General features: G+C 43.3%; 10 protein-coding genes across 10 annotated transcripts; 8 read left to right on the forward strand and 2 right to left on the reverse strand.

Moving 5' to 3' along the window:
* The first annotated feature begins 7661 nt into the window (after window positions 1–7661).
* On the forward strand, window positions 7662–28045 carry SHISA5 (shisa family member 5). Its single transcript, XM_062500658.1, has 6 exons — window positions 7662–7768; window positions 8015–8071; window positions 9128–9187; window positions 22381–22496; window positions 22797–23015; window positions 25102–28045. Exons 3-6 carry the CDS (start codon window positions 9129–9131, stop codon window positions 25176–25178), a joined length of 471 nt encoding a protein of 156 aa, XP_062356642.1. The 5' UTR covers window positions 7662–7768; window positions 8015–8071; window position 9128; the 3' UTR covers window positions 25179–28045.
* A 5729-nt stretch (window positions 28046–33774) lies between these two features.
* ATRIP (ATR interacting protein) lies at window positions 33775–44097 on the reverse strand. Its single transcript, XM_062500786.1, has 13 exons — window positions 43821–44097; window positions 42566–42651; window positions 41409–41579; window positions 40648–40763; window positions 40190–40350; window positions 39085–39183; window positions 38510–38639; window positions 37038–37751; window positions 36351–36493; window positions 35721–35812; window positions 34809–34892; window positions 34277–34523; window positions 33775–33836 (listed from the first exon to the last, which is right to left on the reverse strand). The coding sequence occupies exons 1-13, from the start codon at window positions 44095–44097 to the stop codon at window positions 33775–33777; spliced, it is 2382 nt and encodes a 793-aa protein (XP_062356770.1).
* Window positions 44098–47202: 3105 nt separating this feature from the next.
* On the forward strand, window positions 47203–47794 carry LOC134048819 (protein BTG1-like). Its single transcript, XM_062500829.1, has 2 exons — window positions 47203–47320; window positions 47445–47794. Exons 1-2 carry the CDS (start codon window positions 47203–47205, stop codon window positions 47792–47794), a joined length of 468 nt encoding a protein of 155 aa, XP_062356813.1.
* Window positions 47795–66059: 18265 nt separating this feature from the next.
* Window positions 66060–93122, forward strand: IPPK (inositol-pentakisphosphate 2-kinase). The gene is made up of 13 exons (XM_062500778.1): window positions 66060–66140; window positions 79462–79509; window positions 83256–83351; window positions 84124–84190; window positions 85748–85869; window positions 86255–86344; window positions 86917–86975; window positions 87286–87358; window positions 88507–88786; window positions 89987–90137; window positions 91241–91343; window positions 91825–91904; window positions 92897–93122. Exons 1-13 carry the CDS (start codon window positions 66060–66062, stop codon window positions 93120–93122), a joined length of 1476 nt encoding a protein of 491 aa, XP_062356762.1.
* Window positions 93123–95815: 2693 nt separating this feature from the next.
* CENPP (centromere protein P) lies at window positions 95816–212057 on the reverse strand. Its single transcript, XM_062500744.1, has 9 exons — window positions 212035–212057; window positions 209917–210071; window positions 209325–209476; window positions 208888–208976; window positions 206175–206263; window positions 201076–201172; window positions 98261–98340; window positions 96510–96601; window positions 95816–96260 (listed from the first exon to the last, which is right to left on the reverse strand). The coding sequence occupies exons 2-9, from the start codon at window positions 210051–210053 to the stop codon at window positions 96139–96141; spliced, it is 858 nt and encodes a 285-aa protein (XP_062356728.1). The 5' UTR covers window positions 210054–210071; window positions 212035–212057; the 3' UTR covers window positions 95816–96138.
* On the forward strand, window positions 117511–128764 carry ECM2 (extracellular matrix protein 2). The gene is made up of 9 exons (XM_062500764.1): window positions 117511–117778; window positions 121860–122048; window positions 123328–123807; window positions 124112–124227; window positions 124908–125043; window positions 125828–125985; window positions 126298–126437; window positions 127584–127910; window positions 128560–128764. The coding sequence occupies exons 1-9, from the start codon at window positions 117511–117513 to the stop codon at window positions 128762–128764; spliced, it is 2019 nt and encodes a 672-aa protein (XP_062356748.1).
* On the forward strand, window positions 147190–156359 carry ASPN (asporin). Its single transcript, XM_062500701.1, has 7 exons — window positions 147190–147436; window positions 148760–148872; window positions 151216–151429; window positions 151799–151909; window positions 154261–154354; window positions 155458–155596; window positions 156162–156359. The coding sequence occupies exons 1-7, from the start codon at window positions 147190–147192 to the stop codon at window positions 156357–156359; spliced, it is 1116 nt and encodes a 371-aa protein (XP_062356685.1).
* Window positions 173496–177888, forward strand: OMD (osteomodulin). The gene is given in 4 exon segments (XM_062500957.1): window positions 173496–173518; window positions 173520–173726; window positions 176094–177049; window positions 177569–177888. Coding segments are annotated over 4 exon segments (1506 nt in total).
* OGN (osteoglycin) lies at window positions 188267–196594 on the forward strand. The gene is made up of 6 exons (XM_062500769.1): window positions 188267–188434; window positions 192484–192568; window positions 194581–194739; window positions 195243–195445; window positions 196025–196120; window positions 196424–196594. Exons 1-6 carry the CDS (start codon window positions 188267–188269, stop codon window positions 196592–196594), a joined length of 882 nt encoding a protein of 293 aa, XP_062356753.1.
* A 797-nt stretch (window positions 212058–212854) lies between the features above and the next one.
* Window positions 212855–221498, forward strand: NOL8 (nucleolar protein 8). Its single transcript, XM_062500583.1, is given in 13 exon segments — window positions 212855–213001; window positions 213144–213206; window positions 213988–214066; window positions 214370–214517; window positions 215391–215459; window positions 215770–217671; window positions 217950–218066; window positions 218396–218515; window positions 218819–218903; window positions 219272–219416; window positions 219934–220017; window positions 220557–220831; window positions 221047–221498. Coding segments are annotated over 13 exon segments (3678 nt in total). The 5' UTR covers window positions 212855–212862.
* The last annotated feature ends 66860 nt before the right edge of the window (window positions 221499–288358 follow it).

Consider the following 288358-nt stretch of genomic DNA (forward strand, 5'->3'; position numbering starts at 1 on the left):
TGCCAAACACCACTGAAACTGGGAACTGTGCCGCACTGCTGCTCAAGTCCTGATAAACACTTCTGGCTTTCCCTCTCACTCTGTATTCTTTAGGACAGCAATATGTGCCTGGTTAATCTTCTGTTTAGCAGGTGTTTAGATTAATCCACCACCCAAAACAGAGAGGAAGAAGGAATGAGACAAATGCAGGTGGACTGGACTACAATAGAATATCACCGATTACAAAGCAAAAGACCCAGCTGTCAGTGACAGGGACAAAAGCAGACACAGGTAATATACAATAGTGTTTACAAGTGAAAATCCACCATGAGACTACAGATTCAGGAGCCTTCCTGGTATTACTAGAATGCTATCAGAGCTGACATTTGCCACGACAAAAAGAATATATTCAAGTGGCTAGTTCCATCCAGCTTCCAAATGTTAGGTTATGGAGAGGTTACCCCTCTCCTGCTTCCAACTGCCCCAACAGCCAACCCTCCCTGGAAGACTCTCCCTGGGCACCCATCTGTCAAAGCACTTTGTGACACACAGAGCAACAGGAAGATGCAACAGGAGCAAGGGCTGCAGGAATTAAATGCTTGTTGGCTATCTCATGCAGACTAGAAACTAAGGCAAACCCAAGAAAAGTTAATTACTCTGGAAAAGGAGTGCCAAGTGACGCAAGTGCCACAGCAACTCCAAATCACCAGAGCTTCGGCTAGACTTTGGAAAGGGTTTCCTAAAGCCCCTTTCCTCAGGACCACCCCAGCACCCAGCAGTGGAGCAACACTGCCTGGACTCCCTCCTGCAGCAGTGCTGAGCAAAATAGCAGGAAGAAAGCAAAAACCAGCCTGGATCAAAGGCCCTGAATGATGTGTCAGGAGCTCAAAACAAGAGATAAAACAATAAAAGAGAAACACATTGTTTACTACTGAAGCAGAGCAGACAGCACAATGTGTACTATCCTGAAAGTATCGACACATGACATGATTTCACCTCTGTCAGGACAAGTTAAAAACACCCGAGGGCAGTCAGGAGTGCCCATGGCTCTCCTAAAAAGCAGCCACTCCAGTAACCAGCGCTGCTGAAACAGCTTGAATGCCCAAAGCAGAGCATACAGCATTGCCACACTGGGACCATATGAGATGCAGTGCTGGCACTGCTGCAGTGCCAGGGTGTTTGCTCAGCTGGAGCAGATGCTGCTTTCAACAGGATGAGAAAGGGCAGAGCAGGGGGACACCCATCTGCCTCACGTGCAATTCACAGAAGCAAAGATGCCCTGCTCTGAGCCCGGCCCCGGGTTGAACTCTCGTCTCTTGGCAAAAGCAAGCAGCTTCCAGCAGCAGGGCAGAACACACAACACAGGAGCAGACAGATCTGAAGTGGAGGCGACTGGAGGCAGGCGAGGAGGCCGAGAAGCCTGGGCGGCCAACACAACTTTGTCTGGCAGCTGCCGGCCAAGCCCCGAGACTCGCAGCAGGCAAAAGGAAACAGCACAGCCCGACATGGGTCACAAAACTGCCCAGCCTTCATCCCAGGCGTGGGTCCCCGTGGCACCCCAGCCTGCCGGCACCCACAACCAACAACCCACAACCACCGGACAGCACTGCCGTGCTCACACCCAGCCCAGGAACCGGCCTCAAAACCGGGCTCCCCCCACAGCCCGGTGGGCGGCACGCCCCGAGCCCAGCGGCGCCCCATAACCCAGGGACACCCATCATTAAACCGGTCGGCACTCCCTGCAGCCACAGACGCCCCCAAACCCGGAAGGACCCTCCATACCCACAAACACCCCAGACCCGAGAACCCCCTACACCTGCCTATAACCCGTGAGGCGCGGCAGCCGCCCCTCGATCGGGCGCCTCCCGCATAGCCGGACGACACTCCCCGAGCTGGCCGTGCCCCGAGCCCCCCCGCGGCCCCCGGTGGAGCCCCCGCGCTGCCGGGACCGGGCCCCGCGGCCGCCGCACTCACCGCCGGCCCGGCCGCGCTGCCGCTACGGCGACCCGCGAGGGCCATGGCGGGCGGGCGGGACGCGTTGCCGGGAGACGGGCGGGACTCTCTCCGTGCTCGGGTAGGGCCGGGCCGCGGTGCCCTGCCCTGGGGAAGGACAGGGGGCAGAGACCCCCTGGTGCTTAAGAGAACTTCTCTCGGGGAAACCGAGCAGGGTCAGGACTGCCGAGAGGCGAAGCCGTGGAGCTGGGCAAGCGGCCAAGGCCAGCCCGCGCGACGGAGGGCAAGGCAGGTGCTGCCGACCCCCAGGGAGACAACAGCCCTCTGGCCTCAGAGAGAGAGGAAGAGGAGGAAGCCAACGGATGAGCATGGAGCCTCTCAGTGCGTTTTGTTGTGCCTGTGGTGTGGGATCAGGGCCAGTACTGGGGGACTGTCCGCAGCAGGTCCTGTGGCGGTGTCCAGGCCGGCTGTGGGGATTCTGAGTCCAGCATTGCAAGTGGGAGCAGTCCTGGATCCACATGGGCCCAAGGAGCATCTGACACTTTCAAGACAGAAACATAGAGTCATAGAATGATTTTGACTATTAGGAACCTGAAAAATAACCTAATTCCACCTCCCTGCCATGGGCAGGGACACTTCCCATGAGACCAGGTTGCTCCAAGCCCCATCCAACCTGGCCTCGAACACTTCCAGGGCTGGGGGCAGCCACAGCTTCTCTGGGCAACTTGTGCCAGGGCTTCACCACCCCCACAGCTTGTTGGCACTCAAGCCCAGCAGCCCCAGCACCACGAGCCCATCTGCTGTCAGGGTCCTCTTGTGTCTCCCCTGATGCAGAAAATGTCAGACACTCCAGCAGCTCTGGGCCTGTGGGAATCCAAGACTGCTCCAGCCTGCAGTGTTTGGCCCAGAATCCCCACAACCAGCACAGATGCTGCTTCAGGACCTGCCATGCACTGTCCTCCAGTGCTGGCCCTGACCCCACTTCACCAGCACAGTAAAGTGCACTGGGAGGCTCTCTCAGGCTTGACAAAAGTATCTGGCCACAGGACCATTACACTGGGCCACCAGGAAAAAAAATGCTCTATGTCCTGATGTTTGACCTTGTGTGGCTTCTCTTTTCTATGTAAATCCAGGCCTCTTACAGCAGACTCATCAAAGTGTAAAGGTTTCTGCCTGAGAAACAACAACTTTGCAGTCTTTCACTCTCCTAATGTATGGGGAAATCACAGCACCTCACAATTCAGTCACTCTTTCCATCTTAACACCAGACACTGGGACACAGTGGAGCTGTAGTCTCGCTGAACAATTCACTTCTGGAAAGCAACAGAATTTCTCCACTTCTGTCTCTGTTTACTTGACTGCAAATATGACAACAATCTACTTGATATAGTTCTTGAGCTCACATACAGCCTTCAGGTCAGATATGGGAAACAATCCACAATTCACACATGTATTTAGTTATAGGATTGGTGGCATTCAGGAAATAGCCTTTTCCTAGAAACCACCTTGGGAAAGCTCTTGAACTTGGGAGATCTTCCTCCTAGACACAAGTCTGGATCTACCCAAGACTTTGGTGTACATTGCACCCATTGTCTAATGCACAGTCAAGAAACTGCCCTGGCTCTTCAACTGGAACCAGACTGAAGAATTTACCTGAAATAAACAGGGGATTCTGTGTGGAAGAGGCCTGCGCCAGCCTCTGGATTGCTGACCATTTACCTCTGCCAATACTCCCAAGTCATCTAACACACCTGAGCTTCCTCTCATGTGAGGGAGAGATTATGCAATATACTAGAAAGCAGGTAGGGTAGGGGAGACTGAAACCTCTGTTTGAGACATCTCCTGGGAGGCCTTCGGCGATGTCATGTGAAGGGGAAAAAAAAGCAACCAGAGGGAAGTATAGAGCAGAGGCCATCTACCCTCAGAAACTTACTGGGAAGCCAAGGTGGTTGATTCATCAATCCTATCATTCTTTAGCAACAGTACTGCAGCACAGGTTTTGATCCAGAGGCAGGAGCAGTCCCCAGGGGAATGCAGAGCAGGCTATGGGTTCAGGTGGAGTGCCCATGCAGCAGGAATGTTTCCTCTGCCAGCATCAGAATCCACTACTGAACCGGCCTGGACAACAACCACACGATGCCTCAGGTACAACCACAATAGGGAAAAGGAATGTGAAATCTAGCCTTGAAAAATTCAGGTCGGAAATGCAATTCAGGACCAGGATAGGAACCTGAACTGCCCAGAAGTCCCACAGTACTGGTGTGTGACAGTGCTAGGGGTGACTGCTTCCTTCAGCTCCTGCCTTCAGAGTGTCCCCAGCGATTCTCCTTTACCAGGCACCTTCAAGCCAAGCTCTGGTGCTTGAGATTTTCTCACCAGTCTTTCTGTATTTTGCTTGGCCTTCCAAGGCCAGGGCACGACATGACTCCATTAGCTAGATGCTGACAAAGGTGATTCACTCAGGGAACAAGCACCTTGGCAACCGTGGATGTGGCACTTGGTGCCCTGGTCTGATCAGTCACAAGTTGGACTCGATTATTTTCAGAGCTCTGTTCCAAAGGAGCCTTCAGTTGGTAGTGCAGCAACCGCCTTGGGGAGCCGGAGAACGGGGAACAACGACCAAGGAGGGGACAATGAGGAAGTGAGGTCGGGGGTCGGCTACCGCCTCAGCGCTCTTCCGTGCTGGGGCCGCCCCGCCCCGCCCCGTCCCGCCCGCCGCCTCAGCCGCTTCCCGCGGGCCGCCTCTCCTTGCGCTCCCCTGGGCGCGGCTCTCTCATGGCGCTGTGTCGAGGTGCGCTGGGCATCCGCCTGCTCCTGCTGCTCCTGCTGCCGGTGGCCGGTGAGCGCGGGGATGGGGGGAAGGTGCGGGAGCGGCCAGCGGGGGGGCTCTGGCGTCGCTTTCGGGGGCGGTGATCACATCCCCGGGGATCCCCGGCCGAAATCCCCGGCTTGGAGAGCCCCAGGCTGTGAGCTCAGCCGCCCGTGCCGGGGCGGTGGCTGAGGATGAGGGTGATTTTGGGGCTGCGGAGTCGAGATGTTGAGGGCTGTGGAGCCGGGGTGTTCGGGGCTATGAAGCCGGGATGTTGGGGTGAGGAACGCGTGGTTTTGGGGGCTATGGAGCCGGGATGTTGGGGTGAGGAACGGGTGGTTTTGTGAGCTGTGGAGCCGGGATGTTGGGGTGAGGAACGCGTGGTTTTGGGGGCACGTGTTCCCGGAGGTGGGAGGTGCGCACACGCGCGCAGCAGTTTTGGCACGGAGTTGTGTTCGCCGACGGAAAAGTCCTGGTGAGGGAAATGCTCTTCCGAAGTGGGCTGGGTTGGTGTTGAGCTGCCGGTTATTCTTGAAGCATCCTATTAAAAACATTCACTTTTTCACCCCCAACACACTGGAAGATAATAGAAACACTGATGTGTTAAGTGAGGATATCACATAAACAGCACTATTTACTTTTAAGCTTGTTTGATGATTGAATTCATAGATAAAATGTTATTATTGCTAATTTTTTTTTCCAGCAGCCCTATCTGTTGCTGTTCTGTTATTATGCTTAGAGGATGGACCTCGTGGTCTTCCCAAACTTTGTCTTGTGGTTAAAAAGAGTGGATGTGATCACGTAACTTAGCTGGTGAGGTCTCAACAGAAGGAGAAGCACTCTATGTTTTTATATATCAGTGGTGTCATTTGATCAGAGAGATCAAATTCTGCAGAAACCTGTTCAGGAAAGTTGCTTGTGACATACAAGAAGACATTTGACTTGGTCAGAGTAATCCAGGATCACAGTTCGTTTGGGGCCTGGGCTGAAATTCGTGTGGCGGAAATGGTTAGAGTTTCATCTCTAAGTACTTCAAGGAAGGAGCACCAGAAAAAGGGTTCTGTAAGCTGACTCACCATGAAGGTGCTATAGCTGTAATTGTACTGTATTGAAGTGATTGGGAACCGGGTGGTAAGAGTTTGGCTGTTAAAGTCTTTGTGTGGTACTGATGGTGTGAAATCGTCACGATGATGCCCTGCAGGATAGGAGGAACCCCTCAGTAACTGGATTGTGTTGGGTTGGGTGTGGACTGTACCTGTTCTCAGGTGATTTAAATGTCCCACCGGAAGACGAGCTGGGGAAAAAAGTGCTATCAGTTGATGAGCTGGAGGATTCAGTCAGTTGAGGAAGTTTCATGGATGCCACAGCTGATGGAGGAAGAGAGGAACAAAGAGGCACCAAATTCTTTTCCTTTGGTGTGCTCAGCCCTTATTGGCTCAGCTCAGCCAACTGAGAATTGGCCTAGGCGTTTGTTTTTCCTTGTTATTTTATTGTCCTGCAATAGTACAATTGTGAGATGAAGGTGGGAATTTTCTTGGTTACCTTGCTGTGTAATTTCACAAGGTATTTTGGAATTGGTTTAGCTGCCTGTCATTTCCTTGTTAGGGATAGAGGAAGGAGGGAGGAGTCAGGTGGCGTTAGGTGTCTGCAGAGGGAAGATTTGATTGACCATTTGTAAGCATATGGAAAGCTGTAAAAGGTACTGTGCTATGGGTACAGAAGTCCCTCTGTTTCTGTTGAATGAACCTCCGTGTTTAAACCCTTAGAAGATTTACTTTTCTTATAGTTGGCTGTGATGCCTACATTTTTATAGTATTTTGTGTATTTTTCATTTGTTTGTAATTTTGTAGACTGTTAATATGAAGTTATAACTTCTAGTACTTTTCCTGTCCTTCCCTATAGTTTGCCAAACCCTTACTAATACATTCTTGAAGTTTTGTTTAGTCTTGCCTTTAGTCTAGCAAGGACACTTTGTTTTGCACCTTAAATTTGACACAGTGAAGTGTAGGGCTAAAAAAGACTGGGGCAGAACCTGGGGGGAAATTGCCTAACCAGCTGATCTTCTTACTGTACAATAATTAATAGGTATACTAATCAACCTTATAAAAATTGTAGAAATACTGTATCGTGTGTGCCTATCACCATATTGTGCACCATTAAGGCCTTCATTAAAGACTTGCATTTATATTATCATTTTAACACTGGAAAGGTTTAGTGTTTTATTCCAGGCAACAGCTGAAGTATTCAGGTATTTCTTGATGCCAGAGAGTGAAACACTGAATTTTTGAATGTTGAAGTCAATTTTAATTCTAAGAATCTGTTGTATAACATCTGATTTTTCTGTAATGGATTATCAGGATTAGGATTTTCTGTGAAGTAAACAAAGCAACAGGTAGAAACAACCAAGTTGCACGGAGATCCAAACCTACAGGGAATGTGGTGGTGTTGCATCTTTTCCATCAAGTCAAATCTCTAGGAAAATTTAATATTTTCTTCTAACTGATCTTAAGGCTTTTTTTGTATTTTTAACCCTTTTGGCAACTCATGTTGCTCTTTGAGTCTTCACAGTAATTTGGTAGCTACTGTCAGTTATAATGAAGAGAGTATCACCAGCATCTCGTATTTTCATGCAGTTTAGTGTTTATGTCTGTGTGAAAATTTGGATAGAGGTGCTTGTTGATGATGTGTGCAAGGAGTATTTGCCTTTGCTGTACACTAAAGGAAATACTTGGTTTGTAAGACCTGACCCAAATACTTTCAGCATATTTCAGTTTTTGCTTAGGTGAGCTAGTCAGTATGAGGAAAAGACTTCGTGTGATTATTTCTTTACTTACTAAGTATTGGTTTGCAACTCTTTTCAGTTTTGGGTGAGGATTGTCCAGCCTATACTGATTATTTTGACGAAGTACAACTTGCACAACCCTGTCCTCATTTCTGCTGTGGAACTTGTCTGGATCGATACTGCTGCTCTGATTTATTACTAAAATTTGATGAACAAAAACTCCAGTGCAATCAGCTTAATGAAAGGTATGAGGCAAACTAAATGTGTACAACATATAATTCTGCCATCAAATGACAAAGACACCCTGTTTAATGGGTAAATCTTCCTAAAGGACCTTTCTCCTCTGTATCTCTAGCAGGCTCTTTCAGGGATCAACATTAATACTTGTTACTTGTGAAGTGGGAGCAATGAGCTGGATAAATTAATGCATGAAGTGATGTGTGTCTTCTCGATAATTTTCAAAAACTTACGCTCCATTTAATTTTTCTGAGGTTGTCTGACATAGAAGACCCTGTGGAAGCTTTAAAGAAGGTCAGCGAGAAATTGAGGTAACTCTATGAATCGTCATCCAACAACTGGTTGGGATGAAGTTTTAATATGATTTTTTACCTTGGTGGGAGGGCTTCAAGCCTGATGCAATATGCATTGATGTTTGTTAAAATGATTGTCATTGTCAGTATTACTATATCGTATGGAAAGTCCTTGTTATTAAAAGCTTAACTTCACACTTTAGAATGCTCCAGGACACCAGGTAGCTTACCACTGGCTCCAGATGGAGGATGTTTCCAAGTCAAAGGCATCCCAAAGGAGCAGAGAGGACACACTCTAAACACCTGTTACTGAATTCTGACTGTACTCACAGAGTGTATAAAGTGGAAAATTACCTGGCTTGCTGTGGAGAATCAACGAGCCTGGTTGAGCACAAACCTTGAGCTGAGCCACTTGCTTATCTTGCACCTGGCTCAGGCAGGGCTTAACCACTGGAGGATGTCTGGGGTGAAACACTGGCCTGAGCTCGATGTTGTCTCTGTGAAGCATAGAAGAGCACCCACATCTCTGCGTGGAAAGCAAACATCACTCCCCTTACGCAGGCATAAGAGGCCTTGTTCAAAGTACAGATCTGTTTCTTGGAGGCCATGGTGATGTGCAGTTGTAGTGTGGCAGTAAAGACTGTCAGGTATCCTTTAGCCAGGTGGAAGAGGGAGTGACACTAAAATGTCACACTTCTGTTCTGCCTTTGGTTCAGTTTGACTGAAGGTAACAGAAACCCTCATAAAATTGGTGTTTGATTTTTTCCATGTAGAGGATGAGAATATGACCGCACTTTGTGGACAAATTGCTGTGCTTGCTCCTCTCTCCTCCTCAAAGCAAAGTTGTCTGTGTCAGCATACCTGGGTGAAGCTAAATTAATGGTGAAGGTGAGCTTAGTAAAAAGCTAAATGTGTTTATTTTCGTTGTTAATCACTAACTGTAGTTATTTAGGGCTAATGCAGTAAATGCATTTATCCATGGTGTACATTACCTTTCATAAGCACTTGAAACTTAGCCAGGTAACTTGAATAAGTCGTAAACTCAATTTTTTGAGATGAATTCTCTTGTTACAGGATGTCTGACTCACAGATTTTTCAGGATCCTGATGATTTCTTTGATTCTCCTGGCCCCAGGTAAGCCATGCAAGCTTTTAAAGTGGGGTTTGTATAGAGGTTCTTCATTGTGTAATCAGGACATATGAACTTGGCAGTACTGGGTTAACAATTTGACTTGGTGATCTTCAAGGTCTTTTCCAGCCTTAACAATTCCATGATTCTGTGCTGCTAGAATACAAAAATAGAAAAAACTACTTTGTGTTTTAAGTGTGGAGCACTCAAAATCTGTGTACATGTTGGAAGAAGGAGAGACATGAGGAAGGGGCTGGATGTTGCTATTTAGACCATAACAGGCTCTGTATACAATAGTATGTATCCTCCCTACTGAACAGGAGATTGAAGCATTAGCACAGAATCACAGAACAATTGGGGCTGGAGATTTGGAGATCCATTCCACCCCCACTGCCAAGGCAGGATCACCTGGAGCAGGTGAAATGGGAATGTATCCAGGTGATTTGAATGTCTCCTGAGGGGAGACCCCACACACTCCCTGGGTAACGTCTTCCAGTACTCTGCCATTCTTAACATAAAGAAGTTTGTCCTCACAATGGGGTGGAGCGTCCTCTGTTTTAGTTTATGGCTGTTACTCTGTGCTTTGTACTCTTAGAAAATCCATAGTGACTCTGGAAGAAAATCTGCTTTTGTTTGAAGTATCTCCTTGGTGTTCTAGCATCTTTTGCTGTTAGTTTTTATTAATATTTCTCTCTCTGTTTCGATCTTGTTCCTTTAAGCCTGTCTTGGTGATGGCAGGAGTGATACTGTAAAAATGTGTCAGTTTTCACAGTGCAGAAGATGATGAAGAGAGGGCAGGGATTAATCACACCATGTTACAGGGTTGCAATGGATGTCAAGATTATCTATTCCCAGCCTTCTGCCATGGCCAGGGACATGTCCCACTTACCGAAGGCCCATCCAGCCTGACCTTGAACACGCCAGGATTGGGGCATCCACAGCTTTCACTGGCAACCTGTTCTAGTGCATCACCACCCTCCACAGTTAAAACATTCTTCCTAATATCCAGCCTAAATTTCCCTTCTTTCAGTTTGTACCTATTACTCCCTGTCCTGTCACTCCAGTTCCTGACAAAGAGCCCCTCTGCGGTTCCCCGTAGCCCCTTCAGACACTGGGAAGTGCCGTGAGATGTCCACACAGCCTTCTCTTCTCCAGGCTGAGCAGCCCCAACTCTCCCAGCCTGGCTCCTTAGGGGAGGTGCTCCAGCCCCCCTTAGCAACATCCTGCCTTCCCCTGGACTCGCTCCAGCACTATCGTGTCCTTATGCTGGGGACGCCCGAGCTGCAGTGCCGCTGGATGTCTCTCCGTAGGTTTGGGCGATCGGGATGGTGGCGGCGGCGCTAGGGCTCCCTTTAAAGGGGCGGTGCGGGCACCGTGACGCGCGCGGGGAGAGCGGCGGCGACCATGGGGTAAGCGGCGGGGCTCCGGGGATCGGGACGGGACCCTGACAGCCCCGGGGAGACCCCGACGGCTGCAGCGGGAACCCGCAAGTCCTTCCCGGTACCTGCGGTGGTGGAGCGGGCTCCGCACCGGCTGGGAGCGGGAGCGGCGGGCGGGGGTCGGGGCCGTGCGCCCTCCCCGCACAGCCGGGCGGAGCCCCCGCGCTGTGCAAATCCGGGAACATCTTTTCCTGCGGGGGAGGAGAGAGCCGAGCTAAAGGCAATAGGCTCTGCCGTGGTAGCTGGATGTCTTGGAGCCTTGGTCCCTTTTGGCGAGGTCTCCTCCACAAGGAGAAGGGTTTGATGTAGCAAATATTTTGAAGGAGGGATTGCCCCTTCTCAGCTAGGCTGATCTTCTGTCTTCAGACATGCTAGTCCAGTGTGAACCTTATCTTGAAGTCATAGCTTCGTTTGTCATAAATGACAAACCCTTTAGGAAGGAGCATTACGTTGTTTTAATTACCTTTGTTTTCAGCCTGTGGAATGTCTGAAAAGAGAACTGTGGATGCCTCAGCTTGAGAAGATGGGTGACTTCTCTTTTCTTGCAGCTTTGAAAGATGGGTGTTGTACAAAGGCCTAGAACTGACATGAAACTTACCTTCTTGTTAGGCAATTCTATTAGAAAGGTGGTAATTGCTCACAATTGGTCCTTGAAAAGCCACCCGGATATGACTCTGGAGGAAAACCACATCTCAGAACTTTCCAAAATGACTTGTGACTGAGCTGTCCCATGTAGGGTGTTTCAATACTGGGAATTGCAGTGAGTGGCACTGTCTGTGACTGCAGCCAGTGGGACACCAAGTAGGTTTCTGTTTAGTTGCAGACAGTGCCCAGGATTTTGTGTTGTGTATGTTGAGGTTTCTGTGCTTTTTTAACCAAGCAGTAAGCTATATTCAATCTGCAGGAATTGTCCTGCTACCTTGCCTGCAAGGTATACTCCACCCTCTCTCTCTGCCAGTTTCTTTTAAAGGGCATGTTTTGCCTTGTTTCTTGATGACTATGTTAGTTTAATTCTTCACTGTGTAGAGATAAGGGCTGATGTCAGTTGGAATATTTCTTTTTATCTCCAACAAGATGCACATTTTCTTTGAACAGTTTGTAACATGACAGGAGGCAGCAAAGGGCAACTTCCTTTAGTGCCCTGTTCTTTCTGAGAAGTTGCAAATATTACCTTTGACACTGCCCTTGAGAAGGTGATGGTTTTCTGGCATTATGGATCAGAAAATGTTTAGTTCCCCATTCTTGCATCGGGCTGATTTCTAGATCGAGTTACCACTGTGGCACAGTGCTCAAAAATCCTTTACTTTTAAGAAAACTTGGCTTTTGTAAGGGCTAGTTACAAACTACCTGTGGACTTGCCACTCGACTCTGTGGTGTGGGTGTTTCTCTCCCTGCTTGGAAATCCTGCCACAATTACACCCTAATTCTAAGGACAGGGTTAGGGAAGGGCTACTATTGGAATGTTTGTTCTTTTTTGTCTTGCCTGGCTGAATAATTTCTAGTTTGCTTGTACTTTTGCTTTTTTGCTGTGTTTATTCTGAGATCTTCTGTAGGAGTGCAAGCAAAGCACCAGTTTTCAGTAGGTTTCTTTTTAGTATCATATTTCAATATTAATGTCTTTCAGTATTTGTATTAAGTAGCAGGTGCTGTTGAGGCAGGCGTGCCCTTTGGGGAAATCCTTTTAAAGTGTATTTCACATTGCAAGCAGTCCATACCCTATAATCTTTGGACATTTTAAAGACAATAAATTGCACTCCATTGGAGTGTTTTAATAATGCACTTGTAAGTACTTGAAAGCATTTTGCTTCCCAGAATGCTGCATTTGGAAGCAAATGTAAGCATTCTAGGAAAGGTATAAAAGTCAGGGTTAACTCGGATTCAGGCATTTTACTTTGTTGATTCGTCCTTAAAGATCATTTAAGCTTTTATTGGAACTTGTAGGTAAGAGTGTAGGCATAGTTTTCATACTGCTGAACTTGATAAATTTGTCACCAATTTTCCTTGATCATAAGGGATTTCTCCAATTTCTGCTGCTAGTGAATGTGTTGTGGAAGGGTTTACTACTGGAAGGTGTTTCAGGATTCCCCCCCCCCTTTTAATTGGATTACTGAGCTTTTTCCTGCTTTACTTTGGTTTCAAAGATTGTGAGCAGTAAGGTTAATTTACTTGTTTCCTCTTTTCATTCTGCTGTACATAGTATTCTCATTTTAAGAAAGTGCAAAAAGAGCACCGATTCACTGGGACAGAATTTGTTATTATTTTCATTGGTAATGTGATTACTTAGCTTTGGTATGCCAATTTTCCAATAGTGACCCTTAGTGGGAAAGGAAATTAGATGACTCATCTCCACAATTCAACTAATTGTGAAGTATTTGAGTGTTTAAGGAGGTGGAGCAATTCAGAACATCTGTATCAGAAGAAAATATTGTAGTTGGGACAGCTGATACCAGGCTTTCTAATTAGAAACAAAACCTCACCTTGTCTGTGTACACAGTTGATTTGGCTCAGTTTCTGAATTAATTTCTATCTGTAAGTTACAGGAGATTGTGTAACAGGTATAGTAATGCCTGAGGCAAGGCTGTTCCTCCTTATGGCAAGGGAGAGGCAGAATGTCAGTCTTCCTGGAAAGCTTTGACCAGCAGAGATTGACTAGGCTTGTTGGATGGGGATGTGCTCATTTGGGATTTGAGCCATGTGTTGTTTTGTGGCTTCCTTGTCCTTCTGTGACAGGGAGAAAATCCGTGTCATTCTGCCTGCCTTTGGCTGAAATGTGGCATCTGTAATAGGCTTCTACAGGCTAACCTGGCAATCCCAGCATATTTCTAACAGTGAAAGATATGATTATCCTGATTTGCTTTGTCTGGTTTAGATATTTTCAAGCCCATATTTTCTCCACAGACAAGGTCAAAAATACTGTGATACTGAACTATGCCCCATTTCTCCTCCTCTGCTATCACTAACAGGGACTCCAGTTTACACTTTCTGGTGTATTTGGATACTCCAGGATCTGTAATAGGTTGGCAGTGGTAAGAAAGTAAATCATGAAGATAATTACAGAATCACAGAATTGTTAGGGTTGGAAGAAACCTCTGGAGATCATCTAGTCCAGCCCCCTTCCAAGGGAGGGTCACCTGGAGCAGGTTACACAGGAATGTGTCCAGATGGGTATGGAATGTTTCTAGAGGGAAGATTCAATGAAAATTGGAAAAAGGCTTCTAGAAGTGTAAGCAGTCTCTGTTTAATGATCAGAGGCTTTATTTTCCAGTGCTGGTCCTTGATATTTTCTGTGATAAATGGGTTAAACTGCATACAGCCTGTTCTGTGAGGCTCGTGTTCAGGCACAGGCTAATTCCTCCAAGGAATGCAAGCTGCTTGCCTGGAAACAACTGAGACTTGGATTTGAAGCTACTTAAAGAAGTGTTTTATGCTTTTTAATAGCCCAAAGAGTAAACATCAGCTTGCACAATTTGCAGTGATAACTTGAATTGCAGAGCATTTGGTTTTGTGTTCACCATTTGGTTTTGTGTTCACCATGTTCTTGGTGAAGAAGCTGCTTGAAGGTGGCAGAGAGTTATGAGATGTGGTGTCTGCTGCAATAGGCACTTAGGTTTCATTTCCTCTGAAACCAAGCAGGAAGGAGTTGAAAAATGCTGCCCTGGTACAAGAGGCAGATGTGCATGGCTGGGTTAGTGTGCTCTGCTAACCACAGAGGGCTGGGTGACAGCAGCAAACAAGACAACGTGGCCTGAGCGTACAAAGACACAGCAAAATTGATCACTTGGCTTTTGTTCAGGAGTTAATTTTCCTGTGGCTATATACTTCATTGATTGTAGGTACCTACCAGGGTAGAGTGTTCTCTCTAGCTGTGGGTTTTGCTGTGCCTGTGTAACTCTGAAAACAGTGAATTTTTAACATGCAAGTTGACTCTAGAGAGAGCTTGTAGAAGTGGTTGCAGGTAGGGTAGCCCTCTGAGAAGGATCCTATAGCCAAAGAAAGAGAGATCCTTTAAAAATAGTTTTGAAAGACCACAATGGTTATTTATTAGGATCTGTAGAAATTTGATCATGTGAGTTCCAAAAGTAGCTCCAACTCTGCTTTTTCATAAAAAAGCTGCCATAAAAAGGCCATGGCCTGTGATGTAGCTGGATGTATTTGCCACAGATTGTGTTTGTAGATTTTTTATGGGAGGAAGCGAGTAACCTCAAATTGCCCAGCCTTTTAAAACTGCAGCTGTAGGATCTTCTGTGAAGTGAACAAATAAGTTTAATTCCAGGAAATTACCAATTGTGTAGAGATTGTCCTTTTTATGAATACAAAATCTTTGTATCCAAAACATTTTATGCCATTTTTGATGTGATACACCTCTGTTTTTATTAGCGTGATCTCTGGCTCTCAGTTCCACTGAGAAGTAAATTCTAAAACCTCTTTTTTGGTTGTGAAAGGAACTAGTCATTAAAGTTAGTTTTGTGACTTTTTTAGTGAAGATCTTGTTAATAATCAATGCCGTTTAAAATAAGTAGTGATTGGCCAGATGTGACCTCTGCTGCAGTGGTCTGTTCTCATTTGTACAGTGTTAGATTTTCCTTGATGATCTTTGTTGTGCTGGCTGAGTAATATTCCAGAAGAAGGAGAATGTGGAGCAGGATGTCAGTTCATCATAGTTACAGGATCATTAATTTACGTAATTTAAACTTTGCTCCTGCCTGAACACAGTGTTTGGAAACTTTATATATGTGATGATCTGAGTAATGTGGGTAAAGCAAAAGGTGTGTGTCCTATAAAAGCTGGGATTATAAGGCAGGCAAAACAGGTGAGTGTAACCTAGTCCAAACTTCCTTTTACTGCAGTTCCAGTGTGTTTGGCAAGTCATACACCAGGTTTCAATTTTCCAGGAAAAAAAAAAATCCTTGAACTCTTTTGCCAAGATTGTTTCTAATTAGTTGCTTAAATCTGCTTTCTAGAAATAGTATGGTATTGGCAGTAGCAAATTCATAATATTACAGTTTTTGTGGGGAAATTTTGGGGTTTTTTGTTTATTTTCAGTTAAGCTTGTTCTGTTAATTCAGTGTACCATTTGAGCAAAATCTTCCCATTGCCAAATTGGAATTTGGGTGTGGGGGTAACATCCTGTATCCTTGAAGTGGGTGGTAGGAAGGGAACTGACTCATGTTGTTTGCCTTAAATATCTGTAATCCATCTAGATTCTCTTTTTTTGCCACTAAAGGAACATTTATAATTTATTTACCACCTGCAGAAGCAAACGTCTTTAATTGTGTTTAAGGACAGTTTATATGCTGAGGGTCCAACGGACTGAAAATTGTCTGGGGGCCTGCATGAACCTGCAGTGTTAATTCTTGCACTGCTGATGAAAGACTTCAGTCCCTCTGAATGCAGCCTTGACTTTTCCCCTTGTTATGTGCATATTTTAATGCACCAGTTACTTATAGAAATTACTCAGTTGTCTGCAAAGTGTACAAGAATAGATTTCCTGGCAAACTTCACCAGAAAGTTGTAATTTTAGTATGTATTTCAAAGGTATTTATATAAATAGGCATATTTAGTACAAGTGCACTCTTTATGTTCCAAGAAGAGATGCTTGTATACAAATTCCATAATAACCTGTTGGATCAGGGTGTCAGATGTCTGAGTAAAACCACAAACTCCCGGAAGTTCCCTCCCTGCCACTTTCTCATAAAGACTGTTTAAAAACTTGTGCTAAACATGTTATTTTTAAAAAATGGAGAATTAAAAAATAATGTAAATATAATATTAAAAAATAGTTAGCTTTTTTTCCAGTAGGTCTTTCTATAGAATTAAAGTTTATTACTCTGGGCTGGAAGTAATCCACATCAGATTCCTATTTGAACAAAAAGCTAAAGGCTCCATTCAGCACATATTTAGCAAACTTCTTCTCAAAAGACTCTTGGCTTCTCTTTTTCTACAACACTCCAGCAGTTGCAGTGTTTCTTGCTTCCCATGGCATTATTGTTGTTGTTTTAAGTTGTTTCTCATGCCAGACCTGGGTCCCTGGGCTGTGGGCTCTGGGGGATGTAACTCAGGGCTGTGCTTTTACTGCAGATAAACAGAGGGGTTTTGCTGGGGCTCCCATTGCAAACTCTCCTTTTTGGAGTACCCAGAAAGAATTATGGAAAACAGTGCTGAGTTTTAGGGGTTTTTATTTAATCTGCGTCCCTGGCTAGAGCAGTTTACACTTAGTGATGGCTTGAGCTGGTGCTGCTCTGAGGGGTTAGTCAAAATAAAGTGAAACCCTTTTCATGACATTTAGGGACAGTGCGTGGGCAGAACTCCAGGAGAGACACTCTGAAGTGCTAATTGAGTTAACATTTGTCTGCAACACCAGACATCACAATTCCAATCCACACTTCACTGCATTGCAGAGCTTACGGAATGACTTTGCAGTTACTCAAACCTGCCAGTTTGATGAAACAACCAAGATTTTGTAAAATTGAAACCATGCTGCTCAGCCTGAGTCTTAGGCTGCCTGTTGGCTACCACAAGAATCACTTGGAAACTTCCTGATCATGTAGAGATCCTGTTTTGGAGAGGTGGCCAAGGCTGCACCGGCAATTACTGTGATTACACCTGGACTAGAAGGCTTAATTGTGGTGTGTATTTTGATTGTCTGCTTGTGCTGAACCTCCTGGCTGTGCTAAAATAGGCTGGTCACTCTTGCAAGTGTTAAAATCCAGCTAAGGTTTTCCTGTGAGTTTGCTTTCTGAGTAATAATAAATTATTTTTGTTTAATCTTTAGGAAGGTGGTTCTTATGTTCTGAATTTTTGTGCTAAAACATTAAGCTGAGGAAGTGTGTTGTTAGTAAAGTTGTAAAACTAATCCCTCTGAAAGGCTCTTGGGAATTCATAGTGCTTTAAAAAAATACTTTATTATTTTCCTACTAAACTTTAGAGGCAGTATGTGGCATTGTATGGCTGTCACTAAAATATTAGTTAAGTATCTTTCTCTGGAAATTTGTTTGGTCATGCCCTACACCTGAGTCAGGGCAAATGTGGATATTTACCATTCCATCACATTCCTGGGAACTGGATCCTTTTCTGGAGCAGTAGGGAATGACATGCATATACTCATTTTTTTATTTTACTTTTAGGAATGGCCTAAATTATCTTTTGAAGTCTTTCCAGACCACCCCATGTTGCAGCCATAACTCACTATTTGTTAATGTTTGTTTTTAAAAGCAGGCGTGCTTTTTCAAAAGAACCTCACCAATGTGTTTCTCAAAGCATGGAACAAATCTCAGAATAGATTAAAACTTAGACAATAAAAAGGCTGCTGAAACTAATTTTTTGTAACTGGGTGGTCTCATTGTTAATTTGGATATTTTTTTCTGTTTTAAGACAAAATTTTTAGTGTGTCCTACTCACATGAAGACACAGATATGTGGAAACTTCTGTATCAGCTTACAAAATGTCACTGACTTCTAGGAAGTCAGTGAAGTATAAGAACTATTAAAAAGAGTTAAAAATACATTGCTGAAATCAAAACTTTGATATTTGAAAATACTTTAAATAAACTCTACCTTTTTTTTTTCCACTTGACTGTTCAAGACTGAGATCTCCCAACATGAACAGCTGCCTTGAGAATTAGCTTATGCAAGCAGTATTATTTAGATTCTGGGCTTGGTTCTCACATTTTAATATGTCCATTGCATCTCATTCGGTCCTGAAAGGGGTAAGATAGGCAAGTAACTCCCTTTATGTGAGCTGATAGATATTTTGAATAATTAGACAGCTTTAAAGGTGAGTCTGTGAAACATTCTCATTACACATACACTTCAGTGCTTTCCAGAGGTGTGAGGATAGGGGTAGGAGAGAGGTGGTGGTAGGAAAGGGCAGCATGTTATCTCTCCTTTTTTTCTAAATTGAGTAAATCTCTCCGTATTTGCTTTCCGTATGTTTTATGAGAAGCTGCAGTTTGTTATTGACGCAGTAAAACTGCTGTTAGGTTTGATTTTGTTTTTTATTAAATCATGGGCAAAAGTTTGCTTTTCTGTGATGAGGAAGAAGCAGGAAATGTCAGTGAGTAAGCTCAAGCTGTTTATAACTGTGTGTGCTTTATTTAGACTATGGTATATATAATGTGGCAGTCTGGAACCTGAATTTTGACTGATGTCAGTAGAGCACTCTGAGCTGGTGCTGTGGCTGATTTCTGCACTCTGACGTTTTTTTGCAGAATGCAGGGGTCAGGTGTGTATTCGGTTTTGGTTGGCTTTTGTTTTCTCATGGTTAACCATTCAGGGGAAGAATCTGTAAGCAACAGTCCCTCACGTTTGTTCTTTTTCATTTATGTACAAGGCTAATGAAAATTATATTATCATTTAATGTGGATATGTTTTTTTCCAAATATTTTAGAGCCCTTTAGGCAGATTCATCAGGTGAAAGCAAACAAATGAAGCAATTTTTGTCTAAGAAGGGAGTTGGCACATTGTAAGAGAATCTTTATGCAGTGCCTGGAATGTCTTGTCTCCTGAAGGTTAAAAGGTTCACTCAGTAAAAGTATGTTGAGCACTATTCTGACTTCACTAGACTATCATCTGTTAATGGCAGCTTTCCTGCACCTTTCTCAGTAGTGGGATATCACTTAAGTTCTCAATAAGTGCTCAGGCCAATACTCCTTGGGCAGTAAAAAACATTATTACACCACGCAGAAATTCCAAATGAGTATTGCTAGTTTTGATTGTCAATAAAAATAGTTAGAAAACAAATTTTTTAAGAACTCCAGTGTTAAAAGAGAATGTTAATGGCATGAATTACAAGTTCACAGCACTTAATGTTTTTCTGTAAATGTCTCCTTACTTTGTGCTGTTCCAAGACATCAGCCTGCATGAGCACAAGCACTGGCAGGAAAATTATCTGCTGTGATGTAGGTGATAAAAATGCCTGCCAGTAATCAGATGTTACACTTCTTAAAGAACTGTGAGAAGAGCTAACTCCTTTCTGTTATTTTACTTGCTGGGTTGTCTCTGAAAGCTTATAATTTTGGTCTGCAGCAATCAGACAGTGTTTCAATGAGTGGGACTGGATCACAGTGTTTGCATACAAACACAGAACTATAATGTGTACACCTGACACACCTGCACTTCAAACATGTGTCTCCATTTAACTCTTCAAAAGATGAGTGCAAAATGTCCTTGTGTTGTGGCTGTTTTATTTTGCCAAAGGCACAAGTGATCCAAACGCAGAGGGTGTCTCTAAAACTTGGTGAAAATAAGGACATGGTGTGTTGGTTTCTTAGCTTTGCTTTTGTTGTATTCCTCATGAGAGTTAGCAAATAGAAAATAATCTGTTTCATTGAGCAGAAAACTTTATTAAAAATAAACAAATGGAGCCTGTAGTCAGTGTTTTATCTGTTGATGGCCAGCTTGGCTGCAGATAGGCTTGTGCTGTTTTCTCTCCTTGTACCAGAAATTAATTTAGTCATGAAGATAAGGGGGCTGTACCAGTTGCCTGCTGTACTCAGTAATTTACAATGAGTAAATAATTTCTTCCACTTTATCTCAAATTTTCTGGTATCTTTGATTCTGCCCAGCCTTTGCTAAAGTTCTAAGAAGTTAATTGTCTGTACAAGTGAAGAATTCTAGTTGTCTATGTCAGCTCTAATCTCTTTCCTTGACAGAAGAATTTCTTTCCTTAGCATAGTTTGCTAGAAAAAAAAGGGAGTTTTCCTTTACTGGGCAAAAAGCTTGAGGAAGAACTTGAGAAGACTCCTTTACTTTGTCTATGCTACTGTTGCTGGAGAGTAACTGTGTGTTATGGAAATAATGTCAACTTCCCTAGTGATAGAGCTCTTTCAGGGTTGATCCAGAAGTGGAAACAGTAGGAAAGAAAAAGCTGTTGGCTGCTCCACAAGTATCAGAAATTGCAGTTTACATTTCTTGTCCTGCAGTTTCTGAAGGTGTCTGTAGTTTGTCAAAGATGTTCTTGCTGTTTCTTGTGAACATTGGAATCAGGAGGGATAACTCAGTATATCAATCCATTGAGTGCAGTTCTCTCTCTGTTTTCTTCTCTTGAAATTGCATTTGTGTTTTGCTTTTTACACAAGGCTTGAAAGAAATGGGATTTTTTTGGATGGTGATGAGCTGGCTGTGAACTTATTGCGCTGAAGTGAAGCTAATGTTTATGAGGATGAGAGGGCCCTTTAAAGCTGGGTGTTTAGGAGTGTATGTTTAGGTCAGCATCTCAGAAATGTTCTGTGCAAATAAATGGGGCAAAACATGCATGTGTTCCTCAACACATTATTTTAATCTTTACATCCTGTGGTTGTGTTGCAGTAATCCATTTATTTTCGTGGCAGTGTTTCTGACATGGTTCCTGTGACTTCAAGAGGCTGCAGCAGTTCCTGCTTCCTGTTTTAGATGCAAACGCTCAGTTGCAAGTATGTGTGGGCAATCCACAGTATCCCATTCAGTACTTCATGGTTGTATCCATAGTGCTGTATTTAGGTGCTTCACAAAATCAGTGCTCAAGTCAGATACAGTTACAGTTTCATAAAATCACTGTTTTGAAAGAGATTTGACTCAAACTTTTTCTTCCAGTTTTTGCTGAAACAAAATAAAATTGATGCAACCTCTCTTAAGGGAAAAAGATGCACTTTGAGTCTTTTTTGTCAGTGCTTGTGTTCAGTCAGCGCTGAGCTGACTGAGGGTTAAGTTGCTCTAGAGGACACTGAGGTGAGGTCTTTTAAATTTGGGCTCAGGGGTAAAGCATTTTACAGTTCTTTTTGTCACTGATTCTCAAATGCAGTTTTCACATTTGGTGGGTGTTTGGTAGCCAAGTGAAAATTGCTGGAAGCTATGGTGATGTGTCATTTGGTTTAAAACTGTTAATAGGAAACTGAGCAGGGAAACAAAACAAAGAGAACTCTGTAGCCAAAATCTCTACCAACAAGCAAAAAACAGGCTCTCTGGTTGTTATTTTAGAGCTGGTTGTTCGTTAACACTGACTTCCTGCAATTGTTCCCAAAACTGAAGCATGGTGTATTTTTTAAGAAATAGGAGTGTTGGAGACTTAGGCTTCTATGGAAGACAGGCTTTATTGATTTTAGACAGTAGGAAACAGATAATTTCATTTAGCACCTTAAAGGGAATTGTCACTGGCTTTGCTGTGATACCTTTTCTCCCCTGCGTGGTAAATAGAACTAAAAAGCTTCCAGAGGTAACTGGTTTTGTCTGCCTCCATAATTTGGTGCTCATCACTGAAGTCAAAACAGTTGTAATCTCTGGTCTTTCTATAATAAATTCGTGAGTTTTAGGCAGTGTTTCTGTATCCCATAATGTAGCCTGGCATACTTGCTGTTGCAGTGAAGTCAGAATTTCAGTTTTTCCTAACTGTGTGAAACATGGATTCTAAAATACCTGTTTACAGATGCCAAGGAACCTGCCAAGAATTTGTTCAGTGCTGAGATTGTCTTGAGTTTGGGACTGGGAGGTCTTGGGGAATGTGGGAAGAACTTGCTGTCACCCTGAAAGCTGGGATGCTTCATTGCGGGCATGCTCTGAACCTAAAACAACAACAATCACAGTCAGACTAAAATGAGAGGGACCAAAAACTCCTTGTCAGGGATGGTTTAGCTTCCCTGGCTTAGCAGACCTGACCTGCAGCACTGCTTTGCACAGTTGTTTCTTAGTCCAGTAAGTAAGTACTGAGAGATTGGAGGTGGAACAATGTATTTGTGCAGGTTTGGTTAAGGAGTGACTCTTACCAGTTGTGGTGGTCTCTCTCTTGCAGTTTTGGAGCCCTTGTTGCCATTGGAGTTACTGTTTTTGCAGTGATTGTCATTACTATTATTCTGTGCCTCACCTGTTCCTGTTGCTGTCTGTACAACGCATGTCGAAGACCACGGCGTAAGTAGCTCAAGATTTATTTTCTTTTTCACATCTTTGAAGAAGATTTTTTTTTCAATCACTCATGGAAAACTGTGTTTCTATAAGAGGTGAAAATACTCTGCTCAGAAGCTGCAATACCTAAATATTAAAAAATAAGCATTTAAGCCGCTTCAAAATGTGAAGTTGCAGAGAGATATTTTAGAATATTTCATGAACACTTAGGAGTTCCCTCCCACCATCTGGGATGATCTGGGAGTTGTTTGGGGTTTTTGTTTAGGGACCACTAGCACTAACCATGTTCCTTTTCCTTTCCTGTAGCTGTGGTGACCACCACGGCCACCACGACGGTGGTTCACTCTGCCTATCCCCAACAGCCAGCAGTGCCACCCAGCTACCCAGCAGCTCCATATCAAGGCTACCAGCCCGTGGCTATCCAGCCCCAGCCGGGGGTGCCGGTGGCTCCGTACCCTGCACAGTACCCTCCTCCTTACCCCATGCAGCCAGCAGGACCCCCAGCTTACCATGAAACCCTGGCAGGTAAGGCAGCACCAAGTGCTTCTTCATCTAAACAGCCAAAGAGACAGTTGTTCTGGAGAAAATCTTGTGTTGCAGTTATTCTCTTCTATGGCTGTGTTACTACAAATGTAAACAAATGATGTAAAACTTAAGTTATGGTGGATGCTGTTATTCACCCTGGTGGAAATTTCCCTATCATTGTTTCTGTGTTAAGCACTGCCCAGAGGTGTGAGCTGGGGCTGTACTGGCAAAGTTTGGCAATGTGTGGGACTGTCAGCAGATCTAGTAGAACGTTTTACTAATTCAGCTGACATTTAATATTAAAATCAAAGCAAATTAACATATATATGTATTCATGAGTTGGATGTTAACACATTCCCTTTCTAATCTAATATTTGCTAGCTCTATTCTGTAGGAGCATGTAATGACAGGACAAGGGGGAATGGATTCAAACTAAAAAGACAGCAAATTCAGATTAGTTATTAGGAAAAAATTGTGTACTGTTAGGTTTGTGAGGCCCTGGCACAAGTTGGTCAGAGAAGCTATGGACACATCTCTAGAAGTGTCCAAGGCCAGTTTGGATGGAGCTCTGAACAACCTGGTCTCATGGAAGGTGTCCCTGCCCATGACAAAGGGGATTGGAAGGAGAAGTCATTGAGAACTTGCAGTTGAAATTATCAGAACTTTTTTTCTTCAGCTGTCCTTCTTTCACAGCATTGTTTTCATGCAGCCTCATTGTTCCAATGACTAATTCCCACCTCTGCTGGTAGTAGCTGTTCCCTGAACAATTGGCTGCAGGCTGCTCAGAGGGTCCAAAACTAAGCTGTTACCTGTAGGATCTTCAAGCCCTCTGATAAATTTCGCTGTTCATCCTTTAAGTAACAAACTATGGTCCTGACTAATAGATAATGGCCTTAGAAAGTAACTTCCAGGACAACTTGAATTTAAAATGGCTTTTCATGGTGTGAAAGATTTGGAAACAGTTAGAAATTGTACATTAATAATGTGCAAACCAGCCCCACATGTGAAAACACTGACTTGGCAGGATTGTTGACTCCTTTTTTCTGTTATAAATGCCAAAGAAGCTGTGGGTTTTATGGGATTATGCCAAAGTGCATTGACTTCATCATTTTCACATGAGGGAGCCAATAAATTAGTCATTTCACTTCTCTCTGGCTTCCCAGGCTGTTGCTGGTTTGTTAGTTTTTAAAACAGTTGTTTTGTTTTTTTTCTGAGAACATAACAAAGCACTATCCATGTTGGCAGCTGAAAATGCCTCACAGTGAGTGTTCTTCCCTTCATTTTTCCTGCTTGTTAACCGAGGAGCAGGCTGTTAATTAGGTCACATGCCAGGGGAGAATACCTGCCCTGCCACACAGGAGCCAAACCCACTCACTTTACAAGATCAGCAGAAGATAACCACACTTGCACTTTCCAGGGGTCTGATCAGGTACTACTTGAACAAACTTGTGCTGTTTGACAGAGCTGAAAGTGAAGATGTCACTTGAGAGCAGGTTTTCTCAGAATAGTAGAAAATAAGGATCTCTTCCAAGGGATACACATCTGCTATATAAGTCAAACTCATTCATGTGCTCAGTAGTGGTGGGATGTTTTTTCCCTTTCATTTTACTTTCTTAATTAATTTTGTTGATGCTTAGCAGGAAGGCATTTTCCCATAAGGAGTCCTAAGATGATTTCTCTAGTCCTTTTACTTTTGGCCAGTGTTTTTTTCTCAGCACACTATCAGGTATTTTCACTTGTATGTGTACCCCTGACTTTCACTGGCTCTTTTTTTGAGCCAGATCTGTTCCTTTTTTTTTTTTCTTTTTTTTTTTTTTTTCCAGATCAGGTTCTCCCCTGAAGGCTAGTTATGTATACTCAGCATCAAAGAAGACCCAAAGCCAACAAGAACAAAGGTTTTTATGATCTTACTTGTGAAATGCAGATGTTTTAGGAGTGAGCGGAACTGTTCTCAAGTCCAATTAAGATACTTGCTAAGTGGAACCTCTCAACTGTATGCTCAAAACAGAAATTGCCATTTTATATGTAGAATTCAGAATGCACATTTTACAAATCTGTTTTTTTTTCTTGTGTTTTGCTTTTGCAGTTGGTGGTGGAGCCCCTTATCCCACACAGCCCCCTTACAACCCTGCTTACATGGATCCTCAGAAGCCCACCTATTGAAAAGCTCTTCTACTGTGCTTCTGCATACAAAACTTTTCAAAATATAATTTGTTGTGTTTACACCATGCATCTGTACTATATTTTTCTGGAAGACAACAATCTTTTGTCTAAGTAGAGTGAAAATCAGTTCAGTAATTTTTTTTTTTTTTTAATGCTCCAAGGAAGGAGTATTTTTCTTGCAGAAGTTAATTTATACTTCAGGCAAATACAGAGAGTTTTTGCTCTAGATGCAATGAAAGAAGCATAAAGGAGTATTTCAGAAGTACAGAACCACATACCATTTGCTGTGCAATAATTTTGAGAGGAATGGTCTAATATGAGCATTGTCAAATACCCAAAGCTGTAGCAATCTTTTGCACAGTATTAAAATGTAAAAACCTCTAAGAAACTACCTGATATATGTTATGTAAGTTCTGCCTGTTTTGAAGCTAGTCTTGTTAGGTAAGCTACCCTTTTTAATACATTTCATTTACCATTCAAAAGGGAATTTTCCTTTCTTGCAACACATTTACCTTTGATAAGGGGTAGTAAACAATGTTTAATTGCCTTTGAACTAGTTCTAAATAGCAGGAGTTGGTTATTTCCTTGTTTTAAGGTTTATAAACTGTGCCTCCCCTGGGTGTTATAGCTAGAAATTAACACACTCTCTGCCACTTAATGGACCAAATAGATCAAAAGTTGAAACCCTGAAAATTCTTCATAAAAATTATTGGATAAGTATTTCTTACTCAGGTAGCATTGGACAAACTTGCTTCAGCCATCTGTTCTTGATGACTTTGGAATTAAAATCAGCCCCTTAATCACGTGTAAAGTAGAGATACCTTGGCAGCATTCAGTCCTGCTTCATCACAGAGAAGGAATTTATTTTACAGTAGAGATGGGATATCAGCAGAAGATTAGGCTTTTCAAATGCTCAGGGTTTTTCCACTGTCTCTAGTGGGAACTGTAGATGGCAGGAGCCTAAGAATTACAGATCTTTATAAATCCAGGCTGCATTGGAGTAACAATATGCTGGGTGAAGGGCCACGGTGGGCATTAAACCTCCCTTTTGTCTTCAACATTCCTGTAAAGCTAAGCAGAAAATGCAAAGTCAGGGAAAGGAAGGATTTGGTCACAACCAGGTAATGTTGTCAGTCATGAAACATCTTGAGATGTCCTTATGACTGTTAATACTGCTGGGGCTTTAGGCTTTATGAAGCTTTTATTGCTCAGACAAGTAAGGTGGGGTTTTTATTCACTGTCCTCAACAATTCTCTTTTCTGACATCAAAATGCAATTTGTTGTTAATACTCATAGAACAATGTAGTTATTTGCATGTATCACTGTGACATAATCAATGAAATAATTTTAACATATCTTTTACACCGATTTTACTTTTTTTTTTTTTTTTGAGAGGCCATTGAGCCATTTGTCCTGTGATTCTACATACATTTGGGGTATATTGTTTGGTGGCATTTTTTTACCTCACAGAGTGGATGGAAATTGCTGCTGTCAAAGACAGCCTTCTTCTTCTTCCTGGTTCTTTGAGTCTATTTCTGCAGTATTCTGATTCTTTTTTAAAGAAAGTTTTCAGGGCATTTCAGAAGAAACTTGTTGAAAATTTTTACATTGAGGTTCATGATAACCTGTGCTCCTCTGTTACACCTCTCTGAGTGTTGAAGTTAATAGCATGAAACAGTGCCAAGAGGCACTTACAGAGCATGTATTCATGTATCCTATGGCTATGTGTTCCTCCTCTTTCCTGTCTTGTCAGCTGAGAAATTGGGCAAAACTTCATCACACTGTCAGGTGTTACATGGAAACAACCAAAAAAGCATGGTGTCTCCTGGAGTAACTGCAGAAATAAATCCCCTGCTGCAGGTCCTAAACCCTGGAGTTTTATTCATGGAGAAGGAGGGCAGAGATTGTTACAACACCTTTGTTAGCCTGGGTGGAGCCAGGCCAGGGAGAGCACAGGTACAGGATTCAGGGTGGGGCTTCCTGAGGTTGTTACTGTGCCCTGTTCTTCCTGTCCCCCACCTGGTGTGACAAAGGGAGCAGCCCGTGGCAGTCACAGTGTCACGTTTGGGTTGTGAGACGGAAATCTGCAATTTTGTGGCAGGATGGCTGAGTCAGTCATCCCTGAGGAAATGGGAAGAAAGCAAGGTGGCAGCACTAACAGACATTGCCAGATATGAGGTTTTGGGGTGGAAGTTGTACAGACCAAACGGATGGTCCTGCATTGTCACTGCTCTGTGTGTGGAAGTGGGAGATGAGGGGTAGGGTTAGGGAGCCTGAAAGTGGACACCTTTCTTTCAGTGGACATGTGCAAATCATAGCTATATACGAGTGAGGAGATCAGTCATTAATGTACAAAGAACTGCCTTAGCAGTACTATTACTAATTCAGTTACAAAACTTACTGAAAAGATAAACTTACTGAAAAAAGATAAAATGGTCCAGTTCACAATTAATCAGATTGTGATTAATTTCTTAGTGCATTAATCATCATTAACAGTGAGGTGTAGGACCAAATTTTGTTTGGTTCTTGCCCTGCAGCCTTGTTGAAGCTTGTTTTCAAATACTGAAGGAGAATGGGATGGTTACAGAAAAGATGGAGATGATCCCTAAGTTTTCAGTTTAAGCACTGCTGGTGTGTCAGTCCCAGTAGCTGTTGCCTTCACATCATACTTGTTCTCCACAGTGAGGGAGCTAAGACTTTAAAAGCTGATATATCTTATTTTTTGTTTTAATTCTGTAAGTGCCTTTGTTTCAGAAATGTTTTGTGAAATTAAAGACAGTAGAATATTGAATTTACTAGATAATCATTGTTGCTTTTGTTACATACTGTAACCTTGCTTTCTATGTTGTTTGTAGGTTCAAGATAAGTATTCAAACCAAATAGCATAAAGTCTATGCATCTTTGTAATAAATGCAGTGTTTGAAGTACATCCTGTCAACTTGGTTTTCTTAGTCTCATTTTGAGAACTATTTTGGGGTGTATTTGTAAAGCTACATTTTCCTTCATGTGTTTGAGAGCTTGTGTTACTGAGTGTACTTCAGGTCACCTTGTATCATGAATATCACTTTTGGTGGTGGAGACTGAAGCCTAGCCAAATTTACAGGTCACAACATAAAGCAAGGACAGTGTAAGCTCCTGAATGATCCTCTGATAGGCTGCTGCCAAGCAAGTCCAAAAGGATTGATTCCTAAGGAAGTCTGTAATTTCATTAAAAATATCTTCTCAACCTGCTTAAACTTGTGTGCTGAGTATTGTGCCTCATTCATCAACTTAACCACTTCAGCGTGAGGTAAATGATGCTTTCTGCTCTGCCTGAAAATGTTTTGGTAAAATGTTTGCGTATTTTAGTTTTGATAAAAATGCTTTAGAGAGGTTGTATTCACATCCCTGACTCATTAGTCTTTCACTTCAAAATATTCTTTGAGCAGGTCAGGAATACTTTTTATATGATACCACAGAGCAGTGAATTGGTGTTTAGTGTATCAGCATTATTACCTTGAATTGCCAGCTACATTCTAATGTAACATTTAAAAGAAAAACTAAGGGAGAAACACAGAAATTAAAAACACTAACACCCAATCAAAACCTCATAATAATTGGGTAGTTTTGTAGTGTTGCTTCTTGAATTTGTTGGAGTCTCAGCTGCGGGCTGATAATGTGGTGGAGGTGCAATATAAATAATTCCAGTTTTATTTCACAGTTTCTCTTAGATGACTGGAGGAAGCAGACAAAATGCATGCTCCTAAAAACCTAAATCTAGAAAATATAATTAATGTTTGAGCTAGAAATGACACCAGGAAATTGCCGTTCTGTGTGACAATTTTGTTGGCACTGCTTTTTAGTTCATCTCTCTTTTCCCATGACTTTTAACAGGTGCACCTGTGCAGTATGGCTGAGTTTGAGAAGTGACAGTGAAGAAATGCTCAGAGGAAAGCTATGTGCCTTCCCCCCTCTCTGCACACAGGGCTGAGGAGCAGAACCTGGGTTTTCATTAAAACCTGCAGATTCCCTTAAGGAGCACATAGGGTTTCAAAGGCATCTTCATCCTTTATTGCAGCAAATGATCATACAGAAGAGCAAACTGCTGGACTGAAGAGTTGAGAGCCCAGGGTTAGGTGAGGAATATTGTTGGTTATGTTTTCATAATGTTTAATCAGCAGTTGTCTATGGTAGTATGAATTTTTCCAGAACAAAACTTGGCATGCATTTAAAACTCATGGCAGGGCTGTGTGGGAAGAGCTGCACACACAGGAGGGAAAAACTTCAGCAATTATTGCCAAACAAGCAATTCTTGCCCGTATAATTTTTTCCATGTATGGAAACTCAGTACTATATCTCAGCACTAGTAATAACTCACCAGGTTTTGCTTGCTTTAGCTAGTGGTTTGGGGCCTGTTTTTTCCCTCTCTAGTTTTTATTTGACCTCATCTAGTTGTTTTTGCAGCCTGTATCACAGGAACCTGGTCAGATTTACAGCTTTTTAGTGAGCCATACAGGAGGCGAAAAACATGCTCGAGTTAAACCTGTCCAAGGTGAGAGAAAGGCGAAGAAAATGTTCCTTTATCCTTCCAAGAGCTCAGGCTTCTGCACGAATGGAATTGTGTCCTCTGCAAAGGCAGGCCCCCCCCCCCACTCAGGACCAGTTAGCCATCATAAAATAACCTCTGATATCCCATTTCCCTTACTGCAGTCAAAAGAACTTTTAAATCAGCTGCTGCAGCCTTTTCATTCTAACACTTCTTGCCCCTGCAGTGGGATTTGTGGTTCCCTCTCCAATGGTACCTTGCCCCTGGAATCAGGTAGGATGTCATTTACAGACTGCTGGACAGGGGTTGCAGCTCAGCTGTTTTGTAAAGAAGGTTCAATAGCAAAACAAATTGTTCATTCTCAAAACCTGCAACATGATTAATGCATAGATTAAAACATTACTGTCTCTGTTACTTCTGTTAGGACACTCCACAGGCATTGGTTATTACATTCTGACCATATAGGAAAATGAAGTGGCTATTTCCTCTGGATATTTTCAAAAGCAGGTTAGCCTTTGAGCAACTATTGCACTGACAAGCTTTAGGACTAAGTTTTCAGATTAGTCCATGCTCAGTGCTGGCAGTCAACTTCAGGTTGTGAAGGTGCTGGCCCTTGCTCTTGGTAGCACTTTGATAAACTTCAGCCACAGTGGGTTTGTAGATCTCTCTAGAGATCACAGATCAGCTTTTCTTATCAGTCTGCTAAATTACAATCAACAGTGTCCATTTTGTAACAATTAACACTGGAAGTTTGCATTTGCTGTTACATTCACAGGAGATAAAACAAGAGTCTGTTCAGGCAGAACTCCTGCATTTGACCTTACTTGTGTAACCATTTGATCCTTGCAGCCATAAATTATATCGCAGACTGTAACTAAAACATCCAGTGGTTAGGATGACTTAGTTTTAATTGTTTAGCACAGGCTTTTAAGCAGTAGCTCACCTGTGGGATTAATATGAATAAACCCAGTTCAGGTCAGGGTAATTGTGTGCTACAGGATGAGGTATTTTTTATTTGCCATCTTCACGTCTGTCAGCTCAGTTTGAAAAGATGGAGTTTTGAGGCCTGACCTGACACAAAGCAGTTGTTTGGCTTCTCTGGGAGTTTGTTTCAGCTGGGGGCTGGATGAGCTGCAGAGGCCCATTCCAAACTCACCAAGTCATTGATTCTGCAAGGTGTCAAACTGAGCAGGGTTTCATTGAGCAGAAAAAAGCAGTTCTGGTGAACTCAGCTTTCAGCCAAAGGGAAAGCCTGGTTGCCATCCCCACAGGCAAGGAAGCAGATGGGTGGCTGCTGCTGAGGAATGTGATAATTGTGTGTAGAACATGGCTGGTGGCTTTCCTTTGCTCAGTACTTCATTGTTCAGTCTTGTGCCTGTGCTTGATGTCAATTGCTTTTCTCAGTTAATACAGAGGCACAGCTTATATGTAACATGGTGGGGTAATGCAAACTGGCTGAGGAAAAGCTGCTGTGGTGGGAATTCTTCAGGGAGTAAAGAACTGATGATGGGAGATAATCAGCTGTTGCATACATGATTGGATATTTTTAATCCTGAGAAAAGTTCCAGGAGAAAGTAAAAAGGGAAGAATTGCTGAAGGTCAGCGCAATCTTAAAATAATCCTGACAAGGTTGGTCACTGTAAATGTCTTAATTATGGTGGTTCTGTAAGTATATTTCTTTCTGCCTTTTCTCTTTAGGAGTAGAGCTTCATTTTTCCTTAGGAATATGAATAGACAGTATCTTCAATTCTAAAAGCTGTGGTTTAATTTCACAATAACACAATGTTCGCCAAAGAGTAGGGGTTTGGATCTGTATGGTGTATGGAGCCTGGGCTGTACTACTTTAAAGTCCAGAGTTGGGAGAAAACTCAATGAGAATGTAAATGTACATGTTTGGGTGTTTTCTGTTAGAGGGGGTGCATGGGGAGGGATGCAGAGCCAGGAGAGTTAGGAGTTTTCCTACCAGTTTTTCCATAGATAACTCTTTATATAAAGTTTAGCAATAATCCACTTCTCCCTTTTTCCAAGTTGCCATACACACACCCTTTAGATGAAGCCAAGAATTTTTTTTTAAACAACTTTTTATAACTGGGTTGCTCCAACAGTTCGGGATTCCTTATGGAACTGGTTTTTGTCCAAATTCTTAACAGTTCATTTGGTCTGTTCACCCAAATGGGTTAAATATTTCTTATGTCTGTAAACTCAAATTGTTTAGAGAACGGTGGAAAAGTGATGGCAGATCACTGCCTTTTGGGATATCTGAGGTACTGTGACTGTCATATCTTTGTTAGGACAGCTCTAAACTTGCCCCTCACAGCAGGCTCACAGCCAGATACTGTTTTACCACAGCTCCTGCTCACTAGGCTGTTCTTAAGGAATTATTTTAATGTTTATTTTAGTTTTGAGGAAAGAAAGCACTTTTACATGCACTTGCCAGCTCTTCTCTCTAATCCTAAGACCAGGAAATGTTGTTTGGTGGTTGTTTCCCTTTTTTCTTTTTTTTTTTTTTTTTTTTTTTTTTTGGGTTGCTTTGTTTATGTGCTTATTTATTTATTTTACATGGACAAGTCAAATATTTTTTTGTCACATCAACATCTGCAGCTTGTCTTGTCCAGGGCCTCGTTCCAGGGTTGTGACCATGCAAGCATACAGACTTGGAAGGCTTTTCTGCTTTGTGCCTGTGCATCCTTCCTTGGTGCATTTCAGCAGACACATAGCAGTTTTCCAGATGCTACAAGGGGACTTGAAACTTGTTACTGAGAGGAGCAGTTGGCAGCTTGTGTTTCACAGAAACAACCTGGCCCTGCCTGGTGCAGCTACTGCTCAAAGAGGAGGAGGCTGAGCCCAGGCTGGTGGGGAGGAAGGAGCTTTGGCCCTCAGGAGATGCTGGATTATTATCCCAGTTCTTCCTGCATAGGCATTTCTAGGAAAGTTCTCTTCCAAAGAAAGAGCTAAGCCAGGAGCTTGCTGAGCACCTGGAGTGGGGTGCTGCAGGGCAGGTCACAGCCTCTTTGGGCATGATCTGGGAACAGAATGTCTCCCAGTTCTCCAAAGGTTTCCTTCTCACTCTCGTACAGTCTCTTGTCCTCCTTGTTCCTGGACCCAGGCTCGTTCTTAACCAAGTCCCTGTTGAAAATTGAAAAGAGCTCTCCCATCTAAACACACACGCCTGTGGGCTCATTTTAATAACACACTCACTTCCCTTTTTAGAGTCTAAGACTCAGTTGATGGCCTGCAGCCCTCTGTGACAGTGAGTGAGGATCATGCACACTTCAAAGGCTGAGGCAGCAGCTCTTCCTCCAATGTTTGGTGCTAAGTCCTAGGAATGAGAGGTTCCTTCATCTTCACTGTGACCAAAACCCCAGTCATTCTGCATATATTTAAATATCCTTCTCTTGCCTAGGATGCACTCCTTAAGAATACCATCTTGCTCTTTTAAGGGGAATTATATTTTATAAGTTCTAGTATTTTTTTTGTTTTGTTTTGTTTTGGCATCTCAGTAATTACACTTTCAGCAGATTCATGAAATTGAGTGAGCTCTGGTGACCAATCTTCAGCAAGAAATTCAAAGCCCTGTAGTAAACTGCTACCTCAAGTTATTTCTAGAAGGGTTTTTAAAATTACCATAAACTGTTTACTAATATCAACAATAAGAAAATTCTGCAAGTCACACAAGTGGTACAGCTACAAAAGAAACAAGTGTGTTCAGAAGACTTTGATATGAATGCAATGATGCCAAACACCTTGGCACATTCAACATCATAAGATCAGCTGTAGTCACAGTAAAATGGAGAGTAGAGAGAATTTCCCATTGCATTCACAGCAGTTTCACGCAGGATGAAATTCATAACCAGAACCAGTTATAAGCCATTGAGTGGGTTTGCACTATCACTATCATCAAAATTCTTTTGCTTTCAGCTACATGTAGATAGCACTGATATAATTACAACAAAGAAACCTTAGTTGTGCTGAGTGCAACCCAAGATTATCACTGAAAAGCACGATTCAAAGTTCACATTTCCATTGGCAATGATGATTCAGATGAGGAAGGACAAATATCTTTGCTGTTGGCTAGCTGGGGTCTGTTCCTTGGTCTTCTGGCTCAGGAGGATACAGTTCATCCAAAATCAGCTCTGCAACAAAAATTAACATGTTTTGGAGAATTATTTTTTTCCCCTGTTTCACACAGTATAATTATAGCTGGTATCTGCACTTTAGAACATACTGATGGTAGAAGACTACAGCAAATATAATTTTGGAAGGTTCCATGCAAACAAGTCTTTAGGTTTGTGTTTTTTCACACAGACTTCTCCCCCTCTTTTCTTTAATGCCTTTTATTAGGGCCATTTTCTGCTATTCCAGGTTGCTCCAAGCCCCATCCAGCCTGGTCTTGGGCACTTCCAGGGATCCAGGGGCAGCTACAGCTTCTCTGAGCACCCTGTGCCAGAGCCTCCCTACCCTCACAGGGAAGAATTTCTTCCCAATATCCAATCTAAACTGCTTCCAGAGGTCTGAGCAACAACCAGCTCTGATACTTGTTAAAAGAGAAAACTGACAAAACTGATTTTTTTACCTTCAGAGGCCCTCAATTTTTCAGTCTTTTTGAGAATGGCTCTTACACCTGGCATGGCTTGGTCATATTGATGGAGAACTTCCAAACAGTGTTCATGGAACAGTTTATCTTTCTGAGACAGGCTGTGCAAGAGTAAAACAGCATCCCGTAAAAACTGAATAACTTGTTCCTTATGTGCACACAAGCTGGTCTCAGATCTAATCTTCATCCACTGTCTGTGCAACATCACAATTAGTGCTTTAACTACCTGCAAGAGGAAAAACAGTGCCTTAACACACAAAGCAAAAACTAGGAGCAGAAAATTTATTTCAATATAAACTTTACTGCTTAATCTCTTCAAACTTTGAAATTTCAGAATATTTTCTAGCAAGCCAAAGCAAGTTTCCTAGAAGTTGGCATCCTCTAAAGTACAAGACATTTCTGTTTCTTTACAGAAAAAAAAAAAAAAGAAAAAAAGAGGCAAAAAGAAACTTCAGCACTGAGTACTTGGAAGTTCACAGCAGGTTAAACTGGGGAAGTGTGGTGAACATACCTCGAGGTTGCACTGACAGTTTGTGCCAGGAAATAAAACTGCTGATCTGGAGCACCACATGCAGCGTGTCAGGAGCCTGACTGTCTGTTACAAACACAGGCTGTGTTAGAGTGAGGGCTAAGTTTGGTAATTCATTGCTAGTTTCAAATATTCTTAGGGTATTTATTTCTCTTAAGAGCTGATGTCTTTTACCCTTAAAGTTGTACAAGTTTTTTTCCTCGTAATACTTTACAGGCAGAATTTGCCTTGCATGGAAACCTTCTCGACTTTCTGATGAGTGAGGATGTCAAGGTCAGTGGCCTTTAATTCACTGCATACAAATAATGTGTTTATACTTAATATAATGGTGAAGGGGGGGTAATGGAAAGGGTTCAAAATGAGGGAAGTAGAGCAAATAAAACTTCAAACAAATCACTTCTGCCTGTACAAATGATACAAATTAGGTTTAAAAGCTATTCTTTCTATATATAACCATGACTGTTAAACAGCAAATTAGCATTTCCATTGAATGCAAGAAATATAAATCCTAAATCACTACAGAATGCCTTTTAAATGTAATAAACACAATCAAAATGAAACATAAATCTTGCTTCTTGGTACTCTTCTATTGCTCTAAAAGCAAAATAAAGCTTAGTGCTGAACATCTGCAGCCATCCTAGGATCTTCCTTGGTTTTTTCAGTGATTTAAAAGATTATTATGACCAATGCTCTCTTCAAAGATGGCTGCTGATTCAATTTCAAACAGGTCATTTCAAAATTAATTGTAATACCTTACTGCAACCCCTTACTTGAAGTTTTTATTTCAGCTAGAAAAAGAACTTGTTTTCAGACAATTTGTGCACTGTCCTGCTCCTCCCACTCCCCCAGCTGGAAGGAGAAGGAAAGAGCACATGGACACTCAGCCATGGTTACCTCTTGCTCCAGCTGAAGCCAAAGCTTTTCAGGTGCTGATTTATCTGGTCTGGATGTGATGTACATGTAGAGTGCAAGGAGAAGGCAGGTGTCTGAAACAGAGAGAACTTTGTTCTTTTTCCAACTAGCCACTTGTTCATGACGAAAATTAATTCTATTGGGCAAGAAAACATTTCGAGTTCTATCCTAGGATTCATAGTACAGGATCAGCTTCTTGTTTTACTTCTCATATCTTCTGCAGTGCTGAGGAAATTGGTATCCCTAAACTTTCAATTTGCCTTTGTGGTAATCCTGTCCTGGTTCATTCATAGAGAACTGAACAGAGATCATTTATCATGCAGAGTACTGGAATCTCTAAGTGCCATGAACGCAGGTAAATTTATCTTCAAAACTCCTCAAAAGCCCCTTTTTCCTCATCAACCTTAAATATACAATCTAGAAAGTTATTTTAAAATGGCTGTCAAAAGCACTTCTTGTAGAAAGATACAACAAGACAAATACTCTCCAAATCCTAAGTAGAAAACAAATTTCCAGGCTTTTTGCCTTCTGGGGTTTCAGCACCTTGGAGCAAGGCCTGTTTGCATTACTTTTAGTCATGGTAACAGTTTTATGTGTCCTTCAGTCTTTTACCTGAATGAGAACAGAGCTGAGCAACCAGCAGGTGGTGCTGAGCAAGAGCACACAGGAGTCTCACAGTCAGAAGCACAGCAGGCAGAGGAGTCTCGGGACGCAGACAGCGCTGCAGTACCTGGCTATTCAGTAAGTGCTGGAAACTTCAAAACAAAACTTAGTCAGAAAAGGGAAGTGAAGTTGAAAGTTGAAAATCCACTATTTTTTTTTTTAGACAGCATCATAATTTGTGCCTTTCCAGCTATTTATAACATACCCACTCTTAAATTATCTGTCATAAGTACAAAGTATGCTGAAAAACATTGTTACTTTTGTAGTCACTGTAGTTCACACTGGCAGTTTTACCTGCCAGAATGAGATCCTGTGCTTTCTTTCCTTATGCACCTCTCAGCAACCACAAAAATCACAAAATGAATGTTACAAAGCTTCTTCACTTTCAATGAGGCAACAGCATCTGCTTCATACGAACATCATCAGCAAACCTTATTGATCAGGGATGGTTATTACACTCATTAACACAAAAGGCAGTAGAAAAATCCTCAGCTGCTTCTCAAATGTGATCTGAGATGTGATTTCTCTCGTAAATAACACAACTTCTACTGGAAGCTGCCCAGATGAGTTTCAACAGATAATGAAAACAGCTAAATAGCAGGCTCTGAGATAATTTTCAAGGTATTACTGACTTACTTTATTAACAAGTCCATAGTTGAATTTTCAGCTAATTTCACCAAAACCTTTAGGCTTTGGGTCAGGATATTATCAGTCTGGGAGCCCCTTGCAGCAGAAAAATCTAAAAGCTGAAGCAGCTTTTTAAACAAAGAATGTTGAGCTCCATCAGTGTTGGGAGGATCCTGTGGAGCAAGCAGCCCTCCTTGTGTCCTGTTCTCTTCTTTATTGTCACACAACCCATTTTTGTCCATCTTGGAAACCTGTTCATCTCTAGCAGCAGAACTTCTTTCCATTTCAGCAGTCAACAATGTGTGGACAACATCCCAGCTGTAGAACACCAAATAATAAAGGATCCCCAGTGATACAAGAGTAGTTTCTTCAAGGGATAACCTGAAGTCCTCCTTGCTTGACACCGTGTTTGTGCTGGCTCTGGAAGCAGCTGGATGTGTCCCACAAGCTCCATTCCCTGGTGTGTCCCCAAGCTGCTCTGCTTGGCAGAAGGCACCAAGGTGGTGCTCCACCAAGGGCAGGAGATGGACAGCACCTTTGATCCTGCTCTGTGTGAGGGGCAAGAGCCTTCCCAGGCTTTCTGCTGAGATTCCCTCAGATAATCCTTCATCTACAGCAATCAAGTTCAGTCCTGTTATTGCCAGTTTTTGAGCTTCTTGCAGGGATACAAGAGGAGCAATTCCTTCTTGAGTTGTCCTGCTGCTGGGGAGTTGTGTGGGCTTCCTGTCCAAATAAAAGTAAAAGGGAAATGCTTCATGAGAAAAAGCAGAGAACACAGTTGAAATCTGAGTTATCCATATTATAAATAGAGTAATAGAAAGGCTGGAGTATTAAGAGATGTCTGTTTCCAAAATAGGAAAAAAAGGGGGGAAAACATCATCCTATTCCTTTGTGCCTGAATGGAAGAGCCATTTCAAAGCATTCTAGGTTTTATTAACAATAAAACAATCTATCTGAAAAGGAAATGTATTTCAGAACCTAGAGTAGGATTCTGTAAAGTGAAAGAACTTATAATTTATATCCAATCTTCGTATTTAAAATGCTTTACCAGGAAATATAAATACATCTTGGAAAGTTGCAACAACCTGTACATTACCAATTGAACACAGTTTCTATTTTGAAGATATAAAACCAACTTTTAATCACATCTTCAGCATGTTCTTCCCCCTTAAGTCATGATTTTGTTTCTCTGCTTCCCCGCTTTGCAATGCAAGCTGCTAACAGCTACTCCCAGGTTTAGTTCTGTGCCTTCCTCTAACAGATAATTAACCTACTTTATTTTTTTAGTGATGATCCAGTGTTCAGTATGTGATAATCAAAGATACAGAATGATGTTCCAAATTTTGCACTAAATGGCCTAAGCAGAGCATGATTTACCACAGGGAATGAGCTGTCCTGCATCACCAAGTGTTTTCTTAGTACAGAGTATGCCACTGTGGTGAGCATGGCAGATACAGTTTAACAAAGAAAATAAAACTTACATATCCAAGGAATTGGGAAGCAACACAGCTCCAGGCAGAGGCTCAGAGTTGCTGCTGAGAAGGTGGCAGAGTCCTAGAAATGACCCAGGGACAATGGGCTGCTTCATCAGTGCATTCAGCAAGATAGAACCTGGAAGGATGCAGAATTTTCTTTGGAGGAGATTTGCCATCATCAACAAAAAAATCTGTACTTCAGAAAATCAGCCTTATTTAGAGGGCTCACAACCTCAAAATGTTTTTTTCATTATGAATCTTCTTTTTTAACAGGAGGATGATTTTCAGAAAAAATGAATTTAAGATATGTAAATATAAACCAAGTTATATTAAGAGGTATTTTAATTATGATCCCTTATTAGCTGTGATCACATATCCCAGCTGTTCTGGTGACTTGCCCTCCATTTTCTACTCCAGACATTGAAATTATGTGATGCAATTCCACTTCCAACAGTAACTAAGATAGTACTCTGAAGAATTCTTGGAGCTGACTGTTTAAAATGCTTTATAGTGTTTTGGGTTTTCTTTTTTAAAGATACATTTTCCCTGGTTTTATTTCTGCATTACCAGAATGTTATTACCTTGTATACTTCGTTTGGGGACAAAGTTGTAGGAACTGTTTTTTCCTGTTGCTTTGTGATGCTTCAGGGATGAAACTTCAGGATGAGTTATCTTCCTGTCTGAAACAAACAGGGATTGGGAGAACACGGATCTGCACCCATCCTTTACACACAGCCACAGGGTTTGATAATCTTTTACTCATCTCTACATGTCATAATTACCAAGCAAACCAAGGCCAAAAGCCTTGCAGAGTTCAGAAAAAAAAAAACAAGCAAATGTATTTTTTCAAACAAATAGGCATATTGAGTGTTGTTACCATAACAAACAATAGCTATACCAATGCTTTCAGGCTACTGCATTTTTCTTTTTGCTGGAGTTCCCACTGCCCGTGTTTTTAGAATGAACAATGTAACTGACAGCAACATCTCAGATTTTTCATGACTCTTGAAGTAAGGATTAGTTGATGATATCCACATTTCTTCCATTTATTATTTCCCATTGCTATTAAAAAATCACTAATTTTGTTTCATATTATAGCATTTTTTTGCATAGTACAGCAATCTTCAATTATATGCAGATATTAATTTCCTAAGCTTTACTCAATGAATTTCAAGATACAATTTTGTGAGAATTACTGTCCTACACATAAAAGAGGAAATGAGTACATTGTTTCAGTTGGTTCTTTCAATATGGCTAAATATGTACCCTTTAAAATCTAATCCCCAAAATGCTAAAACAAGAATAAAAAACATGCACTAGCTGACTAGCAGGCCCAGAAATAGGCAAATTATTTCCTTCTCTTTATACAATGAGAAAAGACAAATGAACAATTTGGATGTTTTAGTTCATCACACAATAAAGTTTTTGTATTGCAGCCACTGGCAGCTTCATCGTTGACACCTTTGCATCCGGTACTAAAGTATGAATTGAAATTATCTTCATGCAAATTTCAGTCATGGGTTTTTAACTCCAGTTGGTATAAAGTGGAAAAAAACACAAGCAAAACCAAAATAAAACAAGTAACTGTGAACTGACCATTTTTTGTGATTGTTCAGTCACAAAATCCTTCTCTAATGTAGAGTGTTCACATGCAGCTAAAACGTTGCAAGCTGTACATGGGTTTACCTTCTTTGATTGAAGTAGTTAGGGCCATCAGATTTCCTGAAGAACACGATGGCCTAGTGGACATTTCAGCACTGAAGGATTCCTTTGTAGGAAAATACCTTCTTGCTGGCTGTGGAGAACATCCTTCTGATTTCACTTGTACCACAAGATTCTTTTTAGGGCTAAGATAAAAAGATGAATCAGTATTTCTGATAATTACAATAATATTGTAATTATTTTATTAAAAAAATCTATTTCTTTGCACTATGTTTTAAAGATACTTCACTATAAACTCTTTGAACTTGTCTCAGATACAAGGAAGACTTTTTTTTTGAGCAAATTCCAAAGATGTCATCAGACTTAACTGTTGTATTTTTTAAAGACAACAGAGCTAAGAGTTACATGAAGAAAGAAAACTTCAATAGCTCAAACACACATACTACAAAAATGAACACAAATTCCTTTTCCAACCCCCCTACCTTGTTGCTGGAACTGCCTGAGAAAGGTGTTTATTTCTTTCACAGTTCTGAAGTCGTGTTCTTAATTCATTCATTTCTGCATCCTTGAACTGCAGCTCAGAGTGCAGGGACTGTAACTGAAATAGGAATGCAGGGCAATTTTACTGTTGCCAGTTTAGAAGTGGTGCAACTGCAGAGCTACTGAGTTGCCATGAGAGCTTACTGTGATCACCATCTGCTTACTGTGAACTCGACACAAGATCTCCATTTTTAGGAATGTTTGTCCAATTAACTATCTGAGAACCAAGTGCCAGGAGTTCAGGCAAGAAGCCTTTAAGGGGGAGAGGCTAAGACAGAGCAAGTGCCGCGCAGGGCATGGCTCCAGTGAGGCTGCCAGTGCAGAGCAGGACAAAAGCAGCCACTGTCCTCTTCAGGGCTTGCACAGAAATGACTGCAACAGCAATAGCAATCTGATCAGAGCCACAAAGCATGTTCTGTCACATTTTCCCACTCTAAAATACGTTCCAATAGCAATGTTCTCGGGATGGCTTTTAAAAAGCAATAAGTAAATGAAAACCTCTACCACCTGAATTTCACTCCTTTATTTTGGCAGGGGAAAAGCCTCAGTGAGTTCTTACATATGTTTTCTTTTAGGTAAGAAAATAAAAGCAAGCATTGTGGAAATTTCACACAAATACTCTTCCTTTGACTAAATGGTGACATCATGAAGTCATAAATCAGCTTCTGCATGTCATCTGCAGGTAACTGACATATTTACAAACCTTTTTGGCAAATTCTTTTTCTTTCTCACTTAAAATTTGCAATTTTTGCTGTTCCAGTAGTAGGTATGATCTTTTCTGTTCCTCCATAGCATACTCCATCTGCTGCAATGAGTCACGCAGAATTTTAATTTCTCCATTTTTAGTGAGAATTTCATCCTGCATTTCTTTCAGCTGCGAACAGAGGAATTCCATTAAAGGGTGGATATAGCCAAAACTATGTATTTCCATCAGTATGTGGTTGAAAATTAGGTGTATTTGCAATTTCTAGGGAGAATAATGCTGCTGGTAACCCAGCTCAGAAATTCTAAACTTGTTGCCTCTAATCTTTCTCTGATTAAATCAAGCTCAGCTACTGTTTTCTTTAACATAATTTAAAATGACAAGACCATCCTTCTCTTTCTCCTTCTCTGCAATGTTTTTTTTTCCTTTTTTTTTTAGTCACACACATCAATAATTTATCGTTTAGATGATAACAGTGATAATTTAATTATACTACTACATCCACCAGGATAGCCAACAAGCAGTGCAAGACAAGGTGCCACCCCCAGACAGTATCTTCATGACATTGAGTCTCTAATACTTCCTGAGCAGCCACCACTACTCAGACACAAGACTTTGGAGGGATAATAAAGAAGTTACTCAGAAAAGCAAGAAGAGAAGATCAGAAAGACAATTCTCTACAACTGTAAAATTGTGATTTAATATGGTATTTAATATGTAGATTCCCTGATTAAGGTAGCTGTAATAGAGCTGGGAAAGATACAGAGAGTGAGGAAAGGGAAACAGAGTATCTTTCCATAAATGATCACCAGAAGGTAAAGTAACAAAGTCACTTAAATGTCAGATCACTTTTCTCAAATCTTTTAAGTTGAACAAAACAAGTCTGGCTGACAGGGCAGAAAAATTCTTTGATAGGGAACAGATAAAACTGAAAAATTAGCATTTGCTAATCTGAAATAACCAAGAAATAAAATACTGCTCTCACTCTTTAGTATTACTAGAACTGTTTCTAGTATAATGATTTTAACACAGCCCTGAATTACAAATATTATTGATCACCTTAATTAGAATTAAATGCTTGGGACTGGATTTATCCACCTTTCAGTTATTCCTATCAAAAATGTAGTATTTAGAGGAGAGGGGAGGATATTGCCAACCTTCTGTTTGACTTGTTCATGCTGTGTCTGCAGCACTTCTAACTGGAATGCATCTCTCATCAGACCATCTTCTGTTCTGCTTCCTGCTGCAAGGAAAAGCCAAAATCTGAAGCACAGATGATGAATGTACATCACTGGTGACTCAACACCAAAGTTTTATTATTTGTCACTGCATACATCTGAACAGTTTAGTATTCTACTGTCATTACAAACAGGTAACCTGCCTCACGTAACCATCTCAGGAACTTTGCTAGTGCTCATGCATCAATTGTATAAGAGGAGGACCTCTGCCCCTTCGAATTTTTAATCACAGAATGGTTTGGGTTGAAAGGAACCTTAAGGATCATCTCATATCTTAAACAAGCAAGATGACCCACAGCAAAGCAAGCATTTCTTCTGAGATAATTTTAGTTAAAGCACAAACAAGAGTTCACTGAAAACTTGTTCACCTGGTGAGATGACTGTCAGGGTTGCTAAAACATACTTAGATTATTCAAGCTCTTAAGCTTCATTATGAAGAAACCCCTGCTTTTGTTTCTTTCAAAGTAAACCTGGAAGTCATCTGTTAATACAAGGCATGCTATGCATTAATTAGTAGAAATTAAGACGGGAAAAAAAATCTGAAAGCCAACATGCTACCAGAATATGGTACCTAAGCATGTTGAAAGTTTAGGAAACTCGTTTTTTTTAATTTGGCAGGTTTAACATGCAGCACCCTTGCCCCAAGCTGGCATTACCCCACATCCACACCAGGCACGGGCTCCTGGTGCCATGCAATGTGCCTGCCGGGAGTGTTATCCTCGCTATTCTTCTAAATCCCAACCATCCCTCTGACACCGGGGGTCGTGGGGTGCTGGTGGCCTGGGAACAGGAAGGAGCAATTCCCTTAAGAGAACTTACAAGAAAGATTGAGCCAGTCTATTTACAAGAGCCTGTAGTGACGGGATAAGAGGAAGGGGCTTCACGCTGACGGAGATTTAGGTTAGATATTAGGAAGAAATTCTTCCCTGTGAAGGAGGTGATGCCCTGGCACAGGGTGCCCAGAGAAGCTGTGGCTGCCCCTGGATCCCTGGAAGTGCCCAAGGCCAGACTGGATGGGGCTTGAAGCAGCCTGGGATGGTGGAAGGTGTCCCTGCCTATGGCAGGGGGTGGCACCCGATGGGCTTTAAGGTCCCTTGCAATCCAGGCCCTTCCGTGGCTCCTAAAGGGACAGCAAACCCTTTCGCAGCGGCGGCGCAGCGAGGGACACACCGACCTTGCCGCCCGGCCCGGGGCAGCTCCGGAGCTCCCCACGCGTGTCCCGCCGGCGGATCCTGCGACAGCGCCTGCGAGGCCAGGATGTCGATCTGCTCCAGGTCGTCCGCCGTGAAGTCATCACTGTCCCCAAAGGGGTCCACGATCCCGGTCACGGCGCTCTTGGGGCGCTTGTGCGGGGGAAGACCGCTCCGGAGCGCCGGCGCGGGGGCCTCAGCCCCGCTGTCCCCACAGAGGGAGGGACCGCTCCGCTTGCGCGGCACGGGCAGCGCCGCCATGCCGGACCGGGACCCTCGGCGCCCACACGCCGCGGGGCCGCCTCGGCCACGCCCCTCCCGCGAGAGCCGCGCCGTCCGCCAATCACCGCCGGGCAGCGTTCCCCGTACAGCCAATGGAGTGGCGGCGGCTTCAGAGCCGGCTGTAAGCGCCCCCGCGATTGGCCGCTGACATCGGCATGTAAGCGCCTCGCTGATTGGGTGGGAGGAGGGAGGCGGGAAGGTTCGCCCCCTCAGTGGCGTGAGGGGGAGTGGAGCTGTCAGACCTGGAGCGCAGGCAGCACGGTGAGGACGGGCCCGGTGGTGTCACGCCGCACTGCCGGCCACAGGCACCCTGCCCTTGATTAACTGGGACCTCTGAAAGCGTCACGGAAGTGTAGTATTTGCAAAAGTCCTGTGCTAAACCCCCTCTGTTAAATTACTGACATTATCTCTCTTTTGTAATAATGTTTTGCCTGGTTTTAATGGTGGACTGAAAAATAGAGTTTCCAGCTCTGTATAATTCAGGAGGCTGTGAGGTCACAGCTATGTTTATGAACCTTTTAAGAAGAGAGTAGACCACAGTCTTGCAGCACACTTTTAAAACAGGGGTTACTAATTGTTTTTATTTCTATCAATCAGTTTACAAATCCTTTGATGGTCTTTTAAGTGAAAACCACCCTGTTAGTGTGACATATTTCCAATTCTGTCAGAGAATTCTGATTTCTCTTGCTCGTTTCGCTATTTTCCACTACGTTCAGGAAAATTCGGTTGTCACTAGAGGGTCATTTTCTTTATCCACGCACTGCATGAGCAGCCTGTGATGAGCCAGTAGGGCCCAAAGGAAGCCCTGAGCGTTTTTCATTTCACTGTCCCCTGCTGTGCTCGAGTGGCAGCGGGCGATCCCAATGGAAGCAGCAGCTGGGAACAGCTGCATCAGTCAGCCCAGGTGCACAGAAGAGGGGCACTCTCGAAGGGAAGCTGCACTTGCATCGCTTCTGTTTTGAGGTGCTGTTTGAAGGGTTTGTTTCTGTTTCTCCAAGAAGTTGTTTTATCAATTATGTACTAAGCCAGGGAAATTGTGGGTGGGTTTGATGCTCAAAACGCTGAATGTACCATTATTTATGCTTGGGGTTATTGCTTTTTCTCCCTCTAGTGGGAAAGGTAATGTTTGTCTTTGTAGTCTAGGCATAAAGAAAAATTACTTCTTGCTTTTAAGAATGGCTTTATTTCTTTATGTTTAGATAGAGATGCTTTGAGGAGATGGAGTAAAACTGAAATTGTTTAGTTTAAAAACTCTTCTCCTGGCAATTTTTAATGCTCTGTTTCCACTGCTTATGTTTGTAGACACATGTATTGAGACCTTGATTTAAGTAATCTAAAAGGAATTTGATCAATTGTTCTTAATTCTGGATTTTGATTTTTTTGTTGGTTTTTATTGTTTGTTTGTGTGTGACTTTTTTTTTGTTACTCAATACATTAATAGGATTGTGCTATTATTATTTTTTAATTAATGCTGCTTTTAAATAACAGTATACTGTTTGAGTGATATACCTTCAGTTTTACTTTCTCTTCTTCTTCTTCTAGCTGAAGCTGAGGAAAAATAGAATGGTAGAACACTTGCACAAACTTTATTTTTAACAAGATAAACCAAGGTACTGACTCTGTTTTCTTCTATTCCAGGTGTTCCTGCTAGAGAGAAAATGACTTGCAGAGGACCTGAATAACAACAAAGTGAGTCTGAGATGTAGAATTAGCTTTAAATACAGCTGCCTATGGAACCATTTTTGGGCAGGGGGTGAAAGTCAGTTACATATCTGCTGATTTCTCATCTTTGTCTTGCTTACATTGAGTCTAAAACCTGAAACTCCCTGAGGAGAGCACAAGAAATCAAAGTGTGACTATAACACTACCTGACAACTGTGACCTCTTTTGATTGTTATAGCCCGAATTTCTTGTTTCATTTGAATATTCCACTTAGGACTAATAGATCCAGGTGTCAGCCTTCAATCCACATGAGCAGTTTTAGCATTACCTTTTGACTCTTGTAATACTTCTAGCTACCTTTAATTTGCTTTCTACTCTTACCATTACTTTAGTTTCTCACGTGCAAGTTAAAACCAGGGCCCTTAATGTCTGTCTTGGTTTTAGCAGTAAAAGTCTGACTGACTTAAGAGTAAAATCACTGAGATAACTGGGAATTTGTGCATTTTTTTCATTTGGGTGCACTCCCTGTGGAAGGGGGGAGCTCTTTAGCATAATTAAGCATTAAGTTTAATAACTTACGTGGGGATTTGGACAGTGCTTAGTTCTGCTAATGGTATGTTCGTTTTAAATGCTAGCAAGAATTCCATAACTCCAATGCAAATGTTGCTTCTTTGTCCCTTATTTCAGTGAAGCTGGACCTGAACGTGTTTTGTGTTCTGATTCTCAAAAGACTGAACAAATCAAAACTGAAGCAGATGACTGAATCAGTCCAGCTACCAGCAGAGATTTTTTTTTCTTTTTAGCTTAATTCCTAAAGTATGAAATAATGAAATGCAAATGGGACTTCAGCGAAAATTTGTTCCAACAAAATAGCATCTTGATCCAGACCTGAGAGTTGGTTAGGAGAGGAATGGTCGGGGTTTTGGGAACATGTCAAGAGTTTTGTGGGAAAGGAAATCCCACGCTTCGGAGCTGTGTGTCTGAGAGGGGTTTTTTAGTCCGCGTTTGTCCTGGGTCCTGAGAAACGAGAGCAAAAAGGGAACGAGGCACGAGGATTACGGCGGTGCGTGCCTGAAATAACGCTGGCCGTGGAGCTAACGGTGGGGTGAGAGGAGCCGCCGCTGTCCTGGGCTGGGCGCGAGGCGGGGCCCGAGCCCAGCGGGGAGTTCTGTTACTGCCCCCCGTTATTTCCGTTGGGTCAATGAGCGCCGAGCCGAGCGGGGCCGCGTCCTGCCGGAGCCACCGAGCGCTGCCAGGCGGGGCGGGCTGTCCGTGCGTCGGGCTGTCCGTGTGTCCGAGCCGGTCCCTCCCCACCGCCACCACAACAAACCCGTCCCGCCCGCGCCGTGCGGCTGCTGCGCGGAGCCGCCCCCGGCCGCGGGGGCCGGGCCGGGCGGTGCTGGCAGCGGGGCCGGGGCGGACATGAGGACCGAGATCTCCACGGCGGCCGCGTTCGTGACCCGCCTCCTCCGAGCCGCCGGTGGGGTCGGCGAGGAGCAGCTGCAGTGCTTCTTCGAGTGCCTGCAGGAGGCGATGTGCCGTAAGTGCCGGGGGGCATCCCTTCCCTCCATCCCTTCCCTCCATCCCTTCCATCCCTCCCGCACCCCTCGGGGTTCGGCAGAGCGCAGCCCCGTGCAGAAGCTCCTCTTTGTTCCCTTCCGCAGAGCACTACAAGCACCACTGGTTCCCCCTGATGCCCTCCAAGGGCTCCGGCTACCGCTGCATCAGGATCAACCATAGGATGGACCCCTTGATAGGAAAGGCGGCGGGAATGATCGGACTGAGCCACGAGAGGCTCTTCCAGCTCTTACCCAGCGAATTAACGCTGTGGGTCGACCCCTTCGAAGTGTCCTATCGCATAGGCGAGGATGGGTCTATCTGTGTGCTGTACGAAAGCGCCCAGCCTGGGGGAAAGGCGGTCAAACAGCTGGAGAGCAGGACCAGCTGCAAGGAGCGGAGAATTGGCAGATCCAGCCCTTCCAAGAGTTACAACATGATGACGGTTTCTAGTTAAAAACAACTCTTCTCTGTACGATGTTGTATGTATCCTAACCTCATGGCAAAGTTAGATGTAACTGAGCTCTTTTGGTTTTAGTTATTTTCTTCACCCTTTAGTCATTAAAGTCGTGCCAAGTTCTTCGTGGCCAAGGGCTAAATGTATAAAGCAGTTCTTTACACTGCACGTTCCTTTCTGGGTTGTGTCCTGTTAATGTACTGTACAGTCGGTAGATTGTTATACACACTTATATTTTCGAGAAAGTTTTGCCTATTTGTAATAAAAAGCAATACTGTACCACTCTTTATGATAGGTTTTAGTCAAAATTAGTACTTGCAGAGCAATAACTTGAAGGGGGGGAGGGGGTAGGAAACAGATCTAGCAAACTGAACATAAATGTTTCCAGTGATTTGTCTCCACAGACTTCTCTCAGGGTCATTCAAGTTTGACTGTGAGGCACAAATCACAGAAATAACTATTTTTCCTTTTTCAAAGCATGCATTTATTTGAGGACTGGGTTCCATCACACCCCAATATTTTAGCAAAAAAGAAGTGGGGAATTAGTTGTCTTGTTATTTCTAGTCATGGGAATAGAAAAATAAATACTTGCTTGAAATGTTTCTGATTTGTTTTATTTGTTTTGTCTCCCCCCTCCACCCCCCCCCCCCCCCAGGTTTTAACATTGCTCTCAAAGCTTTTTCTATCCATTTTTAATAATAGCAGAAAGCTTTGTAGTTAAAGAGGTGTAACAGTGAGCATCAATCTTTAGTTCAGATCACAACAGAATGCTCAGTTTTGGGAAAGCTTGCTGGCTGCCTGTCTTCAGATTAATAATCTGTGTAGAACTGAGTGGGTTTTTTTTGGTACTTAATGGAAGCAAAGGTACTTGTCCTGGTTTGAAAGACAGGTGTTTGCTAAGGAAAGCAGGAGCTTCCCTTTGGACTGAAAAAAGAATGTGATTCTTCCGATTATTATAATTTTGGAATTAAGAGAGCTCTCAGGCAAAGATATGGGGGTAGGAATAGCAGTTCTTTACTAGTGTATCTAACATGACAAACAAGAACAACAACAGCTATGAAATTACCCACAAACAGAACAGTAACTCAGTCCCAGTGTTTTTTGGCTGCAGGCACCTTTTCCCTGAGCTGCAGTTCCCGGTGCTGGGGGCGGGCGGGTCCCGCAGAGCCGCAGGAGAGCTGGGAGTGGTGGCAGCGCTGTCCCACGGGGAGAGAGAGATGGAGAGAGAGAGAGAGCCCTCCGCTCATGGTGTCGGTCCCGGTGCTCGGCAGAGTGCTGGATGGTGGTAGTTCACAGCGAGAAGACAGCCGGGCAGGGTCCGATGGTGGTTTCCCGACGCTGGGATGGGACACAGACGGCGATCGTCCTTCCCGTCCGAACTCCGCGGGGGAAATGGGCCGAGGCCCAGCCTTCCGCTTCCTCTTCTGCCTGTTTGAATCTCGCGGGGCTTGCTTCTTCCCTCCCGTCCCCTCCCCCTTGTCACCAGGGCCCAGTCAACAGGTATCTTAGCATGACAATGGGGAAAATTCCACAGAGGGAAAAAGGGAAAGAAACCAACCCCCAACAGTACTCTTCTAATATTTGATGTATTGCAAAAAACCAGCAAATAAAAGCTTGAGTTTATAAGGAAATGGCGTTTGGGTTTAAAACTGCAACTTTACACCATGTAGGAAGCTTGAGTGAAAATGATCATCAATGCTGTAACTACCTTGGCTTTTCTGGAAGGTAAATCCTTCTGTTTCTTGCTTTGAGTTCCTTATTTTTGTCAGGGTCTCTAATACTAGTTTGGGTACAAGTTTTAGTGAAGATATCAAATACAGTAGATTTGATGTAATAACAAAACTTTGTATTGTTGGTTTATGTGGATACTCTCAGCGTTGATATCCCAGTAAAGGATTTAATTTGCAGATATTGTGATTCCTATTCTAAGTAGCACTGGTTTCTAATTCAGCCATAGAAGGCTGCCTGGCATTGCTGATTTCTGTAGCCTGGTGTTGGAGCACGGTTGAACACTTGATGAAAGAGAGCTTTGTCTGGTGTGAGTATGTCAGCAAAAAAACCCTCCTTGTGCTATGTCAATAACATGGTAGAACATACAGCGAGGGAAGGGGCAAGTCTGGGCAAACTGCAAAGGGCAGAACTCCAGCTCACAAAGAGGTTTTCTCTTTGCTTGCTTTAGAAAAAGCTGTGGCTTGCTTCTTGCTGTTTGCTTATTATCTCGATGGCAGGCTTTTCTAGTGGTATTTGTTTAATCTGGAAAAAATACGTAGTGCAATTTTCTTAGTAATTAAAACCCTGTAAAAATTGATTGTGTGTTTCTAGTCTATCACCCCAATGAATTTCTGGGTTAGTTTAACAAATGGGTGTTAAAGGTCTGGGGGCAAATTGCCTCTTTATTAGATAAGATTGGAAATCGGTTCTCATGACATTGTTTTATTCTCTTGAGGACGCAGCAATACTTTCCTTTTCCTCTCTGATGAATATTCAGTGTGGGTAATCCTATTTCCTTGGGACCTCTAAGGGATGTATTTGACACATTTGTCACTAATTGAACAGAATAACTTTAAATCTGCTAAGGATGAGGTGCCTTCTTTAATTAAACTTCATTTGAAAGGTAATTGGCCTTGCTGCACATTATATTAACAGCCCACTGGAAAAGATGGGTATGAAGCCTTCAAGAAGGTTTTCCGTACAGGAAAACAAAACAAGAGGTTTTCCATAGCAGGAAACACTTGAAGTGGAATTGAAGATGACTTGGGAGACAGGATATGATTTCCAGCTGCTGGGTGTGATTTGAGGTGAAGGAGGGTGTAGCTGGCTTTTCAGAGGTTCTGTTCTTGCCTGGTGTCTGTCCATGTAAGAGCAGAGAAGAGCCTGGGTTAATCCAGCCATGATGGATTCTGCTGCTTTTATTAATCCTCTCCTAAGCAATGGGATGTTTCAGATGTTTTATAATGCCACATCTCCAGTATCCCATGCTCTCTGTAGGATTGATGTCTATCGTTGAATGGGCAATTTAATGCAAATTAAGTTTCATTTATTTAAGCCATTGGCATGGAGTTGAAGTCACTCTGCAGACAAACAGGTGGGGGTCACCAGGGGAGTTGAACAAAACCCAATGAAGCAAAGAAAACACTTGAGCTGCAAGTAAATACACTGTCATATCTGTGCCATCTAGAACTGCATTCCATTGCTTTAAGAGAGGTCAAAGATACACTGACAGTACAAAAGCTGTTCTGAGGGAATAGAGTGCTTGGTAGTGAGCCAGGGAAGCAGTTATTTGGAGGAGGTAAAGAAAATCAACTTCGTGTTTTCCCTGAAAGGGGATAAGTTTTGTGTTCTGCTGTTGCAACAAGCAAGGCAAAATCTTAACATCTTTAAAATTACATACTTGCCACAGAAGACTGACCACATCTCATCAGTCATGACCTAGACCAGACTGGTTTGGATTCTGCAGGAAGGATTACTGCATGCTGACCTCCTCGAAGGAGTAAAAATCCAGGGAGGAGAGTCAGTACATGCTAGTTTGTATGAGGATGGGTTAACTCAGATAACTAAAGCTGAAATAGGGGGAAATAAAACATGCATTTGCCTGTTTCTCCAAAACATTGCCTTGGTGCCAAATTAATTACATAACATTTGTCTGAGTGGTAAAATCCACCTGAGACAGAAAGTCCTGCTAGTTTATACAGCCTGACCACTTTTGCACTGCAATTATTGTGTATCACCCTCCTGACTCGTTAGCTGGACCTAAGAGCACAGTGGTGAATGGTTTTGCTATGAGAACTTCAGGAGATAAGGGGATTGTCTGTACTTGTTTCAGATTCTATTACCTTTAGAGTTAGGTAAATTAAAATATGATATTTGGGATGTTTAGTTTCTAACCATTGGTGTCCTTATTTCCTCATCCTCAAGATGAAAGGCTTTTTGGTGTGTTGCACTTTATATTGCCATCAAATTAAGCCTGTTTTTTGTATTTAAAGGATTAAAATGATTAAGCTTTTAAAGTTTGAGCATAAATAATTTTCTTTTAACTGTGATTTACCTACATGCTTTCTGCCAATACTTGTTCTGTTTTTAATATGTGCCTGAGAATGTGTTCCCAGGGAATGAGTGCAGTGAACCAACTGATCAGGATCACCCTGTTCCCACCGCGATTTGCAGTTCACCAGCACTGACAGTTCTGTGAGCTTCACTTAAACTGAGAACAATGCAGAAGTCCTGACAGAATTGCTAAAAACATGAGGTCTTTCACTTAACTAATTTTTAATTCCTGTAACATGTTCTTCACTGTTATTTTGTTTAGAATGCCATGTGTTTTAGGTGAAGTGCCCAGTAAAGAAACCTAAATTATGAGTTTGTGATTGCTCACACAAAGGACAAATCCCAGGTTTGTTTAGTAGCTTTCTGTACAGCTGGCTTGATTTGCATTAATGATATTGTTCTCCTTTGAATTATACTCTTATTATGAAGTGAATTAATACCAATAAATTAACCTCCTCATTACATTTAATCCATGATTAAAAGTCTTGTGAGTCTCCTGCAATTATTAGTTGTTAATTTTTTTTACATTGGGACACTTACTGTAGAGAACTTTTTTGTTTGTTTCCACATACACTGGAAATAGATATTGGAGTCCCACTGATACCCTAATGCAGTTCTCTTGGGCATTTTCTAGACTTTGTAGTTATGTTTTTCTTTATGAAATCCTAAAATTTATTATTTTTATGTTATCTGAACTAGTCATAAGTATATTTCCACCATTTCATTATCCTCATGCAGTATAAAGTTATCCACATTACCAAATACAGGTAGGCAATGTTTACTGATCACTTCGAGCTTTTTGCTGATCCCTTTAGTAATTTTACCATCTTCCTCTTTTCAGAACTAGAATTCATTTAAATTCTGATGTATCTTAAAAGGTCTTTACCTTTGTATAACTGGTTTTCTTAGCTATTGCAACCATGGATTTTCCTCTCACGTTTTTAGCTTCCTTCACATTTTCTTTTCAAATTTCACAATAATCTGCACTTGTCATCTTTTTTTCTGTTTCACCTTGGTTTTCTTTAATTATGACTCAGAATTTGGATCTAATCTTAATTTCTGCCTCACGTCTCAGCGTAGCAGCACTCAGCCATCACTTTGGCTCTGTGTGATTCTTCAGGCAGATCCACGTTACCATGGCAGAGTGGGAAGATTTGTATTCTTGGGTAATAGAGGTGTGCTGGTTCCTGACTAATAAGGTTGATACTTTTTATAAATTATATTTTTCATGCTTCCAGAGTCACTATTAGCAATATATATGCTGTAGGAGTAATAGACTTATTTATTTTCACAGTTTTCATGCTGGGGAGTGAACTTATTCCAGTAATAACAAGTGATATTTTCTTTCTGTTAGAAGGCTATGTACAGTTTTCACTGAGACGTAAAACCTGCTGATTTTAGCTTGTAATTTGGGTAACTTTGGTGGGCAATGTATTTTGAGATGGAATTGCATGGAAGGATCTTTCATCTGTTTGGGAGATTCAGTTGTCCCCTGTTTGCAATCAGCAAGACTTATCAATGTCTAGAAGGTGTCAGGAGGCAATGTGAGGGCAAATTAAATTGTGATTTGTGCCCACCTTGGTGTTACCAATGCTTTAAACTACTGGGCTCTGGATTATTGATAGTGATATTTGCATAGCCTCGCTAGCTGTTATGCAATATCAGTTATTTTTCACAGTGGTTCTTAAAAATGCAAAGAAATAAAAGCTGGAAAAGACTAAGCGTCTGTTCAACTAAACTAAACAGCAAATCAGTTTTAAGTCACTGAAAGACAAAGCTGGAAATATCTCTCTTGATAAAAGAGCTTCAAAACCAAATAGGGAGAAGAAATATTAAATTACCAAAGTGATTGATAATGTTTCAAGCAAACCTCTATTGCTAAATAAATATCTGTATTAGAGAAGTAAGTTTGTAATCCTGGAGATATGCCAAGTATGAAAGATCATCTCTGAAACAAACCACATTTTTAAAAGAAAAATGCATACATAAAAGTAAATTCAGTCTTTGTTGATGCTATGATGCAGCACATTTCAATGTGAACTTTTCAGAGGATAAATTCTTACCAACTTTTATTTGTAGTTGAGTAGTAGTGAGTACAGTGAACTTGATACAGTTTTTACTGTAGAGCAGTTGTGCCTGCAGGATGATGTTTGGGATGAGGGTAGAGCTCAGTCATGCAAACTGGGCTTAAATTGATAATTTCAATGATCAATTAGTGACTTTGGCCTCAAATGACTGATATTACTTGTGGAACTCCCAGAATTTTCTGCTTCATGAATGGAAAAGTGAACAAACCCACAAGGAACTGCGGAAAAAGGTAGGTTCTACCGGAAAATACTTCATCATCTGTCTGGGCTCTGGTTGCTGCAGCACTTCTGGGTAGTCAGAAGAGAATGCTGCATAGCAGCAAGTTTGCTGTATCCTCAAACTACTAAACTTACTTCATTTTACACTGAGTGCCATCATGGAACTTTTTTCTGCTGGGACTCTGAGGAGGGAAAGGAACTTGCCTGTTACTTATAAGTATTTAGAAATACTTAGAAATTACATTGCCTACAAGACCTAAACTTTCTTTTGCATGCTGCATATAGGTGATTAAAATACTAATGAGAATTCCTTGTGGTCTGCATTTTTGTATGAAATTCTACTTTAATAACTGTACATATTTATGATATGAATATGCAATTGACACTTTGCACATGTCCCCTACATATTATTTATACAGCATCATTATAATCAAAACAACCTTCTGTTAATGTTTCTGTTGCAAATAGGCAACCTGAGGGTTAAATTTGCATAAAGACACATGTAGGAGTGATGGAAATGAACATAAACTACTACAGTGCTTGGGCTTTTATATATTCTTGGAATGGATTGCTACAAAAACTGACCCCTTAGACTTGCCTTATCTCACTCTGTGAATTTGAATTATCAAGAATAAATGGGAACAGAATTCTAATGTGTATGATGAGGTAGTGTTTTATTTAGGGCTCAAAATAAGGTATTACTCATACAAATCCTCTCTTCTGGGAAGTGTGCTGGGTCTTTTCTGTATATATGAGAGGTCACATCTCTCCTGACTGCATGTTAAAGGATGATGCAAAAGTTTTCGTAATCAATTTTTCCCTGTAGATAGGAAAAAGATACACAAATGTATTGGGAGAAGATTGTTTTCTTCTTTTTGCCTCAAAGTGTGATAGGCTGATACTGAAATCATTGGATATTTTATTGTGGCTTGTGAGCTAATTTTTGAAGTGGTTGACATGTGCATGCTAAGTCATCAATTAAGAGTAATTAAATATGTACTTGAATTTAGTGGAAGTGCTGAACCTTTGATGTGGAATTAGGTATTTTGATGGATGGAGGTCTTGCTGAACAACATTAATTTATGCACCACTTGATTTTGTCATTAGTCTTTTCACTCATGTTTAGTTAATATCTCAGACAGGCCTTTTGCAACGACTCAATGTTATGCTTTTTAAGTTGTTGCTTCTGTAGGAGTCAGTGGAATTCCTTCCTGCTTAGCATTAAAAGCCTTTTGGTTCAGGCTGGCTGAACACTTGAGGCACTTGCACTGTTTAATTGAGCCCTGTGTTAGATTCATGGAGCTGCTTCCAGTTGCTGAAGGATCAAATGAAGATTTAATTGTAGCTGAAACCTGAGCTCTTCTGTGAGTCACCTCAGCAGAAAGGAAAATAATTTGTCTGTGTTGTGTCACAACCGTATGTGTGAACCATATGGCTTGATGGTGTATTCAGGGAAGCTGTGTGTGTGTCAGTTCCAAAATATTTCCTTTTCTTTCCACAAACCTTTAATATTGATTCTTTTTCTAAATGTGTTCAAAAACACTGGGCATTGAACATCCCCAAAGGGCTTCATTTTAACTGTGATCCAGAGGGGAATGTCTCAATCTGTGACTAGAAATCAGCATAAAGGCACATACCTGTGTTTGTTGTCCTTTCCCCTTCCCTGCTTCCCTTTCAGAATCTGTCTTTCACATAGTCTTTTCTCATTAAATTTGTTAAATGTTTGCATCAACATGAAATTAAGTTAATATTTGTTTATTGGCAGACACCAATAATTCTTGACAATGAATTGGGACAGTAACCAGCACTGAATAAAAAGGGAAGGTGAATCCAGTGCTTCCATGAGGCATTTCTTTCCAGCCTTATTACAGCTCCTGGTTTTGTACCAGACTGGCCAGTGTAACACAATATTGCAATGAACCTTTTGTAGTCTGTTCTAACTGGAAGCAGTATTTAAAATGGCCTGGAAGCTCCTTTTGCTAAGAGAATTATCTGTCTCACTATCACTTTACAGGGAACTGTGGTTGGGAATACTGAGATCTGGTATCAGCTTTGTAGGGGGCAAACAATTATGCTTTTGGAAAAATTACCTGTAACTTATTCAGCATATCAGACAGGATCTTAAATGCTACTTATATTTTTTTTTTTCATATAACTTCAGTTTTAAAATACTTGCAATCTTTCCCATTGGTAGTTACTTCAATATTTCTGAAGATTGGAATTTTTGGGGCTGACAGTGCTGGCTTATTGTTCTTTCTGTAACCTATCTCCCGGTGTGGGTAACTGCTTGTAAACTAAATATTTAACATGTTCCTGCAATGAATTATTTCCACTGCTTCAGGCACATAATTAAACAAATTAAAGCTGGAGTTCCATTTTCAGCATCTCAGCTTTATGCCTATTTACAGCTAGTTTTATTCTTGTTAGAAACTGCCAATGGAATAGCAGCCCTAAAACATATTGTTAAACTGTGACTCCAGTAAGTATTCTTCATTTATACTGTTGGCTCCTGCTTCATGCCTAATTTACAATTTTTAACCCTTTTCTCCCCCAAGTATGCACTGATGTCTTTAGCTGGCATTTTTTTCTTTTTGTTTGAAAATCACTGAGTGTTGTTTATCCTTCCTTCTTTTCCCCCTGAATTTGTAAGCACTATTTTTACAATGGAATTCATGTGGGTGCAGCCAGACTGTTCTCTATTTTTTTCCAATGCCCTTCTTTCCTACGTGTGCCACATCAGTGATGGCTCTCACCTTTCCACCAATGTTTTTTCAGGAGCTGTTGAGAGTTTTCCCTGTTTCAGAGGAATGGGACACCTGTCACCCAAGAGACACTGTGAAAGGCAGGTTACCATTTACAGGCTGTCGTCCTGTGGTCTGACAAACATTTCACTGTGCTGCAGAAGAACAGAGGAACTGAAAACCTTGTATGCAAAATCTAAAGGTAGCTGCCCTCTTTATAAAAAGAAAAGGCTAAGCTTTTTAATGAGTAAGAGTCTTGGGGAATTTTGTTTTTCTACCCTCATAGTTTATTTATGGTCCTGCTATTTGCATCTTTGTTTATACTTTTTGGAAAAGAGACTTTTTTCAGTATTTTTATGTCTACTTGGTGCCTTTGTGGCTATCTCCATATAAAACCAAATAAAGCAGCAGTTCAGTGTTCTTTCTCTCATGTATTATATAACCTCCCCATTCATATAAAAGGCTTCCTGTGCATTTGTTTTAATTGAAATGACTTATCAGTAACATTTCCTTCAGCCATTTTGTTTGGAATGATTGCTTTAGGTGGCAGAGGAGTGGTTACTTTTGCTAAAGGTAAGTATTTGTTAGATAGTTTGTTTCTGCAAGAGTTAAAAACTAAAATATATGTGAAATCAAATGGGTATTTTAAGTTGGCAGTAGTGTGAAGGAGTGGGCCTGAAACTTTGTTAGCTGTAAAGGACAATTCACTTTATGTCATGCACCATGGCTCAAAAAGACAGCATGATGCTTGTGAAAGTTTGCTGTCATTTCACTTTATTCCTAACATGTACACGGGTGTGCCTATTTTGGAGGTCTTATGAATGTCATCAAGATCTTGTGAAGCTTATCTATGTACAGGGATAGCAAAAAACCTCTAAGCTGCAACTGTCCTGATAGAGCATGGTACAGCAAGAATGCTCCAGCAGGAAGGAAATTACAGCTCATAAAGTGCAGCATCTCTGGTTCTGAAATAAAGCCTCACTTCCCAAATCTCCTGCTAGTTAAGGGAAACTCCTGATAGATCAAGCTCTTTATGTGTGTTTTGTTTTTGTTTTTTTTTTCCAGTGAGGTCTTTGCTCTGTCCCAGTGTTCCAATGATCTCTTATCTCAGTAAAGAGATAAGGCACAAGCAGGATTATTTGGCATTCCACCAAAACATTCTGCAAAATATCCCCTCTGGGAAGAGCCCAGAGTGGTAAAATGGTGCCTGTAGGCACATGGGGGGAGTCGGGCATGAGATGGATGTGATGGGAAATAAAAGGGAAACTCAGGCTTTTCTCAAAATTCAGAAGGGCCCTTGGGAAATGTTCACAGAGTGGAAGAAAATGCATTTGAGGGAAGGCTAAAAGCTTACAGAATAAAATCTGTATGTTTGTCCCTTACTCCGAATGAACTTAGAGAGATTCTTGTACAAGGATCTTCTAATAAATATTTTTTCCACCTCTCAGGGGCACAGAGTTGTCCAGGAAGATTAATATATGTAATACAGACACCAGGAAGGTATCTATAAGTATGTAACATATGTATAGCTGTACAGAGAACAGGTAAGTTCTGGTTAGGCTGCTCCTTTTTTGAGTAATTTCTGGTGAGCCAGATTTTGGCAGATAACATGGGCTATTCAGAAATGGCATTTTTTCCCTCTGAGTCTGTGAATCTAATCTCCTCTAAAGCCTCTTTATGCAACTTTGGTTTAGTGCTGCATCCTTGATAAAGGATAGTTATGGTATGATTTTCACATCATGATAAATTTTGTTCTAGGACTAAACTCTGAAATGCAATTTGCTTTAAAAATAACAGTTCAGGCTTAGGGCCTTTGCTATTCTGCACTTTTCTTGTATTATTTGCTTCTGTCTTCCTTTCTTCTACTTTTTGACGGTATCTTTACAACTGCCATCTGTAATCCTCGCTGCTATTTTAAGTTTTTCATTTTGTTATTTTCCATTGACTTTGAACCTCTTCTGGTGCATTGAGACTAAAAAAAACCAACAAAAATACCTCCCTAAGCTCAGGGTGACCTGTTATCCCATACCATTTCCCATTAATTTCTCCATTATTTTTTTCAATGCTAAAACTTTTTATGAAAAAGTTTAATAAAATAAACCATAATATTTTTTTATAATTTTATTTCAGAAGTTTTTCTTTGTTTTTAATTAACTTTTTAAACAAACATGAGAAAACAGCAAAAATATCCATCAAACATTTCTGTTTGAAAGAGTGCTATGGAATAGCTTACTTAAGAACACTATGAAGCTTCAGTAAAATTACAAGAAGCTTAAATAATGGAAGCTTTTGAGCAATCTCTTTAGATGTATTTGTCTGTATTAACAACCAGGAGCCAGAAAGGAGATTCAGAGCTGCTCCTTTCACTGAATTACCTGGGATCCCCCAAACATATGAGAGTGTGCAAATGGCTTTATGACTGAAAAACAAACAACCAACCCCAAATTTCACTCCTATGGATTTTATGCTATGAGATCCAGGAGATGTACATGGAACGGGGAAATAAAAATTAATGCACCTGATAGTGTCTCCTTAAACCAGCAGATGAGGCTGTTTCCTATTTTATCTATTTTCCGATACTGGAAACCCCTGGAAACCCATAACTGCAATGAAATACCTGTCTCCAGGTATGGTTTGGTAAATGTAAATGCCTCCCCCTGCCTTTTTGATTTTATTTTTTTCCCCCACTTTAACACAGTGTCACAGATTCTTAGGTTCAGAACCAGCTATCAAGTAGATCATCAAGGTATATCTTTTTAATCTATAAATTCATGCCAGATGGATTTGCACCTTCCAAAGTGCCGAGCTTTGGGTGAGACGGGCCTTCACTGCTTTTTGGGTCTGAATCTGTTTTAATAATTGTAGAATTTAATCTAGAACTTATACTCAATCATATTTAATTCCTTGCTAAAAAGCTTGATTTGAGAGATCTCTGGGTGTGTGTGTGTTTATGTTTCAGTATATTTATCTTTCTGTCAGCGTTAAGAATAGTTCTTTTCCAAGCAACTTGGATTTTTTTTTTTCCTGGAAATCTACTGGAAAGGTGTGACGTGGAACAAAAGCATAAGAGTAATGAGTACACAAGTGAGACACTATAATAAAGTTTTTTATTGCCATGGATATTGCCCTTGGTTTTGGCGGACGATCAAAGAGATCTCGTAATCACTTGTTAAGTATCCCCTTTGTTCCACCTTAATAAAGAGAGTTGTAGATTGCCACTTTTGAAACAGCTGTTTGAAGTCAATAAAATCCAGTGGAATGTGTGATCACTGATCCTCTGATGGCACAGTTCCCTTTTATAATCTGGCTAGATGGAGCTGTGAGGGCATGGGAGAACTCAAATACATACATGTGTTTTTCTGGGGGAGAAAGGAAGAAAAAAGCCCAAACCCCCTGTCAGTAACAGCTCCTGCACTGCTGAACGAGCCATCATTCTCTCTCAAAACATTTCCTCGTGGTTGTGCTTTCTTCTGCCTTTTCAGAGCATACCCATAGATATCTGTTCCTTCTGTGTATTTTCTCCTTTCCTTGGAAGGGCCTTGCTTGTTTGCCCTGCCAGGAGGTTCTGCAGCTGCTCAAAGTGCAGCTTCATAATCAGCTTAATGTGGTCTGAGAGTGAGCTGGCAGCAGAATTGCAAATCCTGTACTCCCAGGCGCTTTGAGATGTGCTCCCATTCCTCCTCCAGCAGTGGAGAACTCGTGTGGCTGTGCCGTGTGTCACGCTGCTCTGCTGAGTCAACTAAACAATTTTTTGGGGAACAAAAAAATCCCACCAGAGAAAACTCAACCATTCATTTGATGAAAAATCTGCTCTGAGGTGACTCATGGATGTCCGTGTGTGAAGGGTGATGTGAGAGAGACACGGGAATATGTGGAATGGAGAACAAGATCACCCTTTTGAGATTCCATAATATTTATATTGGTGTCTCTGCTGGGGACCTGCATTGCATCTGTGTTTATGTATTGGAGATGACAGATAATGTGAGGTTTAGAATTTGAGAAGGTGTCTCTTGGCTATTTATCAGTTCTGCTTATTAATATCAATCATGACAATTCCAGTAAATTGGGTTCTTCAAGGGAGCTGGGTGGGGGGAACATTAAATTTTATGATGCCATTTGCAAACTGAGATCACTCCGAAGTCATTAACACTATAATAAATAAAATGTATGTAGGAACTGAAGGATTTCTATCTTTGAAAGTATTTGATAGCTGTGCCAAGGAACATAAATCTGAATTTCTTAGTCAGTACAAAAGAAGTTGATGCCCAGTGTGTCTGTACCACTCTATATATTGCTGTTTGGTGTCTCCCATTTATTACACTTTGGTGTTTCTGGGTATAAACTGAGATGTTAACATGTGACCAATTCACACCAATTAGTAATTTATCTTCAGGAGACCTTGTACTCGGTGAACTAAAAGTTCTAATGGGGAAGGTTTCACGGTTTCCTACAGAAGTGTTTCCAAATGATGGTGGTTTAGCTGAAAACCTGGTTAATCTACATGTTCTCTTCCCTGTTTAAAGAGGTTCACACAGGTTCACTTGAGTCAAAAAGAAGTTGAATTCTGTCTTTTACCCATTAACAGGTCCAAGAGCTGGGCACAAGGCTGGGGTACATTTGTGATAGGACACAAAGTGTTTTCCCAGGAGCAGTTGCAAGAGGTGTTTGATGGTAAACAGTGTCACTTTAACAGCAAGTACTTGCACCGAGGAGTGTTGGCTTGGCCTGAAAGCACCACAAGTCCTGAGGCTATGTGAGTTCTGCCCAGGCTACAGAACTGCTCTGCTTTCACCTCTTTATAGAAAGAAAATTTTGGTTTTTAGTTGCTGGTATGTCCTTTAATACAAGGCAAGACCTAAAAGCTCTTTATCCCTTCATCTTTCCTTCCTTGCCGGCAGATTAGAGGCTCTAAGAACAGTCTTTAAGGAGGTGCTTAGATGGGGTTGGTCTTTTCCTTTCTGCCTTAATACCATGTCAAAGCTACTAGGATTTCCCATAGTCTTTTGCTTTAATGACCTCCTACAGTTTATCTTCTTTTCCGTTTATTTTCCTCTTACTAATCAAAAATAAAAAGATCACAACACACTTTTTCATTTGTTTGTGTTTTGGATCAAGTCCTACTGCTAAATTTTTGTTTTTCATTTCAATAAATGTACAGGCTTCCTGTACATAGGAAATGTTTTTAAATTGTCTTGTCCATGTGTAAAACACATTGTTCTGGAAATTCTTTGGAGTTAGATGTACAATACAGAGTTCTTCTTTATGCTGTGGGTATAACTTTATGACTCCCTCAGACTGTGTGCAGCAATTAAAATTCTTGGTAGTTACAATGTCTGTTTATCCATATCTGTGGTAACTGTGCAAGCTCTTATCTGCTAACAATATAAATGTGGCTTTATTCACATAAAGTCACCTTTCTTGTTACTTACAGCCTTATTCCTGACGCCATGACTTCCTTTATTTCTACAGTATTTTATTGTGGTTCAAAGCACCACACATGCTTTCTAAAAAAGCCACTGAATGACACACTCCAGTCCTATTCTAATCTCTTTTTTTGGTAGGCTCAGTGATTCTCAGTCAGTGTGAGATGGTGAAATGGCAGTTGGAACATTGAATTTCCTGCACTTACAGTGTGTGTGTGAAATTGTGTAGAAAAAACGGATTCAAGAAATAAGTGGCATGGTGGTGTCCTGATATGAGAAAAAAAACCAAAAAACAAAAAACAACCAATGCTTGAAAATTGGAATGATGTAAGCTACATATGTATATTCCATTTCTGCTAGTCTGAGTATAATAAAAGTATTAAATGCAACCCTATTTAAGCATAATTCTATCTATCTAAAACTGAAAATGATGTAGTAGTTTAAAACAAATAGTAATAATATTTTGTAGCACAATTTCACTGTGGTATTATCAAATCCATTTTATATTTTTGGACTCGTTGCCTTGAATTTGGGATTTTTAAACCTGGTTTCTCCAGGCAGATGTTTCTAGGTCACAGGATAGGATCTTCTGTATCATGATTACTCTTTTCATAAAGAACAAAATATCCTTTCTTTTATATAGAAGCCTTTCATTCTAGGAACCAGGAGAACTAAGATGTACCTATTAGGGCAAAAATCTTTCTCATGAGCTTACAAGACCTTTGTATTATTGGCACCCAGTTTTATCACAAGTCTCAGGTAATGCTTTTTTCCCCCCCCCTCAGATGTGGATTTAATGAACTTATTATAGCAAAGAATGTTAACATTAAATACTTGCCTGATACTTTTTCATCTCCTCATAGTGAATAAGTGAACTGTTATTACAATTTAACTCTTATTCCCTGGTGAGCATAAAAATTGCAAAAGATGGCAAATGAGAGAGTCCAGTGTCAATGGCTTCCTAATACCAGAGTATCCCAAGAAACAGGGATTGTGCCATAGAGCACAATGCAGTTACAGCACTCTGAGGAAAAGGGATTTCAGGCCTGTGGTGCTCTCCTGACTCCTTCATGTGACATCAAAAATAAGAACTGCTGAGGGGATGAAGTGGGGGCTGGAGAACTGAAGGTACTATTACACTGTGCATTCCTACAGCAGTTTTAAACTCATTTATTTATATACTGAAATACCACAGGATACCTGGCCATCTGCTGAGATCCCTGGGTGGATTTTGCAGGTCACTGAGCTCTGTGCTTGCAGACCTCAAGGCATCTAATTAAAACCCATCCAGGTATGTCCACAGTGGCTGTAGTTACACCACCTGACAGGGGAATTCCAGTTAAGCAATACCTGAATATCATTAATAGCACCAAAGCTCTAATACTTCAGTCCAAGCACCTTGTAGATAAAGCCTGAAATGAGTCATAAGGCCTGATAACGCAGGGAGAAATAACATATGTTAAATAGTCTTTTGTCCCTCCAGGTTTAAGTTTCACCAGTGTCTTTTCACAGCACCACCTCAAATTGCCCAAGTGGCAGTTCTGTACCTTGGAATGCTGGAGGAAAAGGTGGAGAGGGAAGTGCCCTGCTAGAGAGAAGGAGTATGTTAAAACTTGGTGTCCTCAGTGTTGTGCACTCAAACTTCCACTTTGTTTTTAACTCCGTGGGTGTGCATTTTTCAGAACTATGAAAGAATCTACTATGCTAGAGTTCCTTTTAAAATTGAGACAAATTAGTTTTGCCATTGCGAGATAATACATTGTTATTATTTCTTGGTGTAAGCCTAATAAGTGTTCAAATACTATTTCCCTGAAGTACAGTTATTTTTAATGAATGTATCATAAATAGCACAGTCTTACAGTCCTGAGTGAAACTTCTTTATAACACTCTTAAAAGTCAGAATAGTATGGTTAATTCTTGTATTTTAGATATGCATTTCTAGTAACACAACATAGAGAAACTTTGCAAACCAGATGACAGGAACCTACTTTAAAGAAATCACTGTCATTATTTTAATCTTTATCAAATGGCCAAAGGAGCAAGAATTCCTTTTTCTTGAAGGCATATATAAGTATGCTAAAAAAAGTGAGTATCAGTTAGTATTTTAGCATGTATTTTGTTTAACCCTTATTTTTTTAAGTTTAGTGAAATTGGATGATGTGTTTAAGTTATACCACACACATTAAAAAAAAAATAAAAATCAATGACTCATTGCAGATTTATGCAAGTTTTATTTTCAGCCTTCTAGGTGCGTCTTCTCACTCTGTAAAAAAGGCACGGTTTACTTTGCTTTGACTTTCTTTTGAAAAGCTGCAATAGAGAATCAAGTTTGGGTCCTATCCAAATTATACAAATGTTCATTATACAGACGATATCTTCCCAGTGTTAGTTACCTTTTGTGTCAGCCTGGCCCCTGTCATGAAGAACCTTGTGAGGAAGCAGGAAAGAAAAGGGGGAATTTCAGAGAGCCCTTAGGGATTGTTTTAAAATCGTCATTGAAGGATAAGTTTCACTGCTTGTGGTCAAAACTCATAGTCATAAAAATTACTGGATTAAGGGTTCTAGAATTTAATCCTGTGTTTGTGATAGGGAGTTTGGACATTTAGATTGTTTTCTATTTACTGTAAATTATGTATATGTTTAGTCATACTTGGGAAAACAGCTTAATGTTTAATTTTTAAAGAATGTTACACAGGTGTTCTTCTTTCTGCTTGTAACTGGGTATTTGAATGACCTGGTGTATTGGAGCACAAGGCTAATTGAACAGACACTTGACTGCAAGAGAAAAACATCTGTAAAAGTCAAACCAGTGCAGCTGGGAACTGCAGCTGAAAGGACATTGGAAGGGACTGTCCATGTGAATGGTGGAGTTACTGGAGTAACTGGAAGTGTTTAAGGAAAGACTGGATGTGGAACTTAGTGTTGGGTTTACAAGGTGGTGACTTGCTGTAAATTGGACTTGGAGGTCTTTCCCAGCCTAATTGATTCTGTGACTCTGTGAAACGCAATCCCAAAGGGGTCAAAACATCCCCAATTTTGGGTGTTGGACCATGTGCAGAGCCTCTGCTGTATGTTATATGGGCACCCCATACCGTAGAACACACTGAGTTGGAAGGGACCCATCGAGACCAGAGTCCAACTCCTGGACACCCCAAAATCCCACCCTGTCCCTGAGACCATTGTCCCAACTCTCCTCGACCTCGGTCACCTTGGGGCTGTGACCGAGGGCAGCCGGTTCAGTGCCCGATCCCATTCTGGGAGGGTTCCTCACAAAGACGAGTTCTTCCTCCAGTCTCCTTTTCTCCAGGCTGAACAAACCAAGCGCCCTCAGCTGCTCCTTGTAAGCGTTTCCCTCCCGGTCCTTCTGCATCCTTTTGGCCTCCTTTGGATGCTCTCTAACAGCTTAATTCCTTTCTTTATAGTGTGGTGCCCCCAACTGCACACAAGACTCGAGGTGAGGCCATTGTGGAGCAGAGCGGGACCATCCCCTCCTTTGAGCGGCCGCTCCCGGAGCAGAAGATGTTTTCTCAGCGCCGGTTCTGCCCGGGCGGCGCCTGAGGGGAGCCGGTCCCGCTGCCCGGCCCCGCCATGGCGGCGGCGGCGGCGGCGGCGGCGCCGCCCGGCTCCAAGATGGCGCCCGCGGCGGGCGGGACTTCCCGCGGCTGAGGGCGGGCGGCGCAGCCGCGATGGTGGCGGCGTGAGGCGGCGGGGCCGGCGGCTGCTCCTGCCCTCCGCGCGGCCCGGGCCGGGCATGGAAGTGGAGAAGATGGATGAGAATGAATGGAAGTACCACGGGGAAGGCAACCAGAGCCTCGTCGTCTCACACTGCCAGGTACGGGGGAGCCCCAACCCGTGCACGCGTGAGGGGGGCGGCCCGGCGGGAGCGGCCGCTCGGCCCCGCCGCCCGCCCTCGCTGCTTTCTTTCCCGGAGGAGTTTTGTATCCCGGGGAGCTCGGGCCCGTCCCGTGGGGAAGATGAGCGGGCGTTTCCCCGGATCCTCCGTCACGGCCGGTAGGGATGGGAGGGAGAGCAGCTGATGGCCGGGCAGCTACCGCCTGGAGATGGGAGCTGTGAGGAAAAGTGCTAAAAATTCACCTTTTCCATTATCATTCCCGGGTGTGGGTGATGTGACAGGAGACAGCGAGCTGGTGAAGGCGTATTTTTCCCTTTGTCACCGACTCTGGCTCTGTGAGGAGTTTGAGCACTCGCTGCAGTGCTGGGCCGGGCTCCCAACTCTAATTTAGGTTTTTTGCTTTGCCACAGAACTGGTGTGATGTGACCCCGGTGGTCACTTCATCCCCATTCTCTCATCTACCTGTTGGTCCGGTTTTTTGTTTTATTGATTCTTTTTCTTTTTTGTCTGGGTTTTTTTGGGGTGAGGGGGGCACGGGGCGATGGAGGTGTATTTTATTAAAAAAAAAAACTCCAGTAAAATAGATTCAGCACTTGAAGCAGTAATGATTAAATGAAGCTGAATCAAAACAAGCAGATTCTGACAAGCTGTCAGTGTATTTGTTCCCTGCCTTGCATGTACATTATTTACTTAATATATTGGGATGCATACCCCTTGAAGGAGTGTATTCCTTTTCTAAAAAATGCCTGTGGCTGTTTTTGTGCTTTACAGACGTATTTGTATTTTAGTTTAAAAGCTGGTATGGATTTGCCATAGAATGTTCTTGATGATTCATAGATCAAAACTTAGCAAAGCCAGAATGATGAAATGTAGGATTTTTGTAGAAAAATATCCATAATAAGAGTTCAGTCTTGAAAACAATTTTTAAATGAATGACTGAAAATACTGAATTCTTTTAATGTCTGCCTTCTGTATTATAAGTATGAATTAGATATAAAATGTTAACAAATATCAAACCTGAGAAAATGCTAGAAATCTTGTGTTGCTCTCCAAACTTTACGATGAACACTTCTTTTGCTCTGGGTTTCCCACCCCTTTTCTTTATATCAAATATTATTTAAAAGCAATTTTTTTGGTGCAAGAAGAACGTGTATGATTTTGTTTCCTGTCGCATTCTAGCTTTGAAAAAGACAGTGTAGAAACTACTCAGTCACTGGATGATGGGAATCAGGATAAATAATGGATTATTAGTGATGTAATTGTGATTATCTTTAAAGATGTAGAAAGTGAGGAAGTCAGCCAATGACTCAGAATAGCTGCTGAGCGTGCCAGTTCTCTTTTTAACAAGATGCTAAAACTTTTAAGACAGAGTGAAAGTGAAATAGATACAATTTTTCCTTTATAGGCAACTTTGAAACAGTAAAGCTTACATTTTGGATCTTTGTGTCTACTGATGACAGAGTCTGTTAAACTTAAAGCCTATAAGTGCAATTTAGATATTCATTGTAACTTTGTACCTCTTACAACAGGACATAGTTGCACCATTAATCATCGTCCTCGTGATCTGGTGTTTAGTTATTCTCAGGTTTGTGTGAAGGGATCAGCAGCGCAGCTAAGACATTTTAACTGTCCTCACTTCATTCTGTAGCTTCCCAGTTCGTGGTTTTTGTGTATCAGTGCCAGAGGAAGGGATAGGGATTTGGTGGTGGTGGTAGAGACATGAATGGATGCTCAGATACAAGTGAGAGGCCAGATTGGAACAGTGCATGTGCTTCTTGTTTGCATGTTCTGATGTGTAGTGGTGTTTTGAAATATGGAGAGAAAGCTGGTCCCTCTCTTAGACTGCTCTAAGTCTAAGCCTCTCTTCCTCGCTTTTGGAAAATTTGAGACTTTTTTTTTTTTTAACTCCAACCTAAAAGTGAATCCCTATCCTTTTGGAGAAGAGGACGTGAGCTGCTTTGCCTCTCACAAAATAAGGTCTGCGGTGTTGTGTTTGAACTGCTCTCTGCATCGCTCCTTGGAGTGCTGATAACAGCCCTGTGCAAGGTCAGGGTGTGTGGGCTGGGGTGGGCAGCCTGGCTGGACACTCCTGTTCCTGCTGGTGGGGGCTGTGGCTGGCTTGGGGATGGACAGTAAGGGCTGTAAGGCCCACATCATCACAGGGTGCTCTCCTGTGTTTAAGGCTCTGCTCATTCCCTGGGGTTGCTCCATTCCCTGTAGGTTGCCCTTTAAGACATGAATGTAACGCATTGTTACTCCAGTACAGTACCAAATTAAAAAGTTGGTCATGGAAAAGTCACATGCCCAACAAACAGCTCTGCTGGCATTGAGCTGATAAGCCCTGGACGCAGGCGACACGCAGCCGCTTTTCCAGTGCGTCCAGACAAAGCTTTGTCTGGCAGTGGGATGCTGGCATCCTATGGAATGTGCTCTGTTGTTTCCATGAAAGTGCTGTCAGTGCTTGCTGGTTATTAATCCTGCAGGCTGTAACAGTGACAGGAATCTTGCTGTGTGCTGAAATCACTGCAAGTGCATCTCTGTTCCTTTTTCCTCCAGTGCAGGATAAGGATTCTGAGGCATGGCATGGGCTACTCAACACATCTCTTCGTACAGTGGTAGTCTTACAGAGTTACTTTAGTTAGCTTGGCAGCATTTACACAGCGATCTGGTGAATAAAAATTGAATGCCTGCTGAGCATTTCCAGTTCTCGTTGTTATCACTGGAGCTCTGTGCTTGCTTGTTTGATGAGCACTCAAACTTCTGCTTTCATGAATTTTTAAAGTTTCAGTTCTGGAGAATCTAAAGTTCCAGAAGACTAACAGAACTGTGGTACAAATGTCTCTGGTGATCAAGCTTTTCCTTTTTTTTTTTTTTTTTTTTTATTGAAGCTGTGAATGAATTAATCCAAATTGAAACTGAATTGTGGTTGAAAGGCCTTCTGTTGTCTTGCAGTCTACTGAAGTGCTAGAATGATCAGACAACTTTCCTACCTCACAATTCTGGTGTGAAATACAGCTGGTAACTCTGAGGTGTTGGTGAGACATTTGTGCTGCAGGACAGATACAGCTCCATAAACCCCCAACCAATCACCATCACAGCCGACCAGTTGGTTCAGAAAGGAGGCTTCTTTTTCCCAGAGTTTTTAGTGGAGAGTAGTTCCTTCTGTTTCAGATTTAAAAAGAGAACTAAGCCATGCCTTCCCTCCTCCTCCCTACTCGAGCAAGTAGAGAGGGCTCAGAGGAACTGCTGCAGAACAGTTATTCCTGTCAGCTGTTGTCTTTCTGCAGCGCAGATCCTTAATTTTTCAGGAGTGAGCTGGAAATCTTGCATTGGAGTTCTGCACTTTAATCTGTTGTTTGCTCTTGTGGGACACTTAATGCTTCATTTCAAAGGGCTTCAGTAGATGTTTGTAGAAAGTAGTGTAAGCAACTCTAGGAATAATAACTTGGATTTCCTTCTGCTATTGAAATGTGTGCTTGTAGTCTGCAGTAGTTGCTTTATGACATGAAGTACGTACGTTCCTCCTGGCCTCTGTTTTACTTCTCGTGTGTTGGGATATTGTGGTAACCAAAAGCCTAATTTTGAGATACATTTAAACATTAAACTTGTGTTTCAGGATGAGTATGGGGAAGTCGAAAACAGCAGGTTTTTTTTTTTTCCCCAGCTTGGTTTTTATTCAGTGAGATGGCCTAGAACAACCTTGGCTTGTGGTTTATGGCTTCAGATGCCTGGATTATTAGTATTCATCTACTTCATGTCTTGGAAAGTTTGCAGCTACAGCGGATATCTTTGGGTTTTGGTACAGGACTTAATTAGTAAATGTATAAACCATCTTCAGAGCAAGCATCTGTGAGCTTACAAGAAGGAAAAGGGAAAGAATGGGAGATGGAGAAGGTAAATGAAGCGTAGCTAAGGAGTTTGGATGAAGGAGTCAAGCTTGCAGAATGTTTTCAGAATTGGTGCTTGTAGTAAACAAATAATATGTCTCTTCTTTTGTGGTATTTGTTTTCCCTTCAGGACCTGTGGTAGAGATGGAGGATGCTGCTTTAGAAGCTTCCTTCCCAATCCTTGTGCTGACTGCACAGGGCACTGTGAGCAGAGGTGCAGGGAGAGAAGGAGAATCTTGTGTTTTAGCAGCAGTCTCTTGTTCTCACTGCATCTGTAGCTGCTTCTGCTGGCACCTGCATTATGGTGGCTGCAAAGCATGTGCAGGAAATCACATAGAGGGGAGAGGGATTTGGTTTGAGATTTTGAAATAACTCTATGAGAAGGGGCTTTGTGTCAAATCAGGGTAGATAATTGTTACTCACAGTGCCTTTGCATTATGAAATAGCTTTCCTGTGGCTGGTTGGTTGTTTGTTTATAAGAATAATGACAAGTTCAGTTCTGTTGTAATAAACTTACTTGAGCAGAGGATGGGATTGTATGATTAGACAGAAAGGCGTTGCTGAAAGAGTAGAAAGCTTCTGATTGGAATGACTTCGTTATCTGCAGCTTTTCTCTGGTCTTGCTTGGCAGAAAGGGATGATGCTGATCATTAATTGCTGTCTCATTGAAAGAATCTTATTAAGGTGCTTTTTCTGATGATGTCATTTTGTACAAGTCCCAAAACTTGTGTGGCCTGTTTCTTCTGTTGTTTTTCTGTGTGGAATTGCCTGAATCTGTTTTGTGCTATTGAAGTTTGTATAAGTACTGAAGCCCCCAAAAATTCTAAGTTGTTCCTGAGAAATTCCAGATCCCTGACTATAAAGAATTTTTTTTTTCAGTTGTGTTCTGTTTTCTGTTCAGTTGTGTTCTGATTTTTTTTTTTCATTAGTATCTATGAATGTCTTGATTTCATGGAAATATAGAACAGGCTGCTGATTCCTGTAATAAAGAATCTTCAATTAGGGAAATTTTGCTGTTCTTGTGGTTGTAAATGCAATAGTTTATTAATAATGGCCTTCTCTTAATTTTGCTCTGATTTAATATATGGCCATATTCTGGTCTCTTGGTTCTTTTACAGAAAGATATTACCAGAAAAGGTAAAATGCAACTTGTATTTGTTGAATTTTAATTTGACTCATGGGAAATGCATAGTTTTGGTAAGACTTGAACTTAAACATTTCTGTCTCCTTGATGAGACTCTTGTATTTATATTCCAAACCTGTGCTAATTCTTGCTTCTGATGGTTTTGGCAATCATATAATGTAGGGAGGAGTTCTGCATCTGACTCTGTATTTTCTGCTGCTTGTGTGTGTGTGTGTGCGTGTTTGGTTGTGTTTTTTAATTTTATTTTTAATTTCATAGGGTGTTTCTTTGACCTGGCTTCTCCAGCATTGTTTTTTGGGTGTGTGCATATCTCAGCAGTGTATAACTCTAAATGTTGTTTAACAAAACTCCCACACCTGCACACCTTTTGTTTATAGACAAAAGGACAGGAAGACAGCTTGATGATAAAGGTAATAGTCCTCCTTTCTTAGTTGCTATTGCTTTTGATTTCTTAAAATTTTATTCACTTATTGTAAACAAGTAGAGGAGCTTCTGCCCAAACTGACTGAAGCAGCTATGAAAACTGGTTGAAAAAGCCAAGTATGTGATCAGGGTGTGTCATCAGTGAAAAGGAAAGGAAGAGTTGCCTGCCTTGCTGTGAACAATAAAGTTTTTAGGAACAGAGGGCAATCACCAGTTTGAGTTGGAATTTGGGAACCTTTGTGACACCTGTATTAAACTGCAGGATTCCTTGTATTGAGCTTGGCTAATTGATATTTAGATACACACCTATGGTCAGTGGATGGGGAAAAAAAGACAGTTTTGTATTTGTTTATATTTAGTTCTTTGGCTCAACAGGTACAAGTGTGACTGTTGATGTCATAACTAATTGAACTAACTCTGCTTGAGTATGATCTACAAAGGTTTTAGTATAAACAAAGAATTAAAAGTTGGAAGCACTTCCAGTTCTGTGAATTAGCTGTGAAGCTTTTTATTGACACACACTTCTCCCAAGTTATTAAGCTGAGTCAACATCAAGGAATTGTAATTCTATATTGGGATTTCAATTCCATATTGTACCAGTAGTTAAATTTAGAATTTTCTTGTGTTTACAGTGTTTCTGCACTGAAGGGATGCTCTGACTGCAGAGCAGTGTAGTGTCTTCCATCAAGTGAAAGGGAAGGTGGCACTGGGTAGCAGGGCTGAATGCAGAGAGGAGAGAGAGCAGAAAGGCAGCAGTTAAAACTTGTCTTATATGAGTGCCTTAAGTTTTGTAGATGCAGGTGGGAGAACACAGCATGTGTGTGGATAGACATGGGGGACAGAAGCTCTGTGGTCTCACACTAAATCCCATATGACAGTGATCATTTAACTGCAGCAGCACCAGTGCCTCTCTCCTCCCTGCAGAATACTTGTTTCAGAAGTGCTGTCTGTTGCTAATAATGAGCGTTGGAGCAGATTTGTCTTTTGGTGACCTTCCTTGGAAATCCAAACTCTACTTTTGGGTCTATTTATTTTCTTTTTTGTGTGACTTTTGGGAATCCTGAAGGCTATATCCAGTGAAAACATAAATCCCAGTTTTGCAGTCAAGCTCAGGAGGTCATTAGCCTTGATTAAAAATGATCTTTTTTTTTTTCTGGTTGGGTTCAGTGCTAGCTCAAACTTGAATGTTTTCCTTTTGCAGTTGAGATCAAGTTATCTTTAAAAGATTTATTGTGTCTGTTACAAGTGCTGGAGTTTTCTGTGCCTTTTCTGTGCTGCTCCTGTATCTTCCCTCAGCTGACAGGGACTGGGGTTGGTTGCTTTGGATAAAGCAGCCTGGCTGATCCAAAGCTGTGCTGGAGTGCTCATTCTAAGAGCCTGCTTTATTCACTCTTTTGGTTCTTTCTCCCTCCCAGCTTTTCAGTGGCTGTTCCTTTTGCCTCAGTGGCTTTCTCAGTGACATGAAATCAATTGTCAAGGAGGTGTTCTGACCTCCTTGAACTGTCCTTCCTGACCTGCTCTTACTTGGGAAGGACCAGAGTCACTGGATTCTACATGAGCACGAGGCTTGCTCAGGTGCCTTCTGGTTGAGTTGCTCTGGGTGCTGAGAACTATTATCTTCTAACTATTCATTTAATTATTGAACTTCATTCTAATCCCTCTTACTGTTTTGACTTTTTATTTCCTCCCCCCATTAATAATATCCTGGAATGCCTGGCTTCCCCAACATAACATCAGATGACTTGGCAGCTTAATGCTGGGAAGTGTGTGTTGCTGATAGAGGGGGCTTTAGGGCAGCTTAAAGGGAGGAAGCTTAGGACACGTTTTTATGTTCTGATTGGTACAACTCACCTGTTTGACAGATGCACGAGGTATTTGATGTGCTTTTAAATGTTAAGGATCATTTTCTCCTTGTGTTTCACAGCAAGGATGTGAGGGCCATATGCTGTGCTAACCAGACAGTGCTAATTCACCCTGAGGGTCAGGCAGCAATGGGTTTATTCATCCTGTTCTCTCTCTGGTGTGTGTTTCCACTTCGTACCAGTGGGTGTATCACTTGATATCACTTCAGGTATTCTGATTAGCTGGTTTGGCTGAAGGGCAGGCATTTCCTTCTCAGTCTTGCAGAGTGCAATCATTAAATTCTCTTGGAATTGGTACCATCTGTGTATTGAAGTTATAGAAGCTTAGCTATAAAGTGAAACCTGAGGTAGTGCTTGACTCTCATGGGAATCAAGATCATAACCAAGCAGAAAAAAAATAATTGGAATGAGCACCTGAAGTCTGATGCAAGCTGTAAGCTCTGTGCTAAAGAAAACAGGTATCATGGGGGATTTACTTTCAAATAATGGTTTGCCATATTGAATGGTGTCAAGCCAGATGCCTTGCCAGAAATCCTTTATTCATGTTAAGAAATAAAACCATTGTTCTTCAAGGACTCCTGGGCTAAATAAAAGAGTATTGTTCTGATTTCTGAATGCTTCTTTGCACTATGTGTGAGCAATTGCAAAACTTCCTCCATACTGGCAGGAAATGTAGCTTTCCTCACTTTGTTTTGTGTGATCTTATCCACCTTATGGAGAACAAAACTGAGTTGGAAAACAAGTGTGTATGATATTATCAGCATATTTCATTCAAAAGCCGCAAAATTTTCTAGCACTTAGTTTGTTTATCTCTCATAACCCTTCACATTGCACAGCACACTGACCCTGGATGAGGAGACCTTTAAAAATGTCTTGTGTTGAGCATCATGAAGGTAAGCTTTGGCTGAAGTGTCTGTGCAGTGTGGTGGGCATGTTTTCACAGAGTTCTGTCATTTTTCAGAAGGAAGAACTCTCCCTGTCACTGTCTTTTCTGAGATGTGAAGATAACACTTCTTTGTCCATTTTTCTCCTTCCCAGAAACTGCACTTTCTGAATAGAAAACCATTGTTTTCTGTTCAAATCCCTCAAACTAGAATTGGAATTGAAGAGGTTGTGTGATGTAGATTTGGAATAAAAAGAGTCAGAATAATTATTTTAGTAGATAAATACTGCATGCAGCATGCTGCTGCAGGAATAGCTTAATATCAGCTAAACAATTCCATAGTTCATATTGAGTACCCTTGGAACTGTCAATATTCAATATTTGCATATTTCTGTGTTCAGTTTGTCTCTCTCCCTTGGACTGAAAATTAGGATATACTTTCTGTAGGTGTTATTGCTGTAGGTTGTTGTAAACCAGCGATTAGGTAGCACTGAATAACCACAGTGGTAGGTCTGGCATCCTTACAGCTGTGTTTGATAAGTTCTTGCTAGCTCTTCAGGGTCAGCAAAAGAGTGAATTAAATAACCAGTTGTAAAGCAATTCAGAGCCTTTACAGACACTATTTTCTCTAAAAGTATTTGACTTTCAATCTTCATCTCCTTTGGCAGTGGTTGGTGGTAGTGTGTGAAATTGCTTGCAAAAAAATAACAGAGTAAGAATTGTAGAGATTTGTTATCAGTCTTTGAGAGTGTTTCACCCCATGTTTATAACTGGAACTTGTGACTTTTATATGCACAACTTTAAAAGAAACATGGGTTCTCTTACTCTGTTTCTGTGTTTCTGTATCTGTGTACCTTTTTAAACAGCAAGTAGGTAACTTTATCATGTAAAATTGCAGATAGTGCCTGCAAAAATACTGGCGAGGTTTTAGATGCCAGAGTTTATGAGGTGGCGTGGAGTGAGGGAGATGATGGATGTGGGAAGGGGGGTGGAGTTCCTTTTGGGACTTAAAGTTGCTTCTCAGAGTCTGGTTCTCTGCCAGTCGATTTTGCATGTGTGAGCCCAAGCTGGGAATCAAGGAGATGAGAATAATTTCCAGTTGGGGAAGGAGATGTCAGAGTAGTGCTTTGCCTCCAGACAAAAGCAGTTAATGTGTGCTGCTTAGAATAATAATAGAGTAATAACAAATGACGTGAACCTGCTTATTTGGAAAAGGAGCAGCTGATGTTTCTCAGGCTTTGTGTTTGGACAGGCTAATTCTTTGTATTTTTATACAGAAACTTATTTTAAACCCTCCTGAGCAGAGGTGGTTAGGAGCAGAGGGAAAATACACATCTTTCTGTATATCTAAGCAATTTTACCAGCAGTTGAGCTAATTTTAATTTTTCCTATTTCTTTCACTGCCACCAACTCTTATCTAGATTTTTGTAACTAATGTAGCAAGAGACCTGAAAAAAAATCTCTATGATGCAAACGAGGTTGTTCCCTGAAGGGGAATATCAAGATTATAGATTTGCCCCAGTTGCATTTAACTTCTAAAAGCTCTCCAGTTCAGGAGCCTTGCAATTTATGACAGTGAGGTCATAGAATAAGGTCAATATCAAACACCAAGCTGTAAAGAAGCAAATGTAAGCTTTTATCCTGGTTTCATAATGCTACTGCCTAATCCAAAGTACCTGGATTGATGCCAGTCATATTTTGGCCGAACTACCAAGGATTAGTTTATTTTTTGGATTTGATTGAGTACGATTAATATAATAGCTGTAGTAACTGCTCCGGAGAATAAAAATTCTTGCAGGTAAGCTTTTAAGGACACTTTTTTTTTTCCCCAGGACACACGAGGACAAGAGCTGTGGGTGTGCACATCCTGCTGGTTCTGTGATGTCACCGATTTTGAATATTTTCATAGCTCCTCCCACAGCTCCTTCTCTACTGGCAATCCTTAACTTTGTTCTGCTCTAACCCAAACAACTGTTTGGTGATGGGGTGCTAAAGAAGTGTTTGCCTTTCTTGGTGGGGCTGTAAACTGCAGGCTACAGACTCCAAAGTCTGGCTTGGGATCGAGCCCCTCTGGAACACTTCTGGTCACATCATCCACATCATATGCTTGTGGATGGATGTGTTTTCAGAGAGGCAAGTTTTGGTTTCCTTGTTGCTAGTGTTTGCTTTCAGTTTTCCATAACAATTGGAAATGGTTGTTGTTGTAGCCCTAGTATGGTCCTGGAGCCACTAAGAACACTGTTATCTGCCATCAAGCTGCTCTGCTTTCCTGTGAGAGTTGTCCTTAAATTCCTTATTTGAGAGTAAGAGCAGTCGTGTGTGATGTTCTGATGGGTTGGTTATTTTTAGTCTTTTGTCACTAAATGGAGACTGAACATATTCAGGGATAAAAAAAAATTGTAGAGAATTCTTCCTTTGAATTAATTATTTTTCTAACTTATCTTGCATCAAAAGATACGAAGCCTTTTAATGTTTTATGTGTTACATTTGCCTACATCCATGCACTGTTTCTTTTTTTTCCCTTCTGCTTGCAGCCTGCTTTTAAAAATTGTTTTATCTCTCTGGGACTGTTACCCAGCTAGGCACCTCTGTAAGCCCTTCCACTGGTTGTGGAGGAGGAAATTTAGGGGAGCATTAGGATCTAGTTGATCTGATTCTCAAAGTGCTAAGAAGTACTGACAGCCTCTTCAGAGATCCATTCCCTTTGGGATTTGGGCCATTAGGGTGCATGCAGATAAGTATGGCACATATTTGGTGTTCAACCTGTAAATATAAAAAATTGAAGGCATTTTAAGATAACTGACAAAAAAATCTCATGGCAACAGCCACCCACAATATTTCCAAGTAAAGAATCAGCCAAGTGAATCAGAAATGCAATAGCATGAAAAATGTGGGCCAATATTTTTGGTGGTGATACTTCTGAAGCAGTTGGCATCTGTGACATGTGATGGGTTAACCTTGGTGCTGTGGAACTGGTATTGAAATGCACAAAGACATGGATCCAGTTTCTGGCTAGAAACTTGCCTCAAAATAGGAAAGAAGTGTTTTGAGTTTTTTGTTTGTTTGGTTGGTTGGTTTTTTTTTTTTTTTTTTAGGTTTGGTTTTGGGGTGGGTTTTTGTTTGTTGTTTTTTTTTTTTAATTTCCTCTAATAATTTAATAGTCTTACTAAAATGTAGTGTGGGCTGGCTGGTTTAAGTGCAGCTGGAAAGTTTAGTTTGAACAGTGCTGTGTTTCCTTTTGACATCTTTAGACCAGCAACAGTTTCTTCTTTTGCTATATGTAAATTTGGTCATTTTGCCAAATCAGAAATGACCTGCTGATAAGCAAATACTGTCCTGAGTCCTGTGAGAGCAAATCAGGCTTTCCAGAGCAGTGGTTGGAGTCTTGGCAGGAAGCTGATTAAGAGATAGATATCTACACTAGCCTTGAAAGATTACAGAATCATGTTTCTGAATGGATTAGAAGTGATAATCAGATGACTCCATCACTGATCCACTTACCTATGAATAATTAAAGCAGGAGATCCAAATGGTTGAAACACTAAGAATAACACATTGCACACAGAGCTACAGGCTCATCAGGCCTGGGCTGTTACCCATGTGTGGGAATAATGAGAGAGGGAGTGTCATCAGGAATCTTGTCAAATCCAGGTGACTGGAATTACTACTCTGGTTGTGTCTCCTTTTCTGTGGGACTCATCTTGCAGGACAAATCAAATTAATAGCAAAGTATCCTTTTATTTGAGTGTTATTCAGATGTGAGTGAAGGGGTGAATGATGAGATTTACGGTGGCATGAGGGTTTTTTGATCTGGAAGGAGCCTCGTCTGGGTTTCAGTGGCAATGTCTGAACCTGGTCCTAGTTTTGTTATTGTTTTGGATGGCACATTGTCATTACTTTTTCTTGTTTCCTCTTTCTCTCCATGTTAGTAATTAAAGATATCTGCAGTTCTCTCCCCCATCATGTGCAGAAACAGCTTTTGGCTCTGAAATGCAGAGTAGAACTGATGCTGTCATGCTATGTGAAGTTCTTTAATAGCAAATAAGTTGAAAGGGAAAAAGCTTGGATTCCATTAACCTGAAGTGCAACTAGGACATTTTGTCTGTATTGCCTTTGTCAGAGAATCTGAGTACACTTCTGTGGTAGTGCTTTAAATGGAATTTAATCCTTTTTGGTGTGTCTTGGAAAGACCCAAGTGGAGGCAAGACTGGCTGAGAGAGAACGCTGGAAAACAGCTGTTTGTCTCTTCCTTTCTGTGGTGTTGATATCCCCATTGTACCTGAATAGGCTGAGCTACATCAGTGGAAGTAAATATCTCTAGGATCAGATATTTAGGCAGACCAGGGGCAGACCCATGTGTTGCATTTTAAGGCTGCAGGTTCCTTAACACCCTGTCAGACTTTGATTTTAATATGTAAAGTCTCAAGCTTTTTGAATTGTTAAAAAACTGATTAAAATAATAAAAAAATACAAAAATAGTGAGTTTTTCTGTTTTTAAGGTAGAATATTTGGAACCCTGCTATATTTGTTCCTGTGGTATGTATTTATTCTGCAGAAGTTTATAAGTAGCAGGGTTTAGTTTAGTGTTAAGTTCAGCTGTATAGGTGCTGCTGGTAACTGGTAAATGTCTCCTTAATAATTTGTAATGCTGTGCTGATATTGTAAGTGGAGTGGACCTTGTGTCTCTTTTGGGGAGCTTTGGTGCACAAATGCCAGGGTGGGGGTGTTTGTGGTTCCACAGGAGCTTGCCCAGGTTTTCAGAGCAGTGCTGTAAGCTAAGGGAGCATTTCCCTGGTGCACTTGACTGAAAATGCAGTAGCTGGAGCTGCTGCCTCGTTAAACTGATGGCAGAGCTGGCAGCAGACATTGCTGTGCTTGATTTCAGCTGGTGTATTTGATTTCAAGTTGAGTGAAATAACCATCTAAAATGTACTGTTCAGGTGTTTTTGTGTTTTTTTTTTTTTTTTTTGTTTTTTTTTTTTTTTTTTTTTTTGGTTCCCCTCCCTCTCCCCTTATTTCTCAGAGAGGTAGATGGGGGAATCAGACAATTGTGCTGTTCATAAATGCTAATGAAACCTTATTCTTTCCTACCTTCCTCCAGCGCTGTGTGGTGCTGCGGTTTCTGAAGTTCCCCCCCAACCAGAATAAGGTAAGATTTAAACATGTCCTGTTGCTGAATGCCCTCGGGTAAACTAATAGCCAGTGTGAGGAGAAACAAGAAACCTGTGAAAGAGCTGTGACTAGCTGGAGTAAGAACAAATGGATGTTTTGAAATGTGCCTGTGTTTCAGGGGGGTTTTGCAACAGGAGGAAATCTGAGGTTGTCTTATGTAACTGGGATGATGTGACTGCTGATACCAAGAGCTCTGTGTGGGGCAGGGTGAAAGGCTGCCATGTGTCAGAGGGCAGAGCTTTCTGTAAGGGCAGCTGTGACACAGTGTAATTGTTCCATGTCCACCTGTGGGAGCACAGGGATGCTGAGGAGGAAAGGCGTTTTCCTGGATGTAGCCAGGTGGGACAGAACAGGAGCCACACAGAACAGGTGTCATGCTCAAGGTCTGCTGTTTAGCACCTGTGCAGTAGCTAAAAAGCCATGGAATCTGAACAAACACATGAAATGTTCACAGAATACCCTCTGTCAGGGAGTGATTTTAGTGTCCTGTCTGTTAAAAAAGAACATTCACAATTTCCCAATTTCTTCGATGGTACGGTAAGGTTTTCTTGCTTGAGATGGAGCTGAAGTGAGTTACTGTAGATTTCTTTTAACAGGGATAAAAAACGATCAAAAACCAAAGGTGGAGGATAAACCCAGCGTTCCAAGGAAGAAAAATAAGAAAAGAGAGCACAAGGTTCAAATTCTTTCATTTCCTCAACCTTGAGAGGAGTCTTTAGGGTGTGTTACCTGAGAGATACAGGGAATGGCTTGAGTTACAGCAGCTCCTGAGGCACAGCTTTGTGAAGCACAGTGACAATGACAGGTTGTTCTCATGAGGGAAATACAAAAAGCATTGGGGCTCTGCTGAGAACTGGTGTGTGTGCTTAATTTTAGGAAAATAGAAACAAGGTTGGATGTGAAGTAGACATCTAGAAAGGGCATTGTATTGCTTTAAATCCCGAAGATGAATGTGAAAAGCATTCAGTTCAACAAGGGAGGAGTTGCTAAAGTAGAGGAATGCAAAATTAGTGAACACAGCATATGTATGAGTTATTTGATGGTCTTTCTGCTACTATTTAACTTGAAAAAAGGTCTGGTAAAACCAAAGTATGATTCAAGTTGATTTTTGAGCTGCTTATATTGGCAGGATTTCAAAAATGTGTCTTGTGCTTCTGTAGTAGCCCAAGATAATAATATTTAATGTTAACAAGAACAGTGATGAGTCCAGTGCATCACAAGAAAGGAAACAGTGCTTATCTCAATTTTTAGTATAACAGGAGAGGACTAGACCACAACTTTACGTAAAAAGTCAGTCTGGTGCAGTTTGTTTAAGAAAACAGAACACTCAGTACCTGCCCCTTTTCTTTCTCTCTCTCTCTCTTTTTTTTTTTAATGTTAAGCTCAAAGAGATTGTCAATTAAAAAAAAAAACAAAACAATTACTATGCAACAAAGTCTGAGAAAGTCACAAAGGAAGGCAGGAAGTGACTTTACAGTTACCCACCACAGCAGTGAGGCTGGGCATGCACATTCCAGTGTTGCATTTTGGGGAGAGCTGGTTCCAGTGTTCTGCATTTGCCTTGCATTGAGATTGTGTGGACTTTGTGATACACAATTCCCTCTAAATAGAAGATTTTGTAATTTGAATATATTTACTTATTCTGGTCATTGATTTTTTTTTAAAGGACCATTTTTTCTTGGAGCAGAACAGAATAAATATTTTATCAGATCAGTAAACAAATCCCAGAGAATCAAGGTTTTGGGATGAACTTGCACGTAGCAACAAGGTCAGGGAAAATGTGGGGTTTTTTTAGGAATAATCTATATTCCTGACTTAAGCAAAATGAGTTAGTTTGAAGTGTTCTGTGTCTGTGCATGACATCACAGGTCATCCAAGGTAAACAACAGTGAAAGAAGCAGTTCAAGCAAAATATTTTCTAGTAATACACACACTGAATCTCAGATGTGAACAAATAGGTCTCAGTCTTTTCCTGCTTAATTCATTTGGAAAGTTAGAGAAGTCTGGATGCTGCTTTTTATTTTTAATTATCTGTTAAATTACGAATTTGGGATTAGATAATCCAACAGTTGAACAAGGTGGTATTATTGTGAATTTTAGCCTTGTTGTTATGGTTGAAAAATACTCAATGTAACTGCAGGGCTTGCACTGCTTGAATAGAAAGTCAACAGTCAGGCCTCATGGAGTGCTTTTAATTGCATATTGCTATTTTGGTATATGATCTCCATGAAAGAATTAAAAAAATATTGTATAAAGCCTATTTGAGTTTTGGTGAATGAGCTGGCAGTAATAATGGGTCCTTCAAAAGCTTTTCATCTTTTTGATGTTAAAAGGTGATGCTCAAGTAGCCTGTTTTTTGTTTCATTTACATATATCAAATATACTTGCTCTTAAAATATGTTTTAAGCTTGATTTATAATTTTATGGCTGTATTGATCTTTTTAACTGGTGAATCTTTCCATTTAGCAAAAGTGGCAGCAGTAAATTTTTATGAAATGCTTATTTCTCAGTCTGTGAGTCTGTGTATACGTTAAAAAACCCCAATGAAACAAACCTGTGGGTTCTGTGTACATCAGCAAACAAGGTCAGAACCATCTGTAAATGGGAACTAGCTGAGATTTCTGCTACTGATGAGATGATGTAATGTTCCTTCTCACCATTCAGGATTTGCATGAATTTAAAGAAGGGGCTGTGTTCTCATTTGTGATTGGTGCTGGATGTGGTCTTTCCTCCTTTCTCTAGGCTTTGTGAGTGACTGGGTGTTATCCTCTAGCATTTATTTCCTGTTACTCTGCTTTGTTCATATTTTTTTTTCTCCTGCTCTTGTTTCTCCTTTTTTATTTGCTAACATGTACCCGAGAGTTGCACTTTCTTTTCTTCCACTTAATTTTATTGTGAGGCTTTAAGAGGGATTGTGTGTGTGTGTGTGTGTGTGTGTGTGTGTGTGTGTGTTACAAAAGGACAGAGTAGCTTTGAGGTTGTCTATTGTAACAATAAAATACTTTTCAGAGAAGCAGAGTGTTCTGGAATGCTGGGAGTGGGATAATGTTGCTGTAAAGCTCCTGCTCCTCAACAAGCAGGAGTCTGTCCAAGTCTGACTGTGCACTCGTCCCTGTCCTGCTTCCAGTACTCATAGTGCTTCCTTTCTAGCTTTTGGCATCTTCTCTTGTAGAAGACCTTGGTGTTTCCTTATGGAATTACAGAATATCACATTAGAGTAAGATTTTTCACTCTTGGGGGCAGGATTTGGGACAGATGGCAAATTCTGTACCTGTTCATGCTGAGGTTTGGAATATGGCTCAATCTTTGCAGCCCTTTTCTTCCCAATCTCCATGATGTATCTTGTAACACTCTAAGCCTCTTCTGCACTGCAGCTGTTCACCTCTTTGGGCTGCTGGAGTTCTCTGAGCTTTTTTAAGAATAATGGTCAGAGTAAGTCTTGAGCAATCTCCCCTTCTTCCACCTTTGTCACTTTCTCTCTCCCTTTTCCTCTGAAACTCAAGAAGAATCATCTTTTCTGACCATTTTTCTGTTTGTCTCAGCTCCTGGGGTGGCAGTAGGGAAACCATTTTAGCACGTTTGAGGTGTCCTTTTGACTTCAGTGTGCACTGACCTGCCAAGCTCAGCAATTAAGTTATTTGTTAAATCACTTACCGGGATGCATGTGTGTTCTGGAGTGTTATCATTATTTCTGAGTTTAATTACTACATTTCTGTCTTCCAGACTCCAGAGGAAATACTACACCATCTGCAAAACATCGTAGACTTTGGAAAACATGTGATGAAGCAGTTCTTTGGGGAGAACTATGTTCACCATGGGGTAAATGATTTATTTTTAAAATAAACTGTAGGCATTAGGCACTGTAAACACTGAAGTGTTTGGGGGAACACTGAGCACCAGTGAAAGGAACTAGCAGGGTTTGCAAGACACACACAAGAAGCATTTGGATGCAAACAGGGATCCTGCTCTGTGCTGATGAGATGATTGAATTGTACTCAGTGGTTTGGCTATTTCAAGCTGCTGATGAGAAGTGTAGCCATTTCTTTGCTCTGCCTAAGGCAAGAGGGATGTGTGAGAGAGATTTTTAGACTAACTGCAAAACAAGGGGAGAAACCTGGTTCATATAAATTGTTAAAGTTTCTGTGCACTCAGAGGTCTTTTCCCTTGGTCTGTTCTTCAGGGCAGCCAGATCTTGTTCACTTATCTGATGTGATAAGTGAAAAAGTTTCAGCTTCACCTGGCACTTCAGTTACACAGTTCTACCTTGGAAGGGTGGGATGTGAGACGTGGGACTTTTTCATTTGTGGAAAGGACAAAATGATGCACGTTCCTTCACACACATTAAGCTTGCACTGAAAATACTCTTTGTGATGCATTTATTTAAATTAGTCCTTGGTGTTTCTAGAGGAGCAGGTGTTGCCTGTGATTGCAGGTACAGGTGTTCAGACAGTGAATCAGAGGGAGAAGCTGCTGGCTGCATACTTCAGTGTACTTTGTGTAACCCACTGAACTTTGCTGTTCCATTTCAAGACTCCCAAACTGGGTATTAATTTTTGCATTAAAATGTTTTCTGTATTTTTTCCCCCAATAGGAAATTATTCAACTGCCTTTAGACTTTGTAAGACAGCTCTGTTTGAAAATCCAGCCAGAGAGGCCAGGTAAGTGCCAGAGATGGGATTAGAAAGGGGCTTCCTCAAGCTTTAAAGCATTTTCTTTTGTTCTAAAGTAAAAAAAAACAAAAAAACCCCATCATACTACAGAATATAAGGAAACTTTTATAGTATTTAGACAATGATAAGTTGAAAATTCGCTGTGGGGAAAAAAAGGATTGTGTTCTGGAATTAAAAGTAGTAAGTGATAGCTCCTAAAAAGGCAAAGAGATTTGCCCTCCTGGTGTCTTATGCTCCCAAATGTTCCTGAGAATGGCCAAAAACTCCTGCTTTAGCAAAACTCCTTGAAGATAAATGCAGTGTTAAATCAAAGTACTGTAGTCAACTGCTTTGATGCTTTTGATCCAGTAAATAAAATGAATTGATTTACATATAGTGAGCACAGGACACTCTGTTGTTGATTTCTCCTTACCTGTTTGGGAAGCAGTTCCACAGTGCTAAGGTCCAGTTAATAGGAAAGTTAAAATCACTGGTACTCCTGTGGAAGTGAATGATAGAAAATTCTTAGTTTCATTTATCAAAGTTAAATTTTGTGTGTCCACAGCTGCTGGAGATTGAAAAGTGGTTGTAGGGAAGTGTTCAGGTGCTTCACAACAGTGAATCTCACTGTCTATTTTTAACAAGAATTTTTTTAAACCTCAAGGTTTTTTTTTCAATGTTACCCTTCACATAAGCCTGTGTAACATGCAAAGGAGCTGCTCTAATACTTCAGATTTCTGTGCCTTTCTGATTTGGCAAGTGGCTTTCAGCTGTGAAGGTGTGAAGGATGTACTTTCACTTAAATTTTGAAAAAAGAAAATAAACCTCAACATTTTGTTGGAGACAGAAGGCTTCTTGCTCATCCTGGTGAAGCAGTATGGCATGACAGGCTGGTGCCTGAGACTTTGGTTTCTCAGACTTATTTTTTCTATTGCAATATATTTTTCAGAGTGGGCATTTTTCTCAGCAGTGGAAACTGTAGCAGAAACGTGTGTCCTCTGTGTCCGCTTAGTAACAGGTCCTTGAAAATCTGGGGGTGTGTGCTCCTTAACTTTGAACTACAGTCTCACAGACCTGTGTCCCAAAGGATGCACGTGGGGAGAGGTTATTCAAAGGATTTTTGTGCAGAATGCTTCTTAAGTTTCTGATATTCTTGTCAGTTTTCAGATCCTTTTGACTCTGCTGAGGAATGGTAGGTCATGCATAGTAAGCAAAGGGGAGATCACATCTTCGCATAAACACATTGAGCCACTTTACCTGTTGCTGGCCAATCCATTTCCTTGCTGTTTCAGGCCTCACCTTTCTTGGGATGAGCTGAGAGCTGGCCATTAACAGCAGCTCTTGGGATATTCCTGTGCCTGGGACAGTTTTGACGCCTGAAACCAGGCGTTAATAATGGGGAGGGCAACTTTGTGCAAGTGCATAATTGGCTAAAGCTGATAAACCGCGTGTCCTGTCCTTCCACGCTGTTCCCACGCCCCACGTGGTGAATGAGACGGCTCCGGAGCGAACAAACACCCCAGAGCTAATTTCCCTGTTGGTGCTGTTTGTCCCCTGCTGTCCCAGAGTGTCGCTGTGACAAGGACATGGACACGCTGAGCGGTTACGCGATGTGCCTTCCCAACCTGACGCGGCTGCAGACCTTCCGCTTCGCTGAGCACCGGCCCATCCTCTGCATCGAGATCAAGGTGTGCGGGGGGCAGAGCCCCAGGGCAAAGGGGCTGTTTGCATTCTTCAGCTACGAGCTGCCCCAGCGGTTTTCAAGGAATGGAGCAGCGGGGGCAGGGAGAGCTCACTGCTTTCGCTGTGACCCGTAGGAGGAAACAGTCCCCTCCCTCTTCCAATTCCCAATCTTTTGAAACTTGGGAAACTCCCAGGTGTTACTGTGCTTCTCTGTAGGCCGCGTGTCTTTGTCTTTTAAAATAATTGACAGTAATTCAGCTTTTAAGTGCTGAATTTTTAAAAAATAACATTGAAAAACTTTAACTGGAAAGATTTGCATATTGTGTGCTTTTATATTTCTACAGAGAGAGACATTTGTATTTATGATCTTCTTTTGTTTGTTTGTTGTAGCCAAAGTGTGGCTTCATTCCTTTTTCCAGCCATGTTTCACAGGAGATAAAGCACAAGGTGTGTCGTTACTGTATGCATCAGCATCTAAAGGTAATTATTAAATCACCCTGCTTTCATTTGGTTGTACTGTGCTTTATTTGCTGTTCCAGGCTTGCTTTCCTGTTGAAACTTGCTCAAATCTCTGATATGACTAAAGCTGGTAGGAGGATACACAGCTGAGACGCTGGGTGTGAATTTGTTCAGTGAGAGATGGAACAAGTTCTGTGGGAAGCTGGAAGCAAACAATTACATTATCAGCTTTTGGGGACTATGAATGCTGTGATAGGTCAACTCTGATGTGGAACTTCCTTCCCAGATCAGGTCACTAAGTGCATTCTGTGATTTACAACAAACAGCGTGGAACAGGCACAGAGTTCATGGACTCGTGTCTGCTGTGATTCCCTGGGATTTAATGTGACCTTTCTCCCTTGTGAATGCCCTTTGAGTGACTTGGGTTAAAATGATTGGGAACACCCACGGTGGTCATGAATTTTGTGTTCAAAGTGGTTTGAATGTCCTGACCTCTGAGGGCAGGATGTCAGAGCCACAGACCTGGCTGTTAAAATGGGAGAGCAGCTGTTCCAGGTAGAGTGGGTAACAGCAGTGCTCTGGGTTTTCCACAGGTAGCCAATGGAAAATGGAAACGACCAAGTAAATATTGCCCGTTGGATCTCTTCTCAGGGTAAGGATGCTTTGATTTTTGCCCACCCCTTCTCCCCCCGGCAAAAATCTGCATTACAGGTTTCTTGCTTGGATTACTTTGCCTTTCACTAAGGTATTATGGATGATCAATGCTGGCTTGTCTGGACCTTTGCACCTATCTCAGCAATCAGAGCTGCCTTTTGCAGCATAACATGGCATCCAAGAGCTATTCACTTTGCCTTTGCAATTACCTCAGTGTGAGTATTGTGCTCAGTGCATGTGCTCACACCAGGTGTGAACATCTAAAGGCTTTGATGAAACATTCTTGGCTTTATTTTGTTTTCCCCTAGAAATAAACAAAGAATGCACTTTGCTTTGAAGAGCTTATTACAGGAGGCACAGAACAACTTGAAAATATTTAAGGTAAACAGTTAAATCTCTGCTTGCTTTTTTTTTTTACCTTGGATTTTAAACAATTTGACTGGAGCATCTAAACAGTCACAATCTTCCTTCAAACCTACTTATCAGACTATCACTGTTGGACCTCATCAAGAGAAGGAAACAGGAAGGTTCTTAGTTAGATTTCTTAGGTGAGGACAGAAAAATAATAATTCCCCAGAATTCACAGACTCAGGATACTGAGTTAGAAGGACCCATGGAGATCATTAAAGTCCTAGCCCTGCACAGGTACCCCAACAATCCCACCCTGTGGCTGAGAGCATTTTCCAAATGCACCTGAAGGTCTGGCAGCCTTGGGGCTGTGACCATTCCCTGGGGAATGAATTAGTGGAGAAAATCACTGAGGAACAATTAATAGAAAAGGACTTATAAGGTGACCAAAGTTTTAAAACTTTGTGCTGCTTCAGGAAGATGAAAATGGAGAACTTGGCATGTTGCTGCAAATACTTTAAGATCCTGTTAGAGCACTGACACGGGCCCAAGGCACAGCAGGCCTCACTGAGGAAGGAAAAAGTGGAATTCTATGACACTCGTGTAGGAAAAAATATGAAGCAGGAGCTGATGATTTGTGGATATTTTCAGATTAATTCTAGGAAACAAGATTCTTTCAATTTATTTTCAATATTAAATAAATTATTTGAATTACTTAAACTTCTATAAGCTGTCCTCTTTATGTACTAGTACAGGTAGCTATCATGCCTTTTCTGTTCCCTTTCACAGCCTTCCCTTTGCCAGTCTGGGCTGGTAAAAGAAGGGTGTTTCACACTGTGCTTTTTCAATCCTGACATTATTCAGAAAGAAGTGATAGGAAAATGTGCCAAGTATCATTCGCCTGTATTGTTCTGGTTCCTTACAAGTCATTAAGTTGGGAAAGTGGCACTTGATTTAAACAGTGGTTTTGGTTTTCATTCAGAGGTTGTTATGTGCAGGTTCTGATTAGACTTAAGAAGACAAATCTTTAAGAGATTGGGAATGTTGTGTATCTGTATCAGACTGTCAAAGTAATAACACTTCTCTATGCTTAAAATGTGAAACCTGATGCTCTGAGCAGCTCAGTATGAATAACTTGACTTCCTGATGTGCCTAAAGATTTCTTTTTCTCCTTGTTGCAGAATGGGGAACTAATTTATGGCTGTAAGGATGACCAGGACTGCGTGTCTGACTGGAACGAACTTGCTCGTCACTTAAAGCCTTTCTTTTTCCCTTCCAATGGGCTGGTCAGTGGCCCCCACTGCACAAGGACAATTGTTAAGGAATTAATCCACGTGATAACCATGGCGCTACTGAGTAGCACTGACACCTGCAGGGCAGGAGACATGAAGACAGTTCCCATTTCACAAGGGAGAAGCTACTGTGAAGCAAGTGCTTTTAATAAGGAGCTAGTAAGAAGTGGTAAGGGATAATATTGTATAAACTGTCCATAATTTACTGTTCATGGAATCCCAGAATGGTGTGGCTTGGAAGGGATCTTTACAGGCCACCTAGTCCAGCCACCTGTCATGGGCAGGAACACTTTCCACCACAGCAGATTTCTCAGAGCCTTGTCTGATGTAGCAATTCAGACCTTTGCCTCTTGGTTCTAAATACTGATATAAGAATGGAAATGGAAATTCTGGTGGGATCTAAAAAGAGTTCTGAGCTGTATAGCTGCCAGATAATTGTTAATATAATGTGACGTAGTGAGCACTTACAGCACTGTCTAATGACAGGGGTAAAAATAAATTCAGGAGGTGGTAGAGGAAAAATGGAAGAAAGTTGCAGTTTGAGCTGATAACAATCGTAGGTATTCCAAATGAGTGGGGAATTTTTATGTTGTATGTGATGAAGTTGGGCTGTTTTGGTTGGTTTACTACAGTACCTGTACTTTGCCTTTCCCTGCTCCTCCTGTCAGCCCTCACCAGGGCACAGCTTGTTCTTTTCTTCAGCTGCTCCTCTGGTAAAGAGAGGTCTGAATCCCAGAGGGAAAAGGAATGGGAAGTGAGTTGGAAACTTGTATATAGTGTTAGGTCCTCAGTGCATAAGTTCTGTAAGGCTCTAATTATTCAAGATGCTGCCAGTTATCCTAATTACACAAACAGCATATTTCTTACCCTGCTTTTGAGAAAGACCTTTTTCACTGCCCATGGTGTGTTGCAGTGCCGGAGAAAGAGCTGTCTTAGAGAAATTATAGCAAATACAATTCTTGATACTGTTTAAAAAAAGACCCCAGAGCTGAAATGCTAAATTACCTTCTGTCAGCAGTTGATACTGTTCAAAATGAATTTGTGGTGGCTTCAAACTCAGATGAGAAATTTCTCTTGTGGACTCAAAATGAGTAGATTGCAGTGGATGTGGGTGTGCTTTGGTGTTTGTTTTTTTAGGTAGTTTGTAGAGTTGAGTATCAGGTGTTTTATTCTGCAGTCCAAGATGAGCTGTTTGAATGCGCAGGTCAGTACCTGCACCTTGCACTTCTGTTTGGAAACAGAAATGTTTTGAGGTTTCCCTCTACCTGTGACTGGACTAAAAGTATCTGGACTTTTAAACAAGCACATGTAATGGCAAATTGAAGCTAAGACTTGTGTCTGCCTTATTTTAAAATGCATTCTCTTCTAGGTAAACATAAATTGGAAAGCTCTGGTTTACCGAGGGGTTGTCTCCTTTATAAAACCCTTCAGGCTCAGATGCTTGACATGCTGGATATTGAAGGACTCTATCCTTTGTACAGTAGAGTTGAACAGTACTTGGAGGAATTTCCTGAAGAGAGGTAAGACTTGATGGCTTTTCTTTCCAGTCCTGAGTAACCAGGACTGCAGGCAGGACTGGCTCTGTGCACACACTCTGTTATGTTGTACAGCCTTACTTCATGGCACTGAGTATTCTGAATTTCTAACTGAACTTCTAGCTGCTGTTGGTCACTTTGGCTTGAATTTTTAAGTAATGATGATGGAAAGTTCACAGCAGGTTAAGAGAGGAAAACACTGTTAATACTGGTGATTGTGTATTTGCAGAAAGGTACAGTGAAATGGGTGGTTTCTCCTGTCCCCAGTACTTGCAGAGCTAGGACTGTCTGAGGGATAACAATGTTTTGCAATGATGAATGCAAGCTGCTGTGGTGTTTCTTCCTCAAATAAGGCTTATTAGTGTAATAATAATTGCTCCAAGCAGCCTCCACTGGGGTGCTGTTCCTCGTCTGTGCTCACACGAGGGCACTCTGGCTTCACTCAGGAGCTGTTGCTTGTGCAGTTACACAGGAAACAGAGCACTGGAAAATGTGTTCTTTGATCTGGGGGGGTTGTGTGGGACAAACCCCACTGGGAGGGTTCAGCTTCTCAGCAGGGGCTCAGCTGTTCAAAAGGGGAAGGAAGGAGCCCAGGACAACCCCATTAACACATGGTGTTGGAGCAGGGCCCCATCAGATATGCCTTTTCCCTCACTTCATACTTTTTATGTACAAAATAATGTAATATACATATAAAAATAGATATCTACACATTATTATATATTTCTTAGAGATGTATTTTCAGGAAGGCTTCTGGCGCTCCTGCAGACTGCTACAAATTTTGAAACTTACCCATTTTTTGCAAAACCCCCATAATTTTGCAGTGATACAGAGAGGGCAGTGGGTTGAGAATGATGCATGTTTATAAAACCACACACAACTCAGATCCTAAGAAGCAGAAAATTTTGAGTGATTTTAGAATAACGGGGACTGTTGGGATGTTGGGTGGCAGTGGGTTAATACTCGGACATGTTTATCAATGTTACTGCTGGGCTGTTCTCATCTGAGCGTCTGGGCTGCTGAGGAAAGATCTGAAAACCAGCACATCATTTTGGCTGTCTGTAAATCTTCCTTTTACATTTATTTAGAAGTACATTACAGATAGATGGACCTTACAATGAAGCATTTTATGAGAAGCTGCTGGACCTTTCCCTGGAAGATGACGGGACAGTGGCATTTGCATTAACAAAGGTACTTCTCAGCCTCTGCAGGTTGTTTGGTCTGTCAGTGTTAATTAACTTCTGTCTCACTCAAAGCCTGGATAATGCATGGAGGCAGCACTGCTGCCTTGTCGGGGTCTGCACAGTTAAAGTTCTTCATTGTGGCAGGGTGCATCTTTATAGCAGAAGCAGCTAAAAACAAGCTTGCAGCACCAGTTCCTGAGAGAAAAATAAAACTGTTCATTTGCTTCCTAGACTGAGGAAGCATTTGCAGGAACTGGTGGTGTTTGGCCTTTAGGAATGTGATCCGTAGGAAATAAACATGATTGTTATACAGGATGCTGCAAAAGCACCTGCTCCTGCCAACCTTCTGTTACACAGAGAATTTCCAGCTCTTAAAGTGCCAGCATACCAATACAGGGACAGCAGTGCTGTTTTTTGTAAGGAACAGGTTGTTTTACTCAGGTAAACACCAATCTAAGAGAAAATGTGTATTACTTTCTGTTGTATAGGTGCAGCAGTACAGAATAGCAATGACTGCTAAAGACTGCTCCATCATGATTGCCCTTTCCCCCTGCCTGCAAGATGAATGGTAAGAGCTGCCTGTACCTGCTTTGGAATGGCTCCAGTTGTTTAGAAATTGGGATATTTGTACTGTTCAGGCAATTCAATCACTTAAAAAAAGTGTGGGATATATGCAGGGGGTGCTGTGTCCAAATAGTTGGCTGTGAATATTTTAGTATAGTTCTGTTTTAAGTCATTTATGACCAATGTCTCTTCCTGAAGAGTTTCAAGTTGACCAAAAGGATCAAAGTTTTATATTTATTCCCATCTTAAACTTTGAACTGACTATTCATAGTAGCTCTGGATGGTTTTAACTAGGTACAATTTTTCTGCTTTGGTGTTCTCATTGGAGAGATTTTTTTCAAGCTGAGTTGCCTTTAATGGCCTAGTTAGAATAAAACCAAGGTAATAATCAAGAGGTGACAGCTTTGGATGTCAGGCAGGAGACTTTGCCTTTTGGCTTGTGTCAGCAGTGCTAATCTCTTCTTCTGCAGGGGGCTCTGCTTCACCAGAGCCCCTTTATTTTTAGAGAATGCTGTTTTCTGCATTTGTCCAGCAGTCCTCCAGTGAAGTGTTAGTGATGGACATGACCTATGCAATGGCTGACTTCAGAACTCCTCCATCCCTCAGCATGCTTGGACAGCATACTAAATGTTTTATTACCTTGAACCTAAATTGGAGTTGCAGTCCCTTTTCTGCTTTTGCTGGTTAATAAGGCTGTTGCTTTGTATGCACCACCTAGAAACAGCTTAGATTTACTAAATACAGTAAGTGAGAGTAATGTTTGACTTCAGCTGTGTGGAAGCTGAAGGGAAAATGACTGGAAGAGGTGCCAGCAAGGTCCCATCAGGACTGGTAAAGCTGGAGCTATAGTTTCCTAAGTGCTACATAAGCTGTTTATTTTCTTGGGCTCCCACAAAAGTTCTAAGATAAACATTAGAGTCACTTCTGTTAAGGGACACATAAATTAAAAATACTGGTTTCAGTGACTCAGATGTGCAATGTGGTTTTATTTTCCAGCTCTGAGCAAAGACCTGTGGTACTGACATCCAAATCCAGATTTACCTTCTCTGTTTCTGTGCTGGACCTGGACCTGAAGCCCTATGAAAGCATCCCCCACCAGTACAAACTCGATGGTGAAATAGTCAACTATTACCTGAAGAATGTACAGGCCAAAGAGGACCCAGTTATGTCCAACCTCTTCAAGGAGAATGAAGACTGCACATTAGTTCTCCATAAAGTGTAACCATTCCCTTAAGGTTATTTTTATTCAAGCACATGAGAAAGTGAAAGATTATTGGAATACAGTTATGGTGATTATTTTTTTCTCTTCTATTGTGTTCAGTGCATTTTCAGCTGTGAATGTTTTTGCTTTATGAAATGACTTCTAATGGGTAATGCCTTCTCAGAGACCTGGGATAGCACTAAGCCACATGTTTGCTAGATAACCTTAATGAATGTATTTAATGTGAACAGGTAATGTGCCATACCTTGGAACTAGAGGACAGATCAAATTAATATGAAAAGTCTCCTTCCTTAGAATTGAAAGAGCACAGAATTAAAGGTTTCCTGATGTATTGCACTAACATAGAAAGCCTAATTACTAACAAGAGAATTGCCTTGGAGCCTGTGCTAGTCTCCCTCATCCCTACTAAAGGAGGGAATGCTCTGGCAAAACCTATACAACACTTTAGCATTAATCCACTGAAAATACAACCATGCAGTGGCTGATCTGTGGAACTACGCTGGCACTGCAGAACATTTAAGTACTAATGCATGGACTAGGAACACCAGGCTGCCTCCAGAAGTTGTGTGATCACCTTGTATCTACCTAAAGCTTCTGAAACAAAGTGCAAAGGGTTAAGGTAAGCAACTGGAGCTATTTACATGATAGTTGGGCTTACTTAACTCACCTGCCATGCTGGTTTTTATTATCTCTCTACATTATATGCTGCTATTGGAGGTGAAACCACAGCTTGCTCTTGTCTAATTTAAATTGAGCTATAAGAAGAATATGTTCTGAGTTTTACAGATCATTTCTGGTCTTTTGGATAGTGTCAGACATTGGCACTATTACATTGATGCCCCATACACTGAGTAGCGTGAGCAGCTGCTTTCAGGCTCTTTTGCTTTAAATGACACAGGGAAAAGGTGACAGAATTCCATTTTCTTCCCTGCAGCTGCAGTGGGTCAGTCTTGTGCCAGGGTGATCTTGTGTCAGTGCTGCATATGGACAGTGCTCTGTGCAGCTGAAGGCTGGGGAGGTGCTGCAGTAAAGCCATCCTGGGGGGGAAGGTGCTGAGCTGGAACTGAAGGGTATGTCCAAACCTGAGAGTACGATGATAAAAGTTGCAGCTCCTTTTCCTTCATTTCCAAGGATTACACCCCCTGAATGGTGCAGAGATGTTCCTCTAGCCCCAGTGAACAGCTCTTACCTGGATACAGCCTGTGCTTACAAGTAACGGTGTTCAGGGTCATGGAGCTTAACTCCTAAAAACAGATTTACATTGGGACCTCAGTGTAACCTTTGAATTGTTCCACTTTACCTGAGATTCAACAAGAGCCTCTGTACCTTGGCACAACTCAAGGAAGAAATGTGAAACACAGAACCATGACTGCCCCTGTACCAGAGACCTGAGCTGGCTGGCAGTGCTGGCACCCAGTTCCAGGAGCCCTTCTGGGGCAGGGCCTGGGATCTGAGACTACAAACAGTGCAATGAGCTGACAGCAGGAATAACCCCTTCTTCCTAAAGAAAACCTGGAGGGAGAGAGCTACTTATAAATTCAGAAACCCTTCAGGCATTAGAAAGAGGAGGAAGGAAGGACCCTGCACAGCTGGTTTCCAGGTTTTAATGCTGTAACTTCACAGACATTTCATATGCAAACAGCAGTGTCTGTGCTGAGCAAACAGTTTCGTTTTCAGGCAAGGAGGAGAGAGCTAAAGATAAACTAAAAGTTACACAAAACCAGCTCAACCAGTTCCATATCATTGGAGAAGTAGGAATGAATTTTGCCTGTGTACTGGATTCCAAATGTGAAATGAGCCTGCCTTATCTAACAGGACTGAGTTGCCATTCATCAAAATCCAGTCTCTGCTGTTGCTCAGCTGTCCAGTCTGACAGAAACCAGGCTCTGGTCTGTCAGTTTTTCCTAACCTACTGGAACAGTGGGAGACCATTTCAGTGATCAAAGAGTGGATTATTACATTGATGGCATTAGAAACATATGGTTGCTTTAGTTTGGATTTCTCCACCTCTTTCCCCATTGCTGCATGGAGTGGGTGATTGTGCTGCTCAGAGCTCTGGCCTTGGAAAGGAGGGCTCCTCCTTTCACAGGACAGCCCAGAGCTGGTGGGTTTGGGCTCTTGGTTCCACCTGACAAGTACCTGATTTCCAGTCCCATCAGTTTGGTTGGGGTGCAGTGCTAGTGCAGAGCAGGAGCTCCTGGAAACACTGAGAGTTCCCAGATGGGCTCATGGCACATAGGATGGAAAGTGAAGGGAGAGGCAAGACATTGGTCTGATCTGTTTTGTTTCTTCAGTGATGAATGTGTAAAAGGTGACGCTTTGGTAATGTGTACCAGAATTTCCTCCTGGAAGTCAGAAAGGCAAAGGAAGTGTTGCACAGGGCAGGAGGTGACTTGCTCACCTGGTCCCAGGGGTGTCATGGGCCTCTCTGGGTTAGATTAAGGCTGTCTCAACACTCACATTGTGGAACAAAGTTACTTCATACAGTTACCTTTGGGTTTTTAAGCATTGTATGTCTTTGAAATCTTCAAATTGTCTTCTTCCACCCTAATTTAATGAGAAAGCTGTTTAACTCTTTGTTCTAGGAGTCTCTTACTGTTCTCTTGTAATTTTAAAATCACTGTACTTTTACAGAGCTGTGAAACGAATTGGATTTTTATGGACTTGATTTTGACAGTGCATGATCTTTTAACAATTTCCAGGTATCTAGAAATGTTAAGAAGATAAACCACTCTGGTACATTGATGATTCAGAAAGATAAATTTATAATGAAATCACTCTGTACATGTAACTATTTTATTTGGCATTTTTGTATTTAAATGGCTGTATTTATTTTCATGTCATGACAATTTATATATAACGTGCCATAATTGTACAGATAGCATGTTTTATGAGTATGGTTTCTAAATGGAAAATAACTTAATGTTTATATTCAATAAAACTACAGACTGTGTAACACAATATCTTAATTAAAACTACTTTTGAAATTGCTACCTGGTGTAAGTGATGCTGGCATTCATTTTTCTGAGCCCAGCACTTGGATCAGGTTCTCGATGGCTGCCTCGATCCCAAAGAGCTGGAGCGCGCTCCGGAAGCTGCCAGGGATGCTCTCCACACTGCTTGTCCTCTTCTCCAGGACTGCAGGAGAAACAGAGCACTGCAGGTTATTTTCCAAGAGTTGCAGCAGTGCTGACAGCAGGTGGGGAAAGCAGGATGCCTGCAGGCAGACAGGGTTTGTGAGCCTGTGGACATTACACAGGGGCTGAGGTGTAGCTGCTGCTGAACTGGGGGGCGGGGGTTGTCTGGTTGGGCTCTGGGAGCTGGAGTTCCATGGCCAAAAACAGGGTCTGGCAGCTCAGGAACAGTCCCTGAAGCAACTGAGGTTACCTTGCTCTGGTACTTTGGGCAGCAGGTCCAGGACAGGTGTAGTGGTCCCTTCTTCATCAAGATGGATCTTCCAGACAATCACCAATTCAAACCTGTACCAGGTACACAGCAAAGGCAGTTCAGATTAACCAGGTGCTGTCTTTGAGGTTCCTTCAAAACAGAAAGTGGAGCAGGCACAAGGCTCAACCTCATGCTCTGCAACAAAATCCACCTCATGTAATGCAATGAACCATCTCTGGATTCAGGAACCAGGAACACATCAATCCAATGACAAGGAAAGGTTCTGGCTACATCCAGATTTGCGCAGCGCAGTAAAAGGGAGAGGAATGCAAAGGAGAGCACTGAGTGTCCCCTGGCTCCACCCTTCACGTAATTTCTGTTCAGGATCAGGTGCTGGGAACAGGAAATTTGTTTCAGAAGTGTTTGCATAAATGGTGATGTGCTGGGTTTGGAATAAGGGCTACTCTGCTATTCATGGCCCTTTTAGACTCTAGTAGCAGGTAAACTGCTGTCCAAGGCCTACATTCCTGCTCTTCTTTGCTTTTAATTAAAAAAGGAAATAAAGCTTAACAACATTGTTACTTCTTCAGGAATAGTGTTGGTGGTTGTGCAAGGCCAGTCATGATTCCCAGCTTTCACAGTGGCAGCAGATCACTGCACCATCCCAAGGGAACAGTGAGGCAGGAGCTGAGACCAGAGCAACACCCACAGAAGAGCTGCTGCTTTACAAATCCCTTTGCTCCCTCCAACCTTCAAATCCCTTACTGGAGGTAAGGCTTTCCTAATCCAAAGCTAGTCTGCACAGTGAGTTGCTGTGAGGAGGAAGGTCCCTTTCTTAGTGGTGTTCAACCCATCATGATTCTCAGAGTTTCCTTCCCGTGTGATTTGTCAGCCTTTTGCCACTTCATTTGTACAAGTCCTTTGGGAATTTGTGCACAGCTTGTTCTGGGATTTTGCAAACAAATTTCTACACCAGTTTTCTACCAAGCCACTGAAATTACGTTTATGTTCCTGTGTTTCATATGGGTGAGAGGGAATGAGGATAATGGAATGGGCACTTGGCACCAGAGGAGAAACTAAAATACAGCAATTTCTTCCCTATCTGGGATAGTCTAAGAACAATTCATTCCTGCACCCCTGAGTTAAAGCACTTTGTTTTAAAGGGCAAATTTGGCAGAATGAAGCAGCATCATCTTTATTAGGGTTTGTGTGCTAGTTCTACACACAAACATAATGAAGGGAGCTGTGCCTTATTTCCATGTAAATTAAAGCATGTTAAAGCAAAGTGTAAGAGGAAAATGAAACTGTCTGATCCAGTCACGTAACAGTTACTTTTCATTGCCCTTACAGAATTCCTGACAGTGATAGTTACACCATCTTATATTTAACAGCAAGGATTTTTTTTCCCCTGCTGAAAATCCCAAATGAAATGAAAACCCAAAACATATCTCATGGGAGGGCCAAACAAATCCCATATGCCTGGTAGGTAATAATTCTTTCATCTAACCGATTTCCATCTAAAACAATGGAAAAGTATAGCCAGAGTTGCTTTGCTTCCATTGCACAGTAAATGCCCTCTTCTCTCTGTCCTTTAATGGCAAGACACCAAGGAACTTGGCTTTGCTGGGATGGGACTGGGATCCCTGCACCACCTCCTGCCACACAAGGAGCCCAGAGCTGCAGCACGAAGCTGCTGCCCTGCCCATGCAATCCCTCACCATGCAAATACATGAATGCACTTAATGGATTACCCAGAAACTTTGGGGTTCTTTAGTATCATAAAGTCTCCCTGAAGTCCTTCTGGAAGGGTCACAATGTCAGGATACTTGGCCTGTGAACAGAAAGGTTCAATTGGTTCATAAAAATCACTGCAGATAAGGTGGCTCCTACTCAGTGCTCCCCAGTCACAGTGGATTGCACTAAGCTAAGAGTAACAGTATTTCCTCTCTGAAATTCTGACCTGTTGTTTTCTTTTTTTAGAAATCCTGATATAAACCCCAAGAAACCTTGAAAGAACATTTTTATCTTAACTAAGTTTGTTAACTGGATTTAATAACACCTTATAATACACCACCATGTGACCCCCTTGCCTCTGTGAGTGATGACACATCACTGGTTCACTCTGGTTTGAGATGGACACCAAGCTCCACACAAGGCTTTGAAAGAGTAATTAAAGCAATGTGATACAAAAATAACCAACATTAGCAAAATACGGGACAGCAGCAACGTGGTCAAACATAACAATACTGGCTCCTATTAAAATTCCATGTTTCTGGGAATTATTTTCAGTTACTACAATGTGCAAAGGTTGACGGTTGCTCCATTACTGTGTTAGTCCATCTGATGTTCAATGTGTCTCGTGAAAGCCTCAGAGCTTTAGAGGGATTTTAAAAGCATGTAAAAGAACTCGTAGCTCTGTATAGATCCTGCAGGCGACAGGTTACCCAGAGAACGAGGGGATGCACAGACACCCAGCACCAAGGAATAACATCCTGCAGGGACGTGCTGCTGGAAAAGGAAACACAAAGGAGCCACAGACTCCGGGGCTGTGCCCTGCTTGTCCTGCCTTGTATGCTGGACACAAAGCTGTGTTCCAAACCTTGCAGTTTATAAAGTGTGAAAAGTCTCCCAGCCTGAATCATTCCACAGAGCTCCCAGTACAAGCAGCAGGTCTTATGGAAAAGGAGCAGGAGAGCTCGGCTTTGAGCAGCACGGAGAAAATGAGTTTGCTTTTATGGGATTACGCCTCATCTGGCAGAGCAAAATTGCTACCAGATGTGACCTTGCTCTGGTTTAGGAATTTCTGACAAACTGAAGGGGGGCTGCGCAGGATGCCAAATGATATAAAACACATGGAATTTGCTCATTTTAATTTCTACCCAGTATCCAGTACTGTATTTACTGTGAGGATAACAACCATGTTCTGTCCTGGGAACACAGAAGGGAGGACACTGAGCAGGGAAGTTACAGTGCTGGAAGTGTGGCTGATCAAAGGTCACTCATCTGACAGAGTAGGGATCCTCTTCCAGCTTTACTCCCTGTGGAATTATGCCCTTCTGATAACAAAACAAGTTTTCCAGGCTTTCCTCCTCAATAACCCAATGCCTGATTGCCACTGTGATGCCTGGGAGGATCGAGAGATCCTTTAGCTCCTGGCTGTAGGTGCTGGAAATGCAGGATTCGCTTCTGCCTGGAACTCAGCTCGTGCATTCCTCATTTACAAGGGATCCCGAGTATCCCATAGCTGAACACAGAGTTGCACTTCATCCACCCATACCCAGACATTTGGGAATCACCAGACAAAATAAAATAGATCAGAGGAACCAGGTAAGACTTACAACTGCCAAGACACTGAAATGCTCCCAGGGCTGTCTCAGGAATTCCTGTGCAGCTGCCATGACATGTTCCCCCCAACCTGGGGTGGTATTTATGTTCTATGAAAGCCAGAGGCAACTCAAGGAAATCCCAGTGTATGATTTTGTGTGGAAAAGCTTCCCTGTAGCTGGGAGAAGGAGCCCTGGTGAGTTCTGCACATGGTGAGGGCCGTTCTGTGCCTTCCCTCAGTGCTGGGGCTCTGGCAACCAACCTGAATGCTGTGAGAAGCCCATCCTGTGTGAAATTCACAGGATTTGGGATAAAATCCAGCTTTTCAGCGGGAAAGGTCATATTTTAGCTATCCAGAAAACACACAAGAAGCCAAACCACAGAAGCCTCCATCTCTTGTTTGCTATAAGCCAAGCCCTGGCAGTGGCTTGAGGCGGCCCCGGCCCAGATCCGTGCGAGGATCCCGGCTGCCATTCCCAACTTCCACCAACACCCAGTGGGAGCAGCCACCACACCCAGCATCAACCAGCAACCTTAAACACCGACAGCTCCAGGAATGAGCTCTGGGAAATGCAGTCACACGATCTGCCTCATATTCCACACAGAAAATGCAGGTTCTGAATCCCAGTTCAGTGCGGGGATCTGGCAGCTGAGTGAACAACCAGGCACAGGGGGAGCATGGACAGATCCCCAATTCCAAACACTCTGTGGGTACCACATTACCACCTCATCTTCTCTGCTGAGCAACTTGCCAGGTTTTCCTTGAGGAGAAGAAAAGCTGAGCAATGAAACTGAAGCAACAGAATGAGCTGAGCCACTGAAAGGTCTCTTGGGAAAGTCAGGAACTCCTGAGGGATCTTGTAAACCAGACCCAAGGCAAGGGAAAGAGATCCCGACAAGGATGTGATAGCAGATGGGAAGGATCAGCTACAGCTGCATTAAGCAAAACCTGACTTTAATCAAGAAATATCTTTCCTCAGATGACTTTTAAATGTCATCTTCTGATCAAAACCAAAAGTCCAAGATATTATTACTCCTAGATGGAAATCGTTTTTCCAGCTCCTTCAGGAGTCCAAGCAGGGAATCTTATGGTAACTTCTGTCTCAAACAGGAATAGTCTCAAACCACAAAGGGACTGTGGTGATGGAATGCACAGCTTTCCCCTGCTCCCATGACAGATTTTACACACACACAGAGCCATCCCAGGGAATACATTTGCAGCAGCTATTTCTCAACAAAATATATTATTCTGCAGCTGTTTAAAGCTGCACTGCAATTCTCTGCACGCTAAATCTCTGCTAAGGAAAATATTATAAATGTGTTCAGCTCAAGGGCTGTAGCTACAACTGCAAAGCAAAATTGGCGAGGTAGATGCCAGATAAAAGCAGGTAAATTTGCTTCTGTCCCACTTAGCAAGAAAACACATGACTGCTCCCAGCTGGAAAAACAGCTCCCTTTTATTGCTAATTCTGAACTTGCTGCTCTGGAAGAAGGACATAATAAAAAGTTACGGTACCACGAGCTCCTCTATGGAGAGAAGCAATTTCTAAATCTGCCCAGGAGGCACTATCCGGGCTCTGATTTGGATGATTTCTCTGTATGGTTTGCTCAGCTAAGGTCACGTTATCACCCACTGAAATCACACACGGTTGGGAGCACCAAGACTTTAAATCCCAACACTGACATAACACCAGTAATTTCTGAAATGAATTTCACTAAAGCAATAAAGGCACATTTAGAAAGACGAAGTTTCTCATTGTGTGCAACTAAAGGAATTGTAAGCAAGAACAGATCATAATGCACTTTCACCCTTCAACTAAATTACACCCCATAGAAACACTGTATTTTCAGAATGAATTTACAAAGCTTCACCACTCGTAATTAAGTCTCAGAATAAATACAGCTCCCATCTTTCCATCTTGAGGGAAAGTTCCTCAAGCAAACCAATCTTGCTGGTGATCCCTGTGATGCCAATCACCCAAACCTCGGGCGCCAGCGGAACCAAGGACGAGAAGAGCACAAGGACAAAGTGGTTTTTTCTAAAATGATGAAGTGGTTTTGTCCCCGTGGCAGTCCCAGCCCACCCCCCACACTCAGTCAGGCTCAGTACTCTGCTTTTAAAATTAAAATCACAAGTGACAGAACCAGGACTCAAGTCTCACTTCTTAGAAGAGGAAAGGAGAATTTTGGGAGCAGATTTGAGGGCCTATAAGAAAGTCTGACAATGACAAGTCGTGACAAGAGAACAGGGAACAGATTCCCACTGACAGGGAATACATATCCCAGCAGGGGTAGATGGGATATTGGGAAGGAATTATTCCCTGTGAGGGTGGGGAGGCCCTGGCACAGGGTGCCCAGAGAAGCTGTGGGTGCCCCTGGATCCCTGGAAGTGTCCAAGGCCAGGCTGGATGGGGCTTGGAGCACTCTGGGATAGTGGGATGAGATGATCTTTAAAGGCCCCTTCCACCCCCAGCCAACCTGGAATTCTATAAACAACAGCTTGAATGTCACCCTGGACAGGGCAAATCTTTGCAAACATTTACCAGAATCTCTCCCAGCTCAGGACATGCCTGGATCCCTCCTGCAGCACAGGCACAGCTGGTTGGTTACTTGGACAAAAAGTGCTCTGCACCCCCCTGGTTTCAGACCTGCCCTTTTTATCAGCCCAGATCTGTCACTTGAGTCATTGATGCCTTTGCTAAGATTCAATCTTGCAGCTACCTCTTGGAGATCAGTCACTGCTCTGCATAAGTACCTGAAACCACTGACCACCAGCCCCAAATCCAGTGGCCTTTGCTCACCGCCAGGGAAATCTCTCTGCTTTGTTCTTTCCCTTTCTCTTCCCTTGATTACAGCTTCTCTTTTTCGGCCCCTGCTCTATTTCCATTGCCACTTATTCTCCTCCTTCCATATTTCCATAACATTATTATTTTTCGTGCTTGACTCAGCCATGAGTCTACGTGATTCAGTTTGTCACTATGCTCACAATGTGGCCAATAATTTTCCATAATTTTTGAATTTTCCTAATTGGATCTAGGCTGTAGGTCTACAGAAGAGCCAACCCAGCATAACCAAGGCCCGAGTACACAAAATTCTGTGTCTCATTTCCTTTCAATATCACTTTGTCATATGGCAACCATGTGTTTATCTTCAACTTAATTACCTCAGACTGGGAATAAATCAAAATACATACTGAAGGTTTATTTTTGTGAGGAAAAACAGAATTAAATGAACATGAAACCTCAGGAAGAACAGGAAGGGGTAGATCATAAACAGGGAACACAGAGGCTGCAGATGCTTTTTTTTCACTTCTTCCTTGCTGGGCAAGAGACAAATCTTCTCTCCAGTATCTGTTTTTAAAATTGTCAAGGTAAAAGATCTCCACTAGTTTATAAAGCTCCACATTTTTCTAGCTTAAAATTCTTGGGCTTTTTTGGCATTTTATTCAACTTTTAAAATACAGTGTCTTAACACTGAGCTAGCTGTGGAGCCTCCCCCTGCCACAGGGATGGGCCCAGCTCCAGGCCCAGGGCACAGGAACCTACTGGGATGTTGTGGAAGAGCACTGACACTGACCCCCTGACATTTATTTTGGTGGAAATACACTGAAAACCAGCAGAGCTCAGCAGTTCTGTTCTTCCTCCACAACTTTACTGACATACCAGTTTTCATTCTACTGTATTTTGAGTCCCCTGCCCTCCCTCTGCAGCTAGGTATAATCAAATATTTCTTGATGATAAACTTTATGTATGGCACCATGTGGAAGTCAGCAGAGATGCCTAATTTAGCAAGAGATAATGAGCAGCCAAGGACAATACAGAGATGAAAAATCATGGAAGGAAAAAAGATGTCATATTGCAGAGCAGCATGAAATAACAACTTGGGAAGAAAGAACTGTGAGCCAAATTTTCAATAATCTGAAGGAAGCAGACTTCAGGAAAGGCATTTTTAGGAGAGAAATTAAGCCAAGTTTGTGTTTTCTTCCATTATAACACACACAAGATACCTCATAGATCTGGGGGTTTTTTTCTGTATAAAAGTTGCTGCAAGATTCTTTCTAAGCCTTTTTGATGTCTCAATAAAAGGATCCGGAATTGCAGAAAGCAACTTGGATTTGAAATACCACAGAAAAGCTGATTATTAATTGCGGCCCAACTTGCTTTTGTACAGTTTACATTATATCAAGCTCATCCAGACAGCACAATTTAAACATCATCTAAATAAAAGCATCTGAATTTAGTTAATGACTTGGCTCTAATGCCGTGTTAGTTTTTTCCCAAGTACGCAGATCAATTTAAAAAACAAACCATAGGACACAATGAAGAACATCTACTTCATCTAAATTAGCTCAAGACTTTTACTTTTAAAAATGTGTGATTAAAAAAAGAGTTTTTAAGAAAAGGTACTCAGCTTATGTCCATCATTTACTGCTGGGTTTTTTTTAATCTTTCTTGAAGGTCTGAAGAGTTATTTGCTTCTATGTGTGTAAATTTATCTTAGCTGATAAAGACAGGTATGTCCATAGACCCACCTGGAACACCCAAAATACCATTTTTATTTCTCACCATGAGATTTAAATTGACTGAAAGGTCCATCTGTCACTTAGAGCCAACTGTCCCACAGCAGAGGGGGGTTTGGCCAAAGTCTGTCCCATCTGCCTGTGCTGTCCCATGGGTGCCCTAAGGAGCAGCTGTGCCCTGCCCTTCACTGCACACCAGGCACAAAGGAGCAACCTGGGCTGGCACAAAACAACCCAAAACCTCCTGTGGGACTTGCACTCAAATGAAGGCTGGGCTCCAGTTTTAGCTCCACCCAGATTTGATATCGGTGATGAATGGCAAAGTCCACAGCACAGCTTCTCCTGAATTGTACAATAATCACTCACCCAGTCTCCAGAAGGAGCAGAGTTTTCCTTAAACATGCACAGCTGTGTCCATGTGCACCCTCCTTTCACAAATACCTCTGCAGTATTCCTGTTATTCTTCCTGAGCTTTACAAAAAGGGTTTAACACCTACACCAGGTAAAAAGTGAAGCTTTACCTATAGGTCTATGTTTTCTATGAAACGTATACTGTAGATACACTGATCTTTCCCACAAGATCTGCATCCTCTTCTAATGGCTCTACAAAGCACTACATTTTGGACAGACTCCACAGAAATTTCCCACCCAGTAGCTTTCATTTGTCTGGTTATTTACAATTATCAGCTGTTTATGTGAAAATAAATATTATCATGCAGTGCTGAAGTGCCTGTTGCTATCAACAAAAGCAGGAACGGCTCCAGCTGAAAAGCCCTTGAAAGCTTTAAACCCATTGAATTCTTTTCATGTAATGCCCAAATACAGTCCTTTAGGTCTGGCTGTCAACAACACGACATTTCAGATTTTCAAACACATCCTTAGCACAAACAAGAGGGACAGAGGAAATATTCTTGAGAAGACACAAACATCTGCAAGAAGAGATTCACCAATTTATAACTGTTGTACGTGTGAGTGTAAAGCTGTCAATCCACTGGTAAATAACAGGCCTGCAAAATCGGTCAACTATCCTCAAACTTTGATCTACTCAATGACTTTCACAAGAAAGCTGCAAAACCTCCCCAAAAAACCAAAACAGAAGCAAAAATAGGGAACACTGAAAACCTGTAGCACTGTATGTGTGCAAACTGGGCTATGCTTTTTACCAAATCTCTCACAACAAATTGGATTTTGACTCAAATATTTGTGTACTGGTGAGTAGAAGAGAATTTAGGGCAGCAAGGAGAATTCTTTAGTGTATCCAGGAGGAGAAATCACAGGCAGCTGCCAGGCAAAAACATCTCCTTATGCTCCACTTTATTTGGTTTATAAAGGCCAAAGTTGCACTGCCCAGGAATGTTTTGTGATGTGTGAGGATAAATATTTATTTCATTGCTTAGGTACTGCAACAACACAAAGAGCACTGATAATACCAACAGCAGCTGCCAGTGCATTTCATTCAGTTTCAATGCAAACTTGAGGCATTTCATAATTTGAATTTCAATTGCTGGCCTTGCAGAAATATTTCAAAACTGTTGGTAACAATGTGTTTTTTTCTGGTAGAAGCCCAGTTGAAAGGAAAGTAGTTAATACTAAAACTTTCTCTTTTTTCTTCATCAGTTTCCCAAGCAATACTTTAAATCTCTTGTGTTTTTTAAAGCTTGAAGGAAGTAAAGTGACCCAAACATTCCTGTGTGCAAATGTGGTGAATGTTTAAAGTTTTCCTTGTGTACTAAGCAGGAGATTTGTCCTAAGAGCTGTGGAATAATGCCCACTGCAGCCTGGATCCTGGAGCACCAACCTTTCCCAGCCTTTCACACAGATGGACCTGAGAAACCCTCTTGAGCAAAAACAGCTCAAGAAAAAGGAAATTAAAGCAACAGACAAAAGGAAGATTTCCATGCCCGGAATTTAAACATGGAGTTACCCCCAGCTCATATAAAAAAACCGAGGCTGTAACACTCAGGCTCCACTCCCAAACCCAGCAGGAACTATAAGGGATATATAGACAATCCCATGGAAAAACTGAAGAAGAAAGGCAAGCACCATAATGTTATTTAAAATGGAGTTCTGGATTACTTCAATATTCATTTTTCCACTGTAGAAAGACTTCTGGATGACTCTTCCCAAACACACTGAGCTCTAACATCTGAGGCCTCCAGCATATTCTTCACCTTTGGCTTTTCCTATTTTTTCCCCTTCCCTGTTTTGGACTCAGCTCCTGCATTAGCATTTCTTGCAGCTGCCCCTGCCAGTGCAGAAGTAGCACTGTCTAGACTATGCACATATTTGTGACTCCTAAAACCGCTTAAAAGAATTCCAATTGTAGCTGTACAGCTCCTCGACCTCCAAAATCACATTTCTGATCTCTAGCATATCCCTATGAAATCAGAATCATTGTCTAACAGTTCAATCCTTATTAACCCACAGGATCTCTCCTGCTAATTCCCATGGGACAAAAATACCGTAACACACAGTTACCAAAGTTCTCGCTGTGAATGGACCTTACAAAACGTCCCAACTTGCTGAAACAAAATCAGTTTATTCCACCTTGGACAAGTCATATTGTGTAATAGAAGTAAAGGCCATGAAATACAGAAAAAGTAGCAAATAAATAAGAGAAAAATAGAATACTCAGAGCTGGAAGGGACCCACAGGGGTCACTGATACCAAAGCCTGTGCAAACATTTCCACAGGGATCGTCCAAGAGGGATCCTGGGATTGTCTAGCATGTGGGAAGTGTTGACACAACAGGAATTATAAGGGAACTCATCTCTGTCCCCAGCCTGAAACTTCTCCTCATCTTGTATCACAAAAACAAAACTCAGTGTTTCAGAAATAACTCTTCTTGTTCCCCAGTCATTTGATGATTCCTCCAGTTCCCAAAGGAAAGGGAACACACAGCATTTAATGTGAAGAACAGAGAGAAATCATCATAAAAATGTAAATTGGCAAAGTCTTTCTGATCCTGGGAAAAACCCAAACCACGGCAATGTTCTCCTTCAACAAGACATATTAATAAACCATACACAGAGCCATCCACAAAAACATAACCCATCCAGAGATCTTTTTTTGTTTGCTTTTAATATTTCCCTCCTGGAAGATGACACAGGGGGAACTGTGCTGGAGTATCAGGAGATACCCAACTCCTGTTTGTTTGGAGTAGCCAAAGTTCGGCCAACAATGCCAGTCAGATCATAAAGCAAACATAATTAATCACTTCATGGGTGTTTTCAACTTGTAGTCAATTCTGAATTCTGTGCAATGCAGAATTATAACTCTCTAGAAAGTTGATATTCAAAAATATCAATATGGTATTAACAGTTAAATTTAGAAATTAGGTATCTGTACATACACACACGCATCTGTCCTGCCCTTTTACCCCTTCACACTCTCACTGGTAGCTGCAGAACTGCTGTATACAAATAATTTTGCCATTGTCTGCTAATTCACCCAAAGAAACCATTTGATGCTACTGTTTGTAATGGGAAAAACACGAATCAACAGGCAAAGACAAGTAAGTTTTAAATCTAAAACCACAAGCAAACTTTGTTACTGTCCTCAAAGAGTATTCTTGTTCCAGTTCCCAACAAATCCTTCGTTTTGACTAAAATGCTTCAAAATATTTGTGTCCTCAGTTTTCATCTCCTTCCTGAGACAGTCTCTCAGTGGAGAGGCATCCAGTTACTAATTCCTCCTTAAATTTAAAACCAAGGGGAAAACATCTGAGGACCCAAACAGGGATCTCAGCAGCAAGTCACAGGAACCCAACCCCATCTCCCTGCTAACATCTCAAACCACCAGTTTTATCTGTAAGATCAAGCTGAATTTTCACATGTCAGTTCTGATAGTCTGAGATGGCAACAGTGCACAAGAAAAGCTTAAAAAAAATCCATTCACTTTTTAGAATAGTACATGGTGTTTTATATGGAGATGGAAAGTGCAACCCAGCATGACCAAGAAAATGGAAACCAGATGAAAAGGGCAAACCACCAGAGACTATTAGAATAATTACATGCTCTTATTTTCTATAATTAATATATTTAAAGTGCAGACTTTTCTATATTTACTTTTTTCCCCAGTATTTCCTATATATAAATGATATATTTCTTGATTTTATGTAAAACACAGAATTTTCTCTCTGTTCACTAAAGCCCAAGCTCTATTTAAGAGAAATGCTGTCCCTTTGCTCTGGTGGGATGTAGCTGCCTTTTGAAGAAATGGACCTGGGGATGAGAAGCAATGACATTGATGAAAATCTACAGGAGTCTCATGCAAGAAACTGAACAACTGCTGCAAAACACAATTATTTTAGAAAAAAGTTGGAAACCTCCAAGTTCTATTGATGAGTAACAATGCTCAACACTGGTGCAGGAGAGAAACCAAGCCCCAAGCCGAGCTCTTTGAGCTGTTTCAGGCACACAGAAGACGTGCTGAGTTGAGTATTTTGGAAGAACATGACTCAGCCAACAGCTGAGCTAGAACTGCCCAGTACACAGGGAAGTGTCACCATTTGAATCCCAAAAATAAGTGATATTATTTGACAGAAAGGCAGGAGGACAAGGGGAATCTTCCATGTTTCTTTACAATGACCAGGGGTTTAAAGCTGAATTTATTCAAGGTAGGTAGGCACCTTGCTTTGGACCCCCACAGGGAACAGCTCTATGTAATGATCTAATAAAGATTCCACTACATTTCTTCACTGAGGAACATAGTGGAAATATCTGAAAGCTTAAATTTCAGGTAGCTCTGAAGAAAGGCTTTACAAATTACTCCAAATTACTCAGTCTGGTCCCTGACATTTTAGATATAATGTGAGAAAAACATACCACAAATTAAAACTGATGTTGTGGGATCAAAGAGAAACCTAACCAAGAGGCAACAAGTTGTGGCAGTAATTAGTGTCCTCAAAAAGTTATATAATGAATATTAATATTCTATTCACTGCAGTAAAGAACTGGAATTAGGATGTAGTTACAATTGAAAATGAAGCTTTTTAAAATATAAGATCCCAGCCACACACATCTCATATTGCAATTTTAGATTTATTCCCACATAATGATATACCCCATGCTTTTTGCAATGCATTGTTAATATTTTTAAATATATGAGGAAAATCTGTGTTTAATAACTCAAGGTTTACCAGCAGTATTTTGTCTTTTCCTGTATTTTTTTCCGTAAGGATGTCTGTGACCACTGATTACAGAGGGAATGCAGTAACTGGTACAGGTTTCAGAAATGCAGTGTACTGCCAATCCCAAATTCCCCATCTCATGTTTTGTGCTGACTTTAATAGTTACAAATTTTTTCCCCATTGCTACCTTTTTCCAACTATAAACTTGTGTGTTTGATTTAAAAAAAAAAAAGCAAACCACATGAGTAATTGCAAAGTTTAGGATTCCATATTCATCTCTGATCAAAACCAGCCAGCAACTGCATGGATTCATCATGACAACTAAGAGTAAAGCAATATGAAAAAGTCATTCTGTTCCTGTATTTCACTGGAAGGTTAAAAAACACTGCTGTAATTTTCAGTATTGTCTCTTTTCATTCCAATTCTTGAACAAAGCAGAAATAACCTCACATTCCTGAATGTGGATGTGGTTTTTTTTGACTCACGGAAACACTATTTTGATCAGTATTTTAATTAAATAGCAGATCCAACTTCAACACAGCAAGCCAGGAGGCAGAAGTAATATACCTATTAATGATACAGTGATATGATGTGAGAGAAAGCTGTTGAAAATAAGGATGACTGTGAAACATTTAAAACAATAGAATGTACTCTTGATGCCAGGTGAGATATGGTAACAGGTACAGAGGTTTGTGATTTCCCCCATTACCCACAAGGAAATGGATATTTTACAGGCATATAGAATTATCAGAGGTCTGCATGTGGCTACTGCTGACCTGTGGCATCATGAAGGAGATCTCTCAAAGGGTTTCAGGACAGAGATAAGCAAAGGAAAATCCTGTATGTGCAGGTGGCCACTGCCCTGTGGTGCCTCTGACCAGGGGCTCTAACATGCAAAGGCAGAACATTGCAGAGTTAAAAAGGGAGGATGGGGAGTATTAGCTTTCCTTTGATGGTCAAAGAAAAAATGATAGGGCTACCAGGTTGCAGTTATTAAATAAAGGTGTAAAGTGTGCTAAACAGTAGGGAAGCTGCAAACCTTGGCAGGCCGCATATTTTGAAATGGGTGAGAAAAGAACTTGTGAGGGTGAAAGAGAAGGAAAGGCAATAAAGGAATAGAAGGTAAGGCAAATCATGAGATGTGGGCAGCCAAAAGGAGCTGCCTCTGTCCTTGCTGCCTTTCAAAACCAGCAGGACAAGCCCCTGCTCTGGCCTCAGCCTTGCCCTGCTCCCAGCAGCAGGCTGGACTCGCTGAGCTGCCCAAGCTCCTGAGTGCACCCACACCAAAGGTAAGGAGGCAACTCCAGCAATACTGGAAATGATCAGTGCTTGGCTGAAGTGAACACTTCAGTGTTCCCTTTGATTTCCTCTGCTCAGCCAAGCCAGGCTACACCTGCCATCCACTGGCTCAGTGAAGGTGCTCCTGCTCTCGTCCTGCTTGGTCTGGCCATTATGCAGATAAAAGATTCCATTTGTAAAAGGTATGATATAGAACTGAGTTTCATGGTCTCTATATGCTGGATCACAAACAGTTTTTTCAACTCTTCTTTCTATACTCTGTACTCTTTTTACTTTCTATACTTCTTAAGTTGGCTTAATGATCTTTATTATCAAGATTTCCTCCTTCTATTCCTTCAGCCTGCTGGCTTTCTTTGATGACAAAGATATTACACTGAAAGCATCTTGAAGGCTTTTTGAGAAACAGAAGTCATTCCTCCTTTTTCACCATTCTCCATGTATTTAAGTGGCCCTTCAGACAGAAGATAAAAACCTAAAAGTTCTTCTCAGCATAATAGATTCTGTTAACTTATACATTAATTTAACCTCCTCTGAGATTTAGAACAGGGACACAGGAGTGAATGTTTTTCCTCTATCCATTACCTCCTATAGAAAGAAGCAAAACTGATAAAAAGGAAAACAATAACAGTATTATTGTACACTGACTAACAGTTCTTGTTGTGAGAAGAACCCATGCCAGAGGCTCCAGCCTTCCACAGCCATTTCTCACCTCCTATGGCTCTTGCTTAAAACACAAACCAACTGAGGCAGTTTGCCCCAAGATATAAAATAATAAAAAGTTATTCTAATTATTAGTCACTGCTGTTTAGTCTGCCTCTTCTCTCCTCAAAGGACACAATTCCACATTAAGGCATCTTAACAGATCAAAACATTCCCACTGCACAACTCATTCCAACAAGTTGCCATGGGATGGACAGGCATAACCTGATTTGCAGATGAAGCAGAGACTGGGAGCTTGCTCTGTGCTCCTGGATGAACCATTCCTATAAGAACAGTCAATATTAGATTCCTGAACAACACTGTTTGAAACAAGCAGAAACTACCTGAACTGTGTATGTCTGAAATAATTTGCCATCCTCGTCTGAACTTTTAGCAGAATAATAAAGCATTTTTTCTTTAGTTATTATGACAGGCAAGTTTATGAGGAAAATTTTAATGCAAGTAACAATACTAAAACCAATCTAATTATTAATCTTACAGATTTAAATCTTACTGAAAGGCAGCAGATGATGTCCATTCTCAGACACATTTTTTCCAATTAAAAATCCTAAACCTTCTTGATACCACACAGCCACGGGTCCTACAATTTTCAAGTGCTATGGCTCACTGCAGAAAGGTGCAGTGCCATTTCCATGAAAAGGAACCTGTGTCTTTGCAGAACCCTCAGTTTATCTTTACCTCTTCCTTAACAGAAGTTGAGAAGATAAGCAAGGGCCTCAGAGACATACAGTGAAAATCCTGAATCCTCTAAGCTGACTGAAGGATCTCTTAAGGTGTGTCTGAACATATACCTCACCTATGAAGGCAGGTTGAGAGACTTGGGGCCTTTCAGCCTGGAGAAGGAAGGCTCTGGGGACACCTTAGAGCCCTTTCCAGTGCCTAAAGGGGCTCCAGGAGAGCTGGAGGGGGACTGGGGACAAGGGATGGAGGGACAGGGCAAGGGGGAAAGGCCTTAAACTGAAGGAGGGCAGGGTTAGGTGAGATTGGGAAGGAATTGCTCCCTGGGAAGGTGGGCAGGCCCTGGCACAGGGTGCCCAGAGAAGCTGTGGCTGTCCCTGGATCCCTGGCAGTGCCCAAGACCAGGTTGGACATTGGGCTTGGAGCAGCCTGGGACAGTGAAAGGTGTCCCTGCCCAGAGCAGAGGGGTGGAACTGGATAAACTTTAAGGTTCCTTCCATTCAGATTTTCACTCCATTTGTTAAGTGACTGTCTCCATTCCTTTCAAAAAGCTCCAGGTAAATTACCAAAGTTTAATATTTCTTCTTTTGCCTTTGCAAAGCACAGCACAGTAGCAACTGAATGTCTATTTTAAGGGACAATGTGTCCGTCCCAGTATCTTTGCACCACACACCAGTTAACAATTATGGTTAACTCGATGGTTACACCATTCCATGACTATCTGTCTAAACATTCCTCAGAGTGTGAGCTCAAGCAAACTACAGGTTTTTGAAGTCAGCTGTGTCCCAGGTGAATTTGTCACTTTGAAGCTCAGCAGACCTATCCCATCACCCACGGGGACACTTGGCAGCGACCTGGGGATGCAGGAAAGGGCTCTGCTGGCACACACAGGACTTGTGGTAATGTACCCTTCATTCCCTCCCTTCTCCTCTCCGGATCACCAGCTTCCCTGCAGCTTCTGCACAGCTGAGCTTCGGGATCATGTTTCAGGATGTAATTAGCCTTACAAAGAGAAAAAATTGATGGGAAAGCGCTTCAGTCTTTTTATTTTCCATGCATAAGCTACAACTTGCAGTGAAATCGTTGCTGTAAACGGACAAAAGAAAAATTTTCCATGCTAAAACTTCAACAAAACGGTTTGCTGCTTATAGATGACAAGCTTTAAATGCTGGAGGGGATTAGGAAAACACGAATTTAAAAAAAAAAACACCTTCTAATTTTTCTAAATGTTTTTATGTTAAGGCTACATCTGCCAAAATGTATTAGATCTTATTATTTTAAACAAATCTACATTAAAGTCTTGGAAACTAAACTTCTAAATACATAAGCCAGCACGGAATAAAGTGCACTTTTTTTTTTTTGTTTCTTTTGAAAACACTCCATTTCCTTGTTCCTTATGTGACTGTAAGCACTGGAAAAGGATTTCCAGCTGTGCCTTGTCAGCCTGGGGACCGAAGGCATTGTGCTGCAGTGAGGTTCAGTGCTCCAAGCACCAGCACCAGCTGAGGCTCTGCACACAGAACCCAGCCCTGGCTCCCCAGGGGAAGAAGCTATTCCAGACCTAACTAAGGACTCATCTCACATGTTTCAACAATCCCTACAGTTTCTCTGTTTGTTTTAAAGATATCACTGAGATTTTGTTTCATTTGCAACGGGAGACTAAATGACAGCAAGCAGAATCTGCTGTTAGGTTAGATTACAAGGTAAAATGTTTTACATTTTAAATTACTGCTTAAAGCATGGTGTTGAATGGCTTAAACTTCATGTTAACTTTGCAAATATGTAGTATTTGAACTGAAATAATGCGGGCTATATTTAGCAATACTGAACAGAAATGTTTTTATTGAGCTGCTTTTTGTTCTGTCTGAATGTTTGCCACGCACATCCAACTTAAACTAAAGCAAAGTGCAATTGCTCTGGCTGCTGTGGATAAATGTAACTCATTTCTGTGCAATGCATTTAAAAAAGAGCGAGTGAAAATCTTGGTAAAGCATTTTAACCCCTGTGTGGCATGAGAAATCACACAGACATCTTAGAGATGCATTTGAATTTTGACTGAATTGATAAAGATCGATTATTTAATAAATCCTGATACTCTGGTATTTCTAAAGGGTCTCTCCTTTAAAAATTAACTATTTCCATTAACATAGTAACAAACTGACAGGTACTGAAGATAAAGATAAATTACTGAACACATTACAAAGTAAAAGTAAAGGTTATAAAGATGCTTTCACTTGTGCCTGATCTAATTATTTTTGGGTAAAAAGAAAAAGCAATGCAGCCATACTGAGACTATCTGGCAAACAAATAGTTAATATTTTCATTACATTGGCTATGTAGAATTTTAGTTTACTATGCAATGATTTATTATAAAAGTAATAAATTGAATAGGCTGAATTTTCCCGAAATTAAAAGTTGGCTGGCCCTGTGCAAAATACAAACTCCTGAGAGATAATCTGAGAATCCCAGGCATGGGCAGGAAAGGCCCAAAGCACCCAAGGCCTTTCAATTTGGGCCTTAAAATGTGAGGCAGCTCTTGTTAACTAAGCCAAGGAAAGGAACTCAGTAGCCCAGTGTTTTGCATGCTAAGAACACCATTTGGTTCACAGTAGCAATATGAAGCTTTCAGTGCTGAAGAATTAAATTGGTGTAAAAAAATAGCATATAATCTCGCATATATGAACAGGATTAGTTTATAGAGACATTTTTCGGGGATGTGGGGTGTTTTCTGTTGTTTCTGTTTTTTAAGAATTTGCATTTTTAAATTATTTTATGCAGCCAATTTTCACTTTAAAATAATTTGATTTACTAGAGAGTTTTGCTCTTTAAGTTCCTATCAAAACATCTTTTGTACAGTTAATGTAATGTAATTCACCCTATATTATTCCTGACTTTTAAAATAGATGGAGAATGGAAAAGTATTTCAGTCATGCCATTATGTGACTCTGGTCAGGGGAAGAAATGGTTAAATGTTCAAAAAGCGTTAGTGTAATGTAGCAGCACTGTAACAGCACAGCTATGGTGTTTTTATAGAGTATCCCAGAAAAATGGGACCATAATTAAGACGTCAGAAACTTGACAGAATAAATACACATGGCCAAGCCTTTCCTCTGTACATGCATTTTTCCCCGAGGGCTCTCGGTGTGTTCCAGTCCAGCTCGTGGAACAGAAGTTTCCTGTGTAATTCTACAGCCTCTCATTACCACACAAGTCAGACACCAAAGCCTTTGGCCCATTTGTCCTGAGGAACTCAGAAATGAGCACTTTCTCAACAAGAACAGGCATTTTCAGTGCAGAGGGCAAGCTTCTGCATCTATCTGAGATGTTAACTAGCTGTAATTGCTGTAAATAAAAAGCTATAGATCCATACAGCATTTTGGAATAAGTGATTTCTGAGGGGCAGAAAGCAGCAAACTAAAGTTTGGATTAATTTCAAAACCTGCCATTCCAGAAGATGCTGTGAGGATTTGTGTGTTTCACTTGTATCTCAAATTCCCTTCATAAAGAAATAAAAACATTAACTTCAAATTCTGCAAATTAATGTCTAAATTTGCAATAACATTTTAAAATTAAAACAGTTGAACACAGAAATAGCAATATTAAAAAAAGTAAAATGTGTACTCTTAAGCTTATTTACTGACAACTTCCCATTTCAAAACATGAGAATGAAAACTATGTGAGAATTATGATGTGGAAAGCATGAAAAAGATGCAGTCAATCACATGACTTATGTTAAAGAACAGTTAGGCGACTTGTACCAAAAACTTGACCAGTTCTATAAATCAGCAAATACCAAGATGAACAAGCCTTTTAACAAAATCTAATTCAGGCAAAACCACAGTTCAAGTTCCTGGAATAATACTGTCCAATATTTACACAATATAATTATAGTAAGATTAACACCAAAGTGAAAGATGACATGTAAAGCCAGACTGATGAACATTAAGAAAAAGCATTTTTTAATCCGCTCAGAATTTCCTCAGAGAAGAACCAGGGCCATGCTCTAAGCCTTGTCCTGGCCACAAAGCCCAAGAGCTCCAAGTCCTTCATTAATTCTCACTCTCCCAAGAATACAAAGGTCTCCTGTCTCTGCTGTCTCAGTTAAAATAGGCCACAGGACAGCAGCATTTCCTTTTGGAAAGAATTATGCAACAGAGTTCTGACAAATCATTAATGACCCTGGACATGCAGGGTCTTATTAGCACTCTGGTAAAACAATCCACTACTGGACAGCCTTCCTGTGTATGCTCCTGAATCCTGACTGCTCTGTTTTGGAATGCCACCTATTGGTGACACTAAATGTAATTTTTCTATCACAAGCATAAGAAGGCTCAATTATTTTGAGTTTTTAAATAAGTAATTACAGAACACAACCCATTCTAGAATGACTTTACTTGAGCCAACACTTAATAAAAACTTGCACTGGAAAAGCAGTTGTGGGATGTCACAAATAACACAAACTTCCCTCTGCAGAGCCAAGAAGATCCTGTTAGAGAAGAGGATGGCCAGAGATGGATGGAAAAGCAACGTCTCTTCATTCACAGTGAAAAAAACACCTTGCACAGAAATGCCAACTCAAAAGCATTCAGGGCAGCACATCACAAATGAATTGGGCATTTTTCTGTTACTTTTTGACTCCCACACTCAGAAGTTACAGTAACTCAGAAGTTACAACACTCTGTAAGAAATACTAGCAATAAACAAACAAACAAACAAAAAACAAACAAAAAACCCCCAAACAAACAAAAACAAACAAACAAAAAAAACCCCAAACCCCCCACAACAACAACAAACAAAAAACACCCCACACTTTCGAGAACTCTCAAGAAGTCCCTTGCAGGAAGCAGCAACAATTACTGAACTGCCAATGCCTCCTGGCACTGCAAATCTAAATAATTTCTTCAAATTCAACCCCAAACACAAACCAGCACCTGTTTGACTGTGACTGTTGAGAATCACTAAAATCAAGCTGGTGACTGTTGAGAATCACTAAAATCAAGCTGGTGACTGTTGAGAATGACTAAAATCAGACTGGTGACTGTTGAGAATCACTAAAATCAAGCTGGTGACTGTTGAGAATCACTAAAATCAAACTGGTGACTGTTGAGAATCACTAAAATCAAACTGGTGACTGTTGAGAACCACTAAAATCAAGCTGGTGACTGTAGCTCTCAGAGGACAATTTCTTTGCAAGGGGAAGCTTGGTTATCTGTTCTACCACGTCCTGGTTCACCTGCCTTGCGTGTGTGACTGGCGTGGTCCTACAAGCTCTGCAGGTACCCGATTTCTCTCTCTTTTCCCCTTCCAGGACTCTGTGGCACCCACAGACCATGCAGGCACCATCCCTGCTGTGTTATTTGCTGCTGGTCTCGCTGGGCACTGACCTTGGCCCAGCGGAAGGCGGTGCTGGCAGGAGGCAGAGGAGGAGGATGCAGCGCAGGGCGCTGGGGAGGAGCCCCTGGGCAGGGCTCAGGAGCCCCAGGGCACCCGGGATGGAGCCCAGGATCCCCCTCATCAACATCGATGACAGCGTGCTGGGCGTGTTTGACTCCCTGGTGGGGCTGGGGGAACACGAGAGCACCTACAATGTCTTACCAGGTGAGAACAGAGCCCCTCTGCTCCCTGGGGGGGGCTGACTTCTCATTTCAGACACAGAAACTCATTAAAGCTTTATCTGAGCTCTGCTTCCACCCATACCTGCAGCCTTCTGCAGGCATTTTGTGGTTGGCATAATGAGGCTTTTTGATTGAAACCTGATTTGCCAGGTAACAGCAATATTTCCTGCAACTTTTTCTGCGTTATTTCTGATCTTAACTAATAAAAAATTTGTTGGGGTATTTTCATAACTTCCAAGTTTGAAGGCTGTTTTGAAAAATTTATTGCTCAATATATCTCCTAAGTCAAACAACATTCCACTGAGGCCTCAACACCAGTAAAAGCAGTGCTCATTAAAATAGATTCAAGTTTTTATTTTTACTTCATGGGTTGCATTTTTGGAAAGCAAACTATAAATGCATACTTTCAGGAATAATTATTGGTTTTGTAAAAAACTTAGTAACACTTGGTAGCAGCTGCAATATGGAAGTTACGCTATAAACAAGACCCTAATGATGGAAAACTGAGTTAAAAGAAAAAAAAAATTGTACTCATTCAACACAAGACTGCTCTTATGATCCATCTATACTGAGAACCCAGATTTATTTAATACAAGTTCAATAGTATGATTTATATAAAGCTTGCCTTTTTGGTGATCCAGAGATTTTCATATTGCTAGTGATATAAAATTTCACAATTTATGTGAAATTTCACATTAAATACATTGTAATGTATTTTATGGAGACAGACATTTCTATTCCTCCATCAAGAGATCACACACTAAGTAAAATCTTCATATGCAGTTTAATGGATTTTATGGAAAAAAAAGAATGCCCTGGTTACCATATTCTATAAAAAACTATAATAATTATTTTTACAAGAATTTAAGCCTTTCAGTGTGTCACACAACAGACGTGAGCACTGGGTTAAGAGGTCTCAAATGGCCAAACAAAAATCAGCCACATTTTCTCCACAGCTACTGTTTGTTGGGAGTCCTTACTTTAGAAAGGCTGAACCATTTCAAATCAAATATTTCAAACTAAGGGGTTTGAATAGGAAAACTAGCACTGGACTATGGCATTTACAATGTGTATTACAGTATTACACATATTACTAATGTTAAACCTTTAATTTAAAAATATTTTAAAAATTAAACAGAGGAAAATACCATGTAAGTAGCATACACTTCATGTAAGATATTCCAGAGTTTCTGTCAGGACCATCAGTCATGCTGAAATAATGCACAGCTCTTCCTCCTCCCCACCCCACTTGTTTCTTTCTATCTGGACATGCATCCAAAAGCTGAGCTAAAACCACTGAACTCATTTTATTTGGAACTCCATGCTGAATTTACACCATATTTCCAAAGGTTAAAAGTCCTATGCTCATCTGCCAAAAACTGGAACCACAAGGTATTTTTTAGTCTAGCCTTTAAAGTTCAAAATTTTTTCAAGTTAATGTCAGATTTGGAAAAAACAGAGCCTGTTAAATAATAGAACACTATTATTAATCATGTTTCAGAATAGAAGAAAATGCAATCCAAACATTAATTTCCATTCTCTTAGCTACTTGTTTTGCTCTTAGTAGACTTAAAAAAAAAAAAACAAAAACAAAACAAAACAAAAAAGTCAGCTGAATTTACAGATATATGCAGGACGAAAATTAACAGCTAAATGGAGGTTTAACAGTAACCAGACAAACCTAATTCCTCCAGAGCAGAATAATGTGAACATTTAAATTAAATCAAACAGTTGGCCACAAGAGGAGATGATTTGCAGTTGTCCATTAGGTAGAGCAGAGTAGGATGTTCACTGCTGCACTGTTTCTGATCTCTCTCACCCCACTGCCTGCTCACACCACCAAGCTGAAGTGACTCAGTGGTCAGGAAATTTGAGGAGTACATCCTTTTTGTGTCTCACAGGGGTTCTGGGAATCCCAGCAGTGCCACACAGCAGTTCTGCAATGCAGCAAAAGGGTAAAACCTTTGTGTTTGAGCACACACTGCTCCTGCCTTTTATACCTCTCATGTACACAGACAAAAAAAAATAAAAGGATCATTTGTTAAAGAAGCCTGCAGAGGCCAAGCCTGATAACTCATATCTTTATGCTTATTCAGACAAGGTTTGCACCCACTTCTGACATGCTCTAGTAGCTAAAACAAAAGAAAGAATTTTAGGAAGCACACAAGAATTTCCTTCTCAGGCCAGATTATGCTCCTCTGGAACAGTTGATGTTTTATTGTTTAACATGAGAAAGTGCAGGATTCTTTTTGTGTTTCTTTTGGAGATTATTTAAAAGAAATATTGTGGCGTACTGGCAAGCACATAAACCCCAAAATCAGGATCCAGCAAACAGCTGGATTGCAGATACCTGGGTGGAATGACAAGGGACTTAAAGTCAACTAACACTTGGCCCAGGCCAATTCCGCTTCTCCTCCAGTTGACATGGTTGGAGCTGCTTAGAGCACAACTTTATGCAGCTGAAATGAGGCAGAGATGTCCCAGGCCTTTGAAAAAACAAGATGCAACTACTCAAAACTTTAATTTCTTCCCTTTTCTACCCTAAAAGCAATTTCAATCAAAGCATCTTTTAAAATATATGGAATATAGAGGATCATCCAAACTGGATGATTCTGGTCATTAAGTTTTATTGTAGAAAACAGATTGCTATCCAGTGGTCTTTGAGTAGAAGGACAAAGGAAGAATCTTTGTTATGAAGTAGGACTACCTTGAAAGACTTTGCAAAATGCCTCATTTTGAGACAAATATTAATCCCAGAGACATTTCAAACCAAATATTTGCCATAGTCTTACAAGGTTATTTAGGGGCTATCCTGAATACTCTTATTAAAACTAAACACACAGGCATGGAGCAGGGCTGAGTGTGGGAAAACAAACCCTGCAAAGAACCCCTCCAAGGACAATTTGTGCACCACAAGTAGAAGTCTCTTGGCATGCAGATTCAGGTGAGAGAAGATTTTTCCACCATATTAATTTACATCTGAAGGAGGAAGTCAAACCAAATAGGAAAAGAAAAAAAATTCTTCTTCTTTATATGAAGGGAAGTACAATGTTAACTTGGAAATGGGTTTTCATCTTGAAACAACACTTCAGAAATGCATTCTTAGGTTGATTAGAAAGAGGAAAAGGGAGGTATGAGGGAGTTCAGCTTCTCAACAAGATTTAGAGGTACACACAAAAATAGGAATATTTGCACAGGATGAAGAAATCTTAACCTTGGTTTTCCTTCTCTCAAAAGACCAAAAATAAAAAAGCATCATGCTAAAGTGCAATGTTTATCCTGGAGTCTGAGTGAAATCTGCTCAGGGTAGATTCTGCTGAGGTAAACTCCAGCACTGGAAGCAAAGGGAGACTGGGATTAGTTTCCTTCCCAAGTCTCTGTGCTCTGCACATCACTTGCCTACTGAATATCTGATTAGAGCTTACAAAATTACATTTTTTTTCTGAAAATTTCAACTGGTACCCTGGGGAGATCTCAATCTTTTGTAGGTACGTGTCCAGAAATTTGAGAGACAGAGTATTTCATAGGACAACTTCTTCTAGACTGCTGCTTTTCTAGCAAAGAGTTGTTTTTTTTTTGTTTTTTTTTTTTTTTTTTTTTTTTTTTTTTTTTTTTGTTTTGTTTTTGTTTTTCAGATAAAGCAAGTTACAGGGAAGTGGAGATTTTTGCCATCTCCTCAGGCATCCCAGAATGGACTTTACTTCCACCAAGTCTATGAACTGTCACTAAAAACTGAATATTGTTACCCTCCCAATTCTGCAGGGCCTTAATGAAACTTTCTCATTTAATATGCAAGATACTAGAAAAGATCACTAGTGCACAAGAGAGGAATAGAACGTCTGGAAAAAAATATTCAGATTTTGGATAACTGGAGATTACTAATAAGCTGAAGAAAACACAGCTATGAAAAGTAAGGAATAATGATAAGATCCTTTGAATAGGGTGTATTTTACATATTTTCAAAATGAGAACAAAATAGCAGTGCTTCTTTCCAAAGTTTTAAATGAACACTGGTTGGTTTACTTTAAGCTGTTTAACTGCAATTTCCCATTTTCTGTTCCTAGGGAAGAAGGGGCAGTGCACAGCTAATGGGATGATCATGTTTGACAAAGCTGTGTGGTCTCCCAAGCCCTGTGTCACCTGTCTCTGCTCCAAGGGAGAGGTGATCTGTGACACAACCATGTGTCACCCTCTGAAATGTCCCCAGACCATCATTCCTGCAGGAGAATGCTGCCCAGTGTGTTCTGAGACTGGTATGAGACACCACAGATTTACTGTTTTGAAGCTGCCTCGTTTAAAACCTTACATAAACACTTAATTTAATGATCCCAAAAGTTACAAGGTACACATTATCCTGAATTCCATGATAAAAGCAGCTCTTCAGTTTCTACTCAAGTTGACCTCAGTTTCTCCAAGTACTGTCAGATGAGTTTGATACAACATTTACAGAAAAGATGATGCTAAGTATTGCAATTGTAAAGATATAATTATATTTCTTTTCTTTGCTTTCCCTTTCTGCTTCCCCCTACCTTTACACTTTGCAATGAACTTTGTAAATATACGAAGAAATAACACCTTATATTTTCTATCCCACTTCCTTTTACAAAGGATCAATCAATAACTACTGGCCATTAATTAGACACATAGAGTGGTAAATCTTTGTTAGGAGTGCAAAAACATGCAGCAGTTTGGTGTAAATCAAGAGAAGAAAGTCAGTTCAGAAGAGAAGCTGCAGAACTACAATCTTGGTTTTTCACAATAATTTAAATAAAATCACTACCTTTAAAAATGAAAGGATTGGAGGAGATAAATATGAGATGTGATTTCCTTCCTTTCCTTCCCACAATCCCAATATTTTGTAGGTACAAAGTACTGAACTTAATCTCCTCCTACTGTAAGAAGTATTTATCCTCGTGTATATGTGTGTGTGACAGACACTCTGAGATGAGACATCATAGGAATTCACTGTAGAACTGTAAAAGTCATGTAGACTGAGACATTTAAACTCCTTTTATTAGAATTGTCCTGTTATGGAAGTAAAAGCTGTATTTTGGTAATGGTGTTAATGCATTTCCCTGGTGAGATCCCCACCTGCAGCCAACTCCTCCCCTGACAATCCCTTCTGGAGGAGAACAAGTCTTGACCTTTGTGAATTTTTTCCAAATTACCTCTTATTCCCAGACATATTATTTTTCCTCTTAGACATCTCCATCAACACAAAACCCATAATTAATAGTAAGTCAAAAAGGAGGATAATGAAGGCTATATTAATTTTTCCACCTTTTTGTCTGGAGTTGTCAGGAATCCTGGCTGTGTACAAACTGTTCTGTATGGCTGCCTCAATCATTTCTCAGTCAAGTGTTTCTTTTCTCAAGCAGCAATTTTAGACCACATTTCTATTCTTCGAATTGTATTCTAAGAGGAATAATATTCTATAGTCATAATTTTTTACTGAATGTGGGAAACAGTGTTTACTAATATTTTAATTTCATCGGACTCTTTTGTGTTGTTTTGGATTTTTTCTCTCATTAGCCTCCTCGCTGGACTCCAGGGTAATTTCACTGGATGATACCAGTGAGTTGTCTGGTGATTCCCCAGACCCCAAGGACCTCGACACCACCAATGTTCTGCCATCAGCACAAACTCAAATGGAAAAGGATGAGCTGCTTCCAACAGAAGTGATAGAGATTAGAGACAAAGAGGGTCACAAAAAAGGGGAAAAGAAAAGAAAAAGAAAAGGCAAAAAGAATCGCCAGAGGCACAAAGGGCATCGCAGAAAGAAGCTGCCTGTCCCCAGAACGGGAGCTGCAGGAGATGTGCACTATGAAAGTGATGAAGATGATGGTGCTTTCAGAATTCCACCTCATTTCCCAGTTCCTGTTCCACCCACAGAAGCTCCTCCTTTGCCATCTGGATGTTCCACCTTGGACACCACAGTGAGCTGCATTAATGCCAAACTTACACAAATACCTCCCATCTCAGATCCAGACCTAACAAGTTTAGACCTTACAGGTAATTAATGCATCTACTTTGATGACTTTTGTAACATCAAATGCAGTCAGCACCACTGTTAATGCTTCGTCATTCCTTAACATAGAGAAGTTTTAGAACTAATTTTACAGCAAAGCCTTTGAAACAAGAAATGAGAAACATTAGATTTGCATGCCAGGGTTTAAGTACTAAGATGAGGATATCTACACAAAAATACTGTCCATAATGCTTATTTTTGTGACATGTTTTCTAGGTGCAAAATTACACACCTCAGGTGCAGACTGTATCTCATAACTCAAACTTTTTTTCTTACCTTCTCTCCCAGGAAATAGCATCACTACTATCTCAGATGAAGCATTCAATGGGATACCTAATTTGGAATGGATTGATCTGAGTAAAAATAACATTACCTCTCCTGGAATAGGTCCCAAAGCATTCAAAGTAAGAAAGCCTAACTCTTCTGCTACCCTCTCAATAATTATTGCTTAAAGAACGTTTTTTTTGCTTTTCAGTTTATGGATCTAAACCACTTTGCACCTTGTATAAGTAAGCATTGTATAAATTCAACAGCTACTTTGAGAACTCTCTCACCATATTCAATAATTAAGATATGATAATTTTTCATACCCATTTTTAAACATAAAAATCCTCAGTTACTGAAAGTTGCTGTTCTTCTGCCTGAGTAAATTTGCTGACCTACAGAAAATCATCAGTTTGCTCACAAATGAAGAGGATAAACACATAATTTCTAAATGCATGTACTTTGAAGCCCTAAATAGTGCACAGTGCAGTGAGGCAACACTTCCACAATTCACAGAGAGCAGCAGGAATGCAAACAAAGATCCAGGGGAACTGCAGCAGGGCTGTGGGGAAGCTCTTCCAATTACATGTGACATGAACTGGCACTTCTGTTAATATTTAGCAGAAAGTAACCTATTAATTAGACTGACAGGAGAAAAACAATAACTTTATAATTCAGAACACTAGATACTACTTCACTGCTGCTAAAAAAAACCCTACAAAGTGTGTGTTTAATGTGTTTAAGAAAATCTTAACTGCATATTTAACTGCATAATTTGCACCTTGATAATCTAAGTGCTCTTCTTCATCCCTGTGGTAAGATCCTGAAAAAGCTGAAACGTTTGTATTTGGATGGAAATATGCTGGTAGTTATTCCCTCTGAATTGCCATCAACTTTGGAAGAAATAAAAATAAATGACAACCAACTTCATGCCATTGATGAAGACAGCTTAAAAGGTAAAAAACTAGTATTAATCATATGAAAAGCTAAAAGTAAGTTTGACAAAGTGAATGGTGAAGTAATGCACCTGGCATTTTTCAAATGCACCTGACATTGAAAAATAATTGCTAGCTTTAAACAGCCATGTTTTCAAAAGGCAACAAAAGCTTAAAGATTTGCATGACAAAGTATTTTAAAATTATATTTTCCCTTATGCAACTGCTCGTCTCCCAAAGCAGTTTAAGGTCACTAAGTGGAGGTGAATTTGAAGCATGTTGAAGACACCTGCTGTCCCCACCTTTAACCTGATAGCTTTATGTGTGATGAAACCATTTTAGTTATTTTTAAATTGCATGGAAGTGAATAGAATTTGATGTCCATGAAAAATAAGGAATAATATAATTGGAGTCAACCATGATCATTTCAAGCCAGTTTAAACACAGGCTAATAGAAAAAAAAGAAAGTAAAAAGAAAGGGGACCATCCATGTCAGAATGTGATGGACATTTTTGCTTCCTTTCCTCTCCTGCCAAAAGGGTCCCATCTAAACTGGATCAGCTGCTGCCCTTTCCATTTGGACTGGGAGAGGAACATGTAAATAAAGCTGTGGTCAATCTCTAAAGCTCTACAAACTTATAAACAATATAATTCCATGATTATGAGATAATAAAATCAGTTCATTTTATTTTCTCATGGCTGTGAACTGATCTGGGTAATGTTTAAGACTGTTAAATTGTGAACATGTATTTTAACAAGATATAAGATGGCATTAATTAACTGAAATGAAACTTTTTCTCCTTAGATTTAAAGAACTTGGTCACTCTGGAATTAGAAGGAAATAAACTAAGTGAGGCAAATGTCAGTCCTTTGGCCTTTTATCCTTTGAAAAGTCTTTCTTACTTGCGACTGGGAAGAAATAAATTCAGAATTATCCCACAAGGTCTTCCTGCCACTCTCGAGGTAAAAAGAAAACACAACCACCAAAATAAATACTAACAACAACCCCCCCCAAAAACACCCCGAAAGATGTAATTCCTTCTATCTGTCCTTTCAAAGCAATCTGTATTCTCACAAATGAGAAAACAAAACAACTGCTTTGAAAAATTGTGTCTGAAGGTCCCACTCCAGCTACAAACTGACTCTGGTTCAGATTCAGAATTAACAGATAGACCAGGTAACACAGGGGACAGGTAATTGCTCCATTTGGAATTTGCAATGGGAAATCCCAGCCTATTCTGATCTCACAAATTTTCTTCCCAAATGCACTTATAGGAGTTATATCTTGAACATAATCAGATTGAAGAAGTGTCAGAAATTTGCTTTAACCATACCAGAAACATCAACATCATTGGGCTAAAGCATAACAAATTAGAAGAGCACAGGATAGCACCTTTGGCTTGGATAAACCAAGAGTAAGTACCAGACATTTCAAATACATTTATTTGATGTTTCTCTGGTTTTAGTGAGTCAGATAATCAAATAAATATTTGCACTTCACTGCTTTTAACTTAGAGTTGTAATTATGCTTTGATTTGTTTTCCTTCGCTAATTTTCCTAAATTTCCTTTGCCTAATTGTATAATCTAGAAGATTATATATCTATATTATATATATCATATATAGAAGATCTAGCTGTCAAATAGAAATATCTTTTACCTCAAATCTATACCACATTAACATAACAGTCAGTATTTTTTTCTGATCACCCACTATAAAATGAACTATATGGTATATATAATACTAAATACTAGTATGACTTACTAGTATCAATTTAGTATTGATACATAATTATCTCAGCGGTAATTTAAAAATAATTTAATACTGTCCTAGCCTTATTTCCCATTGGATTTAAAATTATAAAAGTAAATAAGATGAAGGGAACATTGTGCAGCTGCACTGTCTAAGAGTAGAATATCAGCAGAGTGAGCAATGAGAATGTAAGCAGTAAAAGATGACAGTGCTTTTGATGTTCCTGCTAAATAATTTGCCAAGCTGAGCAGGGTACCTGACCATCACTGGCAGCTGCAGCCCTACCCCTTGATTCCTGAACTTGTCATTTCCTTAAGCTGAAAACAACCACGCTTACTGACAGCATCTCTCATCCCTGGAAGTGCAGCACATGGGACTGATCCATTCACACAATTCCATTTCAAATGGGCTTCAGAACAAAGCTTAAAACTCCCTGTTAATGGGATAATGACTGAAATACCAAAGCTGTTCCAGTTCTTCAGTGTAACTCATTTATTGCAGCAATCCCAAATTAGTCCCTTGGGATTCCCCTGTTCCCCCCCTTCCTCATTACTGAAGATCGCTTCCCATCAACACAATAATTGTGCTTGATTGGTAATTCATGACTTAATTCTTTCTGTTCCCAGAGTAATTATGCATGATGGTGTTCCATAAAATGCATTCTGTCCCACTAAAAAAACCCACAAATTTCCTTTGGAAATTTCCTTCTCTGGTAATGCCACAAGCAGAGCCTTGTACAGAACACAGCACTGCCAGCCCAGGAGCTCAGAGGGGTTTCAGCCTTTTTTTTTCTTTTCTCCTTTAATGCAGGAACTTGGAGTCAATCGATCTCTCTTATAATAAGTTATATCATGTTCCCTCCTATCTGCCAAAATCTTTACTCCATCTGGTACTTATAGGAAACCAGATTGAAAGAATTCCAGGCTATGTGTTTGGCCACATGAGGCCGGGGCTGGAGTATCTCTACCTGTCCTTTAACAAACTCACCGACGATGGCATCGACTCCGTGTCGTTTTTTGGAGCTTACCACTCCCTGAGGGAGCTGTTTTTGGATCACAATGAATTGAAGGCTGTACCTTTTGGGATTGATGAAATGAGAAAACTACGTTTTCTAAGACTGAACAATAATAAAATAAGGTAATTTCCAAGCTCTTTGTTACATTAATGACATTAAAATAAATAAGACACGCTTTGCTTTCAGAATTTGTTATTTTTAACTAAATATTTGTTAAAAAAAAATCCAGAGGAGGAGCTGAATCCTCAGTTTTCTTCTGCAGTATTTCTTGTCATGATAAAAGTGACATTTCACCCTTCCTCACAGTTAACTGAAAATGCTCATCAGCAGCAATCACCAGGTTTTCCTGCTCCTGGAGCAATGCCCCAAGTGACAACAAAATAATAGGAGGAGTCAGCAGCTGGAGTCACCTGGTGAGCTCCCACCAACTCTGGAGCCACCTGCTTGATCCAGGCTCTCCGTGCTGTTTTGTAAGGCAAAGGAATGACAAAGAGAGAATTCCCATGTGTCAGACGAAGTTTTCATTTAGTAACACGTGGCAATACCTTCCTCAGCAAAACTCAGTATATTATAAAAATGAGAAAACAATGCGAGGAGAGAATGTTTAAAAGAATGGCTTCTGCAAGTCCTCAGTAAATATGTAATTGAGAACATTTAAGGTACCAATTAAGTTAACATTTTCAAATATCTAAACAGACAGCAACTCTAAATAAATGACAAAGTTAAGAGTTATCTGGAATAATGAACCCATGATTCCTGCCCCTGTCACAGGACGGTGCCCCCAGAACGCATCTGCAGGACTCAGACCAACCATGAGGATGAGCACGACCACAGTGAGGAGGAGAATGAGGATTCCCACTTGGAACAGGTTCACCTTGAAAACAACTACATCAACACCAGGCAGCTCTCCCCACATTCATTTTCATGCATAAGATCCTATTGCAGTGTTGTTCTTAAACCACAGAATGCCAAATAAACCCCCCAGTCCTGCACTGCAGCCCCCATCTCTAGAAATGCAGCTTTATTTATTCTCTCTACTCACTGGTCTGCTTATTTCTGACTTAAACCCTTCCTACTACCATAACTATGATACTGTATATTATATACTGAAGTAAGGTACCAGTGTGTTTTTTCATATTGTTTCATTAAAAGAATATTAAATGTAAAAATGGAAGCTTAAGATTATGACATCTGTTTTTATTTCTATTAGCACTATTCTACTTAAACACAACAGCTTAAATTGTGCCCACAGGGACACCCTCTATAAGATCAGATTTTAGGATTTAAGAATATAACTAAACCCCCAGCTTGGTCCTGTCTTATTTGATTAACTGAATTTAAAACATTTTAAGTGGTACCATCAACTGTAAAAAATGTACATAAAAGATAAAAGTCCTATATGAACATTCTGTGACATGAACATTCTATGATTCTAATATGAATATTATATGATATGAACATTCTAGCAATGTAGGAATCAAATTTCTTAAAACACACACAGGGCTGGATTTTCTACCAAACATTTTGCAGTGTTAAGCTCTCTTCCAAGTGAAATTTTAAGAAAAAAGTTAAATTGTTTGTTTGTTTTAGCTGACCCTAAAAACTTCCTGTATTCAAACACAGATTCTGATGACCTAGAGGAATGAGCAATTAATTTCTATGTGGATGCCTTTTTTTTTTTTAAACAAAGCATATTTTAATTTTTAAAAATTATTTTTAAAGTCACAGTAATTGGTTCCATTCATTTGTACCATAGTTAGTTTGTTAGATTTTTATATTGTACAATATGTGTAGTCTTATAATAAATTCAAGCACAACACCACATATTGCTGCAAGTATTTTCTTCTCTTATCAAACATTCATACTCATAAGACCCACAAGAAATTCTCCACTGGATTTTCAGGGGACACCATCATTAAAATACAGATGAACCAAGATTTATTGTGACCATTAACATATTTTTTCTCCAAGATGTGCCTTTTCACTATTAAGATACCATAGAAGTGAATTTTTATGCAAGTAAGCAAGTAATTTGACTAGGACTGTTCCTTTGGGGTTTAATACAAAGAGTATCAAGCTTGCCTGACATTAGGCTATGGACGCTGTTCCCACGGAAAGCCCTCAGCAATGGAAGGTGACCTGAAGTAGTTAAAACAGCAATTAAATGGCCCAGTAGTGAGACAGAGACTGAAGGGAAAATGCTTTTGGAATGGAACACAACAGTAGCAGAGGCAGAAGACCAAGCATGAGAAAGAGGCCAAGGGAAAGTGTTTGCTGTGTGCAACAAACGGGTGCTTGCTCACTTCAGAAATACACTAGCAATTAAACTTGCACAACGTTTCCATGTCAGATGGAAGCAGCTCAAATCCACTCTTCAAATTAGCAATTATACTGGAACTACAATGGGCTTTATTATAAAACTCAACACAGAACCACTATAGTTAGTTTATTCTCTAAAATATTTGAGCAAATAATTTTTGCAGGCTTACATTGGAAATGAATATGCTTTGAGAAGGCCATTGGATGGAGAATGGAATAATAGTTCTGCTAAGTGTTAACAGACTCTGAAGTCTTATGAAATAGTACATATGTATATATAAATACTGGGAGAGCCTTCATGGCAAGTCCCTGGTGAGAACTGCTTTGAGGGAGATCCTGCTAAGCCAATCCAGTAACATTTCTGCCAGGCAATCAGATCTGGGAGATGCACAGCAGCATTCTCATTTCTCCCATTCTCCACACACAGATGCAGCTGACTTCTATCCACAGATAAATTCAAGAGTGAACCAGCTACAAGTTTCTAAGACTGCAGAGATGTCCAATCAGAATTTTTTAATCATTTCAGAGAGGAAACTACTTATAGTACAACAAAACCCTGAATATGAAGTTTTCAGTAACCCAGCCAGAGACAAATGCAAGGTAAACAGATCTGAATGCAACATGTGAAGGTTGAAACTCTAAGAGGGAAAGATATTTTACAGTCAGTAGGAGACCAGAATAGGAGAGGTTAGTATTCAATAGGCATAGCAATTCCAGAACTACAGTGCTTTGTGGTGTAAGAGGATTTTTGGGGGTTTAGAATCTCTGTTAGATTTCCAAGTTCTGACTTGCGCTGTTGGCTCAAGTATCCCACATCAGAATTTTGACAAGATTTTCTAAATCTCATTATAAATGGAAATGTAGCAGAGGACATCCTGTGGTTATCACCAAATTAATACAAAAGCTATAAAAGATATTGTTGTTTTTACTGAGTAAATGATGATGGAGCTTTGAGGATCTGCCTGAGCCAGGGACTGGCACTTCTGATATGATAAGAGCTGCAAAGGTCTCCAACAAAATAATGTTGTTTCAATGGAAGCTTGGGTAGCTTTCTGAATCTGAAGAAACAATTAGAGGAAATGTTTTCTCTAAGCAAGGTAAAAGAGCCTTCGTAGGACAAAAACACAACAAAAAAAACAGACAAAAACCTCAGAAGAATAAAGGCATCAAATATCTCCCCAAATGAGTTTTTCATTATTAATGCCCTCTATTTTCATTATTAATTTTCATTATAAATGCCCTCATGTTGAGGCTATTAGAATCTCTGAGACCCCAAGAATATTGAGTTCACGCTATCTACCCTTCTCCATTTCAATTTAATCAACAGAGATCCCTCCACGACAAAGCTACAAATCACTCAACTCTGGCCCAAAAAGGAGTTGCTGTGTGAGCATTTGCTTTCTATTTTCTCAGGACAAAGTGAATTTTACTCAGTTAATTCACTATTACAGTAACACTACTGAGTGTTAGACATAATTTCTGAATTTAGATTCTGAAATATCCATCATGCTTGCACTTACTGCAAAAACCCCTTAGCATGCTAAAAGAAAATAACTATCAGAACTAGGAAATAGAATGTTAACATTTCTCTACCAAAAAAATTGTGCTTTTACTGAAAGAAATTGATGAACTTTTAAGATCTCTCAAATCACATCTTTATAAACAACTACATCACAGCAAGAAAAACAGTTTATGATTTGTGTTGTGTGGTAATACCAGAGTTAACTGGTAGAAACTCTCCTGAGAAAACATTTTCTAATTTAAGTACTATGTTTATATTCTAATGTATACAACTTTCAGACAAATCTACAGACAGAAAAATAGTAAAACTACAAGCAAATACTACCAAAATAATTTTACACAATAACCCTGAAGCAGTTTACAGAGAGCAAGTCTGCCAACTGTGGGTTTGCAGGCCAATACAATTTCTGGTGCTCTGGAAGGTTCCTCAGGAAGCTTCAAAATCTCTCCTCAGTTGGAAGTGTAAAAAAACAGGGGCCTGCTTTGGATTTACAGCCTCAACCAACCAACCAACCAACCAACCAACCAACCAACCAACCAACCAACCAACATCAAAACAACAAAGAGCTTGAGTTACCAACATCTGTTACAACTTCGACACCAACCTCTTCTTGCTGAAGTCACAGATCAGGTTTTGGAAGACCAAACTTCAAATAAAATCAGTGCTTTAAGGGGTCAGAACCACACCATGACCACCTTGTAGAACATCCCAACCACAGAGGTGAAGCCAACCCTTTGGAAATAGTGAATGCTTTTAAAGAGATTTCCTTTAAAGCTGGTTTTGGCTGCAGGAAGCATTTAAAGGTCTAGTGAACTGTGTAACCAACCCTCATTTGGAAGAAGCCCTGCATAACAGTCTCACTGTCTTCTTGTAAAGTGAAAAAGGTACAAACATCCATGCAAAAGGATTTATAATAATATGTTGGAGTTGCTCAGCAGACACACATTTCTGTTTCCTAATGAACAAAAGAGATCCCTGCTTTTATTGCATCTTTAGTAACATGACCCCTCTCTAATAGTTAGTTACTACTGAATCCCAAACTCTATTTCAAGGCTTTAATTTTACTCTCTTGGCACACTGAAGACCATTTAAAATGGGGAAAAAACAGAAGACATGTGAAATAAGAGCTCTGATTTAAAGATGTCAACAACTTCTGTTCAGTCTCAAGGCCCCAAAGTATTGTGGAAAAAAGCTGGAACACTTTTTCCATCTAAAAGTAGCGAAGACATCACTTTAAAACCTCTAAAATGTATTAAACAGATCTCCTTTTCCACATTAAGAAACAATCATATGATCAAAATGAATCTAGCTTTTTATTTTCCCAATAAATTAACCTCCCACTCCTAAGTTTTATACCAATTCAGGTATCAAGCAGCTAGACTCAAATGCCTACAAGCATAATTTGAACAATTTTGTTACAACTGCTCTAATGAAATTCAATGGAAATATAGTGTTTAATGTTCCAAATAACCAGGTTATGAAGTCTCATTACAGATTCAATGTTCCTTGCTACTAGACACCCTGTTCTACATTAAAATTCCATCAGGAGAGACACATAAAGACACAGCATTGTTCTTTCCTTTTCAGTTTAAGAAGTGAAGAGAGAATATCAAGCAGAACTCCTCATAAAAATCTTCCATTCTACATGATGCAAGAGTTACTGGGTCACTAAATTACCTTTAAGAACACATTCTGCACCATTGTGCATCTCTGAAAGAACTTACAGAGTTCAGTACTGCATAGAACATTTTGACCACACCAGGAAACAATTAATGATAAATTATCATTCCTTTTATGATACTGAAATACTCCAGTTAGTAAAGCAAAAGTAAACCAACAGATCCATTACCTCTGTGGTGTCAACTTTTTCACACAGTGAATGTGCTTCTCTGAACTGGATAACACTTGATCAGTCTTAAAAGGATCACAGAATATTCTGAGTTGGAAGGGAACCATGGGGATCATTGATCCAACCTCTGGCCCTGCACAGACACCCAACAATCCCACGCTGTGCATCCCTGGGAGCGTTGTCCAAACATTCCTGGAGCTCTGGCAGCCTTGGGGCTGTGCCCACTCCCTGGGGAGCCAGGTCAGTGCCCACCACCCACCTTCCTGATATCCAACCTAAACCTCCCCTGACACAGCTCCAGCCATTCCCTTGGCAATGACAGAAAAAAGCCAAACTACCTCAGGGTGAATCTCAAAACTCAATGAAACATCTGTCCCAAAACCACAGCTTTCATTTGCTTCAAGGAAAGTAGAAGCAAAGGAAGCCCAGAAAGAGCAATGCTCTTTCCCTGTAGAAATGTCACTGTCAAAGCTGGGGACTGCCTAGATGGGCTCTGACCTGGTCCAGGACAGTTCTGCTTATGCATTTCCCATAGAGCCTGGCCTCATCCTGCCTAACTGCTGCTGGACAGAATCCTCCACATTTCCTTAAGTATTCACTGACTTTATCAGCCTGTGAACAGTCCATAAAATTTCCCAACGCACAACCTGGTCATTGCTCTGGAGTTCCTGACGACTGCCTCAGCTCTGCAGTGATGACTGGTAAAAATTCCCACAGTGAGGCATTGCAGGGTAATACAGGAAAATAAGGGGGAATAATAACAACAACAACAACAACACAGGATACAAAGGGAAAGCTCATTTGAACAGAGAGATAGGTGGGCTGGAGGCTGAGGGCAGCTTCATCTCTTGCCACAGCCCAGTAGCTGAACATTGCTGCATGAACCCCACGCAGCTCACATGAACCATCCCATTTCTGTCCCTCACTAAAACCAGCAGCACAGTTTGATCTGTATTTCTTACAGGTCTGTCCTTCACTGGTGCCCCTCTGTGGGAATCCAGAGGGCTAACCCCCAAATGAACTGTCCTGGTGACTAAAGTCAGCAATTTTTATTTATTTTTACTTGGGAGTTCTATGGGTAATAAGGTTTATCTGGGGCATTCAAAGCTCTGTATTCAGAAATTACAATTTTTTTTCAGCTTGGGAAATGTTGTGCTTTACAACTAATTTGAAGACCATATTAATGTCAAGAAAAAGGAACAAAGTCTCTTCCCCAGACCGCAGCTTCCTTCATAAACATTTCTTTCTTTTCTACAAGAGCATAAATTATGCAAAACTATTTTGGCTATTAGGAGCAAGGCAGTTTGGGGAAATGCCTGATTATTTATGACAACGTCCAACAACTGCTAGGATGGACTCAAAAATCACCTGGAGTTTGGGAGGTACTTTCCCCATACAGGCCAGTGATGCTCCTGCCCAGGGCTTCATGTCCATTCCTATGGCTTTGCCAGCCACAGTGGACACAAATGTTCTCTGCAGTCTCTACAAGTGAACAAATACTCAAGAGCTGAGAAAATCCCCCCCAGACAATACTCTTCCATTCTGCTTGAGCCATCCTGGCTCCATTCAATAAATAGCCTTTTTATCCCAAGGATTTAAGGATTAAAGTTAATTAAAGCATTCAAAGTTGGATTATTTAAAAGGTTCATCTTAAAAAACATTTACCTTGTAATTTCTTCTCTAATAGTTTGTTACATAAGGAACTTCCTACAGCCACTGAGTAAGCAATTACTGTAGCTTGGTAGAATTTCCATTTGTTTGGTGTTTAATTCTTTGTACAGGATGCAGATTTCCACACAGTTATTGGATGCAAACTTCTGATTCATTACTTCTGTTTTAGGCTGTTATTTATATTAATGTATCTTTGATAAAGTGAGTTGTTCAGACCAGCTCAGAACACAGTTTCCTACAAAGTACTTTGAAGCAGTTCTGTTAATTCAGTGACAAGAACTTTCATTCCAAGTGTGCAGTATTATGAATATATACACAGAAATCTGTAGCTTTTCCACGCAATATTACTGAAACAAATCTATGTTTCTCTGTGAGAATTTTTTGTATGACAGTAATGCATAAAAGCTGACTTACTTTTTCCACAAGACAGATACTTTTCTCAAAGGAGTAATACTGAACACAGCTGTGGAAATACTAGATCTTCAACAACACCATCAACAAAGACAAGAATCTTCTAAGTGAGTTATGTAATGGTATTTTTAAAGGATTAAAATTGGGAAAAAGGATTAAAATGCACTTTTTTTTTTTCACAGCAATTTCTCCAAGTACCCTGAAAATTGGCTATGCTGTTACCTTTCATCCTCTGGCCTTACAAATTATGTTCCTTAAAAACTGACAGGGAATGAGAGCCCTTGGGAACATTTTGTGGTTCTCAACCCGTTTTCAGTGACAGTTCTATATAAACATCGAAGGCTTCCCCCTAACGCAGGATGGTTCTGGACTTACTCAGGTTATTCACTGCAAGTCTTCCAGGGAAAACTCTTTTTCCCTTTTTTTCCAGCTCACTTTGGCTCTCATTACAAAGAACTCAGGAAGCAAGACTTTTCCTCTTTCAATTAGACCAATTACTTTTTGGGTCTATATGAAACATTAAAAGCTACTTCACTTTCTTGCACATTTCCACAGCCGAACTATAAATGTTTTATGAAGTATTTCCTTCTGTTTTGAACCTGCCACCCACTGATTTCTTTAGTGTTGGTCTAGTTTTAGCATTGGAAACATCAAAATAATTACTCTCTTTCTTGACAACATATGGGTTCAAATTAATCTGCATTGCCTGTATTCTGTGTTTATTTTGAAGGCCATTTTGAAAGCCTCTGGTATAACTTTAAATGACAGAAACAGTGATTAATTTCCATTTTAGCTGAATTTAAATTCTTTCCAACCTGAGCAAAGAACACCCTCTGGTTTTATATGAGGAGATGTACATCTTATCCATTAATTGGAAAAAAAATAAAAATTCTAATAACCATGAAGCAGAAGGATAGTCACAGTATGAAATAAATGCTGAGAAATGCCCATAGCAGGGGGGTGGAACTGGATGATCTTTAAGATACTTTCAAGCCCAAACCATTCTGTGATTCTTGAAATTAAGGTATAGTTTGCTTGCTAAACAAAATAAAAGTTATTCATTAGTAAGTTACTTTCTAAAGTCAAGGCTCCTTTGTTCTGCTATGGTAAAACCAAATGGAAATCATCCTTTGTAGAATGTAAGTGTTCAAGAAGAAAATAATACCCTCTACTTTACAAATTGCTCTACAAAAAAGATCTCCTTTTCCATACCACAAGTTAATATGCAATTATGACATATGTTTCCTTTCAATTTACATAAATATTTCCATTGAGTGGTAAAAGGAACTTCTGTCATCCAGTGGATTTCTGTTTCTGACAAAAAGCAGCGCAAACCCATCCATGATACCAAACTTCTCAACTAACATACTCCTGTATTTGCAAACAAATCTTTGGAAATAGTATATCAAGACATTTGTCTGACAACCCTTCTCTGCTAGTTTCTTTTGGTCTTTTGGCTTAATCTAGGAGTTTTTATCTTCCTATTTGTTTTCATTTTTCATTAAAAAAATATAGTGATAGGAGTTATTTGTGATTTTCTCCTACAGCTGACGGGGAAAAAAATGAATGCTAAAAATCAACAAAACACTTTATGGTATAGAAGTGACTAAAGCAAATTCAACTGCCTTTTACAAAATGCCCACTTGAACATAATATAGATTATATAGTACCTTCAATTTAAAAGTATCATAATTATGAGAAAGTAATACAAAAACTGTCGCAGCAGTCATTAGCTAAAAGTAAATCAGACTTTTTCAGAAGACTCCCAATTTCTTGGGAGTGTTTAGAACTAGACCCAACCCTGCATGACAGATTTACTGCTTTTGTGTTGATGAGAAACAAATGAAGCCCTCCCAGAAAATTCCCACAGATAAAAACACACATCTGAGCACAGGCTGAGTTAATTAATACGACAGGGAAATAACTTCTTGAATCAGAGTATACCCTCCTTATTATTAGTAATAATACTAATGATTAGTAATGAGAGAAATGCTTTCATTTCTACTATTCCAAAGTGAAAAATTGTATGTTTCAAAACTTGCAAACAAATTGAGTTTGGAGGTCTTCCTAGAGACCTTGCAACTTTTTCCATCTACAAAACAGATGTGCTCAAAGTACATGCAAGCATTTACAGACCCAGGTTCTTCATGAGATAAAGAATTGCAAATGGTTGTTTATTACTATCTCAGGAATGTAATATTCACTGCTTCCACTTCTAACAGTCAATCACAAACTGAGTCAAAGTCATCTTCTTTTGGGCCTTTGGATTTTTAATTAATATAAATTACTTTTGTTCATAAGTAAAGTTCGGACATACTGATGATATTACCTTTTCACTCTAACATGCTTTAATTTTATTTTTTTTCTTGACTAGATGACCACATTTCTTTTTTCTTAAAACTAACAGTTCACTTGAATTTATGACAGTCACCACTTTAAGCATGTCCTTTATGTTCTGAACAATGGGAATCTACCCAAAGGCTGTCTAAGAACATGCACTTATTTACAATCCATAGGATTCATCCTCTTTGATAAAAGGGAAAATGGGGGAAATTCAGCATTTGCAGGTGATCAAGATTTGGGGTCTTTTTAGGGGATGGTAGAACTTTGGCAGAGTAAATGCTTGATACTCTGAGGCAATGTTGTTCTCAGTTCAGCTTGTATTCCAGAACAGAAAATGTTCCTTTAGAACTTATTGTTGGAGTGATTCAGTAGTTTGGCACTGGTTGCAGAGTTTTTGATTTTAACTACTGTTTGATTTTCCATGAAAGAATGTCTGATGTTTCCAATGTCTCTAAGGCAGATAAATACCCATATTCCATAAAAATGCCATGTCACGTTATCCAAACCTGTGAGCAGCATCACAAGCATGACTGACAACTGACATGTACAGACACCAGAACTAATTTTAAGACTTTCAATGATCAGGCAAAGCAGTTTCCTGATCCAGTTTGGTGCAGAAACCTTTTCACTGGACCAAGGAGAAGAGGCATTGGGGTGGGAATAAACCAGGTGGGAGCTTCTGAAATTGGCATTCCCATACTGAGGAATTTGTATTAATCTGTAGCCTGAGATAGAACAAAATTAAGTGATGCTCCAGAGGCAACAGAAACTGTCTGCAAGGATGAAAACCCCTTCAGGTGATGTTTTGCCTCTGCAGTCATTCCAGGTCACCACATCCTTGCATCCATAAAAGCCATGATGAGCCTGACAATCCCATGGATGTTTGGACATGTACACTTGACTTTAGGGCTCTTTTTGTACACAAGCTCTCAATATTGCAAGTTATGACCCACCCTGCAATATTGCTGTGTTGCTAACAAACATCAGGGACTGAGGATTTTGACTGCAAAGGAAATTGTATTTTGTTGCAGTTTTTAAATCAGCTGTCAAAAACATGCTAAAAACTATTAACAGGCAAAAGTTGATTCATGCAGGATGCTAAAAAGAGATTTTTAATATATATAGATACTGAAGAATCAAACTAAACTACAAGAAGCTGAAGGGCAGATTTTGTATACTCAGCTGGTTAAATGGTGTAGTCCAGCCTGAGAGGAGCCAAAATTTAGCTAAAACTAAAATATGTGACCACACCACACATGGACCGGTTGTGAGCACGAAAGGAATATGTCATGTTATTAAAATGTGATGGGCAGGCTCCAAGGCAGCTTTGCGCAGTTGATGCTAGATTCATCACATTATGTAAACCACATTTATAAACAGTGCTAGAAAATGAAAAAGTACTTGGTTTGTTTTAGAATAACAAATGTATACAAGACTGGCTTAAAACAGAGATTGCAATGGAAGCATTAGCTACATATGGCAGCATATGTTTGCTCTCTCAGACACACCAAGTAATACAAAATACAGTAATTTTCAAGAAAGAAATCAAAGTTAGCAGTTTATACCACTGATGAGATAATTTCAAATATAAAACACTATCCGAGTTCTTTTTCATCTGCATATTTCACATTAGTGAGACAGTATTCTGAACCTCATATGTGTTGGATATACTTTTACTCTTCGCTCAAAAATCAATTGCCATTACTCATAAACATTACATAAGTATTTTAAGGCAAGACAGAATTCTAATTTTCAACCAATTGTCTCATTGGTGGAAACAGATCACTGAAAAGTTCTGAGCAAACAGTCGGACCTTATATAATTTATTAGTTATTTAAACACATAATCTTTCTTTAGAAAATATACCAACATTTGCTTGCAAAGAAAATACCTTCAGACTACTATCTGAGACTACCTCTCTCCATTAAGCTCCCAACATCATGCATTTAAAACCTGAGACATTGAAAATGTGCTGCAAATATTTAAAAGAACAGGCTCATTAAGTGGACTGAGAGCCACTTGTTAAGTTTTAAGTACTGCTGTCAAGAGTAACGTCTAAAGTTCAGAACTGAATAGTCAAGAGACCTGAGAAGTTGATTTCTGGGTGTTTTATCCCAGACTGCAATTGCGTTCACATCAAAATACTGGATCCATGTCTTGAGATATTAAACAGTGGCATTACAAGAAAGGCATGTGAGCTTTATTTATTTCTGCCCTACTGATACTACATAATGGACATAATAGATGGATAATCCACTTTAAGGTAAGGTTGTTATATTTTTTTCCAGATACTACCACTTTGTGTGTCACCTTCTTTATGTAATTAGCTATGACAAACTTTATACACATAGGAATGTGCTCCTACCACCAGAATCAACTAAAAAGAGAAAACAGTACCAAAACTCCTGAGTATTCATCCAAAATTGAGATGTTACTAAACCTCAAGAATAGTTTGCTGCAAAACCAGACAGAGCTGAAACTGCTGATTCAACACTTTGCTACTGAACTAAGTGAAAAAAGAAACCAGTACATTTATATCACAACCCTCAGGCCCTGCTCTCTTCTGTTAAACAGCCAAGAAAGGGTTGGAGGGGTTTTTAAAACAGCAATTTAATACCAATTTCCTCAAGTAAACCCATCCAAACCAAGCTATTCAAAACACACGGGAGTGTTGCTTAGGAAGCTTTGGTTTCTACAAGCAGGCAAGATAATGCAGATAAATGCAATTTAAGATTTCAAAAAAGCTTAAGATCATCCTTCAGATTTTTCTGTGGGAATGTGATTGCTTTTGAAACTGTAATTTTATTCCTTGGGAAAAGTGACAGAGAGATTCTATCATCCATCTGTGCTACTGGAACACATCAAAAGCAATGCTGCAGGTAACACAAGTCTTGTCTTGGTTGATAACACAGCACTAAAGTTTTAATTTTTGGCATAGAATCCTTCCCTTCCTTAAGAAAGTAACAGCAGACAAAATAACTATTATGCAACTTGTACAGGCATTTTGCAAATAGCACATTACATGTATAATAAAAAAGAAATCCCAAGTAACATTTCCAGGCTTTTTTTTTCCCCAAAGCCTAGACTTTTAACATAGAAAGGAGCTAATTAAAGAAACAGATGAAGTCAGATGTGCACAGAACTGGGTATAATGTATTGTAAACTTAAAGACACAAAGTGCTTCCCTGAAACTATGAAACTTGATTCAGGTAAACTCCATTAATTAAACATTTTTGAAGTTTACATAAACAGAGGCCTATGAAAGGTAAACAAAGAATAACCCAGTTTCTAAATATTGTGATGTACTCGTCAGTACAAACTTTGTAACAGGGCACATTCTCAAAGACTTGGTTTTAAACCCACAACTTCAGAATAATGCAAATATTGTCTCTGTTTTAATTGATATGCTTTATTTCCCACACACACTAGACAGAAATTAGCAATATTGATTAAAAATCTGACCTACAGTTTACATTCTTGAACCATTGTCCCCAGCCAGATTGCTGCCTCCTGAAAGCAGAGCTAAAATTTATACACAGCTACACAATAAATTCCTAATTTTCTAACTTTAGAAAGGTTTGGCAGCCTGCAGGTCACTGCAGGCTACTGGTTTAGTCTGTCACTGGCTGAAGTTTTACAGTTTTATTCAAGTCACACATTCAAAAGAATAAAGGCTAGTGAAATCATAAATAAGTGGGATTCCATAGCAAGAATGACCTGAAATGGACCTCACTGTACTTCCAATGGCCTGATGTCAACTATTATTGAACTCCAGGTTTTATAAAGTCTTCCACTAGACGTCTAGAGTTAAGCCAGAAGTTTTGGCTCTAATACAGGCAGTGATGAAAAACATATGAGTGGTAGCAAGTCGCCTTAATATCATTCTCCAGTACTAAGATGGGCTAATCTGAAGCAGCACTTTACTCTGGTATCACCCACGGTGCCAGAAGGATCAAGAAGCTTGGAAGTGGACTTTTTCTTTATATATGCTTTTCATTTCATAGGACTCACTCTAACTTCATTTTTCCCCTTTTATTTTTTTTTTTTTTTTTTGTAATATGCAATAACTGGACATAAGGACCTTAGGTGGATTATCCCAGTGCTTCCAGAAGAAACTTCCAAACCTGCAAGGTATGTTCAGTTTGAATACCTATTTTATATAAATAGCAGCAAAGAGTTGAAGTTGTCAGTCACTATGTGTAGATTAATAATATCAGGTAATTTAGAATTAAAAATGCCACATTTTAAATGGAACATTTGAAAATTTACTTGCAGCTGAAATACTTCTGTATTTACTACATGTGAGCTGAAAACCAAATAGAGCTATGGTGAATTATTTAACTATCAAAGGCTTGTCAGAAAAATGTTACAACTGACCATTACACTTTTTCTCAGTTATAACCATCTATGAAAAATCTATTCTACAATAACAGCACCCCTTAAAATAACAACTCAGTGTTAGATTTCTGTAATTTGGAATTCAAATTGGTGGGATTTTTTAAGTATGTATCAGCAAAATAATTAAAAACAACCCAGGAAAGAATGAACTACAACATAAAAATGCTCATAGATCATTCAGCAACAAAAGTCAAACAGCTCTACATAAAAAGTAAATACTCTAGAAACACAACTTATTTTGTAAACAACCTCTTAATTATTACTGCTCAACTTCAATATTGGACTATTTCTCACAACAAACAATTCTACAGTAATCTTACTAACAAAAAACCTTCTTCCTGTTTTTCTTCAGCAATTTAAGTAAATCAATGGAGCATATAAAGAGTTAAACAAACTCATTTTATTTCTGGAATGGGACAATGACTAATAGAACCAGAACTATTTTTAAATATAGATTTCAAAACAGTTAAGGTCTTGCCTTTCTTTGGACAAAATCTGTGCACAGAGCAATGACTTGTGTTATTAATGAACACAGGGACTTTTATTTGCCTCTGCAAAGACCACCACTGGGTCATTTAAACATTTCCTTATCAGAGACAATGCCATGGGAAATTTGTCTCTGTACACCAGTAACAGAAATTATTTCTAAATATAATGTAGAGTATTTTTAAGACTTAAAAACTTTATGTACTAACTCCTTCAGTACCATAACTGATAAGACAACAAATCCACATTGCTGAACTGGTTTGCAGCTGCCAAGAAATTCAGAATTATTTGTTGTTGGGTCTCTATGCACTCATCCCACAGTAACAACACAACTTTTGTTGTCACCGAAAGGGGCTTTCTTCCCATAACTTATATTTAGAATTTCCACGTGACAGAAATATGGGAGTTCTCTGTATAAAACCTTAAAAGTTTTAATCATATTATACTGTGATATCATCTGTATTCAATGATTTATAAATTATAACTAATAGCACAAAAGTGCCCGTGTTCTATGTGATGTTTGGCAATATGAGTTTGGGTACAGATGCCCACATTAGCAGAGGATAAGTGTCCCAAACAGCCAGTGCAGTGATTTTTGGACAGTAACACACCTCAGGAAAGCACCTTAGACATCTCTCCATGTGAAGTGCATTCTCCACATTCAGCCACCTCACCTGGGGTGGGCTCACGTTCCAGGGAGAAGGTGCTACTCAAAAGCTTTTTGCGCTGAAGGATAAGAAGGACTGATACAAAGAAGGTACAACAGAGCTTGAATTCACACTCGTTGTCAAACTCATTCTCAATGTTCTGGTCTGTTAAAACAAGAATGGACAAAGCCAGGCTTTGTCCAAGTGACAACCAGCTGCTCAGGGGATTATTTAACAGAGCACTTAAGCCTACCTAACAGCTTGAATATGTCAGGAATGGCTCCCTCATTGTTCCTCCTTCCTTCTCATTCCATTTAATGTTTCAACCAGGCTGTTCCCATCCATTCTGGTTCTGGTACTCCAAACTGACTCAGTTTCTCCACTTGTAAAGAATATGATGGGGTTTTTTGTTGTTCACATTAGTTTTGTGCGGGTGTAGCGAGTTCAACCAGCTCAGTAAACAGCCTGAGCAGAAGAGTGGGTACCAGAGAGATGGCAGGGAGCACAGTCAGGCTCAAGTGGCAGTACCTACACCTTCTGAAACAGTATTTCATAAAATCTTCATCAAAGTATTTTCAGAAAAACCACTAGGATCTCGGATTTTAGGCTTTCTTTTAATTCTGTTATTCTTGAAGTTTAAACATGCAAAAAGTTCGTGTAAGCTCCTTGAGAAGAGCTGCAGAGTCAGAGCATTTTTACAGTAATATCAGAATCTATTTACTGGGCAACTCAAAAGCTCAGGCAGGAAAGAACCATCCTCACATCTTCATGAAACTCAGTTCTTTAGGATCCATTCTCTGGCCAATACAAACCTGGAGTCAAGCTTGATGATCATTCCTAACTACGAGTCAATAATGACTTCCTAAGGGCAAAATGGGAAGATGAAGCAAGGACTTTTTTCTTTAAAACAGAAAAATCACAACTCAGGTTTCTTTACATAAAGGGACTTGTTTTCAAGAGATTTAACTCACAACACCAATATATATCATCAGTGATACTTTTATTTTCTAGAACTTTGTGAGTAATATGTTTTTCAAGAGTTCAAATTGGCCACTACTCCAGTCACAGCCTCCATCTTTTAGTACTTTGAAATCCTATGTTTTGGTTATGTGAAAGGAAATATGCAATCCATTTGCTACAGATGCAAGTGTGGGAACAGATTTTTAAGTTGTTTCATAAGAGAACTTCCTAGCACCAGATCCAAAAACTATTTTAGGAACATACATGCAAGTTGAACTTTTAGATCCAGTAAAACTACACAGCCAGTGCCTCTCACGAACAAGTCATCAAGGACTTGTAAAGTCCATGTCCCAAGACATCTTCACACTTGATATCCTACATATGGAAATGATGTCTCATCACTGGATAAACCACAGGGCATTTTGTCACTTAGAATCTAAACTGCCAGGGAAGAACAGAGAGCCTGAGAGCCCATGTGTGACAGCCCAGCCTTTAAACCACTTGCTCAAGAACAAGAAGAACTTGGAAGTCTGAAAGGCTTCCAACTCCTCATCTCCTAACTGATGGTATGAATGAAGTAGTGAAGATTTTGGCCTTTTTCTGAAGATGAAAAGGCCAAGTATTCCAAAGTCACACAGCCAGAGATGACAAAAATTCTCTCCAAAAAAAACAGAGGTTCCACACCTTCTTCCCAGCAGTCTTTATATTCAGAGTCTTCCAAGAACAGACACTGTAAGGGATTGAAAGGACAACCACAAAATTCTTTCTAGGAGCATCGCAAGAGAACATTACTTTGAACACAAAGGAAAATATATGGGAAAAATACACATGAAGATTCTTTCAAGAGACTGCTACATCAAGAAAAGTACGTGCTCTATCCAAATGGGCATGCAACTGAAATACTACGGGAAATATTACATTTACCTATATGTTGTTTACCTACAAGACACAAAGTACTTTGTGATTCTGATTTCAGGCATATATTTGGGGGAAAGAAGTCACTGCATTCTTTTTATGTTATCTGAACACTTTTAGCTTTCTTTTTTTTTACGCTCCCTGAAACAGACACAGATTCAGGAGCAGCAAGATATGCAGGATAATTGCATTTAATGCTGTTATGAACCCCATGAATAAACATCAAAATGACTTTGCACAGGAAAGTGGTACAAACTAAATCTCATTTTGAATAAGCCAAATCAAACCCCAGTACAAACCAGATCACTCCTCTTCCTGCAGTGGAGGACCAATGACAAAATGCCTACATAAAAGCATTTTTCATCTCCAAACAGATAGGCAAGCATTTAATTAGGTGATCAAACAAGAATTGACACCCATTTAATGTTTCCTTAAAGAGGCCTATAGTAGTCTAAATAAAAACATTTTTATAAACAGGACATGCACAATAAAATTTCCTGCCGTCCCTCTTGGTTTGTAAAGCACATTTTTAGTTCCAAATGACTTCTGGATTTGGGCTTTGGAGGGAAACAATGTTGAGCTGAGGGCTGAACCTACAACATTTTCGCAGTTTGTTGCATTCTGTGGCAATTCTTACTACCTCCATTCTCATCTGCACCTAGTTTTGTAGCAGCAAGGGAAGAAAAATCTCCACCAAACAGAAAAGTCCCAACCTATGTTTACTGAAAAATTCATACGCGGAACTACCAGATTTCAGCTTTTCTTCTGGATGTAATTTAAGTCACTGATTTTCACTGACATGGACTTGTAATATGCAAGACCTTCTTAGAGAAAAGAGCCCTCCTCAAACAGAAGTCAAGATAGAATTGGGTTTGTTCAGCTTGGAAAGAAGTTTTGGAGTGACCAAATTGTGGCCTTCCTGTGCCTGAAGGAACCAACAAGAAAGACAGAGATGAACTTTTTACAAGAGCCTGGAGTGACAGGGCAGGGGCAATGGCTTCACACTGGCAGGGAATAGGTTTAGGTGGGATATTGGGCAAGAATTGCTCCCTGGCAGGGTGGCAGGCCCTGGCACAGCTGTGGCTGCCCCTGGATCCCTGGCAGTACCCAAGGCCAGGCTGGACACTGGGGTTGGAGCAGCCTGGGACACTGGGAGGTGTCCCTGCCATGGCAGGGGGTGCAATGAAATGATCTTTAAGGTCCCTTCCAGCCCAAAGTGTTCTGGGATTCTACAATTCTGTGAGATGTGTTTGCATGCAGAGGTGAACTATAAATGGCAATAATAAACAAATGAATGGAACATAGGAAAAGCTGTGTCAGGACTGAAAACTTCAGATTACACTAAGAAGAGTTTAATTAAAGCACTCAGGGAGTGGAATACCAAGTGTTTAGGAAGTATCCTGCTGAGTGCATTTTATGCACTGCTAATCAAGTACTTCCCAATTTTATAAGCAATGCACGTACGCCAATGGATCCCACTAATTTTTTTTTTTTCATTGAGAACAAATAAATCATATTTCCAGTTCTGGTAAAGTTTACTATAAAAATTCCACTTCAAAGCTTGAAGCAAATTATGATATTATTTATAAACTAAACTAAAACACTTTGATATTACATTAGTGCCTAATGAATTTAAGTTAATATTATGTGTAATTTTATTAATTTCTATTTAAAAGATTATTTTTATATTCTTCATCCTTCGTACACAAATTAAACCTCAGTATTCACAACAGACTATTTTTCAGAACCAGACAATGTGGCAGTGAGTGAAGTAAACAGTTCAATAGCTTCATTTGCTGTTCCCTGTTCACTGATTCTGGTGTTTGTTCTTTTTTTTTGTTCATTCACTTTCCAAGACTGGTTATCCCGATTAAGAAGATATGAAAGAATACACACTCCTCCTCTTCTTGGCTTTGTGCTCTGCCAAATCTCTCACTGGTCCTTCATATTTTACACTAAAGAATATGATGCTGCAAGATATGGAAGACGACGACGATGATGAAGATGATGACAACTCTCTATTTCCAACCACTGAACCCATTCTACCACTAATTCCTTTTGATCTGTTCCCAACATGCCCCTTTGGATGCCAGTGCTATGTGAGAGTTGTCCATTGCTCTGACCTAGGTAAGAATGAATTTGTGTGTCTGTTCTCCACTGGATTCTCCTTTGGAGGATTTGTCTTTTAAAGGATGAAGGTAAAGTATTCCCTCAGCATAATTTCCACCAAAGTGAGCATCCCTGGTAACAGTTTAGCCAAAGGCAAACGTGCTCCTGTCAGTGCTGCAGGTACATCCCAGTCCCTAGAAGTGAATTCATTACTAATTGTGCCAATTTGAATTAGTGCTCACTGAAGTTTTCCCATGATTCAAGGCAATCAAAGGACTCTGCTCCCACCACTAGCACAGTGACAATGACATCTGTTCTCACCACAGCCCTGCCACCTTCCTAAACTCCATTCTGGACTCTTCGTGTCTCAGAAACACAGTCCATACATAAATTGCTGATGTTTTTAAAATGTGTTGTTCTTATTAAGGAATCAAAAACTTTTGCTGACAGCAGCAAACTGTGGTTAATGTATCTGGTCACAGATTTCAAACCACTTTACATGAGTTCACACATAGAAAAATCCCACATAAATAGACTTCATCTTTAGTTAACTGCAATATATTAATTATAGAATAATGGTTAATAAATTGGACAGCATTTAGCATTTAATGCATCAGAATTTCCACTCAAAAGAAAGTTACTGTCCCTGTTGAGCCTTTTCTGCTGATTCAGGATCTCAGATGGCCTGAACTGCAGTGGGTTTGTAACTGAACAGCAAACTGGGTTGGGGGATCAGTGCTACTGGTTACTGACCTGTGTTAATGATCTATGAGTTATGTTAATGACTTCTGGTACTGATTTATGTTAATGATTCCTGGTACTGAAACTGAAATGCTGGCAGTGGGACCCTCCTTTGCCCACACCAAGGTTTCTCAGCCCCACCATGACTTGGATGAACGCTCAGCAGCTGCCCCAGTGCCATGGACAGGGCAGAACAGAGGTAGAAAGGAGCACTGAGCAGAGACCCCTGAATCCACAACAGGCTCCTCAACAGGCAACCACCACCCTGGATTCCTTTTTCCAGTTACCCTGTAGGACAACCTGTGCTCTGAGGATTATTTCACAGATACAAAGAGTCCACAACGAGCAGCCCCCACTAAGCTTTTATGGTCAGGAGAAGAAGCAATTCCTCCCAAAACTATGCACACATTTGTGGAACATTCATACAACATTAGTTTTTCCCACTATCAAAAATTCCCTTCTACCCTTTGCTTTACAGCTGTTCATATTTTCTTCCCCACTATATTCATCAATAATCTTACTGTGTTTTGATGTTTGGCAGTTAATTTCTTTGGGCTTATATACAGCACACAATGTTTCTGTTTATGTCACACAAAACAGGTTTGACATCAATTCCTCGCAACATCCCACCAGATACTCGTATGATTGACCTTCAAAACAACAAAATCAAAGAGGTCAAGGAAAACGATCTCCGAGGACTCACATCACTTTATGTAAGCTTGCTATTCCCAACTTTGAAATCTTAGCTAGCAATCTGAAATATTTAGTAGTGGTATGGTATTTCCTTCTCCAGCAATATGGATAAAAATAGTCTAATGCCTGCATATTTGAGTGCTCCCACATAGTAAGAAGCAAATACCTTTGAGTTGTAAGAACTGCTTTCTACAACATCCAGAAAATGTACCATATACATCTAACAAAAAGGATTCTCATGATTTTTCAGTCCTTACCATGCACAGAAACATTCCCTACAATTTAAAGGCTGTAAGGCAAGTGGTCCTTTTTATCTGCTTAGCTGGAAATAGCAGAAAGAATTTAATCTCACGGAAGAACTGAAATTATGTTTTCTGAAGGTATTTTCAAAAGAACAGAGCATACAGCTAACATATACAGCACTGAAACCAATGCTAAAAATCCAAATGGCTTGAACAGAAAATAGAGAAATCCTAAATTGCTGGAAAAGTCAGTGGCTTTACTCCTAATTTGTTACCATGTTCAAATTATGCATGTAGAGACAGGCTTTGAAACAAATATCACAGGCAACTGATAAATCTAGATGTTTACAGTACACAATAATCCCTTTTTATGATGAAAGGAAATGAGAGTCTCAGAGGACTGGGAAGTAGATTAAATCTGCTTTAGAATATTTGTTTTTATTGGATATCACCCTAGATCCAGTATCCAGATCTAGTTCCACTAACAAATGTTGACTATTTTAAAATTTTCTTTCTAAAACCCAAATCTGTTCCATAATTTATAGCAAATTAAATACATTCTATTTTCCATCAGAAAGACATGAGACACATAATAAATTAACATAAGGACCATTCCTAACACATTAGGAAGAAACTCTTCCCTGGGAGCATGGGGAGGCCCTGGCACAGAGTGCCAGAGCAGCTGTGGCTGCCCCTGGATTCCTGGAAGTGTCCAAGACCAGGCTGGACAGGGCTCAGAGCAGCCTGGGATAGTGGGAAGTGTCCCTGACCATGGCAGGGGGTGGCACTGGATGGGCTTTAGGGTTCCTGCCAACCCAAAATCATTCTGTGATTCTATAAAACAAATCCTTGCAGTCATATCTGTCTTCTGAGCAAGATCTGAAAATTTCCCAGATCTAAGTTTATGAATGAGCTTGTTAATTATTATGGCCTCAGACAGGGCAGAAAAAACAGGAATTATATAAAAATTCAGAGTTGGCAACAAAGCATTTCCTATTCTCTTGTGTCTGGGTGCAGAACAGCCTTAGCAGCAAGCAAACGGTAAATGCACAAACTGTGCTTTATATTCTGTGTAAAATATCTAAGAGTCTCTTATCTCCACGACTGAGAGAGCCACTGGAATCCATCAGCAATCACCACATTACAGACCAGAGTCACCACTTAATTATGTGATAGCTGAGGACACTGAGCTGCTTTGCTTTTTCTCCTCAGTTCATTTGTGGCAAGGCAGAACAACATTTTCACTGAGAGCAAAGTTTACTTTGTACAGCTTGGCTCAGTCCTGGAGTCTGCTTAGCAAAGGCACAGATGGCAACTTGGATTAGGAAGGAGCATTTCCTGTTTATTTCCTTGAGCTAACCTCATTTTTTTTTCTGGGAAAAAAATAATTCTTGTCTGCTCTACTTATTTTTTCCCCGCACAATTCCTGAGAGGAGATGACTCCAAGAAATTAAAATGGAACAGAAATTAATAGTTTAAGCATGGAAATGCAGAGATGTGATTTGACATGCAAAATCATTTCAGATCGTGTGCATTTTGCTGTCTAGTAACTCGTAACAAGGTCTCTGATAACACATAGAAATGAGGAAAAAGCTGACCCAAAAGACTTGTGTACTGTACAGAAGAGACTGAAATTCAAAGGAGCTGGAAATGACAAATAAAAAAAAATTCATGTTTCAAATACAGACACTAACATCTAAGAAACTCAGATTAAAAACTTTACTTGTGTTTTGCAGCATTATGTTGAAATAAAAGATGAGATTCTGAGTTTTGAGAATTTGTTTACATTAAGGAACAACAGCAGTTAAGTATATAACCCCCATACAATCCCCAACAATATCTGAATACAAATACATTGTTTTGCCAATTCTCACGATCCACTGGCACCTTGTCAGCTCTACCTTCTGGTTAATGCTCCAGCTTTCAGGTTCTTCTTTGTTTTTCACAATCAACTGAAATGCACAAAGCATCTACAAAGTGCTGAAGTTTGGTAGGATGGAAAAATAAAATATTTTAAATACTTAATTGCTGAATTACATATCAAATCCATGACTTCATATTCATAGTCATAACAGTCTTGGATAAAGAAAACTCTTTATTGCTCTTTCCATCTCTCTGTAGGCACTGGCTTTGAACAACAATAAAATATACAAGATCCATCCCAAAGCCTTTGAACCAACAAAGAGGCTACGCCGACTGTATTTGTCCCACAACCAACTGACAGAGATTCCAACAAATCTACCCAGAACTCTGGCAGAACTCAGAATTCATGCTAATAAGGTTAAGAAAATCCCCAAGGATGTATTTAAAGGAATGAAGTCTCTACATGTTTTAGGTAAGTCTAATTAAGTAGAACAGAAATTGTCTTTACCAAAAATGGAACACATTATACATAATTTCCATTCAAACATTCCCCCAAGGTGCAATTTCCTCTCAAAGAGATATCCATGCTGTGGGAATACCCTCCACAATTTAGTTTCTATGCGAAGTTGCTACAAAGGTCAAGTTTTGGGTAATCCTCTAAGCCAAGTAACACAGCCTTAATTCACTGAGAGCTGCAACACCCCTCAGAACAATCAAAGCTAAACATTAACGAGTGCTTGGAATATCAGAAATCATAAATTTAAATCAGCTCTTTAGAACTTAGTCTAACCTACACAAAATTCCTATGCCATAAATGCTTTTCTTTTTCTCCCTTGGACAGAAATGAGTGCAAATCCTCTTAACAATGATGGAATAGAGCCAGGGGCTTTTGAAGGGGTAAATATCTACCACATACGAATTGCAGAGGCAAAGTTAACTTCAATTCCTAAAGGTAGGTTATGCTTTCCCTTTTCTAATTTACTTATACCAGCATATTCCTTAATAAAGTGCTTTAGCATCTGAAGGATTATTAAATTCATAAATTGTTTTGTATTCTCTTTACTACCATACCATCTCCTACTTTTACTTTTTGAACTTAGTATCCATTTCCCCATCCCAGAAGAGTTCATGCACAAACAGCACCAAGGGCACACAGGCTCCCTCTCCCACCTTCTCCCTGGCAGCACACCTACTCCTCTCACAGAACATCTAGACATTTGTCTTAGGAGGAACAATACAAAGAAACTCATAACTTGATGTCATTTCACACCTTTCACACATCAGCCTCTCAAAAATCCTCACGGAGAAAGGATAAACTCTCTAACATTTGATGAAGGTCATAAGGGATGCAGAATTCCTACTTCCTTTATGTATTTAAAATGTAACTCCAAAGTGTCTAAATTTAATTCTTAATATTTCAAGTCACATTGCACTTCAAATATGATGTGCAATGTAGCTTTGCTAAGTAAAACTTAATTTTATTATTTCATTAAATTCACCACAACACAAAATCAAATCACTTTTTCATATTAAAAAATTCCAACCTTGTAATTTGGAGGTAAAAATAAATTAAAACACTAATTTGACAAATCACTGACCTCCACACACACAAATGTAGCATATAAGAGTTCAGTACAACAGTCTACCTGCTTTTTCTGCAGGTCAGTGTTGTATCGATCTCCAACTACTCAAAACTACTAGCTAAGAGAAAAAGGAAGGAAAGAAAGCAAAATACTATGTTCTATTCTTTAACTCACAGGGAAACTAAATGTCAGCCCCTGTACTTATTTCTGATTATTCAGATAAAGAGCTTGTTTCTTAGTAATCTCTTCCTTTACATATATATATATATGTACATACAGATATACAGAAAGATCCCTGTAGAAGGAAACACTAAAAAAAACCCCCAACAATAATCAAAACCAACTCACCCCAATTATTAAATAACTTTAAGATCAGAAGGCCTCTGTCTGCCTATAGTAGTACTTCCTAAAAAAAAAAAAAAACAAACCAAACAAAAAACACTCTCCAAAAAACCACCAAAAGCAAAAAGAAAAAAACAAAAAACAAACAACAACCCCCCCCCCAAAAAACAAAAAACCCCACCCAAAACAATCCAGTATCAGTTCCAGTCACTTAGCACAAAAAAACCCCCAAATGAAATGAATCCAATTTTGTCTTTGTTAAAGAGAAATCCCCTATAAAGACACACAACACGAGGTCCAGAACAGGGTGTCAGATACATAAACAAACCAAACTGGATTTCACGGTGAACTCATTCACCACAAATACAAATTGGATTTGTAGATGCTTCTCTCTGCAAATGCTACAATAACACAAAGGTTTAAAAAAACAAAACAAACAAGCAAAAAGAAAACCAGAGCTTATAAAAGGTACTAAAAATGTGGACTGGACAGGTGGGTGGCCTTCCCTCCGGATATTGTCATTCAGGCACCCGTAACTTCGTGCTGGAATGCAAATTGGAACAAAGCCCAGGAAAACAAACTTTATTGCAAGTGGAATAAAGGCAGGTTGGGAAGCAGCCACGTCCCTTCAATCCCAGCACAAGAGGAGCAGAGCTGTCCCAGCCCCAGAGAGCAGCAGGAATCACTTGGTCTCGGGTGCCATCTAGACAGAGCCTGGGAAAAATGAGCCCAGCATCAGCAAATCAATTCAGCCTGGGATGAGCTTTCCTTGCCCTCACTAAGAGCATGTTGTGGAAAGATTCGCCACCTCCTGGCCCATTCACTGGCAGTCTGGATTTGGAATTTTTGGAAACGCAAAAGAAAACATTTTGGCATGGGAAGAAGCTATCAAATAGCACAATTTTGCTTAGAGTACTCCAGAAGCTTTCCTCCCAGTCACATCCTAGCAGCTGTGACAGCACAACTGCTACATCATGTAGAAAAAAAATTACAGCTCTTCAAGAAACTGTCCCTGGTTCCACAGGCTTTGACTACAGATTCTGAGATAAATGCATAAAACACAGGGTTAACAGTTTTAACAAAATAACCATGAGAGTTGCTATAAAGGAAGCTAGAAAAATTACCAAATTTTGGAACTTTCTTAATTAGCATATGCCCTTCCACAGCTTAAGTTTTTATTCCTTTAAATTATACTGGTGATTTTATTTATTAACATACTTATATGTAATACCAATTTCTTTGATGCAGACAGCTTTCCCAAGATTCTTCGATTCTTCACCCAATCTTAAACACAAAGAAAATAAGCTTTCTTGGAACATTAAGAAAAGTAGAAAAAAGTGACTTGATTTTTTTCACACTGTGCATTTTTTTTCATCAGATTTGCCCCCCAGTCTTCTGGAGCTTCATTTAGATGACAATAAGATCACAGGAATTGAACTTGAGGATTTTAACCGTTACAAAGACCTTCAAAGGTAAAATTCCCAGGCTTAATCTCTTTATTCCTTAAAACGTCATGCCCAGAAAGACCTTTTATTTGATGCTTCTCTTTTTAATGGGAGAAAAAAGAATAAAAATGGTAGGTGTTTCAGTAAGAATTGCTCTAAATAAAATGAAACTTTAAATCCCAAACACACACCTAAACCCCCACATTAGTCTTTTTATTACATGTTCTGCCAAAAGTCTCCAACGGAAAAGTTGGATAAGAACAAAATATAACCACCTTAAGTTCTTCTAATTGTTATAAATTTAGTCTCATAAAACAGCAGCTGGTAAAGGAAAACTTGGTAAGTGCTTTCAAATGCAATGAGGTTTAAAGAAAAATGTGCATTTCAGTGTGTATCACTGAAGTAGGGGAGAAGGAAGTTCCTCTGTAAAGCTCAGTTAAGAACTCTGAATGAGCAGCACTGAATTTGGTAACAGAAATTACAGAACTTTAGGTTCCAAATTCAGTTTCTGAAGAAATCAGGAAAGAACGGAGCAAAAGGGGACGGCAGGATGAGCAGAAAGAGCAATTCTGAATGACCTATGGCACCAGCTTCTCAACCACCTTCTGAGCAAAGCAGGCTGAAGCCTTATAGCAAAAAATAGAAGGAAAATCTGGAAATAGGAAAGAAGGTAGTCCTGCTTAGCAAAAAAAGTTATATTTTAAAAATAAGCTATACATTAAAAGCAACTTTCCAGACAAGACTTGCTATCTGTTAGAACTTATTACAGTGACTACACTTTGCAGCTGTACTGCTTGGTAAAACAATATGATTTATTTCACAAGCAACTTGATGTTTATAATTTAAACACTTGCCATTATAATTACAAAAAAGGCATGCAAAACTGAACTGTTGCTTACATCAGATAACTGATAAAAGCTGCGAGCCAATCTTCTTTAAGTGGACTTTAAATCATGTTAGCTCAATGGTGATGTTTTCCTATCAGAGGTAAGATTTCATCACTTTCCCCCAGGTCTTTTCTCCCCCTGTGTTTACTCCTCAGAATTTCAGTCTTAAAAAAAAAAAAGCTCTTCAATGCTGCTGTGAATCTCAATTAGTCTTTACTTAAATGTTCCTTGTACTATTTCTAGGCTAGGCCTTGGCAACAATAAAATCAAAGAAGTGGAAAACGGAAGTTTCGCCAACATCCCAAGTATACGTGAAATCCACCTGGAAAAAAACAAGCTGAAGAAAGTTCCTCCTGGATTACCTGAACTGAAATATCTGCAGGTCATACACTGAGCTTATCAGACAGCTCTGGAAGTTCTGAGTTGTTTGACTTTCCCACTGTCATGTGATTAGGTCATAACCAAAAAGCATAATTAATTGATACATATATTTTGCCATGACTCTCATACTAGGAGAGCCTGAAATGATAAAAGCTTATTAAAGAAATAAACAAAATCAAACTGCAGGAACACTTCCTAGGAAAGGAAAAAAAGTACAACAAAATGCTACACTCAAAAAATGTTTCCAGAAAATAAGAATATAATACTGTATCATTATAATTCTTACTACAAGAGAATGTAAAATGCCATTTTAGAATCAAGTCCCCTAAGAACAGAGTCCAGTTATTCTAAAAACACATTGACAAAATGCCATATGACTTTTCTTTGTGGGAGAGACTGGGGCAGGAGGAAGACTGTTTTTAAAGATTAAACACAAATTTTAAGCTCTTGTTACTCTCAAGGTCTGCTTGGAACTGATGTTGCAGCAAACCTCAGTCACCTACACGGTAAAGAATATTTTTCCCATTTTCATTCCAACTCTTGTATTTTCTGTTCCTATGCTGCAGGTGGTATTCCTTCATTCCAACCATATTGCCAAACTGGGAGTGAATGATTTCTGTCCAACAGGACGAAGGAAGAAGAAAGCCCTGTACAGTGGCATCAGCCTCTTCAACAACCCTGTCAAGTACTGGGAGGTTCAGCCTTCAACTTTCCGCTGCATTTTAGCCAGGAACAGTGTTCAGCTTGGGAATTTCCTCAAGTGAGGCCCAAGCTGGTTGTTTCAAAAAGCAACTTGTCCAAATCAGTTTTACAATACTTGAAATTTGCAGAAAAATGCTGATTTTACGCTATTTAACCGTTTACAAAGTATTTGCTATTTCAGAGGTAATTAATTAGAAACAATATGTTAAGTAGGATCCATTGTATTATTTGACAATGTTCAACCTACATTTGAATAATTTAAACAAAAGTCTTTGTATCTTACATTAGGACTCTTAGAAGTGGAACTGGAAACTGTATTTGGTGTTTCCTATTACAGACGTTAAATGCCTTCCTTAAATCACATAGTTTGGACGTTTCTTTCAAATAAATCCTAAAAATCATGTGGAAGTGACTTTATCCACAGTTAGGAAAAAAGTGACTTAGCTTCTCCTCCAGAACATATTGAGGGAAAAGTTGCAAAATTACCAGACTTCAAAGGCAATTTCTTGTGCCATTTTTGATAATGAGCAAATATGCAATCAAAAGCTACAATATTGTCAGGTAGTTGTCTCTAAGCTAGAATATATTCTTACAATCTTTTAAGTGAGAAAGGCAAGTTTCATATCAAGAACAGACAAAAAGTCTTTAAAAATTGTTGGTAATTTTCCTTGCAACTTTAAGAGGAAAATGTCTATGGACAGAATTGGATGCAGTCTGAACATTAAAAGTAGGATTCAAGATGTATCATATGCTTCAAGCTTAATAGGAATGACTATTAAACTCCCTTTAGGCCAGCACAAACATTTTTCTTTTACCTATAACAACTATAATCATGTTTTTCACTTCATTCTTTTCCTCTTTATATTTTGACATTACACGGGTTAAAGATGCCTCCTTAATGAAAGTACCTTACAATTACCAAAAAACAAGCAGCTGGAACTTGCCTGCCCTGCCCTTCCTGTGCAGGGCAGCACACAGAACTATCAATACTGACAGTACTGTATAAAATGGATATTTTTAGATATCTATTTAGTGTATATTTGCTATTGGGATTCAAAATAAATTAAATAAACATACAGAATACCTGCATGTGTATACTTTATTATGTGGTAGCTCATGTCAAAGTGTTCCAAGATTATAAGTAAGCACCTTTGTGACTCTTCCCTAGACACATCCTCTAGTGCTCCTTTTTCCAAATCTACACAGCTTACAGGTCATTTATCACTGCTGGTTTGCACAAAGTTAAAAATTCAGGACTTTGGGAAATGGCACAGACTCATAGAAGCAAATACTACAAAGAACTCAATTCCCAGTCTCTCAGCATTCCTTAGTACACCGTGCAATAAGCATCGAGTCTAATTTCTGAGTTATTTTCATCTGCTTGATCTCCTGGCAGTTAATACTTTGTTAGCACCACTCTGCTGCAGAGACACAAACTGTGTGAAGAGAGGAGGCAGAGCACACCAGGGGAGGCTTTTACTGAAAAACAGTTTTGCAAATAGAAATTCTGTAACAAAAGCAGAATGGAAACAAAGACTAAACAGAACACAAAATCTGAAATCTGTTGATGACCAAGCATCTTTCTATTCCTGGCTTCTGGAGACGTTTCTAAGGAGTGCATCTCCTAGCAAATACCAGCACTCCCTGAAAGACACACTCCCCTGCCTTACAGTACCATAAACAACTCATAACCCCATGCAAAGCTAGTAAATACTATAGACAACAGAAAAATAACTGCATATCTATGAATCACTGGTTTACATGCATTCATAAACACTCCTGCTAGTTACTATACTAGTTACACAATTTCAGAAATGTCAGCACCAGCAGAAAAGCTGATTCCAATTCTGTGGCTTAACTGAAAGAACAAACTCTCAATGTTGTGTAGTACATTATTCTACACTAATTCACTGGTAAGGTTTAAAAGGAAACACAACAGAGAATGCAAACAATTCCTTATCTAACTGGGGTTAATGCAATGGACAACAGGAACTGCATCCTTGCGCTCTCTAAAGCTATAAATTCTTTACAGGTACTTGTCTTTCACCAAATTTTAAGTCTGCTACTGAAGCTCCACTATAATGGGAAAGCCTTGTAAAAATATAGCCAAGTCCAAAGAGGTAGAAGAACATATAGTCTTGATCTTATCCTTCCAGAGCCTTAAAAACTTCCTGCCTTTTCACTCTTTCCTCTGGCCGTGCACCCAGACTGAAAAACTTTCTCCAGTCAGCACCCATGGATGCATAGAACATTCACAGAAGAAGCTGCAGCACTACTTTTAAAGCAACTACCTCTACCCTCACTCTTAATAAATAATCTCCAAACGATTTTGTCAACTGCTTAGGTTTGTACTATCCTCAGGGTAAATTCAGCCAGCTTAGGAGTTAAAAAAAATTTCATCTGTGACTTAAACTACACTGAAAATTTTGTATTACAGGAGAGAATTATCAGATGGTTAATTTTAACAACTTCCTATAGATTTTATTTTTAGAGACAAGCAGTAATTTCCCAGATCACCTCAAAGCGATGCCTGTCACTTAGGAGGAAAAAAAAAAAACAAACATCACACACACAGGATCACAAGGTTAGAAGAGACCTCCATGACTGGGTCCACCCCAGCCCAACACCTGAATTAGACACCACGGCACTGAGTGCCACATCCAGTCTTCTTTTAAACACATCCAGGGATGGTGACTCCACCACCTCCCTGGGCAGACAATTCCAATACTTGATCACACTTTCTGTAAAAAACTGTTTCCTAATACCCAGCCTCTATTTCCCCTGGCACAGATAATAACCTGTGCCCCTGGTTCTGTCATTACCTGGAGAAAGAGACCAACCCCACCTGAGCACAACCACCTTTCAGGTGCTCTAGAATGACAAGGTCACCCCTGAGTCTCCTTTTCTCCAGGCTGAACAAGCCCAGCCCCCTCAGCCATTCCTCACAGGCTTTGTGTTCCAAGCCCCTCACCAGCTTTGTTGCCTCCTCTGGATGTTTTTGAGCATCTCAATGTCCTTCCTAAAGTGAGGGGACAGAACTGGACACAGCACTCGAGGTGTGCCCTCACCAGTGCAGAGTACAGGGGAAGAATGACCTCCCTGCTCCTGCTGGCCACACCATTCCTGATCCAGGCCAGGGACCACTGGCCTTCTTGGCCAGCAGGGCACACTGCTGGCTCTTGTCCAGCTGCTGTCCATCAGTGCCCCCAGGTCCCTTCCTGCCTGAGCACTGTCCAGCCACCCCGCCCCAGCCTGAAACATTGCAGGGGGTTATTGTGGCCAAAATGCAGGACTTGGCACTTGGACTTACTACACTTTATCCCATTGGACTCTGCCCATCCATCCAGTCATTCCGGGTCTCTCTGCAGAGCCCTCCTACCTTCCAGCAGACCAACACATGCTCCCAGCTTAGTGTCATCTGCAAATTCACTAATGAAAGACTCAATACCCTCATCCATGTCATCAATGAAAACATTGAACAGGACTGGTCCCAGCACAGACCCCTGAGGGACACCAGTGGTGACTGATCCCAGCTGGATGCAGCACCATTCACCATCACTCTCTGGGCTTGGCCTTCCAGACAGTTCTGAATCCAGCAAACAGTTCTCCTGTCCAAGCTGTGGGCTGCCAGCTTTTCCAGGGAATGCTGTGGGAGATGCTGCCAAATGCCTTGCTGAAGTCCAGGTACACAACATCCACAGCCTTCTTGTGTCCACCAGGCAGGTCACCTGGTCATAAAAGGAGATCAGGTTGGTCCAGCACGACCTACTCCTCCTAAACCCACGCTAGCTGGGTCTGACACCTGGCTATCCTCTAAGTGCTGCATGATAACACAATATAAACTGTTCTATTACCTTACTGGGTACTGAGGTCAGGCTAACTGGCCTATAATTACCAGGATCTTCCTTCCCAGCCTTTTTGTGAATGGGGCCCAGCTGCATCCCCTTCCCCCTTCAAACCTAGTTTAAATTCCTTTCAATAAGTTCTGCCAGTTCATAAGCTAAAATTCTTCTACCCTTAACAGAGGGTAGATGGAGCCCATCCAGTTCCAGCAGGTCAGGTGCCAAAAATGTTGCCACATGATCAAAGAATCCAAAATTCTGCTGATGACACCAACTCTTAAGCCACTTGTTAATAATGTGGGCTCTCTTATTCCTTTCAACATTTCTCTCCATCACCAAAGGGACAGAGCAGAACTCTACCTGTGCTCCTGCCTTATCAACCACTTGACCCAGTGCCCTAAAGTCCTTTTTTATTGCCCTGACACTCCTCTTTTCAATCTCATCACTACCAACCTGGAGTATCAGCAGTGGAAAACAATCAGAGGGCTGAATTATCCCAGGGAGTCTCATGGTAATAACCCGTACCCAAGCTCCAAGGAAGCAGCAGACCTCCCTGTGGGTTGGGTTTGGTCCACATATGGGGCCTTCTGTTCCCATAAGAAGGGAGTCACCCACCATGACTACCCTTCTTTTCTTTTTCATGTCAGAGGTGGTGATCCATTCAACAGTCAAAGTGCAATTGAGAGGCTCACTGGGCAGATAACTTTCTTCTACATCCTCTGGGTGACCTTCTAGATCCAGAGCCTCATACTTCACACCTGGGTAGGTGATGGAGGACAATAGGAGTTTTTATTATTACCTCTCAGAGTGGGAACCCATTTCCACTCCCCTTCATCCCCCGGGTGTCCTCCTATTGCCTGACAGTGGGAGGGATGGCAGTGGGAGTCCTCTGACTCCTGGTGGGCCTCCCTCAGGGATGGAAGGGCAGAACTCCAGCAATCTATTTCCCTTTCACTTTCCCTAATACCTCTTAGTCTATCAACTTCCTCCCTAAGCTCAGCCACTAGCAAAAGGAGATCACTCACCTGTTCACATGGCAGGCAGGCTTCTTCTGCAAGACCCCCTGGAGCCACTGCTGAACTCAAAAACTCCTCACAGGAATTAGGTCTGCACAGACACATCCTTTTTGGACAGTTCTACTAGCCTACATACACTTTTACTAAGTGCAGTTTTTGACCATGTAAAAACCAGTACTAACAAAAACATAGAAACCAACCAATCAACAGAGATAACAGATGAAGAACCGTGCTAACACAATGAAACCTGCAGCCTTGCCTGAGCCCGTTTGCCTGCTTGGGTCACCGTGCTCCCCAGAGCCCTTTGGTAATCACCCTGCCCCTGTGGCTAATGAGAACTCAATGCTCAATGACCCTCCACTATTCTCAGGTATCACTCTTCAGCTAGCATTTGTGGCAATCATAATTAATAATTTCCACACCTTGCATCTGTGTCATGCTTTCACATAGACCCAGGTGGATGTGTCAGTGGCACACAAATGTTATGATATAAAATGCCCCTTGTGCAGTTTCAGCAATGGTTTCTGAACATGGACAGTAATGCAATTAACAGAATAGTAATTAATTGATGATAACACACTGGTATTCAGTGATCTACACTGGTATTCAGTGGTCTTCCCACACAACACATTTCAGTATCAGTGGATGGGAAGAAAGTCTGTCAAGAACTCAACCCCACCTCCACATTCTCTACAAATGTTACAAGAAAAGGAAAGAGGAAGAAAGAGAAACTTCATATAAATCCTTTGAAGAGTCTTATTACCTATTCCTTGTACAAGTATCTACATTTGTCATATAAAAAAATTAATATTTATTCCATCTAAGATTTTCAAACTTTAAAGGGCTTCTCTCTTCTGAAAATCTGCCAGGTCCCTACACAACAGTTAACAAATTGCACCAGAGGGTGGCAGCCTGTTGCTACAAATAGAAGGAAAAGTTACTCTAAAGAATAAATAACAAAGACTTCTAGAGCAAAGGAAGAGCCCAGTAAAAGTCACAAACTGATTAAACAGAGGGGCCTGTTTGAGTACTAAAATACTATTTGAGTGCTGCTAAACTGTGTGTTCTATATTCTGTTCTACTCCATTAAATCACCAAAGGATGGAATAATCTCATTTTTTCAAAATCTTTTCCCAGTCTCTTTTCCCAATATCAACCTACTTAATGCAGTACTTCAATCACATCAATACAAAGAATATTTCAGCATTAGTAGACAAATGCTGAAATGCAGCAAATGAATAAGACACAAAAGTTTACAGAACGTAGGATACTACCAAATCATGATTTAACTTCCACCATCAGCTGTGGTAAACATACACAATGTAAATCAAAACATACCTTCAATAAAACACATTTTCTTTCACGTGATCTAGGTGCTTTCTCCTGCTGCTAGACTGAGTTAAAGAAAGTGAGGAGGTGTTTATTTTATTTCCTTTTTCAGTATTAATAGTGTCTTCCTGCTCTGCACAGGATGAAACCTGCAGGAATTCAGTGTATCAGACAAAGTGTCTAGAGGTGTCAGGAAGGCGAAGAGGACAGATGGACAGAGAAAGAGCACAGCTATTTGGATCTCACTGCCTGATCTTAAGAACAGAGTTGCAAATTCCTAAAAGTACAACAAAGATTGGGCTGGATGAACAACCAGTGAGGTGGACTGAAAATGGGCTGGAAGGCAGCAAGTACAAAGAGGCCACACAGTGAACTCTAGCTCGAGGTCAGGAACTGCCAGTGTACCCCAGGGATCAGTGCTGGCTCCAGCTCTGCTCCCATCTCCATTACTGATCTGGATGGCAGGGCAGATCAGCCTCACAAGTTCGCTGGTGACTGATATGAGACTCTCTGGAGAAATGGCCAAGAGAACCTCATGCAGTTCAGCTAAGGGAAGCCCAAAATCTTGTACCTAGTGAGAGATAACCCCTCCATGCACTGGTGACTGATGGCTGATTGCAGGAAAGGATCTGTGGGTCCTGGTGGACATACTGAACATGAGCCAGCAACGCGTCCTTGTGGCAGGATGGCTCAGGGTATCCTGGGCTGCTTTAAAGGGATAAGGACAACTCTTCATTCCCAGTGTTGCTGTCACTAGGTTACTCCAAGAGCTAAGAAGCTCTAGAAGCCTGGATTCCTATGGATTTGAGCTGTACAAGCCCAGGTCCTTCCAGCTGCTCTCTCCCTCACACCCCAGCACCTCTGTGTTGCCAAAGGCCAGAGCCAGCCGTGTGCCAAGGGCTCACTCACAGCTCTGTCCTCTCCTGCATTCCAGCTGCTCCTAGGCAGGATTTACAGCTGTCCCTTCCCCAGCTGAAGGACCTCTCTGGAGCACTTTCCTCTGCCCAGCTGCTGTTTTTCACAAGTTAATAACAAATATTTCCCTCTATCCTGTGTCAAAATTTGTTATAATTGATTATAAGGATTAAAAGACACTAAGTGAAATATGTGACAAAGGTAAAAGGTTCTTTTCTTTATAAACATCAAGAAGGGAAAGTTTGGCTATTTTAAACATAATGGAAATTTCCGAAATGTTTCATGAGAATCCCAGTAGGAATTCCTGCACCTGCATTTCCCAGAAGTGAGTGAAATGACTCAGACCAGAGCAGTTGAAAAATATAAACTAAGATGTGTAAATTTTTAACCCTTCATATCTGTTTACTAAAACAGCAAAATTTCTCAGCTGCCTAAACAAGGCTGTGTATAGAAAATCTGATATGAGTTCACTGTTAAGCAATTTTACAGTAATTTAACCATATCCTAAAAAGCAATTGCTATTATCTCTTGAAGATACTCATTCCATATTAATCCAATTGCCAGTTAAAATATTGCATTATTTATACAGAAAAACTATGGTACAGGGCAACTGACAAAATAAACATTAATATTTTCATTTAATTTTGATCTGAATTTAACAGCAGCATGATAATAACAGAAGTACTAAATGAAAAATAATGAAATTGTTTTCTGAAGGCTATTTTTTTCTCACTCTCTACGCTTAGAATTTAACATTGCTTCTTGGGCTTGTGTTGGAAATTTTTCCCTCCTTTCTGGTGAGACTAGAGATTTGAGAACAAAGTTGCTAATAGGAAACATATGGAAAAATTCTGGAGTAAATGAAAATCTGACTCTAATTCCAAATGCCACGTATCACATACCATGGTCTAAATTATCTGCTAAGATAAATGCAAGATTTACCCTCCCTACTTAATGAATCACACGAGATGGAAGACAAAGTTACGTATGAAATAAAAACAAAGACTCACACATATTTAAGAGACTCCCAAAACTAATCAATATTTTGAAGCTAATTGGGATGCTTTTCAAAGCCCATGTGAGCTAGTAAAAGATTGGCTCAATGGAACATGCTGCTAACAGACAGCCTTGCTGCAGTTTTTTGCATAAAATATGAACATTCCTACCCAAGTGAACAGCCAGGCTCTGGATTTAACCACTGTGCTGCTGTGGTTGCAGTGGGAACCCCACAGAGCCAGGTTTTCCTATGCATGAACACTTTCCTGTCTCAAATCCCTGTCCAGGGGAAATGTAACGACGATGAGATTTCTGGCACAGCAGCACTGAGGAGTCAGTTTTGATGAGAATCTCACACGTTTCCATAAGCAGCCAAGCCTTGCCCCAAACTCCCTGTGCAGCAGCAGGGAATTTAAGAAGCTTAGATGCAGCAGAGTAACCAGGGGTACAGAGAGCCCCTTGAGAAGTGATTCACACAGCAGGTTCATCCCACGTGTGCTACCCAGCACCTGCACCAAGGTTTCTGTGACAATCAGACAGCAGCACTGAAATGAAGTTTCTCTTCACAATTACATTTGCAGGAGGTATTACAGAGTTACAGTCTCTGTTAAGAATGGAAAAAATCTCGAGCTGACAGGCTGCCAGAGGATGGAAAATTTCCAGAGGGACAGAGAGGGAGCAAGTCACAGACACAAGCATGGACTTGCCTCTTATTTCTTCAGATGGTGTTATTTCCAAAAGCTGTTTAGACATAAAGACCAATGAAAATATTTTTCTTCCAGAAACACTCTTCACAGAACACCTTAACTCATTGGTGGAAAAGAAAACTGGCCTGCCATTCTAAAAGATACTATTTGACCAAAATTTATATCTTATTTAGGCCAGCAAGAATGTCCAGTCACTATTATTATCCTTCTTTCTACTCTCCAGGGTTAAACAAGGAACCACCTGAATGAGGGAGTCACAAGTCAGTAAAAAGGGCCTAATTTTTAGCATGAAGAAACTACTTTTGTATTAACCTTGCGAGAAGATGCCCAGATTTAGGAAGTGACAGAATAAGCTAGTATTCTGCAAGAATAATAAAAGCAACTGTCTATACTCATTTCTCCAGCAGCAATACTGTGATTATTAATTATTAAGCTTAATTATTATTTGCCTAAGAAAAATTTAGTGATTAATACCTAAAAATTAATAACTTCAGGAAAGCTTACTTGGCTTTTTTGGAATGCATATTTTTCATTTCTATTTTAAGCTAATATATTCAATTTCTATTCAGATGTTACCTTCCTGTAAATAAATATTACCGGGGTCTTATATTTCCTCAGATGGTAGATTTTACAAGGAAAAAAGAGTTTTGATTTAACTCCATTTAAAAAATGACTAACATAGAAAAAGAAAGCCAGATAACTGTCAGAAATACAGCAAAACTACATGTCAGTACAAAATTAGAGTATTTTACCCTCACATTCCCTGACTGCATTATGCCATCCTTTAATATGAGCCAGCAGAACCATCATGTAATAGGATGAATTTTGAGATGAAAGAATCAGGATATTTTTAGAAGCCATTTTCTGTGCACATACCGACCTAACCTGGGCAGTTAATGATCCCTCTGACAAACTATGCTCCTGTACAGTGGCCTGTAAATTTGAGATATTTGACATGAAGATAAAATCTGTCGTGATGCCATATGGAAGAAAACACTTCAAATCTCACCCCACCATTATCATGACAAGAGATCCTTGTTTATTCTGTCAGGATCACACTTAACAATTAGCATTTACAAACACACAATCTTTTATTTCAGTAAAGTAGAAACTAAGTCTGATATAAACCAAATCTTCAATATCCTTCTTAATGCTTCCTTCTAATAGATGGCAGAAAAGAAAAATAGTTACCCTTTCTAAAAGCCCTGTATCATTATTTATAAAGCCATAAACAAAGTGAGTATTTAAAAATAGAAAATGTTTCTTACCATAAACTAACTACAGCTCTTGCTGCTGTTTTCCTTGAGCCTTGTTTTCCATTGGAGCACATATGTGTAAAGTAATATTTCATTACTCCTGTTTTAGGAATGCTTTGCCTTAGCAACACTGTGTTTTATGGATTCATACTGCTTCTAGTGCCTTGTGCTCAGAACAGAAAGGGTAATGTATGCTTCCCACTTGAACAGTTCCCTCCCAAAATCAGAATGCACAGGAACCTGAGGAGAAAATGCGAGCATGGAAAACACATCTGTCAGATGTGCAACTGCTTCCTAAAGTCACAGTTCTGTCTTTCTAGAAAGTACCTTTCCACTCAAACATTTCACCATGGCTAAACCCAGAATCTAATTCAGTCATTAGCACCTTGAAACAACTGCCCCAGTCCCCACTCTGAGGTTGCTTTCACAACACACAGACTTCTTTGGAAGCTCCAGCATTAAGCCAAGTGTTTGGCAAAGATGCGGAGGGAGATCTGGACAGCTGTCTTGCATTAAAACTGACATTTTAATAAAGGGAGCTACTACTATCAGCTCAGTTCTACTAAAGTTTAATCACTCAAAGCACCGATTTCACGCCATCCCCTTACAAAGATCCAGTAAATATTTTTAAAATTATTTTCTAAGAACAAAAACATTACGGATGTTTATATTTTGGCTACAAACAGTTTCAGGCATTTACTGTACTCTTCAAAAAGCAATAGGACAAGGCAAGAGAAGGTGTCAGAAGCAAGACAGAACAGGGACACACTTGCCAGATTACCATGGGAGGTCTGCAATGCCCAGATCAACTTTTCCTCTTAATGAAATGGAAAGAGAAGCTGTGGCTGCCCCATCCCTGGCAGTGTCCAAGGCCAGGCTGAACAAGGCTTGAAGCAACCTGGGATGGTGGAAGGTGTCCCTGCTCATGGCAGAGGGTGGAACTCGATGAGCTTTTACCATTCTGTGACTCACTGAGTGCTGGTTTGAGTGTGAGACTAGCTCAAGTCTTCACAGTAAGGCGTTTTAAGGATCCCAAAACAGGTAATAGAAGAAACAACTTCCAGCCAGAGTGACTGGATCCAAATAAGACCCCCCCCACCCCCCAAAGCTCTGCCAAGAAGGAGCTGAGACTCACAAATTATTCAAACCACAGAGAAACCCTTTTGATTTGATTAATTCCCATAAACCAAAAGACACATTTATTTTATATGTCATGCACGAACATTGCTTCCAAAGGAGCATTAAAGAAAGTCCTAACAAAATGGAGATAAAATGGAGAGCAACCAAAGGAAATAAATAGTAGAGAGATTATATCTTTCCTTATAAGACAATATGCCAGGGTACAGAATGATGTGTAATAACACCTGGTGTTTCTGTGAAAGATTCCAAGTCACAGATTCTGGCTGCATAAGAACTGCACTGCAGGCCATAAAGGCAACGTCATGCCAGCATTATGAGGTTTGTGTTAAAAGCAGAGGATTTATTCTCTTTAAGAAAGAAGGGATAATAAAAATTCAGAACCATTTTAAGGCTGATGTTCAGTTTCTAGACTATAGGAGAGAGATGAGAGGCTCCCTGGCAAAATCCTCTGCACCACCAGGCTGGACAGTTGTATTTGTTTGAATATTTCTAGAGCAATAGGTATTTAGGAAAACACATTCTGTGGTCATTGTAAAATCAGATCATCACTCTTAGACACACTTAAAAGAGTAAATAGGAAGCACTTTCCATCACGTACAAGGGGAAAATTTCTGCTAATGCAACACATTTTCCTATTCACGATCATTCAGGAATGCTTTGGCAAATAACTTACACAACTACTCTTGCCTGGAAGTGCCTAAAAAAGCTTATAAACATATGATTTTCAGGTTGGATACTAACCTGAGAACAATCTGAAGTTGCAAGCACATTTTCTAATTTTTTAACCAAAATTGCAGGAAGTCCTTAGCTATAAATTAATGAAACAAGCTACTAAGGTATTAATAACATAATTATGGTAGAATTCACATAATCTCTTTAAGACATCTACCAGTTTAGGGCACTAGAGTCAGTAGTTCTGCTCCCAAAAAAAAAAAAAAAAAAAAAAAAAGAAAAAAAAAAAGAGAAATGCCTGCTTTGGCATAGACAGTCAGCTCCATTACCTTCCTCACTTTCCTCCCTTCCAAAATACTGTGTTGTTTTATATACAATATTTATTAGTGACTGCAAGACACCTGTCACATACTGTGATCATTTAAATAATTTTATATAAGACACAAATCAGGCAAACGAAAGACTCTGTTAAAGTTTAAAGTCCAACTGCAAACGCTGCCTCACGAAAATGAATATACCTGTACCAGTAAACACTGATTGCAAAACCAGACAACTATTTCCAGAACTCCACATGGGAGGAAAACACAGCCCAAAGTAATCTATTTTGGAACAAACAAAGCAGGCCGTATAAAAATACAGAGTATAATGCAAAGCATATTTATTAAACAAGCTATTAAATTACTAAAAACACAAGTGTCAGCTGACCAACAGTGAGTTTCCTCAGCACAGATTTATAATTTCGTACAATTCAGGGTATTTTAGAGTAACCAGACACTATTTGTTAAAGATAATACTGCTTACATCAATTGTCAACTTGTTTTATTACTCCAGTGTAAATTGTTTATGACTACTTGTTACTGTGTTAGTAGAAGCACTACATGATGAGGATTATTTAGATGCCTCTACTGTAAAAAGTAAAATCCATCTATTTTAAAAAAATGTAACCTCTCCCAATATAGTATTAAATCCTTCTAAGACTTCTAACACAGCAATATTTTTCAGAAAATGTTACATCCCTGCTCTTCTGTCAGTCCTTCAAAGCCAGTTATCCAGTACCATAAATTGATGTTGTCATGCAAAAAACCTCACATATTATAAATTTGAACATGCCAGGAAACTTGATACTTTGCTTTGGCAGTACCAATTGTTCCTTGCACATGTTCATGCACAAGTGTAACCAATCATCTAATGAGATCAGAGCTTCCTAATGCATTGCTTATAGATGCTTCTAGTGAATTCAGCCCTAAAAATTCAGTGTATTACTGTTCATTAGTAGAAGTTCCTCAGTAATTTCCTATGAGATTATATTAATTCCCATGCTACAAGGTCAATAAGCTCAACTGTTTTCAGTTGCTCAACATGTTCTTCCCAGGAGCTCTTAGCAAAACAAAGCAAAACATTGAAAACAGGCTGCACAAGATGTGGATTGCCAGAGTTTTGATCTTGTAATACCACCTACTAAATGGGAAGTAAATAGGGACCACACAACAAGGTTTAGGACAGAGGCAACAGAAAGCCCCACACAGGGCACAGCTCTGTCCTCCTTTGCTTTTTAAAACAGATTAGGCCTTGTGTCACTGTCTGCGGGGTCTCCTGACCTTGAGATCGCCACAACAGGACATTTAGGTGCTTTAGAGTTCAAGTCTTCCCAGCTCGAACACCGAAGAAGAGTCAGGAAGCCGTTTTCTGAGGTTTCCAAGGTTGTTTATTCTTTCTTATCTAAAAAATTCTTTCTCTAACTAACAGAGGTCTGTGTAGCACATTGATCCAAGGCACACTCTCTCTGCCCCTGGGCAGGACTTATCTTTTATACTATAAATTACGTACCTAATATTTACAATTACTTTCCAATACATGACACCTTTATTACACTGTCCAACTTTGTACCAAACCAATCCAGTGATGCTATCCTGACTCAGAAGATGGATGACATGAAGAAGAAACAACATACCAAGCCCAAAATCCTCCATCTTAACTTTAAACCCCCTAATATAAATATTTCTAAAAACTCACTTATCTACCTTCTAACAATCTAATTTATACTCTACTTAATCTTTTTGACTTGTAATTCTTCCTGCAATGTTGGCAATTTTTTCCAGGGACTAAAATCCAGTCCCCAGTGGTCTTGGACACTATACCAAGCCCTCTGAACCCCCTGCCTGAGGGGTCTTGAGTCACCCAGGGAAGCCAGGGGAACACCCTGGACTCCCACAGCCTTGTCCCAGCTCTGTTGATTTGATTTGATGGCCCCTTTTCCATAATCTGTAAAAACATACATTCCTGCAGGGACACGCTCCTGGAATGATTTTCCATTCCATGAAGAGCAGAACACCACCAAGAGCTTGGGCTGGAGGCTCTGCAGGAACAAGACCTTTACCATTTCAATTCACTGAGCTCTATACTGGAGACAGTGAATTTTCAGAGGAGTTCTGGCACAGGATAAATAAATCCAGCAGCCGCTACAGTCCCAATACTCAGGTAAGGAGCACCTTTGCAGATCACACATGGAATTCACAGGTGGCTGCTGACAGCAGTGCTGGGCTGCCAGTTAAGAGCTGAAAACTGGGAGCTAAGAGCTTCTGTGCCTACAATGGGACTTTGAAGTGCAGCCCAGCCTCGATGGCATTGCCTACAGCTGTTTCCTACCCACAGGCTCCATGAGGAACCTAATTACAACCTTCACAGTTCCTTGTTATATTAGACTGTGCACTCCCTTTTTTACTGTGCCCTCACTCACAGGAACAAACATCACCAGTGCTTATCTAAAACACAGAATTCCTTCAAAGTTGTCAACTGAGGGGTTTTAAATCTTGAGCTTGAGACATTTTTTCAGACATCTGATAGCAGGGCCAGACCTTTGCAATTCTATTAAGATCACACTTCCAACACAATCCTCAGGTCTAACTTCCCTAGCTTGGCTCCATTTGAGTTCCCTAAACCCTCTACAAACAAAATGCACTCTTACTTCCTTTATACGCTTCATATGGACCATTATAAATTTTGGAGGGAAAAGAAAAAAGAACTTGTCAAAAAAAACCCACCAAACACAAAGAACCCAATAATCTTTTATAGTAAGACTGTGAATTTAAGGAAAAGGCCAAGTAATTTAAAGTAATTTACACCTTCTTATTATCAGGGTCAGTCCATTCACCTCAAGGTCACTGGTGATATTTTCTACTTTATTCCAAGAATATTTTGACTAAAATTTGGAAATTTTACTTGTGTTCAGTAGACTATACTCGACTAGCTAAAAGCCCCTATATTTCATAAAATAATAGAACAGTCTTTCTTGTGTCTTCAGCTCAGAAACAAAATTGAAAAAGCTGACAAGTCTCCTAAGTTGAATGCAGTTAATGGAGATGGTGAAATTCCAAAGATTTTCATTGAAGAAAAGGATCCATCCAAGTTTAGCTAAAGAAAATAAATCAGTTTGAAGCCAACTCAGACTTCTAGCTTGACATACATCCCACTTTGTATCCTAACTGCATAAACAAAACGACCAAAAAGAAGAAAAAAAAAATCACAAATCAACATTAAAAGTAATTCCATCCAAAGCATTCTTAAAACCGAACAAAACATGCTGAAAATTCAATAAATTTTCACAACCTTTGAAACAAGAAGTCTTACATGAAGGATGCTAAATTTAATCCCCTCATTATCTGCCTTGTAAGGAAATTCCTGCCCCACCACAAATGAAAATGAAGATCAAACCACACAATTTAACTAAGATCACAAAGTATAGACTTGTTTTTCTCCAAAACAGCTCTTTCAATAAAACAGGAACTGAATGTTAATATATTCCATGGCTAGAGCTGCAACAGCCTCTGCAGCTCAATGTGCTTCAAATCAAGAGCTTTACCACAATTTTTCAAAGGACAGACTCTTCTGTCCTGCCACCATGGATTTTTAAATTCACCATGAGATTTTAGATCCCCTAAGTGCTTAAGAGACTTTGGGACACAATCAGTAGTAGAAAACAATAGAAAAATATCAGGTATGAAATTGATACTTTAATTTTTATCTTTGGATAAAATAGTTTTCTGTATGTTTTACTTACAGCTGTTACTAGAACAAAGCTTCCAAAAACATGTGCCATGTTCTTTGTCTTGTGCTTAAAAAATAAACATACTTTGTGGCAGCCAGTAACATTTTACTAACTGGTCATAACTAACTTGGTAGGGCTTTTTTCATCTCTCACTGTTTATGTATTCTATTAATTATGAAAAAAAAATACTGATTTTGATTTAGTGGTACAATGTAGATGTTCAACTATTTGTAGTACCATCAATCAAGGACAATGGAGTTTTAATTTCTCTCTTTCAACCTCTCCCTAGTATTCTGCATTCCCTACATAAATACATGACTGCTTTAATTTATTTCCAGTATTGCCAACTCCTACAATATCACTTTGGTCATGATTTCTGGTGCTTTTCTTTACACCCTGAATGTTAGAATTATGTATTATTTATCTTCTAAAACATATTCTCAATATTAGAGAGGAAACTAGAGAAGAAAAGGTTGAGCAAATCATCAGCTTCATGAAGATCAAAGGCAAAAAAAAATTAAACCTGTTGCTGCATTTTAAAAAAGATTACGATACTTCTAAGGCACTTTTTAAGAAGAACTTTTAAGAACTAGATTCTTCCTTGTGAACAGATTTTGAAATTAAGTAATTCTTTGGATAAATAATACACTTAAACCACTTCACAAAAAATAAAATTGTCCATTTTCTCAAATTTTTGCATATATCACAGGTATCATATAGCAGCAAAGGCAGATAACTGTACCTCCTTTCTTTAATTCCTCTTGAAACCTCAGAAAAATATTTTTCTTGTGTAAAATGGTTTATATTTCATGTCATACTTACCCTTTTCACAAGATTTATCAGCTTTTTCTATACAACATAGCAAAAAAGATGTTGGAAAGTTACTGCGAATGCTGAACTTCAACCATCACCTTACCAACAGCACAGTATAGAACAAATCCTATGCAGGAAGAAGACAGGACACAGACAGTGTGAGGGGGGGAAATAATGAAGATGTTTATAAAAGCTTGTTTATAGCACGTTTCCCCTTGATTTTGGTGAGGTTAATTTTTTTACTGTTTCTTAACTTCTTCCTCGGAGTACAAACCTTTTGCAGAACTGAATCACTGCAGCTGAACCCGCATTATGAACTAATAACCTCTGTAATAATTTTTGAAATCTTATTTAATATTTTTTAATGGGAGTTGGTAACTGAAAGAATCCTGCCAATTGTATTGAAGTGATTTGAACAAAAGGAGAAATTGCTTCACAGCCTTATGACACAGCATCCACAGCAAGTGATGATGTGGCACAAAGCAGTTTTTTAAATTTTACTGGCAAATCAGAAGAGGGACCAAGGCTGTTATTTTGTGTTGCCTTCCCACAAGGCTCCTTACCACAAAATATGGCTTAGACAGACCTTTTGTTCCTCCAGCTGGGGTAGGCTATGTCTCAGATGATTTCACCAGCACAAGAACTTGCTGCCCTCAAGAACTTGAACTTCTCAGACTTCCAAAGAGTAAGTTTTCTTGGTAAGCAGGAATAAAATGAACTGATTGTGTTATTTTTCAGTGAAGAGTGATTTATGCATGTTATATAATATATAGCTTTCAGCAAATAAACTGCTTACAAATACAGTTACTTAGCTCTGTCTACAGATAGTAGACAATCAAGCATTTAAGATTTTTCTATTTTTTTTTTCAACTTCGTATTTAAGTGTTTTATCATATTGTGTGCATCTGACCTGCATTTCCCATTATCAAGTTTCACCTGACATGAGTGTTTTGAAGCCAGTGAAATTCTTAGAAATGTTTCATGAAGAGGTGTCAGTATCTCAGTGCTTTGAGACACAACCTGCAAACCTGGCAGCACAGTTACTATGCTACAGGTAAGATACTCAGCTACAGCCAAAATACCAAAATGTCTCCCCAAAACCAGCTCCTCTCTCTCCATAAAACCTGTGGGAGACTTTGGTACATATTACTTCTTATTTATTATTTCATCTGACATGATGGGAATTCTCTTCACATTGTTCACATGACAAGTAGATGGATCCCATAAAGGCCTTATGCCAAAGTGAGAAGACTTTCCTGAGTTGTCCCTCCTGGTTTCCAAGGACAATTGCGGCACTGAGAACAAAAATTATTTATTGGAAACTTTGTGAATTGGAGTAGAAGTGCTGAGAGAATAGAACCAGAAGGTGAAGCTCAAATTCTGGACTGCAACTGAAGAGGGATGAATCAAAAAGAAACAAAGAGCACATAATAGGCAAGGAGGGCAGACTGGGATCTGTTCCACAAAACCAGAAGGCAGTTGCAGGAGTTAGAAACAGATTTTATATAGACATCAACTGGACTCATTAGAAAATATTCTGATATACACTGCCTGAAATGTGAAACCCAGTGAATTCTCCTGAAGCACAGAATTGCTTATCAACCCGGCACAGTGCATTCATGCAGCACTACTGTGATGTGATATGTGTGTGTGTATATATATATATATATATATCTACACACACATATATATGTATATTTATGCAGGCTGCTCTGTGTCTCTGCTAATTGATTAATTAGCCCAGACATCCTACAGTGCTGCAGGGATATGGAATCCCTGGCTTTGCTAAGGACCTACCTGGAATGCAATTCCTGACTCCAGTCAAACCTGGCTTTAAAGTTTTCATCAGTTATGAAACCTGAGTGCATTCAAATGCAAAGTTAGATATGCAGGTTAGCAATGCCACATGGTGACACCCAGCCCCTGGCACACACAGGTTCTGTGTCACATAGCACCATTACAGTGATGCATCAAATTCCAAGAGTTTTTAAACTACTTTTCCACTTAGAATTCTCTCTTTTCTGTTCAAGTTCATAGAATACATCACATGTTAGGTAATCACCACTAGGAATTATCAGAGATGGCCACTTGTCTCATCTCCTTTGTTACAGATACTGTGCAAATAATAAACAAATATTCACAAAGAGTCCCTTGGGTACAAAACATACATGAAAATAAAGAGACTGACTGCTTTTCTCTCTCTGCTTCAAGATTCTTGTACTATACTGAGCAAAGTCTCAAATTTTTCCATTACTTCTGTGGTTTGACCTGCAATGTAACATTTCGACTCATTGCTGCTTAAATTGAACATGATTCACTTGACATGATTAACAACCCTCATTCTGACAAATAACAAGGTTCCTTTGACTGCATAAAGTACTCTAAAATGTTAGAACTGGCTTTGAGCACCAGAAATTTGACCTGCTTTTCACACCATCAGGATTTCATCTCAGAAGGGTACTTGGAAAGTAAATTAGTTCACATCTATAAAGAACATATGGTTACAGAAGCAGAGGAAGACTACAAAGAAAAGTTACCACTAAAGATTTTATTCCATGTGCTATGCACGATGGTTAAATTTACTAGCTTTAAATAAATGATGGGAACAGAAAAATCACATTATATCATCATTAACACTGTACTAATTTAGTTACGTTTTTCTGGAAAGTAGAAAAACAACACAAAATGCCACAGAACATACAATTTGCAAAGCCACGTAAATTTCTACTTTACATAATATACACTATTTCCAAGTAATCTATTTTAATGCTCTCTTTATAGAAACAATCCTGTTACGGTACCCTTCAGTACCAAGCACAGCAGAACTGGAAAGCTGTTCCTTGTCTGTAGTCAGACCTGAAAACCTCTGTTTACTTCAAGGACAGTAAATTTGTTTATGCTTTTTACATGGAAGGTACAGATCAAAACTTGGGTTTCCTAGTAATGTAACAAACAGTGTTGCCAGAAAAAGGCATTATTCTGCTTACTTCATTATATACTGCTCCTTCTTCAAACTTTTGTGCTATTTACTTTATCTAAAACTTAATGTTTCTTCTCATCAACAGATCACAACATATAAATTTAAATATGGGGATTCTGTGCCACCTATCAATCCTCCACCTCCTCTGGGCTGCTTTGGTCTTTTGTCAGTATGAAGACTATGATTTTGAGGATGAATATGGTGGGGAGCCAGATAATCAACCTCCATATTATTTTAACCCAAACACCCAAGCTGAAGTTCCTCATTTTCCTTTCCCAGTTGAGTGTGCCAAAGAATGCTTTTGTCCACCAGCTTTTCCCTTATCCATGTACTGTGATCACCGGAAACTCAAGACAATACCAAACATCCCCAGTCATGTCCAACAACTTTATCTGCAAAACAACAACATTGAAGCTGTGCCTGCAGGACCATTCACCAATGTTACCTTTGTAAGGGAAATCAACCTCAGCTACAACAATATTAAATTCCATATGATTGACCACGGTGTTTTTGCAAAGCTTTCCAACTTAGTGCAACTTCATTTACAACATAATAAATTAGAAGAATTTCCATTCCCTCTGCCCAGCTCTCTAGAGAGACTCCTCCTCGGTTTCAATAAAATTTCCCGCTTACCTGGAAAGGCATTGGAAGGATTGCCCAACATGACCATGCTTGATCTTTGCAGCAACTTACTTGATGACTCAGTATTCGAAGAAAAACCCTTTACAAACATGAAAAATTTAATGCAGCTCAACTTATGCAACAACAAGTTACAGACAATGCCTCCTGACCTGCCACCATCACTTCGACATCTTTCTCTTGAAAATAACTCCATTTCTCATATTCCAGAAAACTATTTCAACAGACTTCCCCAAATCATTGCTCTAAGAATGTCCCATAATAACCTGCACGACATTCCACACAACACCTTTAATCTACCCAACCTTCTAGAACTTAATCTTGGACATAACAAACTGAAGCAAGTGTTCTACATTCCAAGAAGTTTGCAGCATTTGTACATTGAAGACAATGAAATTGAAAGTAGGTTGATGGTTAAACTTCATAAAAAGCAATAAACTGAGTGGATTTTGGCATTGGTTGTGGGAGGAGTGTGGGGAGAATATCATGCTATATGCTTTGAGATGCAATATAAACACACCCTCAGTCATTTGAGACCAATTTGAAATTAGAGAGCATTTAATTTTTGAAGCTTTCCTCTAATTCACAGTTCTTTGTAAAAGTTAATACCAGCTTTTCATGCAACAGCTAAAATGTTTTTGAAAATTGCTTCTGATTTGGTAACTGATAAAAACATACAGAGAAAAGGAATTATGAAAATATTTAATTCACATAAAACAGTAATTACAAATTCCTTACCTCACAACCTTATATTCTGCAAGCCCCCAAACTGGTACGGTTGTCATTTACAAAACTGATTTAAAACATACAGAAGGGTTATATTACTGTGCACCACAAAAACATTTTTAAGTTTCACTTTTGCAATAGTCTAAAGCATAACCACTTTCTGCATTTGAACTAGTATTTTTCACTCTCTTACAGACATCAATGTTACTGTGATGTGTCCAACTCTGGACCCACTGAACATCAAGCAGTTAACCTACATACGGGTGGACCAGAACAAGCTCACGAGCCCCATCAGCACCTACGCCTTCTTCTGCTTCCCTCTCATCAGAACCATTTATTATGGAGAGCAAAATGTCACAGTCAGCAGGGCAACTGAGCTCAGAACACCAGTGTTCCGGCGCTTTCTAACACCAGAGGAATTCCAGGAAGCAGAAGACAATCATGAAACGCTCAATCAAGAAACTGAAGAAGATCATGAAGCAGAAGACAGCTATTTTCATCCTTATTATCACTGAAGTAATCATTGTTAATAAGTATATATGGAAACTTTTCATTAGTCTGGGTTATTCATATCTATCCTAGAATAATTGGGCACTTTGGCATATTCAAGATGCATGTATAAAGTGGAGATAGGAGTTTAAAGTAGTTAAATGTTCTATTATTGGTGCAGTAAAAAACAGTACTAGGAACAAAGAGCACTCACCTGAGTGTTAGATAAAGGTCTGACACATAACCTGGGTTGATGATGGGCTCAGCTTTGGGTGAGCAGCTCAAGTGAAAGAAATTTGACCTGAAAAGCTTCTGTGTTCTAAACTGACCCAATTGTGAAATTACTAAAATACAAATCAGTGTCATAATTCAATAGGAACAAACAATTAAGGCAAAAAAATCCATCCAGCTCTACATCCTACTGTTGACAGCAGAAGCAAGGAGATGCACTAGAGAAAAGGACAAGAGACTGAGATTATAAAATACTTCCACAAGGCTCCTCCACATCTCCCAGAATACAGATCTTCCAATTTCTAATTGGATGAGGACATCACAAATATGGAGCTTCAAAACTTCCCCACATTATGTTTCAAGTGTCCTGACAAGCTGTATTATATTATTCACTTCTTTGGCTGTCCTTTGACTATCACAACCTTTCAAAGGAGATTTCAGCTTACTACTAGCACAGGCAATAAACAATCTTTCACCAAGCTGCTGGGATCTAGGGAAAAGCATGTGCATGAACACAACCAAACCTTAGCATTTATATTTTCCCTATGCTTCAGCCCATGTTATTTTAGACAACACGTAGAAATGTAATGTAATCTTTGCATTTAGAATTATTCATCAAGTAGAACAGGAACAAATAGCACAGCAAGTTTTTAAAACTATTCATTTAGAGTATCCCTCTGCACAGCTAATACCAATTAGCTGTATTCTGCTTCAAAGTACAATCAACATTGCTTTTAAATTACCTGAAGAACACTTTCAGCTATGTAAATTTTTGTTATATCTTACACCTAGAAACAGATTAAGATAACTACAGGGGAAGATAACACTACAGAGCACTTTATTGCCCTTTTTTAATCACTTGTTTATTTTTCAGCACTTTTTCCCTAACAGAGCTTTACTAGCTGTGGGGAAAAAAAGAAAATCCCAATTTTCAACAGCAAAATGAAATGCAAGTGATAGATCCATACATCATACTACCAACTTTGCATAATTCTATGTAGTCTTTTTAGTTCTGCATTTTAAGTACAATATAATCAGATTTCTATCAGAATTTGAGAAATTAGGCAGGTTTCCTTTTTTCTCTTAGAATTTCAGGGGTTTTTTAGGTCCATCTTCATATCTATGGTTTCTGATGTATCAACTGAAATATTAAGAAACTGAAAATACTTAATGACTTCATTTTAAGAGAAAGATTTATTGTAAAGCTATGAATACAAACTTTAAGAATATATGTAGTCTTCAAGGATAACTGTTTTTAAGAATTTGTGGGTACAAAATTTATTCTATTGTTATTAATTTGTGACTCTTCAGCCAACTAACTTGAGAAGTCTGCTCCTCTCTCCTTCCCCTTTTTCTTGTCTGCATTCTGAACAGATCCAGTATTCATAGCCAACTATTTTATGGTCATCTCACTAATTCACAGTGCTACAGAATTTTTCTGCTTTTTAAAAGAAAGCATTAATGTTTATCACCTGCAAACACCTCTGGGTTTCTGAATAAGGAACACATGCATGTATTCATTCTTCATTTAAGTACTCAATATTATTTATGTACAGTATATGCAAGAATTTAGATAAAGCTATAACTTTATTGTTTTATTAATATATACAAGTAGTATATTAACCTTAAAGAAACTTTCAACTATTTCAGATTTTAAGTGAATGGTGCACAAAATGCAAATCTAAAATAAGAGGCTTTTTTGAAAGGCTTGCTCATCTTAAAAAATAAAAGTACACTATCTTGCCATAGTATGAATATTACATCTTTTATCACAAACTTTCTGCTTTTTAAAGACATTTATGAAACAAAGCTTAGCTTTAGTCTTAAAATAGAAGTCAAAATACTGATGTTATATGCATTTCTCAAACTGGAAATTTTTGAAAACTTCAGAGCACTCTTATTATACTTGTTTCATTCATGTAATTTGTACATGAAACTTGCATTACAAGCAGAACTATTATAACTGACTTTTCTTTCAATTAGTATTATCATATCATCAGTAGCACATAGGACACTTATTACAGAAAGGCTTTTACAGTGGACAGGGAAGTAAAGACTTGGTAGCCTTAGAGAAATGAGAATTTACAATAAAGTACTGGATTAATGGATATCTAGCTGAGTGCAATTTGCTCTGGTAACATAGGGTATGCCTTCTGTAAAAGTCATTATGCTTTTACCTTGTGAATATGTTGGAGTTCTCTGAGGGAATCATGAAGGATGTGGAAAAGGGAGATCCTGGTCCAAACAGCCTACAAAAACTCCTTAAGGTTTTTAAGGAAATTAAATTGTCACAGTTTAAAGGCAACATGATGAACAAAAATCAAATAAAATATGAGAAACAGCCAAAGAATAAATGGTCAGTTCTTACTGTGGAGGGGAACCCACTGGTGGGAACTTTGCAAAGGCCCCGTGCTGGAATTTATTCCATTTAAAATGCTAGCAAGAGATAGACAAACCAGGTTGAGAAATGAGATGCCAACAATGTGTTGCTAAAGTATGGCTGCAAAAGTGCTCAGGATGCTAAAACAGCCAGTGGAGCTCATCACTGTTAAATGAGAAGTGATGTCCATGGAAATGAAGCTCTTAGTTCCACATTAAAACTAACGAAGGATGACCTCACCAACATCACTCAGAGCAAGACTCAGTAGTGCTTCAGTAGCAAGAGGTGCTCAATGAAAACACTGGCTCAGTGCCCATGAGTCATAAAAGGGAAACTAAAATGTAGAGAGTAACTGGAGACAAATGGAAAACAAGAGACATCAAGACACTGCCATAAATCTGTGGCTCAGCCAGACATTAACTGCAGTATTGACTTCCAAAGCCTCAGGTAGCTGGTGTAACTACATAGGGCATGACTGGAAAAGGATTGGAGAAAGTCACCAAAGGTAAGGACTGGCTTCTAGATCAACAACATGGAATGAACTAGGGCTCACCAGCTCAGCAAAGAAATGGCTGAGGGGGGATACAGAAGATACTCACAAAATAATGAGGTGCATTGACAGCAAGGGTCTAGGGACTGTCTGCCCCAGTACAAGGGCAGGAGCCATCAAATGAAGCTCACATGTCCCATGTACCTGAGGACATGGTGGATGCAGCAGCAATTTTAGGCACTTGTTGAGAAAAGACTAGAACAGTAATTGTGTTCCTAGGAAGAGATCCATTAAAGGTTGCTAAACAAAACACAGTAGGTACAAAAGCACTGCAAATAGCAGAAGAATGGAAGAACATTTGAAGACAGGCTAGAGACAAGGACTGTATGTGAGTGCTCTATTCTCTGTCTTCCCAAAGCATCTGTTTATGGGCATTGCTGGACACAGGATATTGTACACCAACCTTTATAATTAGTTCCACACTGAGTCCTATGTTCTCACTATCCTGACCCGTGGTAATGTGCTGGTACTGCTGCTCACTACTAGTGCTTCATACCGTATAAAACATACTTGCTTCATGTTTGCTCTGGTACTTATTTTCAGATTATACTGTGTTTTTAAAGGAGGAAATAGGTTTATGAACTAAGAACTAAACACGCTATTTATTTCATCAGTAACAACAAAACCTAACAATCAAATAGCTTAATGAGTTTGTTTACAGCACAATCAGAAAATACAGAAACAAAGCTTGATCTGGGTTTTAACTCTGCCTCTCCATGAACACTTCAGGTAAAGCATCAGCCACAAGATGTTATTATAAAAGACAAAAGAAAGAGAAGTAACAGTAGATTAATCCAACTATCTGTATTTCTTCCTTTAGCCCAAAAATGTGGTAATGTATTTTGCTTTTTCCCAGATAAATATTTTTGATACTTTGCTTCAGTACTCTGATAATAAAAGTTATGTGGATGAGGACAGAAGCTCCTTATAGAAAACAGATGTTTTACAGTTCACGTTTTCTGACTAAGTTTAACACACTTATATTCCACTTTTACAATACAAATCCATTTCCTTCTTTGTTGCCCAACCTGATCATTGTGAGCTATAAGCATAGGCATTTCCTACCTGAGAAGCAGTAAAGGGGAACATACTGTATTTTTAACCAAAAAAAAAAACACATTGAAGAGATTTCACAATTGTTTTTAGTACTGCTGCAAGAGTAAAAATTATTCAGCTATAAGCCAGTTTGAGTATATATACACTATTGAAACTTATGGAATTCCACAAATACAAACATTTTTAATGTTTTTAACTATTTTGCCCAAAATTTATATTTCTAACAACTAATTAATTTAAAAGGAAAATAAATAGAAACACAATCTTGCAATTAATTGCATTAATTAGTAATTTACAAAGACAAAAAAAATAATCAACCTTTCCCTATTCTAAAAGTACAACACAAGGAAAATAGATAAATGTGAAGATGAGCCATGAACAGATGCTATGAACAACACAAGGAACACATGCCTGGAACATTGAAGTAAAATATGGATAAGGTCAATGATTCTTGGAGCCCTGACTCAAATGTCCCTGTGGACATAGTAACAGCTCTCAACAAATGATGGTATTGTCATAAGGAAGTAATGCCAATTTTGGAAGGAATTCTAAGAAATTATAATAAATCGCAGTAGGTTGGCTTTTGTTTCAGGATATAACTGATGTCATATAGCAAAGTTCAAGAGAACATGTGTTTGACAGAGGGGTCTAGGTAAATAGACAGCACTGTTAGTCTGGTTATCATTTGCATTTGTTAACCATAGTTTGATTTCTGTTTAATATTGTGCATGATTTTTGCAATGTGCTTTATTCATTTATAACAGAGTAACTGATAAAAGGAGATTTTCTTTTCCAGAAATGCAAGAATAAAAGGTAATGTCTTCAGCCTTAAAAAATTCTGATTATAAATCAGAAACATATGGAAGGGTGTTCATACAATCACTAAGTCATTTTTCAACTGTCTCCATTTTGCAGCTGGTGGCCCTAACAGTGACCTAAATTAATTTAATTCACCAAGCCTTGGAAATAGTTGCAACTCTTCATAAAAATCTGGAGATGTTTATACATAACTATTTCTTTAGTGATTCTGGATAGTGAAGAATGTTCTAAGTTTTCTCTCTAGGACACAATGACATTTATTTTACATTTAATACTACCTCTGAACCCTCCTCCATCCCTCAAGGATGCCGAGTTGGACTTTGGTTTACACAACAACTCTCCTATAGCACCATGTTCAGTCCTCAAACCAGTGAAGAACCAGAAGATTGCTCCCTCCTCCCTCTGTGATACTTTCAATTCCCAATATAAATGCAACCCCATAATCATTACTGGCCTTAAACTGCCTTAAAACCATTTCTACACCCTCTGTCAGGACCTCAACAAAAAGCAGAAGGGAATGAAGGAGTCTGAGACATTTCATATCACACATTTATGCATCAGCGAAGAGATAAAAGTAGTTTTAGAAAGTAGAATTAATCCCACACAAACATCAAGCAGAAAAGACCTGTGTTTGAAATAATAATACTTGTGTAGAGAACTATTCCAAAGAGTTATATCTTTTAGTCTACAAAAGGAGAAAATAAAAATAGAACTGGGGAGTTCAGTTCTAATCTCACTTAATGCTTTTGCCCTCTTTAACAGTAAATCTCTCACTGCTTGTAGATTATTAGGTACATGTTATCAGGCTGATACAATAACTGTCTTTTCCTCTAGAAAACCTTTTTTTATTATAATAACAACTCCAATCCAGAGCAGCTGGTCAGCATTGTGAGGTATTTCAATCACACAGTACACAAGAGTTATGCCAAGGAACCTCCAATATATTACCTCCCTCATGAAGCAGAAATACCACACACAAAAGAAAATCCAGCATTGTGCCCAGGTCTATAAATGCCCAGGAATCCTTAAAAGCTTTCCTGATTTGTCCTCATCTCATTCTGTCCCACACAGATGTCTGGCTATGAGAAGACACTGACTTTGAGCACTCTGTATAAGTGATTCCCAGCACCACACCATCAGCACCGGTCAGCTGAGCAATAATCCATAATAGATTTTTCCAAGAACACTTATAAACAGTAAAACTCAGAAATGAGAAAAGTTGCCAATATCATCCTCTAGAGACTATGATACAAGATGAGAGACAAGGTCTCCAAGCAGCTGCAAAAGACACTTTCTCTGTCTAAATATAGAACAAACCTGAATGATAAAAGAAACAATCTCAGCTTTGGTTTATTTCATAAGGAATATCTTGACAGCAACTTTATAGGACTCTCTCTAGTGCTGCCTCATTAACCCCTACCCCCAGAGGTAAGGCCCTATGTTTTTTCCTCCCCATTTTTCTTTCTCCCGTGTTCTGCCACCAATTGCACAACCACAAGTCTCTACATAGGCAGTGCCAGCCCTTACCCCCATGTAATTCCTACAAGCACCTTGCACAAGTCATTTTCAACCTGTCTTGCACAGAGGAAAGTCTACCCTCCTCTGTATGGACATATAAGCTAAATAATAGATTCTTACCCAGATGCTGAAGATTTAGTCAGCAACATGTATAGTTTGGACAGTTACTATCATTTCTGTCTTGCTCTATCTTTTTCTTACCTCTGCCATCCACACCCATCCAAGCTTCTCAATTTTTCTCTCCGAAAAGCTCTTTATTCTTCATTGTCATGACAGAAGACAACCCTGGGCAACAAATTTTAGACCTACTTTTATTCCCACTAAGGGTATGCAACTCTTTTCACCCAAAGCTAGGTTTTTCTGAGAGCAGAATCCAGAGGCCAAAATGCAATCCCATTAATCTGAATTAGGTTCCATCCACTACAGGAATTCATTTACACCTTCAGCAGCACTTTATGGCCTTTCAAAATTACAGGGAAATGGCTACTGTTCAAATTAAAGCCACAATTCCATGTCAACAAAATTAGGAAAAATAACCTTTTTAAAAGCCTAACAGTCCAGCTGAAAGTATTTTGTGGGGAAATTGGTCAGTGCAAATGAGATATCATAGGGAAATCAAAAACCATACCATGAACACATTATCACAGCCCTTTTCAAAAACTGGAGCTCAATGGGTTCACAACACAGCAGGCCTGAGTTTCCAGGAAAGAAACCACCTTCCAAGTACATGGATCCTGGTAACCAGAGTCCAAGCAATAGACACTTATACATCCAATTACCAAGCACTAACAGTGCCTAGAAAGCACTCCTTGCTTGCCAGGGTATTTCCTGTGAGCTCCCCTACAGCCAATGCATATGAACCACATATTTCATCTCACATGATTTGGATGTTGTGGTTATTTCTAGTCACTCTGAGCAGGAATAAAGCAGTTGAAGGAAACAGTACTTCCCTTCCTTGTTAGCAGCCACTTGTACCATCCCCATCCTTGTGCAGATCTGAGCATCTGGTAAAAACTGGTTTTATCTGACATGATTCGCTGATGTATTTTCTTCTTTCAAGACAATGCAGACATACTATGGGACAAGGTCACTACTTAATTTGGCACTGCTAGCTACTCCTTGATGACATCACACCAAATGAACTACTTAAAATCTCCCTCTTTGAACATGTTTCTAAGGAAGTACTCATGAGCCTGAGAGGGGTCCCTATTGCAGTGAGTCCACACACAATAATTTGTTCATGATAAGCACACGACTGAAATCTTGTAAGCCTGATAAACACAGTTTTCATGCTTTGTGCAGAAGCTGTTCCTGAAGTTGTCTAAAAAGCCAGAGCCTCTTTTGCAGAAACAAACAAGTATTTCTTTGAGTGATGACTTCCTACATTTTCAAGGCCTCATTTATCTAGCACTCTTCCCTAATTTTAAGGTTGTCATATGTAAGGAGAAGATAAAGCTATTCCTAAGATATTCTAAATCCTAGATTTCACAGCTACATATTTACAAAATAAATTATCATAAGACTATAAAAAATATATTTAATATTTTATATCTTGCTTTCAGCTTCTATACTTATTAGTCTTTTTTCCCCTTAGAATAGCTATCCTTTGATTATATTCAAGCACTGGAAACATCTGGATCCCTAGAGACAGAGGAAATCCTAATGTGGATGTTTGGCAGAGGGGTGGCAGCTGGAATGGGTAAGTACAAAGCAGAGCTGTGTCAGTATTTCCCAGACACGCAGGAGGGATGCTGAGGTGGTACTGACACTGCAATTTAACTACTCCCAAACTCTGGTGTCCTCGTTGTTGCAGCAGAGTAGCATCCAAAGGGACTCAGGGCCCAATTTCCATTATTACTGAGCCTCCTCCTTGACATCTTCATTTTAGCATCACAGCATTATCCTAGAGTAAGCTTCAAGTCTGAACTATCATATTATCTAATTTGCATATGAACTAAGCTACAAATATTTTTATAAAATCCAAATGAGTTCAGAATCTGGTAGTACTATAAACCCAAAAATATTTTAGACAGCAACTGGCTGTAGTCACTCTGCAGGTTTCCTACAGACATTTGGCTGCTAAATAAGGCAGCATTTAAAAGAAAACGTAACCAAAAGGTCCCCAGTTTATCACCAATATTACTCTAGGGGAAAAAAAAAAAAGAAAAAAGGTATGACAATAAAAGAGAGATGTAAATCTGGATATATTCCCACTAGATTTTATTGCTACATACTTTTTAAAGACTTGAGAAAGCTACTCTGTAAACTTTCGAAGTTGGTCATCTGTCTCCCATTTGTGCTGACTGCCAAAAATTCATAATGAGGAAAAGGATGGGGGAGGAAGAAATGCATTACAAATCCAGAAAACTGCTGCTCATAGTTCAGATGAAAATTCTACACCTGGACAGCATTCACTGAGTTATCTATAGAACCAAAACACATCTTTATTCAAAGTATGTACTTTTTGTGAAACCCATTTTTCAATAAACTGTCTAATAAGTCAATTAATGAGGCATTTAGACATTGATTGTCTAAAAATCTCAACACAAACAAGAAATTCCAAAGGATATTTTTCCAGAATTCTTCAGACTGAAAAGTTTCCATTTCATATGTAAGTGAAAATTCTCTAAACATATACAACTTGCAATAAAACATTTCACTATTCACAAAATGTGACTAATACAACAGACGTGTGTTTTGGCTCTACCTCTGTCTCAGAAAGCAGCTGCTTTGTCTCAAGGCTGAAGCATTTCACAAAATGGATAACATATGCTTTATTAGAGACCTCCAGTTTGCACAATTAATTCTGTAAATCAATACAGAGAAAGCCTTAGCAAATATAAAGAGCAAATCACCACAAAGCAGAAAGCTGCCAATTTAACAAGAACACCAAAAGTAGGATGAGCTACACAGGCTTAGCATTTGCAAATGTTATGCAAAGTACAACCCCCTGTTCCAGGATATTACCTCTCACCCTGGGAGAGAATGCTGGCAAAGTGTTTTTACCCCATGGAAAGCATTCTTCAGACTGTCAAACTTTGAGAAAGTATTCATTTCAACAGTTGGGATGTAATGCATAACTTGAACCAAAACTATGTTGACAAAAGAGTAACTATAGATAAGGATATCTGGTTTTCCAGTGAAGAGTTTGGAATCTGCTAAAAAAGGTAGGTGGACTTTTTTCCTAAAAGTAGATTACCTTAGAACTTAAATAAAACTATAGCAAAGAGGAGAAAAATGTTGTGCAAGATTTATTTTTTAAAATATTACATGCATATTTGAAATGTCTCAAAGATCATGTTTGCAGCCTCTTCCCTTTTCCTGCCTGAAAAGTGCCCAACCTGTATAATATTCTGAGGGTATTGTCTTCTCTGGTTTAGTCTCAAAGGTAAAGTAAAAGACAATGAGAGGCTATAGGTATAGAGCATTTGGTTTGAAAATCCTTGTTTTGATAATAAAGGAAAATGCATTTGAGCCTCACATATTTTAATTATTTCATTCACATATATGCCAAATATTTAGTATTAACAAAAACAACCTGGGAAACAAGCAAATGCAATTAATAGAATATGTATGTTCCTTATTAGCTGAAAAATGTTTATCATTTCCCAGTTTCCTTTCATGCTAAGAACAGGTTTTATAGAGTCTAATTAAAGGATATCAAGAGTTAAAAGTTGTTCCATGTTCCTTAAGTGTTAGAAACCACTGCCAACAAGTCCTCTAGGCTTTAAATATTGTTTTGACAGATTGCATTTTCATTTCCAGTCCCAAAGAAACTGATCTCCAGAGTCCAGGCACGAGCAGATCTTCACCAGCTCACTGAAAGCCACATACATTGTTCTGGGCAAGAATGGAGATTTTGCAGGCTACTTTCTTGTTGTTTGTGTTTGTACCTTTGGTAAATCCAGCACCACCTCTACAGCAAGAATCACTACAGTTTTATGAGTATGATACAGATGTTTCCATGGGAAGCCTGACCCAACAAGATTATGAAATGCAATCCAAGGATATAAGAAAGGTATTTTATTTACATTTTCCTTTTAATATTTTAAACTAAGTATTATGCGAAGAAGGTGTTATATGCATGCATGTGAGTTTTATGGAAAAGTCCTAAAATAACAGGGAAACCTACAATGGGTTCAGACATAGGGAAAGCCACTCAAACTAAAACCACAAAAATATTACCCTTGCTACAGTCTGAGTAAGACACAGAAGGCAGGCTTGCACAAATAAGGCTAAAGCATCATTTTAACTCTGCTGTTCTTATGTGCTTGCAATCATAAGTATTTCAAGAACAAGATATATTAATTACTAAATTACTAGCTCAACATTTTGAACTATGTCGTAGTAACTCAGTGAGTTTGCTTAAAAACAAGGAAGGTGATTTTTATTTTTTTTTACTATCAAAGTAATAACTGGAACCCCCCCCTTTTTATTGAACATAATCTGCCAGTATAAACCACAGCTCCTCTTTTGACTTGTCAAACTATCAAGTTTCTTGCCTCAGTTTTTGAGGGGTGAGTGGTGTGGATTTTTTACAGCTCAACAGTTCAGCAGTCCCAAACTTCTATAGAATGTCCAGTCCTGGAGAAGTCACTTAAACATTAACACTTTGAGGGTCTAAATAAAGAGAATATTCCCTACATCTCAGTGCACTCACCAGCATTTCCAAACAGAATGTTTGTGTGGGGTGTTCCACATTCCTGCCTCTGAATTTCAACACAAAAGCAGAAGACAAAGCCATGGAACAATTAAGTGAAGTGCCAGGGACAGTTACAAACCTCAGAGCCCCATTCAGACCTAACATACACATCAACAGAGAAGGAGATACAGCACTGATCAGGGAGAAAAACCAGCAGCAATTGTCCCAAGAGCAGTTGCCAAGGAAAATACCACAAGTGGTAACAGCCCAGTATGAAAAGCTCAAGGAGGTTTTCATTAATATTAACTGTACTTGTTACAAAAACTTAGTCTGATAAGCAAGAAAAATAAAACAGCAAAAGACAGTAAGTAAAAAATTGCAGTCCAAATACAGGAAAATCCCTTTCATATACCTTTTTAATATTTCCCAGCTCTACTTAAATTACAGCTTTCCACTGTTGGCTAAAACAATCAGCTATCTATTTGTAGCAAAAAACATGTCTAAGGTATTTTTAAATCTGACATCTGCCACAGCAATGAAGTAACATGTTTTCATAAACCCATGAAAAAGGGACTGTATAAATGACTCCTAACTAACCAGTGACTGACTACTCAGAAGTAAGTCTTGAAAAAATACTAAACCTGCTAACTTTAACCAGCTAGGCACAGCATCAGATGACACTCATTAATAAACTGTTTGCAGAAGATTGCTGCTGCTTCAGTAAAGGAACAAGGAGTATACCTGCATGGAAATGGTGCCAACAGATGTGCCACAGACAAATCAAACTCCTCCTGGCAGTGCTATAAGCTGGAGGTCTTCTGAAGGCCAACCGTTCTGCTCGGGATAATTCTAGGAATGTAGTTGGTCATTATTTCCATCAGGTCGGTTCTCCATTGACATGTTTTCATTGCAAAATAATAAATGAGTTCCTTATGTGCAACAACTACACCGACACAAGTGCTAGTGTTCCCAGTTTAAATCATGGGGTGCACAAACAGATCTTCTGTTCATTTATTGCACTAGTTTTACTCCCTGAATAGAGTAAATGTTAACTGGAACTGAAAGGTGTGCCAAATGTTTCCTCAAGCATGCCCAGTCAGAAATCTATCTTGCATACAAATTTAACTCCTTACTGTATGCTTGAACACACAGTTAGAAAAAAGGCTTCTACTATAAACATCTGAAGGAATTTATTACTACGATTATTTGAAACCACAGCCACACCAGTCTTGAAAAAAAATGTGAACAATTTAAAATACTTAACTTCTACAAGAGAACAGATCCACTCAATTAGATGCCGTCTCACATCTGGACTAACTAATTTCATTGGATATAAACTACCAGACCTTTCTGTTATATGATGAATAAACTATTTTGCAGAAATTTGAAGATGGTTGGAGCACTTAGATGTAAAGTCTTAATGTGTCTGTGCAGTAAAGTGCAAGAGGCAGGTGGAATTTAAGTATGTGAGTAGGCCAATATTCCTTTGTGCATTCCTTACACATGCAAGTAATGAACTTGTGGTTATACTCCAAACAATCTTCTGCACTGATACTCCATAGTTAGGAATTTTATGACTGATCAGCAAATACTTTTCAATTTTAGGAATTTAATGGTATTCTGAAAATTACCAGTTTTAATTTTTGTGACATTTCCCACTGGCAGAGATTAGCAATACATTGCATTCTTCTTAGAAGTCCCATCAAAGACTACTTTGATGGCTCGACAAGGAGACTGGGCTAGACATCTTCACCTGGGACAGATAAGCCGTGCCAGCAAATGCTATTAAATGTCCCTCAGGAGCCAAACCAGCTGCAGCCATACAAGTCCAATTCCTCCATGAGCAGTCCATTCACTCAGAAGTGTCTACTGGCACAGACACCTCAGGGTCCACATCTCCATGTGCCTAATTAACCTATCCTTGTGAGTGAACTCCTACAAAAGGCTGCTGTGAGATTTGCTGCTAGAGTGTAGCTGTTGAGCTGACACCCGCAGCTTCCCTCCACCCAGCAGGGCCAAACTGCTGCCAGAATCCTACTGAGAACCTATAACTTCCCTAGGACAAACCAAGCTAACCCAAACCAGAGCCAGAGCCTGGAGAGGCAGACACAGGCAAGAGCCAAGGGACAGATGATTCACAGGCTAAAAAGGGGTCAACATGACAGAGGCTGGCCAAGATACTTGTTTCTCAGGCTTCATGTCAAGCCTGAGGGGCTTGTCTTGCAGAACACAAAAATTCCCACAGTAAAGTATACACAAGCAACTAAATCCCAAATAAAACAAAACTATCAGAAGGAACTTAAAAGCTCTTACTTGCACACTGCACTTACAGATGAACCACCTATGTGCCTGAAGGAGGGGAGAGCGGGGAAGATTAAGAAAACTAAAAGGGTTTCCATTTGTCAACACTCCCCATGTGCAAGAAGTTCTTCAACAGAGCACTTGCTCCTGCCAGGGCCAGATCCTTAAGCATGTTTAAAGAAGAACATCTTCCACATCACACAATGCTCTTTCCTGCATCTGTTTCCAATAGTCACGCACACCAAAAAATATACTGGCTTGGTCTGTCCTACAAATATTTCCCATTAAAAAAAAAAAATCCAAATGCATGATGCAAGCCAAAACCAACTTCCATAGTCAAAGTGAAATCCCCTTAACTTTAATGCATGCAAATCACAGTGCAAGCCACTGTATCTATACTGTAAATACAGTGATAACAGGTCATTCTTGGAAATTCCTCCAGTATCCAATGAAAACCTGACTACTGTTCTCTGCATCACCAGAGGCCTTTTTTGTTAGCAGCCCATGCCTTAAAACAGACATACATGCAGATCATGGAAACAAATTACTCAATTGCAGCCAATACCTGCAAGGAACGTGTTTGCAAACTAAGTTGTTCTGCAGTTGAAAAGATTCCTCTCCAGGAGGCATTCTGGATAGCTTTAAATGCTAGGACATCTCAGTCATTTTACTGAGATTATTTGGGTAAAAACAACAATAAAATACAACTTATACTCACAAGAGCCCTACTGAATTTTGTATTATATCTTGATCTTCAAAACTGCAAAATCTTGATCTTCAAAACTCTACTGTTTGTAAATACCCACCACTTACATATTCCTTCCCACCACATAGACTATATTTTCTATTTTGTGTCTACTGTCCTTTCCTGAAGAACTTGAATTTTCTGAAGAGCACTGGCATCACCTTCCATTCTTGCCTTGCAAAGTGAATAGTTCATGTGCAAAAGTGACAATACATCACATTAGTCATCCAATGGATGAAAGCATTCTAAAACTTAAGTGCCCCAAGGGGGTATATTGTAGGAAGGTCACTTTACAAGATGTTATTTCAGATCCTTGTAATGCTCTGTGGCTTTTAGTCTGTGATCTGTGTTTTAAAATAATAATTTCTCTCTCACAAAGGATGGAACAAACGTTTCTCTGGACACTTCCCTAATGCTGCAAAGTGATGACAGCCAACTCGATGTCCCACCAACAAAGGACACAAGTAAGTAAACTGATATGAATATTGTGATGTCAAAGATATCCAAGAAAATATAATATATAAATCTCATGTGCAAAGGATGACAATGGCTACAGAATTAATATTTTCATTTATGAATATCTTTCATATCTTCTGTGGAAAACCTAACTTCTGATGGAGCAGGCTGAAAAATTTAAAGTATCCTCAGGTAAACTGAATACACAAAGCACAGCTTGAAAGCCTCTCCACAGACTTGCCCAGTCATATTTGCCACTGAGACATACCCAAATTAAATAAGTTAGGCAAGACAACAAAGCAAAACAAATATATCCCCCAGTAAGTTCCACAGTTTAACCAAGTGATGATGAAATAGAATGTGCTTTAATTAATTCAACAGATTTATTTGAACAATTGGCTATTCTCAAAGTTTACATCTGATAATCAGGGAGATCAATGTTTAAAACACATCAGGAACATTCTTCACTTGCCAAAGCTTCCTGCTGGCTCTGGAAACATTATCCAGGTTTCTAACAAGCCCCAGTAGTCTCTACACACAAAAAGGACAAAGTTTTCCCGCCAAAGAGAGCAGTGAGAAAAAGAGACACTTATTTTGTTTGTCTGCAATCTTAACTTCCAAAAATAACTGATGATTCAGCAACACCAGTGGACTGTCAATCTCCACCAGAGTGCTAATTCAAGGTTAATTATTGCCAAACAGCCCCTGTCAACAAGCCCCCATCAAAAGCTGAGCAAACCTCCAAGAATATTAGAGCTTCTAGACAGACAAGCATAAAAATGATTGCCTTTTTAACAGTGACAACATTGTGTAGGAAATGGAAAAAGTCAAACAAACATATGAAAACAAGCCATTAAATAAAAAAAAAACAAACAAAAAACCCCACAAAAACATCCAACCAAACCACCAAATGGGGCAGAACTCTGCAGCCTAAAAGCAATGATATTCACAAACCTAAACCTCAAAATCTTTGTTCAGTTCTCTGCAGTGCTGCTGTAAGAAAAAGAATTACTGTTACATGTACTAGGTTGGCTTCCCAGTACTGACCAACTGCTTTTGTAACTTCTCACTGGTTGTAGAGGGTCCTGTTTTGCTGTGTAGTGACAACTACCCCATGGAATGACCCTTCTGTCTGCACTAATTCACTCCAGGGTGGAAGCCAATCAAAACTCTCAAAATATAGAAAACACAGCACCAGACACAGCAGTGGTGCTGAAACTGGATTCAAAGCCACATTCACTATATGTATTTGAATATTGCTGGCAGAAAAGATTAGAGCAAATCAGAAGTTACTGATACTTTACTGCTATCCATGAAGAACAGGACAAGCCACAAAGGTCTCAAACTACATTACAAAAAGTTTCTCTCTCTGTTTAAAACAACAGCTGTAAAAATCTCAAGTATAAAAAATGATAAGATATTGTCTTACAAGGCTCTGAGCAACCTGGTCTAGTGGAAGGTGACCCTGTCTTGTGGCAGGGGGTTGGAATGAGATGATCTTTAATATCCCTTCCAACCTAAACCATATATATTAACATAATTGCTGGAGTCGTTATCAAAAGGTTTCAAAATACAAAACAGTAGCTCAGAACAACACAGGATATTGTGTGGCCTGCCAGAAACGCTTCAGTGTACTTACAGTACCAAATTAATGCACTGCCAGGTGTTCCTCCTTGTGGGTTTGGTTCCAAGTGGGATATTTAACATGGTCACAAACTTGCAGTTGTCACATTCACCCTACTCTTAAGGCAAGTAAAGATTTAAGCTGAATTCAGGCCGATTAATAGCATTCACATGCTCAGGTAAGAACAGAGATTATACACAGGGAAATCACACACAAGACCAAAAAACCCCAAAGAGCTGAGAACATCGTATCTTCCCAGACCTTGACGCAAATAGAACTTTTTAAAAACCTAACAATACGGAATCTTAAAAGACCCTAGAGAAAAGTCTCTTTTGAGTAACCAAGCCGAAGTGAGTTGAGGGAGTTGTACCTGTGTGCTCCAACCCTTGCTGGCAGACCTGCCCACGTGCTTGCTGTGCGTGTGCCTGAGCGGCTCCGTGTACTGCGAGGAGATCGACATCGAGGCCGTGCCCCCCCTGCCCAAGGAAACCGCCTATCTGTACGCCCGCTTCAACAAGATCAAAAGGATTGCAGCCTCGGACTTTGCTGACATCAGTAAGTGGCACCCCAATTTCCATCTTTGTTCTAGAATACAAAATGCAGAGGCAAAAATGGAAATGCATTTTGGACCCTGTAAACATCTTAATACTCCCAAACAATCAGGCAAGGAGTAGACTGCTGAAAATAAAATTTAGCTCTGCATCCCGGCCAGTCTTAAATGACCAGGCATTATTTTTCCTTCAAATGCGCCAGGGACAGCTCTGCCAGCTGTCTCACTCCAGAGTATGACAAATTCTATGAATACCTGAAATAACTTTATCTCTAAGACAAAAATAAGGATCCAGAATATTTCCCTTTACATTTCTTCAATTTAAGACCAGAAAAAAAAAAAAAAAATCAAGATGTCAATTTTACCCATATTTTAATATTATTTGCATTTGTAGATAATTTAGATGCTGCAGCCTAGAGTATAGCATTCAGCATATACAGCCATGCACATCTCACATGCCATGTAATTATAAAGTCAATACTTAAAATATAATTTCTTTTGTGTAAAGCCACCTTGAGAAGAATTGATTTTAGTGGAAATAGAATAGAAGAAATAGAAGATGGAGCCTTTTCAAAGCTTCTGCTGTTGGAAGAACTTTCTCTTGCTGAAAATCGACTTGTAAAACTTCCTGTTCTACCTCCCAAACTAACAACATTTAATGCAAACCAAAACAGAATCAAGAGCAGAGGAATCAAAGCAAATGCTTTTAAGGTAAGGAAAAACCCAATAATTTAGGTAACCAAAGTAAACAAAATTAGTAACCAGACTATACAGTCTGCCACCAAGTTATTTTTCTGTATTTTTTGTAATCTCAGAAACAAACTATGATGAAGCAGCTTTCCAGCTTTTACTTTGCTTTTAAGGCACTCTGGAGTATCAGTCGTTTGTGCACTCATTCACTCATGTCATCCATGTAGAAAATAATTTTTTATGAAATATCTCACCTGCTTGCTTTCTATCTAACACAAAGAAAAAATATTCAAAAACTGATGGCTCAAGTACATTTTTCAGGACCACAGAAATAATAATAGTACACAATATACATGCCAAGTTCTTTATAGTGTTCTCAACTTTTATAACCAACATGCTGACACAGATTTCCCAAACACAGAAGGTCCATTCCATGAATTTACTGGTATAATAGAATTCAACAGAATTCAGTAAAAGAATGGCTTTTGTTACATCAGTTTACAGGCTATATGATTTGAAAAAAAAATACTGATGTCTTATAAACAGGCATGAGTTACTTAACCTCAAGTAATACCAGTAACCTCTCTTTCTGTTTTACAGAAGCTCACTAATCTGGCCTACCTCTACTTAGGACACAACGCACTGGAATCTGTTCCCCTGAACTTACCGGAGAGTCTGCGCATTCTTCATCTTCAGGTATTCCCAAAGGATTTTCTTAACATCCTCTTAGGTGGCACCTCAGGAGTTTCACACTTCAAACCAAACTTGTTCTATTTTAAAACAGTTCCCATGATAGCTTTCCACTGCACCTCTGAATAAAACAATTCCCATACCAATGTGTATGGCCACAACCATCCAGAAGTTCAGAAGTTGCTAATTCCCATTCAAGGATTTATTACTGGTTTCTGTACATCAGGGCTAGGAAATGGCAAAAAAAGCTATAATCCTTTATCAACACCGCAAGAATGCATTTACTTATAGAACCATTTTGGTTTGCAGTACAACAACATCACCACCATCACGGACGACACGTTCTGCAAGTCCAACAACACGCGCTACATCCGCACGCGCATGGACGAGATAAGGATGGAGGGCAACCCCATCATCCTGGCCAAGCACGTCAACGCCTTCTCCTGCCTCAGGATGCTGCCCGTGGGAACATATTACTAGCACTGCTCGTGTCGCTGCACGTGCCAGGCCAGGCATGGAGCAAGGATCACTTCTCCCTCTGTTTACAAGTTCATATCCTCTACCTTGCTAATGCTCTTTCCCTGCATTACCCAGGACCTTCTGCTATGTTGCACCGTTCTCCTCTGACATAACCATTTCAAAGCAGTCACTTTAGTAGTTACTGTATCCCTCATGCTTTCAGAATGTTCTCTGTTAATGAAAGTGTAAAAATATAAATATATGCACACACATCATCTCAACTTTTATTTCATCGCTTACTCTTTAGGTAAAAATCACACAAAACTGCTTGTTGTCATTCTTTAGCAGCACTCAGAACAACACCACATTTTACTTTCAGATAAATTCAAAGTTTTCTTTGAGCAAGCTAAAGAGGAAAAAATACTTCTGAATTCCAATCTGACTCTTAATCTGAAATGAAATCTTTCCAGTTGACCTTCAAAAGTGTATTGGATGAAGATGCATATGAGAGAAAGTTATGTTTAGAAACAGAACTTCTCAAAGGTTAAATTCATTAAAGTTTCCTTAAAACCTTGATTTGTGGTAAATGAGAATAAACTCCTATTTAGGTGTAGTACACCAAGCAACATAGCAACTGGAACTTTGCAAAGATGTTTTAGACTTCCTTCTACTATTTTGCTTTAAAAATAACATGTGTTTTATTTTTACACAAAGTATTAAATGAAATATATATGTTTTGCTGAGCTGTTCTCACAAGAGCTGTTTTTGCAACACCAGTTTCCCATTTTAAAACAATGATTTAAGTACAGCATAATAGACTCAAATATTTTAGTTATTAACTAATGATGCAGACCAAGCCTTGGTTCCACAGCTTCTCCTGACAGGAAATGTGACAATATAGTTAAGAGCAAAGCTGAATTCATGTGTTTATCTGTAAATAAGTATGATTTTGTCTAGTTGTCAGAGCAAAGAAAATTCCCCTTCTACAACAATACCTCTGATCATTAGGGAAAAATCAAATCAGACTCTGAAATTAAAAAGAAAAATATATTCCATCATTAATCTGAAATCAGAGGTAACTTCAAGCATTTCACTCAACTGCTTGAACCTATGCAGTATATTAAAACCACAAATGGACACGTGAGGCCTTAATACTCAGTTCATCTAAAACTGGCCATCACTGATAAAGGGCGCAATATTTTTAATTCCACAGCAGTACATTTCTGACATTCAGTTTCTCCCCTCAAATACCTACCAGGTGTAAAGCCTCCAGACAAATGAATGCCAAAGGTGTGCTAGTTACTATTACCACATCAGCTTTGTACTAATTTTAAAGCTAGTATAGATGCCTAATTTGTAGAAATAGTTAAATATCAAATGCATGATGATATATCGCTACATCTAGAATAATACTGATTTTACAAGATATTTTGTATTAGTTTTATTTATCTTATTTAGCAAAGCCTTGATTTGTTAGTGCTTGTGCTTTGGGAAATTGATGCCCACTTAATTCTGAACATATATTTTTGCCCTGAACCCATTACCCAAGAAAAACAGCAATCCCCAATATTTTCCATTTTCAGTTTAGTGTAACAAGAAGGAAATTCCATTGTCTTAATTGAGAACAAAACCAAGTCCTGCAGCAATATTTGGTTTTCATTCTTCCACGTAAATCATAAAACCTTGATGTTCCCAGATTTCTAGCAAAACATAAAAAATAACTTCAAAGCATGTAAAAAAAACATTACAATGTTAAGCCAAATTTCTATTTGGAAAAAATTAAACCCATCAATTCTCTCCTGTCTCTTGTGATAAATGCCTGAAGATAGAAAAAACACAGGTGTAAGTGTAATGTTACATAAGCAGCAGCCTCTGATCTTATTCTTATCACAAATCACTGCTACTAAAACTTTTTCCAGTATTGAGAGGATCAGTAAATATCACCAGAAGTGTGTATACACAAATAAATGCATATTTTTGTAATGTATACACAGACATAATCATTCTAACACCTACCCACTACCACACAATTTTACATTAAAATGTTGTATGTATTTTTGAAGCATGCTAATTATCATCAGTAAAGCCAATTAATGCTCTTAACACTTTGTAAGCAAACCAAAGTAGACAAGTGGTACCTTCTGAATGCCTCATGCAGGCACCAAGTTCTCTGATGTGTTTTTACTTCACTTTCCACATTTACAGCAAGTTAATCAAAACATGGAGTGAAGAAGGGTTCATAAGGGAGGATTTCCACCTCCTATTTGTGTGACCAGGACTAATATCAAGCTGAATATAAACAGGTTTTTTTTCCTGTCACTAATTTCTGCTCTGTATTTCCAATAAAACTTGAATTTTTGTTCTTGTTTATCAGTATCAGCTTCAACGACCTGCTCATCCAGCCTTGCCAACATGTTTCAGTAGCTCAGCCTCATAGCAGACTAAGGTTAGAAGAATGTTTGCAGGTGTAAATCCATTATACAGACATTTATTGTGACAAGAGCAAGACCTGCCCTACAGAATACTTGGGGAACACTCCATTTGCGCCTTCAAAACCAATTTTGAATTGACCTTGAATTGCCACTGACCTCAAAACATTCAATATTACTTGAAGTACTCATCCCCTTCTACATTATTCCCTTCTTTTCAAGTACCAAAATAGGAAAGAAAATAAATTACCTTTGGTGTTTTTACACTACATTCTGAAGAAAGTATCAGAAACTATTTTATTTCTACATAGAAGCCTTGGCAATTTTCTTTTAAAATATAAACAGATTAATGAAAAGGCTGTAAACCCAAGACACCCCCCCCCCACCCAAAACAGGGGATTCTGGAGAACAGGTAGAGGGGAAATAAAATAAATACAAAGATTGCAGACTCATTTTAATGTTGTCTAAGCGTGAATATTAACACACTCAAGTTGGTCTTACGCATGTGATAACATATGTCTAATTGCTTTACCACAAATGAATAAAATCATTAAATTACAAATACACATTCTCCTTGGCAATCTAGTTATTTGAATTGTCAGATTTGATCTTTGAACCCTTTTATTAATTCTCTTACCTGAGAAAGTCCTCTCTTCCAAAATGAAACAATTAGCAATGCTAACAAAAATAAGGCCTAAAATACTCTTCATAAGCACACGGTCGGTCATATTCGGTATAAATACTCTCCCAAACTGGTTTGCCTTTCAACTTCAGCCTTGTCTTTGAGCATAGAAATAAAACTACCTTTAGAAAGAACATCAGTAATACTGAAAAACTTGTAACGTTTTCAGTGAATTATCTTCACGCATCTTTCAGCAATTAGTAGATGTCACTGTTTATACTCAACATTTGAACAAATACTTTTAAAAATTGCTTATACAACAAAAATTTGAAAATTGTCTCCAAACCTTTTTCTATTTTTTAATTAGATTTTAAAATGAGAAATATTTGTAACAGTGCACCGAATCATTTTCCCAGAAACACTCACTGCTGATTCTAAGGATCAGAAAGCATCAAGGGAAGCTGGAGAAAGCAATCACAGAGCCCTAAAGCTCTTGGTGCTCTACATTTTCTATGGAGGGTTTAGAGAAAAGCCCTTACACAAAAGCCAGCAGGATTAGGCAATGCCAGTTTATTGTTCAGCTGACAACTGGAATTTTTTAGTATTATCAGAAAATAGAACTCTTTTTTCCTATTCTGGTTGATTGGATAATAGAAATTGATTAATCAGGTACAGAACTCCAAGGCTTAAAAGACTGAAAAAATAGGAAATGATGCAGTTCCCACTTGATACTACAGCTGAAAAGTAAAGATGGTGTCAAGTTTATTGACAGTAAATTCTTGAGGTATGTAAAACTCAGCCAAGAAACCACAAACAATTAAGCAGCTAAAGATCCTTCTCTTGACATAAAGCATCATGTCAGATGTTTTGTGTCTGTAAGACTACAGTATTTTTACTCCAAGGATTACTTGTTTGTCCTAAAACCATCACAAAGACAAAACAAACAAGCCAAATTCCAATAATTTAAAACTAAGCTCAAATACTATGCTCCAGTTAGGAGGGAGGGACAGTTTATTCCCTATACAAGTAAAACACTCCAGAACTGAAAGGGCTGTCACCCAAACACATGCTGACACATCTTCAAGAAAAACAGATGTAATCCTTCAAAACCAACATTTACATGCCAAAGACTACAAGTGTTATTTTCTTTTAATTTCTTCTTTTTCGTTTTTTAAAATATCAAAATAAAATCTAGCACCAAAGCAAACTGTCTTACTCCTTCACAGAAAGGCACAGTCTTCTTTTCCTCCACCCATAAGGAACACAGCAATTGCTGCTCAACTGCCCCTTGAACACAGCACAAATTTTTATCTCATATTCTCTTTACCACCACGCACAAAATTAAGATCCCATATTCTGCTAAAGACAGCCAGTTTCACCCCCAGTGTTCTGTCTTAATAAACTTCTCAAAGCAATAAATATTGTACTAATAAAGGCTTGATAGACACTACCTTGAAATGCAGGAAGGTGTTTCTGCGATGTTCATACCACTCAGCATAGGTTGAAAGGCTGATGAAAAATGTTAGAAGATCTCCATGTTCTTCAGTGCTATAAAACAAAAATACATTGTTTAACCCGGTCCTAATCAGATGTATCAATTCTATAGCCTAAAATCCACACTTAAAACTGATTAGTATTGTTGGAATATGAAATAGAAATCACCAAAATAAGAATGAGAAAGCTGAATAAAAAGCTGTAGGGTAATGATTGAAAAAGAGGCTGAAGAACATATTCCTAAACCAGTGTTTCTAGTGTTAGTCCTACATGTAAAATGTGGGAACAAAGGAGTCATCTACAAAATCTTAGACTGATTTTATTCTTGTTCAACTCACTTTCTAAATAAATTGTAAGATGTTATGTAGTAAAACCTGAACCTGAAAAAATGGTAAGATTTCCCAAATTGCATCACTAACCTTCAAATATTCCAAAAATTTTTGTCCCAACCAACTAACTATACATGATGTTACCTGCCTCTATCCACATGACATTCAGCTTTTCAAGATTAACCTTGCAGCTTTGGGAGGAAAGGAAGCCTGATTACACGAGGCATCTAAACCAAAATTTTGGTAGATAGTTAAATCTTGATGTGATCTTGTCTCCAGAGCAGAGGGGCTCCAGCCCTCTGAATATCTTCCTCACTCTCCTCTGGACCTGCTCCAATAGTGCCATGTTCTTTCTTATGCTGGGGGAGAGTAGGAGGGAAAGATAAGCATTTATTTTTTTAATTTCTAGTAAGGATCTGGATGGAGAAAGGAAAAGATACAATAGAAGGTGACAAACTGGCAGCCAACCACACATCCAGGGTTGTTAAGGAAAGAAGGAAAAAGAAGCTCATAAATGGTATGAAGTTTTCACTGAAGAAATGCAGCCAGAATGGAAAGGATGCAAAACTCCACAAAAACCACATGTCAGAATACCTAAAGTAACATGATTATTTAACCAAAAGGGTGAAAGTCATATCGTTGTTGATATGAAGCCACAAAGTATTAGCCATCATCAAAACACACCTGGCAAGCACTGCTTTGAAAGTACAAATATTTATTTTGGTTTCTAATACAGAATTTTACAAGTTTACAAAACCTGACTGAGGAAGATACCTGACTGATATTTAGGAATATTTCAGGAAGTGAGAGTATTTAAATTCCAATGGAAATTTGACTTTTCATGTCCTTTCTGTTTGAGATTAGCTATTCTTTTTGGCTTTTCAGAACAGCTGGGAGCAGAGACTTGAGGCATTCACAGAATGGCTGCAACAGTGGATTACCAAGTCAGTTCAGCCTTCCCAGGGAGAACTGTGCCTCCAGTTCAGTTCTATTTAATATACAGGCACAGCAAACCTTAACATGTCACACAAAGAAACTGGAAAAAAATACATTAAGGTCATTCAGATATTGAAAATGTGAAAGAAAAGCCAAACAAGTTTTATCCTAGCCTGGAAAGAACAGCATCATTAAAGGAAGTTACCACAGTCGTCACAGCTGCCAACAAAATCAGGCCAAGATGAAAAAAATGCTGGCAGCACTGGGAAAAGTGAGTCCCTGGAAGGACATAGACACACTGATTTACAATAGCTCATCAGCACTGGTCTGGGAGCTGTTTTTAACCACAACACTGAATTGTACATGTCAAAGTCTACACATTCTATAGGAAGTGTGGAGCCTTGGTAACAACTACCCACATCTCCATGCCTGGGGAACAGATTCCACACAGACTGCACCGGGCTTTTTCAATCTCCACTTGTGGAACAGGGCAACACAAAGTTTTGCTACAAAACTACACACTTGAAATTCTTTTTGAAGAACTTGGCAATTTTTATAAATATCCATCTTGATGCTATTTAAAATACTAACACACACATTGTGACCCTGTTCTAGCATTTTTGTAGTTTACTTTTCTTTTTGCCTCAAAATCCTTTTTAGGTGATGCAGCAGATTAAAATTTTCACGGCTAGATCATCATCAGGAAAAGGCTTTGGGCAGAAGTTCAAAGAACCAGTATCAAATGTGTAAGTTGGTCAACCAATATGTCTGAGGATGTACTTTTCTCACATAGCACCAGCTACATTCAAGATAAAACACTGAACTCAGTATTTAGAAAGGGGGAATCTGTTGGCAAGCACAGCTGTATGTAAATCCATACTGGCAAAGGAGGAAGAGACTGCACAAGAGCACTGCAAGAGTTCAGTGAGTGCTCCAGCATCAAATCTACCCATAGTAATTCCTAATTAGCCCAAATTAGCCTAATTCCTGCTCCTCAAGTCAACTACACCAAATGCTAAAATACCAAGAAAACATGGTACAAAATAACAAGGTAGTAAGAGAGTGGCTGGTAAAATTCAAATCTTTTTTTTATGTTATGAAAGAATTTAGCATTGCAAAAATCCACTTGGAGCAGAAAATGCCTGTCTCCAATACCAACATCCATGTTACAGAGAAGTTATCCAAACCAGCTAAAAGGATATTCAGGCAGAGAGAAACTCTGTCAGGTTAAAATCATAGGCTCTTCATCCAAACACCCTTTCACAAAGTATCAACAAAACACAGAAGTATATAAGAAATTCAACTGTTGTAGAAGTACCTAGCTTCCTTTAATGTGTTCCTTTATCTATTTTAAGGGAGAAAAACTATTTTAAGTCACCTCAGAATGCAAGACTTCCTACATTAGCATAGGAAACCTCAAAAGCTGGGGGTAGAATTCCTGCTTCCCTTCATTTGCAAGAGACCTTGCCCATGCAGCATTTAATATAATGATTTCCTAAACTGCACTCTGACTTAAGGATTCTAACTAGTTAGTAAAAAGCAAGAGCAGTTTTCATACTGTTTAAAATCTCTATTTGCCTAAGTAACCCATGCAAAGGTTAACTATCCCAGCAATTAATGGGGTGTCAAGTCAAAAAAAGGAAAAATGACTGACAAGAGGTTTTTAGATGTTGTGGTTCTCAACACTAGTAAAATATAACGCAAGTGATAACTGGTGCAAAGGGGACACAGTGAAATCCAAAAAAGACAACTAAATATTGTTATTTCATTTGCATACATCTGTTATTGTCACAAAATATGTAAGAATATATAAAAATATACACACTTCATATAGAGATGTGCCATTTATATATTGCAGCAGTACCTGCAGACTGCTGAATTTTGTTTCATTAGAAAAGATATTGCTCAAGTGTTCTGGCATTCCCCCATTTTCTTCCAAAGCAGGAACTAAATGCCAAGTTTTTAACTCTGCTGCTCTTAAAAGACCATTTTCTGACACATATTATGAAAAAAAAACAAAGCTAAAAAAATTAGAAAACTGGATAAAAAAATAGGAGACGAGATAAAAAATCCCAGCCAGGAGAGAAAACAGAAGTAGACAATGGATTTGGCAAGACTGGGCCAAGGAAACATGAAGAGAAAAACTGGTAGGGAGGCTGAAAATGAGCAAAACAGCAGGAGACCAGATTCAGCTGGTCAGGAATGGAGGGAAAAGGAGGAAAGAGGTAGGAATTTTAGGAGCAGACTAAAGAACAAAAGGCTAGTTGGGAAAAGTCTGAAACTGGACATGAGGTGATCAGAACTTGGAAAAATAAATGAGGAGTAGCCCAGCAAGGGGATTGAGAAAACAGGTCCTGAAGGGAGATGACAGACTCAGGCAATGGAACAGGGGATGCTCTCAAACAGGCACTGCCAGCATCAGCCCCACCCCAGCCATGGGCTCACTGCCTCACATTAGCAGCACACAGTGTCACCAGAACAAGGCACACAGGAAAAGGAAATTTGAAGGTGCTGTGGTAGAACAAGGTTGGATTGTACCCCCTCTTCCAGAAGTATTTTTCAACCTACTGACCCCATTGATCCTATCGGCCACGTGGCTGCAAGGGCATCTACAGACACAATGCAAAGGGAAGCTCAGCAGAAAGCACCACTTGCTTTGTTGACACCTTCTAGCATTCATGAAAACTTCTATTTATGAACACTGGCACAAGGTGAAAGAGGAGAAGAGACAGGGACAAGACAGCAGTGCTCCAAGCCAGGATGAAATAAAGTCTGCCACTACTTCAACTTCATTCCTTTCCAGTGTGACTATTAAGTTCCAATACACTTCTGCTGTCATAAAATACTCATGAATAAAACAGGGCAATTTCCTCTTCTAAATCCCACTTCTTGAGAGCAGTCAACTGTTCTTCCCAGTTACACCACAAGCTTTAGTAGATTTATGTGGAATTTTCAAAGCCTTTGAATAAAAAGATCAGTTTACAGTAAAGACCACTGATCCCTGAGGTAACTCAATAGACCTCTCTTCACCCATCTGTTGGCCCTTCCTCTCCCTCCCCAAGACCAGAAAATAATATTAAATAAAAGAAACAACTATAAAAAATAATTAATTACTCAGCGAGAATGGATTTGTTCTCAGAACAGCTTGCTAGCAGAATTCAGTGGAATACTACAAACAAATAATTTGATCATTTACTCATCATGCTACCACAAGAAGCTGGCATACTCCAAAAAATAATAAAAAACAGCATTCATTCATACATTTAAGTTTTAGTATGTTAATTGTCTTAAGCCATTGCACCAATACACCATTCCATGTTCTTAAATTATGTATTTTTAAGATGACAGTGAAATAAATCCTGGTGCCAATAAGAAAAATGGAATTGGAAGCTGATAATCAGAAACAGGTAAATACTGGACAGGGGCTCTGGATGTGCACTTCAGGCATTACCCACACTGCACATCTGCAGCTCACATACAATTATATTAATTAAAATGCAGTAGGTGAGATTACCATGTTATATTTCTCTTCAAACAGCTAAAACACACTATAATCCAAAAAAACTGGCTCTGTTTAACATGAATTTGTGACAGTCCATGCAGATCTTTAAAATTACATGCCTTTGATCTTCTGTCCAGGATACAGAAAAGGGATGGGAAGTGCTTAGGCTGGGCTAAGGACACACCACATGAAGACACTGGCTGCCAGCAATGTACATGAAAACTCAGCATTGCCTTTAGTATACCATATCCCACACAACAACTTGCCTTGACAAAAAATTCCATCTTACCGTGACAAAAACTTGCTCACATTTGAATCTTTTCTGGATTCCATTATAATGCTGAGATCACTAACAACAGCAGACATCTCCTCATTGTCCTAGAGTGGAGAAGTAACAAAATACTTTAGAAATTTCTCTGGCAAGGAAAAACATGTGCCTATTTGCATATTAAAAAATGGAAAAAAGTAGATATAAATACTGCCAAGTACTATAATCCTTAAAATAGCTTTTTTTAAACTACAGTTCATATGTGTGAACAGTTTCTTTCATTTCAAGAGTAGCACTGTTACCTACACAAGGCTTTTGGAATAATAGCTGAGTTTGTCAGCATAAAGAATATGTATGTATAAAGGAAGGTTCATGACTTCCTGTCACATCAATCCCACTTCTTTAAGATTCTTCTCATTTTCCAGCACAACTTTTAGCTGCCATATATACCAGAAAATTCACATATAAGGTTTTATCTGTTAGTTTTGGGCTGTTTTTTTCATTTTAAATCCTATAGGTTTTTCTCAAAATATTTTCCTTTTTTTTACTATCACTGTTACTGAGAAATATGTGCAGGATAATAAGGTGTTAAAGAACAAAAAAAAAAAAAAAAAAAAAAAAAAGATGATCAGAGTAGAAATGAAACCACAGAAGTTAATTCTCTTTTCTATGCTTCTTGAACACAATGCAATGTGGTCAATCCAAAGTAATGGATTAGGTAACAGTGAATCAAAAAGCTTCAAATCATGGTTTGAAGACCATAGGAGATGCTTCACTTTGAACTTCTTAGACCAAGTCACTACAAGCAAATGGGAATGCAAGAGAAGACTGCACACACATCTCAGTACTGCTTGAACATAAGCCCTACTAACACTGCCATCCCTCAAGATGGGAAAAGCAAAGCAAGGCCCTACAGAGATTAGTGGATGTACTAAATAACAGCAGGAAAAATCATTTTGGGTTTAGAGCACAAGGTTCAACAGGGATGGAGTTGTGGAGAAGGTGCCAGCAGTCACTTCAGCAGTCAGCTCATGTGCCACCTTCTGAAGGGACTGGATTGCCAATGGGGGGGTTACCAACATGCCAAAAAGCCATTGTGGAGCCAAATAAAAATATTCAAAAGGAAAGCTCCAGCCAAGAAAGAAACTCTTTTTAAATGATTGCTTTCCCAAAAGGCTTAGACTTGTTTTGGCTGATTTTCAAGCTCAGGTCCTCTCCTAACACCAAATACCCTAGAACTGAGTTAACTCTATTCTGACTTCCTTACTAGAATACATAGCTACAAGTTACCAGTGTGAAAAAATTATTCCTGATATTCTGCTGCAGACCAACAGACCTGTTACCTGCTGGGCACTTCCCAAAACCAGCTGTCACCTTTTACTCTTCAAGACATGTGAAACTGGTTATAACTGCATTACCTTGCCCATGCTAATGTCAGCACAGGTTATTTTGAATACAATCTAGCAAACAAAAAAATTTATGCAAAAATTGGCTCCAAATTATACTTTCTACAGCTGAAGTGAGGGTTTTTAATTAAATATACACCTGGCATTCCCTATCTCATCAGCATTCAAAGTCACCCAAATTTAGGCTTTAGGCAGCCAAGTGCTGCCGCTCAGTGGTGCGATGGCTTTAAGCACCAATACCATCGGCAGTAAATCTAACACCCAGTAACCCCTCTGAGCCCCACTGACACCAAAAGATGTCATCGTGCTGCAGGAGATGCAGCTCAGAAACATTCCAAGTGCAGTTTTATACAAGCAAATATAAAGAGGCATCACGAGGACCACAGGTTTCAAGTCACAAATGGACTTCAGAATTTACTCATTCAGCTGAACTCTTGCAGTTTCAAAGGATAAAATTCACGTGTGGCTACCTAAATATTCAATTCCCATATTCATAATATGGTTTTTCTAGAGAATAGAAGGGACATCTTTATTGTCTACTCTCAGTCCAATCTCATTAAATTAAAAAAAAAAAACCCAAACAACTTTAAAGCTGAGCTGAAAAATCAAGTTTTCCTGATGTTAGAAATACCATTACAAAGTAAAACAGTGCTAGAAAGAAACTATTGCAAATTGGGGTAGAAGCTGTTTTCCTCTGCTTGGCATCATGAATTCTGTGCTAAGAATAGAGTCCTATGAAAGAGCTCCTCCCCAGAAAATTTGCAAACATTGGTGTAACTTGACTACTCACATTAACCATTCACACATAAATATAACTAAAGGAACAAAAAACCAAAACAAAACAAAAAAAAAAAAAACCAAACTCAAACCAACAAAAGAGAACTGCTGCAGTTTGTAGTGTTTTAGCTTTTCCTCAGCTTCTTACAGTGGTAACATTAGGCATCTTCGAATTTCCAAAATAAGATATGTGACTGTAGAATGTGTTGTGTGGGATGAAAGCTGTGCTGGCTTAGGATGAGGCCCCTTGACTTGGCAGTACTGGGTTAACAGCTGGACTTGATCTTGAAGGTCTTTTTCAATCTGAATAATTCTATGGTAACCATTATGTGGCTGAACACTAAACCTGACCTTCAGAAATATCTTGCTTAGATACACACAGAATTCCAAAGCTGGGTCCAGATGTTAAAGAGCCAGAAGAAACTACTGAAGCTTAGATTAAACAGTTGAATGTTTCAGCTGGAAAAGGAAGCACTGACATTTGTCCATTCAACATGTTGTTTGGTAGGTAGGTTTTTTTTGTTTGTTTTTAAACATACATTGACCCTTACCTGCATTTCAAGAAGTTGGAATTCCAGTTGAAAAGCCAGGGAGTGACACCTCCCTGATAATCTGTGCTTCTGCACTGTCCTGTTTCTAGCTGTTAAAAAATCAAGTTAGCAAAATAATCAATTACACTTCTATTCAATAACTACTACATTTCTTCCCTTAGTCATATTTAAAGAACCAACTGTTTCCATTCCTCATGTAAAAAGGTTTAGCATGTTAAAAAACTCCAACACCTAACTCCACTTTCCCCCTATGCAAAGCACAAGAGTAGTCTGTCACTTTGCCATTAAGGAAAATGACAATATTTACTCAGAAACTATTTTGTCCATAAACCAAATCTTACTGTATTTCCAAGTAATTGTCTTTCTGCTAACAGTGAATTAGAACAGAGGTTTGCAGATGAACCAGTATGTTCAGTAAAGAGCACAAAACTACTTACTTTTTTCCAGCGTTTTCTTGGAATGACTTGTGAAATTAAACCCAGTAAATTTCATTAAAAATGAGAGATTTGTTGCTAGAGTTTCAAGCTGGGCTTTCAGATCTGATTCATTTCCCCTGATTTCTTCCTGAGTTTCATTTTGGAATGATTTTCTAGAAAGGGAAAAAAAAAAACAATCAAAAGGGCAAAATAACCAGACATGACATGTCAGTACAGCAATATCATTACATAAAAGGCATTGGTAATGGGACCTGATGGTTTTCAGACCCAAATCAGTTTCCAAGGAGTCAAATTTCAGTTGGATCACATTGCTGGAAACAGGAAACTACTCTAACTTACATCAACTCTTTCCAGTCACTGCCAGGTAGAATGGCTTTTATTCCAACTCTGGAGGTGCAAGTGTCCATTTTGAGAAATGTGCAAAAACATACAAGAAAAGGGAGCTAAAGTGCCTTCACTCATTTAAGTGACTTATTTTATGCACAGAGTTTACATTTTATAACATAAGGAAAGTCCTAACATAGATGCAAAAGCTTATCCCAAACAATTTTGACAAATTCTGTTAACCTAACAAATTAAAAAAAAGTCATACATTGACTTCAGTATCTCCTCATCAGAAAAGAAGGTGGATTCTTGTTGGATATCTTCATACTTCTCTGTCAACAGCCTAATTTCTTCTTCCAGTGCCTGGATTTCCTCTTCATAAGGTTGAAAATTGCTCTTGTCCATTTCTCAGAATCACTGTTACTGCATAAAATAAAATAAGGATTCTTCTCAGGAACAAACAAGGAATCAAATTCTTTTTAAACATTAGGTAATTGTTTTAAGACAGAGAGCACTGCACAGCCTCCAGAGACCAAAGTAAAATTGGGGTTCTAATGGAGTTGAAGGCTTTAAGAACCTTTTTAATTAGTCATTATTTGATCCAGGAGTGCACCCAGCTGTTTTACATTTGCTATAATAGAACAACAAACTACTCCACAGGTATAAACCAACTGCAATCAGATACAAAAATGGAACCTAGCTTTGACCAACTGACCTAAGGACTCACCTGGGCAGACAAGGCACAGCTGCTCCTTCTTAACACAATCTGCCTTCAGAGTGAACAGCAGTAAAGAGACACAAATTGCAAAGATGTTTCACCAATTATTTAAGAAAATAAACCTCAGTTTTCAGGAAAAATAATAATCTGACATTCAGCCTAGGTACAACACATTCAGAAGTCTGTGGAAGATATTATGCAGCTCAAAACTAGTATTTTTGACCAGGAAAACCCCAACATTTCATTTTGTGTGTTTTTAAACCACCTCTACTCCATGTGAAAGTTCCACACTAAAGACGTTCAGTAGAAGGGGATGAGGGGGGAAATAGGATTTAATTCATTTATTTCATAAGAATCAGTGCCTCTATAACACGCATAAGAAAACAACATCAAAAGCATACTTTTCATTACAAACTTGCTTAGTGGATAAAGGAAGTATATGCAATTCAATAATCATCCAGTCATCACTAGGTTTTTTTGAACTAGATACAGTGAAGAAGGTCATGGTCATTATAAAGAACATGGTGTGGAAAAGAAAAACATTACAACAGCCAGAATGTTACCCCAGGTAAGCTGATCCTCTTACCAGAAGTAACAGAAGACATAAACTACTTACAGCAACTTAAACTCAAGGATTTCACTAGGCTGCAGAAGACTCAAACACTAATTATGACTTCAAAGATTTTATATCTAGAAAAAAATAACTACACTTTAATCAAGTAAAACAAAACTTCTACAAACACTTATCTTAAATATCATGTGTGTATATTTAGAAATATGTGTGCGTTGACAGCACTTCCTTCACATTTCTACGTACCTACCCGTTTATACCCCCAAATGTTTATTTATGCTGCCACAAGAGAAGCTGGGAAGCGCTTTGGAGCGTTTGTGAGAACCGAACTTCTGCGTTCCCTGCGGACCTTTAGACCTCGCAGGGAGATGCTGAAATCGCGACTCGTCCGAGGAACAGGGGCTGATCCGCGCCGAAGCTCGCAGGTGATAGAGGTGGAACAGGTGTCTAAGCAGAGCGACCGGGAGCCCTGGAAGCCTCGGCAGCCGCCACAGCCGCGGACACCCGGCCCTGAGGGAGGAGCGGAGGGAGCCGGGGCTGAGCGGAGGGCGGTGAGCGGAGGGAGCCGGGGCTGAGCGGAGGGCGGTGAGCGGAGGGAGCCGGCTCTGAGGGGAGGGCGGTGAGCGCTCGGAGCCGGCGCTGAGGGGAGGGCGGTGAGCGCTCGGAGCCGGCGCTGAGGGGAGGGCGGTGAGCGCTCGGAGCCGGCGCTGAGGGGAGGGCGGTGAGCGGAAGGAGCCGGGGCTGAGCGGAGGGCGGTGAGCGCTCGGAGCCGGCTCTGAGGGGAGGGCGGTGAGCGCTCGGAGCCGGCGCTGAGGGGAGGGCGGTGAGCGGAAGGAGCCGGGGCTGAGCGGAGGGCGGTGAGCGGAGGGAGCCGGGGCTGAGCGGAGGGCGGTGAGCGCTTGGAGCCGGCGCTGAGGGGAGGGCGGTGAGCGGAAGGAGCCGGGGCTGAGCGGAGGGCGGTGAGCGGAGGGAGCCGGCGCTGAGGGGAAGGGAGCTCTCAGACACAGCGCGCGCGCCCCGCGTTTTTCGAACCACGCGCCAACCCACGAGCCTTGGCGCTACCACAGCTGCTCCCAAGCGGGGGGCGCCGGCCGTACCTTCTTTCTCCTCCTTGTCTAACAAAAGAGCTGCTGCGGGATTATTCCCTAAAGCTTTCTTATAAGTGAAAGAAAAAAAGGCTTGCTTTGTCGGCTGTTCCCTTGTTTACGTTAATTTCTGGTCACGTCTTCTGGAAAACACCCCCACTTTTCTTCCTGGTTAGTCGCGTTCAAAGCCTCCGCCGTCACAGCGCCCAGCCCTCGTGTTCCCACCACATTTGACCGGCCGGAAACAGGAACCTTCGCGGAGGCGAGAAGGCGATCAGAATCCAGCGGCACCAGGAGGCGGAACCCTTTTTCTCGAGTGAGGGATGGGAAGAGTGGCGAGGGGGAAGGTGAAGTGGTGGCGCTGCGAGGCTGGCACATGGCGGCGGTGAGGCTGGGCCGGGGGCAGCTCCGGGGGTGGCGGGGCCGGGTCCCTCAGGCCGGGGGTCCCTCGACATCTCCCGCGAGGAGAGGGGGTCTGGCTGTGGGCGGCTCGCGTTCCCTCCATAGGGAACTCCTGGGTTATGTTGTGAAGAGCCATTTGCGCTTATTCTGGCGCATACAGTTACATCGTTCACGGTTTTAAAAAAAGCCCAATGCCTGAACCTTGATTTCCTGCGGCAGCGCGAGGTTTGCTGTCGCTGCGCTGGAACAGAGCGTGTTACCTACTGCTTATCAAAGGAGTGCTCTGCTCGTAAGGTTTTTCGTGGCTTTTTAATACGCTTATTTGTCCCTAATTCGTTATTATAATCACATTCATTTCTGTGAATGTCACTGAACTGTTTTGTCTCCTTGCAGAGGAACAGAGTGTGTGTTCAGGGTGTGACACCTTGACTTCATAGCATGGAGAAGGAACAGGTTTCCAAACGTTTGTATGTTGGAGGTCTTGGCCATACAGTTTCCAAGGCTGAGCTGAAAGAAAGATTTGGCAAGTTTGGGCGTGTTTTGGAGGCAGAGATTATTACGAGAAAAGATGATGAAGGTAACAGTTTTCTTTCATCTTTTAAAAGTTATTTGCTTTTCTATTTGGAACATGGAATGTAATTTTTGCTTTAGAGGCACTTCAGTTTCAAAGGAAATGAAGAAACTACATAGAATGTAACCTACTGTTTGTCATTGATCAGGGAATCCTACGAAAACTTTTGCTTACATCAGTGTCAACATTTCTGATGCAGATCTGAAAAAGTGTAAGTACTTTTTTATTTTCCTTAGTTATGTTTTTGAGCCAAGTTACTTTGCTGATAATTTGCTGTCACATTCAGTTGTGGTCATGGTAGAGCCTCTTTCATTCTCTTGTCAGGTTGATTTTATTTGCTTTAAGCTGTAGTTTTATGGAAGCTGCTTTGCTGAAGTTTTCAGAAATTGCTGCAAACAGATTGAAAAGATTCCTTGTGACTGAAGCAGGTGATTTGTGAGTTTCATTTTCATAGAATGGTCTGGCTTGGAAGGGGGCTTAATGATAATCTCATTGCACCTCCCTACCATGGCAGGGGCTCCTTCCACTATCCCAGGTTGTTCCAAGCCCTGTCCAACCTGGCCTGGGACACTTCCAGGTATCCAGGGGCAGCCACAGCTTCTCTGGACACCCTGTTTGTTTGTTCTAAACCTTTTATGAAAAGAAAATATGCTTTAAATGCTTTCATCAGGTCTATAAAACACTGAAATTGAAATGTGAGAGGATCCCAGAAGATGAGCTGATATAAAGCTTCTTTTGCAATGTGCCACTGGATCTGGGAACTGATGCCATTAGGCACTTTTGAAGTGAGAACTTCAGTTTTGGATGTAAACTTTCTGGTTTAAGATTTGGATATTGGCCCCTTCAGATACAATTCTAACCCAAGTGAGCAATCAGGTATAAGGTCATGCTGAGGGAACCACAGGCTGTCATAGAAGGAGGCCTGGTGAGGTCTGTGATGTTCTTTTTTTTTGATGTAGAAAATACTCATTTCCCATTTCTTTATTTTACAGGTATGTCAGTTTTAAATAAAACAAAATGGAAAGGGGGGACGCTGCAAATTGAGTTGGCCAAAGAAAGCTTTTTGCACAGGTAGAAACCAATTTTTTCAAATGTATGTTGTTTCTAAAACTACCTTTATTCTCCTTATCTGATAATATTATGGCTGTGCTTTCATCTTGTATGCTCTTACCGTTTCAGTTTTTGTTATCTCCGTGGGCTGTTGATTTATGTTTGATGCTGTAACATGTTGTGCATCAGTATTCCCTCAAAGGTGATGGGTGTTAATTCCCTGAGTAGTGAGTGGTTGCTGTTCTGTGGGAGGGGAATCACTGCCAGCTCCAGTTCTGCACCTGGGCACACCTTTTTCCATGTGTGATGTACTTTCTGGTGCAGGCTGGCCACGGAGAGGGAGGAAGCAAAGCTGCCAAAAGAAAAACAGCAGAGAAATGACCAAACGTGTCTGCTGGAATCACTGAAAAAGACGGGCGTTGTGGATTTCCACATGAGAGCTGTGCCAGGTACAGAAGTACCAGATCATAAGGTATGGTGGAGTAGATGTAGAAGAGAAAACAACAAAAAGCAAGCTCATTGCATCTAAATCCATGCCAAGTTTATGCTTCGTGTAAAGAAGTTTATTGAGAGTTACAGTTTGAGCTGTGAAAAGTACTCTGAGGAAATACCTCGTGTGTAGACATGGAAAGGCTCCTGTCATTCCTTGCAATGACTGGAAATAATCCTGGTCATGCAGCCCACTCTTGCCGTGTGAACTGAGGAAATGCTTTGTTCCTCATTTGTATTGGGAATACGGTTGTGTCACCCTTAAAAGCTTCTAAAGGGCAGGTGTGATTCCCTGGTGCATTTCTATGCATCACGTAACTTTTGGTGGCTGGGTTGGGCTTTGGGATCAGGGTCTGCACATGCTAACAAAAGTAAGAATAAAGTCACTCACAAATTTAGGCAACAAAATTATATTTACTACAAAGTTTTCAAAACTGTTTGCTAAGCACAGAATGGTTTTGAACGGATTTTTAATTTTTTTTTTGTTTTGGTGAAAAGGGGGAAAAGACCAAAAGAATAGTGATACTGTCTTTGTAGGTACCATTGTTAATTCATAAACCAGAAAGCTTGCATTAAAAACAGCACCTGTAAAGAAATTTAGTTCTTTATTATCACACTTTACTTGTAGGCTGTTGAAATTTAGTTTTTTGGTTTGTTTAATTTTTGAGGAGGCTGGCCAAGTTGCATGGTAGAGCTCACTAGAAAGAATAAAGAAAACAGAATTGGTCACATGTGGTTCGTTATTAGTGGTTTTTGTTATTCAAGAATAAACATTTGTTTTATTCCAGAGTTTCTTCTACACTCTGGGTTTTATTTTTGGGGGTTTTTTTAACACATTATTTTTCTTTTCTTTTAGAAATGGGTTGTTGGAAAATTTGGCAGAGTCTTGCCTATCCTGCACCTCAGGAATCAACAAAAAAATAAAATATCCTTTTCTGATTGTTTGGCTTTGAACACAATTCCCTTTCTTCTTTTGTCATATGGGAAAACAGTTGCTTGATAATCCTAATTTTTACTCCAGTCAGGCTTAATTTACTGACTCCCCCAAGTAAATCCTGCAGTTAAGTTGGTGTGACTTGAACAACTGTTTTACATTGCACTCAGTTGCTTAAAGTCTTGTGGTCGTGACATGAAAAAGGATTCTTTGCTGTCCTTTTGTGCAGAATTCAGCCTGTTCATAAATCCCTGAGTCTGCTGAAAGAATTGGGTTGTTCAGATCCTTAACTCAGGCTAACGTGGTGAAATACGACCCGTCGAAGTATTGCCACAACCTGAGGAAGCTGGAGGCAGACCTGGCACATGCAGCTCCTGTATCCCAGCTCACCTGGAACCTGGAAGGGGGAGATGACAGCGTGGCCAGGAAGCGGCGAGGGGAATTCCCTGGGATGAGAAAACCACCGGAGAAACGGAGGCAGCTGGGCAGCGAGGCCCTGAATGGAGCAGCTCTGTCCTCTGGGTGCCCATCACATCCAAAACACACAAACCCACCAGAGCTCAGCCAAAGATCAAAACCCAAACCTAGTGAGGAGTCGGAATTGCCTCCAGCAAGGAGACTGGATGGGAAAATACCAGGGAGAGGTTTATTATTGGATCAAAGCAATGCTCATGGAGTTACAGCCAAAAATAATACCAGTGTTTCTGACAGTGACATTGATTCTGAAGAGGAGATCAGAGCAATGGTAAAGAAAGAGACAGAAAGACAGAAAGCTGAAAATGTTGAGACTGAAAGTGAGCACTTGGAAATTGTTGGGGATAATTTTGAATTAAAATACAGTAGCCACTGGTCCTTAAGCAATTCAGGTGCCATGAAGAAAGCTATCAAAGGAAGTGACAAAGAGAAAGAGACTATGGAGTGTGATAATGGTTATGATTCAGCAGATACAGATGAAATTATTGCTGAAAGTAAAACTCCAGAAGACTCTAAACAGGGGAAGGTGAAAAATAAAGAAACGTTAACTAAAAAAAAAAGTGGTTTGGTAAATGGCTCCTCACCAAAAACTCACAGTTTAAAAGAAGAACACATTGAAAGGAAAGGGAAAATTAAAAAATCCAGAGTTCCTGCCTTGCAGAGTACGGCAGCCAACAGTGCAACAGAGGCACGTGACAGGGACAGCTCTTGTTCAGAGTCTGAGCAAGGGGAGTCTGACTTCAGCTCTGATTATGAGTCTATGATGCAAAACTGTTACCACTTAGACCTTACCTTGGATGACTTAAAAGCATTGGCTACAGAAAACACTGGGACACCTGCAGAGGGGTCAGGCAGTGAACAGAGTCCTTGTCAGTCCAGTACTGAAGATAATCCCAAGGATAATACTGTAAATAAACCAAAACTTCCTAAATTTCACCCTGCGGTTAAAAAAAAGCCCATCTGTCCTGAAGATGTGCTGGCTGATATTTTAGCAGGGGAGGAGGATGCTGTTGAGGAAAGATCCAAGCGACAAAATTATTCACATTTGAAATATCAGCCCTTTAGAGGAATGGGCTCCCTTTGTGTAAATGAGTTAAGTAAGGACAGCGCTGGGTTAAAGAAGAAGTCTGTACAAAGTTTGGAACTTGAAGCTTGTACATCTTATTGTGGGAAGGAGTCCTCTAAAAATCAGCCAAAGAACCATCCCTTGTGTTCACTTGAAGTCAGCGGCAGAAAGAGACACAAAGTGCCTTGTGAGCAGCATGATGAACTGTCAGCTCCTGCCTCCTCAGCAGGTCAGAGACTTCAGCCTGGTCCTGGGCCTCATTTGCAAGAGAAAAACAACCGTGTGAGTTCTCTGCAAGACCAAAATTCACAGCACGGAGCTGCTGCTGCCAGTACTGATCAGGATGATGGGAGCAGTCACATGGACAGACATGCTGCAGGGGCCCAGGAGCACGTTAAACAGCAGCTGAAGAGCCCAAAACTTTCCAAAACATTAAAGAATACAAGCAAAAGAAATCCAGACTGTGAAGATAATAAAGGTGGGAATGAGAACACAAGTCTTCTGGAAGATAAGGAGCTTTGGCTTTGTGCTGCTGCCTCAAAGTCGCCCAGTACAAAAGAGAAACAGCTCCAGGACAATCAGAGAAGGCTGGCAGCTCTGGAAGAGAGACACAGAGAGAGGGAATTACAGAAGAAACTCATTCAAGGAGCTCTTTCAAATCTGGTAATTACAACTTCTGCCTGAATAATCTACAGTACAAGGAAGAGGGTAATTAATACATGTGGACTAAGATGTTTTAAAATCATAGTCTGGAATTTCTGATTACCAGTTTTCTTTTGAGAGTATACAAAATGCTGCATACCTCCTCCCTGGAGTATCTGTAGAGTTGCAAGAGGAATAGCAGATTCCTCTTTTTGTGTCATGGATGTGTCTTTCAGATAGTTGTGTCTGAGTGCAGCAAGTGTTTGATTTGTTTGACTTGACAGTTGACTCTTTCCTAGGATAGGCAGCCAGCAGGAAAGCACAAACACATCATATTTGATTCTGACGTGGAGGAGGAAGCTGAAGTGAATGAGATGTTGAAAAAAGATGCAAGTTTGGGAAATGGGCATCTAGAAGTAAGTGCTACTAGGAAAAAAATCAGTGTGACATAATCAGAAAGTTGAATTTTTATACAGAACTGTCTCGTATTGTAACACCTGAGTTGCCCTTTGCATGGGTATTTTGCCTATGGTAAAACTGAACAGTCATAACTGTAAAGCAGAATTGTACAAGGTGCGTGGACAGAGTAAGATTTGAAGCATATGGATCAGGAAGGGAGCTGGTTGTGCAAGAAATCTACCTTTTCAGCTAAACTGGAGAGCACGTGAAGGAAGTTGGTACTGATGTATGTGCTCAAACTATGTGAACAGCTGCTTTTCTCTTCTTTTCTGTTTGTGTAACAAAGGATAAGTCAGCTCCCAAACCTTCGGGGAGACTGTTTGATAGCAGTGAAGATGAGCAAGAGGACACGGACGATGAGCGATTCAAAATTAAGCCCCAGTTTGAAGGCAGAGCTGGTGAAAAAGTGAGTGAAATCATTACTGTAATTTAGTTTTCCTCTAGGTCTCCATAAGACCATTTCAGAAGAACATCTTTTCGTTCTTGCTGAATATTTTTTTTATGAGCTTAAAATTGAAGGACATAATATATGGTGGGGAGCGGTAGGAATTTCTCTGACATTGTTGTCTTTGTATACAAAGAAACTGCTGGAAAAGGCATCAAAAGCTAAAGGTAAGGTGTATATTGCCATTGTTATAATAATAAAAAAAGGTTACTGTATGATGATTTTCTTCTCCAGTGTTTAATAGCCTCTCTTTCATTTGTTCAGCTCCTGCAGCTGCAATCCCGCTTTGGCACCGATGAAAGGTTCCGCATGGATGCTCGATTCCTTGAGAGTGACAGTGAGGAAGAAGGTAAAGCTGATCACATTTCCTGGTTACTGGTAGCCATAGAGCCTTTCAACAGCCTTTCTTGTTTTACTGGGATCTTGTGTAGAGCATCTGTCAGTGGCAAAGGAGTTGCACAATTGTGTGATGTAAGCAGGGCACAGGTTAAATACATGCTCTGACTTTGCCATGAAATAGATGCCTGTGACATTTCTAATGAAAGGTTTTCTACAGTGCAAGGCAGAAAACCTTTAAGAAAAAAACCTTTAAGTACCTTCAAGATAAAGGAAATTACGTGTTCACAGATGTGAGCTCTTCTAGTACTGTAGTAAATATTATGCATCCCACATTATAGGCTTAGCAGAGAAAACAGAATGTATTTATTTTTCCCTTAGCAGAGACAAACAGCCTGAAGGCAGGTGAAGAAGAGGAGCTTGCTGCAGAGAAAAAGAAAAATTTGCAAATACTGGGAAGCATCCTGAATATGAACCTGGAGCAGCCCAAGCCAAATAAAACAGCCATGACTGTGAAGAAATTCAAGTATGAATCATCCACTATCAGTAAAAAAAGGAGGTTTAGGAAGGCTAAGGTGTTTTAGGAAGGAAGCTGAAAGACCCTGAGATCTTTGAATTTTGGAAGATGGGCATAAAGGGTTCTTGCTGTGTTGTTTTGGGTTTTCTGCTCCTTTAGACTATTTGAATTCATGCAGTGTTTGGTACTAGAAGAAGTATCTCTACATCTATATGGATAGCTGTATTTATGTAGCTCCTCAAGAGATTATCAGGTGTGGGTATAAACTCACTGCATAACACACAAGTGAGGGCTATATTTTATCTGAAACACGACAGTTAGATTTAATCCACTTCTGCTTGTAGGTTTCCTGGCCCAGACACTGACTAGAGAGTACTCTCTAACTGCTAGTAAAATTTTTGATCAATTTACAGCTAATTGTTAAAAAAATCAATGTGAATTTCAATCTGACTGTGAAAGTTTGAAGTAGCTTTCAGTTTGGCATTTAGAATATAAATGGTGTTTCTTTTCCTCTCTATTTTTATAGAGATATTAATGCCCTCCGTTATGATCCAACAAGAGAAGACCACACAGTTTTTGAAAGGAAACCAACTGCTACAGAAAAGGAGAGGTAATAGCACAGCTTGGTAACTACAATTATGTTGTTTCTTCCTATGGAAAGTTGGTTATAGAAAGAGACTACGGTTTGAAACTATGCAGATTGCACTGATATCAATTTAGTTCTCTATGTGGTTGTGAAAATTAAGATGTACTACAAATTCTGATTCCTAAAACCAGCATGTGGTGTCATTTTTCCTTTCTAATCCATCTCTCTTCTGCATGCCATTTTCTGTCCTTACTGAACATGTGAGAGGTCAGTTCAGGGACTTTAACAAAAGCATTAGAAATCTGTACTAAATACCTTGACTTCTTTGATACCGTGTATGAAGTGAAAAGCCACTTGAGGAGGTGGCTAATTAAAAAGGACACTGCTTCCTGTCTTTAGACTCTAACCCCAGATATTTCCCCACTGCTTAGCCCTGAAAGTGAATCACTCCTTAATGGTCCTGGATGTGTTTAGGGAGACATGAAGAGCAAGGGGGCTCTTAGGGAAGCTGCCTTTGCAAAGGAGGTGTGCTGCATTGCTATCCTTGAACAATCTTATTTCAGTAAAGCCAAAAGAAAGACGAAAGAAGAGAGCAAAACCCTGCCTCAAGTATCCGAAGAGATCTATTATGACATTGCTGCTGATTTAAAAGACTTATTTAGACCTTTAAAGGACAAACCAGAAAAGACTGTGGAAATACCCTGGGACAAAGAGGATATGCAGAACTCTGCCCCAGAGGACCCCTCGGGACCTTTGCCTGACAACAATGCAGCTCAGGAGTCGAGTGCTTTCATGTTTTCCTTCTTTGGAGACACGGAGGAGTTGAGCGTCAAAGCAGGTAACAGCAGAATACATAAGAGATCCCTAGAACAAAGTGGAAAATACTGGAGCAGAAATATAGCTCAAATCATCTGGGGGGAGAAGATTCTGTCCTTCCTAAATCTGTCTTCTCCAGTAGAAGTATTTCACTTGAAAGGAGGAAGTTTTCCTGGCAAGTAGAGAGATAATCTGGTTTTGGCTATCATCTGTCTTTTTTTGGTGTTGTTATTGCAGAGCCTTACTTGCTTGGAACAAGAAAACCGGTGAAAGTCACATGGCAAGAGGATCCACGTTTCCAAGACAGCAGTTCTGAGGATGATGATGAGCCTGAGACGTCGGAAAGTGAAAAGGACCAAGAAATGCAAGTTTGATTTATATTTGTTGTCTACTTGCCTGTAGTAATTGGATGCTGTGGGAATATTGACAGCAGCACCCAGGGAACGGGAAAGTGACATTGCACACCTCTGAGCAATGAAAGTCATCTTGGAAAACCATTCATGCTGCACAGGGTTCAACCTCCCAGCAGCCCATTTGGTGTGAAGTGGAATATGGAAAGAGACAAGTTGAGCACCAGAAATGAACTGGGCTGTTTTGGTCTGACCAACCCCAAAGTGAGTTTGGCCAAATGCCAAAGACACAGTCACTTTTCTTTTAAAAAGGGTGTTTGTTTGGGTTTTTTTTTTTAATAGTAGGCTCTGTTTGGTTCCTATGGGATAAAGCTCTTCAATGTATACCATTTCTCTGAAACACTACACCTTTATTAACTCGTGCTCATGGAATTTGATAGTACCTTTTAAGATGCTAAGGTCTCTCTGTACTTGTCTAGGTTTCTTTCTTTACCACACCCAGAAAATCCTAGACTTTTCTTCTTCTCTAGAGATGATGAACGCCTAAGAGGTATGACAAAAGCTCTTCACCATCTTTTGTAATTTGTCATTTTAAACTGTTACTGGAATTCAGTGAGGAGGAAAAAGTGCTGCCTGTTTACGAATCTCTTTGTGTCCAAATTTGCCATCCTTCCTTGTGGTTCGAGTTGTGATAGAATCAATCCTGTGAGAAAGTCCTGGTAAAATAAAAGCTGAACAACTTTCTGGCTTTCTTTTCTTTTCCTTCAGGTAATTGGCTACTAGGTAGCTGGAATTTTAGAGCTTACAAAAAAAATCAGTCATTTGACACCGGTCACCTAGACATTTTCGATCCTTACAGGCAAATATATAATCTTAGTATACTGCAATCTTCCAGGCCATCTGATTTACAGAGTGTTTTTAAAATGGAGGGAGACCCTCAGTGCTTAGCAGGCATCAGTTCTGAGGGAAGATGTGGGACCCTGGTGCTGAGCTTTTAATGAAACAGCTGCTATTTCACTGCTGTTTAGATTTCAGCAAGTTCAGGTAAACTGCTGCTGCTGCTGCCTTTCATTTTTCTTAGCACACCTGGCTGCAGTACAGAACATTGCTGTTGGAGCCAATGCGTGGTGGGGGGCAAGAGAATAGGAAGGATGTGAGGAGAATGGCTGACTTTATTGCTGCCTTGTTCATGCCTGCCTGCTAGAAGCAGCAGCATAATCAGAAGAGTTTAACCATATTCATTGGTTCTTTGTTTTGTGCAGAGGGCCCAAAGTTATTTTGTAGATCAACAGAGCTCAGAGAAGAAAAAGAGGGTTGGGAAGAGAGACGTGGATTATTGCTTGAGGTGAGTATGTAAAGTCAGTTCCTGGTAACTGTGTCTGAAAGCTGAGCATGGGGAGGGAACGTGGCTATGAATGTGCATGCAAAACCATTTCAGGTCCATGAGACGAGCCTGAAATGTTGTCACTACCAGGGCACAAAAGTTCTTTAGTATGCTGGTGTGTATAACATTATGTTGTGATGTCCAGTCAGGTAAGCCACCAAATCTCTATGTTACAGGAGCAGGTACTTAACTATATGTAAAGAAAGTGTTTGAAACAAAGAGTGAATTCAGAAACTTCTAATCAAAGGTTGGATTTTCACAATTTTCAGGAATGCCGGAAGAAGCACAAGGATGCCCGAAGAAAAGTGAGAGCAAAACAATAAATTTTCTTTTAGCGACCAGAAGCTTATCTGGTTTGTTCTTGGAAGAACTTGGCAAAGAAAGTTACTTTCAAAATCCTGTCAAAGATCTGACAGGAGATCACACTGGCAAATGCAGTTAGGCAGTGTTTCTGGGCTGGGGCAGATGGTCTCGGGTTCTGGGCAGCCACGGGAAGGCTCCAGTCCTGACTGTGCGGCCAGGCTGGGACCATTGAGCTCTGGCTCATCCCTGGGGGCTGTAAGGGGAATCAGGAATGTTAAGAGCCCCCTGGGCCTGGGCCAGAGCAGTGCCCCCAGCCCTCCAGGAATGCATGGGCTCTGCCAAGCCCCACCAGGACATTGCCCCCAGCCCAGGGACACGTGCCTGCTTTGTGTGCTAGCCGTGCCCAGAGCAGCAGAGCTGTCACACTCCCAGCTTGTTCTGGTCCCTGCCAGGCCGAAGCAGTACCCATGGGTGCCCTGGGCAGTGCAGGAGCAGCACAGGAGCGTTCACCAGGGCCTGGGGGCGCAGAGAGGTCAGGCTCTGTGCCATGACACAGCATGCATGCTGCAGGGGACAGAGACAATGGAACCAAGCTTGAGTATCTCTGTGGGGCTCTTGGCCTGCAGCATCAGCCCCAAGGGCTGCTCTGTCCCTGCCTGCCTGCCTTCCTGCCTAATGGGCAGGGCTGCAGGCCTTGGAGAGCAGGGGCCATTGCAGGCACAGTGTCCCAACAGCTGCCCCCTGGGCCAGCTGGGCCCCACTCAGGGAGGAAGGAGACTCCCAGCGGCAGCATGGCTGAGCAGCTCCTGCCCGTGGTTGATGTGATAGTGAGATATGAGCACAAGGACTCTGCGCTGGAGCATGCTGCTGCTGAGACGGCCAAGAAATATCAGTGTTTTCTTCCATAGATTAAAGATGTTGCTAACTCAGCAGGTAGTGAGTGAATTCATGGGCTTTCCCGTTGGGGCACAGGGGAAGTGGCATGAGGAGAACTCTTAAGTTGCTGCTGGCCCGTGGTCTCTCGGAGATTGCCGTGGTGTAATTCTGTCCCAAATGGTTTGTTCCTTTCCCCCTGCCTTGTTAAGTTGTACCTTCCCCTGATCCAGAATACTCCCTGTTCCTCCTCCTGTTAAGACGGCAATCCCACCTTGTACCTAGCCTTTGGTCTGGAAACTTCTCAGTCAGTTCCCTGTTCTTCAAAGCCCCATTGGTTTGTGTAAATTGTTCCCTCCTCCCGTGTTTCCTCCTTGGGTTATGTCTTGTAAACCCTGCGCTATGATCCTCCCTTGTGTTTTCCCTATTGGTTAAAAATTGTACCTTCCCCCTGAGACCTCCCCTGTATATAAGCTTCTGCACACTTGTGCTCATTATCATTTGTCCCTGACCCTTTCTTGGAATAAACCCTTTTGGACCTCACATGGAAGAGCTCTCCCTCATTCTTGCCCATGCCCTCAACACTTGACAGCCTGTGCTATAGAGCGTAAGCCCTACAGCTGTATCCCAGACTGCGCTGCTTTCTGGGAAGAACCCACTCTTGACCTGGCACCAGGAGCCAGCCGAGGAAAAATCCGGCACCACGTCAAAAGACGAGCCTAGGGAAAATTGCCTGGGCCCTAGCTTCCAGAACACTCCTCTCTTCCGTTGGCATTGTAGACTTTTGCTAGCAAACCTTGTTCAACAGCCCCTGTCAAATAAAGTAGGCCTCTTCCCGGCTGCGGTACCGCTGGACAGTGGAATCGGTTTATGGGAGGTAGGGGGTCATTTTTCATACCCATTGTTCATTATCCATATTAGGGCCAAAAATTCTGATTTACGCTAGGTGGACAGGCCACTTCCACTTAACCCAGAAGAAAACCACCCAATTCTATGCGTTTATTAAGTAGCCAAATGCCTCATCATCTAATTAGTGACACGCAAAAATGGATGGACGAGCTTCCCACTGTCCGTACCTACTATCTGGTGAAACCACAGCCAATCAAATGGGCTTGGTGGAATCAGTGTGCAAAGAAGACCCTGGTGAGTTTGACTCTACTCGGGCGCTGTAAAGAGATGCGAAAAATGTAGAGTCAGTGGGAAGCCGGGCACACACTCCTGACTGTCGGTGAAATACCACTACAATGATCGTTTGTTGCTGACCCGGTGAGGCGGGGGGTGAGTCCTGAGGGGGGCTCTCACTTCTGGCACCAGCGGCTGGTGCTTGGGCCAAGGGCTCTCTGCTCTGGGGCCCACGCTGGCTGCCCCAAGAGCCCCTGGGCCAGGCTGTGGGAGGGCTGCTTTGCCCTCACCTGGCTCTCTGGCCTCAAGTCCCTCCTGGTTCTTGTCACGCATGGTTCTGGGCAGCAGTGAGTCCCTGTGAAGGAACACAACAGTGTCCTCCAGTTGTCTATCCTCCCCCTCTGTGGGAGAAAGAAGAGAGTGGGGAGATTGCAGCACAAGCCCAGAGCCACGAGGGCACTACTCCCTGCTCAGCCCTGCGTGAGCCCTGCTCCTGTCCACCTTCTCCTCCCCTTGTCAGCTCACACTGACCCACGGCCTGAGCCCAGCGTTCCCTTTTGTGCCCGTGGTCGCCTACAGCCCTGCCCATCAGGCAGCCACAGAGCACCCCTTGGGGCTGATGCTGTAGGCTAAGAGCCCCACACAGGTGCCCATGCCTGCTTCCATTGGCTCTGTCCCCTTGGGTCTTTACCATTAAAAGGAATGTGCTTGTACCGGCTTACCAGCACAAGTCACCTTGTTTGCAATAGCCTCTTATTAAAAAATCCCTTTCCCAGGACACCTGCACGTATGGACCAGGGATCAGCATTGATGCTTGCACAAAACAGCAGACTTCTACTAACTCATGGCTTCCCTGGAATCACAGCACTCATCTCCCCACAAGCCAGAGCCCTGAGCCCTGGAATGGGGTCGGGGACGTTCTGGCACTCAGGAAGGCGAGGGCGTGTGTGGAAACCCTAAAAGGCATTCCCAGTTATGGAGACACAAGAGCCCCGACTCGGCTGTCCTCTCACAACATCAAGCCCTGTTCTGTCAGTCCACTGTAGCCCCGTTCTGTTCCCTGGGTCAGCCCATGTCCCTTCCCTGTCCCTCAGTCTTTTGCTCACTCCCACTCTGTTCCCCGCGTGGTTCTCATGCCCTAATTCGCCCCCTGCACTGCCTCAATGTCCCCTGAGAATTGGTCCCTGGTATCTCTTCCCCTGCCCTGTTCATCTCGTGTACTTAACCTGGACCCTTATTACAAGGCCTTTTACCCCTGACACTGGCCTGTCAATGCCTGTGGCTGAAATAAACATCTCTGTGGAATCCCTGCAAAGGCCCTTCCTGCTTCATTACCTGCAAACACCATCCCAACAGCTACCCAGACCACAAGAAATGGCACATTGTACAGGGACATCTATTCCTTCATAGCATCCAAATGCTGCCCCCCCCCCCCCGCCCCCCCCCCCAAGAGTTTTTTGACACCAGTGTTGTGAGTTTAAAATTTTGGGACACTCTTTGCCCTTTTCTTCATTTATACCCCTGCGCTGGGAGAAGACTTGGGTTGAGATGCAAGCAGGAATCATCCACCCACGGCAGAAAATCTACCTCTAACTTAAAAAGACTCTTCCTTGCAAAGATTCTGAATTTTCAAAGGGGGATTTGAGGTGTTTTGTACACACTGCTTGTTTGAACATTTTCCTTATGTTTCACCGGATTTATTTCTAAAGGATGATTTTTTGGAAGAAGTTTGGAGAGAGCTACACATTGGGGAGGACTCCGAAGTGCTGAAACTTTGTTGTTTGTTTCATATGATTGCTTGGTGTGTTCAGACTCCTGATTCATGTTCGAGAAATGCAAAACCCCAGTCAAAAACCTCGCCTCTGTGTCCCCATCCTCGTGTCCCTACACCCCCTCTCCTGTTTTTCCTGCAGGAAAAGTTTTCTTCTCCAAGCGTTCCGATCCTTAGCCCTGCTGCACAGGCTGGCTCCCGCCACGTGCTCGCGGCCGCCTGGCCGCCCTCATGCGCCCAAGATGGCGGAGACCGCGGGGCTGCAGGCACGGGGTCTCCCCTTCCGCCCCTTCCCGCGGCGGCTCCCTCCGCTCCTGTTCGGGACCCTGCCCTCAGGCACGGCCGCCCTCTGCTTCCCACGGTCCCAGTTCCAGAAGCAGCAGTGCTGTGGGCGGAGGCGCCGTCCCCAGCTGGCAAATTACAGCTCAGCCCGCACATCTTGGGAAGCTTTGTCAAGCCGCTCAAGTCTGTACCGAGGGAGCGAGCGTGTTCACCTCGGTTGCCAGGGCTCCGCGACACGCGGCGCGGGCGGCGACTGCCACCGCCCTCATCAGCCGCGGCCCTGCCGCACAGCTACAGCCGCCGCCGCCGCAAACTCGCGGCCGCCGCCGCCGCCGCCGCCCGGCCGGGGCGGCCCTCGGCAACGTCGCCGGCTCCGAGCCAAAGGGCGAAACCAGAGCCGGGAGCAGCGGTCGGCCCGGGGAGCTTCCGCGCAGCTCACAGCACCGGCGGCGCCGGCCGCGGCACCACCCCCAGAGCGCCGCATGCGCTGTGCACCACCCGTGCTGCCCCCTCGCGTGTGCCGCCGGCGCAGCCAGCGACAGCCTTGCCAGCAGCAGCACGTCCGGCAACTGCACAGCCACGAGCACAGACTCGCTGGCGAAAGTAAAAGAGTCGTTGCCACCAAAGTTTCGGGGCCAGTGAAGTGGTTCAATGTGAAAAATAGATACGGGTGCATCACCCGAAATGATGCCAGGGAAGATGTGTTGGTCCATCAGACTGCTATAAGGGAGAAGAACCCCGGAAAATATCTCCGCAGTGTAGGAGGTGGAGAGACTGTAGAATTTGACATGGTACGGGGGAAAAAAAGGCCCCCAAGCAGCCAGCATTACCGAACCTGCTGCAGTTCCACTACAAGGTAGCAAACATGCCCCAGACTACCCACGTCCTAGAGATTCCTCACTCAACTACCACAGGGATGGAGCCCAAAACCAACAGCCATCAAGCCTCAGCAGCAGCCCCCAAAAGCAGGGACAACACAAAACACGAACCAGCCATCCTGCAAACAGAAATCCCTTCCTGTATTTGCAGGACCTCTCCAATGGATAAATCCCACTCCTTCAAGTGCCTTCCCCCAACCCCTATTCCCTCCCTGCCTCCCTTCCAATTTCCCCTCTTCCCGTCCACTAAATAGGCCAAACTCCTTTAGAAATTTCTCCAAATTGTACTCTCCCTTCTTTATGTTCCCTCCAATTCCTACGTCCCTTTCCCTTCCTTCCTGTCCTTACCTTTACTACTCAGCTACCAATCCCTTTTCCCAAAGTTCTTTTTTTAATACAAAGAGGGGGATGAAAGCAAGGGGAGGAAAGAAAGGAAAGTCTCCTAAGGTAACAACCTTTCTCTTCAGAATTAATGATCTGAATTTGGAGTTCCAACAGGTACTGCAGCCCCACTCTACCTCGTACAGACTCAATCACAGCTGACCACACTGCTAGCAGCCACCACAGTACCAGTCCTTGCTGAAGAATCCCTTTCCGGACTCAGTTTCCTGATAAGCCATGCCAAGAAAACCTTGCCTCCTTCCTACTAGCTCTGGGATGCTTCAGAAAATATGTTTGGGCATTGGGGACTCAGGGAAAGCCCTGCATTTTGAAAATTATCTTACGAGTGCTTTTAATTACTTTTGTCATTTTGCGTTCATTCAGTTGCCTCAAGCATTTAATTTGAAAATCCTTGAAGCCTTCTTAATTAATAAAGAAAGGGGAAGTTGTGGAAGCACTAAAAGGCATTCCCACTTAGAGAAACACAAGAGGCCCCACTCAGCTGCCCTCTCACAATAACAAGCCCAGTTGTGTCAGGCCAGTGTAGCCATGTTCTGTTCCCTGGGTCAGCCCATGTTCCTTATGTCCCCTGGTGATTGGTCCCTGATAACTCTTCCGCCCGCCCTGTTCATCCCATGTACTTAAGCCAGACCCTTATTTACAAGACGTTTGCTTTTTGCCCCTGACACTGGCCTGTCCATGCCCGTGGCTGAAATAAACATCTCTGTGGAATCCCTGCAAAGGCCCTTCCTGCTTCATTACCTGCAAACACCATCCCAACAGCTACCAAGACCGCAACAGGCTTGGACCTGTTGCAAACTGTGCCATAGGTCCCATTTCCTGGAGACAGGATGTCCTTTCATGCTTGAGCTTTACACACTTTCAAGCCTGATCAGCAAGAAGGGACATTCAACCTGTGACACACGTTGCACCCTGCAAGCTTGAAGTGATGTCTAGGTGTTAGATAAGCACAGCACTTGTTGCTAGAATTCTCTTTTTAAGGCTCAGGGCTGGGCACGTTTCACTGATGTCAGAACGAGAATTAGGCTGACCAAGCTTGGGATGAAGGATGCTCACTGACAGGGGACACAGAGGATGCAGACGTTTGGGGCCATAAGAACATCTGTTGGGACTGCCAAGATAAGGAGAACACTAAGAAATTCATCTCAGCAAATTTGCTGAAATTGTTGCCTTCTCCTCCCATTGTCAGGTCGCACTGACACGTGGCCTGAGCTCAGCGTTCCCTTTTGTGGCCTGGATCCATCTTGGAACCTGGGTTCCCAAGGGGGCCGCCTCAAGTGGTTGCCAGGGAGCTGAGGCCATGCCTGCCCCAACTGTGGGTGCACGATGCTGATGTCAGCATGGCCATTGTGACCTGTGCGACTAAGGGTATAAAAGGGAACGCTGGGCTCAGGCCGTGTGTCAGTACGACCTGACAACAGGAGGAGAAGGCAGGGCAAGGACGCGGCTGCCCAGGGACCAGAGGGATCCAGTGGAGACAGCAGCGTTCCTCAGCGCGACGCCGGGAGGAGAAGGCGGACAGGAGCAGGGCTCACGCAGGGCTGAGCAGGGAGTAGTGCCCTCGTGGCTCTGGGCTTGTTCTGATATCCCCCCACGCTCTACTTTCTCCCACAGAGGAGGAGGACAAATAACTGCAGGAGACTGTGGTGCTCCCTCACAGGGACTCACCGCTGACCAGAACCATGTGTGACAAGAACCAGGAGGGACTTGAGGCCAGAGTGCCAGGTGAGGGCAAAGCAGCCCTCCCACAGCCTGGCCCAGGGGCTCTTGGGGCAGCCAGCATGGGCCCCAGAGCAGAGGCAGGGGCAGGCAGGAGCTGCTCAGCCATGCTGGGGCTGGGAGCCTCCTTCCTCCCCAAGTGCGGCCCAGCTGGCCCAGGGGGCAGCTGTTGGGACACCGTGGCTGCAATGGCCCCTGCTCTCCAAAGCCTGCAGCCCTGCCCATCAGGCAGGCAGGCAGGCAGGCAGGCAGGGACAGAGCAGCCCTTGGGGCCGATGCTGCAGGCTATGAGACTGGCAGAGGTGCTCATGCCGGGTGCATTTGTCTCTGTCCCCTGCAGCATGCATGCTGTGCCACCGCACAGAGGCTGACCCGGACATCTGCAGTGACATCGTGCAGAAGTACGGGCTCTGTGCCCACGTGTTCTGCCTGGTGAGTGGCTCTGGACCCTCTCTCCAGCATTGCAATGGGCAGTCCATGCCACTCTGTCCTCATCTACCCCTCCCCTTCTCTGCAGTATTTTGCCACTCTGCTTCCTCGTCAAGAAAATGAACGTGTTGGACTCGTGGGCTTTCTCCCTTGAGACATCCACCATGCAGTCAGGCGGGCGGCACAGAAGGTGAGAGCCTGACAAAAGGGCAGGGACATTTGTGCCAGGCGAGGTTTGCCTGAGCTCAGACCGGACACCAGGTGAGAAGGGGGGGACCGGTCCTTCCAGCCCTGTGCGGGACACAGCCTGGCTCCCAGCAGCTGCACGGAGGATCTGGCACAGGATCCTCCTCCACCAGGCAGCTCTGCGGGCTGAGACCCAGCAGCAGCCACATCCTGCACCCTGCCCGCAGCCGTGGGGCTGTGTGGGGAGGCCCCGAGCCCATGGCTGATGGGGCTGCTTGGCTCTTTCCAGTTCTGCTGTGTCTGTGGCCAGAGCGGGGCTACCATCTTGTGCTGCGAAGAGAACTGCAGCGCATGGTTCCACCTGCCCTGTGCCAAGGAGGGCGGCTGTGTCAACCAGTACATTATGCCATACAGGTACCTCCTCCTAACTTCTGGCCACCCCTGGAGGGGGGGAATCCAGCATTTCTCATTTTGCCCATCCCTTTGCCCCCAGCTCCTACTGCCCTGAGCACTGTCCAGAGCAGGACGTGCATGTGACTCCAGAGCCAGGCACCGAATGCCCAATCTGCATGGAGCCTGTGGAGAACAGACTCTCCTATAGGACAATGGTGTGCCCAGCATGCAAAAGGGCCTGGTTCCACAGGGATTGCATCCAGGTAGGAGCCATGGCCTCAGCCCCGGGGCACAGCAGGTGCTCAGCAGCACCAGGGCCTCACTCACACTGCTTCTGTTTGCCCTGCAGGGACAGGCCATGCGCGCTGGTCTTTTATCCTTCCAGTGCCCCCTGTGCAGAGACCGTGAAGCATTCATTGTTCACATGTTCACCGTGGGGATCCGAATCCCCTTCAGGTTGGTGTTCTTCTGCCTGGCCAACAAGACAGGAGGCTGCAAGTGCTGTGCCAGGCCCTGGCCCAGCACTCCTGGCCCAGCATGCCTGGCCCTGGCCCTGGCGCTGGCCCATGAGTCTGGGCTTCAGCTTCACGGATGACATGCAAAAGCACTGGAGGAAGAGCAGGGACACCCTGTACCTCCGTGAGGGCAGGGCAGTAGAAACTCATCAGCTACTCCTTTCTCCTTCAGACAGCCAACATGGGAGGACAACGATGCCTTTGCAGGTCTAGGAGAGAGGCACAGCCAGTGCAATGCCAGGAAATGTCTTTACCCAGGAGGCAGGGAACAGGCAGAGGAAGAGGGGTGAGTTGGGAAGCTCCTCCCAGGGCTCCACAAAGAACCAGTGGAGTGTCTCAACAAGGGCTCTACGCACAAAGAGCCAGTAGAGCTTGGCCGGAAATTCCTGTGCTGTGGGCACTTTGTCTTCAAAGCCATGAAGTCATTTGCTTCCCCAGGCCCTGGGAATTGCTCCTGTGCTCCTCCTGTGCTGCTGTGGGCACCCACAGGCGCTGCTCTGGCCTGAGAAACTGCATAGACAGCTGGGAGTGTGATAGCTGTGCTGGAATTGGCACAGGTATGAGGCAAAGCACCTGGGTGTCCCTGGGCTGGGGGCGGTGCCCAGGCTGGGCTTTTCAGAGCCTGTCAGCTCCTGGAGGGCTGGGGGCACAGCTCTGGCCTGGCCATCCTTGGGGGCTTTTCACATTCCTGCATGCCTTTACAGCCTCCAGGGCTGAGCCGGAGCACCGTGGCCCCATCCTGACCAGGCGGTCAGGATTGGAGCCTTCCCATGGCTCCCCAGCATCAGAGGCCATCAGCCCCAGCTCCCGCAGCACCGTGCCATCGGGTCTGGCTCCCCTGTCTCCAGAGACCAGCCAGCGCAGCAGACCCCAACATGCAGCAGGGCAGCAGTCGCTGCCAGCTGCCTCAACAGACACCACCTGCCCAAGAACATCAGGGTCACCATACAGCAGCTCCACAGACCCTGACTACAGGGTCCACTCCAGGCGTGCTGGGGCTGACCGCAGGCGAAACCGCTCTCGCCAGCACCGTCGGGCCCCAAATCGACGCGTCCGGTCAAGGAGTCACCGTGACAGGAGCAGCAGGACAAATCCAAGGGCCAGGAGGCCCAGGCAAAAGCAGACACCGTCACAGGAATTCACCAGACACAACCGCTCCCGCCAGCAGGGTCGGGCCCGGAATCCACCTGTCCGGTCAAGGAGGCGGAGTGTCACACGGCACAACAGAATTACAATTGCGGACAGGCCCAGGCGAAGGGATATATTGATGTGGGCGTGCCGCGGACGCCGCCGCTCCCGCCAGCAACGTCGGGCCCAGACTCTAGCTTTTCAGTCCAGGAGTCAGCGTGACAGGAGGCACAGGCAAATTTCAAGGCCCAGGCTCACAGGGACCCCATCAGGGACGTCCCCCATACGCAGCCGCTCCCGTCTGCAACGCCTGGCCTCGAATCGACCTGTGCGGTCCTGGAGTCGTCGGGACAGGAGCAGGAGAACATCAGCAAGGGCTGACAGCTCCAGGCGCAGAGGGACACCGTCAGGGAATTCTCACAGGGGCAACCGTGCCCGCCAGCGACGTCGGGACTCAACTTCGACCTCAAACAGGAGCATGTAGTGTTACTTTTATTTCTAGTCCGTCTGTTTGCTGCCAGAAATGAAGGTGAGAATGGTCAGTTCAGGGATTTGAAATTTGCAGGTCTGTTAGAAAACCGTATTAGCTCTTGACATTTTTATCAGCAGGAAAGAAGTCTGTGCTAAGTACCTTGATTTCTGTGCTACCATGTATTAAGCAAAAAGCCACTTAAGATTAAAGAGGACACTGGTTCCTGTCTTTAGACTCCATCCCCAGGTGTTTCCCCACTGCTTAGCCTTGAAAGTGAATCACTCCTTAATGGTCCTGGATGTGTTTAGGGAGACATGAAGAGCAAGGGGGCTCTTAGGGAAGCTGCCTTTGCAAAGGAGGTGTGCTGCGTTGCTATCCTTGTACAATCTCATTTTAGTAAAGCAAAAAAGAAGGAAGGAGACAGCGAGACCCTGCCTCAAGTGTCCGAAGAAATTGGTGATGACATTGCTGCTGATTTAAGAGACTTGCTTGGACCTTCAAAGGATGAACCAGAAAAGACTGTGGAAATACCCTGGGACAAAGAGCATGTGCAGGACTCTGCCCCAGATGACCACTCGTGACCTTTGCCCGACAACAACACAGCTCAGGATTCGAGTGCTTTCATGTTTTCCTTCTCTGGAGACCCAGAGGAGTTGAGCGTCAAAGAACGCAACAGCTGAATCCTTCTAACAGTGCCATTTCTAAGGAAGACCTTCTGGCAGGCACTGTAGAGCTGTATGGTGTAATGGAGGTCAGGATCCCAGGGGTTTGCAGCAGCAGAAGGCCCTAATTCGGCAGAAGCATTCTGATCCTCATTTCTACTTCCCAAGGCTGTGCTAGATTAGTGACAGGTAACTCATGCTTGCATCTCAGGAATTTTGAAAGGCAAGCTTTGAGAAGGCATTGGGTTCTTGCAGACTGGTGGACAAGCTTGTTGTCATCCCCTAAATTTCTCCAACAGGGAAAAAGGTGACACACCAGCCATAACAAGATGCATGGAACCCAGCAAGATTTTAAAGAAAACGTGTCTTAATGCAGAGTGAGGAGCAAGATCGTGGAGTTGACCCCAAGATCTATGAGCATTCTGTTTGTTACTGAATTCTATTCTTGGACCTTGAGAAAATGGGAACTGAGTGACACATGGTCATTGGGGTGTTCAAACCTCAGATAAAATGAGGCCTTATGAAATGAAGATTAGAGAATATTAAGCCACAGTCATGTAAGAAAGAAAAGAAAGCATGTGAAGGTATCCAAAATATTAAAAAACCCAATGCAACCACCCAAAGAAGCAAGCTCCCACCCCCTCCCCCCCCCCCCCCCCAACTTGTGCTGCATTCAGAAGGTTTTCAGTGTCTTCTGAATGCAATGATAAATGTTTCAGAACACGTAAGGGATCCCTAGAACAAAGTGGAAAATACTGGAGCAGAAATATAGCTCAAATCATCTGGGGGGAGAAGATTCTGTCCTTCCTAAATCTGTCTTCTCCAGTAGAAGTATTTCACTTGAAAGGAGGAAGTTTTCCTGGCAAGTAGAGAGATAATCTGGTTTTGGCTATCTGTCTTTTTTTGGTGTTGTTATTGCAGAGCCTTACTTGCTTGGAACAAAAAAAGTGGTGAAAGTCACATGGCAAGAGGATCCACGTTTCCAAGACAGCAGTTCTGAGGATGATGATGAGCCTGAGACGTCAGAAATTGAAAAGGACCAAGAAATGCAAGTTCTATTTGTATTTGATGTCAACTTGCCTGTAGTAATTGGATGCTGTGGGAATACTGACAGCAGCACCCAGGGAACGGGAAAGTGACATTGCACACCTCTGAGCAATGAAAGTCATCTTGGAAAACCATTCATGCTGCACAGGGTCCAACCTCCCAGCAGCCCATTTGGTGTGAAGTGGAATATGGAAAGAGACAAGTTGAGCACCAGAAATGAACTGGGCTGTTTTGGTCTGACCAACCCCAAAGTGAGTTTGGCCAAATGCCAAAGACACAGTCACTTTTCTTTTAAAAAGGGTGTTTGTTTGTTTGTTTGTTTGTTTGTTTGTTTGTTTGTTTGTTTTAAACAGAAGGCTCTGTTTGGTTCCTACGGGATAAAGCTCTTCAGTGTATACCATTTCTCTGAAACACTACACCTTTATTAACTCGTGCTCATGGAATTTGATAGTACCTTTTAAGATGCTAAGGTCTCTCTGTACTTGTCTAGGTTTCTTTCTTTACCACACCCAGAAAATCCTAGACTTTTCTTCTTCTCTAGAGATGATGAACGCCTAAGAGGTATGACAAAAGCTCTTCACCATCTTTTGTAATTTGTCATTTTAAACTGTTACTGGAATTCAGTGAGGAGGAAAAAGTGCTGCCTGTTTACGAATCTCTTTGTGTCCAAATTTGCCATCCTTCCTTGTGGTTCGAGTTGTGATAGAATCAATCCTGTGAGAAAGTCCTGGTAAAATAAAAGCTGAACAACTTTCTGGCTTTCTTTTCTTTTCCTTCAGGTAATTGGCTACTAGGTAGCTGGAATTTTAGAGCTTACAAAAAAAATCAGTCATTTGACACCGGTCACCTAGACATTTTCGATCCTTACAGGCAAATATATAATCTTAGTATACTGCAATCTTCCAGGCCATCTGATTTACAGAGTGTTTTTAAAATGGAGGGAGACCCTCAGTGCTTAGCAGGCATCAGTTCTGGGGGAAGATGTGGGACCCTGGTGCTGAGCTTTTAATGAAACAGCTGCTATTTCACTGCTGTTTAGATTTCAGCAAGTTCAGGAAAACTTCTGCTGCTGCTGCCTTTCATTTTTCTTAGCACACCTGGCTGCAGTACAGAATATTGCTGTTGGAGCCAATGCGTGGTGGGGGGCAAGAGAATAGGAAGGATGTGAGGAGAATGGCTGACTTTATTGCTGCCTTGTTCATGCCTGCCTGCTAGAAGCAGCAGCATAATCAGAAGAGTTTAACCATATTCATTGGTTCTTTGTTTTGTGCAGAGGGCCCAAAGTTATTTTGTAGATCAACAGAGCTCAGAGAAGAAAAAGAGGGTTGGGAAGAGAGACGTGGATTATTGCTTGAGGTGAGTATGTAAAGTCAGTTCCTGGTAACTGTGTCTGAAAGCTGAGCATGGGGAGGGAACGTGGCTATGAATGTGCATGCAAAACCATTTCAGGTCCATGAGACGAGCCTGAAATGTTGTCACTACCAGGGCACAAAAGTTCTTTAGTATGCTGGTGTGTATAACATTATGTTGTGATGTCCAGTCAGGTAAGCCACCAAATCTCTATGTTACAGGAGCAGGTACTTAACTATACGTAAAGAAAGTGTTTGAAACAAAGAGTGAATTCAGAAACTTCTAATCAAAGGTTGGATTTTCACAATTTTCAGGAATGCCGGAAGAAGCACAAGGATGCCAGAAGAAAAGTGAGAGCAAAACAACAAATTTTCTTTTAGCGACCAGAAGCTTATCTGGTTTGTTCTTGGAAGAACTTGGCAAAGAAAGTTACTTTCAAAATCCTGTCAAAGATCTGACAGGAGATCACACTGGCAAATGCAGTTAGGCAGTGTTTCTGGGCTGGGGCAGATGGTCTCGGGTTCTGGGCAGCCACGGGAAGGCTCCAGTCCTGACTGTGCGGCCAGGCTGGGACCACTGAGCTCTGGCTCATCCCTGGGGGCTGTAAGGGGAATCAGGAATGTTAAGAGCCCCCTGGGCCTGGGCCAGAGCAGTGCCCCCAGCCCTCCAGGAATGCATGGGCTCTGCCAAGCCCCACCAGGACATTGCCCCCAGCCCAGGGACACGTGCCTGCTTTGCGTGCTAGCCGTGCCCAGAGCAGCAGAGCTGTCACACTCCCAGCTTGTTCTGGTCCCTGCCAGGCCGAAGCAGTACCCATGGGTGCCCTGGGCAGTGCAGGAGCAGCACAGGAGCGTTCACCAGGGCCTGGGGGCGCAGAGAGGTCAGGCTCTGTGCCATGACACAGCATGCATGCTGCAGGGGACAGAGACAATGGAACCAAGCTTGAGTATCTCCGTGGGGCTCTTGGCCTGCAGCATCAGCCCCAAGGGCTGCTCTGTCCCTGCCTGCCTGCCTTCCTGCCTAATGGGCAGGGCTGCAGGCCTTGGAGAGCAGGGGCCATTGCAGGCACAGTGTCCCAACAGCTGCCCCCTGGGCCAGCTGGGCCCCACTCGGGGAGGAAGGAGACTCCCAGCCGCAGCATGGCTGAGCAGCTCCTGCCCGTGGTTGATGTGATAGTGAGATATGAGCACAAGGACTCTGCGCTGGAGCATGCTGCTGCTGAGACGGCCAAGAAATATCAGTGTTTTCTTCCATAGATTAAAGACGTTGCTAACTCAGCAGGTAGTGAGTGAATTCATGGGCTTTCCCGTTGGGGCACAGGGGAAGTGGCATGAGGAGAACTCTAAGTTGCTGCTGGCCCGTGGTCTCTCGGAGATTGCCGTGGTGTAATTCTGTCCCAAATGGTTTGTTCCTTTCCCCCTGCCTTGTTAAGTTGTACCTTCCCCTGATCCAGAATACTCCCTGTTCCTCCTCCTGTTAAGACGGCAATCCCACCTTGTACCTAGCCTTTGGTCTGGAAACTTCTCAGTCAGTTCCCTGTTCTTCAAAGCCCCATTGGTTTGTGTAAATTGTTCCCTCCTCCCGTGTTTCCTCCTTGGGTTATGTCTTGTAAACCCTGCGCTATGATCCTCCCTTGTGTTTTCCCTATTGGTTAAAAATTGTACCTTCCCCCTGAGACCTCCCCTGTATATAAGCTTCTGCACACTTGTGCTCATTATCATTTGTCCCTGACCCTTTCTTGGAATAAACCCTTTTGGACCTCACATGGAAGAGCTCTCCCTCATTCTTGCCCACGCCCTCAACACTTGACAGCCTGTGCTATAGAGCGTAAGCCCTACAGCTGTATCCAAGACTGCACTGCTTTCTGGGAAGAACCCACTCTTGACCTGGCGCCAGGAGCCAGCCGAGGAAAAATCCGGCACCACGTCAAAAGACGAGCCTAGGGAAAATTGCCTGGGCCCTAGCTTCCAGAACACTCCTCTCTTCCGCTGGCATTGTAGACTTTTGCTAGCAAACCTTGTTCAACAGCCCCTGTCAAATAAAGTAGGCCTCTTCCCGGCTGCGGTACCGCTGGACAGTGGAATCGGTTTATGGGAGGGAGGGGGTCATTTTTCATACCCATTGTTCATCATCCATATTAGGGGCCAAAAATTCTGATTTGCGCTAGGTGGACAGGCCACTTCCACTTAACCCAGAAGAAAACCACCCAATTCTATGCGTTTATTAAGTAGCCAAATGCCTCATCATCTAATTAGTGACACGCAAAAATGGATGGACGAGCTTCCCACTGTCCGTACCTACTATCTGGTGAAACCACAGCCAATCAAATGGGCTTGGTGGAATCAGTGTGCAAAGAAGACCCTGGTGAGTTTGACTCTACTCGGGCGCTGTAAAGAGATGCGAGAAACGTAGAGTCAGTGGGAAGCCGGGCACACACTCCTGACTGTCGGTGAAATACCACTACAATGATCGTTTGTTGCTGACCCGGTGAGGCGGGGGGTGAGTCCTGAGGGGGGCTCTCACTTCTGGCACCAGCGGCTGGTGCTTGGGCCAAGGGCTCTCTGCTCTGGGCCCCACGCTGGCTGCCCCAAGAGCCCCTGGGCCAGGCTGTGGGAGGGCTGCTTTGCCCTCACCTGGCTCTCTGGCCTCAAGTCCCTCCTGGTTCTTGTCACGCATGGTTCTGGGCAGCAGTGAGTCCCTGTGAAGGAACACAACAGTATCCTCCAGTTGTCTATCCTCCCCCTCTGTGGGAGAGAGAGTGGGGAGATTGCAGCACAAGCCCAGAGCCACGAGGGCACTACTCCCTGCTCAGCCCTGTGTGAGCCCTGCTCCTGTCCACCTTCTCCTCCCCTTGTCAGCTCACACTGACCCACAGCCTGAGCCCAGCGTTCCCTTTTGTGCCCGTGGTCGCCTACAGCCCTGCCCATCAGGCAGCCACAGAGTACCCCTTGGGGCTGATGCTGTAGGCTAAGAGCCCCACACAGGTGCCCATGCCTGCTTCCATTGGCTCTGTCCCCTTGGGTCTTTACCATTAAAAGGAATGTGCTTGTACCAGCTTACCAGCACAAGTCACCTTGTTTGCAATAGCCTCTTATTAAAAAATCCCTTTCCCAGGACACCTGCACGTATGGACCAGGGATCAGCATTGATGCTTGCACAAAACAGCAGACTTCTACTAACTCATGGCTTCCCTGGAATCACAGCACTCATCTCCCCACAAGCCAGAGCCCTGAGCCCTGGAATGGTGCCGGGGACGTTCTGGCACTCAGGAAGGCGAGGGCGTGTGTGGAAACCCTAAAAGGCATTCCCAGTTATGGAGACACAAGAGCCCCGACTCGGCTGTCCTCTCACAACATCAAGCCCTGTTCTGTCAGTCCACTGTAGCCCCGTTCTGTTCCCTGGGTCAGCCCATGTCCCTTCCCTGTCCCTCAGTCTTTTGCTCACTCCCACTCTGTTCCCCGCGTGGTTCTCATGCCCTAATTCGCCCCCTGCACTGCCTCAATGTCCCCTGAGAATTGGTCCCTGGTATCTCTTCCCCTGCCCTGTTCATCTCGTGTACTTAACCTGGACCCTTATTACAAGGCCTTTTACCCCTGACTCTAGGCTATCCATGCACGTGGCTGAAATAAACATCTCTGTGGAACCCCTGCAAAGGCCCTTCCTGCTTCATTACCTGCAAACACCATCCCAACAGCTACCCAGACCACAAGAAATGGCACATTGTACAGGGACATCTATTCCTTCATAGCATCCAAATGCTGTCCCCCCCCCCCCCCCCCCCGCCCCCAAGAGTTTTTTGACACCAGTGTTGTGAGTTTAAAATTTTGGGACACTCTTTGCCCTTTTCTTCATTTATACCCCTGCGCTGGGAGAAGACTTGGGTTGAGATGCAAGCAGGAATCATCCACCCACGGCAGAAAATCTACCTCTAACTTAAAAAGACTCTTCCTTGCAAAGATTCTGAATTTTCAAAGGGGGATTTGAAGTGTTTTGTACACACTGCTTGTTTGAACATTTTCCTTATGTTTCACCGGATTTATTTCTAAAATGATTTTTTGGAAGAAGTTTGGAGAGAGCTACACATTGGGGAGGACTCCGAAGTGCTGAAACTTTGTTGTTTGTTTCATATGATTGCTTGGTGTGTTCAGACTCCTGATTCATGTTCGAGAAATGCAAAACCCCAGTCAAAAACCTCGCCTCTGTGTCCCCATCCTCGTGTCCCTACACCCCCTCTCCTGTTTTTCCTGCAGGAAAAGTTTTCTTCTCCAAGCGTTCCGATCCTTAGCCCTGCTGCACAGGCTGGCTCCCGCCACGTGCTCGCGGCCGCCTGGCCGCCCTCATGCGCCCAAGATGGCGGAGACCGCGGGGCCGCAGGCACGGGGTCTCCCCTTCCGCCCCTGCCCGCGGCGGCTCCCTCCGCTCCTGTTCGGGACCCTGCCCTCAGGCACGGCCACCCTCTGCTTCCCACGGTCCCAGTTCCAGAAGCAGCAGTGCTGTGGGCGGAGGCGCCGTCCCCAGCTGGCAAATTACAGCTCAGCCCGCACATCTTGGGAAGCTTTGTCAAGCCGCTCAAGTCTGTACCGAGGGAGCGAGCGTGTTCACCTCGGTTGCCAGGGCTCCGCGACACGCGGCGCGGGCGGCGACTGCCGCCGCCCTCATCAGCCGCGGCCCTGCCGCACAGCTACAGCCGCCGCCGCCGCAAACTCGCGGCCGCCGCCGCCGCCGCCGCCCGGCCGGGGCGGCCCTCGGCAATGTCGCCGGCTCCGAGCCAAAGGGCGAAACCAGAGCCGGGAGCAGCGGTCTGCCCGGGGAGCTTCCGCGCAGCTCACAGCACCGGCGGCGCCGGCCGCGGCACCACCCCCAGAGCGCCGCATGCGCTGTGCACCACCCGTGCTGCCCCCTCGCGTGTGCCGCCGGCGCAGCCAGCGACAGCCTTGCCAGCAGCAGCACGTCCGGCAACAGCACAGCCACGAGCACAGACTCGCTGGCGAAAGTAAAAGAGTCGTTGCCACCAAAGTTTCGGGGCCAGTGAAGTGGTTCAATGTGAAAAATAGATACGGGTGCATCACCCGAAATGATGCCAGGGAAGATGTGTTGGTCCATCAGACTGCTATAAGGGAGAAGAACCCCGGAAAATATCTCCGCAGTGTAGGAGGTGGAGAGACTGTAGAATTTGACATGGTACGGGGGAAAAAAAGGCCCCCAAGCAGCCAGCATTACCGAACCTGCTGCAGTTCCACTACAAGGTAGCAAACATGCCCCAGACTACCCACGTCCTAGAGATTCCTCACTCAACTACCACAGGGATGGAGCCCAAAACCAACAGCCATCAAGCCTCAGCAGCAGCCCCCAAAAGCAGGGACAACACAAAACACGAACCAGCCATCCTGCAAACAGAAATCCCTTCCTGTATTTGCAGGACCTCTCCAATGGATAAATCCCACTCCTTCAAGTGCCTTCCCCCAACCCCTATTCCCTCCCTGCCTCCCTTCCAATTTCCCCTCTTCCCGTCCACTAAATAGGCCAAACTCCTTTAGAAATTTCTCCAAATTGTACTCTCCCTTCTTTATGTTCCCTCCAATTCCTACGTCCCTTTCCCTTCCTTCCTGTCCTTACCTTTACTACTCAGCTACCAATCCCTTTTCCCAAAGTTCTTTTTTTAATACAAAGAGGGGGATGAAAGCAAGGGGAGGAAAGAAAGGAAAGTCTCCTAAGGTAACAACCTTTCTCTTCAGAATTAATGATCTGAATTTGGAGTTCCAACAGGTACTGCAGCCCCACTCTACCTCGTACAGACTCAATCACAGCTGACCACACTGCTAGCAGCCACCACAGTACCAGTCCTTGCTGAAGAATCCCTTTCCGGACTCAGTTTCCTGATAAGCCATGCCAAGAAAACCTTGCCTCCTTCCTACTAGCTCTGGGATGCTTCAGAAAATATGTTTGGGCATTGGGGACTCAGGGAAAGCCCTGCATTTTGAAAATTATCTTACGAGTGCTTTTAATTACTTTTGTCATTTTGCGTTCATTCAGTTGCCTCAAGCATTTAATTTGAAAATCCTTGAAGCCTTCTTAATTAATAAAGAAAGGGGAAGTTGTGGAAGCACTAAAAGGCATTCCCACTTAGAGAAACACAAGAGGCCCCACTCAGCTGCCCTCTCACAATAACAAGCCCAGTTGTGTCAGGCCAGTGTAGCCATGTTCTGTTCCCTGGGTCAGCCCATGTTCCTTATGTCCCCTGGTGATTGGTCCCTGATAACTCTTCCGCCCGCCCTGTTCATCCCATGTACTTAAGCCAGACCCTTATTTACAAGACGTTTGCTTTTTGCCCCTGACACTGGCCTGTCCATGCCCGTGGCTGAAATAAACATCTCTGTGGAATCCCTGCAAAGGCCCTTCCTGCTTCATTACCTGCAAACACCATCCCAACAGCTACCAAGACCGCAACAGGCTTGGACCTGTTGCAAACTGTGCCATAGGTCCCATTTCCTGGAGACAGGATGTCCTTTCATGCTTGAGCTTTACACACTTTCAAGCCTGATCAGCAAGAAGGGACATTCAACCTGTGACACACGTTGCACCCTGCAAGCTTGAAGTGATGTCTAGGTGTTAGATAAGCACAGCACTTGTTGCTAGAATTCTCTTTTTAAGGCTCAGGGCTGGGCACGTTTCACTGATGTCAGAACGAGAATTAGGCTGACCAAGCTTGGGATGAAGGATGCTCACTGACAGTGGCCACAGAGGATGCAGACGTTTGGGGCCATAAGAACATCTGTTGGGACTGCCAAGATAAGGAGAACACTAAGAAATTCATCTCAGCAAATTTGCTGAAATTGTTGCCTTCTCCTCCCATTGTCAGGTCGCACTGACACGTGGCCTGAGCTCAGCGTTCCCTTTTGTGGCCTGGATCCATCTTGGAACCTGGGTTCCCAAGGGGGCCGCCTCAAGTGGTTGCCAGGGAGCTGAGGCCATGCCTGCCCCAACTGTGGGTGCACGATGCTGATGTCAGCATGGCCATTGTGACCTGGGCGACTAAGGGTATAAAAGGGAACGCTGGGCTCAGGCCGTGTGTCAGTACGACCTGACAACAGGAGGAGAAGGCAGGGCAAGGACGCGGCTGCCCAGGGACCAGAGGGATCCAGTGGAGACAGCAGCGTTCCTCAGCGCGACGCCGGGAGGAGAAGGCGGACAGGAGCAGGGCTCACGCAGGGCTGAGCAGGGAGTAGTGCCCTCGTGGCTCTGGGCTTGTTGTGATATCCCCCCACGCTCTACTTTCTCCCACAGAGGAGGAGGACAAATAACTGCAGGAGACTGTGGTGCTCCCTCACAGGGACTCACCGCTGACCAGAACCATGTGTGACAAGAACCAGGAGGGACTTGAGGCCAGAGTGCCAGGTGAGGGCAAAGCAGCCCTCCCACAGCCTGGCCCAGGGGCTCTTGGGGCAGCCAGCATGGGCCCCAGAGCAGAGGCAGGGGCAGGCAGGAGCTGCTCAGCCATGCTGGGGCTGGGAGCCTCCTTCCTCCCCAAGTGCGGCCCAGCTGGCCCAGGGGGCAGCTGTTGGGACACCGTGGCTGCAATGGCCCCTGCTCTCCAAAGCCTGCAGCCCTGCCCATCAGGCAGGCAGGCAGGCAGGCAGGCAGGGACAGAGCAGCCCTTGGGGCCGATGCTGCAGGCTATGAGACTGGCAGAGGTGCTCATGCCGGGTGCATTTGTCTCTGTCCCCTGCAGCATGCATGCTGTGCCACCGCACAGAGGCTGACCCGGACATCTGCAGTGACATCGTGCAGAAGTACGGGCTCTGTGCCCACGTGTTCTGCCTGGTGAGTGGCTCTGGACCCTCTCTCCAGCATTGCAATGGGCAGTCCATGCCACTCTGTCCTCATCTACCCCTCCCCTTCTCTGCAGTATTTTGCCACTCTGCTTCCTCGTCAAGAAAATGAACGTGTTGGACTCGTGGGCTTTCTCCCTCGAGACATCCACCATGCAGTCAGGCGGGCGGCACAGAAGGTGAGAGCCTGACAAAAGGGCAGGGACATTTGTGCCAGGCGAGGTTTGCCTGAGCTCAGACCGGACACCAGGTGAGAAGGGGGGGACCGGTCCTTCCAGCCCTGTGCGGGACACAGCCTGGCTCCCAGCAGCTGCACGGAGGATCTGGCACAGGATCCTCCTCCACCAGGCAGCTCTGCGGGCTGAGACCCAGCAGCAGCCACATCCTGCACCCTGCCCGCAGCCGTGGGGCTGTGTGGGGAGGCCCCGAGCCCATGGCTGATGGGGCTGCTTGGCTCTTTCCAGTTCTGCTGTGTCTGTGGCCAGAGCGGGGCTACCATCTTGTGCTGCGAAGAGAACTGCAGCGCATGGTTCCACCTGCCCTGTGCCAAGGAGGGCGGCTGTGTCAACCAGTACATTATGCCATACAGGTACCTCCTCCTAACTTCTGGCCACCCCTGGAGGGGGGGAATCCAGCATTTCTCATTTTGCCCATCCCTTTGCCCCCAGCTCCTACTGCCCTGAGCACTGTCCAGAGCAGGACGTGCATGTGACTCCAGAGCCAGGCACCGAATGCCCAATCTGCATGGAGCCTGTGGAGAACAGACTCTCCTATAGGACAATGGTGTGCCCAGCATGCAAAAGGGCCTGGTTCCACAGGGATTGCATCCAGGTAGGAGCCATGGCCTCAGCCCCGGGGCACAGCAGGTGCTCAGCAGCACCAGGGCCTCACTCACACTGCTTCTGTTTGCCCTGCAGGGACAGGCCATGCGCGCTGGTCTTTTATCCTTCCAGTGCCCCCTGTGCAGAGACCGTGAAGCATTCATTGTTCACATGTTCACCGTGGGGATCCGAATCCCCTTCAGGTTGGTGTTCTTCTGCCTGGCCAACAAGACAGGAGGCTGCAAGTGCTGTGCCAGGCCCTGGCCCAGCACTCCTGGCCCAGCATGCCTGGCCCTGGCCCTGGCGCTGGCCCATGAGTCTGGGCTTCAGCTTCACGGATGACATGCAAAAGCACTGGAGGAAGAGCAGGGACACCCTGTACCTCCGTGAGGGCAGGGCAGTAGAAACTCATCAGCTACTCCTTTCTCCTTCAGACAGCCAACATGGGAGGACAACGATGCCTTTGCAGGTCTAGGAGAGAGGCACAGCCAGTGCAATGCCAGGAAATGTCTTTACCCAGGAGGCAGGGAACAGGCAGAGGAAGAGGGGTGAGTTGGGAAGCTCCTCCCAGGGCTCCACAGAGAACCAGCGGAGTGTCTCAACAAGGGCTCTATGCCCAAAGAGCCAGTAGAGCTTGGCCGGAAATTCCTGTGCTGTGGACACTTTGTCTTCAAAGCCATGAACTCATTTGCTTCCCCAGGCCCTGGGAATTGCTCCTGTGCTCCTCCTGTGCTGCTGTGGGCACCCACAGGCGCTGCTCTGGCCTGAGAAACTGCATAGACAGCTGGGAGTGTGATAGCTGTGCTGGTCTTGGCACAGGTATGAGGCAAAGCCCCTGGGTGTCCCTGGGCTGGGGGCGGTGCCCAGGCTGGGCTTGGCAGAGCCTGTCAGCTCCTGGAGGGCTGGGGGCACAGCTCTGGCCTGGCCATCCTTGGGGGCTTTTCACATTCCTGCATGCCTTTACAGCCTCCAGGGCTGAGCCGGAGCACCGTGGCCCCATCCTGGCCAGGCGGTCAGGATTGGAGCCTTCCCATGGCTCCCCAGCATCAGAGGCCATCAGCCCCAGCTCCCGCAGCACCGTGCCATCGGGTCTGGCTCCCCTGTCTCCAGAGACCAGCCAGCGCAGCAGACCCCAACATGCAGCAGGGCAGCAGTCGCTGCCAGCTGCCTCAACAGACACCACCTGCCCAAGAACATCAGGGTCACCATACAGCAGCTCCACAGACCCTGACTACAGGGTCCACTCCAGGCGTGCTGGGCCTGACCGCAGGCGAAACCGCTCTCGCCAGCACCGTCGGGCCCCAAATCGACGCGTCCGGTCAAGGAGTCACCGTGACAGGAGCAGCAGGACAAATCCAAGGGCCAGGAGGCCCAGGCAAAAGCAGACACCATCTCAGGAATTCACCAGACACAACCGCTCCCGCCAGCAGGGTCGGGCCCGGAATCCACCTGTCCGGTCAAGGAGGCGGAGTGTCACACGGCACAACAGAATTACAATTGCGGACAGGCCCAGGCGAAGGGATATATTGATGTGGGCGTGCCGCGGACGCCGCCGCTCCCGCCAGCAACGTCGGGCCCAGACTCTAGCTTTTCAGTCCAGGAGTCAGCGTGACAGGAGGCACAGGCAAATTTCAAGGCCCAGGCTCACAGGGACCCCATCAGGGACGTCCCCCATACGCAGCCGCTCCCGTCTGCAACGCTTGGCCTCAAATCGACCTGTGCGGTCCTGGAGTCGTCGGGACAGGAGCAGGAGAACATCAGCAAGGGCTGACAGGTCCAGGCGCAGAGGGACACCGTCAGGGAATTCTCACAGGGGCAACCGTGCCCGCCAGCGACGTCGGGACTCAACTTGGACATCAAACAGCAGGACTTAGTGCAGCCAGCTTGGTTCCGGCCCGGATGGACAGACCGTAGACCACGCAGGAGATCACTGAGAGGACTGCAAAGTTGGCGATCAAAAATGAATAATGGGTACAGATTGTTGAGACAAAAATAAAGAGGATTTATAAATACAAAAATAACCAATGGTATGAAGGCAAGCACAGTATAAAGGGGTGCGCCAAAAGGGCCAAGGGCAAGGGTAAACACAACTTATGCAAGGTAGGGTAGAGGTGGAGTTTGAGGGTGAGAGTCCAATAGGAAAGAGGGATTAGGAATATGCAAAATATTGCAGCGTTTTTAAACTTATAATCTTACCGAGAACTTTCTGGAGGTGATTAACATATAGGCACAGGGGATGCTGGCAGCGAACCAGTCTCTTCAGCGTAACTGCAGTGGCTTTTCCCACATCCTCCTTCTACCTTGACAACTTGATTTCACGCCAACAACGTAGTGTCATCTTTTCTTTCTAGTCCGTCTGTTTGCTGCCGTAAGTGAAGGTGAGAACAGTCAATACAGGGATTTGAGATTAGCAGGGCTGTGAGAAATCTGCATTGGCTCTTGACATTTCTATTGGCAGGAATGAAGTCTGTGCTAAGCACCTTGGTTTCTATGTTATCGTGGATTAAGTGAAAAGTCACTTGAGGCCGTGGCTAATTGCAAAGGACACTGGTTCCTGCCTTTACACTCCAACCTCAGATGTTTCCCCCACTGGTTAGCCTTGAAAGTGAACCACTCCTTAATGGGCTTGCATGCGTTTAGGGAGACATGAAGAGCAAGGATTCTCTTAGGGAAGCTGCCTTTGGAAAGGAGGTGTGCTGTGTTGCTGTCCTGCTGCTCTGGCATTGTGGTCCCGTGCAGTAGCGGCCGCTCGCTTCTCCCCGAGCCCGAGCACACCTGCCCGGCTCCCAGGGCTGCGGGAAGGCGCTGAGGGAACTGCGCGAGCTCGGCTCGGGGCAGGGACCCGCCGGGGCCTTCCCGCCCTCCAAGCTCCGCCGCCCTGCGCCCGCACTGTCATGGCGGCTCTCACCCACAAGGGGGAGCCCTGAGCCCTGGAATGGTGCCGGGGACGTTCTGGCCCTCAGGAAGGTGAGGGCGCGGACCTGTTGCAAACTGTGCCATAGGTCCCATTTCCTGACAAAAGGATGTCCTTTCATGCTTGAGCTTTACACACTTTCAAGCCTGATCTGCAAGAAGGGACATTCAACCTGCGGCACACGTTGCGGCCTGCACGCTTGAAGTGATGTCTAGCTGTTAGATAAGCACAGCACTTGTTGCTAGAATTCTCTTTTTAAGGCTCAGGGCTGGGCACGTTTCACTGATGTCAGAACGAGAGGTAGGCTGACCAAGCTTGGGATGAAGGATGCTCACTGACAGTGGACACAGAGGATGCAGACGTTTGGGGCCATAAGAACGTCTGTTGGGACTGCCAAGATAAGGAGAACACTAAGAAATTCATCTCAGCTAATTTGCTGAAATTGTTGCCTTCTCCGCCATTGTCAGGTCGCACTGACACATGGCCTGAGCTCAGCGTTCCCTTTTGTGGCCACGGGAAATCTCTGCTCCTGCCCCTGGCACAGGGCGCTCGCTCTGCCAGCAGGTCACGGAAGGCGATGGATGCCCAGGGAGGGAGGCTTGAGCAGAGGAGAAAGGCCAACACCACTGCAGGCTTCCAAAAGGGCAGCAAGAAGGAGCCAGGAAACTGCAGGCCCATCAGCCTCACCTCCATCGTCGGAAAGGTGACAGAAGTGCTCCTCCCGGCTGCCATCTCTAAGCCTGTGGAATAACAGGAAAGGAAAACTACGCTTGACCAATCTCATAGGCACCTGTGCTGCAGTGACTGGCTGCGTTTGTGAGGGGAGAGCAGCGGCTGTTGTTGGCTGGGACTTCAGCAAGCCTTTGCCTCTGCCTCCCATAACATGTTCCTGAGGCAGCTCTGAGAGAATGGGCTGGAGAAGTGGGCAGTGGAGCTCCAAACTCAGAGGGTTGTGACCTCAGGGGGCCGTGCTGGGACCAGCCTTGTTTGCCTTATTCCCCAGTGACCAGGCAGAAGGGACGGAGCGCTGCCTCAGCCCATTTGCTGATGGGACAGAACTGGGAGCAGGGGCTGATGCACCACAAGGCTGCGCTGCCCTTCAGTGAGACCCGGACAGGCTCGAGGCTGGAGCAGAGAGGGACCTAATGAAGTTGCACAGGGGAAAGGCTCCAGAAGAGCTCGTAGCTTTGTAGTTCTCAGACAATAACGTTTTTTAATATGCTGTGGGAATGGAGCTGTCTGGGATGGACAGTGGGACGGTCTCGCCTTCTTACACAGAAGGCAGCAACCTAAGACCATGGGAATCGGGCCTGTAGGTAGGGGGACTAATGTTCAAAGAGGGGGAGCAAGGCTGGAGAAGTGAGGACCCGTGAGAGTGGATGTGCTAGCAGGCCTGCCCATATAAAGCTGTGCTTCCAGAATGTTCCCAGATTCTCCCCCTGGTTGGCTGCAGTTTGCTGCATTATTTTGCATATTCCCAACCCCAGTTTATGGTTGGATCCCTGCCCTCAGACGCCCCTGCCTTTGAACACATCCCTTCAGGGCCTTTTGTGGTTGGCTCCACACTGCACGTTCTCCTTTTGCTGTTTTGCCCTTAAAGCTGCTTTGCTTTTCGGGTAACCCAGTTGTGCCTGTCCCTTTGATTTGCCACTGCACCCAGCTGGCTCGGCCCCAGGTTTGCGTGGCAATGAAGTGTGACAGTATACTGCAATATAGAACAAGGTATTGCGATGTCCAGTCTGGGAGAGCACTAAATCCCTGTATGTTACAGGAGGAGTTCTTTAAGTGTACGTGAAGAAAGTCTTTGAGACAAGCAGTGGATTCAGAAACTTCCCCTAATATTATGTGGGATTTTCACAATTTCTGGAATGCTGGATGAAGTGTAAGGATGCCAAAAGGAAAGGGAAAGCTAAACAATAAATCTTCTTCTACAGACCAGCAGCCTTTCCTGTTTGTTCCGTGAAGAAGTTACCAAGCAACGTTACTTTTGAAATCCTTTCAGAGATCAAACAGGAGAAAGTATTGGCCAAAGGTGTAAGCCTGTGTTTCTGAACAGGAGCATGTTTCTTGTGTCAATTCAAGGTCTGTACCAGGGCTTGTGGGTTTTTGTACGTAGCCTTTGAATGCGAGTTGCTTCTTTGCAGGACTTTTAAAAATTACATTGTGTCTTGAAGATGAACATTTCATTGTGTCCTGCTGTCCAGTGCTGAACAGGCTTGAGAAGGAGCAGGTAGCTCTGTGTCTATGTGTAACATGCGGGAGCAGCACTGGAGCAGTGCCCAGGGCCTGGAGAAGCAAACGGGTTCCTGGTGCTGAGGACAAAGTGTCCACAGCTCAGGACTGTCTGGCCAAGCTCCTCTGGCTCCTTCTGCTTTGAGCCCTTGACGCGACATGGGTTCCCTACAGATCCCCAGCTGCAGCTCCCCAGCTTATGCCTCTTCCTCTGCCTCCTCCCTGCCTCCTGGGTAAAGGCACTGTCCGGCATTGCTCTGGCTGTGCCTCCCTCCTAGCTCCGAGAAGGCATGGTTTTCCACCCAAGGTGACTCTCCCATGGAGACAGGAGAATGGATGAACTCCTGCTGCCCCAGCATCAGGCAAGTGCAGGGTGTCCCTGCTTGTCAGCCCCTTGCCCTGTTCCCCAGGGATCCTGCTGATTGTTCTACAAGTCATTGATCTGGACTTTCCAGCATCCTGTTTGCAAAGACATGAATGAGAAAAGTCTACAAGAACTCCTTGTGCTTCTCGTCTTGATTTTTTTTTCAATGTATTTGCCAGTAGGAAAGCATGGACCAAACTGGCAAAGTTCCTTTACTGTGGGAAAAGCATCCTCCTGCATTTGACTTCTGAGTGGAGGACTGCTGAAGCTCTCCAGTCAGACGTACACAGGAAACTCCCATGGGATTCTCTGGGTTTCCATCGTGTCAGTGTAAAAGATGACGTTTCTCATGAGCTTAATACTAATTTTTCCATTTAATATGAAATGCCAGGGTTGTTAGTTCATAGGATGACACAGAAGTTGAGGTTGGGAGGCAGCTGTGGTGGTGTCCCGCTTTATGTCCTGCTCCCAACGGTGATGAGCAGCGGCATCAGTTCAGGTTCATCTTAGATGACTCCAGGCCGGTCTTGAGGAAAAGGTCAGTTGACCTTGAGCAGCTTTTGAATCTCTCCAGTGCAAGAAACTCCACACAGGCTCTCTGGGCAAGTGACTGCCAGGGGCTGGAGGAGAGATTTCCCTTGGCCGGGGCCGGAGCCCTGGAGTGGCACTGCTTGAAGGGCACCTTTCTGCCTGCAGGGCCACCCTCGATGGCTGCCCCAGGGTCTGCCATCAGACCCTGCTCTTGCTGCAGGAGTCCCTGCCTTGGTTCAGCGCTGACCAAAGGCCTGGATCCATCTTGGAACCTGGGTTCCCAAGGGGGCCGCCTCAAGTGGTTGCCGGGGAGCTGAGGCCATGCCTGCCCCAACTGTGGGTGCACGATGCTGATGTCAGCATGGCCATTGTGACCTGTGCGACTAAGGGTATAAAAGGGAACGCTGGGCTCAGGCCGTGTGTCAGTACGACCTGACAACAGGAGGAGAAGGCAGGGCAAGGACGCGGCTGCCCAGGGACCAGAGGGATCCAGTGGAGACAGCAGCGTTCCTCAGCGCGACGCCGGGAGGAGAAGGCGGACAGGAGCAGGGCTCACGCAGGGCTGAGCAGGGAGTACTGCCCTCGTGGCTCTGGGCTTGTTCTGATATCCCCCCACGCTCTTCTTTCTCCCACAGAGGAGGAGGACAAACAACTGCAGGAGACTGTGGTGCTCCCTCACAGGGACTCACCGCTGACCAGAACCATGTGTGACAAGAACCAGGAGGGACTTGAGGCCAGAGTGCCAGGTGAGGGCAAAGCAGCCCTCCCACAGCCTGGCCCAGGGGCTCCTGGGGCAGCCAGCATGGGCCCCAGAGCAGAGGCAGGGGCAGGCAGGAGCTGCTCAGCCATGCTGGGGCTGGGAGCCTCCTTCCTCCCCAAGTGGGGCCCAGCTGGCTGAAGGGGCAGCTGTTGGGACACCGTGGCTGCAATGGCCCCTGCTCTCCAAAGCCTGCAGCCCTGCCCATCAGGCAGGCAGGCAGGCAGGCAGGCAGGCAGGCAGGGACAGAGCAGCCCTTGGGGCCGATGCTGCAGGCTATGAGACTGGCAGAGGTGCTCATGCCGGGTGCATTTGTCTCTGTCCCCTGCAGCATGCATGCTGTGCCACCGCACAGAGGCTGACCCGGACATCTGCAGTGACATCGTGCAGAAGTACGGGCTCTGTGCCCACGTGTTCTGCCTGGTGAGTGGCTCTGGACCCTCTCTCCAGCATTGCAATGGGCAGTCCATGCCACTCTGTCCTCATCTACCCCTCCCCTTCTCTGCAGTATTTTGCCACTCTGCTTCCTCGACAAGAAAATGAACGTGTTGGACTCGTGGGCTTTCTCCCTTGAGACATCCACCATGCAGTCAGGCGGGCGGCACAGAAGGTGAGAGCCTGACAAAAGGGCAGGGACATTTGTGCCAGGCGAGGTTTGCCTGAGCTCAGACCGGACACCAGGTGACAAGGGGGGGGACCGGTCCTTCCAGCCCTGTGCGGGACACAGCCTGGCTCCCAGCAGCTGCACGGAGGATCTGGCACAGGATCCTCCTCCACCAGGCAGCTCTGCGGGCTGAGACCCAGCAGCGGCCACATCCTGCACCCTGCCCGCAGCCGTGGGGCTGCGTGGGGAGGCCCCGAGCCCATGGCTGATGGGGCTGCTTGGCTCTTTCCAGTTCTGCTGTGTCTGTGGCCAGAGCGGGGCTACCATCTTGTGCTGCGAAGAGAACTGCAGCGCATGGTTCCACCTGCCCTGTGCCAAGGAGGGCGGCTGTGTCAACCAGTACATTATGCCATACAGGTACCTCCTCCTAACTTCTGGCCACCCCTGGAGGGGGATAATCCAGCATTTCTCATTTTGCCCATCCCTTTGCCCCCAGCTCCTACTGCCCTGAGCACTGTCCAGAGCAGGACGTGCATGTGACTCCAGAGCCAGGCACCGAATGCCCAATCTGCATGGAGCCTGTGGAGAACAGACTCTCCTATAGGACAATGGTGTGCCCAGCATGCAAAAGGGCCTGGTTCCACAGGGATTGCATCCAGGTAGGAGCCATGGCCTCAGCCCCGGGGCACAGCAGGTGCTCAGCAGCACCAGGGCCTCACTCACACTGCTTCTGTTTGCCCTGCAGGGACAGGCCATGCGCGCTGGTCTTTTATCCTTCCAGTGCCCCCTGTGTAGAGACCGTGAAGCATTTCTTGTTCACATGTTCACCGTGGGGATCCGAATCCCCTTCAGGTTGGTGTTCTTCTGCCTGGCCAACAAGACAGGAGGCTGCAAGTGCTGTGCCAGGCCCTGGCCCAGCACTCCTGGCCCAGCATGCCTGGCCCTGGCCCTGGCGCTGGCCCTGGCGCTGGCCCATGAGTCTGGGCTTCAGCTTCACGGATGACATGCAAAAGCACTGGAGGAAGAGCAGGGACACCCTGTACCTCCGTGAGGGCAGGGCAGTAGAAACTCGTCAGCTACTCCTTTCTCCTTCAGACAGCCAACATGGGAGGACAACGATGCCTTTGCAGGTCTAGGAGAGAGGCACAGCCAGTGCAATGCCAGGAAATGTCTTTACCCAGGAGGCAGGGAACAGGCAGAGGAAGAGGGGTGAGTTGGGAAGCTCCACCCAGGGCTCCACAGAGAACCAGTGGAGTGTCTCAACAAGGGCTCTACGCACAAAGAGCCAGTAGAGCTTGGCCGGAAATTCCTGTGCTGTGGGCACTTTGTCTTCAAAGCCATGAACTCATTTGCTTCCCCAGGCCCTGGGAATTGCTCCTGTGCTCCTCCTGTGCTGCTGTGGGCACCCACAGGCGCTGCTCTGGCCTGAGAAACTGCATAGACAGCTGGGAGTGTGATAGCTGTGCTGGTCTTGGCACAGGTATGAGGCAAAGCCCCTGGGTGTCCCTGGGCTGGGGGCGCTGCCAAGGAGGGGCTTGGCAGAGCCTGTCAGCTCCTGGAGGGCTGGGGGCACAGCTCTGGCCTGGCCATCCTTGGGGGCTTTTCACATTCCTGCATGCCTTTACAGCCTCCAGGGCTGAGCCGGAGCACCGTGGCCCAAGCCTGACCAGGCGGTCAGGACAGGAGCCTTCCCATGGCTCCCCAGCATCAGAGGCTATCAGCCCCAGCTCCCGCAGCACCGTGCCATCGGGTCTGGCTCCCCTGTCTCCAGAGACCAGCCAGCGCAGCAGACCCCAACATGCAGCAGGGCAGCAGTCGCTGCCAGCTTCCTCAACAGACACGACCTGCCCAAGAACATCAGGGTCACCATACAGCAGCTCCACAGACCCTGACTATGCTGGGCCTGACCGCAGGCGAAACCGCTCTCGCCAGCACCGTCGGGCCCCAAATCGACGCGTCCGGTCAAGGAGTCACCGTGACAGGAGCAGCAGGACAAATCCAAGGGCCAGGAGGCCCAGGCAAAAGCAGACACCATCTCAGGAATTCACCAGACACAACCGCTCCCGCCAGCAGGGTCGGGCCCGGAATCCACCTGTCCGGTCAAGGAGGCGGAGTGTCACACGGCACAACAGAATTACAATTGCGGACAGGCCCAGGCGAAGGGATATATTGATGTGGGCGTGCCGCAGACGCCGCCGCTCCCGCCAGCAACGTCGGGCCCAGACTCTAGCTTTTCAGTCCAGGAGTCAGCGTGACAGGAGGCACAGGCAAATTTCAAGGCCCAGGCTCACAGGGACCCCATCAGGGACGTCCCCCATACACACCCGCTCCCGTCTGCAACGCTTGGCCTCGAATCGACCTGTGCGGTCCTGGAGTCGTCGGGACAGGAGCAGGAGAACATCAGCACGGGCTGACAGCTCCAGGCGCAGAGGGACACCGTCAGGGAATTCTCACAGGGGCAACCGTGCCCGCCAGCGAGGTCGGGCCTCAACTTCGACCTCAAACAGGAGCATGTAGTGTTACTTTTATTTCTAGTCCGTCTGTTTGCTGCCAGAAATGAAGGTGAGAATGGTCAGTTCAGGGATTTGAAATTTGCAGGTCTGTTAGAAAAACCGTATTAGCTCTTGACATTTTTATCAGCAGGAAAGAAGTCTGTGCTAAGTACCTTGATTTCTGTGCTACCATGTATTAAGCAAAAAGCCACTTAAGATTAAAGAGGACACTGGTTCCTGTCTTTAGACTCCAACCCCAGGTGTTTCCCCACTGCTTAGCCTTGAAAGTGAATCACTCCTTAATGGTCCTGGATGTGTTTAGGGAGACATGAAGAGCAAGGGGGCTCTTAGGGAAGCTGCCTTTGCAAAGGAGGCGTGCTGCGTTGCTATCCTTGTACAATCTCATTTTAGTAAAGCAAAAAAGAAGGAAGGAGACAGCGAGACCCTGCCTCAAGTGTCCGAAGAAATTGGTGATGACATTGCTGCTGATTTAAGAGACTTGCTTGGACCTTCAAAGGATGAACCAGAAAAGACTGTGGAAATACCCTGGGACAAAGAGCATGTGCAGGACTCTGCCCCAGATGACCACTCGTGACCTTTGCCCGACAACAACACAGCTCAGGATTCGAGTGCTTTCATGTTTTCCTTCTCTGGAGACCCAGAGGAGTTGAGCGTCAAAGAACGCAACAGCTGAACCCTTCTAACAGTGCCATTTCTAAGGAAGACCTTCTGGCAGGCACTGTAGAGCTGTATGGTGTAATGGAGGTCAGGATCCCAGGGGTTTGCAGCAGCAGAAGGCCCTAATTCGGCAGAAGCATTCTGATCCTCATTTCTACTTCCCAAGGCTGTGCTAGATTAGTGACAGGTAACTCATGCTTGCATCTCAGGAATTTTGAAAGGCAAGCTTTGAGAAGGCATTGGGTTCTTGCAGACTGGTGGACAAGCTTGTTGTCATCCCCTAAATTTCTCCAACAGGGAAAAAGGTGACACACCAGCCATAACAAGATGCATGGAACCCAGCAAGATTTTAAAGAAAACGTGTCTTAATGCAGAGTGAGGAGCAAGATCGTGGAGTTGACCCCAAGATCTATGAGCATTCTGTTTGTTACTGAATTCTATTCTTGGACCTTGAGAAAATGGGAACTGAGTGACACATGGTCATTGGGGTGTTCAAACCTCAGATAAAATGAGGCCTTATGAAATGAAGATTAGAGAATATTAAGCCACAGTCATGTAAGAAAGAAAAGAAAGCATGTGAAGGTATCCAAAATATTAAAAAACCCAATGCAACCACCCAAAGAAGCAAGCCCCCACCCCCTCCCCCCCCCCCCCCCAACTTGTGCTGCATTCAGAAGGTTTTCAGTGTCTTCTGAATGCAATGATAAATGTTTCAGAACACGTAAGGGATCCCTAGAACAAAGTGGAAAATACTGGAGCAGAAATATAGCTCAAATCATCTGGGGGGAGAAGATTCTGTCCTTCCTAAATCTGTCTTCTCCAGTAGAAGTATTTCACTTGAAAGGAGGAAGTTTTCCTGGCAAGTAGAGAGATAATCTGGTTTTGGCTATCATCTGTCTTTTTTTGGTGTTGTTATTGCAGAGCCTTACTTGCTTGGAACAAAAAAAGTGGTGAAAGTCACATGGCAAGAGGATCCACGTTTCCAAGACAGCAGTTCTGAGGATGATGATGAGCCTGAGACGTCAGAAATTGAAAAGGACCAAGAAATGCAAGTTCTATTTGTATTTGATGTCAACTTGCCTGTAGTAATTGGATGCTGTGGGAATACTGACAGCAGCACCCAGGGAACGGGAAAGTGACATTGCACACCTCTGAGCAATGAAAGTCATCTTGGAAAACCATTCATGCTGCACAGGGTCCAACCTCCCAGCAGCCCATTTGGTGTGAAGTGGAATATGGAAAGAGACAAGTTGAGCACCAGAAATGAACTGGGCTGTTTTGGTCTGACCAACCCCAAAGTGAGTTTGGCCAAATGCCAAAGACACAGTCACTTTTCTTTTAAAAAGGGTGTTTGTTTGTTTGTTTGTTTGTTTGTTTGTTTGTTTTAAACAGAAGGCTCTGTTTGGTTCCTACGGGATAAAGCTCTTCAGTGTATACCATTTCTCTGAAACACTACACCTTTATTAACTCGTGTTCATGGAATTTGATAGTACCTTTTAAGATGCTAAGGTCTCTCTGTACTTGTCTAGGTTTCTTTCTTTACCACACCCAGAAAATCCTAGACTTTTCTTCTTCTCTAGAGATGATGAACGCCTAAGAGGTATGACAAAAGCTCTTCACCATCTTTTGTAATTTGTCATTTTAAACTGTTACTGGAATTCAGTGAGGAGGAAAAAGTGCTGCCTGTTTACGAATCTCTTTGTGTCCAAATTTGCCATCCTTCCTTGTGGTTCGAGTTGTGATAGAATCAATCCTGTGAGAAAGTCCTGGTAAAATAAAAGCTGAACAACTTTCTGGCTTTCTTTTCTTTTCCTTCAGGTAATTGGCTACTAGGTAGCTGGAATTTTAGAGCTTACAAAAAAAATCAGTCATTTGACACCGGTCACCTAGACATTTTCGATCCTTACAGGCAAATATATAATCTTAGTATACTGCAATCTTCCAGGCCATCTGATTTACAGAGTGTTTTTAAAATGGAGGGAGACCCTCAGTGCTTAGCAGGCATCAGTTCTGGGGGAAGATGTGGGACCCTGGTGCTGAGCTTTTAATGAAACAGCTGCTATTTCACTGCTGTTTAGATTTCAGCAAGTTCAGGAAAACTACTGCTGCTGCTGCCTTTCATTTTTCTTAGCACACCTGGCTGCAGTACAGAACATTGCTGTTGGAGCCAATGCGTGGTGGGGGGCAAGAGAATAGGAAGGATGTGAGGAGAATGGCTGACTTTATTGCTGCCTTGTTCATGCCTGCCTGCTAGAAGCAGCAGCATAATCAGAAGAGTTTAACCATATTCATTGGTTCTTTGTTTTGTGCAGAGGGCCCAAAGTTATTTTGTAGATCAACAGAGCTCAGAGAAGAAAAAGAGGGTTGGGAAGAGAGACGTGGATTATTGCTTGAGGTGAGTATGTAAAGTCAGTTCCTGGTAACTGTGTCTGAAAGCTGAGCATGGGGAGGGAACGTGGCTATGAATGTGCATGCAAAACCATTTCAGGTCCATGAGACGAGCCTGAAACGTTGTCACTACCAGGGCACAAAAGTTCTTTAGTATGCTGGTGTGTATAACATTATGTTGTGATGTCCAGTCAGGTAAGCCACCAAATCTCTATGTTACAGGAGCAGGTACTTAACTATACGTAAAGAAAGTGTTTGAAACAAAGAGTGAATTCAGAAACTTCTAATCAAAGGTTGGATTTTCACAATTTTCAGGAATGCCGGAAGAAGCACAAGGATGCCAGAAGAAAAGTGAGAGCAAACCAACAAATTTTCTTTTAGCGACCAGAAGCTTATCTGGTTTGTTCTTGGAAGAACTTGGCAAAGAAAGTTACTTTCAAAATCCTGTCAAAGATCTGACAGGAGATCACACTGGCAAATGCAGTTAGGCAGTGTTTCTGGGCTGGGGCAGATGGTCTCGGGTTCTGGGCAGCCACGGGAATGCTCCAGTCCTGACTCTGCGGCCAGGCTGGGACCACTGAGCTCTGGCTCATCCCTGGGGGCTGTAAGGGGAATCAGGAATGTTAAGAGCCCCCTGGGCCTGGGCCAGAGCAGTGCCCCCAGCCCTCCAGGAATGCATGGGCTCTGCCAAGCCCCACCAGGACATTGCCCCCAGCCCAGGGACACGTGCCTGCTTTGCATGCTAGCCGTGCCCAGAGCAGCAGAGCTGTCACACTCCCAGCTTGTTCTGGTCCCTGCCAGGCCGAAGCAGTACCCATGGGTGCCCTGGGCAGTGCAGGAGCAGCACAGGAGCGTTCACCAGGGCCTGGGGGCGCAGAGAGGTCAGGCTCTGTGCCATGACACAGCATGCATGCTGCAGGGGACAGAGACAATGGAACCAAGCTTGAGCATCTCTGTGGGGCTCTTGGCCTGCAGCATCAGCCCCAAGGGCTGCTCTGTCCCTGCCTGCCTGCCTTCCTGCCTAATGGGCAGGGCTGCAGGCCTTGGAGAGCAGGGGCCATTGCAGGCACAGTGTCCCAACAGCTGCCCCCTGGGCCAGCTGGGCCCCACTCGGGGAGGAAGGAGACTCCCAGCCGCAGCATGGCTGAGCAGCTCCTGCCCGTGGTTGATGTGATAGTGAGATATGAGCACAAGGACTCTGCGCTGGAGCATGCTGCTGCTGAGACGGCCAAGAAATATCAGTGTTTTCTTCCATAGATTAAAGACGTTGCTAACTCAGCAGGTAGTGAGTGAATTCATGGGCTTTCCCGTTGGGGCACAGGGGAAGTGGCATGAGGAGAACTCTAAGTTGCTGCTGGCCCGTGGTCTCTCGGAGATTGCCGTGGTGTAATTCTGTCCCAAATGGTTTGTTCCTTTCCCCCTGCCTTGTTAAGTTGTACCTTCCCCTGATCCAGAATACTCCCTGTTCCTCCTCCTGTTAAGACGGCAATCCCACCTTGTACCTAGCCTTTGGTCTGGAAACTTCTCAGTCAGTTCCCTGTTCTTCAAAGCCCCATTGGTTTGTGTAAATTGTTCCCGCCTCCCGTGTTTCCTCCTTGGGTTATGTCTTGTAAACCCTGCGCTATGATCCTCCCTTGTGTTTTCCCTATTGGTTAAAAATTGTACCTTCCCCCTGAGACCTCCCCTGTATATAAGCTTCTGCACACTTGTGCTCATTATCATTTGTCCCTGACCCTTTCTTGGAATAAACCCTTTTGGACCTCACATGGAAGAGCTCTCCCTCATTCTTGCCCACGCCCTCAACACTTGACAGCCTGTGCTATAGAGCGTAAGCCCTACAGCTGTATCCAAGACTGCACTGCTTTCTGGGAAGAACCCACTCTTGACCTGGCGCCAGGAGCCAGCCGAGGAAAAATCCGGCACCACGTCAAAAGACGAGCCTAGGGAAAATTGCCTGGGCCCTAGCTTCCAGAACACTCCTCTCTTCCGCTGGCATTGTAGACTTTTGCTAGCAAACCTTGTTCAACAGCCTCTGTCAAATAAAGTAGGCCTCTTCCCGGCTGCGGTACCGCTGGACAGTGGAATCGGTTTATGGGAGGGAGGGGGTCATTTTTCATACCCATTGTTCATCATCCATATTAGGGGCCAAAAATTCTGATTTGCGCTAGGTGGACAGGCCACTTCCACTTAACCCAGAAGAAAACCACCCAATTCTATGCGTTTATTAAGTAGCCAAATGCCTCATCATCTAATTAGTGACACGCAAAAATGGATGGACGAGCTTCCCACTGTCCGTACCTACTATCTGGTGAAACCACAGCCAATCAAATGGGCTTGGTGGAATCAGTGTGCAAAGAAGACCCTGTTGAGTTTGACTCTACTCGGGCGCTGTAAAGAGATGCGAGAAACGTAGAGTCAGTGGGAAGCCGGGCACACACTCCTGACTGTCGGTGAAATACCACTACAATGATCGTTTGTTGCTGACCCGGTGAGGCGGGGGGTGAGTCCTGAGGGGGGCTCTCACTTCTGGCACCAGCGGCTGGTGCTTGGGCCAAGGGCTCTCTGCTCTGGGCCCCACGCTGGCTGCCCCAAGAGCCCCTGGGCCAGGCTGTGGGAGGGCTGCTTTGCCCTCACCTGGCTCTCTGGCCTCAAGTCCCTCCTGGTTCTTGTCACGCATGGTTCTGGGCAGCAGTGAGTCCCTGTGAAGGAACACAACAGTCTCCTCCAGTTGTCTATCCTCCCCCTCTGTGGGAGAAAGAAGAGAGTGGGGAGATTGCAGCACAAGCCCAGAGCCACGAGGGCACTACTCCCTGCTCAGCCCTGTGTGAGCCCTGCTCCTGTCCACCTTCTCCTCCCCTTGTCAGCTCACACTGACCCACAGCCTGAGCCCAGCGTTCCCTTTTGTGCCCGTGGTCGCCTACAGCCCTGCCCATCAGGCAGCCACAGAGTACCCCTTGGGGCTGATGCTGTAGGCTAAGAGCCCCACACAGGTGCCCATGCCTGCTTCCATTGGCTCTGTCCCCTTGGGTCTTTACCATTAAAAGGAATGTGCTTGTACCAGCTTACCAGCACAAGTCACCTTGTTTGCAATAGCCTCTTATTAAAAAATCCCTTTCCCAGGACACCTGCACGTATGGACCAGGGATCAGCATTGATGCTTGCACAAAACAGCAGACTTCTACTAACTCATGGCTTCCCTGGAATCACAGCACTCATCTCCCCACAAGCCAGAGCCCTGAGCCCTGGAATGGGGCCGGGGACGTTCTGGCACTCAGGAAGGCGAGGGCGTGTGTGGAAACCCTAAAAGGCATTCCCAGTTATGGAGACACAAGAGCCCCGACTCGGCTGTCCTCTCACAACATCAAGCCCTGTTCTGTCAGTCCACTGTAGCCCCGTTCTGTTCCCTGGGTCAGCCCATGTCCCTTCCCTGTCCCTCAGTCTTTTGCTCACTCCCACTCTGTTCCCCGCGTGGTTCTCATGCCCTAATTCGCCCCCTGCACTGCCTCAATGTCCCCTGAGAATTGGTCCCTGGTATCTCTTCCCCTGCCCTGTTCATCTCGTGTACTTAACCTGGACCCTTATTACAAGGCCTTTTACCCCTGACTCTAGGCTATCCATGCACGTGGCTGAAATAAACATCTCTGTGGAACCCCTGCAAAGGCCCTTCCTGCTTCATTACCTGCAAACACCATCCCAACAGCTACCCAGACCACAAGAAATGGCACATTGTACAGGGACATCTATTCCTTCATTGCATCCAAATGCTGCCCCCCCCCCCGCCCCCAAGAGTTTTTTGACACCAGTGTTGTGAGTTTAAAATTTTGGGACACTCTTTGCCCTTTTCTTCATTTATACCCCTGCGCTGGGAGAAGACTTGGGTTGAGATGCAAGCAGGAATCATCCACCCACGGCAGAAAATCTACCTCTAACTTAAAAAGACTCTTCCTTGCAAAGATTCTGAATTTTCAAAGGGGGATTTGAGGTGTTTTGTACACACTGCTTGTTTGAACATTTTCCTTATGTTTCACCAGATTTATTTCTAAAGGATGATTTTTTGGAAGAAGTTTGGAGAGAGCTACACATTGGGGAGGACTCCGAAGTGCTGAAACTTTGTTGTTTGTTTCATATGATTGCTTGGTGTGTTCAGACTCCTGATTCATGTTCGAGAAATGCAAAACCCCAGTCAAAAACCTCGCCTCTGTGTCCCCATCCTCGTGTCCCTACACCCCCTCTCCTGTTTTTCCTGCAGGAAAAGTTTTCTTCTCCAAGCGTTCCGATCCTTAGCCCTGCTGCACAGGCTGGCTCCCGCCACGTGCTCGCGGCCGCCTGGCCGCCCTCATGCGCCCAAGATGGCGGAGACCGCGGGGCCGCAGGCACGGGGTCTCCCCTTCCGCCCCTTCCCGCGGCGGCTCCCTCCGCTCCTGTTCGGGACCCTGCCCTCAGGCACGGCCGCCCTCTGCTTCCCACGGTCCCAGTTCCAGAAGCAGCAGTGCTGTGGGCGGAGGCGCCGTCCCCAGCTGGCAAATTACAGCTCAGCCCGCACATCTTGGGAAGCTTTGTCAAGCCGCTCAAGTCTGTACCGAGGGAGCGAGCGTGTTCACCTCGGTTGCCAGGGCTCCGCGACACGCGGCGCGGGCGGCGACTGCCGCCGCCCTCATCAGCCGCGGCCCTGCCGCACAGCTACAGCCGCCGCCGCCGCAAACTCGCGGCCGCCGCCGCCGCCGCCGCCCGGCCGGGGCGGCCCTCGGCAATGTCGCCGGCTCCGAGCCAAAGGGCGAAACCAGAGCCGGGAGCAGCGGTCTGCCCGGGGAGCTTCCGCGCAGCTCACAGCACCGGCGGCGCCGGCCGCGGCACCACCCCCAGAGCGCCGCATGCGCTGTGCACCACCCGTGCTGCCCCCTCGCGTGTGCCGCCGGCGCAGCCAGCGACAGCCTTGCCAGCAGCAGCACGTCCGGCAACTGCACAGCCACGAGCACAGACTCGCTGGCGAAAGTAAAAGAGTCGTTGCCACCAAAGTTTCGGGGCCAGTGAAGTGGTTCAATGTGAAAAATAGATACGGGTTCATCACCCGAAATGATGCCAGGGAAGATGTGTTGGTCCATCAGACTGCTATAAGGGAGAAGAACCCCGGAAAATATCTCCGCAGTGTAGGAGGTGGAGAGACTGTAGAATTTGACATGGTACGGGGGAAAAAAAGGCCCCCAAGCAGCCAGCATTACCGAACCTGCTGCAGTTCCACTACAAGGTAGCAAACATGCCCCAGACTACCCACATCCTAGAGATTCCTCACTCAACTACCACAGGGATGGAGCCCAAAACCAACAGCCATCAAGCCTCAGCAGCAGCCCCCAAAAGCAGGGACAACACAAAATACAAACCAGCCATCCTGCAAACAGAAATCCCTTCCTGTATTTGCAGGACCTCTCCAATGGATAAATCCCACTCCTTCAAGTGCCTTCCCCCAACCCCTATTCCCTCCCTGCCTCCCTTCCAATTTCCCCTCTTCCCGTCCACTAAATAGGCCAAACTCCTTTAGAAATTTCTCCAAATTGTACTCTCCCTTCTTTATGTTCCCTCCAATTCCTACGTCCCTTTCCCTTCCTTCCTGTCCTTACCTTTACTACTCAGCTACCAATCCCTTTTCCCAAAGTTCTTTTTTTAATACAAAGAGGGGGATGAAAGCAAGGGGAGGAAAGAAAGGAAAGTCTCCTAAGGTAACAACCTTTCTCTTCAGAATTAATGATCTGAATTTGGAGTTCCAACAGGTACTGCACCCCCACTCTACCTCGTACAGACTCAATCACAGCTGACCACACTGCTAGCAGCCACCAAAGTACCAGTCCTTGCTGAAGAATCCCTTTCCGGACTCAGTTTCCTGATAAGCTATGCCAAGAAAACCTTGCCTCCTTCCTACTAGCTCTGGGATGCTTCAGAAAATATGTTTGGGCATTGGGGACTCAGGGAAAGCCCTGCATTTTGAAAATTATCTTACGAGTACTTTTAATTGCTTTTGTCATTTTGCGTTCATTCAGTTGCCTCAAGCATTTAATTTGAAAATCCTTGAAGCCTTCTTAATTAATAAAGAAAGGGGAAGTTGTGGAAGCACTAAAAGGCATTCCCACTTAGAGAAACACAAGAGGCCCCATTCAGCTGTCCTCTCACAATAACAAGCCCAGTTGTGTCAGGCCAGTGTAGCCATGTTCTGTTCCCTGGGTCAGCCCATGTTCCTTATGTCCCCTGGTAATTGGTCCCTGATAACTCTTCTGCCCGCCCTGTTCATCCCATGTACTTAAGCCAGACCCTTATTTACAAGACGTTTGCTTTTTGCCCCTGACACTGGCCTGTCCATGCCTGTGGCTGAAATAAACATCTCTGTGGAATCCCTGCAAAGGCCCTTCCTGCTTCATTACCTGCAAACACCATCCCAACAGCTACCAAGACCGCAACAGGCTTGGACCTGTTGCAAACTGTGCCATAGGTCCCATTTCCTGGAGACAGGATGTCCTTTCATGCTTGAGCTTTACACACTTTCAAGCCTGATCAGCAAGAAGGGACATTCAACCTGTGACACACGTTGCACCCTGCAAGCTTGAAGTGATGTCTAGGTGTTAGATAAGCACAGCACTTGTTGCTAGAATTCTCTTTTTAAGGCGCAGGGCTGGGCACGTTTCACTGATGTCAGACCGAGAGGTAGGCTGACCAAGCTTGGGATGAAGGATGCTCACTGACAGGGGACACAGAGGATGCAGACGTTTGGGGCCATAAGAACATCTGTTGGGACTGCCAAGATAAGGAGAACACTAAGAAATTCATCTCAGCAAATTTGCTGAAATTGTTGCCTTCTCCTCCCATTGTCAGGTCGCACTGACACGTGGCCTGAGCTCAGCGTTCCCTTTTGTGGCCTGGATCCATCTTGGAACCTGGGTTCGCAAGGGGGCCGCCTCAAGTGGTTGCCGGGGAGCTGAGGCCATGCCTGCCCCAACTGTGGGTGCACGATGCTGATGTCAGCATGGCCATTGTGACCTGTGCGACTAAGGGTATAAAAGGGAACGCTGGGCTCAGGCCGTGTGTCAGTACGACCTGACAACAGGAGGAGAAGGCAGGGCAAGGACGCGGCTGCCCAGGGACCAGAGGGATCCAGTGGAGACAGCAGCGTTCCTCAGCGCGACGCCGGGAGGAGAAGGCGGACAGGAGCAGGGCTCACGCAGGGCTGAGCAGGGAGTAGCGCCCTCGTGGCTCTGGGCTTGTTCTGATATCCCCCCACGCTCTTCTTTCTCCCACAGAGGAGGAGGACAAACAACTGCAGGAGACTGTGGTGCTCCCTCACAGGGACTCACCGCTGACCAGAACCATGTGTGACAAGAACCAGGAGGGACTTGAGGCCAGAGTGCCAGGTGAGGGCAAAGCAGCCCTCCCACAGCCTGGCCCAGGGGCTCTTGGGGCAGCCAGCATGGGCCCCAGAGCAGAGGCAGGGGCAGGCAGGAGCTGCTCAGCCATGCTGGGGCTGGGAGCCTCCTTCCTCCCCAAGTGGGGCCCAGCTGGCCCAGGGGGCAGCTGTTGGGACACCGTGGCTGCAATGGCCCCTGCTCTCCAAAGCCTGCAGCCCTGCCCATCAGGCAGGCAGGCAAGCAAGCAGGCAGGGACAGAGCAGCCCTTGGGGCCGATGCTGCAGGCTATGAGACTGGCAGAGGTGCTCATGCCGGGTGCATTTGTCTCTGTCCCCTGCAGCATGCATGCTGTGCCACCGCACAGAGGCTGACCCGGACATCTGCAGTGACATCGTGCAGAAGTACGGGCTCTGTGCCCACGTGTTCTGCCTGGTGAGTGGCTCTGGACCCTCTCTCCAGCATTGCAATGGGCAGTCCATGCCACTCTGTCCTCATCTACCCCTCCCCTTCTCTGCAGTATTTTGCCACTCTGCTTCCTCGACAAGAAAATGAACGTGTTGGACTCGTGGGCTTTCTCCCTCGAGACATCCACCATGCAGTCAGGCGGGCGGCACAGAAGGTGAGAGCCTGACAAAAGGGCAGGGACATTTGTGCCAGGCGAGGTTTGCCTGAGCTCAGACCGGACACCAGGTGACAAGGGGGGGACCGGTCCTTCCAGCCCTGTGCGGGACACAGCCTGGCTCCCAGCAGCTGCACGGAGGATCTGGCACAGGATCCTCCTCCACCAGGCAGCTCTGCGGGCTGAGACCCAGCAGCGGCCACATCCTGCACCCTGCCCGCAGCCGTGGGGCTGTGTGGGGAGGCCCCGAGCCCATGGCTGATGGGGCTGCTTGGCTCTTTCCAGTTCTGCTGTGTCTGTGGCCAGAGCGGGGCTACCATCTTGTGCTGCGAAGAGAACTGCAGCGCATGGTTCCACCTGCCCTGTGCCAAGGAGGGCGGCTGTGTCAACCAGTACATTACGCCATACAGGTACCTCCTCCTAACTTCTGGCCACCCCTGGAGGGGGACAATCCAGCATTTCTCATTTTGCCCATCCCTTTGCCCCCAGCTCCTACTGCCCTGAGCACTGTCCAGAGCAGGACGTGCATGTGACTCCAGAGCCAGGCACCGAATGCCCAATCTGCATGGAGCCTGTGGAGAACAGACTCTCCTATAGGACAATGGTGTGCCCAGCATGCAAAAGGGCCTGGTTCCACAGGGATTGCATCCAGGTAGGAGCCATGGCCTCAGCCCCGGGGCACAGCAGGTGCTCAGCAGCACCAGGGCCTCACTCACACTGCTTCTGTTTGCCCTGCAGGGACAGGCCATGCGCGCTGGTCTTTTATCCTTCCAGTGCCCCCTGTGCAGAGACCGTGAAGCATTCATTGTTCACATGTTCACCGTGGGGATCCGAATCCCCTTCAGGTTGGTGTTCTTCTGCCTGGCCAACAAGACAGGAGGCTGCAAGTGCTGTGCCAGGCCCTGGCCCAGCACTCCTGGCCCAGCATGCCTGGCCCTGGCCCTGGCGCTGGCCCATGAGTCTGGGCTTCAGCTTCACGGATGACATGCAAAAGCACTGGAGGAAGAGCAGGGACACCCTGTACCTCCGTGAGGGCAGGGCAGTAGAAACTCATCAGCTACTCCTTTCTCCTTCAGACAGCCAACATGGGAGGACAACGATGCCTTTGCAGGTCTAGGAGAGAGGCACAGCCAGTGCAATGCCAGGAAATGTCTTTACCCAGGAGGCAGGGAACAGGCAGAGGAAGAGGGGTGAGTTGGGAAGCTCCTCCCAGGGCTCCACAGAGAACCAGCGGAGTGTCTCAACAAGGGCTCTATGCCCAAAGAGCCAGTAGAGCTTGGCCGGAAATTCCTGTGCTGTGGACACTTTGTCTTCAAAGCCATGAACTCATTTGCTTCCCCAGGCCCTGGGAATTGCTCCTGTGCTCCTCCTGTGCTGCTGTGGGCACCCACAGGCGCTGCTCTGGCCTGAGAAACTGCATAGACAGCTGGGAGTGTGATAGCTGTGCTGGTCTTGGCACAGGTATGAGGCAAAGCCCCTGGGTGTCCCTGGGCTGGGGGCGGTGCCCAGGCTGGGCTTGGCAGAGCCTGTCAGCTCCTGGAGGGCTGGGGGCACAGCTCTGGCCTGGCCATCCTTGGGGGCTTTTCACATTCCTGCATGCCTTTACAGCCTCCAGGGCTGAGCCGGAGCACCGTGGCCCCATCCTGACCAGGCGGTCAGGATTGGAGCCTTCCCATGGCTCCCCAGCATCAGAGGCCATCAGCCCCAGCTCCCGCAGCACCGTGCCATCGGGTCTGGCTCCCCTGTCTCCAGAGACCAGCCAGCGCAGCAGACCCCAACATGCAGCAGGGCAGCAGTCGCTGCCAGCTGCCTCAACAGACACCACCTGCCCAAGAACATCAGGGTCACCATACAGCAGCTCCACAGACCCTGACTACAGGGTCCACTCCAGGCGTGCTGGGCCTGACCGCAGGCGAAACCGCTCTCGCCAGCACCGTCGGGCCCCAAATCGACGCGTCCGGTCAAGGAGTCACCGTGACAGGAGCAGCAGGACAAATCCAAGGGCCAGGAGGCCCAGGCAAAAGCAGACACCATCTCAGGAATTCACCAGACACAACCGCTCCCGCCAGCAGGGTCGGGCCCGGAATCCACCTGTCCGGTCAAGGAGGCGGAGTGTCACACGGCACAACAGAATTACAATTGCGGACAGGCCCAGGCGAAGGGATATATTGATGTGGGCGTGCCGCGGACGCCGCCGCTCCCGCCAGCAACGTCGGGCCCAGACTCTAGCTTTTCAGTCCAGGAGTCAGCGTGACAGGAGGCACAGGCAAATTTCAAGGCCCAGGCTCACAGGGACCCCATCAGGGACGTCCCCCATACGCAGCCGCTCCCGTCTGCAACGCTTGGCCTCGAATCGACCTGTGCGGTCCTGGAGTCGTCGGGACAGGAGCAGGAGAACATCAGCAAGGGCTGACAGGTCCAGGCGCAGAGGGACACCGTCAGGGAATTCTCACAGGGGCAACCGTGCCCGCCAGCGACGTCGGGACTCAACTTGGACATCAAACAGCAGGACTTAGTGCAGCCAGCTTGGTTCCGGCCCGGATGGACAGACCGTAGACCACGCAGGAGATCACTGAGAGGACTGCAAAGTTGGCGATCAAAAATGAATAATGGGTACAGATTGTTGAGACAAAAATAAAGAGGATTTATAAATACAAAAATAACCAATGGTATGAAGGCAAGCACAGTATAAAGGGGTGCGCCAAAAGGGCCAAGGGCAAGGGTAAACACAACTTATGCAAGGTAGGGTAGAGGTGGAGTTTGAGGGTGAGAGTCCAATAGGAAAGAGGGATTAGGAATATGCAAAATATTGCAGCGTTTTTAAACTTATAATCTTACCGAGAACTTTCTGGAGGTGATTAACATATAGGCACAGGGGATGCTGGCAGCGAACCAGTCTCTTCAGCGTAACTGCAGTGGCTTTTCCCACATCCTCCTTCTACCTTGACAACTTGATTTCACGCCAACAACGTAGTGTCATCTTTTCTTTCTAGTCCGTCTGTTTGCTGCCGTAAGTGAAGGTGAGAACAGTCAATACAGGGATTTGAGATTAGCAGGGCTGTGAGAAATCTGCATTGGCTCTTGACATTTCTATTGGCAGGAATGAAGTCTGTGCTAAGCACCTTGGTTTCTATGTTATCGTGGATTAAGTGAAAAGTCACTTGAGGCCGTGGCTAATTGCAAAGGACACTGGTTCCTGCCTTTACACTCCAACCTCAGATGTTTCCCCCACTGGTTAGCCTTGAAAGTGAACCACTCCTTAATGGGCTTGCATGCGTTTAGGGAGACATGAAGAGCAAGGATTCTCTTAGGGAAGCTGCCTTTGGAAAGGAGGTGTGCTGTGTTGCTGTCCTGCTGCTCTGGCATTGTGGTCCCGTGCAGTAGCGGCCGCTCGCTTCTCCCCGAGCCCGAGCACACCTGCCCGGCTCCCAGGGCTGCGGGAAGGCGCTGAGGGAACTGCGCGAGCTCGGCTCGGGGCAGGGACCCGCCGGGGCCTTCCCGCCCTCCAAGCTCCACCGCCCTGCGCCCGCACTGTCATGGCGGCTCTCACCCACAAGGGGGAGCCCTGAGCCCTGGAATGGTGCCGGGGACGTTCTGGCCCTCAGGAAGGTGAGGGCGCGGACCTGTTGCAAACTGTGCCATAGGTCCCATTTCCTGACAAAAGGATGTCCTTTCATGCTTGAGCTTTACACACTTTCAAGCCTGATCTGCAAGAAGGGACATTCAACCTGCGGCACACGTTGCGGCCTGGAAGCTTGAAGTGATGTCTAGCTGTTAGATAAGCACAGCACTTGTTGCTAGAATTCTCTTTTTAAGGCTCAGGGCTGGGCACGTTTCACTGATGTCAGAACGAGAGGTAGGCTGACCAAGCTTGGGATGAAGGATGCTCACTGACAGTGGACACAGAGGATGCAGACGTTTGGGGCCATAAGAACGTCTGTTGGGACTGCCAAGATAAGGAGAACACTAAGAAATTCATCTCAGCAAATTTGCTGAAATTGTTGCCTTCTCCGCCATTGTCAGGTCGCACTGACACATGGCCTGAGCTCAGCATTCTCTTTTGCGGCCACGGGAAATCTCTGCTCCTGCCCCTGGCACAGGGCGCTCGCTCTGCCAGCAGGTCACGGAAGGCGATGGATGCCCAGGGAGGGAGGCTTGAGCAGAGGAGAAAGGCCAACACCACTGCAGGCTTCCAAAAGGGCAGCAAGAAGGAGCCAGGAAACTGCAGGCCCATCAGCCTCACCTCCATCGTCGGAAAGGTGACAGAAGTGCTCCTCCCGGCTGCCATCTCTAAGCCTGTGGAATAACAGGAAAGGAAAACTACGCTTGACCAATCTCATAGGCACCTGTGCTGCAGTGACTGGCTGGGTTTGTGAGGGGAGAGCAGCGGCTGTTGTTGGCTGGGACTTCAGCAAGCCTTTGCCTCTGCCTCCCATAACATGTTCCTGAGGCAGCTCTGAGAGAATGGGCTGGAGAAGTGGGCAGTGGAGCTCCAAACTCAGAGGGTTGTGACCTCAGGGGGCCGTGCTGGGACCAGCCTTGTTTGCCTTATTCCCCAGTGACCAGGCAGAAGGGACGGAGCGCTGCCTCAGCCCATTTGCTGATGGGACAGAACTGGGAGCAGGGGCTGATGCACCACAAGGCTGCGCTGCCCTTCAGTGAGACCTGGACAGGCTCGAGGCTGGAGCAGAGAGGGACCTAATGAAGTTGCACAGGGGAAAGGCTCCAGAAGAGCTCGTAGCTTTGTAGTTCTCAGACAACAACATTTTTTAATATGCTGTGGGAATGGAGCTGTCTGGGATGGACAGTGGGACGGTCTCGCCTTCTTACACAGAAGGCAGCAACCTAAGACCATGGGAATCGGGCCTGTAGGTAGGGGGACTAATGTTCAAAGAGGGGGAGCAAGGCTGGAGAAGTGAGGACCCGTGAGAGTGGATGTGCTAGCAGGCCTGCCCATATAAAGCTGGGCTTCCAGAATGTTCCCAGATTCTCCCCCTGGTTGGCTGCAGTTTGCTGCATTATTTTGCATATTCCCAACCCCAGTTTATGGTTGGATCCCTGCCCTCAGACGCCCCTGCCTTTGAACACATCCCTTCAGGGCCTTTTGTGGTTGGCTCCACACTGCACATTCTCCTTTTGCTGTTTTGCCCTTAAAGCTGCTTTGCTTTTCGGGTAACCCAGTTGTGCCTGTCCCTTTGATTTGCCACTGCACCCAGCTGGCTCGGCCCCAGGTTTGCGTGGCAATGAAGTGTGACAGTATACTGCAATATAGAACAAGGTATTGTGATGTCCAGTCTGGGAGAGCATTAAATCTCTGTATGTTACAGGAGGAGTTCTTTAAGTGTACGTGAAGAAAGTCTTTGAGACAAGCAGTGGATTCAGAAACTTCCCCTAATATTATGTGGGATTTTCACAATTTCTGGAATGCTGGATGAAGTGTAAGGATGCCAAAAGGAAAGGGAAAGCTAAACAATAAATCTTCTTCTACAGACCAGCAGCCTTTCCTGTTTGTTCCGTGAAGAAGTTACCAAGCAACGTTACTTTTGAAATCCTTTCAGAGATCAAACAGGAGAAAGTATTGGCCAAAGGTGTAAGCCTGTGTTTCTGAACAGGAGCATGTTTCTTGTGTCAATTCAAGGTCTGTACCAGGGCTTGTGGGTTTTTGTACGTAGCCTTTGAATGCGAGTTGCTTCTTTGCAGGACTTTTAAAAATTACATTGTGTCTTGAAGATGAACATTTCATTGTGTCCTGCTGTCCAGTGCTGAACAGGCTTGAGAAGGAGCAGGTAGCTCTGTGTCTATGTGTAACATGCGGGAGCAGCACTGGAGCAGTGCCCAGGGCCTGGAGAAGCAAACGGGTTCCTGGTGCTGAGGACAAAGTGTCCACAGCTCAGGACTGTCTGGCCAAGCTCCTCTGGCTCCTTCTGCTTTGAGCCCTTGACGCGACATGGGTTCCCTACAGATCCCCAGCTGCAGCTCCCCAGCTTATGCCTCTTCCTCTGCCTCCTCCCTGCCTCCTGGGTAAAGGCACTGTCCGGCATTGCTCTGGCTGTGCCTCCCTCCTAGCTCCGAGAAGGCATGGTTTTCCACCCAAGGTGACTCTCCCATGGAGACAGGAGAATGGATGAACTCCTGCTGCCCCAGCATCAGGCAAGTGCAGGGTGTCCCTGCTTGTCAGCCCCTTGCCCTGTTCCCCAGGGATCCTGCTGATTGTTCTACAAGTCATTGATCTGGACTTTCCAGCATCCTGTTTGCAAAGACATGAATGAGAAAAGTCTACAAGAACTCCTTGTGCTTCTCGTCTTGATTTTTTTTTCAATGTATTTGCCAGTAGGAAAGCATGGACCAAACTGGCAAAGTTCCTTTACTGTGGGAAAAGCATCCTCCTGCATTTGACTTCTGAGTGGAGGACTGCTGAAGCTCTCCAGTCAGACGTACACAGGAAACTCCCATGGGATTCTCTGGGTTTCAATCGTGTCAGTGTAAAAGATGACGTTTCTCATGAGCTTAATACTAATTTTTCCATTTAATATGAAATGCCAGGGTTGTTAGTTCATAGGATGACACAGAAGTTGAGGTTGGGAGGCAGCTGTGGTGGTGTCCCGCTTTATGTCCTGCTCCCAACGGTGATGAGCAGCGGCATCAGTTCAGGTTCATCTTAGATGACTCCAGGCCGGTCTTGAGGAAAAGGTCAGTTGACCTTGAGCAGCTTTTGAATCTCTCCAGTGCAAGAAACTCCACACAGGCTCTCTGGGCAAGTGACTGCCAGGGGCTGGAGGAGAGATTTCCCTTGGCCGGGGCCGGAGCCCTGGAGTGGCACTGCTTGAAGAGCACCTTTCTGCCTGCAGGGCCACCCTCGATGGCTGCCCCAGGGTCTGCCATCAGACCCTGCTCTTGCTGCAGGAGTCCCTGCCTTGGTTCAGCGCTGACCAAAGGCCTGGATCCATCTTGGAACCTGGGTTCCCAAGGGGGCCGCCTCAAGTGGTTGCCGGGGAGCTGAGGCCATGCCTGCCCCAACAGTGGGTGCACGATGCTGATGTCAGCATGGCCATTGTGACCTGTGCGACTAAGGGTATAAAAGGGAACGCTGGGCTCAGGCCGTGTGTCAGTACGACCTGACAACAGGAGGAGAAGGCAGGGCAAGGACGCGGCTGCCTAGGGACCAGAGGGATCCAGTGGAGACAGCAGCGTTCCTCAGCGCGACGCTGGGAGGAGAAGGCGGACAGGAGCAGGGCTCACGCAGGGCTGAGCAGGGAGTAGTGCCCTCGTGGCTCTGGGCTTGTTCTGATATCCCCCCACGCTCTTCTTTCTCCCACAGAGGAGGAGGACAAATAACTGGAGGAGACTGTGGTGCTCCCTCACAGGGACTCACCGCTGACCAGAACCATGTGTGACAAGAACCAGGAGGGACTTGAGGCCAGAGTGCCAGGTGAGGGCAAAGCAGCCCTCCCACAGCCTGGCCCAGGGGCTCTTGGGGCAGCCAGCATGGGCCCCAGAGCAGAGGCAGGGGCAGGCAGGAGCTGCTCAGCCATGCTGGGGCTGGGAGCCTCCTTCCTCCCCAAGTGGGGCCCAGCTGGCTGAAGGGGCAGCTGTTGGGACACCGTGGCTGCAATGGCCCCTGCTCTCCAAAGCCTGCAGCCCTGCCCATCAGGCAGGCAGGCAGGCAGGAACAGAGCAGCCCTTGGGGCCGATGCTGCAGGCTATGAGACTGGCAGAGGTGCTCATGCCGGGTGCATTTGTCTCTGTCCCCTGCAGCATGCATGCTGTGCCACCGCACAGAGGCTGACCCGGACATCTGCAGTGACATCGTGCAGAAGTACGGGCTCTGTGCCCACGTGTTCTGCCTGGTGAGTGGCTCTGGACCCTCTCTCCAGCATTGCAATGGGCAGTCCATGCCACTCTGTCCTCATCTACCCCTCCCCTTCTCTGCAGTATTTTGCCACTCTGCTTCCTCGACAAGAAAATGAACGTGTTGGACTCGTGGGCTTTCTCCCTCGAGACATCCACCATGCAGTCAGGCGGGCGGCACAGAAGGTGAGAGCCTGACAAAAGGGCAGGGACATTTGTGCCAGGCGAGGTTTGCCTGAGCTCAGACCGGACACCAGGTGAGAAGGGGGGGACCGGTCCTTCCAGCCCTGTGCGGGACACAGCCTGGCTCCCAGCAGCTGCACGGAGGATCTGGCACAGGATCCTCCTCCACCAGGCAGCTCTGCGGGCTGAGACCCAGCAGCAGCCACATCCTGCACCCTGCCCGCAGCCGTGGGGCTGTGTGGGGAGGCCCCGAGCCCATGGCTGATGGGGCTGCTTGGCTCTTTCCAGTTCTGCTGTGTCTGTGGCCAGAGCGGGGCTACCATCTTGTGCTGCGAAGAGAACTGCAGCGCATGGTTCCACCTGCCCTGTGCCAAGGAGGGTGGCTGTGTCAACCAGTACATTACGCCCTACAGGTACCTCCTCCTAACTTCTGGCCACCCCTGGAGGGGGGGAATCCAGCATTTCTCATTTTGCCCATCCCTTTGCCCCCAGCTCCTACTGCCCTGAGCACTGTCCAGAGCAGGACGTGCATGTGACTCCAGAGCCAGGCACCGAATGCCCAATCTGCATGGAGCCTGTGGAGAACAGACTCTCCTATAGGACAATGGTGTGCCCAGCATGCAAAAGGGCCTGGTTCCACAGGGATTGCATCCAGGTAGGAGCCATGGCCTCAGCCCCGGGGCACAGCAGGTGCTCAGCAGCACCAGGGCCTCACTCACACTGCTTCTGTTTGCCCTGCAGGGACAGGCCATGCGCGCTGGTCTTTTATCCTTCCAGTGCCCCCTGTGCAGAGACCGTGAAGCATTCATTGTTCACATGTTCACCGTGGGGATCCGAATCCCCTTCAGGTTGGTGTTCTTCTGCCTGGCCAACAAGACAGGAGGCTGCAAGTGCTGTGCCAGGCCCTGGCCCAGCACTCCTGGCCCAGCATGCCTGGCCCTGGCCCTGGCGCTGGCCCATGAGTCTGGGCTTCAGCTTCACGGATGACATGCAAAAGCACTGGAGGAAGAGCAGGGACACCCTGTACCTCCGTGAGGGCAGGGCAGTAGAAACTCATCAGCTACTCCTTTCTCCTTCAGACAGCCAACATGGGAGGACAACGATGCCTTTGCAGGTCTAGGAGAGAGGCACAGCCAGTGCAATGCCAGGAAATGTCTTTACCCAGGAGGCAGGGAACAGGCAGAGGAAGAGGGGTGAGTTGGGAAGCTCCTCCCAGGGCTCCACAGAGAACCAGTGGAGTGTCTCAACACGGGCTCTACGCACAAAGAGCCAGTAGAGCTTGGCCGGAAATTCCTGTGCTGTGGACACTTTGTCTTCAAAGCCATGAAGTCATTTGCTTCCCCAGGCCCTGGGAATTGCTCCTGTGCTCCTCCTGTGCTGCTGTGGGCACCCACAGGCGCTGCTCTGGCCTGAGAAACTGCATAGACAGCTGGGAGTGTGATAGCTGTGCTGGTCTTGGCACAGGTATGAGGCAAAGCCCCTGGGTGTCCCTGGGCTGGGGGCGGTGCCCAGGCTGGGCTTGGCAGAGCCTGTCAGCTCCTGGAGGGCTGGGGGCACAGCTCTGGCCTGGCCATCCTTGGGGGCTTTTCACATTCCTGCATGCCTTTACAGCCTCCAGGGCTGAGCCGGAGCGCCGTGGCCCCAGCCTGACCAGGCGGTCAGGACTGGAGCCTTCCCATGGCTCCCCAGCATCAGAGGCCATCAGCCCCAGCTCCCGCAGCACCGTGCCATCGGGTCTGGCTCCCCTGTCTCCAGAGACCAGCCAGCGCAGCAGACCCCAACATGCAGCAGGGCAGCAGTCGCTGCCAGCTGCCTCAACAGACACCACCTGCCCAAGAACATCAGGGTCACCATACAGCAGCTCCACAGACCCTGACTACAGGGTCCACTCCAGGCGTGCTGGGCCTGACCGCAGGCGAAACCGCTCTCGCCAGCACCGTCGGGCCCCAAATCGACGCGTCCGGTCAAGGAGTCACCGTGACAGGAGCAGCAGGACAAATCCAAGGGCCAGGAGGCCCAGGCAAAAGCAGACACCATCTCAGGAATTCACCAGACACAACCGCTCCCGCCAGCAGGGTCGGGCCCGGAATCCACCTGTCCGGTCAAGGAGGCGGAGTGTCACACGGCACAACAGAATTACAATTGCGGACAGGCCCAGGCGAAGGGATATATTGATGTGGGCGTGCCGCGGACGCCGCCGCTCCCGCCAGCAACGTCGGGCCCAGACTCTAGCTTTTCAGTCCAGGAGTCAGCGTGACAGGAGGCACAGGCAAATTTCAAGGCCCAGGCTCACAGGGACCCCATCAGGGACGTCCCCCATACGCAGCCGCTCCCGTCTGCAACGCTTGGCCTCGAATCGACCTGTGCGGTCCTGGAGTCGTCGGGACAGGAGCAGGAGAACATCAGCAAGGGCTGACAGGTCCAGGCGCAGAGGGACACCGTCAGGGAATTCTCACAGGGGCAACCGTGCCCGCCAGCGACGTCGGGACTCAACTTGGACATCAAACAGCAGGACTTAGTGCAGCCAGCTTGGTTCCGGCCCGGATGGACAGACCGTAGACCACGCAGGAGATCACTGAGAGGACTGCAAAGTTGGCGATCAAAAATGAATAATGGGTACAGATTGTTGAGACAAAAATAAAGAGGATTTATAAATACAAAAATAACCAATGGTATGAAGGCGAGCACAGTATAAAGGGGTGCGCCAAAAGGGCCAAGGGCAAGGGTAAACACAACTTATGCAAGGTAGGGTAGAGGTGGAGTTTGAGGGTGAGAGTCCAATAGGAAAGAGGGATTAGGAATATGCAAAATATTGCAGCGTTTTTAAACTTATAATCTTACTGAGAACTTTCTGGAGGTGATTAACATATAGGCACAGGGGATGCTGGCAGCGAACCAGTCTCTTCAGCGTAACTGCAGTGGCTTTTCCCACATCCTCCTTCTACCTTGACAACTTGATTTCACGCCAACAACGTAGTGTCATCTTTTCTTTCTAGTCCGTCTGTTTGCTGCCGTAAGTGAAGGTGAGAACAGTCAATACAGGGATTTGAGATTAGCAGGGCTGTGAGAAATCTGCATTGGCTCTTGACATTTCTATTGGCAGGAATGAAGTCTGTGCTAAGCACCTTGGTTTCTATGTTATCATGGATTAAGTGAAAAGTCACTTGAGGCCGTGGCTAATTGCAAAGGACACTGGTTCCTGCCTTTACACTCCAACCTCAGATGTTTCCCCCACGGGTTAGCATTGAAAGTGAACCACTCCTTAATGGGCTTGCATGCGTTTAGGGAGACATGAAGAGCAAGGATTCTCTTAGGGAAGCTGCCTTTGGAAAGGAGGTGTGCTGTGTTGCTGTCCTGCTGCTCTGGCATTGTGGTCCCGTGCAGTAGCGGCCGCTCGCTTCTCCCCGAGCCCGAGCACACCTGCCCGGCTCCCAGGGCTGCGGGAAGGCGCTGAGGGAACTGCGCGAGCTCGGCTCGGGGCAGGGACCCGCCGGGGCCTTCCCGCCCTCCAAACTCCGCCGCCCTGCGCCCGCACTGTCATGGCGGCTCTCACCCACAAGGGGGAGCCCTGAGCCCTGGAATGGTGCCGGGGACGTTCTGGCCCTCAGGAAGGTGAGGGCGCGGACCTGTTGCAAACTGTGCCATAGGTCCCATTTCCTGACAAAAGGATGTCCTTTCATGCTTGAGCTTTACACACTTTCAAGCCTGATCTGCAAGAAGGGACATTCAACCTGTGACACACGTTGCGGCCTGCACGCTTGAAGTGATGTCTAGCTGTTAGATAAGCACAGCACTTGTTGCTAGAATTCTCTTTTTAAGGCTCAGGGCTGGGTACGTTTCACTGATGTCAGAACGAGAGGTAGGCTGACCAAGCTTGGGATGAAGGATGCTCACTGACAGTGGACACAGAGGATGCAGACGTTTGGGGCCATAAGAACGTCTGTTGGGACTGCCAAGATAAGGAGAACACTAAGAAATTCATCTCAGCTAATTTGCTGAAATTGTTGCCTTCTCCGCCATTGTCAGGTCGCACTGACACATGGCCTGAGCTCAGCGTTCCCTTTTGTGGCCACGGGAAATCTCTGCTCCTGCCCCTGGCACAGGGCGCTCGCTCTGCCAGCAGGTCACGGAAGGCGATGGATGCCCAGGGAGGGAGGCTTGAGCAGAGGAGAAAGGCCAACACCACTGCAGGCTTCCAAAAGGGCAGCAAGAAGGAGCCAGGAAACTGCAGGCCCATCAGCCTCACCTCCATCGTCGGAAAGGTGACAGAAGTGCTCCTCCCAGCTGCCATCTCTAAGCCTGTGGAATAACAGGAAAGGAAAACTACGCTTGACCAATCTCATAGGCACCTGTGCTGCAGTGACTGGCTGGGTTTGTGAGGGGAGAGCAGCGGCTGTTGTTGGCTGGGACTTCAGCAAGCCTTTGCCTCTGCCTCCCATAACATGTTCCTGAGGCAGCTCTGAGAGAATGGGCTGGAGAAGTGGGCAGTGGAGCTCCAAACTCAGAGGGTTGTGACCTCAGGGGGCCGTGCTGGGACCAGCCTTGTTTGCCTTATTCCCCAGTGACCAGGCAGAAGGGACGGAGCGCTGCCTCAGCCCATTTGCTGATGGGACAGAACTGGGAGCAGGGGCTGATGCACCACAAGGCTGCGCTGCCCTTCAGTGAGACCCGGACAGGCTCGGGGCTGGAGCAGAGAGGGACCTAATGAAGTTGCACAGGGGAAAGGCTCCAGAAGAGCTCGTAGCTTTGTAGTTCTCAGACAATAACATTTTTTAATATGCTGTGGGAATGGAGCTGTCTGGGATGGACAGTGGGACGGTCTCGCCTTCTTACACAGAAGGCAGCAACCTAAGGCCATGAGAATCGGGCCTGTAGGTAGGGGGACTAATGTTCAAAGAGGGGGAGCAAGGCTGGAGAAGTGAGGACCCGTGAGAGTGGATGTGCTAGCAGGCCTGCCCATATAAAGCTGTGCTTCCAGAATGTTCCCAGATTCTCCCCCTGGTTGGCTGCAGTTTGCTGCATTATTTTGCATATTCCCAACCCCAGTTTATGGTTGGATCCCTGCCCTCAGACGCCCCTGCCTTTGAACACATCCCTTCAGGGCCTTTTGTGGTTGGCTCCACACTGCACGTTCTCCTTTTGCTGTTTTGCCCTTAAAGCTGCTTTGCTTTTCGGGTAACCCAGTTGTGCCTGTCCCTTTGATTTGCCACTGCACCCAGCTGGCTCGGCCCCAGGTTTGCGTGGCAATGAAGTGTGACAGTATACTGCAATATAGAACAAGGTATTGCGATGTCCAGTCTGGGAGAGCACTAAATCCCTGTATGTTACAGGAGGAGTTCTTTAAGTGTACGTGAAGAAAGTCTTTGAGACAAGCAGTGGATTCAGAAACTTCCCCTAATATTATGTGGGATTTTCACAATTTCTGGAATGCTGGATGAAGTGTAAGGATGCCAAAAGGAAAGGGAAAGCTAAACAATAAATCTTCTTCTACAGACCAGCAGCCTTTCCTGTTTGTTCCGTGAAGAAGTTACCAAGCAACGTTACTTTTGAAATCCTTTCAGAGATCAAACAGGAGAAAGTATTGGCCAAAGGTGTAAGCCTGTGTTTCTGAACAGGAGCATGTTTCTTGTGTCAATTCAAGGTCTGTACCAGGGCTTGTGGGTTTTTGTACGTAGCCTTTGAATGCGAGTTGCTTCTTTGCAGGACTTTTAAAAATTACATTGTGTCTTGAAGATGAACATTTCATTGTGTCCTGCTGTCCAGTGCTGAACAGGCTTGAGAAGGAGCAGGTAGCTCTGTGTCTATGTGTAACATGCGGGAGCAGCACTGGAGCAGTGCCCAGGGCCTGGAGAAGCAAACGGGTTCCTGGTGCTGAGGACAAAGTGTCCACAGTTCAGGACTGTCTGGCCAAGCTCCTCTGGCTCCTTCTGCTTTGAGCCCTTGACGCGACATGGGTTCCCTACAGATCCCCAGCTGCAGCTCCCCAGCTTATGCCTCTTCCTCTGCCTCCTCCCTGCCTCCTGGGTAAAGGCACTGTCCGGCATTGCTCTGGCTGTGCCTCCCTCCTAGCTCCGAGAAGGCATGGTTTTCCACCCAAGGTGACTCTCCCATGGAGACAGGAGAATGGATGAACTCCTGCTGCCCCAGCATCAGGCAAGTGCAGGGTGTCCCTGCTTGTCAGCCCCTTGCCCTGTTCCCCAGGGATCCTGCTGATTGTTCTACAAGTCATTGATCTGGACTTTCCAGCATCCTGTTTGCAAAGACATGAATGAGAAAAGTCTACAAGAACTCCTTGTGCTTCTCGTCTTGATTTTTTTTTTTCAATGTATTTGCCAGTAGGAAAGCATGGAGCAAACTGGCAAAGTTCCTTTACTGTGGGAAAAGCATCCTCCTGCATTTGACTTCTGAGTGGAGGACTGCTGAAGCTCTCCAGTCAGACGTACACAGGAAACTCCCATGGGATTCTCTGGGTTTCCATCGTGTCAGTGTAAAAGATGACGTTTCTCATGAGCTTAATACTAATTTTTCCATTTAATATGAAATGCCAGGGTTGTTAGTTCATAGGATGACACAGAAGTTGAGGTTGGGAGGCAGCTGTGGTGGTGTCCCACTTTATGTCCTGCTCCCAACGGTGATGAGCAGCGGCATCAGTTCAGGTTCATGACTCCAGGCCGGTCTTGAGGAAAAGGTCAGTTGACCTTGAGCAGCTTTTGAATCTCTCCAGTGCAAGAAACTCCACACAGGCTCTCTGGGCAAGTGACTGCCAGGGGCTGGAGGAGAGATTTCCCTTGGCCGGGGCCGGAGCCCTGGAGTGGCACTGCTTGAAGGGCACCTTTCTGCCTGCAGGGCCACCCTCGATGGCTGCCCCAGGGTCTGCCATCAGACCCTGCTCTTGCTGCAGGAGTCCCTGCCTTGGTTCAGCGCTGACCAAAGGCCTGGATCCATCTTGGAACCTGGGTTCCCAAGGGGGCCGCCTCAAGTGGTTGCCGGGGAGCTGAGGCCATGCCTGCCCCAACAGTGGGTGCACGATGCTGATGTCAGCATGGCCATTGTGACCTGTGCGACTAAGGGTATAAAAGGGAACGCTGGGCTCAGGCCGTGTGTCAGTACGACCTGACAACAGGAGGAGAAGGCAGGGCAAGGACGCGGCTGCCCAGGGACCAGAGGGATCCAGTGGAGACAGCAGCGTTCCTCAGCGCGACGCCGGGAGGAGAAGGCGGACAGGAGCAGGGCTCACGCAGGGCTGAGCAGGGAGTAGTGCCCTCGTGGCTCTGGGCTCGTTCTGATATCCCCCCACGCTCTTCTTTCTCCCACAGAGGAGGAGGACAAACAACTGGAGGAGACTGTGGTGCTCCCTCACAGGGACTCACCGCTGACCAGAACCATGTGTGACAAGAACCAGGAGGGACTTGAGGCCAGAGTGCCAGGTGAGGGCAAAGCAGCCCTCCCACAGCCTGGCCCAGGGGCTCCTGGGGCAGCCAGCATGGGCCCCAGAGCAGAGGCAGGGGCAGGCAGGAGCTGCTCAGCCATGCTGGGGCTGGGAGCCTCCTTCCTCCCCAAGTGGGGCCCAGCTGGCTGAAGGGGCAGCTGTTGGGACACCGTGGCTGCAATGGCCCCTGCTCTCCAAAGCCTGCAGCCCTGCCCATCAGGCAGGCAGGCAGGCAGGCAGGCAGGCAGGGACAGAGCAGCCCTTGGGGCCGATGCTGCAGGCTATGAGACTGGCAGAGGTGCTCATGCCGGGTGCATTTGTCTCTGTCCCCTGCAGCATGCATGCTGTGCCACCGCACAGAGGCTGACCCGGACATCTGCAGTGACATCGTGCAGAAGTACGGGCTCTGTGCCCACGTGTTCTGCCTGGTGAGTGGCTCTGGACCCTCTCTCCAGCATTGCAATGGGCAGTCCATGCCACTCTGTCCTCATCTACCCCTCCCCTTCTCTGCAGTATTTTGCCACTCTGCTTCCTCGACAAGAAAATGAACGTGTTGGACTCGTGGGCTTTCTCCCTCGAGACATCCACCATGCAGTCAGGCGGGCGGCACAGAAGGTGAGAGCCTGACAAAAGGGCAGGGACATTTGTGCCAGGCGAGGTTTGCCTGAGCTCAGACCGGACACCAGGTGAGAAGGGGGGGACGGGTCCTTCCAGCCCTGTGCGGGACACAGCCTGGCTCCCAGCAGCTGCACAGAGGATCTGGCACAGGATCCTCCTCCACCAGGCAGCTCTGCGGGCTGAGACCCAGCAGCAGCCACATCCTGCACCCTGCCCGCAGCCGTGGGGCTGTGTGGGGAGGCCCCGAGCCCATGGCTGATGGGGCTGCTTGGCTCTTTCCAGTTCTGCTGTGTCTGTGGCCAGAGCGGGGCTACCATCTTGTGCTGCGAAGAGAACTGCAGCGCATGGTTCCACCTGCCCTGTGCCAAGGAGGGCGGCTGTGTCAACCAGTACATTATGCCATACAGGTACCTCCTCCTAACTTCTGGCCACCCCTGGAGGGGGGGAATCCAGCATTTCTCATTTTGCCCATCCCTTTGCCCCCAGCTCCTACTGCCCTGAGCACTGTCCAGAGCAGGACGTGCATGTGACTCCAGAGCCAGGCACCGAATGCCCAATCTGCATGGAGCCTGTGGAGAACAGACTCTCCTATAGGACAATGGTGTGCCCAGCATGCAAAAGGGCCTGGTTCCACAGGGATTGCATCCAGGTAGGAGCCATGGCCTCAGCCCCGGGGCACAGCAGGTGCTCAGCAGCACCAGGGCCTCACTCACACTGCTTCTGTTTGCCCTGCAGGGACAGGCCATGCGCGCTGGTCTTTTATCCTTCCAGTGCCCCCTGTGCAGAGACCGTGAAGCATTCATTGTTCACATGTTCACCGTGGGGATCCGAATCCCCTTCAGGTTGGTGTTCTTCTGCCTGGCCAACAAGACAGGAGGCTGCAAGTGCTGTGCCAGGCCCTGGCCCAGCACTCCTGGCCCAGCATGCCTGGCCCTGGCCCTGGCGCTGGCCCATGAGTCTGGGCTTCAGCTTCACGGATGACATGCAAAAGCACTGGAGGAAGAGCAGGGACACCCTGTACCTCCGTGAGGGCAGGGCAGTAGAAACTCATCAGCTACTCCTTTCTCCTTCAGACAGCCAACATGGGAGGACAACGATGCCTTTGCAGGTCTAGGAGAGAGGCACAGCCAGTGCAATGCCAGGAAATGTCTTTACCCAGGAGGCAGGGAACAGGCAGAGGAAGAGGGGTGAGTTGGGAAGCTCCTCCCAGGGCTCCACAAAGAACCAGCGGAGTGTCTCAACAAGGGCTCTATGCCCAAAGAGCCAGTAGAGCTTGGCCGGAAATTCCTGTGCTGTGGACACTTTGTCTTCAAAGCCATGAACTCATTTGCTTCCCCAGGCCCTGGGAATTGCTCCTGTGCTCCTCCTGTGCTGCTGTGGGCACCCACAGGCACTGCTCTGGCCTGAGAAACTGCATAGACAGCTGGGAGTGTGATAGCTGTGCTGGTCTTGGCACAGGTATGAGGCAAAGCCCCTGGGTGTCCCTGGGCTGGGGGCGGTGCCCAGGCTGGGCTTGGCAGAGCCTGTCAGCTCCTGGAGGACTGGGGGCACAGCTCTGGCCTGGCCATCCTTGGGGGCTTTTCACATTCCTGCATGCCTTTACAGCCTCCAGGGCTGAGCCGGAGCGCCGTGGCCCCAGCCTGACCAGGCGGTCAGGACTGGAGCCTTCCCATGGCTCCCCAGCATCAGAGGCCATCAACCCCAGCTCCCGCAGCACCGTGCCATCGGGTCTGGCTCCCCTGTCTCCAGAGACCAGCCAGCGCAGCAGACCCCAACATGCAGCAGGGCAGCAGTCGCTGCCAGCTGCCTCAACAGACACCACCTGCCCAAGAACATCAGGGTCACCATACAGCAGCTCCACAGACCCTGACTACAGGGTCCACTCCAGGCGTGCTGGGCCTGACCGCAGGCGAAACCGCTCTCGCCAGCACCGTCGGGCCCCAAATCGACGCGTCCGGTCAAGGAGTCACCGTGACAGGAGCAGCAGGACAAATCCAAGGGCCAGGAGGCCCAGGCAAAAGCAGACACCATCACAGGAATTCACCAGACACAACCGCTCCCGCCAGCAGGGTCGGGCCCGGAATCCACCTGTCCGGTCAAGGAGGCGGAGTGTCACACGGCACAACAGAATTACAATTGCGGACAGGCCCAGGCGAAGGGATATATTGATGTGGGCGTGCCGCGGACGCCGCCGCTCCCGCCAGCAACGTCGGGCCCAGACTCTAGCTTTTCAGTCCAGGAGTCAGCGTGACAGGAGGCACAGGCAAATTTCAAGGCCCAGGCTCACAGGGACCCCATCAGGGACGTCCCCCATACGCAGCCGCTCCCGTCTGCAACGCTTGGCCTCAAATCGACCTGTGCGGTCCTGGAGTCGTCGGGACAGGAGCAGGAGAACATCAGCAAGGGCTGACAGGTCCAGGCGCAGAGGGACACCGTCAGGGAATTCTCACAGGGGCAACCGTGCCCGCCAGCGACGTCGGGACTCAACTTCGACCTCAAACAGGAGCATGTAGTGTTACTTTTATTTCTAGTCCGTCTGTTTGCTGCCAGAAATGAAGGTGAGAATGGTCAGTTCAGGGATTTGAAATTTGCAGGTCTGTTAGAAAACCGTATTAGCTCTTGACATTTTTATCAGCAGGAAAGAAGTCTGTGCTAAGTACCTTGATTTCTGTGCTACCATGTATTAAGCAAAAAGCCACTTAAGATTAAAAAGGACACTGGTTCCTGTCTTTAGACTCCATCCCCAGGTGTTTCCCCACTGCTTAGCCTTGAAAGTGAATCACTCCTTAATGGTCCTGGATGTGTTTAGGGAGACATGAAGAGCAAGGGGGCTCTTAGGGAAGCTGCCTTTGCAAAGGAGGTGTGCTGCGTTGCTATCCTTGTACAATCTCATTTTAGTAAAGCAAAAAAGAAGGAAGGAGACAGCGAGACCCTGCCTCAAGTGTCCGAAGAAATTGGTGATGACATTGCTGCTGATTTAAGAGACTTGCTTGGACCTTCAAAGGATGAACCAGAAAAGACTGAGGAAATACCCTGGGACAAAGAACATGTGCAGGACTCTGCCCCAGATGACCACTCGTGACCTTTGCCCGACAACAACACAGCTCAGGATTCGAGTGCTTTCATGTTTTCCTTCTCTGGAGACCCAGAGGAGTTGAGCGTCAAAGAACGCAACAGCTGAACCCTTCTAACAGTGCCATTTCTAAGGAAGACCTTCTGGCAGGCACTGTAGAGCTGCATGGTGTAATGGAGGTCAGGATCCCAGGGGTTTGCAGCAGCAGAAGGCCCTAATTCGGCAGAAGCATTCTGATCCTCATTTCTACTTCCCAAGGCTGTGCTAGATTAGTGACAGGTAACTCATGCTTGCATCTCAGGAATTTTGAAAGGCAAGCTTTGAGAAGGCATTGGGTTCTTGCAGACTGGTGGACAAGCTTGTTGTCATCCCCTAAATTTCTCCAACAGGGAAAAAGGTGACACACCAGCCATAACAAGATGCATGGAACCCAGCAAGATTTTAAAGAAAACGTGTCTTAATGCAGAGTGAGGAGCAAGATCGTGGAGTTGACCCCAAGATCTATGAGCATTCTGTTTGTTACTGAATTCTATTCTTGGACCTTGAGAAAATGGAAACTGAGTGACACATGGTCATTGGGGTGTTCAAACCTCAGATAAAATGAGGCCTTATGAAATGAAGATTAGAGAATATTAAGCCACAGTCATGTAAGAAAGAAAAGAAAGCATGTGAAGGTATCCAAAATATTAAAAAACCCAATGCAACCACCCAAAGAAGCAAGCCCCCACCCCCTCCCCCCCCCCCCCAACTTGTGCTGCATTCAGAAGGTTTTCAGTGTCTTCTGAATGCAATGATAAATGTTTCAGAACACATAAGGGATCCCTAGAACAAAGTGGAAAATACTGGAGCAGAAATATAGCTCAAATCATCTGGGGGGAGAAGATTCTGTCCTTCCTAAATCTGTCTTCTCCAGTAGAAGTATTTCACTTGAAAGGAGGAAGTTTTCCTGGCAAGTAGAGAGATAATCTGGTTTTGGCTATCTGTCTTTTTTTGGTGTTGTTATTGCAGAGCCTTACTTGCTTGGAACAAAAAAAGTGGTGAAAGTCACATGGCAAGAGGATCCACGTTTCCAAGACAGCAGTTCTGAGGATGATGATGAGCCTGAGACGTCAGAAATTGAAAAGGACCAAGAAATGCAAGTTCTATTTGTATTTGATGTCAACTTGCCTGTAGTAATTGGATGCTGTGGGAATACTGACAGCAGCACCCAGGGAACGGGAAAGTGACATTGCACACCTCTGAGCAATGAAAGTCATCTTGGAAAACCATTCATGCTGCACAGGGTCCAACCTCCCAGCAGCCCATTTGGTGTGAAGTGGAATATGGAAAGAGACAAGTTGAGCACCAGAAATGAACTGGGCTGTTTTGGTCTGACCAACCCCAAAGTGAGTTTGGCCAAATGCCAAAGACACAGTCACTTTTCTTTTAAAAAAGGTGTTTGTTTGTTTGTTTGTTTGTTTGTTTGTTTGTTTTAAACAGAAGGCTCTGTTTGGTTCCTACGGGATAAAGCTCTTCAGTGTATACCATTTCTCTGAAACACTACACCTTTATTAACTCGTGTTCATGGAATTTGATAGTACCTTTTAAGATGCTAAGGTCTCTCTGTACTTGTCTAGGTTTCTTTCTTTACCACACCCAGAAAATCCTAGACTTTTCTTCTTCTCTAGAGATGATGAACGCCTAAGAGGTATGACAAAAGCTCTTCACCATCTTTTGTAATTTGTCATTTTAAACTGTTACTGGAATTCAGTGAGGAGGAAAAAGTGCTGCCTGTTTACGAATCTCTTTGTGTCCAAATTTGCCATCCTTCCTTGTGGTTCGAGTTGTGATAGAATCAATCCTGTGAGAAAGTCCTGGTAAAATAAAAGCTGAACAACTTTCTGGCTTTCTTTTCTTTTCCTTCAGGTAACTGGCTACTAGGTAGCTGGAATTTTAGAGCTTACAAAAAAAATCAGTCATTTGACACCGGTCACCTAGACATTTTCGATCCTTACAGGCAAATATATAATCTTAGTATACTGCAATCTTCCAGGCCATCTGATTTACAGAGTGTTTTTAAAATGGAGGGAGACCCTCAGTGCTTAGCAGGCATCAGTTCTGGGGGAAGATGTGGGACCCTGGTGCTGAGCTTTTAATGAAACAGCTGCTATTTCACTGCTGTTTAGATTTCAGCAAGTTCAGGAAAACTACTGCTGCTGCTGCCTTTCATTTTTCTTAGCACACCTGGCTGCAGTACAGAACATTGCTGTTGGAGCCAATGCGTGGTGGGGGGCAAGAGAATAGGAAGGATGTGAGGAGAATGGCTGACTTTATTGCTGCCTTGTTCATGCCTGCCTGCTAGAAGCAGCAGCATAATCAGAAGAGTTTAACCATATTCATTGGTTCTTTGTTTTGTGCAGAGGGCCCAAAGTTATTTTGTAGATCAACAGAGCTCAGAGAAGAAAAAGAGGGTTGGGAAGAGAGACGTGGATTATTGCTTGAGGTGAGTATGTAAAGTCAGTTCCTGGTAATTGTGTCTGAAAGCTGAGCATGGGGAGGGAACGTGGCTATGAATGTGCATGCAAAACCATTTCAGGTCCATGAGACGAGCCTGAAACGTTGTCACTACCAGGGCACAAAAGTTCTTTAGTATGCTGGTGTGTATAACATTATGTTGTGATGTCCAGTCAGGTAAGCCATCAAATCTCTATGTTACAGGAGCAGGTACTTAACTATACGTAAAGAAAGTGTTTGAAACAAAGAGTGAATTCAGAAACTTCTAATCAAAGGTTGGATTTTCACAATTTTCAGGAATGCCGGAAGAAGCACAAGGATGCCAGAAGAAAAGTGAGAGCAAAACAACAAATTTTCTTTTAGCGACCAGAAGCTTATCTGGTTTGTTCTTGGAAGAACTTGGCAAAGAAAGTTACTTTCAAAATCCTGTCAAAGATCTGACAGGAGATCACACTGGCAAATGCAGTTAGGCAGTGTTTCTGGGCTGGGGCAGATGGTCTCGGGTTCTGGGCAGCCACGGGAAGGCTCCAGTCCTAACTGTGCGGCCAGGCTGGGACCATTGAGCTCTGGCTCATCCCTGGGGGCTGTAAGGGGAATCAGGAATGTTAAGAGCCCCCTGGGCCTGGGCCAGAGCAGTGCCCCCAGCCCTCCAGGAATGCATGGGCTCTGCCAAGCCCCACCAGGACATTGCCCCCAGCCCAGGGACACGTGCCTGCTTTGCGTGCTAGCCGTGCCCAGAGCAGCAGAGCTGTCACACTCCCAGCTTGTTCTGGTCCCTGCCAGGCCGAAGCAGTACCCATGGGTGCCCTGGGCAGTGCAGGAGCAGCACAGGAGCGTTCACCAGGGCCTGGGGGCGCAGAGAGGTCAGGCTCTGTGCCATGACACAGCATGCATGCTGCAGGGGACAGAGACAATGGAACCAAGCTTGAGTATCTCTGTGGGGCTCTTGGCCTGCAGCATCAGCCCCAAGGGCTGCTCTGTCCCTGCCTGCCTGCCTTCCTGCCTAATGGGCAGGGCTGCAG

The sequence above is a fragment of the Cinclus cinclus genome, chromosome 12 (assembly GCF_963662255.1).
Source record: "Cinclus cinclus chromosome 12, bCinCin1.1, whole genome shotgun sequence".
NCBI classification, from domain to species: domain Eukaryota; kingdom Metazoa; phylum Chordata; class Aves; order Passeriformes; family Cinclidae; genus Cinclus; species Cinclus cinclus.

Excerpts from the sequence above, each read along its gene's own strand:
- ASPN (XM_062500701.1), top strand. The coding sequence starts at position 147,190 with ATGAAAGAATACACACTCCTCCTCTTCTTGGCTTTGTGCTCTGCCAAA. Across the intron at positions 147,437-148,759 it reads TGTCCATTGCTCTGACCTAG|GTTTGACATCAATTCCTCGC; the intron begins GTAAGAATGAAT and ends CACACAAAACAG. Across the intron at positions 151,430-151,798 it reads GAAGTCTCTACATGTTTTAG|AAATGAGTGCAAATCCTCTT; the intron begins GTAAGTCTAATT and ends TCCCTTGGACAG.
- CENPP (XM_062500744.1), bottom strand. The coding sequence starts at position 210,053 with ATGGACAAGAGCAATTTTCAACCTTATGAAGAGGAAATCCAGGCACTG. Across the intron at positions 206,264-208,887 it reads TCCAACTTCTTGAAATGCAG|GACAATGAGGAGATGTCTGC; the intron begins GTAAGGGTCAAT and ends TCTCCACTCTAG. Across the intron at positions 201,173-206,174 it reads GTGAGCAAGTTTTTGTCACG|CACTGAAGAACATGGAGATC; the intron begins GTAAGATGGAAT and ends TTTGTTTTATAG.
- SHISA5 (XM_062500658.1), top strand. The coding sequence starts at position 9,129 with ATGTCTGACTCACAGATTTTTCAGGATCCTGATGATTTCTTTGATTCT. Across the intron at positions 9,188-22,380 it reads TTTGATTCTCCTGGCCCCAG|TTTTGGAGCCCTTGTTGCCA; the intron begins GTAAGCCATGCA and ends TCTCTCTTGCAG. Across the intron at positions 23,016-25,101 it reads TTACCATGAAACCCTGGCAG|TTGGTGGTGGAGCCCCTTAT; the intron begins GTAAGGCAGCAC and ends TTGCTTTTGCAG.
- ECM2 (XM_062500764.1), top strand. The coding sequence starts at position 117,511 with ATGCAGGCACCATCCCTGCTGTGTTATTTGCTGCTGGTCTCGCTGGGC. Across the intron at positions 122,049-123,327 it reads CCCAGTGTGTTCTGAGACTG|CCTCCTCGCTGGACTCCAGG; the intron begins GTATGAGACACC and ends TTCTCTCATTAG. Across the intron at positions 125,986-126,297 it reads GTCTTCCTGCCACTCTCGAG|GAGTTATATCTTGAACATAA; the intron begins GTAAAAAGAAAA and ends ATGCACTTATAG.
- LOC134048819 (XM_062500829.1), top strand. The coding sequence starts at position 47,203 with ATGAGGACCGAGATCTCCACGGCGGCCGCGTTCGTGACCCGCCTCCTC. Across the intron at positions 47,321-47,444 it reads CCTGCAGGAGGCGATGTGCC|AGCACTACAAGCACCACTGG; the intron begins GTAAGTGCCGGG and ends TCCCTTCCGCAG.
- ATRIP (XM_062500786.1), bottom strand. The coding sequence starts at position 44,097 with ATGGCGGCGCTGCCCGTGCCGCGCAAGCGGAGCGGTCCCTCCCTCTGT. Across the intron at positions 34,893-35,720 it reads GGCTTCAGCTGGAGCAAGAG|ACAGTCAGGCTCCTGACACG; the intron begins GTAACCATGGCT and ends TGTTTGTAACAG. Across the intron at positions 34,524-34,808 it reads ACTGTCAGTGCAACCTCGAG|GTAGTTAAAGCACTAATTGT; the intron begins GTATGTTCACCA and ends TTCCTCTTGCAG.
- IPPK (XM_062500778.1), top strand. The coding sequence starts at position 66,060 with ATGGAAGTGGAGAAGATGGATGAGAATGAATGGAAGTACCACGGGGAA. Across the intron at positions 84,191-85,747 it reads AATCCAGCCAGAGAGGCCAG|AGTGTCGCTGTGACAAGGAC; the intron begins GTAAGTGCCAGA and ends CTGCTGTCCCAG. Across the intron at positions 85,870-86,254 it reads TCCTCTGCATCGAGATCAAG|CCAAAGTGTGGCTTCATTCC; the intron begins GTGTGCGGGGGG and ends TGTTTGTTGTAG.
- OGN (XM_062500769.1), top strand. The coding sequence starts at position 188,267 with ATGGAGATTTTGCAGGCTACTTTCTTGTTGTTTGTGTTTGTACCTTTG. Across the intron at positions 188,435-192,483 it reads AATCCAAGGATATAAGAAAG|GATGGAACAAACGTTTCTCT; the intron begins GTATTTTATTTA and ends TCTCTCACAAAG. Across the intron at positions 196,121-196,423 it reads TGCGCATTCTTCATCTTCAG|TACAACAACATCACCACCAT; the intron begins GTATTCCCAAAG and ends TTTGGTTTGCAG.